Source organism: Brassica napus, chromosome A7 (genome assembly GCF_020379485.1).
Source record: "Brassica napus cultivar Da-Ae chromosome A7, Da-Ae, whole genome shotgun sequence".
Classification (NCBI taxonomy): Eukaryota; Viridiplantae; Streptophyta; class Magnoliopsida; order Brassicales; family Brassicaceae; genus Brassica; species Brassica napus.
In genome coordinates this window covers 21,201,165-21,456,881 of record NC_063440.1, presented here as the reverse complement: position 1 = coordinate 21,456,881, position 255,717 = coordinate 21,201,165, and the positions used below count along the sequence as shown (strand labels likewise).

Here is a 255,717-nt window from a genome sequence, read left to right as displayed (position 1 = left end):
CAACTAGTAATGAACATTAATTGTATTTTTTAAAATTTTATTAGTTTAAAAATATAAAAAATATAAAATTATATAAAACTATGCATCTGTAAATAAGTTTTAATATGTTTTATTAAAAAGTGTGAAGATTCTAACATAGATCTTTTAAGACAGAGGGAATAGTATATAAGAAGATCATTTCAATTATTTTTGAAAAATATTTTTTATTGCCATTTATCGTTTCCTCTATTCAGATTATTTCTTTACTTATTTATATTGTGTCACCAAATATTATATTTTTGAACAAGAAGAGGTAACAAAATCAAAAAAAGTATCTTGATCTTTTATGTACTCCTTCCATTTTTTAAAAAGCGTCTTTTTAATATTTTCACATAGAATAAAGAATGATTGAAATAAATTTGTGTTTTTTTAATTAATTATACTTATTTAAAAAATAGTGTTTGAAATAAGGGGTTATTTGTGAAATAACCAAAACAAAAATCAAAATTAGTTTTTTTAGAGAGAGGCTAGAGAGAGATAGGAATAGAAAAGAAGAAAGAGAAGATGATTTTGGTTAGTTTGTTAATTTTGGTTTTTTGTTGAGTTATTGGGTGCAATTTCTCTTGAAATAATAGAATTATTAAAAAAAAAAGAATTATTAAAAAAAATCAATGCAAAATCAATTCAATTTGCAATTAATATTAAACTAAAACAAATATAATTTACGTTAAAATTCTAAAATGATATTTTTTGTAATAAAAATATTAAAATGACATTTAGAAGAAAAAAAACAGAAAGAATATTATGAAAATTAAATATTTTGATTTTACTCCCTTTTAAAATAAAAACAAAGCAACGAGTAAAGTCATGACTCTATTTTTGGAGTTATTCTTTTTGTTTTATAATGAAAATAAAAATAAATTACAACTAGAAAACATTTTCTTTTAACAATTGAGGATGACGGACATGATGCGATTCTTTTGTTGTTATATTTTTCTTGTGATCACATAGCTCCAAACTTAAAAGAAAGAAAAAATTGATCAGTGTTGTAATAATATTCCGAGTTTAAACCGAAATAAGTAAATAAACATAGTGTTGCTAATCAAGCTAGCATAATCCTACTGTCTCAAATCATTATTGTCACGATCGGCGTTTGGAAAATTTTTGACTATATAAAATTATAAATGTAATATATAGCAATATGATTCTTGTGAAAAAGCTTTTGTTTGAGGAATATGATAATATTATTTTATCTTTTGACTATATAGACGTATGCTAATATAAATATATATTCGTGTATAAAATGTGTTATATTTTTGTAAAAAATAAATAAATGTATTAGCAATATGATTTTTGTAATAAAAATTATGCTTTACATTAAAATGGACCGCTATATTATATATGTAGACGAACAATAAATGTTTTGCCTCTATATTATTACTTTCTTTGTTCCTGAAAGTAAAATTTTCTAGAGTTTTTACGTTTATTAAGAATATAATAAATGTTTATTATTTAATATATTATTTATTTTTAATATATTTTTCAATAACTATCCACCAATAAAATTTAATCAATTCAAATATTCATAATTAATTTTGTTCAAATATTCACAATTAATTCACAGCTATTAGAATTTTAGTCATGTAATAAAGTTTTGAAGGTTAGCCCAAGCAATTTGTTGATTTGTTTCTTATTTCCTTCTATTTTAGAGTATATTAAATTTAGTATTGAGGCAAATTGCTTTTCGCAAAATGCTTATCTTTATAGTTTGGCAATCTTTTTCGATGCTTCAGCCAATTCAGTGTTCAGATTCCAAATACTAACTAAACACGTGACCAAGTGACGCACGCTAAATACCAAGCGTGGATATAAAATAATTATCTAGATCTTTGGAGATATTTGAAATCTAATATGTATTATTTCCTCTCGTACGAATATTCAGTTTATGCATATTTAAAACCTATATGTAGATATTAGGTAGTATTCAATATTCATTAGATAAATAATAATAAATTTTATAAAATTAAAAAGAAAATGTAATATAAAATAAAAATATTTTATCATATTTTTTTAAAAAAACTGTAATAACTATCTAATAAATTTAATAAATAATTTTTTTATAAACTTACACTTAAGTATATATATATATATATCAGAGCCAAAACCAGGCCCGAAAACATTTATGTGAAATATTTGTATGGAACATTCACTTTTGTTGGGCTTTTATTAAAAAAATATATATATATATATATATTTGGTTTAAATACATATACACTGATAAAATTAGTGTTATATTAACAAGTAAATTCCCAAAAAATATAAATATATATATATATATATATAAATATAAAAAGTAAAAATATAAAATATAAATATTTATTATGACTTAAATATAAACAAAATTGATAATAAAGGTTATTGTCTTATTAAATATATGTTTGATTTTTAACGAAAATAAATAATTTAAACTGTTTTGTAGAAAATCAATAAATATATATTTAAAGGTTAAATAATATAATTTATATTTATTTTGAATAGTATACCAAAAGATCGATTCTAATCAAAACATAAATACATTTTTAAAATAATATTAATATTTTTTCCTAAAATAATATATTGAATTAGTGTAAATTTATACATTTTTCATTTTCAATTGAATCTACAATGATTAATAATACTAGCGAGTAGAGGTGGGTACGAATTGAATATTTAATTTTTTTATTATTTGTGATTTACAATAGAAACTATTTAAAGTAATATTCGATAAATTAATAAATACTATAAAATACTATTTTTTCGTTCTCGAATTGGACTGGTTTAAAATATGAAACAAATCGATAAAATATTAAAATAATAATTGTTAATCATTAACGTGGTTAATGAAACACTTTGTTTTGGATGCAGACACTTGTTAGCTTTCCAAAACTTGAATTAGTGACGTGTCCGTTTATGTGAACAACTTAGGAAAAAACTAAACTCAACTTTATATATAAATATTTCAAATTTGATATTAAAGAAACAACTATAGGTTTTGTTTACAGAATTTAACAAACAACAAAAATTTTAAAATTATATATATTTTTAGTTTGCTTGTCTTTTTTTTTTTTATCAACTGTATTTTATAAACAAAGTGACAAAGTCTGCAAGATAAAGGATACAAACATCATCCCAAAAATGCCTCAACCATGAGGAGTCGATTTGGAAAAGACTAGCTTGAAACTAACATATCAACTAGGTACAAGATCTTTGTCTAAAGTGCTTCTAAGCCAAAAAGGAAACCCAGTAGCCATATAAGAGTGTACATAGCCACCAAAAGAAGCGCTTTCCGCAATGAGTGATGCACCTTTGTTATTATGTGAGCTTTCAGAGTGAAATTTCCAGCTGAGGATGTTATATAACGCTGACTTGATCTCTGAGGCTTGGAAAGCAAAAGAAGGCCAGGCTTTAGGCCTTGTAACTGCACCTACCAACTCATTTGCTTCCGTTCCAAAGATGACCTTTGGAATCTTGAGGGTGGACATACATTTGATAGCCCATAAAAGACCTTGAAGTTTGGCATCATCAAGATTAGCTATCTGAGATATAGCATGTCTACTGTGAAGTAAAACCTCCCCCTTATGGTTTCTCAATAACCATGAGACCCCAACAAGTTTTTTACGCTTATTCCAAGCATAAGCTAAATTGCATTTAACCCAAAAACGTGGAGGAGGAATCCATCTTTTATGCTTGGAGTCTTTTATATGACAACTCTCCCATTCAACATCTATTGATTGAGCTAAAAACCAGAGATCTGTGTCTTCTCTAATCTTTTTAACTATATCAATAGGGCTGAGACATTTGCCTTCAAAAACCAAAGCATTTCTTCTTTTCCAGATGTGCCAAAGTATCCAAGGGAACATTTTAGTGATATCTGGAGATAGTGCAGCAGACTTACTTGATTTAAGAAGATGATAAAAGTTTGAATATAGGGAGCGCGAATCAAACGTGGAGTTTGGCATTGGATAGTATGATAGAGCCCAAATTTGACGAGCCACATCGCAAGTAAATAGGAGATGATTTATGGTTTCTCCTTCTGCTCCACATGCCTGGCATCTTGAGTCGACTTTCATTCCTCTGGATAATATTCTGTCTGCAACAGGGAGGGCTTCAGAAAGAACTTTCCAAAGAAAAGTCTTGATCTTTGGAGTTGTTTTTATTGACCAGATCTGTTCTTTAAGGATATTCAAAGAAGGCAATGCAGAGGCTTCCAAATGTAGATGATCATTTGTAATATGGCTTTGCATCCAGTATCCTGACTTAACTGAATACTCTCCACTTCTGTTGTGCCTCCATATCCAGAAATCTTCTTTTGATATCACTGGTCTTGTTTGAAGTATAGAGGCAATATCATCCGGGTAGAAAAGATCCTGAAGTTTTGCTTCATTCCAGTCTCGTTTCTGGAAATCTATAAGATCACAAACTCGAAGATCAATGTCAATGATCGGATTCTTTATCAAGGGTCTTCTCATATCACCATCTCTGATCCAAGAATCTGTCCAAACCTTAAGCGATGAGCCATTTCCCACAACTTTAGAGAGTTCCTTAGTCAGAAGATCGCGTCCATAAAGAATGCTTCTCCAAGCAAACGAGGGTCTTGAGGTAAGTGAAGCAGACAGAAAATGCTCATTGGGAAAATACTTACTCTTCAGGAGTCGAGAGAGTAATGTGTCAGGGTTCTGAAGAATCATCCAAGCTTGCTTAGCTAGTAATGCTTGATTAAACACTTCGATATCTCTAAAACCCATTCCACCATCTTGTTTTGGAAGGCACATTCGATCCCAACTAACCCAGTGGATCTTTCTTTTATTTTCAGATGAGCTCCACCAAAAATTAGCAACAGCCGAAGATAAAGCTTCACAAGTGGTTTTAGGCAATCTAAAGCAAGACATAGCATGTATGGGCATGGCTAAGGCAACTGTTTTAATAAGAATGTCTTTACCCCCTTGTGATAATAGTCTAGCAAACCAGCCCGAAACTCTATTCTTTAGGGATTCATGAATGTAAGATAGCATATCAACTTTTGAACCTTTGAAGCATTCAGGAAGACCAAGATAAGAGTTCATTCCTCCTTCAGTTTCAATACCTAAGCTCTTCTTAATCTCATCTTTTAAGCTATCCTTGACTTTAGATCCAAAAGAAATAGAGGACTTACTAGGATTTACTCGTTGTCCTGTAGCTTCCCCATACTCTCTTAGAATTTTCTTTAGCTCCTCAGTCTGACTGATATCGGCTTTGCAGATGAAGAGACTGTCATCTGCAAATAAGAGATGATTTAATGCAGGGCCAGAGTCAGAGAACCTTATTCCAGCTAAGTTTTGTGCGTCAGACGAACGGTTAAGCATGTGAATTAAGGCCTCTGTGCAGAGTACAAAGAGAAAGGGAGATAAGGGATCTCCCTGTCTTAAACCCCTCTGCGGAGTGATGTATCCATGCGGCCTATCATTGATCAAGACAGAATAGGTGACAGTAGATACACAAACCATAATCCAATGAATCCATTGATGATGAAACCCCAAAGCTTGTAATAATGCTCTTAGAAACTTCCATTCAACACGATCAAAGGCTTTGGACATATCTGACTTGATAGCCATGAATCGTGTTGAGAGAGTGGGATGGGCCGAGAGACTATGAACCACCTCGTGAGCCATGATAATGTTATCAGAGATTAATCTTTCTGAAACAAAGGCAGACTGCGTCGGGGAAACTATGAGGGGCAAAAGAGGTTTCAGTCTCTGAGCTAAAATCTTAGCAATTATTTTGTAAAGAACCGAGCACAAGCTTATAGGTCTCAAGTCTGACATTAGAGGGGAATCACCTTTCTTTGGGATAAGACAGAGCTGAGTGTAGTTCCATTCAGGAGGTAAAAAACCAGTGCGAAAGAAATTACTGACCTCATCAGTAACCTGATTTCCAATAATGTCCCAGAACTGTTGAAAGAAAAGACTTGTCATACCATCAGCTCCAGGGGCCTTTGATGGGTTAATAGAGAACACTGCTTCTCTCACTTCCGCTGCAGAAACCTCCTTGATCAATTCTAAATTCATATCATGAGTTACTCTTGGACGAAAGTCTTGAAAAAGATGAAGGAAGTCTGAAGGATTTGATGATGAAAAAAGTGAAGTGAAGAAATCCACCGCTACCATGCCTTTAGAAGCCTCTGATCTTTGTTCTCTACCATTAACGTCTGTTAGCATCTCAATGCATTTTTTAGACCTATTAGCCTTGACTGAAGCATGAAAAAACTTGGTGTTTTTATCACCAGATTTCGCCCATCTTTCTTTACATTTTTGACTCCAGTAAGATTCTTCATCCTTGTAAGCCTTGATCAACTCATATTTTAAACGATGAAGATGAGAAATATTAGGAGAGTTTGAAGACTGTTCCTTTTCCAATTTCTCCTGAATATCCAAAATCCTACTCCTAGAGTTGAGATTGTTGACCTTCTTTAACTTACTTAAAGCTTTGCGACAGTGGCGAATTCTCTGTGAAACAGAAGTTCCAAGTGAACGAGGAGGATTTAGCCATGCCTGAGCAACCGAAGTCCTGATCTCTGGTTGATGTAGAAATCTTCTATCAAATTTGAATTGTCCTCTGTAAGAGTCATGAGAGGATATCAAGCTTACGAGAACAGGCCTATGGTCGGAGCCTCGTTTTTCCAAGAAAACCTGATTAGATACTGGAAACATTCGGTTCCATTCTTTGTTGCCGAAGCATCTATCGAGCTGACATTGAACATATATCTGATTTCTTTTCCCTCCCCATGTTAATGCATTCCCAGTACTTGGTAATTCAGTCATTTGACAACCCCTTATCATATTACCAAACGGGATGAATGAGGAATCTTTCTTTGAGGGACCTCCAACTTTCTCGCCATTATGTAATATATCATTAAAGTCCCCCAACATGCACCAACTCTCTTGTCTTTGTATTCCTATTCTTGTAATACGCTCCCAAACTCTCGGACGGTTTACAGTCGCTGGATCACCATAAACACAGCTCATGTAAAAATTAAAAGAGTCGAATTGCACCCAGCAGTCAAAAAGGTTCTTATCAACAAACTTTAAGTCGACCTTAACATTTTTCTTACAGAACAACGCTAAACCACCACTTCTACCAACCGGTTCCACAGTATATACACGACTGTACCCTAACCACTCCTGTATATCAACCAAAACGTCTCTACTATGTAAGGTTTCCATCAAAAATAAAATCTCAGGGAAATAAGTGGACCTAATTTCCTTGAGACGAGGAATCACCAAGTCCTGAGACCGTCCCAGTCCCTGGCAATTCCAGCTCAGTAGACTCATTGATCCTTGGGCAGTCCCTCCATTGGGACCGCCTCATTTAGCTTTCGCTTCATCGTAGAGTCACGCTTTGGTTCTTCCTCAGCCTTTCTTTTGACAGTTGTGTTGGTATTACTGCTTTGATTGATCTTAAGAGGAGCTTCATTTGACAGTCTCTTGTTTCTAGGCGGTCTTCCTCTTGGTTTACCAGTTTTAGTAGCAATACTCAAGCCTGATGAACCTGCTTCTCCAGATTTAGCCGAGTTAACCGAAGAGAGTTCCATACCCAACATTGGATCCCCGTTAAAGTTGTGTGCCGATCCTTCAGAGAAGAAATGGGCAGCTGAGTTTTCGGAAAAGTTTCTTCCAACTTGGATAGCCGATGCCATAAGCTTATTGTCATGATGACCAGAAGGTTGAGAAGAAACTTTATCAAATCCGAATACATGCCCTTTTCCTTTGTCCACATCAAAAGTAACCTTCGGAGGAGTTTCCAAACTAAGGTAAGATTTTTGAGCTCTCAGGTCGTTTCCAATATCAGCTAAGGAGGACTTGACTCGGTGTTCTCTTATGATTCTTTCAGAGCCCGAAGAAGAAAGGAGATATAATCTCATGCCCTCAAGAACTTCATTAGCTATCTTGGGTCTTCCTGTTGACGGATTGATCCCGACTTGTCTTTCATCCAAGACTCCAAAGAGAGGATCAGAATCTTTTATAACTCTTTCCAGGGGGCGTCTTTGATTTTGATTGTTTTGTAAGGACCGAATCTTGAAGGGACATGATGTTTGCTCATGAGTCAAACGTTGACAGTGAAAACATCTTTTATGAATCCTTTCATACTCATAAGAGATAATAGCTTGCCCTCCACTTGGTAAGTTCACCACTTTTGTTTTGCTCAGCGGTTTAGAGACATCGAAAAGGATCTTCACTCTCACATAATCATTACTCTGTGGTTTTGATGGATCAAAAGCAACCTCATCCACATGACCAACCAGATCCCCAAGAGCCTCAATTGCTTCAGCCGTATAATGATTGACAGGAATATTTCGAATTCTTACCCAGATATGAACGAAATTGAGATAATCAGGAGGTGGCTTTTCCATCCAACGCTCCATTGCTATCGTCCAATCATTAGACGAGTGAACCCCTTTTTCATATACCTCAACCAGATCATGTTCATGCTTGAAGATAAATTGAAACCTCTCGGAAGAAAGCGCAATCCCACGAACACGATCGTATTTCTGCCATTTTCGCGGCATCTCTCGAATCAAATTCGATATCTTTTGACAGTCTGGATTGAGAATCCTTCCAATCAGACTGATTGAGTTATTTTGACAGGAACTATATTGAGGAAGGTTTGGAAGATCGAAAGGAGTATCTTCTTCCTCAATCGTCATCGCTAACAGAGCTTTATCCAACGCTGAAGACATGGCCGGATGAACCGTAGCCTATGAGTTCTTGAGTTTATCAAGGAAGGATAAGAACAGAGGAGGAAACCCAGCGATGAAGAAAGGGTTTTTAAGCAGATAAGTTAAAAAGGACCTAAAAAACTTTAGATCGTAGGTGGGGAAAAGTTTATCCCAATCAAAAGCTCTAATTCTTTAAAAGTCAAAGACTCTAAAGGATAGAGAGGCTTAGCTCAAAAGAGAGGATTTTAGAAAGAGAAACTTCTCTCTAAAACTTTTTTTTTTCTCTATGTTTGCTTGTCTCAATAAGCGAATAGAATTTTAAAACTTTAAATTTGATTCTGACAACACAATTGTTCGGATGGGACCGGTAAAGCCACTTGAATTAGATTTGCATTTCTTACTCTTGTTCAGTTCTCTTTTTTTTTTCTTTTGATCAACTCTTGTTCAGTTCTCTAATTCTTTGATAGTAGGGTCTGTGTCTTTTAATAACTTAACAAACAAATTTAAAGACAAAACAACAAAATAGTATCATTATCAGTAGTCCCACTAGAAATTTAATAACTAATTCAAGAAAGAAATATAAATATAGTAGCTAAAACAAATAAAAAAGAACACCTATCAAGCCACATGAAAAAAGAAACCCAGAAATAAAAAGGAATAATTCCATAAAATATTCCAATTTTTTTCTTCATCATATTTGGTCTTTACTTTTTCATTTTTACCCATCTTCTTGCGTATTTCCCTATTCTACCCCTATGAACTTCTACATGAACAGTTCTGACTGCAGTAACGTGTAATAGTTAGCAGCTTCATCTTCAAGCTCCCAAAGCCCATTACCAAACCCATCATCTATTAAACTAAACTCATCAATGTAATCTTGATTAGTTTCATTCTTAATCATCTCATAATGACTCCCGCCAAAGTCAGTGTTAGGTATCCCTAGTTCGTCGTCGGAAGCTTCAAGAAGATGCTTCATAACTTTCTCCTTCTCGCCTTCATACTCGTCTTCCTTTGAATCACACGAAGAAGAGGAGGAGGAGCAAGCCGAAGAAGAGAGAGCAGGATTCGCAAAAACGGCAGCGTTTTCCTCTTCCGTAGAGATCTCTTGCTGAAGTGAGGTGATTAGGGAAGCTAAATCATGTTCTGATTCATTTTTTGCTTCTTCATCATATAAGAGACATTGTACTTGATTGTACACGGTAGAAGATGAAGAAGGCTTTTGTCTTTTTGTATCTTCTTGAAGCACGGTTTCTTGTTCATATTCTTCTCTTTGGCGTTTCAATGGCGATGATGCTGCTTTTTCTGCCATTGTTTGGAAAGAAGAGAGATTACGATGTAGATAGGTTTCTTTAGCGTTTTAAATCATAAGAGAGGGAGAGAATATCGTGTGGTATGATGAGAGAGAGGAGGAGACTAAAAATGTTTATATAGAGAAAGGGTGTGGTCAAAAGGGTTTTTTTATTTAACAAAATAATGACGCGAATTAATGTTAAACATAAATTTTATTAAGAAATAATTTGTTGGTTCGTGCATGTCAGGAGAGAGACATGTGTTAGCTTTTTCATATTTCGCATAACACCGAGAAAAAATTTAAATGGATGGTCTACAGCTACTTTTATCATCTGGCCACCTGGTCAAGAAATGTTTTAATGCATGGTCTAAATGCATCTGGTCTACATTTTTATGTTTATATTCATTACTAAAGTATACGTTTTTATGTGAAAAAAGGCTATATAGAATTAATTTTTCGATATGAATTCATGTATAGTGTTAAGAATTCTATTTTAAATAAAGATGTCCTAGATATCCAAAACTAGACCTCAAGCACTTGGGTATCCACTAATATTCGCATGGATATGTTTATATTCATTACTTTACTTGATCTCTGCCACCTCAATCAGATTTGTTTGTGTACATGATTATCGCCAAAGAAAATATATATACACTTATAAATCGGGACATGAATTATGAAGTAGATAGTTCCCACAAATATAATAAAACCTCATAAATAGATAGTCTTAGGAAAAAAAATTTAAAATAGTAATTTTTAAGTTTTTGTTACAAAAATAGTTTCTAATGAAAAAATGATTAAAATAAATTTTATTAAAGATAAAAATATATTTTTACCCTAGGGTTAACTAATCTATACTTAGAAGTTGATAATTGTAACTTTAATTTTTTGCATTTTATTATAATTTTTTTAAAAATTGGATTTTTTTTTAAAAATGAAATTTTGGAAATTATTTGATTTTTTAAAGAAAAAAATATTTTATTTTTAATTCAAAATTAATTTTATGAAAATTTTGGAAGATTTTTTTCTTTTTTTAAGAAAAATAAAATTTATTTTTTTAAAAGAAAAATAAAATTTTATTTTCAATTTTAATTTCAAAATTAATTTTATAAAAAAATTCTTTATTTTTTTATTTTTTTTTGGAATTTAAAGATCGTTTTAATTTTTTAGAAAATTTTGGAAGAGTTTTTATTTTTTAAAAAAAAAATTAAAATTTACTTTCAATTTTAGTTTCAAAATTAATTTTATAAAAAATATTCTTTATTTTTAATTTTTTTTGGAATTTAAAGATCTTATTAAGTTTTTAGAGATTTTTTTATATTTAATATGTACCAAATAAAAGTAAACATGTTAGTAAGTACATCCAAAGTGCCTGTACCCCAGTGGTAAAATACCTTGCCATTTGACCAACCAACCTGGATTCGAATCCAGGGGTGTTCATATTTTTAATTTCAAAACATGTAAAACGACGTCGTTTCATCTCATTTGAAAACGACGTCGTTTCACTTAACGCCAACAATAAACGACGTCAAATATTTCTGTTAAATTTGTTGACGGCGTGCTAAATTGGCAAGTCAGCGAAAACATTGTTAATTAATTTTAAAGTCAATGAAAGTTTGGTGTTTTTTTGGCCAGCCCAAAAATTTATGTTTCTTTTGGTAATTCGTGCAAAGTTGAGGTTTTTTTTGGCCGAATTCCCTATTTGAATTAGTCGTTGTATTGACATATATATTTTTTGTATGACGTATTGACATATATCTCCCTAAAGTTTAGAAGCAAATTTTTTTTAAGATACATTATTAACGATAGCGTCATGTTATAATATGTAAGGTGTTTTTGTTTTTATCATCAACTTAATAGATGTAACCAAGACTCTACAAACCAAATAAGTAATTCTGCATTCATATGAATGAAAAATGACTTGTTTTTTAGTAATGCATGGGAGACTGTCCATCTTCTTGTTCAACGTTTTAGCATAATTATTAAGATTTTGCTTTTGCTTAGTTATAATGTTAATATAATAAATCAGTTATACAAAAAAGTGAATACGGCACAAGAACATCTTTAATGGCTTACTCTATTTTTTACTCTAAAATAGAGTAACTTTATTATAGAGTTTGAGTTTGCTCTAATGATACTCTATTTTAGAGTAGAAAATAGAATGATGAACAAAAAAAAAACAAATTACTCTACATTTGGAGTAAACTTATTTTTCACTATATTATAGAGTAAGAAATAGAGTACCATTTGAGCATTTTTTACTTTAAACTCTATTTTAGAGTGAAAAATAGAGTGGAGTTGGAGATGATCTAAGTGAGTGCTTCACAAATACGCTGGATATTAGGGGGTATGTGCGGTTTTATATAGATGTATGTTATTTAACCAGCAGTTTTGTCATTCGCGTTTTTACTTTTTTATTTTATTTTCTAAAACAGCATTTTGTCCAAAAATATAACTGATTGGTAATATAAAATTGGTTTTGACATTTACGCCTTGAATACCGCACTTGTTAGGTTTTTTTTTTCCGTCAATGTTTGTTTTTAATATATCAAATGGGCCAAGCCCATAAAACGGCCGAAGCCCGATTACAACAAGATACTGCTACAAGCTCAAAAGACGACGGGCAAAAGAAAATGCTAAACGGGCCCTCGGCCCAACCTCAGAAACCGCCCGACCCAATCGGAAAGTATGTCAAGGAGGCAGTCTCGACACGTGGAGTGATCTGCTCCATCAACGCGACATCCGTCGTAACTGCCTCGACTTGAGCGCTTCCGCCTCAACGTCGCCGGAGCACCACCAACGAGATCCTCGTTCGTCGGAGCTTAGAAACCGACAAGCCTCCAACGAATCCATAACCGTTCTTCACCGCACTGTCCTCACGCCGGAGAGTTCCATCGAAACTCGAGATCTCCTCCGCCTTTAAAGCACTTCAAACCTTAGACACGCGCTCAGAGAAACCATCGCTCGTCACCTTGCCGAAGAGATTCATCCTTTCCCAAAATCTCCTCCGCCGTGACCCAACCCCACCTCGACGACAACCACGCCGAACTTAACACCAATCGAATCTTGTAAACTTTACCCAAACAACACCGGATTTCTAAGCGACAGCGTAGAGCTTTGCAAGCTTCCGCTCTCCGTAACCAAAATCCAGCGAAGGCGAGTCTGAAGGAGACTCCCTTCCCGAAAGCTAGAGCCGGCGACGGTGGATCTGTGCAAGCCTCCACCTCCCGGAAAACCACCACCTCTGAGCATGCAAGCCGCTCCCTCTCCACCAGAAACCTCCAGACGAACGCGTTGTTGCTCCACAAACCGAACCACCGTTAGGGATAGTGGCGGAACCAGAGCTTCGGACAAGGCGATCGATGACAGGACGGCGAAGGAGGAGCGGCGGAGAGCCACTACGACGAACAAAAAAAGGATTCCGGTGCCGGCACGGACGCTCACGCGCCGACCGACCGCCGGTCCTCAAGATAGATCTAACTTCTCTCTCTTCTCTCTCTTCTTCCTGGCAACTTTCTCTTTTGGACTTTTATTATCAAATGGTTTGTTAATTATATAGTTTCTATCACCAATTCAAAAATTGGTAAGAGTACAGATGAAAAAGATATTAAAAATAGAACAGCCAAAAAGAGGAGGTGACTGGTGAGATGATGAATAGTTGAGTACTACATGGTTCGAGGTAGGGTTACACAAGTGGGTTTTGTTTGGTTTCTTTTTTCTTTTAGCAACATTATTTGGTTTCTTTATACACTTCATTTCTTGCTTTTCTTTTTGTCCTTTCGCTTTACTTTATTAGCGTTACACACTTCTTTTCACTTCTTATCGGTTAAGGGACAGATCGATGGTTACGGATGAGAATGACGATTTGGTAAATACAGGTTGCGGTTGAATTGTTGGTAGACATTTTGCTAGCTGATACATAGGAAGAAAACAACTTAATACTGGGGTAGAAGAGAATCGAGATCTATGTTGGTAGTGATGGCGATTTTGAACGAGTAAACTATACAGAGACATTTTCCCAAGTAAAACATAAGAAACTACAGCTAGATATTCTTTTTTTTTCAAAAGTTTTGTAGGATATTTTATAGAGATGACAACTATAGAGTAAAAACAAAAAAGTTGTATATATCATTTCTTAGGTTGTATATATCTTACAAGGTAAATTTTCTAAAAAATGAATTAGGAGTGGTCCAAGCAAAAGAAGTGTTGTTTGGGGAAGAATATGGGGCCTTTCTGTAAGAGCAGAGCACACTGTTACTTGCCATGCCTCTCGATTTGTCAAGTCGTCCATTGTCATTGAACTCCATTTTTAATTTTTAGGAAAAAAAAACCTGTGTATACCTTTTTTGGTTTTAAAATGGCTCGGACCTGTTGGACGGAAAATAAATATATGAATGTGCCAAAATAAAGAAAAGAAAACTATCCCATATGTCTTGCCAAGTTGCAATTGTTTCTCAGAATCCTCAAAGTTAAAATGTCTAAATATAAAATTTCGATAGTTACATCCTCAAAACACTATTTACTTTTATTTTAATCTTTATATTTTTATAATTTATATATAATTGTATTAATATTATTATTTTATCATTTTAATCCTTATGAATATATTCTACTTATATATATATATATATATATTCAAATATTATATGTATATACATAAAATAGATAAATGTCTTAAAATAAAACAAAAACTAATATAAAATAATATTCTTTAAAATATTATTATTATTTCACGGAACAATTATATTACATTGAAAAAATTATCATAAATTAAAGATTTAAAATACAAACATAACTATTTTACAATAAAGATTATACACATAAACATTACAAAAATTAGAATCCATACATTAATATTAACAATAATCATGTAGATTTGGTCTCGAGCATTCAAAATCAGCAAAATATTATCCATATATATGAAAACATTATGGAAATAACAATAGTGGAAATTTTGTACTTTTAATTTGTATGAATTAATGTGTATCTTATATTATTAGTTTATATATTTTTATGTTATATTAATTGTATTTATAAATATTATGTTTAATATTTTTTTATGTGTATATATTGTTTACCTGTAATAAAATTTAGTGATTATAGTTTATTTATATTATAGTTGAAGATTAACATGCAACTACGTAAAGTTTTTAAATTAATTTAAATTTTATTTTTGGAATACTCTATGCTTAAAAAAAATTTCAAAATGATGTTTTTTTTTGGAAATGCTTTTTTTTTTTGGAAATGCTTTTTTTTTTTGATATGCTCTTATTCTATTTTTGGGAAGATCTGCATCTCAATTTTAGTTCTCTAGTCATTTCGTACACGTACACCCACATCATGTACACACATGCATGTGTGAATATTATACGTATCTCGTAGCTTATCGATTTGTGAGACGAATATGTGAAAATGAGTGGACATGGACATGTGGTCCTTGATAATTTTTGTTTGCTAAAATTTGGTGCATCCTTGATAATTTTATCCCGTTTCTTATTTCAATAATATGAAGGAATAATTTAAATGAAATAGCAGGATGTATCCATGTGACATTATTATGTTACTTCTCTTTATGCCAACTAATTCACAGCATTGTTTATACTCTTTTTTGTTTCAAAATACATGAAGTTTTAAGATTGTGCATAACTATTAAAAAAATTATTATTTATTTTTAAAATATTATTAAAATATAAATTAAAAGTTATTCAACTAATCACAAAACAAACTACAAAATATGATTGGTTACACAGTTTTTGATAAAGTGAAAAAGTACATTAATATATAAAAACATCATATTTTTGAAACATTAAAAACTATCTAAAACATCATCTATTTTAAAACGGAAGAAGTATTATTTTGTATCTTTTTTATTCAAAAATATATATTAGAATATAGTTATTTTCACGGACTTAGAGGATTAATCCAAACTAAAACAAGAAGTGCACTCTGTATGTTAGCAAGTTTTGGTAGTTTTCAAAACTGATTTTTGTGTCTCGTCTTCAAAGCATTTTAGTACGTAAGGTTTAGTGGTCGACGTTCGGATATTCGTTAGGCTTTGATTCAATTCAAAATTTTAATTTTATAAATATAATTGATTTATATATAAGTATTTATAAATTTTGATTTATGCAAATTTCAGATTTTTCTAGATTCAGTTTGATTTAGATTCAGTTGGTTTAGACATCTATAATATTGTATTTGAAAATACACTATTATAGATATAGTTTCGTTTCAAAGTATATCTGTATAATAGCTTTCATAATTTTCTAAAAATTTAGAAAATGATGTTTTTATTTTTATAATTGAAATAAAATTAATTTTATAATAAAATTTCTTTATTTAAAAAAAATATATATATGAGTTAGATATCTTATATATTAAAATAGAAGTCATGACTTCTTTCATGTGTGATTTTTTTAATATGGACCATCGTTTAGAAATCTTATTAAATGTATTTTATTAAGACTAATAATACATAGAATCTTTAAAATACTTTAATTATAATATCTTTTGATATATTTTCATTTTTATTTTAAATATAAATATATTTATTTTAAAATTCTAACAAATCTGTTTAAAAGATTTTTACAAGATTTTTATTTTTGAAATTATATTTAAATATTTTCACTAATTTCAAAATTCGTTTGAAATATTATTATACATTAATAAATTCAGTAATCGTTTATAAAATGAAAAATAAAAAATTCTATAATATTTTATATATTAAATCATCATATTAAAAGAAAATTATTATATTGAGATAAATATAAAAAAATTGTATTAAATTTATAAATTTTATTTTCGTAAATATAAAATATTTGTGTTAAAAAATAAAATCTTATACATTGGTAAGATGTGTTAACATTAGCAAATTATATAATGCATGTATAAAAATTAACATGTATTTCTTTAAAGCTTATAATATAAAATATTTGTAACTACTTTAATCATAATATATTTTTATTTTAAATATTATATATATCATATTTTATCTACTTTATAGTCATGATCATGTTAAAATACAATTATTATACCTAAATAAATATGATAAAAGTATATTCAATTGATAAATTTATAAATTTTATTTTCAGAAATATAAATTATTTATTTTAAAAATATAATATGATGATAGAACGGCTTAAAATTAGCAAACCATATAATACATGTCTAAAAATTAACATATCTTAGACTTTTGTATATACAATAATATATTATCTAAAATGAACAAGTATGAAAAATATTAGTAAAAAAAATACAGCTTTGAAACACGGATTAGAATTTAGTATAAATATTTATTTAAAAAATAAAATATGATGATAAAACGTTTTAAAATTAGCAAACCATATAATACATGTCTAAAAACTAACATATCTTAGACTTTTGTATATACAATAATATATTATCTAAAATGAATAAACATAAAAAATATTAGTAAAAAAATACAGCTTTGAAACACAGATCAAAATTTAGTATAAATTAAATACAAAATAATTTTAAAATATGTTTTCTCATGAATATATTAATTTGTTTAATAACTAAATTAAAATACAATAAGATAAATATATAATACGGAGTGAAAATACATATGACTTTAAACAATTGATTAATTATAACATGTAAATTATAAAATTATTGTAATTGAAATAGTTATATAAACATTTAAGTATATGATTAAATTAAAATATATACCATTAATGTTTAAAAATAATAATTTATGTATAGAAAATTGAAAACAAACACCCACGCGGTTGTGCTGATCAAAATCTAGTGGTTTTATTAAAATTCTAACTCTATTTCAGAATTAGTTCATTTTAATATAAAGGCTTCGAATGGTATTCAACTGCTCCGTCTCGCACTGTCATCAGTAATAAATTGTTTTATATATACCTATATAACTATATATTTTTGCTATTATTTAAACTAGACTTTTTAACTGCGCTACGCGCGGATAAGATATTATATATATTTTTCAATTCTAAAAACATAATGTATAATATTGTATTATATTATTTAAAGAATATAAAATAAGACTACATAACATAAATATTTTTTTTTTAATTTTCTTTGTGAAAATCATTATGTTGTTTGATTGTTGTACTTGATTCGCATATTTGCATAGATATATGTGATAGATGAATAATTATATTTTTATTATCCGTAAATAATATATATTTAATATATAATATAAAAAAATAAAATTATTTACTTTTTAAACAAATTTGTCTCATGTTGGGGATTCGGTTATAGACATATCATATTCGAAGGAGACATTTTTACAGTTATCAATCTTCTTAACAATCAAGAAACAAATCTGAATATCAAAACAATATCTCATACGAACTATTTGTGGAATAACTGCTCTGAAGAAATTAAATTTAGACATCAAAAAGGACTGGAAATGGATGTGAAGATGTGTTATATAAGTGAGCTTTACAAAGTACTATTCATAGTTCATATATCATTTATGTCCATCTTATTTTTTTGTCCATACTTTCTTAAACATCTTGAAATAACTGATGCTAATTAATAATAAACTTTTGGCTGACAAAAAAAAAAATCAAATTTGTCTAATTATCACTTATTTTGTCTAACTGATTTATGTATTTCTCAATTCTAAAAAATAATATATAATATTGTATCATATTATTTAAAGAATATAAAGTAAGACTACATAACATAAATATATTTTTAAATTTTCTTTGTGGAAATCATTAAGTTGTTTGATTGTTGTAATTGATTCACATATTTGCATAGATATTTGTGATAGATGAATAACTATATTTTTACTATCATTAAATAATATATATTTATTATATAATATAAGAAAAATAAAATTATTTTATTTTTAAACAACTTTGTCTCATGTTGGGGACTCGGTTATTGACATATCATATTCGTAGAAGACATTTTACAGTTATCAATCTTCTTAAAAGTCAAGAAACAAATATGGATATCACAACAATATCTCATACGATCTCTTTGTGAATAACTGCTCTAAGGTAATTGAATTTAGGCATCAAAAATGACTGGAAATAGATGTGCAGATGTGTTATCTAAGTCAGCTTTACAAAGTACTATTCATAGTCCATATATCATTTATGTCCATCCTATTTTTTGTTCATCATTTCTTAAACATCTTGAAATAATTGATGCTAATTAATAATAAACTTTTGACTCGCAAAAAAAAATCAAATTTGTCTAATTATCGTTAAAATATTTTATTAATATTGTCTAAGAAGCTTTCAAGTGATATCATAGTTTAATTTTTGTTAGTTTTTTTTGTTAATTTTTAGAGTTTTTTGTATTTAAGATTTTTTCCATATTAAGCTTCTATTTCTTTCACTGAATTGATATATATATATATATATATATATATATATATATATTATTTTGTTATTAATGAAAATACACTTTTAAGTAATTTAATTTAAAATAAAATTATATATTAATTTGTTGTATTCTAACAATTTGATTGATTTAATTAATTTTCTTTGGTGGATAACTTAAAAAGTTTTCATATGAATCACGAAAATCAATCTTATGTTATTATATTATATTTATTTGTGTATATAGACTCTATATATAATGCTAGTGTAATAAAGAAATAACATTATTTTTTGTAACTTCAAAAAGATAAATTATTACAATTTGAAATTAATCAAAATTGAATAAAATGGTAATTAAATATTTGTAAATCTAATTGTTTTTTTATCTTGTTTAGTTGGATTCTCATGAAAAGAAATCGATAGGTTAAACAAATGTTTCAAAATTTGTTGTGTTATTGTTTTGTCTATAAATTACAAAATTTATTGAATTGATATATTTAATTATTGCACCCTTAAATAATATTTTAATAAGACATTAGAGAACTATGTTTTGAGTTGTTTTGTCAAAATTGTACAAAAATCTATGCTTTTTCATATTTGTCACGAAAATTTATATGTTAAATTTACTTTTACAAAGTTCTTAACTTTGTCACGAAAACAAAAATCTTTGATTTTTCATATTTGTCAATGTTCTCACACTTTCAAATAATATATTAGCATAGTCACTTACTTATTTTTTTTTTACAAAACAAAGTATCGGAGTCTTGAAAGTTAAATTCATATTATTGTAATTGTATATAAGAGTTTGTGATTACATACTTAGTGATTCTTGTATATGTGTTCAAGAAAGTTTCAATAGCTTAGTGGTAACTGCCCTATATTAAAGTCATAATAACCCGGGTTCGATCATTTCCTTCGTATTTTTTTTTCATTTTTTACGAAAAAATAAATGAGATGACGTGGCAATTTCGGGCTCTCTGATTGGTTGATTTTTCTATCCTATGTGGACACCCTCTCCATGGCTTATATTTTCCTTTTAGTATAGTATAGATTGTAACAGTAATAAATTGTTTTACATACACTTACATAACTATATATTTTTGTTATTGTTTAAACTGTATCGCACTTATCCTGCAGTTGTTATGCACATTACCTTTCGGAAGTAAGAAAATAAATATAAAAATATCTTGCTCTGCGAAAGTCTGAATTGTCATGATGACTCGGTTTCTTAAATACATATGAATTTATATACTTTTTTGGGCCCTGTTTATTTATTTTTTCGAGCGAAAGAAGTAACATATTGATATTTTTTTTGGTAAAAGTAATATATTGATGTTTCCCGTGAGATTTAATTAAAGTAAACCAAGAGTGAGGTTTCATATTGATGGTTTGTCAGACCTAATTAGGATATCATTCACGTGTAAATTAATGTTGCGCATTATATCGCAAACCTAACGCTTTAACAAACAACTAAATTTTGACCCGCACAGACGCGCGGGTGTATATTTTGAAAAATATGTTGATATTTGTTTTTCATGTAATTATTAGGATTTGGAAAAATGAATCCGAGGAACATAACCGATACCGATCCAAAGATATAGTACCAAACCCAAACATAAATTGATTAAATATTCTAATTATTCAAAATTTTGTTATTTAGAGAACTGAATCTGATCCGAACCGAAGTATTTGGGTATCCGAATTTATCTAAAAATAGATTTATATACTTATATATATTAATTATTTTTAGATTTAACGTATATAAAACATCAAAAATGATACTTTTAAATTGGTTTAAATACTTGAAAATATATATAGATAGTCAAAAGTAAATATCTGAAATAGTTAAAGTATACTCAAATCACCAAAAATACTTAAAATAATTATTGATTTCGTATCCAAAATTTTAAATCAAGCCAATTGATATGTTAAGCTTAAGTATTATGACATATGTTATTCAAATTTATACGTAATATATTATTTTATTTATACATTTTGAGAAATTTAAAATATATAATGATTTAAGACTTTAAAAATAGTTTAAATTAGTTATCCAAACCCAAACCAAACCCGCAAAGATCCAAATCGAACTCAAACCAAAATTTAGAAACATTCTAATAAAGTTGAAATCTTTGACCCCGAAAACCCAAAATACAAACCGATCAGAACTAAACCCGTATGGGTATCCAAAAGCTCATCCCTAGTCATTATTATATATCGTATTTTATCATCATATAATTAATCGTATTTTATATGTACCATCATATAAGTAATCATATAATTAATAGTATTTTATACATACCATCATATAAATAATTACATATATTATATTTTTAAAACTTAATATGAAATATGAAAACCATAATTTGAGTTGGTATTTCAAATTGGGCTTTGTATTATGTTTTTCTTATATATATTGACAATATTTTTTTATAATGGTTATTGAAAAATAGTTTAGTAAAAATCCATTTTTGAATATATGTATATTTTTGAATCAATTTTTGATATAAATCAAATTTGAATTATTATTTTGATTTGAAATATGTATATAAAGTTTAAATTTTGTTTTATGGTTAGTTTAGAAAAAAATTTTTTAGGGAATTAGATTGACCCATTTTGGTATATTTTAAAAGTGGCCTAGATAACTTTCAATTTTTTAAAAAAACATAAGCCCATTACTTTTTTTCTTAATACTACTATCCTTGTTTTCAAACAAAAATAATTTTTTTTAAAAGACTGCAATCCATGTTTCCAAACACTCCAAATTTTTAAAAGTCCTATTCAAGTCTCCAAACACTCCAATTTTGTACTTGAGTTTTAATAAGATAGACTAGATTTTGATCCGCGCAGGCGCGCGGGTGTATATTTTGAAAAATATGTTGATATTTGTTTTTCATGTAATTATTAGGATTTGGAAAAATGAATCCGAGGAACATAACCGATACCGATCCAAAGATATAGTACCAAACCCAAACAAAAATTGATTAAATATTCTAATTATTCAAAATTTTGTTATTTAGAGAACCGAATCTGATCCGAACCGAAGTATTTGGGTATCCGAATTTATCTAAAAATAGATTTATATACTTATATATATTAATTATTTTTAGATTTAACGTATATAAAACATCAAAAATGATACTTTTAAATTGGTTTAAATACTTGAAAATATATATAGATAGTCAAAAGTAAATATCTGAAATAGTTAAAGTATACTCAAATCACCAAAAATACTTAAAATAATTATTGATTTCGTATCCAAAATTTTAAATCAAGCCAATTGATATGTTAAGCTTAAGTATTATGACATATGTTATTCAAATTTATACGTAATATATTATTTTATTTATACATTTTGAGAAATTTAAAATATATAATGATTTAAGACTTTAAAAATAATTTAAATTAGTTATCCAAACCCAAACCAAACCCGCAAAGATCCAAATCGAACTCAAACCAAAATTTAGAAACATTCTAATAAGGCTGAAATCTTTGACCCCGAAAACCCAAAATACAAACCGATCAGAACTAAACCCGTATGGGTATCCAAAAGCCCATCCCTAGTCATTATTATATATCGTATTTTATCATCATATAATTAATCGTATTTTATATGTACCATCATATAAGTAATCATATAATTAATAGTATTTTATACATACCATCATATAAATAATTACATATATTATATTTTTAAAACTTAATATGAAAACCATAATTTGAGTTGGTATTTCAAATTGGGCTTTGTATTATATTTTTCTTATATATATTGACAATATTTTTTTATAATGGTTATTGAAAAATAGTTTAGTAAAAATCCATTTTTGAATATATGTATATTTTTGAATCAATTTTTGATATAAATTAAATTTAAATTATTATTTTGATTTGAAATATGTATATAAAGTTTAAATTTTGTTTTATGGTTAGTTTAGAAAATTTTTTTTAGGGAATTAGATTGATCCATTTTGGTATATTTTAAAAGTGGCCTAGATAACTTTCAATTTAAAAAAAAAACATAAGTCCATTACTTTTTTTCTTAATACTACTATGCTTGTTTTCAAACAAAAATATTTTTTTTTAAAAGACTGCAATCCATGTTTCCAAACACTCCAAACTTTTAAAAATCCTATTCAAGTCTCCAAACACTCCAATTTTGTACTTGAGTTTTAATAAGATAGATATATCAACATAATCGCTTGAATTATTTATTAATTTTGGCTAGTTAACAAGAGTCCAGACTCTAGAGAATGGATCTAGATTCAAGTAACCAGTTCGACGAGATAAAAATTATGTAGGTTATAAAAAATGGAAACCAACTTACCTCCTACACCAAAAAAACTTATTTTTAGTTTTTTTTTTTTGACATTTTCTTGTAAAAAAAACTTATCTCTAGGTTTTAATATTTATGCTATCTTTTTTAGGTGTAAAAAAGGTGAAACAAAAAAAAAGTGGTTTCACTTTTTATCGAAAACTCAAAAATCGTAAATAATCTCTCCTAGTATTAGTATATGATCTTATATGAATATTGTTTATGCAATGTTTTTTCTCTATATCAGGCTGAATTGAATTTTGTCTACTATGAAGAAAATTTAGTTGTTAGAGACAAATTAAGAAAATTCTTTAACCATGGCTTAGATTTTTATGCATGCATCCAGCTCAAAAGTTCTAAGGCCATCTGCATTGGTAAAGCTTTTAATGAGTTTCTAAAAAATTAAATCAATTAAAATAAAAGAAAAGAGCAAAAAAAAAAGGCGGGAAACGTCTCTATAAGAAGGGACGTTTGTTCAATATTGTGAGAAACGTTTATCATCTGTGAGTTACTGATTAGTTTAAATCTTTTCAGTATTTATCTTTTTTGTTTGAGAGATGCAAGACGGATTCTACCGCTGCGCATGTACTTGCAACAAAAATAGAATAATTTCTCTTTATCTCTCGCATTATGTTTGTTAAGCCCTCTGAAATCAAATGTCTTGATAGTTGCATAAATATAACAATAAACTATATCCGAGAAAGATACCAAACTGGATGTCCACGTCTATCCGAGTCATTCACATTTTTTAAAATTATATATGCATAAATACAACATACAACGTGATATTTTCATTACTCTAGCCTAAAATTCAGACTAGTTTTTAAAACTACCGATGGGGTCATCAGATGTATAATTGGGTGAAGACAATATATTAATGGGACATTACATCTTGATAGGAGCTAGTACCCGATTTTAATATACTCTGCTTCCCACTCAATTAATTAAAATAACATAGCGTGTTGGATTAATCTAGGGAGTTCTCGGAGAGTAAACTAATCAATAACAAGCTTCGGTTCGTCTAATCAACTCATTGACAAATGTTTTATATTCGGTCGACCTAGAGCCAAAACCTATAAAACTAGTGCTCTATGTTCTAAATTCTACAGTATACATTATTTTAGGGTGCTATTTTAATAAAATAAAAAATCTTCATAAAAAATTGTTAATAAAATTTTTAATAAAATAAAAAATCTTAATCAAATTTTAGGATAACATTGAATAATATTTCTATAAAATCAATTTTATGAAGTTATTTTCATCATATTATTAATGGAGTTAAATTAGCTTACAATTCTTTTTGCGTAAATTATATTGTAAATATATTATATAAAAATATTTAAATAAAAATTGGTTTAAGGCACATAAAATTGTTGGACCGGTATTGTGAAGGAGAAATGAGATATCCTGCTTGATGATTTGTTTTAGATGATATTAACTATTAGACAACAAAGGCACTATAACATTTTTTATACATGAAATAAACCATAGATCGAAACTGTTGATAATAATCACTAAAACTTGTAAGAAATTGGGTATTTTTGTCAATTAAAGCGTTTACAAATTACAATATAAAATGAACACACAAAGATTTAGTAGAACTACTATAAATTTAATTTAATTAAACAATTCACTAAACAATCTAAATTCATAATAAGAATATATATGTGAGTGGGTATGTTTCAACAATTTAAAAGGTCTTCAGTTTACTGAAATCTTTTAGCAAGATCACAAAAGTACTGAATATTATAAAATTACGTGTTTGCGATTTACAGAATACTATAAAATGGATCATGGATGTCCAATAGAGAAGTGTGCCTTTGCGGTGATGGCTGAAATTAGCCAAGTTTTGGGCCTCCCTTATTTCTTGTCCTTAGGTCCACGAACGTCTTCTTGCTTTATTTACATGTTTGTGTTGGACAACCACAACATGAACACCCATTTATTCCAAACTAGGAAAATAAAAAAGAGAAATTGGAATGTATAACCACCAAAAAAATATAATTAGATAACTAGCTTAAAAAAAATTTGACCAAAATTTTCAACGTATTTTCTACAATATATACCAAACTACCATTCAGTACAACCGGTAACTTCTTCTCTTTTCTTTTCTGTTCTTCTCTACAATTAACATTTACATATATTTATTATTTTGTTTTATTCTCATCATCAATTTGTCTCTTTTAATTTTTTCCTAGCAGTGTAAATTTTATAAATATATATTATTGTTTATAGTTGGGTTTAGATTTAGTGATGGGGATTTATGGTTTAGTACTTATAGGTTGGGATAATTTTTTAGTATTAGGGGTTGAAGGTGAGTTTTAATCATATACTAATTCGACCATATGGAACAGAGCACTCAATGTATCTATTTATATAGTATAGTATAATATTACAAATATTATATTTAGTTAATTTTTTTTTCCAGTTGTGTAAATATTATAAATATATACTATTGTTTATATTTGGATTTGAGTTTAGTGATTAAGATTTAGAATTTAGTATTTATGGGTTGGGATAATGTTTAGTATTAGGAATTGTGGATGGATTATAATCTTATACGACTTTAGTCATTTGAAATAGAACACTAAGTGCATATATGTTAGTCAATAAACATGTGACCTAGATGGCTTCTCCTTCTTTCCTGTCTATTTATATAGTATGGTTAATATTACAAAATATTATATATTATATATTATTTTCAGATTTTTAATTTTATAAATATATATTATAGTTTATATTTTGGTTTGAGTTTAGTGATTGATATTTAGGATTTAGTATTTGTGGATTGGGGTAATGTTTAGTATTAATGGTTGTGAGTAAGGTTATAATTTTATATTATTTCGGTCATATGGAATAGAACACTCGATGCAATATGTATGTGGTCAATAAACACGTGACGTGGCTTTTTTTCTTCTATTATACACGTTAACTGAGAACTTATTAAAATAAAAGGTAAAACCGGTTGAAAAGTGTCATAATGTCTGACATTACATTATGTCAAAATAAATTTTAGTTACCTAATTTACACTCAATATATGGCTATTACACAAATAAGCCCAATAAAAAATTTCACAAACCACAACATGGACAACCACAAACATCAGGTGCACAAAAAAAAGGAAATAAATATAAAATCAAGGCCATCTTATTGAATATATTGCTTTTTTTAATACTATTGAAAATAGTTGGAGGCTTTAAATTTGAGCAAAATATGAATTTGTTCGATGAAGTAAAGAAAAGTTCTCACATTTTTAAGAACTTGGAGGTTTTTTTTGAAAAAGACTTAATGACTTGGAGGTTTTATAAAGATTACTTTTGAGTAATTCATATACACTCATAAATATCTTCAAAATACGTATATTACTTACACCACGTTCCGTTAATCTGCAATAATTTACTTTTTATAATCGAATTGAATGTTGTACTTGTATTGTAAAATCACTAAAGGACTTCTATAATTAACTCGTTCTGTTTTGTAGGAAAATTAACTTTAAAATTTATAGATTTTATCATTCTATGTGCTACCACATTAGCAATAATGGCGTCTAAAGTAAAATCTGACAGAAGAGCACACGAACGATCACATGTATATTATATATGTGTCATATACAGTATTTTATGCAGCGAGAGGAGGGACATATTGTGACTTCCTGAAAACTACATCGCTGACTTTCCTAGTTTCGTATTGAAGTTTTGATGGATATACATGAATCGAAACCATATATACTTATATATTGTTCGTCTTTTTTGAGAAAGGCATAAATGTATATTTATCGTGGCTGCTGTGATCAATTGTTTTAAGAGATAACGAAGTTGGGTGATCATACTAGCAACTTGTGAGACAAGTTTTCAGAATTTCTAGCAACTTGTGAGACTATCTACCTTTTTATTTTCCAATCATATGTATATGTTTTCACTTCATCATGATAAGAGTGCATATAGTCGTGTTCGTTTGTTAACAGCAAGACGCTCCCGCTGCGGCAAGAAAAAGCACGGTGATGATGATCAAAATAATAGAAACTGAAGTTAAAGTAACCATTAACGATTTCCGGAGACACAAAAAACGAGACGCCGGTGACGCTAAAATTTTCAGCGTCCCTTCTACTGCCCCTGCGTCATCGGTGTTGCGTGTTGTTAATCGCCGCTGCGGTCATGGGTGTTGTGTGTTGACGTGATTCCCGTTTAATTTTTGGTCGCTGCCGCTGCATCTTGCGGCAAAGAAACGAACACGACTTATATCGCGTCCAGTCAAATCTCTTGTGAAGAACGGATAACAGTTAAAGCCAAAAAGATTTTTTGGATAACAGTTGTGATAAATTGATCGATGAAAACGGCACAAGGCGTGTTGGGAAAAAAAAAATTAAGAAAAAGATCGCTTAGGAAAAGGAATGGAAGAGGAAAGGAAGTAGGGACAAGATTCAACAGCTCTTATGTGGGGATAATTAAACAGTATTTTCGTTTGTTATTATTCCCTTAACCTAAATACCCCAACGTATCTTATTTTATTCATCTGCATAAGCATTCATGTATTTTTCCCAACACCCGTTGTTCCATTTTCATCGATCGACAGGCTGGTCGAAATGCAGTATACCAAGGAAAGAGCGAAAGAAATTTTGTAAACTTATGACTCAATGGCTAAAGCATGAATGATCCAATCTGATACTTCAGAATCTCTGTAGTCCTGCTCTGTTTTTATTTTTTTGGCAGAGGAAGACTTATTTGCTCTTCTCTTTTGTTTCGTAAATGAATCATCCCATTTTCTAATGAAATTCAAATCCTTAGCAAAAAAAAAAGGTATATATATAACACGTTCTCTGTTTATATTTTGATTTTTATATTTTGTCTATTTCCGTTTGATATTTTCCATTTTCAAAATTACGTACAACGAATAAAATTTGTTGTTCCAAACTAAATTTCAAAACGAGTTGTTGCTTGTAATTTAATGCTTTTGTTCTACTAAATTTGATTTATCTCCATTTCTTTGAAGGAAAACCAGAAAACACTTGAAGAAGTAGAGAATGGTTTAAGCAAAAACAAAGTAGAGAATGGTAGCGCAAGGGCTAGAACACCGAAACATCTACAATAACTCTCTGACACATTTGAAAAACTTTCATCGACTATATTTTGTAACTCCTGTTCATATGTCATATGTCCAATCGGTCTGCAAAAAAAAAAGTCTATGCAAAACACTGCCTACTAACGACAAGATTACTTCTGTGCACATTTGAATAGTAATTAATCGTCGAAATAAGGAATCAACCTTAATCATGATGCTGTATATGTAGAGTATATTACTAAATAAGCAACCACAAAATGTTATATAATTATCCGTTCTTCACAAGAGATTTGACTGGAGGCGACGCGATATATGCACTCTTATCATGATGAAGTGAAAACATATACGTATGATAACATTTGTTGGAAAATAAAAAGGTAGATAGTCTCACAAGTTGCTAAAAATTCTGAAAACTTGTCTCACAAGTTGCTAGTATGATCACAGCAGCCACGATAAATATACATTTATGCCTTGCTATGTGTAGGTTAGGCTAATGCTCGTAGGTTTGAGATCAGATGTGTTGTACTTGTACCATAATCATATAGAGAAGACCTAGAATTTCATGTACGAAATACAAAATTGTTGTATCGACCATAACAAACGTAGAACATACATATACTATTTAGAAGAAGCAAAAAAAGAAATAGGTTCTTGATGGATTGATGATCTCTTCCTCTATGCTTTGTTTGAATCAGTTTCTTGTGGTTCCTAATGGTTATGGCTTTGGTAAGGAACCTCTGATGTGAGTTTTAGGAGGTAACCCGCTATGCCTTTGGAAATCATTTTCAAACAATTTGCTTTGACTGGGTTCCTGGGAAAGGATTTGGACCGGCTATGTATGCTCGTTCAATCCAATCCCCAAAAAGATTGTGGTGAGAGTACTATGACTTTTGATCAGCCTTCAAGCAGCCAGACGAATAAGGTAAAGTGGTGGTCTAGTTGTCTTTTTCGTTAGGCCTTGGTCTTTGTGTTAAAGTGTGGTTGTTTGTATTTTATGTATCATTTCCGTGTCTAGACCTTTTTTTTTTTTTTGGATCAGGTTCATATCAGTTCTTTTCAGATTTGAATTCTTTGGGTCCTAAATATTTAAACTTAATTAGTTATTTAAACTTTTTTTGTTTAGATTTGAGTCATCTTTTCAAATCTGGATCAATTCATGTCTATAACTAAATTAATACATGTAACTTTCGAATGCGTAGCTGGTCCATATAGATTCAGGTATTTATAATCCGAAAAAGATTCAAAACATCCATTTTTTATTTAAATTTAGTTAAAATCCGTCATATTTATCTAAAATTCACATAATAAGCAAAATAAGCTAATAATAATTGAGATAAATATTTTAAAACTCTAATTTGAAATTTGAAATTTATATTATTTGAAAATATTAAAATAATAATAACAAAGACTACAAATAAAAAAATATTATAACTAAATCATAAATTAAAATATAAAAATAGAACACTTGAAGTTATAGTCTTTGGTATTCATGTTTTTAGGTCAGACATGAATCGGTTCTTCTCGGGACAGTTCAAGTCAGATCAGTTCTTTTTGGATCCGAACATATTCAAATCGGTTCGTTTTGATTTTGATTCTTTTGAGTAGAGGAATTTTAAACCAATTAAGTACTCATAAATTTTTGGTTTCAGGTTGGATACTTTCAGATCAGTTTTGATTTGAACTTTTGCATTCGGGTAAAACGCACATGCTTAATTTTGACATCTTCCATCACCCTTCATAATCTTCTTTTGTTTAATAATAATTTCCAGGAAAAAATTATTAATTGATTGATACTATATACTAATGGTGTATATTTTTTTCAATTTTAATATGGAATTTGTGTAAATCATATCTTTCGATATAATAGTGTAGGTGTTTTCACAATCAATTTATGATTTTGTTATGAATGAACACAAATCAATTCGAAGAAAGCAAAGAACTTAAGAGCAAAAAACGTATTGAAGCAAATACTTAGGGTTTGTATATTATTATGTGAATAATTAATTTTACAATTTCTTAAATCCATATTTATAGTAGCCTCAAAACTAGATTTTTTTCTCTTTAAGAAATTATACTTATCATAAAATTATTATTTTTTCTTAATCTTAAAAGGCATATAGTACCGCGGGGTCTTCGGCCTCCGCACCTACTAGATGTTAATCTTAGCTGCACGTTTTTCTTCTGTGTGCCTACGACTGCTGGTCTTTTACTTGTGCTCATAGATTTAAGATATTTCAGAGTTAACAGATTGGAAAAATGTTTTTCTTGGTATGATTTTTTTTCCATTCATTTCCCACAGAAGCTCTCATTGTTGTTTAGTTATATCCCATTAAGTTCTGTGATTCACTGTGAGAAATTTATCTGATTCCAGTTTTATTATAGGATGTGTAACCCGAACTATCATATTTTAAAAGTTAAAATTAGATGAATTAAATTTGATTGACAATAATAGTACAATAGTCTAGTTGGGGTTGCAAGCCCATACATTTCCCTTTTCTAAGACCATAGAATAATTTTATAATAAAGTTGAATTCTAGTTTAATGGTACTCCATTTTAGAGTAAAAAATAGAGTGATGATAAAAAAATAAACAAGTTACTCTATATTTAAAACAAAACTTATTTTTACTTTATTATAGAGTGAAAAATAGAGTATTAGTAGAACATTTTTACTCCAAACTCTATTTTAGAATGGAAAATAGAGTAGGATTGGAAATGCTACAAACTCCATTTCACATCAAAGTTACCCCAACTAGCATCATAGAACATCTGAAAAATCAATAATAGAACTTCTCTGTTCTTCACAAGAAACAGAAAAATAATAAGGTTTTCCTGTTTTTATACCTTTACAAGTCTAGGTAGGTCTATGTAGACACAACACGATTTTATAGGTCTATACCGGTATATAATATATAGACTCAACACTGGACCCATTCACTCATCCATTTTCCCTACCTCAATATTTTTTTCCCCTACCTCAATATATTACTACGCTTTGTGAAAATCATAAAATTTTATTAAAGTAATAAATTATACAGTAGTCAAATCTTTGGTTTGGAGAATAAAATGAGAGACAAACAACTTCGATAGTTGGACCCATCTCATTTGGTTTACAGAAAGGATAAAACTAATTTGAGAATGAGAGATTAGATCAAAGATTAAAGGGCAAATGTGATCAGAGAGAGAGAACACCTCTTCATGTCTCTCCCGAGGGGGAAAAATGAGTTCTTCTTTCTCACGTTTTTATTCTCTTTGATTCAATTTTCTATAGAGTACGCAAGCTGTAACCCTTTCAGAATTTCCCTCCTTTAATATATGTAAATATCTCTCGCATTCTTATTATATTTGTTTTGTCAACAATATGTATTTTGCAGATTTAAACTTGGATAATAATTTAAACACAACACAAATACCAACATAAGGTTGGTATAATGGTTAAAATCTTAAACTGTTTAGTAGAAATCTTACAATCATATGTTCAAGTTTTTCTAGAAGACCAGAGAATAATTGGCTTGATAAAATTATTAGATTATCTAGTAGATGTCTAATGGATCATGTTTAAATTTTGTTGGAAGAGTTTTTCTCTCCAAAAAAAAAAAATTAAATTAGTTTATGACTCATTTCAAAACATGTGCGGGTCTACAAATATATAACCTCCTAATTACTCCAAAAAAAAAAAATCTTGAAGAGATGTAACTTTCAAATAAGAGTTAAATTACATGAATAGATTTCGTCAGAAAATATACGAATTTACGGATCATAATTATTTTAGTTATTATGAAACACAAATACAAAATAATATTTATTATATCTTGATCTTCTTAAGGTTGTAAACAATGTAGTCGCATTTGTTCTATCTCTGGCTTAACACAAGGCAAGGATACCTCACATAGTATCCAAATTTTATTCATCGATGAATATCAACACCGGAGAATAAATTTATATCTTAAAGAGTAAATGGTAGACCAATATTTGAAAACTTACACTGGTTTAACAATATATCTATAGTGAAAAATGAAAAAGTGGAGCTAAACTTATGTTTTTTTAAAACTTATGGTAAGACCAAAAACTTGTGTTTTTAATTTTGTTTAAGCTATTTGTTCTAGTTAATTTTTATTTCGATATCCCTCTTCAGCTTAAAGTCCCTCTCTCTATATAAAACTTAAAAGGAAGAAAACAAATACCACAAATGGCATAGTCTTAGCCTATTCATTCCACTTTCTTTTTTCCTCCTCTTTTTTTCTTTTTCCATTTGATTCTCCGACTCGTAGAAAGAGTTTTTAGATCCTGAGTACTCAATTATAATGGAAAGAAGAAACTAAGGAGAAACGACCAAAGCTTTAGCAAACAGTACCTTGTCTTCTGTTTCAAAAACAGGCGATAATGTCTTGTAATAGTGGAATGTCTTTTTTCCCTTCAAGTTTCATGATCCAAAACTCTTACGAAGACGATCATCCTCATCAGACTCCAGCTCTTGCACCCCTCCTTCCTTCTTGCTCCATGCCTCAAGATCTCAATGGTATGCCCAAACACACGTATTCTTACTCATGATCTTCTCTGTTTACTAAACCTCTGTTGTTTGTCTGTTTTCAGGATTTGCTTCATTTATAGGTAAGCAAATATTAGAAGAGGATTATTCAGATGATGGGTCTCAGATGGGAGAGAAGAAGAGGAGATTGAACATGGAGCAAGTGAAGACATTGGAGAAGACTTTCGAGCTTGGAAACAAACTTGAACCAGAGAGGAAAATGCAGTTGGCTCGTGTCTTAGGTTTACAGCCAAGACAGATCGCGATTTGGTTTCAGAACAGAAGAGCTCGCTGGAAAACAAAGCAGCTAGAGAAAGATTATGATACTCTTAAACTAAAATTCGATGCACTTAAAGCTGAAAACGATCGTCTTCAAACTCACAATGAGAAACTCCAAGCTGAGGTAATTAACCTCACAATTTTAGTTTAAATTCAATTGTTTTATATGTTTAGTTTCATTAGGGTTAAAAGACTGAATCTCTTAGTTTCTTTTATTTCTAAAAATGTAAAAATCAAGATTTTTGGTGAAATAAATCTCATAATTTTCGTAAATATTAAAATATTGACCTTTTGTTTTGTTCTTTTGTTCGTAATTTGTTAGGGTGAATAAATATTTTTTTCTGAAAAATGTTAAAGATTAAAGTTTACATATATTTTTTTGTTAATAATTATTGGGATCAGGAATTGCTTTCAAGTAGGGTTAATAAACTGGACATGATTAATGGCTTTTCAAACATCACCCATCTCTTCTTTTCTCCCCTCTTGTGTGCAACAAAGATCTGAAAGCAATAGCCTTCTAATGTTTATCACATTATACAGCACTGTTTTTTTTTCCGAATCTTGATGGGTTTTGTTAAATACAGATTATGGGATTAGAAAATAAAGAACAAACAAAATCTATAAATCTGAACAAAGAAACAGAAGGGTCTTGCAGTAACAAAAGCGACAACATCTCCGATAATCCCAGACTTGATATCTCGAGGCCACCGCCGCCATCAATAGAAAACACAATAACCGCAGGTCACCCACCGCCGCCGCAAACAGTTGGTCGACACTTCTTCCCACCGTCGCCAGCCACCGCAACGACCACCACAACGACGTTGCAGTTCTTTCAAAACTCGTCTTCAGGACAGAGTATATATGGTTAAAGAAGAGAACAGTATCAGTAACATGTTCTGTGCAATGGATGACCACTCTGGTTTTTGGCCATGGCTTGATCAGCAACAGTAGAATTGAAACTGGTTTAAAAAAAAATGCATATCTTGTTTTTGTTTTGAATTTTGATAAATAAAGAAGAACCCATGCATGTTTCAAATTGGAATATATATTTCCTATTATTTTTAAGTAATGAGATGTAAAGTTGCACAAAAAAAAGTAATGAGATGTAAAAAAAATTGTTTACATAAAAAATATCATCATCATCAGAAAAGAAAAAAAAATATCATCATAATCTATCAACATTTTTTACGCGAATATATATGGAGAAAAAAGCTTATATATAAAATTGTTTGGTCGTGGGTACTAGCACCATGTGGTCATAGTCGTCATATGCAGAAGTGGGGAAAATATACAATGAAAAGGACATTTTCCATGTAGCAAATTATTAAGTTTGTTTGAATCCATGAAATAAATTCTGCATATGTCATGATTCAGTCGAGAGGGTTAAAAGACCAAAAAATATGATGGGACAAAATCAAAAGGAGTTAATCACGAGACCTTACGTATTTTAGTCTGAGGACGCAGCAGACCATCAATTTCATATCCCTCTTTTTTTCATTCCTTTTCTTACAATTACAATTTCACCACGTGCTTCTTTTCGAAAGAGGAAAGCAACCAAAGAAATTTTGTGAATAAAAGTTTACTGGGGCGTAAAGATGTAGAGATACTAAGGCCAACAATGCTTTTTAGCGACACTGATGCAACATTTTGGTTGCCATAAACATGAGGAGTTGTAGGTCCATCCATAATTTCAGTGTGTCGCTGATCTTTTTCTCTGTAGCGGCTTCATCGACCTCTTTAAAATCAGGATAACTGAGATGTAACTCGCAACATAATTTTAAATAAGGCAATTAAAATAATACTTCACTAGGTGATAATCCGCGCCTTGCGTGGAATAAAATTATTAATTTTAATATTTATAAGATAAGAAAATATTAGATTTGTTTAGTGTGGACATCGATTTGATTTTAGGTTGGATTTTTTTAGATTTAATTCTTTTAAAATATAACAATCATTCGGAAGCTGTATTTATTTTGGTTTGTTCGATTAAACTAATTTTCATTTTTCTTTCTTCCGGTGATAGATTGCAGTTGGAATATATATATCGATTATTGCAAACTTTATCTAAAAAACTTGATATCTTACCTGATACAATCAGTTAGATTTAATGCGAGCATTTTCATTTTTTAAATAAATATATAATAAATATCTTAAGCAATCATTAATTGAAAGATACATCGTTCTTCTATAGAATTCGGTGTAGATAATCCTCCATCGAAAATTCATAGACTTCAGTATATGAGTGTTTCAAACTTATTATATTATCAATAGCTAATAAATAAGGGCGACATACTATAAGTTATAAAAAATAGAAAATTCAAAGTTTTTATTAACTGATCAGAAAAATTCACCAGCATTATCGTAAATATTGTCAAAAATTTAAAATAATTTTGATTATTATTTAAGTCAACCTCGGTGTGGACCAGCTTTTGTATCTTTTAGTGTGACCATGTTGACATTAACAACCATAATAAACGTTAGCATGTTCTTACTTCTTAAAGCTTATCCAAAAACCTTCTTTCTCATTATGTTAAAAAGACTTACCGGGTTGATGGGTCACTGGGTCGACCGCGGGTGAATCTTGGGTTAATAAATAAATTAATTTTATTATATAATAATATATTAGCTATGAAAATAAAAATATAAAAACTAAAGTTTAATATTTTTTAAATATTTTTTTAAACATAAAATAATAGTTTGGATATGTATATGTTTTATGTTTAAAAGTATTTAGAAAATACTTAACTTTAGTTTTTCTATTTTTATTTTCATTTTACATACAAAATATCAAAAAATAGTTTAGACTATTTAAAATTTTCTGTAACAAAGTAAAAGTTATGACATCTAAAAAAAATTTAAGATATAAAATTCATAAATATTTTTTTTCTTATTTGAATAATAAATTAAACTTCAAATTCAAAATAAACTTAAAATGAAAGATCATTGTAATAAATTGTCAATAACAGAAATAAACTAACTCAAATCACATTAACTAATTTTGGTTTTCTTTACCATCGTTTACTTCATTTTCTTCAGGTGACATAATGAAATCTTCATCAAAATCTAAAAATCACAAATATAAAACTGAAAAGGGAAAACCTAACTTTTTTTTTGTTGTTGTTAGCACCTAACTTTTTAATTGGAAACTTAGAATACAAACATAAGCTAAAAACTTAAGAAAAAGTAAAAGTTATTTATTGGTTCAACTGGCGGTTCAATCGGTATCGGGTTCCGGGTTTTAGTGCGTTTTTGCGGGTTTCTAAATATTGAATTTTTCACAAAACCCAAATCGAATTTTTTTCTGGGTCACCGGGTTTACTGGTTCAACCGCGGGTCCGGGTCGGGTTTCAAAACACTGGTTAAAGGTGTTATTTTAGAGTTCTTTGTTTTGTTTCAAAAAAGAATCGGTTACGTACGTTTCAAACTTTCAATGTATTATCACACTCAATTCCAATATATCGAGTTAGTTGTAACATGAATATATTTGCGAGTATGAAACAATTTATCTTCAAAATATGTAAAATATCACGCTTTCAAAACATAGCTACGGGCTAACAAACTCTCACATTAATATGATATTTACATTTCAATCAAACTCAAGGTTCTTGAAATATCAGAAATCTTGTGTATATATGTTATTAGATTATTCCTTCATAACTTACACATAAACACCTTAAATTATTATATATTCAAATAATTTTATAGAACTAAACCAAAATTGAAAGAAACACTAAACATAAGCAAAAAAAAAGCACTAAGTCGAAAACAAATTAAACCTAAATCAAAATCCAAATTTCATCGTCATCATCACTCGCACCACAATTACGCTTTGTCTTCACTCTCCGGTGAGCAGATGCGTAAGCACCACCACCACAACGCAACCCTTTCCGTACCCTTAAAAATACAGAACCATAGAGAGAGAGAGCTTGACAGGCGAGTTCATGGGAAAGAGAGGCTGAGAAGAAATTGATGACCGTAGACGTCGTTGTCTCTGCCACGCTACCTCTGCCGAGTTTCCGCTTCACCCTCTCCGTTTCCATTGAAGTCAAAGAACGAAACAGAGTCTTTATAATTAATGTATCTTTTGTGTTGCGTTTTTGCAACTTCTCTAAAAAGTTAACAGAGACGCAGTTTTTGGTATTGCATTATTTTTATCTCGTGTGTTTTAGAATTGAAGCATATAAGGAAACAAATTGTGAGAAGAGCTATCTAATCGACACATGGCAAATGTAGTGTGAACGCATTAAATGCAATGCATCCCTTTTAAATATAAGGGATATGTTTCTAAATGATGCATTATTTTGTGTTTACATATATTTAAAAACATATTAAAATGATACTTTATATGTTCCTAAGAATACTTTTTTTTTTGTTTACACATATTAAGAAGACATATATTAAAATTAATTATAAATATATAATTGACATGTAAATATTTTCCCTAAATTTAAACCAATAGTATACTGCATACAAATGTAAAATATATGTATCACAATTTACCGTTAATAAGTGATAAAAACTGCATACAGATGTAAAATATATATATCATTATGGAATACAATTTTATTTTAAACATTTATTTTCAGGAACAAAGAGTATACTTGATGCCAACCAAATAAATACCAAATGATATTTTAACTTTATAAAAATGGGTCTATCAGTTGGACTTTGATCTATATGTGATTTAAAAAAATTCGATACGCTAGTCTTCAATATACCTATAGGAATTTGAAAATAAAAATAAAACGAAATTAGTCGTTCTTCAATATACCTATAGGAATTTGAAAATAAAAATAAAACGAAATTAGTCGGTGCGACCTGCTAGAATTATCCACTTCGTTTCTACAAGTACACGTTTCTTTTAGCTAACCTTTTTTGGTCTGCTTTCTTTTGCTTCTTTGGTTAATGGACCCTTTGTAAACTTGGATGCTTCAACTACACTTAAATGCGTTGCTCACCCTCATCTCTTCCAAGCAATATACTTATACTGTACTATTAATAATGGACATCCTTGTCTGCACGGGGCTCTACGGTACATCCCTTTTTTTCACTGAAACTTCATTCATTCATACTTTGTGAAATACATTGGTGGAATACATTTTTGGGGCTCTATTATACATCTTATATCATAGAATAGTGAAGCACATTATTCCTTAACCACGCTACCCACTCATAAGCATATCTTTTATAGTGGTACGATTTCAATACTGAAACATGTATATAAAATATTTTTAATTTTAAAGCTTCAATTTGAAAACTGCTTATATGTTAGCAATTTTAATAACTTGTTTAAACGACCATAAACCCATATCATGAAACTGTGGGAGGTGGGAACTAACTAGCCAAACGTGAGCAAGAACATTGATGGTTTTCACTTTCTTCTAAGAGCATCTCCAAAATATCCTCAAATCCTTAAATTTTGATTTTTTTTGCTATCCAAGAGACTTTCAAAACCTCAAACACTATTTATTTCTCAGTTTAGTCTTTAGAATTTTGTAATTTACATATAATTCGAATAATATTACTTTTTTATCACTTTAATCCTTATGACTATAATTCACTTAAGTATTTCAATATATCTTTATATATATTAGTAATACATTTTTTTTGGAACTCTTATTAGTAATACATAAACTATACAAATAATATAAATAAAATTGTTTAAAATAGTATTATTATCTCACACAATAATTCTATTACATTGAAAATATATTACAAATTAAAGATTAAAAGTACAAGAATAGATATTTACAATAAAGATAACACACCAAAATGTTGTTCATAAAAAAATGTTATAATATGAAGTTGTTGTTGCTCTTTTCTTTTATGTATGATTCTTGCTTGTTTGGATCATTGATGTGAAAGAGAATCTATGGAAAACTATGTATAAGATTATGAGTAAAAAGCAGGAATAGTTCGCTTTATTATGCAAAATTAATACATTAGAATATTGGAGTTATTTTTTACGACGTTGAGGTTGTGTTTTTTTCAGTAATAATTTTGAAAAGTTTTAAAAATTCAATATAAGATATGAATGTCTGAAGCTTTTGAATTTTTTTTATAAAAATATTATTATCTTTTGGTAAAAAACTCTAATTAAAAGATCTTAATTCGAATGATCTAAGGGTTTGGATATATGCCAAAAAAAAACACGAACATCCTCTCTGCATCGTAGAAAAAAAGTTTCGAAAAACAGTGGTTGTATGGTGGTCGGTGGCCTTCGCTGCCGGTTACCATCTTCGTTTTTTATTTTGCTTTACGCCATTTTTATTAGTGGTCTCTCTCGGGCATCGTCGATTCTGTAGAGTTGCATGTCCGGTTTAAATTCAGTATCACACGTATCTATTGGTGGATGACTGACTTTTTACTCTGGGTTCAGACCGTCTTCTTCGGTATTGGTCGCGGGCTTTTGTATCCATTGTACATCAGGGGTGTTTGTTGTCGGTTGGTTTGTGGTTAAAATCTGAAGCGTTGTAGAAGGTTTCCTCGGCGGTCTAGATCGGTGAGATGATTCCGTCTTTGTGTTCGGTGGTTCAGTTTGTGGATGAGATCTCGATTTAGATCGGTTGAAGCTCTCCGAATAACGATTATAAGTGTATGTGTTGAAGACGATGGATTTCTTTTAACTTACAACATAATCATTGGAGGTTTCTTTCGTCGTGGTGTTCCTGGTTGATCCAAGTGGTTCGATGAGAAGTTTAGTCCGGTGGAGACGTTCAGTCGGTGAAGACAGTGGGGCTCGTTTCAGCATGTGTCTCTCTCTCCACGTTTGGTTTCCAACACGTGTCGATGCTTCTCTTGTGGTCCCATGGGTTAGGTTTGGACCAGTGTTGAGTCTCTTTAGTTTGTGTTTTTTTGGGCTTGTAAGCTTATGCCCTTTGGACTTTGTATGTCTGGTTTTTAAAACCTTTCAATAAAATACAAGATGGCAAAAAAAAAAGAGTGATATAGGAGCAGAGCTGGAGGTTTGGTTTGGACTATAAATACAGTGAAAATCATCTGATTCTGTTTGTTTTTAATATACTTTGACCATATATTATTGTGAACGTGTGAAAATGATGTCATCTCTTTTGTTTTTTTTCTGTAAACAATCTCTTTTTTTTCATACATTTATATTAGCGTTTGATGATCAATTTTTATTTATTTAATAGCATAGTTCTAAATCGTATATTTATTGTTTGGCTTGTAAATGCTAGGAGGGTTTCTCGTGATTATTTTTCTCTGTTTAAATTTCAAGTGTTTATTATTTATGTAATTTTTTTTTAATTTAGAAAACTAAATTTGATCCGCATATCAGTTTAGGTGCGCATCAGATTTGTAACTTTTAATAAAATTAGCTAATGATTTCTAAAATCATTGAAAATGGATAAAAGTTAGAAATCATCCGAAATATGTTCTATATTATCTTAAGCTATTATAACTAATTTACAAGCCTTTAAAACTAATTTATAAATTATTCTACATTATTTATCAATTTTATAATCGAATTATAAGATTTTTAAATATTTTAAAAACTTTTACATGTGATATATAAGAGTTTTTTGTCATCAGCATAAACAGACTCGATTAAGACTCAGCTAACCAAAAAAAAAGACTTTACGTCTATGCAGACGAAATAAGACAGTTGGATGCGAGCACCACGTGCAGGATGATCCGCTTACTAGTGATTATAAACTTTTGAAAACACTTATTCTTTATTTTTGAACTCTTACAGCTGATTTTGTAATATTTATAAGTGATTAAGTTTTATAAATAATTTTATATGCATTTATAATTTCTTATTAATATTTATAAATTCTGTAACCAATTTCACAAGTTTTATAAAATATTTTTTTTTTCAGTTTAAGTGATTTTATAAACTATTACAATCTTTTATAAAAATCATTAACTATTTTTAATTCTAAATAAATAAGGTTATAAATGTAGAATAACATATATTAGCGGTTTATAAGTTACAGATTTAAAACGTTAAAATATTAGTTGAAAAGTTTCAAAAATAGTTAAGAAATTTTATCATTAAAATTATATTTATTAATCTCCCGAACATGTTCCAAAAATATAATGGAAAACATGCTGTCGAATCAAACGTTTATTAAGAAACTGAATACAAACCATCCTTTAATAGCATTATCTATTGTATTTTTTTTTTTTTGGTCAAATTTTTTTTTTGGGTCAAATATCAAATAGCATTATCTATTGTATATCAAATAAATTTTAGGTAAGAATAAAATGTAATATTTGCACTCATATATCATACCATATATGATTAACATCCACACTGACCATACCCATCAAATCTGACCCTCATGCATATTAGAAATTTCCTTAAAAATACTCTAACTAAATTTCGTTAACTAATATTTATTTTATTTTATTTTTTAGTTTAATACTTTAACTAATCATTTTACACAATTTAATATACAATTTTACACTAAAGGTGTGTTTATTTTAATAAAAAATATTATTAAGTTTCAAATAAAATTAAATAAATATCTAAAATTCACAACTATATTAAAATCTAATTTTATTTTAAGTTTTAGAAATAAAAATAACTAAATTATGGATAATATTAATTTGTGTAACAAAAATTTAAGTTTTAAATATAAAATTTTGTTTGTTTTTTTAAATAGAAAAATCTATTTTTTCCTCAAATTAAGGTTTTTCTAAATTTAATTATCTTCTATCCTAAAACTAAATATTAAGAGGAGATTTTTAAAGATTTATTTTAGATTTCAAAGATTTTTAAATTTTATTTGAAATTTACTAATATTTGTAGTTAAAAGAAATTTGTTTTAAGTAAAATGATTAATTAAAGTATTAAATTGGATAGTAAATTTGTTTGGTTATTGTAAAAAGTAGCAAAATTTAATTAGGGTGTTTGATGTAGTTTACCCCGCAATCCAATAGATATCTTTTTTTTTGTGGAACATTAATATAGAAGATTCATTTTTTTTTTACTACGATGAACCTTCCAAATAAATCTTCCTCTTTAGTCAAAAAAATATATATGGAAGGTTCAGAATACGTAGAACAATACTAGTAATCTAGTACGTACGATGTAAGAAACAAATCTCCGATATATTTTTACTACTTACAAAAACAAAAAAATAAAATCTACTTTAATAAATACTTTGAATTAGTGGTTGTATCTATTTGTATTCTAAGCATAAATTCTATTAATTCATTTAATTTATAATAAAATCATTTTAATACACAACTGAATTAAAGTAGATTTTTTAATAATAATATTTAAAATAAAATAAAAATGTTTGAGATGTTCTAAAATATTTTTTTCTATAATAACACTTTATAAATGGTGTTATTATATTATCACCCACACCCACCTTATAATATTCTGGATCTCCTCGCTCCCTTATATATACATATGTACACACACTTCCACATTACTCCCCAAAAAGCCTCTAACAGAGAGAAAGTGTACGAGTGATAAGCCCACTCTCTACATTTATCAATCACTTAATGTGATTGCCTTTATTTATTTAGATATACATCAAAAAGTGAGAATCAAATCTCCCAACATTAGTTCCACCCTTTAAATCGAAGTATTTTTGCCTGTATACATCTTAGAGATGGTTTTGATGGATGGAAGGGACGGTTCTTCACCACCGCAGCCGAAGATGGATGCTGTTGATTCGTACAATCAAGAAAGCCCGTCTGATTCTTTTTCGGATGCTGAGAAGGTTGAGAAAAAGCGTGGAGGCTGGAGAGCCGTCACGTTCATTTTAGGTACGTATATCTATTTTTGGTTCGTGAGTAGTTTATTTTTTAGTTAACTTCATCCTTGACATGTCCTTAATTTCAACTGCATGTCACATATTATTTTATCTTTAGATTCTGAATACTGTATACTATATATGAATTTTATATTATAAAAATAATTTTAAACAAATTATCCGAACCAAACCAAACTGAACCCAAAATATTAGAAATACTCATATAGAATTAAAATCTTTAACCTCGAGAACCTTAAATCCATCCGAATATATTTGAATCCGAACCCGAACCTGAACTCACCACCAAGAGTTATAGTATTAATTTTGTTTTAATGTTTTTTTTTCTCTGAAGAATTATCTCATATATTACATGTTTGACAATCGTCCATCATGTTTGACACTCGCCCATCTCGTTTGACACTCGTCCATCTCGTTTGACACTGTATAATCGAAACGGTAAGAAAACTGTAGCATTAAATTTGGGGGAAAACTGTAACTTTTTAAGCATATATCTTTCATTTTCCTTATTTTTAAAACGCATTTTATTTGTTAATTATTTTCTGACAATTTTAAAATAGAAGTACACTAATATATATATGGCTTGAAACAGGAAATGAAACGCTTGAGAGACTGGGAACGATTGGGTTGTTGTCAAACTTCATGGTTTATCTAACCAGAGTGTTCCATTTAGAACAAGTCAACGCTGCAAATGTCATCAACATTTGGTTTGGTTTCACCAATCTCACACCTCTCGTCGGCGCTTTTATCTCAGACGCTTACGTCGGTCGTTTCAAGACCATCGCATTCGCGTCATTCGCCACCCTCCTCGTACGTATTTATTTCTTTGATTTATCTGAAATTCTTATCTAATGTGTCTACAAATACACACTAAGTATGAGTATTATTAGTAATAGTAACTTTATCAACTCATACTAACTCTAGGTAGAAGTTAAATTTATCACATTTAGAAAAATGGTTATATTATTACTCTTTTTTTTTGTAACACGGTTATATTATTACTCTATATATGATCTTGTGGTGAAGATACATATGGTACTTGGCGCATAAGGTCACCACGTTAGGACAAACTTTTATATAATATGAAAATATTCAACCAAAGCTATAATACCAATTAAAAACCTTCTAATATTTAGTGCCCATGTATAGTATTTTGCTTCTAGCTATTGCTCTTGTATTGTACGTAAACGCATGAAAACATAGAGGGACCACGTTATCAAAAGGGATAAGGTCGATCTATAATGTGTATAAACAAAAACCCAAAAAGCTTTATATGAGAACTATATTTATCTCACAGAAAACGTTTTTTTTTTTTTTGCTAAACTCACAGAAAACGTTGTTTTTAAGATACTATTTTCAAATAAAATAACTTTGATTAATTGGTAACACAGTTTCGAGTAAACAAATCCTCTAATGGAACGGAGTTTTATCTTGGAAATAAAGAGACGGGTGTAAAGGAAGAAAATGCACTAGTGGTCGATTTGATAATGAAAATGGCCAATAATTGAATTTCCAAATGATATAGCTAACTGAAAGTAAAGATGTGTAGATTTGGTCAATCACAATGACGTAACCTAAGATACTTTCTTTTCTAAAGTCATTTTCACTAATTATTGTAGAATTATGATCGCATACAATTGTTAATTTCCCCTATATTTTCTTTTATTTTTGTTTTTCATAGTTAATTAAATTAAGGAACTTAAATTGTTACAATTAACTACTCATATTATTATATTAATGTTTATATTAAGGTTAAACAAAAAAAATGATATTAGGTTCTACGTCGTGATCAGTTTGTCGCCCACTCGGTACCTAATCAAAGAAATCTCACCATTTTATCAAGTGAAGTCAAAGCCAATTATGCTACTCTTAATTAAGATAATTAATTTTTTGTTTGTTAGTATTTGATGTCATACGTCAATATCTGTACCACAATATTGTTTCCCAGTATTACTTTTAACCATGAGAAGTCAAAACTTATTAAGGCTATGGTTAACTTAATTAACTAATTGTTTGCTTGTTTGTATTCGATCGCATAATTTCAATCTATCCCACATTATTGTTTGCTTTTTCAAAAGTAACTAACAATCATATCAATTCAATTCAAGGTATTGATCATCATAACTAATGAAGAATCAGTTTCAAAAATGAATGATGAGTTGTTTAGTAATGTTTAATCAGTAATTTTAAATTATCTGCAGGGACTAGTGACATTGACACTCACAGCATCGCTTCCTCAACTCCACCCAGCAACATGCATTAGCAAAGATCCAGTCAGTTGCAGCGGCCCGAACAAGCTCCAGTTCGGGACTCTGTTCTTAGGTCTCGTTTTCCTTTCAATAGGGACAGGAGGAATAAGGCCATGTAGCATCCCTTTTGGAGCTGACCAGTTTGACCAACGAACTGAGGAAGGTGTTAAAGGAGTGGCTAGTTTCTTCAACTGGTATTACCTGACTTTCACTGTGGTTCTGCTTATTACACAGACCGTCGTTGTGTATATTCAGGATCAAGTCAGCTGGATCATCGGCTTTAGTATCCCTACTGGACTCATGGCTTGTGCGCTGGTTATTTTTTTCGCTGGAATGAGACTTTACATCTATGTTAAACCTGAAGGAAGTATATTCTCCAGTATCGCTCAAGTTATCGTGGCAGCTCGTAATAAGCGAAAGATGAAGCTCTCGGCGGAAGATGACGGCACAGTGACCTACTATGACCCTCCCGTTAAAGATAGCGTTTTACACAAGTTACACCGAAGTAACCAGTTCAGGTACTTTATATATTTGTTTACGTTTTGGCGTATGATTACATGGTTCATTCTTAGCAATATATGCACTAGATAAATTTTACAATTGTTTTGTAAAGAAAACGTAAATAAATTTGGTCCTAGTAATGTTTTAATTTCCAGAATTACATGGATTTACGTGGAAATTAATCTATAATTTTCTCGTGCTTATACTGTAGTTATTTAGGTTTTGACGTATGATCAGATCACATTGTTCTTTCAAATAAATATATGCACTTGATAGCTAAATTTTAACATTTGTAAAAAAAAACAAATTGTAATATTTAGTTATCAAGTGCATATATTTATTTGAAAGAACAATGTCATCATACGTCAAAAAAAAATTACAATTTGTCTTGCAAAGGAAAACGTAAATAAATTTGTCATCTATTCATCATGTGTGTGTTTTTGGAAAATAATTTGGATTTCAAGTGGAAGTTTAATATATATCTGTATTTTAACCTATAACTGATTGGAACTGCATAAAATTAGGTTTCTAGACAAAGCGGCGGTGATAAAAGAAGGTGATCTAACACCCGAGGGAGTTCCAGCGAACAAGTGGCGGCTATGCAGCATTCAAGAAGTAGAGGAAGTAAAGTGTTTGATCCGAATAGTCCCTGTTTGGTCGGCCGGAATAATATCACTCATGGCAATGTCACAACAAGGAACATTCACGGTTTATCAAGCTCTGAAAATGGACCGACACATGGGTCCTAAATTCGAGGTTCCGGCCGGTTCTCTCTCCGTCATCTCTCTCCTCACCATCGGCGTCTTTCTTCCCTTATACGACAGAATTCTAGTCCCGTTCCTCCGCCGTATCACCGGCCATAAATCCGGTATCACACTCCTCCAACGTATCGGGACAGGGATCGTTTTCGCGATCCTTTCCATGATCGTTGCCGGCCTCGTGGAGAGAGTGAGACGTACACGCTCCATCAAGGCCAGTGATCCTACCGGTATGACTCCCATGTCCGTGTTTTGGCTCTCGCCACAGCTAATTCTGATGGGACTATGTGAAGCATTCAATATAATAGGACAGATAGAGTTCTTCAACAGTCAGTTTCCGGATCACATGAGAAGCATAGCTAATGCTCTCTTCTCTTTGTCCTTTGCCGGTTCGAGCTATCTTAGCAGTTTTCTAGTCACGGTTGTTCATAAATTCTCCGGTGGTCATGACCGCCCTGATTGGCTAAACAAGGATCTCAACGCGGGGAAATTGGATTACTTCTATTATCTGATCGCGGTTTTGGGTGTGGTTAATCTGGTTTATTTTTGGTATTGTGCTCGAGGATACCGGTACAAGGTCGGCTTGGGAGATTTCAAGGAGGAGAAGAGTTATTCTGATCTTGAGATGAGTTCCAAAAGCAACAAATGATCGATGCTGTTTCAATGTTTATCATACATATGACAATGTTTCTTACAATGTGTAAGAACTAAATTATATAATAAAATATTACCCTTTAAATAAAAAAACTATATTGTCTTGGTAATCTTTTCTTAAATTTTTTACCCTTTTATTAAACAAACTATATTATGTACCCTTTCTTAGAACAACTAGATTGTGTTGGTGTCTACAAAAGAATTCTTACCAAATTGGACGACCACATGTGGGTTCATAGCATATAGTCATATACTATGATATAATGAGTGATGCTCTTTTATTGGAGATTACGGTTATCTACTATGGTATTTGAATGTGGATTCATAGCATATAGTCATATACTATATATCATATCGCTAACTAAGCCGCTGATGATCGATGTTGTTTCAATGTTTATCATATATACGATCACAGATTCACATGTGGGTTCATAGCATACTATGATATAACATGTGATATCGACGTTGTTGAGCTCCCCATACTATTACCGTTAGAGTTCGAGAATACGAAATTTAAAACATGTTTAAATTAAACAAAACATATTTCATGTTTGTTTGAGTTCTAGAATATCAAATTCAAAACATGTTTAAATTGAGCAAAGAATCTATATGGTTATATTGTGTCTGCCTCTGTGCCACATATATTCCACATTCATTTCACCTTCACTGAATTCCGTTTTGGATCCCACATATATTCCACACTTGAGAACAAAAAGAAAACTTTTTATGCACAAAATAAAATATTAGCTAACACTTGAGCTGAAGAATCTTCTCAGTTTTTTTTTTCTTTTCTTTACGGTAATTAAGTTTCTCTGTATAGATATACATATTTTATTTTCCGAGACTTAAAAACCAATCTAGTTCTTTATTTGTTTATTTATTTATTTATTTATTTTGGAAATCAAACACTTTTCAAGATATCATAAAATTCCAAATTTTTTAATGTATTTACATGCGATTAATATTAGAGTAAACAACAATATAAATGGATTAGCAAAATTAGCAAGCGTCTTTAGAATTCTAGTTACAAATTTGGGGTATTCAAGAACTGAACTCATTTCAGACAACTTGATCTTAAAGTGGAGTTTGTTAAAAAAAATCTTAAAGTGGGAGTTAATTATATATGAAAGTAGATTTGCAAAAGAAAAGCTGTTTTCTTACTTCATGGAATGGTAAACAAGAGTACGAAAAACTGTAATGTGAAATCTGGTGACCTTTTACGGCCACAAGTGACAAGGCTCACAATACGAATATCTGAGGTTATAAAAGCCAACTCTTTCTCTCATCTAAGGCTCAAAGTAAGAGAGCAATTCCACTTAAACTTATTTGTATCTTTCTGAATAGAGATAGAGTGAGACAATGGGTGCTAGTACTTCTTCACCAACCCAGAGATTTTCGCTGAACAACCTACGTTCCAGGAAGCCACATACACCTGGCGTCGAGGAGTACGAGATTTCTCCTTACAAAGTTAGTCCCTTAATTGTGGAAATGAAGAAAAAGAACCAGTGGAAATCTCGGTTCAATGCTCTCAAAGACACAGACAAGCTGGTAACAGATTACTTAATGCGCTTTCTGATAAATCTAAATTGCAGCCACTTTTTCTTGAGACTTCTTGTTCTACAATGCAATGTTGGAGTTCGAACTGAGGCTCTCTTGATAAGATTCAAGACAATTCTACCTCGAGCCAGTACAACTTACCATTTTATTTGGTTTAGTTTGAGTACATTATAACGCATATCCAATTTCATGGTCACATATATAGCTGGTGATCGAGTTCACGGCCAAATGGTGTGGACCATGTAAATCACTTGAGGCGAAGCTTGAAGAATTAGCGGCCAAGTACACTAATGTTGAGTTCGTGAAGAATCTTCACTGAAGATTGATGTCGATGTGCTAAAGGTTTTACTTGATCAGTCCCTTTTTCTTTCATCTCTTTCTCAAAGTCTTAATAATATAACGGAAAAAAGATTATTTTCTTTGAATTGTAAAATAAAGTTCGATTGAAATGCAGAGCGTGTGGAAGGAGTACAACCTTCATGCTTTGCCTACGGTTGTATTCATGAAGAGAGGTCAAGAAGTAGACAGAGTTGTTGGTCTGAAGCTTGATGAGATAGAGGGAAAGCTCCACAAATACGCATACTCCTTTTGAAAAACAAGAAGCTTTAAGAATCAATGTCTTATTAATCCGTTGAGAGTTCTCAAAATCTGTGTAACGAAGAACTGAAAGAAGATATTTCTTTTTATTAATATTCAATAATAATGTCACGTCGTGAGATTTGTAGAGAAATACTGATTCTATCTATGACATCTGTGAAGATGATATACTATTAGTTTATCACATCGAATTAAAACTAAACTAAATAAAATAACAAAATTAATCGTATTTTAAACTAATTATAACTCAAAAATAATTATTGTTCAATTTAGAGATATTGTGCAGTCCAATATATTAAAAGTAATAACTGAGTCGATCAAATTATTTTACTTGAAATTACAATACTAAATAGGATAAAATATAAATTATTTAAAATAATTTGAAATTTAAGACTATTTAGCCTTGTATTATGCCGCTTAGTGTGTAGAGTAATTATAATCAAGTATGTTTAGGTTGACGATAAAAAACATAGATTTTAATAATCAACTTAGAGATATTATTGCAATCCAGTATATTAAAAAGTACTAACTGAATTGATCACATTGTTTTACGTGAAATTACAATACTGAATAAGATAAATTATAAATTATTTAAAATAATATGAAATTTAAGATTATGTGTCTTTGTATTATGTATTTCCAATTTAGTCCGTAGAGTTATAATCGAGTATGTTTAAGTGGATGGCAAAAAAACATGAATTTTAGTAATTAATATACAAAATATATATATATATATATATTTATTTTTTTTCTTACGTAATCCTGAATCCATTAACAATTTTTGTTTCCTATTTTTTCCAAAGAACATGTATCAAATTATACAAAAATTTAATATAATATATATATATACAGATATATATTTACAATTCCAAAAGGACGAATCAAACTAAATGAAATCTAATAACGATTCTAGTTTTAAATTAATTAGAGCTAGGTTATTTTGGTTCAATTTAAAATATATGCAGTTCTATATACCAAAAAAATGAAAAAAATTAACTGATCCAAACTATTATACATGAATACATATATAATTAGAATAAATGAAATTTAACATAATATTTTATTAATTTTCATATATATATATATATATATTAAAAATGATTTCAAGGTTATAAACCAATAAAGTGTTTTTAGTTAATATTTTGAATTATTTTTATAAAATTTATATCGATGCATACATGAGCACAGAAGAAAAAAACACCTAGTATAAAATATATTAAAAGTAGTATTTTATTTTTTGTGAAAAATATATAGATTTTTATAGTTTTTAAATAATTTCTATAACTTTATTTTTCGGTAAATATTGTTTGTATTTTTTTTGTATGATTCATTTTTTAGTTATTTGGTTTTTTCCTAGCTTATTATTTATATTTTTCATGTTATAATTTACTCGTTGTTATTTCCAGTGAAATTTAATTTATCCATGTTATCTTGAAAAAAAGATTAACTAATTAGAAAATAAAGATACATTTATAATTGTATTATTTAATATTTATTTTTTGAAATGCTACTAATTAAAATTTTATTTATTTTATGTTTATGCTATAATATTTTATAATAATAAATTTATATTATTTTAATATTTGTTCTTGGCTGATGAGATATCGATGTTGGAAAACTCCAATATATTAGAACATCCATAATTGGGGTTCTCAACAAAATTAAGTTACTTAATTTCGGTTAGATTTTTCGTAGTTTTAAAAATCTGCAATATATATATATATATATATGTATGTTTTTTTTTTTTTGAACACATATATATATATGTATGTATATTAAGAAATTTTTGTTGAAAACCTCTGTTGGGGATGCTCTAATACCGTTAGAATTCAAGAATATGAAATTCAAAATATGTTTAAATCAAGCAAAGAATCTATCATGTTTGTTAGCGCTCTAGGATAACAAATCCAGAACATGTTTAAATTGAGCGTCGAATCTATTATGGTTACATAGTGCCTGCCTCCGTGCCATACATCATTCATTTAACCTTTTTTAAGAAAACCTTGTATGCTTTACACCTTTTAATATTAAATAAGAAATCCAACGGAGAGCTTTAACCCAAATAAACTAGATCAAAATATAGGCTAAGAGGGGAATCATATATTCTGGAGATTTAGAATTCTCCTTTCACAAGTTGGAGTAAAAATGGTCAAATACTTCAGACGCGTCTCTTATTACGAGGAAAAAAACTGAAAATTTCAAAGATTTTTTTTTCTCTTTAACGGCAATGAAGTTTGTCAGTATAGATATTAGATAGACATATTTTCCAAGTTTAAAAAAAAATGATTAGATACATTTTATTTTCCTTTTTTGTCATCATACATTTTATTTTCCTAAATTTATAAAACCAAATCTATTCCTAATTTATTTTGGTCTCCAAACACTTTTCAATATATCATATAATTGCAATTTATTCAATGTATTTTTAGTACAGGTGACAACATTTAAATGGATTAGCAAAATTGGCAAGCGTCTTTATAATTTAGTTAGGGCTGGGGAAAAAATCTGAATCCGAAGAGCCAAACCGAAACCGATCTGAAAAAGTAGTACCAAACTCGAACTGAAATTAATTAAATATCCGAACGGATTTTAAATTTTCATATTTAGAGAACTGAAACCGAACCCGTCCCGAACTGAAATATTATATCCAAAATAGATTTATATACCTAAATATATTAATTATTTTTAGATTTAATGTATATTAAAATATCAAAAATATAAAATACTTTAAGCTGTACAAAGTAATTGAAAATATATACGAATAGTCAAAATTAAATATCTAAAATAGCTAAAGTATACTTAAAAAACCAAAAAAACTTAAAATATCTATTGATTCTCTATCCAAATATTCAAACCAAACCAATTTATATGTTAAGTTTAGGTATTTTGACATATGTTATTCAAATTTATATGTAATATATTATTTTGTTCATAAATTTTGAAAAATTTAAAGTATATAATGAATTTTAAAATTTTAAAATAATTTGAATGAATTATCCGAACCCGAACCGAACCCGCAAAGATCCGAACCGAATCCGAACCGAAATTTAGAAATACCCGAATGAGGTTGAAATCTTTGACCCCGAAATTCGAATAAATTCGAACCAAACCATTCGCCCACCCCTAAATTTATTTACCAATTTGGGGTCTTCAGGAACTCATGTCAGGCAATATGATCTTAAATTGGGAGTTAATTATAAATAAATAAATAAACTGTTTGCTTACTTCATGGAATATTTTTGGGCGACCTATAACAACTTAAGAGCCAACAAAATTGTACTGTGAAATTTGGTGACCTTTTACGACCACTAGGCCCACAACAAGAATATCTGAGGTTATAAAAGCCAACTCTTTCTCACATCTTATGCTCAAAGTAGGAGAGCAATTCCACTTACAAATTATTTGCTACTTTCTGTAAGAGATAGAGCGAGACAATGGGTGCTAATACTTCTTCACCAAAAGAGAGACTTTCGCTGAGCGACCTCCGTGCCAGGAAGTCACGGACACCTAATTGCAAAGTCAGTCCCTTTATCGTGGAAATGAAAAAAGAGAATCAGTGGAAATTTCAGTTAAATGCTCTCAAAGACACAAACAAGCTGGTAACATATTACTTAATGCGCTTTCTAATTAATCTAAATTATAGCCACTTTTTCTTCTGACTGAGGATCTTGATAAGATTCAAGACACTTCTACCTGTTGAACCAGTGCAACTGACCATTTTATTGGGTTTAGTTTGAGCATATCATAATGCATATCCAATTCGCATGTTCATATAGCTGGTGATCGAGTTCACGGCCAAATGGTGTGGACCATGTAAATTCCTTGAGCCGAAGCTTGAAGATTTAGCGGCTAAGTACACCGATGTTGAGTTTGTGAAAATTGATGTCGATGTGATAATGGTAATACTTATCAACTGCCTTTTCTTATCTATTTCTCAAAGTCTAAAGAATATAACGAAAATATTTCAACAAAACTTTTTTGCTTTGAGTTATAAATAACGTTTGATTGACATACAGAGTGTGTGGAAGGAGTACAACCTTTATACTTTTCCTGCGGTTATATTCATGAAGAGAGGACAAGAAGTAGACAGAGTTGTTGGTCTGAAGCTTGATGAGATAGAGCAAAAGCTCCACAAATACGCATATTCCTTTTGAAATATATATATGAAGCTTTTACTTGCATGCCAAACAAAGCTCCCATGTTTACCATATGCCAAGAATTGTGTACTGCTATGTAAAAATAAATGTTTTTAAATTTAACATTCATACCAAAAAAAATGTTTTAACCAAGATTCAGCAAAATAAAACCTAATTTGTATGATGTGAAGTAAAGGAATGGGAAATTGGATTTGCATGTACCCGCCTAGTGTAATAATTTTTTTGACTAATTTGTATGGTTTACAGATAAAAATGAGTATTAAAATTTTTATGGTTTATTTTTTCTTGATATCCCAAACAACCTTAACTAATTTCTTTACACCAAAAAAATCTTAACTAATTTATATGTATAAAAACTCTATAAATTAATACTGGATAAATTAATAAACACCATAAATTAATAAATTTCTCTGGTCCCAAGTCGAGCCGGTTCAAAATATGACACAAATCTATAATTCAGAAAATCTTATATAAATATATAGTTTCATTAAAATTATATATTAATAATTTTTATTTATATACGTTTTATATAAGTACAAACCAGCCAGTATATTGTTTTTAATATTTACAATAGAATTATCTTTATATTTTCTTAGCATTTAATATATTTTGTTGATATTTAGTAAAATTTTATCTAAAAATATTTAAATGCTATGAAAAATATTTTATATACACAAAATAACAAAATAAAACTAATATAAATGTTGAATTTCGAAATGTTAACTAATGAATATACACTAAAATCAAATATATATTTTTATCTTAAGAAAAGAATATCTTAAAATAGAAAAAAAATCTAAAAATAAACTTTTTGTAAATTAATAACTCTATAAATTTATAAAATATCAAAGTCTCAACATTACTAATTTATAGAGTTTTACTGTATCTCTGATGTGTAAGCAATATTATTTATTATCCCTTATATATTAAAGGAGAAGCATTGTAATAAATGCATTCACACTATAATATACACGTGGCAGCCTCACAATGATTTGATAATAAATATGCTAACGCGTTCACACTATATTCATAAATGTGTTCACACTATATACTTTGTATTTTTTAATATAAAACTCATATGCAAGGTTCCAATAAAACTTTAGATTTTTCGGTTCGAATCAAAACAAATAACGAATCAAAAGCTAAACTATATATATTTTATTTTTATTGTTTACCGATAAAATTGGGCAAAATATTTATAAGTTTTGATTCAATTCGTTAACCGTTTTGAATTGAACCAAAAAATATGGATATCTGTAACTCTACGAAGCAAATAAATTACTAAAATACAATTAAAAAAAACAAATCACAAATACCAATATTTTTAGGAGCAATTGTCAAATTTAATCTATTATTTCATTTGCATATATATACATATAGGTACATAATTATATATATATATATATATATATATGTTATATATATTATATATAAGTTTTACAATATTTTTATGAATTCAATTTATTATATTAGGTATTAAAATTTAAAAAGTAAATAATGTTTTATTTTGTAATAAAACATTATTATTAATTTTTCAATTATTTTTTAATTTTTATTTACGGATCAAATCGGATATTCTTTAAAATTCTAAATCATTTCGGATATCATAGTCACCGACTATCCAAGTGACTAAAGATTGAATCGACATGAATGCCTCCAAATACTCGGATATTCGATCTGTGTTCACCTCTATTTACGGATACAGTTGATTTTTTTATATGAAAAAATTTGACTAATGTCAAGGCCTTTTTAATTTTTAATTAATTTTAATTTTATCTGTCATGTATTATTTAGAACAAAAATGTTATTAATATTAATTAACAAATTGTCATTTATTTTTATATACTTTTATATACACATAAATGTGCACCTTGATGTGAGCACTTTATAAGTATTTACCACTACTGAAATATCTATATTTTTTTTGAAGTTGAAATATTTTTTTCTTAATGCTTCTTTCACTACCGACCAAATTGTAGTGAAATGATTAGTCTTAATAATTTTCTTTTCTTTTTCTTGAACTATTATCCGTTTACAAACTATAATATGAAACCATTGGTTCGACATGACAATTATCTAAAATTTATAACATAAAAATTAACAAATAATAATAATTTTTGGTTTTTACCGAAAAACTAACAAATCAAACATTCTAACAGAAAAAAACCAAAAAATAATTTAAAACCGAACTAATATCTAGATTAAACAGATTTAATGTGTTTTTATTAAAAATAACGAAACTAATAATCACATCCCGCGCAAGGCGCGGATTATTACCTAGTTTTATTTTATTTGGTAAGCCATGGTGTCTTTGGGTCGAGCCAAGTTTTTTTAGGTGTAGCCGCCAATACGGGTTTAGGGACAAGAACGAGCAAAAGACGGAATTTTCAAGAACCAAAGTGTTCTATACCATTTTTGTTTGAACGGAACAAAACTATTTCTTTTCTGGAAAGGATCGAACAAAACTTTTCAGAAATATAATGAGAACAGATATTTACTGCTAAAAAATTAGTATATCAAATATGTGTCTCAAACTCGAATAAAACGCTCTTATTTATCCAAAAATACAACAGAAATTATAAAAGAGAATACTCACTAGAGCTCTTCATCATGTTCTTTCTTGCCTTGGGGCTAAAGCTAGAAGATTGGAATGTAATTTAAAGAGTATAAAGTAGGGTGTCTGCATTTGGAGAATGTTATTTTTGCAGCTGATATGAAGAGCTCATTCATCAACCGAGTCAATGGAATCCCTCTTAAATCACTTCTCTCTGTCTCTGTCTCTCTCTCTCTCTCTCTCTCTCTCTCTCTCTCTCTCTCTCTCTCTCTCTGTCTCTCTCTCTCTCTCTCTCTCTCTCTCTCTCTCTCTCTCTCTCTCTCTCTCTCTCTCTCTCTCTCTTGTTATATTTTCACAAAAGAAACCGAATTGGTGTATTGATTTTTAATCACCTAATGCAATAAGGTTGCTTATGAGATTGCTAGGAGTGTTGTGGTAGATTTTAGGCTTCCTCGTATGTTGCTAAAGGATTCCCACATTCGCTTAATGAGATATTTGACAAGGAGAAGATAGTTACCGTTGTGTGAACATCCTTTTTTTTTGTTTTTGCTTCTCTTGTTAGTTCATTTGCGTTCATATGAACACTATCTCATAAAGATCTGAGACTGAAAGGTGAGAAACTATATATATATCAGACTCGATTGATAAACCATTTGGAATTGGTTCCAAGTTCCAACTTCTGTTGTAATGGATACCCTTTGGAGAAATGTAATTGCTCAAACACTTGCGCCAAACCAATCCTTATTTAGCCTCCAGGATTTGTTTCCAATGCGGCGCATTGAATGCTCATCAGTTTGAGAAATGATTTCTAAAATACATGTCGATAGTATTCACAAAGCGTCAGTTGTCGAGTCATAACTTCTAATATCGTTGTCCCAAACTTCCTGCTATATATTGTCTAGTTTAATTAGTATTTTCTAGACAGTTTGTTTATCACCTGTTAGTCTATAACTAAACTATAGGATATTGTTTACATCACCTAATTTTGTTCTTAAATGACATCTGACGATATCATATTCATAGGAAATGCATTCTCACTTGAGACACGATGGAAGGTACATTGTTATTTGAATTTCGCCCACTCCTATATAGATTTAGGTATCTACACGCCCTGTGGTGCCATGCAGATTTTTTTTCTTCTGTAACTTAATGCCATGCAGATTCTACAATGGTAATTAGTTTTGTATTATCGGAATCGACCGGACTGTTTGCCTACAATTAACGTAGTTGCAACATCGTATTTGATCATTAATCATTTTTTCATATATATATATATATATATATATATGTGAATCTTGTTAAAATCTATCTTCTTATCGGAAATGGAGATTGTTATTTTTGCTTTGGTGGTGATTGTGTAAACAAATTCTTTATTGGAACCACTTTAGTAGAAGAACAATTTAGTAATATCAAAAGGAAAAAGGGACAAATTAGTAGCAGAGTTGGTGAAGACTTGCGCAATTACTTGAGCACTTTTTTTTTTTGAACAACATGCTTGAGCACTTTAAAGTCTCTGCTGATTGATAAGAAGTCTTATAGTAACATCATTCATGATGGCGGATGTTTACATATAAAATGGCTAAACTTAAATAATACGTTTACAAAATAACAAAAACAATGAAAGATTAAACACCCACAATAAGATCTATCTATTAATCTATATACTCTTATCTAATGGAACCGAGGACCAATCGTTTATCTTTTGGTCAACACCATATATTCGACCATTATTGCAGAACACACACAGCACGCCATTTAAGAAGTATTTGACGGTACTAGAACGACATGCATTTTTCCATTATTTGGCGGAAGCTGCAAACGAAGAGGGAACAGCTTGCCGTTTAAAGGATTGCGTGTACACACGACAACATCATCCATGCTAGTCTCTTCCCTCAACACCTGAGTCAACTGCTCCACGCTGTTTCCTTTGAAAGTTAAAGCGTATCCAACGGCTGACTCATCCTCCACGTGACCTTCTTCGTCTGCGATGTGGTAATATATGATCCTTCCTTCAGATTTCGGCGGCGACTCAGTCAACTAGTCAATACAAAATCAAGAAAATGTTAAGACGACAATCTTGAAAAAAAAAAAAAAAAATTCGACACCAGAAAACTTCTGAAAAATTTCAGCCTAATACATATTTTCGATTTAAAAAATAATAATCTGTAACATCATAATCTGTAATAAATCTGCTTTTAAAAAATAACCTGTAACATCATAATTTCAGCCTAATACATAAATCTGATTATTTTCAAAAAAATAATCTGTAATAAATCTGCTTTTAAAAAATACCAACATTTTCCTCGGATGTGTCTGAAGAAGTCCTAGACACCGGAGGACTCGACGGCCTCCTATGTGGCGGGGGACTCGATGGCCTCCTATGTGGCGGAGGAGTTGTTGCCACTGCCGGAGCCGGAATAGCCGTTTCAACCAAGATCTCAACGATATCAACATCCCACAAGAACGAGTCCGAACTATGAGGAGAGTCATGAGTGACTGAGTTACGCCACGGAGGAAGTCCACCATTGGCTCGGAGAAGGTTACCGTGTCTAGTCTTGAGCTTGATTTTGGATCCTTCTCTCACCGGCTCCCACTCGACGGACGCGTTAAGCCGACTCGGTTTGGACAGGACCACTTTAAGTCCCGTGGCACCGAGCAAGAACCGTTCGTTAGAAGCGGTGAGATAATTACCGTAGCAACTCCTTAAGCGGATCACTTCAAAGGAACCCCGAACTGGTTCGACGGTCCACCGAGCTCTCTTGTCGGAACCATTCCTGTCTTGAGTCACCGTCTCTTCGTCCTCGTCCGCCGTTAGATACTTCTCATGGACGTTACGCATCCTAACGGCTTTAGCTTTGTGGAAAAAATCCATTTTCTTGATACTAGCTAGCTATGTTATTACTAAGATTTGATTCACAAGCGAATTGTGATGTAAATGTAGTGTTTGATATGTATTTATTATTCGAGACCAAGTCCAAAGCGGCACGCGGTGACGTGGGACCTTTTTCAATCGTTTATTTTGAATTAATTGAATAATGAATAGTCATGTGATGAAACGATTTTTAGCCACTAGGCATAGAAAGGTCGTGCTTAATTGACGTGTTTAACTATATCTGTTATTTCCACGCAGCATATATATATATATACGTAGTTATTATCCTTTTACGTATGCTTCCCCGTTACAGCTTGTTAACCAAGGGAACAGTATTTATTAAAAGTATCCTATGATGAAAATCAATCTATTTTGTTTCTGTGATGAAAATTGAATATACATTGTTCCTACGATTAAGTTGAATCTATTTTTCCTCACTACTTACAAGACTGCTAATTTTATAATGTGTCAAGACTGCTAATTTTATAATGTGTAAACTCGCTGGAAATTGTAATCTATTCGTGTACATATATATTAATATTCGTTTATAGTATATCACAGCTGTATTCAGGTAAATTCGAATATAGGCAAAAACAATAATCAAAAATTTATAAATGATAGATATGGGTGGGATCCATGGATATATGAGGGAGAAAACAATGTATAATTATTTCCTGTAAGAAACACCAAGATTGAGGTTGACGAGTGTGGGACTCTCTTTAAGGCGTAACTCATAAGGGATGACAAAGAGATCATAAGCGACAACAACTTATTTACATTTTTCTCGTGCCTGTGATACGTTACTCTTATTATTTACGTATATGGTCGTTGTCATGGACCGGACAAACTAGATTCGTGCCAAATCCGCTTTAAGTCATCTGTTTTGGTTTTGGTTTGAATGTAAAAATGATCTCAGTTTTGGTTCGGTGATCAAGAATCGGTGCAAAATTAACCAAGAAAATACAAAGGAAATCGAATCGGATATTTCAAATCTGTTCGCCTCAGTATATATACGAAGACAAATCAACATGCTATGCAAATTCATAACCAACTTAAAATAAATGAACCAAAATCTACACGTACTCATTTCAACAGTGATTGGATCAGCGTGTACTAATCCGCTAGTATTTGATAGCTAATCTACTTTGAGTTCAGTTGATCATGGAGATTGTGAAGGGAACTACATGATCTAAATCCAACAATGACCGAATAGGAATCTATATGAGATTCTTCTAAGAATATTACCCAGGAAACATATCAGAACAAGATTTCTTATATGCTCAGAAATCTGCTGATCTTCACGGCAGGTGTTGGAGCACCCGCTGCAACTTTGTTTCGCAAAATATATTTTGAAAATTAAAATAAATGATACTTATCTAAGATTTCAAGTACATTCTCTTGATGAAGTATCAATATAATATCTTAAAGGAAGAGAAAAAGAAAATCTAAGATCTCAACTAAAGCCAACTTCACAAACAAAGAAGTGGCAACCAATAAAAAATATTCAAAAACAAAGATCAAGTCTAAAATCACCTATGACAACAGATGCTAGAACTCTCTCACTCTCAAACTTGGAAAATGCCACTTGGCTCGGGCCAGGCCACTATATTGCGGTTTCAAGTGTTTTTGAGCTTAACGAACTCAAGTAATCCAATGGATCCAATAAAACCTATAATAGCTAAGTATGGCCATGGGTCTAGAGATACAGGCCCAATAGTACGTTCAAATGGTTCATGATTGAGTTTGAGAAATATAATCAGACAAACATTATTAAAGAGAGAGACCACAAAAAGGTCAGCTTTATTTGATCCCATCGCATTAATTACCCCTTTTGATATGAATCATGTCATGAATGGGTAAGGCTCCAAATCAGCGGATGTACCATACTATCATTGCGTCTTACATTTTTGCTGCGATCCTTTATTGTTTGGAGGACAAAATAAAGATGTGAACAAAGTAGCCACTGTTTTTTCATTTATGTATCAGGACCCGACCCGCCGGATCAAGACAACGGATGAGTAATATCTGTGGATTTCGCGAAACAGATTTGACAAAGGTAGGTTTGATGTGTTCTCCATCAAATTATAATATGACTTTAATAACATTTAAGCTATTTAAAAGACCAACTATGATTTGTTAAGTCTTTTTCAACATCTTATTTCTCGAATTTAGTAACACAAAAGCTAGCATTGTCTTGTAAGTTCTATCTAATGTCGTTAAGTCTTTGTCTACCATATATATGCATAAATTTTTAGATGAGTTTTTTTAAATGCATGATTAATGAGAGTTTTTGATGTAGAGTCTCTCAAAATAATAAACCAAAAAATCAATGTATGATTCATAAATATTTCAAAAAGATCCACATCGAAGTTTTCAAATTAATTTGTTTTTATATAAAAATTGGTGTAAAGTGACAGGTTTCGAAAATACCTGCTACTAGTTAAATACTATCAATATTTTGTATGTTACATATTAAAAAACCCAACATAAAATTCTCATTGGATAAGCTCATAAGTTCCAGCAATAATTCAAAGTGCATATTAGCATATACAGCTTCTACTTCATTATTGTCAAAATAAAAAATAAAAAAGCTTCCACTATAATATGAACTAAATTTCAATGTCTACAATGTATGTCGTCCCCTTTTGACCCTTTTTCTTTTCTTTTCGCGTATGTGCTCTCATAGTCCGGCGTCCCATTTTTTCTGTACGTCTCTCATTCATATACTTTCTCAAAAAGTGCATTTGGCTTAATTTGAACAAAAATAAAAAGAATTTCTAAAATATTTTGAAATCGTTTTTTCTTCACGTGGAATTTTAATTTAATGAAGCTTTTGAAGTATACACATTCATGGAAACATTTTGAATTCGACTTCCTGCATAGAAAGAAACGAAAACGTAATTAAAAAAAAATACAAAATTGCCAAGATGTTCATTTTATATTAAAAGAAAATAAAACAAAAAAGTTAAAACTCTTCAGTTTCCGAGTTCCTAAACCTTCACGTGCCTCTTCTTCTCCTTACTTCAACCTCTTCCTCACAACACTGTCCACTTCGAGAACTCCAGTTACCAGATTCAGATCTCTCTCTCTATGTCTCAGTCACTGTCTTCTTCGCGACGGTGCTTTTCTCTACTCACACTCATCCTCACCATTGTTAAAACTTACTCATCTTCATGCTCATCTTCTTCTACTTCCTTTCATTGCCCTCCGTTTAACTCCTCTCCACCCTTCCCATTCTCTACCTCTCCGGGATGCGGCCACCCACACTTCCAGATCCAATGCTCATCTCCACGCGCCACCATCTCAATCAAAAACCTCACTTTCTCTCTCCTCCATTACTCCTCCCTCTCCTCCTCTCTCACCCTCTCCCCACAGTTAGACTCTAACCAAAACAACTGCTCCTCTCTCCGGTTCTCCTCCTCCCCTAACCGGTTCATCGACTTAACCGGTTCTCCTTTCAGAGTCTCCGACTCCTCTTGCTCCCGTCTCTCTCTCCTCCGTCCTTGCTCTCCTTTAACTCTCCCAAACTGTAGTCGCTGTCCTCAAGACTGCAAACTACTAAAGAACCCGGGTCGGATCCTCCACGGATGCGAATCAACCCACGGGTCCTTATCCGAGCAAGGCTGTCAAGGAGATCTCCTAAGCTTCCTCCAAGACTTCTTAACCAGATTCGGATTCGAAGTCGAATGGGACGAGTCTCAAGACCCATACTTCACTAAATGCAAAGACTGTCGGGTCAAGAACGGAGTCTGCGGGTTTAACTCGACCCACCCGAGACAAGACTTCATCTGTTTCTCGTCTCAAAGAGAGACAACAACAGTCAACAACCACGTCGCAGTGTTATGTCTCATCTTCGCTTTAACCTGTCTTCTCCTCGCTATCTCCGTCGCAGTAGCCATCTTCCGATCAAGAAGAGCGAGCTTCTTATCTTCAGTCAACGAAGAAGACCCCGCAGCTCTCTTCCTCCGCCGCCACCGCTCCGCCGCTCTCCTCCCTCCGGTCTTCACCTTCGAGGAGCTCGAGTCCGCCACCAACAAGTTCGACCCCAAGCGCAAGATCGGCGACGGAGGATTCGGCTCCGTGTACCTAGGCCAGCTCGCCGACGGCCAGCTCCTCGCCGTGAAGTTCCTCCACCACCACCACGGCGCCACCGCCGCCGACACCGAGCACTGCAAAGCCTTCTCCATGAAGTCTTTCTGCAACGAGATCTTGATCCTCTCCTCGATCAACCACCCCAACCTCGTCAAGCTCCATGGATACTGCTCCGACCCGAGAGGGCTTCTCCTCGTTCACGATTACGTCACCAACGGAACTTTAGCGGATCATCTCCACGGGAGGAAGTCGAAGATGACGTGGCGAATACGGTTAGACATCGCTTTGCAAACGGCTTTGGCTATGGAGTATCTACACTTCTCTATCACTCCACCGGTTGTTCATAGAGACATTACTTCGTCGAACATCTTCGTGGAGAAAGACATGAGAATCAAAGTCGGTGACTTTGGTCTCTCTAGGCTCTTGGTGTTCTCCGAGACGACGGTGAACTCGGCTTCTTCGTCTGATTACGTCTGCACGGGCCCACAAGGTACGCCCGGTTATCTGGATCCGGATTATCACCGGTCTTTCCGGTTAACCGAGAAGAGTGACGTGTATAGTTACGGCGTCGTTTTGATGGAGTTGATGACGGGGATGAAAGCTGTTGACCAGCGTCGTGAGAAGAGAGACATGGCTTTGGCTGAACTGTTTGTCTCCAAGCTACAGATGGGTCTTCTCGATCAGGTGGTTGACCCGTTGATAGCGAGTGATGACGACGAAGGTGGCGTTGCGGCGGTTGCTGAGCTGGCGTTCCGGTGTGTTGCGGTGGATAAGGATGATCGTCCGGACGCGAAGGAGATTGTTGGAGAGCTCAGGAGGATTAAGAGCCGTACACGTGTTGGTGAAGATGACGTGACGAAATGTTGACTGTTGGATTAGATTGCGATGATGTAATGTAATGAAGTGAAAAAAGAGTTTGACTTGTCCCCACGTGTGTCAGAGTTGAAAGGCAAACCCCACATGGGTGTGTGTGTATGTGTGACGTAATCCTAGTCACACCACTTGAAGTTTGTATTATGTTTGTTTATAGATTTTGTATATGTGGACTATGGAGAATAGAGATTCGGAAAAAAAATATTTTGTTGATTCATGTAACCGTAAGATATCAATATTGGGAAACCAAATGATCAAATCGTGTGTTTTCTATCAATGTAATCAACATGGTTCGTAACTCGCAGCAGTATGCCAACTAGCACCTGATTCTAGAATAATATGGTTTGTTTTAGTACTACAATAAGCATCAAATTACAAGGAAATTACGGATCTGATAACCCATATAAGAGAACTTACCATGTCTCATTGCATATGGACGCAGGAGTTGGCATCAGCTTTTAGAGGCATTCTCTAGACAACTTCCAACCTGTTTCCAGAACATCTAACAAGCATGATTGGAGTGAAGTGTATGGTATTCACAAAGAGTTCTAGGATACACTTTCATCACTTGGCTGGTATTGTATTACTAAATCGTCTTACAAGTTTACAATCTAGCTCGACATAAGAGGCGATCTGTAAGGGATATTAATATGTAGACTAGTCAAATACTCTGCTTTGACTTACTATAAAATGATACGATGTTGTCACGTTCATCCTTTTTTTTTTTTTTTGTCACGTTCATCTTCCTTCGATTGGCGTTCTAAACAGTGATCTATTTTGTTAAAGGGAGGGTAGTCAAAGAAGACATCACCATATTCATCATCCTGCCTGCCATCTCATAGGCGTCACTGAAAGGTGGTAATGTTGGCGGTCGGAAACCTTATTGTTGAATATAAGCAATAATTTTCTTAGATGTTTTGCAGAATTTTGGTGGTTTGTGTCTTGTTTTCTCTCGATATATAATTATATGGATTCATGCTAGTTTCATTGGATTGTTGGACTCGCAATCCACACGATTCTGTTCCCAACATATTTTGCTTTCTAAAAGAGAAGTTGAATATGCTTTAGTACACTTACCCTATACAACCAGCTGATACAAAACACAATAATGTTTTTTGGGTTTACGATTTTTTTTCCGTCATAAGAATAAAAAAAAACAAGCAAAATTCCACGAAATTAACTTAATGAATAATTGAAATTTAGTGAAAATAAAATTTGACACGTTTTTCATGTACGTACTCGCGTGTATGTATCAAGACATTGCCATCGTCTAACTTAAATTAACGATGATTTTCTAACACTTGGAGACCTCCGCACGTATACTACACTATATTTTCTTGTTTCACTAGAACAAAACAAATAAACAATTATAATTGCTTCAGTAATATTAAACACGTTTGGTTACTTTTGATTATATTTCTAAGTATTTGTTTTCATTTCCTGAAAGATTTTGATCAGTAATATTATTTTATAGTATTTATAGTAATACTATTTTATAACACTGGTATTTTGTTTTCTAGCTCTGCTAATCCAAGTAAGAACACAAATGGAATACATTAATTTCTACTCTTCCTAGGGTTTCATGTGGCTATATGGAGTAAACATAACAAAAAGGCGGAGTTAAAATGAGAAGTTACTACAAGATTAATTGCAACCAGTAACAATATCGTGTACGGTGTATCCCAACTATCAACAGACTTTATATTTGATCTTGACAGATCCATGATTCATCCGATAGTCAAAACTAATATCTCAAACATACCCAACCCCCGATCTCTCCTTATGTTTATATATACCACTCGCTACCTTCAAAGCATATTCGCCAAACAAAACTGAAGGAAGTAAAGAAAAAATATGGCAAATTCAAATGTTTTTCTCCTCTTCGTACTTCTCATTGCTTCACTCTTTTACATATGCCACACCTTAACACTTTTTGGCATCCTAATCAAAGAAGTCTACATTCGTGGTACCCTGCGTTGTAGCCTTAACGGGAATCCAAGTGCACCACCAGTCTCTAACGCCACAGTCTACTTAATATGTGGCAGCGCAAACTCAACCATCGCTCAAGCAGTGACAAATCCCTACGGTGTATTTGTTATTGTGCTCAACACAGTAGAGACGCTTTTGGTCAATCCAAGTAACTGCATTATCGAAGCTAATCTTCCGACTGGCACGTGCCAAATCTATCCACCGGACGGTACACTAACTGCCTCAGTTAATCTGGTCAACATCACCGTCAGGGGTCTCCTTTTTATCGCTAACTATGCCGCCGGTGCATTTCTCAATGAGGATCCCCCATAAACTATACCGCCGGTGCGTTTCATTTTCACAACAATACGTGTGACGTGTATGTGTGCAAAATATATGGGGATTTGATGCATGATCCTATCTATGTATTGCTAAAAAATATAAAAGTGATATATATGCGGGCCCTATATATGCGGGCCCTATATATGCTCCATGAATTATGTGTACTTAATTATCTTAAATTATAATAAAAACTAATAATTATTAGTATTACAAATAGCAATAGCTGGATATTGTAATAAATAACAAATAAAAATTAATAATTATTAGTATAACAAATAACAATAGTTAGTAGGAAGGTTCAACCCAGTTTATGGATGAGTAACCAAATGAATAAAATAATATGAATATATTTTAAAATTTTAGTTTATTTTTAACTAAAGCCAACATTAGTTTTCATTGTTTACTACTAATATTTTTAATATTTGTTTTATTACTTTTAAAATAATATACTTGTTTCACTATTAAAGAAAAAAAGACAAATTTTCAATAGCACTAAATCAAGTTTTTGTTTATAAATAGCACACAATATATAAATCTTTAAAATAACATTCATTAAAGGGTAAAACATAAATATATTTATATATTTGTGTTTAGGGTTATTGATTAGAGTTTAGATTTTAGGATCTAACTTAATTTAGTATTGGAAAAAAAATCTCTTTAAATACTAATTTGTAACAAAAATTAAAAATATGTTATTTATGAGTTTTCCTTTAAAAATACATGAAAATGTAATTTTTCACTTTATCGTTAATATTTGTTATTTGATAGTAAGTAGAAGACATTATTTAAAACTGTAGTCAGTTGTTTTTAACACGAAAAATATGGATAATTTTGCTTTTCTAAATGCTTGGTTATTGAATTCAGTAGCACTTTTATTTCTTTTATACATCTATCTATATTATTAAAACTGAAGCACCTTTAGTACTGTTTGGAAACAAGGATAAAATAAATAAATGAGAATTGTTTGGAAACATGAATAGCATATTAATTACTTTCTTTTATTTACACATTTAGTCATTGCATTTATAATAAATGACATATCTCCTTTTATATTTTTTTTATTTACAGATTATGTCACTACATTTAAAATCAATTTAAATTAATTAATTACAATGGTTGTTGTTTCTTTATAGTGAAAATAAAAACACACAAACTGAAATATATAGTATATATTATATAAAAGAATTTTAAATATAGTATTACTTTATTTAGTTTAATCAAATATAAAAAATTTGAGAGTTCAATTTTTAAGAAAACAAAATATCATAAAATTAAAAATAATTCATAGAAAACTAATGCAAAAATTAAAATTTTAGGTATGTTTTTTTCATTTGAAAATAATTTCACAAAAGACAACAGGTCAATATATGAAGTGAATAGTACATTTACATCAAATTGTATTAAATTATAAAAAATAATATAATATTATGTATAAATAAATAAAAATATTATCAAACATCTATATTATAAAATAAAATAATATATTCTATTCTATATGTGTGAAATTATTTTTATCAAACCAATGGTTTATGATTTTATGTTAAACACAAATTAAATCAAGCACCTTCGCAGAGGCGCGGATCAAGTTCTAGTTTTTTTTTTTAAATTGCTAATTTGTGTTGAAACAGATTGTTGAATATGATTGCAAATTAGATTGACTGGCCTGCTTTCTTTTATCATAATTATATGATGATTTTGAGAGTTTAGGCATTATCCATATGCTTGGAAACCGTAGCGTCTTCGATTCCTTAGCAAAAGAGACCATAGCCTTGAGACATCTCTTTCTCCCATTTAGTTGAGCCTGGGCCATATAGAATTGAGGTGTCTTTTTCTCTCATGTATTTAATTTAGACTGGATCAGAAAGAATTGCTTTTCAAAACATTTTCAACTTAACAACATATGGATGGTGTAGTGGTAGGCGTATTCCGGTTGGCCAAACAATTTGAATTCGAAGCAACCTCAAGACACTAAGAATATATGGTCAAGCGGCATAAATCTTTAATTCCAATTGCAAGCAACTGAATCTATATGATACCAGTGGATAAGTTTTCAAAACACTAATCGGTTGAGTCTCGATCCACCGGATATCTTCGAGTTATCAAAAAGAAAAAAACATTCTCAACTCCAAACAAAAGCTGAACTAGTTAAAACCAGACGTCTACAAAAAACGATAACCTATGGACCATCCTTGAAAGCAAGAATACAAAAGCTTGGTTAACCTTTTTAAACCTTAAACTAGGTGATAACCCGCACATGAATGTGCGGGATAAAAATGCAGAATGAATATTATATATATATATATATATATAAATTACTGTTACATATCATTATTTATTTTGTGTTCATCCCTTATTATAAAATAATAAATATATTAAATAATTAAAAGTGAGTAACTATTACGTATATAATTAAATTGGAAAGCAAATAAATCAAAACAATCTCTCTTTTTTTATTTACAATGATTTTTATTGGTAAATAAATAAATAAAAAATCATTTTATAATATATGTTATATAATTAAATTTAAATTAAATTGATATATATATATATAATATTTATGAATATTTATTAATTGAAGTTTCCTACTCGTATAATTTTATTAACATTTGTATATTTGTTGTACCAAAAAAATCATTAATCACAAAACTTTCAATATGAGACTTTAATAACTTTAGGAATTTATAATCGTTTATAAATTTTTAATGCAAATTTCAAAATTAAAATATTAAAGTCTCAATACTTTTTAATACAAATTTTGAAATTAACTTATTTATATTCTTATATTGTATATAGATTAATTTAGTAATACATATTTAATATATATATGTTTAATTTAAATATCTATTAAATGAAACTTTTTAGAAACGATTAATATGAATAAAAATCATCCTAATGATGACATGTGACTACAAACTAATGTTGTAATGCTCATCAATTAATATATAAGAGATTTACATAACACACACTATCATACATAATTTATATATTGTTTATGAAATTAATCAATTAAGGCCATATGGCTATTTATGTTTCTAGTTGGGTATTTTAAAAGTCCCAAACAATCAAAACTTTAGCTTAAAGAAAGTCTGTTTGTTAAAGATAACTATTTGTCAACACAATTTTTCTCGGACAAAAACAGATAAGTAAAAGAAACAGAACATAAAAGAATAAAAACTGAAAGGGGATTAGGATTCAAACACTGGTCTTTTAACAAACTTACAGTCGATGAAGATGAAATTCATAAGATCGTGTACAGAGGGAAATTTAAATTTTAAGATTGGATGGTAGTGTATAAGCATATAAGACCTCTGTTATACAGAAGAACCAAGCTCTAAGGTTAGTAATGAAATAGTCAGCTAAGGGATGGTAATATATGTCAATTAATGACACACTAGAGATTTTTCCCGGGCTACGCCCGGGACTATATACAAATAACATATATTTTATATGTATATTACAATATATTACAATATATTACATCTATGTTATAAAATATTAATAATAAATTAAATTAAAATGAGTAAAACTCACAATTTGTTGTCTTCTACTATCTAAAATATGTATGGGATATTGAACAATGTGAAATTAATAAAGAAATTTTTAAACCTAAGTTATTCTCAAAAATATTTTTACATATTTAGTTTATTATTAAATATATTATTAATCTCAACATCACATATTTTTTTCGTTATATGTGTTATTTATATCATGTGTATTTTTTATATGTTTCTTATTTAATATTTTATAATATTCACTGAAAATATGTGATTCTAGAGGAAGACTATGTATTTTATGTATTTTAGATTATAAAAAAGTTAAAAAATTATATGAGATTTTATTGAAAGCTGCATCTTTATTTGAACTTTTAAAAAACTACACTTTTGTATATATGTAAATTTAATACACTTTTAGATCTGAATATTTGAAATTATTATAATATATTTTCATATCATTATTTAAATACTTAAACTAAAATTAAGTAAAATCAATTTTATTTATTTCTTAAAAGTGTATTATAATAACAGTGGATCTATATGATACCAGTGGATAAGTTTTCAAGACACTAATCGGTTGAGTCTCGATCCACCGGATATCTTCGAGTTATCAAAAAGAAAAAAACATTCTCAACTCCAAACAAAAGCTGAACTAGTTAAAACCAGACGTCTACAAAAAACGATAACCTATGGACCATCCTTGAAAGCAAGAATACAAAAGCTTGGTTAACCTTTTTAAACCTTAAATCGGATGACTTCACAAAACCGTTGGGCCCATTCTTGAAGGCATATAGACAAAAGATGCGATGGAGCTATGTTTTTTCGAAACATTAACCTTTTCTGGTTAACGTCTTTTCATCTTTCAATCCATGAATTAATACATAACTTGTGTGCTCATCCTTGTAGGCATATATTCAAAAATATATGGTCAAACTTGAAAAAAGTTCTGCATTAGATTTTGGTTGGAGTATAACTTTATAAGAATTCAAATGTTCCAATTTATACATAAGCAAAAGCACCTCCAATGGTAATATTAGGAGTTCTTAGCATTTGAAAAAAAATGAAATTAAGAGAGAGAATGAGCAAAAGTTCTTAATTATGAGTTTTAAAAAAACTATGGAATACTAAAAACACACATGTTTCAAATAGATGATTAACTTGTTTAAAGAAAATAAAACATAAATAAATAATTTTAATACTAATACTAACTATTGGATTTGGAGGTGCTCTAATATACATAAAAAAAAAACATAAAATTTACAATAAACATGCAACAATCTCTCAAGAGCCTGTGATCATGTTTATACAGTAGAGTTTCATGCCTCTTCAGTAGGTCGACTTTGTTCCACCGGCTCTGAATTTGTCTCCCGAAGATCCTTCACAAGATTCACCATTTATGGCTGCCGTGCCTCACTTTTGTCCCACAAACAGCTCATCGGACGGTGGTAGCTCATTCTCCTCTGTGATGGCAGCATTCAAATCGGAATTTTCTATCATGACTTCTCCTACCTCGATCCATACCGTACAACGATGGCAGAGACATCTTCTGGAGCTATGCGCCTTAGTTTTACCGATCTCTTCGGACTTTTCTCAGAGCAACTCCAATGGCACTGGCTCTGGCCTTTTGAGCGTTTACGGACCATTCAATGGTCTTGGGGTTAAAGAAAGCGGTTTTCAATTCTGCCCTCCTCCAAATCTCATCTTACGAAGGCTGAGAACAGGGACTTTCTTTTTTTTTTTTTTTTTTTTTTTAACAGGGACTTTCTTGTGGATAGGGTTGGATTTAAGAAGAAGATCGCTCTTCGATTTCAACACATCGGCTTCTTCTATGTACTCGTACTCGACGGACTTGCGGTGTAGAGCGATTCTACACCTCAAGGCGAATGGGCTTGACCATGTCCCAAGCAACTTCACAGTACCGTTCGAACCATTCTGAGCCATCTCACTTTTTTGTTTCTTATTGATTTGAGTTGTGTCTCTAGAGATGGAGTTGTTTGTTTTCTTGTTCTTTAACATTTGACGAAAGATCGTTTTTTCTGTTTAACATTTGATTGTATTTATAAGGAACAATTCGATTATTAAAAGCCATGTTACAAAAAAAAAAGAATTCGATTATTATGTTTTCTGTTTCTTGAGCTTCTTTAGCTGCCACTTTGGCAGCTGTGTATATATTTATTTTCTTATTTTATTTATGTTTTTGGCTTTTAAAATACTACTATAATTAAAGATTTTTTTCGTTAGAATTTAAGGTGTTTCAGTTTGACCGGCACTGAACTACGAAAGTGTGTCACGATTGTCTGTTGGACTACTTATTTTTTTTAATGCAATATCATCCTCCTCCTAGATGATCACTTAGCAAAGTCTTTTTCCGAATATTTCAAAGATGGTAGGTAGATTTTATACTGCACCTTAATTCAATTTTTTTTTTTTTTGTCGGGGATTTATTTAGATATTACAATTATGAGAAAGATTACTAAGACGATTCGATAACCGACAATACTACCTGCCTTATGAGGATCTACGTCTAAGAGCATCTCCAATGTATGTCTCTATATTTTCCTCTAAAATAGAGATCTCTATTATAGAGGTGGATTTGCTCCAATGTATGCCTCTAAAATAGAGGAAGAAAATATAGAGGAATCCTACTTTTTACCTCTATATTTAGAGATGAAAATAGCAAATCTCTATATTTTCCCCTATAAATAGAGGAACTCTATTATAGAGGCATACATTGGAGCAAATCCACCTCTATAATAGAGTTTCTCTATTTTAGAGAAAAATATAGAGATAAAAATAGAGGTGGGTTGGAGATGGTCTAACTGCATCATTTGAGCCGTCCTATGAAGATCACGCCTGACTAGATTTACTTGCACCATGTTGAGAAACCCTTATAAGTCTTTCTTCCGTAATCGCATAATTGTTGAATAAATCGTTTGCTCCGGAAATTGAAACCTGGATTTCCTGTGCAATCTGCAAGAAATTGCATAGTCTGGGATTTGAACTTCAGACCTGGGTGTAGAAGCCTTTAAACCATAACCACTAGGCTATGGTGCTTCCACTAATTCAATTATTTATGTTATCGAATTATTTTCAAATAATTATTTGTTTCTGGTTCTGAGAGAACAAGATCTGTTGTTCCAAATATAATAAATCTATCACAAAACAGTTTTTTATATCCTCGATCTATAAACAACCTTTTGTTCTTTAACTTTATTTTTGCAACCATGATGATTACACAACTATACATATAATTATCTTAATTTATTCATTTAAATATAAGAACTATCGAACTATATATGATTGACTAAAACAGTGTTTTTAATTTATTTATAGTCAAAATCATTTTATTTTGTTAAAAATGTTGAAATAAACTTTAAAATTTTAAAATTAACTATGTTTATATATATACTTTACGCTGTCAGAAAAAAATAATACTTATATACTTTACATTTTGGCCAGCTTTAGTGCTTGTTATCATCCATGTCTTTATTCTTGTTTTGTTACACTGTTAAAGACTGTTAATTATTTATTTTTTCTTTTTGGTAAAACTGTTAAATTTTTTACCATTTTTTATTTTAGCCAGAGTTAAAGAAATCACAAAAGGCAGATTCGCAGAAAATTAATCTAAAACAACAACAAAATACGGTATTGTAAAAAGAGAAAAAGACCAAAATAGCACTAAATCAAGTTTTTGTTCCCAAACTAGCACTCAAGGCTAAAAGTCACAAAAATAGCACTCAAGGGGTGGAGTTTAGGGTTTAAAATTTAGGGTTTAGAGTTTAGGTTTTAGGGTTTAGAGTTGAGAAGTGAGGTTTTGGGAATAAGATTTCAAATTTTGAAAAATAAAAAAAGTTAAATTTTTCAAAAGATAAAATGCTATTTTGGTCATTTTAGTTTTTGAGTGCTATTTTTGTGATATAAACTTAGAAATGTGCTATTTTGGAGATTTGCCCTTGTAAAAGTGCTAAACGAGGCATTGTCTTCACTGAAGAGAAAGGAAGCAAGAGTTGCCTAATGCAGCCGTTGAGTAAAGCAGACTGCTGTTAAACCAGGAGCCCGAACCCGGTAGATTGGCCCATACCCTGTGTCCGTCTCAAAAGATAAGCAGCCATATCGCCCAAACCTCCAAACCGGGAAGACCACCACGTAGAGACACCGCCGCCGAGCCGAGAAGAACCAACACATAATTATGTTATAAAAGCAGTTCTGATACAAAGTTTATACTACAAGTCACGGTCAAATATCAAATAATATTATTGTTGTATCATTGTTTAAATCACATAATTAATTATGGAAAAGTTGTAATTCAACTATAAAAGATACCAGTATTGAATAGTGAATAGGGCATAAAATTAATTCGCCACCCACCGCTGAATGAAACACATCAATAACATGGCCCTCTAATCGCTACCTTTTTGTAGGTATATATTCTTACTTAGTAAGGTATGTAATCGCCAGTTTTGAAAGAAAAACCATATATGATTCAGTTTATCTTAGTCTTCGACTTCGATCGGAGTATCAGTATGGTGAACTAGTTAATTCAGAAAGTAATTCAGGAACATTAGTACGTTGACTAATTGGCCCATAATACCAATAGCCTCAATGTGGTGGTCTACCAGTGTCTTCATCAGTTCCCACTTGCTATGTGTATTTATGAGGTTTTTCCAATTCATGAAATGTGGCTAAGTTTCCCTGCTCAATGGATATCACGTTAGCTTTAGATATAAAATATTTACGTTTTCTCATATTATACATCATACAAAAGTTCAACCTAAAAAAGAAAATCAACAAAAGAACTTTTTGACTGTGCCTTTCAATTAATCGAGTCTAACATCTTTATTCCTCGATCTCGATTATTCGATACATATGGTAATTTGTACGTCGTCTATTTATTTTAAACATAAATTATAACCTTTGGTCTTCTTCTTTGGTCCTCATTTAAATATTGAAGTATTGAACTTAAGCCTGGCAAACTCGACCAGCTTTTCAATATCGGGCATCACAGGCTTGACTGCTTCATGGGCGTAGAATCTGTCTGCCCAGTGGAAAAGACCTGGTGTGTTCTCTGGATGTATGAACTTGAACCCGGTAAATTTCTCTAGAACCTTGAGAGGACCCAACATTGATCCGAAACCGATATCGATGAATCCAATGTTTTCTCCTCCAAAGAAGCCTCTCCCTTTGCTGCATTCTTGAAACGTTTCTTCCAATAGAGCCATACATTGCTCTAGCTTTGCTATCGCCGCCTTTCTTTCATCCTCGTCTTTTGCTACTGCCACTCCATTGATTGATGTAAAACACTACAAAAGTTCAAGAAAAATAGAATGATTATACAAACATACAATCAAAGTATGTATTTGGTTTTATTTTTTTTTCTAGAGCTGAGGGCTAAGACAAACATGAAACATGACTTACGTGTTCATCGATGTAGACGTCCCAAAAGCGAGCTACGGCACGATCAAAGGGATCAGAGGGAAGTATGGGAGGACCTGAGAGCCAAGTTTCATCAACGTACATGACGATGTTGAGAGATTCACGGATTGGTTTATTGCCATGGATGAGGATAGGGATCTGTTTATGGACGGGGTTATAGTTTAACACGCTCTCCGAATTCAAAGTATCTTCTTCTTCGAGATACTCGTACGCTACACGCTTTAGGTTAAGTGCGATCCGAGTCCTCAGCACGAAAGGGCTAGGCCATGCTCCTAACAGCCTTACGTACTCATCATTCTTTGAACCATTCATGGAGCCCATAACGCTTAGCTTTTGGTTTCTGGAAGTACGAGAGATTATATATATTGATCAAACTCGCAGCTGCTTTTTTGTGTTTTTGTGGGATATGATATGAACAGCTGTTGTTTGATGAGATTTCTACTTTGCGTTTGCGTCTATATATAGGGCCGAGATTTTTTGTATTTTCATTCTTAGATTTCGGCAGCATGTCGGTCAAATAAAGCTTCGGTATGCGCCTGTGCCTCATAAATTCATAATAATAAAAAAAAACTGACAATAATAGAGATTTTAAGGGAAATAATTCAAAATGTTATTATTGGGTCGGTAGGAAATACAAAGTGATAAGAGAGTCAGGAAAGTGTGGTGAGTCCAGTTTAGTTGCCTAATATGTACCGTTGCTTAACTGTAATACCTACACTAGTTGCAATTGTATGTCAATTTTTTCTTCTTGCTAATTTGTTGGAAATTTATGTCCAAAGAAAAGTTGGAGAACTATGTATTTTTGTCTAATTTGAATAGTTGCAAGAATGTGATCCGCTGAGAGAAAAATAATAATAATAGTTGGTTAGAATGTATTTTTATCTTTTTACCTCTTTGTACTTTTATTCTAACGAGTTTCATTTTAAAAATGTTGAGAATAAGTTTAAAAATGAACACATGAAAATTACGTTTAAACGTATGTATTGATATTCCTAATTTGAAATTTAATGAAAAAGTGAATATACCATGTCTCTATATCTATTAACGTACGCAAGTTCCAGATCTGGGAAATTAAATCGGCTCAAACTCTTCATAGTTAACACAAAATAAATATATGTTTCAATTTTATTTATTTATCTAGAATACTATTTGACGAATCCACTTTTACAAAAGGAGAAAAAAAAGAATGTATGATGAAGTGTATGATTGGTTTTTCTTTTTTACATATTTTGCAGCCATTTTACTCTACTTTGTTTTCCAGTTTTATTAGATTCCTTGGAAACAAACTCCAGCTGATGTGAGTGCGAAGTCTAGATATGGTTTTTTTTTTTGACATAAGTCTAGATAATAGTTATGTACGACCGGATGGTTTAATGGTTATTAAAATTTTAGTTGACATGGTACTTATAGTAGTTGTGATTTTGGATAGACACACTCGCTTGCCCGGTTCGTATTCATAGTAACCACGACTAAGTCAAAACTCTTCTTTTTTTTACAGTAAGATTAGATTAACTTCAAAGATACAAGGGTGGGATACGTTTTTGATACACGAAGCCGGTGGTATGAAACATAACCCTGGAGACAAATCCGGCAAAAACTAAGTTTTTCCGGTGACAAAGCCCAAAACAAAGGGAAACTTTACAAAAAAAAATCAAAGATAAACAAAGGCTACATTTGGACTAAGTCAAAACTCAAAAGGACATATTTGCACGTCTTGGTATAACGTTTAACAGCATTAATGATACATACCTAAACTCATAACCTGCGCCTTGCACATAATGTGAATATAACTTTGTTATTTTTTTTATTATTTTTTTACCAAAAAAAAAAAAAAAAAACTTTGTTATTTTAATAAAAAACATTAAATCTGAATATTGGTTCAGTTTTTAGTTTTTTCTTAATCTTCCAAAATATAAATATTATTTTAAATTAATATTCATTTTAGTTTATTAAGTTAAAATATTTGATTTTTTGTTTTTTTTTCGGTAAAAACCAAAAATTAATATTATTTGTTCATTTTATATTATGAATTTTAGATAGTCGTCATGTCGAACCAATAGTTTCATATTATAGTTTCTAAACAGATAATAATTTAAGAAAAAGAAAAAAAATTATCAGGACAAATCATTTATGTACAATTTGGTTGGTAATTAAAGAAGCATTAAGAAAAAATATTTCAACTTTCAAAAAAATTTGACATTTCAGTTGTGGTGAATACTTAGTTACAAGGTACTCACATCAAGACGCACATATATGTGTATGTAAAAAGTATATAAAAATAGTTTACAAATATATAAAGATATTATTAATTAATATTAAATGATATTTTTGTACAAAATAATAAATGAAAGATAAATTTTAAAATAATTTAAAATAAAAAGGCCTTGACATTAGTCATTTTTTTCATAAAATAAAAATAAAATTGTATCTGTAAATAGGGATGGGCACATATCAAATATTTGGGTATTAGGAAGCATTCGTGTCGATTCGATCTTTAGCCACCTAGATATTCGGTGACTCGGATATCCAAAATGTTTTAGAATTTTAAAAAATATCCGATTTGATCCGTAAATAAAATAAAATTTTAAAAATAATTGAATTTTTTTATAATAACATATTATTACAAAAACAAAACATTATTTAACTTTTTAAATTGTAGTACCTAATATATTTGGATATTGTATTTTAGTATTTGATTTGTTTCGTAGAGTTATGGATATCCAGATTTTTTTTGTTCAAATCAAAACGGATAACGAATAGAATCAAATTTTATGAATATTTTGCTCAACTTTATCCGTAAACAATAAAAATAATATATATATAGCTTGGCTTTTGATTCGTTATCTATTTTAATTCGAATCGAAAAATCCAGAATTTTATCGGAACCATGTATGTGAGTTTTATATTTTAAAAAAAACGCAAAGTACGTAGTTTGAACATATTTATGAATATAGTGTGAACGCGTTAGTATACTTATTATCAAATTATTGTGAAACTGACACGTGTCTATTATAGTGTTAATGCATTTATTATAATGTTTTTCTTTTAATATATAAGGGATATATATTTTTTTCCTTCTCTTACATTCCCAAAAGCATGTCTTGATTTGATTATTTTAAGCACGAAAATGTCAGTTTAACTTTATTGTTAAATTTAGTCGAAACTTCATGTTTTTTTTTTGCTAAGAATTTGAATTGCATTACTTTTGAATGGGCAGTTTTGCATATATTTTTTCGCTAAGAAACTTCATGTTTTCCACTGTCGACTTAGCACTTAGCAGTCAAGGGTATAATCACTACACATCTGTAATGTTCCACGTCTTAGTTTGAGTTTGGACCGTAACCTAGGGATGCTTTTCGGGATTTCTTTGGTCGACTTTTTTCTTCTGTAAAATTACGTCAAGCAAAACAACAAAAATCTTCGGAATAAGATTATGCTCAGATTCAAATCAAAGTTAGCTTTCACAATTTCCAATATGATTGACCCAACTTATATTTGATGGACACAATCAGACGTTATATTGTTAAATATATAACTTAGTACGTATCAGATTATGTAATCATGGTAGAAATGGCTATTTTTAATACTTTAATTAATTGAAATCATTTTTTAATAAATGTCATTTTTTATTTTTGACTTTATTATAAAATGATGTTATCAGTTCACATATATAGATGTGTACTCCATAAAGTCCTAGTGTAATTTAGGAGTTGCTACGAAATTTGGTATAATTTTTGAGTGTTTGATTCAACGAACGAGTTTGAATTTTCTTGGTCTATAGTGTACTGCTTTTTTCCCACAGAGATGAAACTACTACATCTTAAATATTTAAAATAAAAAATCAATACGGCTCACCCAGAAAACAAGAAACGATGTCCCCACCACAAGAATACAAGGCAGATACACTAGTTATACTTACACGCCCTACTGACTAGTTTCCCAAAAAGAATTATACGCCACACGTAAAAGGATTGATGAACTATAACACGTATTCTTTCAATTGTTGATCGAGCCGGATGTTTAGCAAGCATTACAAATGTGATATTTTTAAAGGGCCATTCATGTTGGTGCTGGATTTTATACAGGAATTCGACCGTCTCCTCAAAAGTCCATCATCTCTGAGCCTCAAAATTTTCAAATCCTTACCAAATATCTATTAGTTTGTGATTTAATTTTCTAAATATTAGAATATGAATGACACTCTAAGAGGTAATAAGATGCTATGAAGAGGATATGAAGGTCGTCATAAAAGAGATTATCTTCTTCAATGCAAACCCTAGAAATATTATGTACATTCAATACTATTCTAGAAATGTTATTAACATTTCAATCCATTCTATCTCTCGGAAAATCACCAATAAATAGACCATTTCGTTATTACCGAAGGATTAGTCCCAACCCTAATTTCAGTCCCTCGATTCATAAATCTATATTTTGCATTCACGATCTAAATACCGTAGTGGAAGAAAAATATATAGCCGATAGTGATTTGTCCACTGTTTCCACATCCTAAACATGGTTCTACTATATATGTGTTATACAATCCACAACATTCATTTGTACGTAATGGTTTTACTTTGGATAAAACGATTAACTATTCAAATATAGTATAACAGAAACAAATCATTCAGTTATAAGAGCTAAAACATTTAAAGATTATGTTTGATTACACGTTTAAAAATCCATAGTGTTTGTGTTTGGGCTCTCAGTTGCAGCATTGGATTGAACGTTATAGATTATACATCAGTTTTTATCTGTTACTATACATCAGTTTAGATTAAAAAATGTGTTAGGTGAAATTGGTATAACGTGAAAATATTGTTTCCGCTTTTATGTGCAAGTTTGTAGCACATTATAAAATATAGAATCCGCGTCTTGTAAGGTAACATGTTTTAAATTAGGATAAATCGAGTTGTAGAGAAAAATGAAAGTCAAAGATGTTATAGAATCCGCGTATTGTGACTCAGAGGGGTCCAGGTTCATGTTGGCGACGACCTCTATTTTATCTTATCCTCGCCGTGTGTCAGTCGTATGCCCACAACGAATACTACAAGGAACTAGAGTGACCCAAACATGTTGAAAGAATGTTTGACTCTGCATTTAATGATGGGCCAAAATGACTCAATTTTCCCAATGGCTCAGTGGCCTAGTGGCTTCAGCAGTCCCAATCGGGTATGGAACCACAATACAGCATAACCCAAACGTCTATAAGAAAAAAAAAAGCAAACCAAAAACCACAGTAGAAGCCCACAATACAGCAGAACTCAAACGTCTCTAAGAAGAAGAAGCAAACCAAAGACCATAGCAGAGGAAACTCCAACCGGTGACCCAAGAAAGTTGACCTTCTCAGCAAGCTATCATACCAAACAGACACCATCATGCAAAATACCTTCAACTCTCCAACACGCAAACACAAACTAATAACTGGAGATACGAGAAACTACTAAGACACCAAAAGTGGAACATAGACGGAGATACAAGCCTGATAGACCACTAATGAGTCGCCTGAGAGCCGCTACACCAGAATCGATGGAAGAATTACACACCCACATCAGAGCCGGTATAACATGCACCATGCACCAGAAACAGCTTTGATTCCAAAGAAGCAAACCAAGCACACCAGGGAATGGTTACAAAACTCGATCTCTAATTAAAGATCCACTGTTCTAACAAAAACTAAACACATCAACGCTAAAGAACAAACTTCACCCAACTCAACATCTTATGTAAAGGTAGAAACATGAGAGGTTCGATACAAGATGAGATCCCCAGACTTCACCGGCACTTGAGCCCTACCAACTAAGCATAACCTCTTACCTAAACCAGATCTGTACATGTCACCAAACAAAAATGTTGAAAACTAGAGTAAAGAGACCGATACTATGAACAGAGACAGAGCAGGACTGCTCCCGACGGTAGCGAGTCCCCAACCGCCGGAGCAGCTGATGGAATGACGACGGCGGCTCTTTTTTATTTGTGAGGAAAGGATCTAGCGCGAACTATGAGTCGCTGATATTAAAAAATGTTAAGCATATTGTAGGAATAATTGGAATTTTTCCATTAGAAGATGAAGATTAGTGTGAACTTTCATATAGGATCCTCCAATCATTAAAAATCTCAAGATATATAAAATCTTATTGTATTTTAGAAATTGAGACTAAAATAGTTATCTTGATAAGGTTTCCAAATAAAGGTTCTTTTAATGGGACTTTAGCACAAAAATTAAAGTTTAAGCATAAACTTTTACTATTAAAGGCTTGTACGTATACTCTACTATTATTTCAACATGTTACATGTAGATACATATCTTGATCTGTGTTTATATGGTTAATTAGATATCAAATTTGTATATCTAAGTTATTACTTTAACAAATAAATTTATACAAAATAGTTTAATAAAATAAAATGACGTCAGTCAAAACAAAAATAAAATAAAATACGTAATGTACTCTATAGTAATATATATGTGCTCGGTTTATGAAACGCGACGTTAAATCAACACATACATCCCGTAAAAGACGGCAGACACTGGAAAACTTTTAACAAAAAAACGATCAGGATGCACTCAGCGTCGGTCCTGGTTTATGATGGGCTGGAAGCAAAATTATAATATTGGGCTGGTTTATGAAAGCTTGTCAAAAAACTAACTCTAATAAAAAACTGCATCTAAAAGAGATTGAACCAATCAGAAGCAATGAGCGAAGAGCTGTTTTCAACTGACATAGAGTGAACTCACGGAAAATGATGACCGAAATTATTGATAATAATGTTACGGCCGGAAACATATGCTTCCTCCGCTTTCTATCAGAGCCGGCACTTGATGCACTTAACTATTAGCCAATAAACAATAGAGCTGGGATAATCAATGTCCGCGAGCTCCGCCCCGTTTAACCGCTACAGGGTGAGTGCAGCTCGAACAATTTGAAAATTTCTAATTGCGGATGTGTGCGGATCAAGATTATTTTAAGCGGAACGGACGTGGGTCAGTCGAATTTGAGTCGCGGGTACTCGCTAACCCGCAAAATTTTTTTAAAAAGATTTATTTTTTCTTAAAAATGTTTTTTTTATAAAAATATATAAATATCGTAAATATTTATATAATTTTTATTATAAATATATTATTTTAATATAATTTTTAAAAAATAATTATATTTAATATAATTAATATTACCTGCGGGTTTGGGGGGTTACCGGTGGATTTTTGTGGGGCTGGTGCAGGTAGAAAATATTTTGTTTGCAGATTATGCGGGTTGATTTTTTGAATCAAAAAAATGATTCAATCCGCTGCGGGGCGGTGCGGGTTGACCCGCAAACCCAGCACTAATAAACAACAATTAAATTCCATTTAACTTAAGCATCGTCAGAAATCAACAGGTAGTTTCTTTGAAGTAGTCTGTGACAAACAAACTAAATTTGACCAAAACAACACATACACTACCCGCGTTTTACCACATCCATTCGATATATCGTACAACAACAAAAAGGACAAGTCGTTTCTTTCTCCCTTCCCCCAAAAGGGCAAAAAAACAAAAGACAGTACACACTTATCATAATCAGATATAATTAGCCTAATCATATAATCTCCTCCAATTTCACATTAATCATAGTCAACTCTTAATAATAATAATAACCAAACAAAGCTTTTTGTTCTTACATCAAGCAACTCCCATTATACTATCTCCATTACTCGACATGGTCTCGAAGACCGTGGGACGTGACTTCTGTTCGTTGGAAGATGAAGAAGAAGTCTGCATCGGTAGTTTCAGCGACAACGCAAACCTCTCCGCCGCCGCTGTTTTGTGGCTGAGATTCAGATCAGCCATCTTAGGCGAGGGAGGAACCGGAGGTATCCCCTCCAGTGGCGTCCCCTCTTCTGTTTGAGTGTTGGGAGTGATGTCGAAGAGGCTGGATCTACGACGGCGGCGATTCTGGTTCGTACGGCGGAGGAAATACTTCTGAGCGTGGCTCGCCACCTGAGTCGGCGTTCGAGTTTTCACGAAGTTTCTAGAGATTCCTCTCCAGTCTCCTTTGCCTACTCTATGCAGCCCCGTGAGAAACAACCTATGCTCGTCCTCCGTCCATGGAGTCCCTGAAATCAAGATTCAAGAATCAAGAATCAAGAACCAAGAATCAAGAAACATAGATGAGATCGAAAGAGAGATGTTTTGGATGAAGGGAACCTCGCTTGCGCTCGCGGTTTCTGACGGAGGCGTGAACGACGTCGTCTGAGGCGTAGCCACCGTCGTCCACAGGGTTTGAGTCGTGAGCGGCGTGATCGAATTGAGATAAGTTGTTCATACTGACGCTTTTTCTGAAAGAAGAAGACGACGAAGCTTCCGTTACGCGGACGCCGAAAAGCATGATTCCTTTCTCTCCTCCGCCGCCAGGGGATGTTTCCGTCGGACACGTACGAGAGTTGTGGCCGTTGTTTCCACACTGAGAGCAACTGCGCGACATCTTTTTCCCCGAGCCACAAGCGAGAAAGAGAGAGAGAGGAATAAGAAGGTGAAGGAAGAGTAAGAAGGTGAAGGAAGAGAAAACTGGAGGTGTTTATAAACTGCATTATAAAATGATTCTACTTCACCAGAAAAGCCTACACGGTTCTGTCTTCTTCTTCTTCTAATCTCAAAGTGACTTTGTCTGTCCGAAAATAATTATGTTAGATTTTTTATTTATTTTTCATACGTCAATTGTAAAACAATTGTTTTGTCCACCTTAATTTATATTTTCATTGGCAACAAAAAGAAGATTACTAATCAAGCAAACGGTTGGATAGACGAATGACAAACAGTGCCGGCTCTAACTCATGGCAATATAGAAAAAAAATTAGTGTTACTTTACTAATTAAGAAAATTATTTTTATTTGTTAAACATCAGTTAGTTGGTGAAATTATAACAAAAAATCTATGATTAACTAAATTTAATTTAAATACAATAAGAACAAAAAAAACTATCTTACACCATTCTCAATTTTTCCATTAACAAAATCTAATTTACACACAAAAACTAATTTTTTAATTTTTTTTTATAATAAATAAAGATCGAGATTTTTTTTATAAAAGAGTATTTATTTTATATTTAACCTAAGGTCATAATTTTTTTTAAGACGGCACTGATGACAAAGAGATTAGAAGAGTTGGTTGGATAAAACAATAAGAAGCTATGGTCATTAACCATCTAGAATTGAGCTCGGTTGAATGGACCAAACACAGCGGTTTGTATTCATGACATTTCTATGTCACCATTCGGATTCAAACATATGTTTGAGTTTTGATCATGCTACTTTGACAAAAAGAAGGAAATACTAGTTGTCAAACCAACTTTAACCAAGCTCAACCTAAGTCATGAACCGAAATGGAAAACCAAAACATAATTTGATTGGATATATTTAGTCAAATTGGACAGCAGGTTGAAACGAAAATCATTTCAAACTACTGCACATTCTTAAATTTCAATCTGCTATTTATTTTTCTAATTTAAACTCAAACCATACCAAAATTCGGATTTAAACATTTTATCCGAGAAACTAATATTACTATTCATAAAAGATAATCGAATCGGTAGATGATTCAATTGGCAATAGGTCGGGAGTTCCATAATCTCATATTTTATCGAATAGCTTGTGTAACACCTAACTGAGATGAAACATATTAGTATGGTTTACAGGACAATGACAACACCTTAAAGTTTCAAAAAAAAAAACATATTAGCATCATTTTTAATCGTACACTTCCAAGCTCTTACAGTATTTACTATCGACCAATGAGTCGAAGCGTGTCCAGCTTTCGACCGTTCGAAAGAAAGAAAAAGGCTGTTCCTGTCATCGTATGTAACATATGGATTCGTTGTCGTTACGCATATAAATTACATGTACATAAGTATTTTACTCCCTCTGTTTTTTAAAGATGGATGTTCTAGGAAAATATTTTGTTTCCAAAAGATGTATTTTTCATGTTTTCAAAGCATATTTTGTCAATTAATAATGAAAAATTGTGTGTTTCAAAAATATTAATTACATTTCTTTTAATCCTATTGGTTTAAAAATATAGGAAATATAAAGTTACAAAAAACTATGCATTAATAACTAAGTTTTAATATGATTTCTTAATAAGTGTGAAAATCCTAGAACATTCATCTTTAAAAAACAGAGGGAGTAATTTTTTTTGTCACAATCATAAGTATTTTAAATATTTGTGACCAAATGGTAAGGTTCGTGGACTTTTATGAGTAGTTAATAAAATGTTCGTGCAAGTTACGAGAGACCCTAGTGGATGAAGGTTTTTTTCTTGTCGGCAAGTGTATGAAGTTTCGGAGAAGATTACTGTAGTTTTTCGATAAACAAACATTTTTGCATCAAAACAATAAGCTGGACCGTTCAATGTATCTGTTTCTATGCTGTTTGCGACATATGATTTTCCTTTTTAATTCAATATATTGACCGTCCACGGTAGCACTGCGTAGATAATAATAGATTGTAGATCTCCAGTTCCAATTAAAATATAAAGCTACGACCCTTCACTGTTTCTTATATACTATTTTTTTATAAAGTGACAACTATCGATAGAGACGAGTATAGAGACGAGTATGGTTAAATATTCAATTGCACTTTATAAATTTTCTTGGAGATACTGGTTGTATAAGCAAGTGCGTGTCAAAATTCAATGTTAGTTTTACCGAGAAGAGACATACACGTTTTCCTCTATATAGATTAGAAAAGATCCCAACATCTGTCGGCTCTTTCAACTGCTATTCTTTAGAAGCTGCAGAACCGTTGATGATTCTGTGCGTAACCCTATTCCGCAGCCTCTCCACACTCACTGCAGCAATGGGAGATCCACGCAACTTCAGAGACGGGATTCAATTGCTCTAAAAATCCATCGGTTGGGCTTTTCAACGTCGATTTTGATTTCTTTGTGTTTTCGAATGCCTCCTCTAGGAATATAAGTGAAGATTATTTACGGGTTTCTTTTCTCTTTAGCCACATCTATCCTTAGCTTGGTTTTAGTTATGTTAGTTTATCAGTTTACCGTCGAATATCTCTCCGGTTGTATTCGACTTAGCCTATTGAATGTTTAATTTTAATATAAGCATTTGTTGTCTCAAAAATTAGATTTAAGATCCGAGTGCATTTTAATAGTATAGATGGCACCGTAATTTAAAATGTTGGGCACATTAAACTTTAATCTCCATAAAATATGCAATGAGCTTTTGTTGATTACAATGGTTAGTGGAAAACAAACTCGGATATGAAAAGATAGTACTCTAACACTTCTAAATGACCAGTTAAACATGAACACAAGTTTATCATTGCTTTAGCCTTTAGTAACAACATATTTTAAATATAATCTATTAAATTAGAGCCTTGTGATTTTTTTATGTGTGATTTTTTTGTGGACCATCCCTTAAAAAAATTATTAAATTACACATACTTTAACTACAATATTTTTAATATATTAATCTTGTATTTGAAATACAAATAAACAAATTTCCTTATAAATTCTAACAAAATCTTTAAAAAAATCGATTTGCAATTTATTTTCGTAATTAAATAATTTAAATTCTGATTATCATTAAAATATAATTAAAATTAAATTAATTCAGTTTGGATTTAAAAATAAAAAAATTATCACATAAAATATTTTAATAATATTTTACTGATAATTTAAATTTAAATTAATTGGTTTTTGGAAATAAAACTTTTAAAATATTCTGATAGAATGTTTTTAAAGTTTTCATTTGTACTTGAAATGAAAAAAAATAAAAATAAATATATCAAATCTATTAAATTAGAGTCATATTTTGGACTATATATGCTATATTTTAATTTGAACTATCAAACACGGTTTCATCTAAATCATTTAAATTTTATTATATAAAAGATTTTAAACCATTTAAAACTGAATAAAAAATTAAGAAAAATTAGGTTCGGACCCGCACGACCGTGCGAATTTTATTATAAAGTTTAAATTTATATGAAATGTTGTTAATTTTATTGAAATATTTTTTTATTATATATGTTTTTAAAAATATATTAATAGAACCTATTTTTGTAATAATATAAAATATTATTTTTATTTCTATTTAAATATATAATTTTCTTATATTGTTAATAAATCCGGTATGCTAAATATTTGACTGAAAAAATAGGTAAAAGGTGTAGAAAAATCAGATTTAGTTTTCAAAAATAAAAGGGAATATGTATAATTAATTTTTTTTAATAAATGTGGCATATTTTTGTGATAACAAAATTTGTGAACTGGGCTGGTATTCGTAAAATATTTTAACATATTATATTATCTAACATGTTATCAATATTTATAAGAAATATTTGATGCTAGATCATTATTATGATCTCTAATTGTTATTCATATAAATTATGATAAATATAAAATCAAAGTAAAGATTTTTGGGGAAATTACATGTTTACCACTTTCATAGTACCACTTTTCATTTTTACCACCACTAATAAGACATTTTCAAAAATATATTCTTCATTAAGTAGCAAAAGACTCTTATGCCCTTGTTATTCATATATATAATAAATCATTATTTAAATAAAAAATAAAAATAAAATAAAAAAATAAAAAAAAATAAAAAAAATAAAAAGTAAAAAATAAAAAAAATAAAAAATAAAATAAAAAAATAAAAAAAAATGTAAATTTTTTTTTTATGTTTTCGAATTATATTTTTTCAAATTCGAACTTTTTGATAAATAAAAAATTTTGAATTTTTTTTTCGAATTTTGTTCTTTATTTTTTCAAATTTCTTTTTGAAAAACGAAAAATTATGTTTGAAACTATTTTTATATATTTTTTAAGTATTTATATATTTTTAGAATCATAAATTTCACATTCCAAAAATTCTACCCCACCCCTCTACTCTAAACCCTAAGTCTAGATTAGTTAACCTTAAGGATATAATTGTATTTTACCCTTCATTAAAAGTGAAGGTAAAAGTGATTAGTGTAAACATGAAAAGTGGTATTATGAATGTGGTATTTGTGGCAATTTCCCAAGATTTTGTTACTCACTACGGTTACAAAATCTATAGCAAGTATGTAGGGATGGAATAGTTATATTTCATATGTATCATATTTTGAAATTTGAATCCATCCTTTAAATAAAAGAAATCAATATAGATTTTATCATGTTGCTCCAGCTATGGGTTTAATAATGGCAGATTTTAAAATCTTTAAAGTGATTCATTAAGAATGGTTTTGAATGTATTTATTAGGTGATTCAATATTGCTGTTATAATAAATTTTTTAAGATGATAAACTATGGATCATTAGAGAGCTCGACAATGTTACAAATTTCATATATGTTAAAAAGTCTTGGTATCGTTAGGAGTTCATTCATGATGACAGATTTTTTATTTCTTTAATGTGATATTTGTATCATTTAATTTGTACGTAGTATATATTAGGAGATTGTTACTGACGTCAATCTGTTACACAAAACGAACCAGTTTATAGGATAGAATTGTTATGAGGTAAAAACTGATATATTATTAATTCATTAATAATTAATAAATGTTATTAAGATATAAATGAAATATAATTTTATAGGAAAGTCCATTTCAAAAAATCATACATGACGTGAAGTTGTGACTTTTGTTTTAATATATTAGATTAGTACTTCAAAATGACTAATTTAAAGTTAGAGTTGATATTGACTTATGACTGACATTTCAAAATACATAATGTTTGATATTATAAAAGAACGAGAGAATCTTATCTTATCATATCATATCAAAAACAGAAAAAGGACGAGAAGTTTTGGTCCGTTGGCTATTTCCAGGAAGCGTGACAAAACAAATATCTTTTTGTTTCTTCTTTCCCTTTATCAGCAGTGGAAATCAATCAATAGCCATCTTTGAGAAGGGTACAATCTTGCCAACATTAATTCACCCGATCCCATCAAAATTATACAGTTTGGATAAAAGTAATACTATAACGATTAACCTCTCGAAATGCCTGCGTGTTACATTTTTCCTAAGTGTTCCAAAAAGCCAACATTTAGAAAAAAAAAGTATTTAGAAATAACAAAAACAATTCACTGAGAGCATTTTTAGTGGGGAGCTCTTCCCATAATTCTCAACTAAAATATTATTAAAAAAGTTAAAAATAGGAGAGAGGGGATAAAATTACAGAGAGAGAGAATCGTCTCTTTATAAGACCATCTCCAATGTATTTTTGCTATTTTCACCTCTAAAATAGGGAAACTCTATAATATATATGAAATATGCTCCAATGTATTCCCCTAAAATAGCAATCTTTAAAATATAGAGTAAAAAATAGAGGAATGCTATTTCTTCTTCTATAAATAGAGGAAAAAATAGAGATCTCTATTATAGATAAAGAAATAGAGGTGAGTTAGAGCAATTTCACCTCTAAATGCTATTATAGAGGTGAAAATAGCAATGAGTTGGAGATGCTCTAAAGAGACTTCCAAAAACATTTGAGAAAATAACTTTACAGCTATCCTTATTTTAGTGGTACAAACAAATTTAGATATTTAATTTTAATACAAAAAGTAAATCATCTTTATACACTAATATAATATTACCCAGAAATTAAATTTGAGAAACTAACCAGTGCTGATGCTCTGACAATCTCCATCAGTTTCATTTTCTTATTTTGGGTTGACCTAACTATCTTTTAGAATATCAATATTGGTTAAATAATTTTATATAAACTTATATAATATTAATATTAGTATTAGAATCCAATTTTTTTTATAAGTTTTCAATAGTTAAACGTTGAATCAATGAGAAAATAATGTGTAGAAAAGTATCTCGCATTAAAAAAAAAATCTCAAACAAGAATAATTTTAAATATGATGATGATGGTCTTAGGTAAATATTTGTATAATTGTCACTTTATTGAGTTATAAATGTACTTTGAGATAATAATCTAACAACCATATATCCGAAACGTTGAACACAACTTCAAATTTAAATATTATTTGAAACTAGATATTTTATAACTAAAACAATAACAAAACGTTTATAATCACATTAAGTTTGGAAATATATCTTTACTTGGATATTAAAGACACAAAATATATAAACATCTAAATTTTAAAGATATATATATATATATATATATATATATATATATATATATTGTTTTTACTTTTTTTGAGAGAAAGATGAAACATGAAAAATATAAAATTTAAGCTAGAATAATAAGAAAACAATTACATTAAATTGAATCTATAACTTTATTTCGATTTAACACCCAAAAACAAAACAAAATGGTGAAAATAAAATCTTGTCAATTTTGACAGTCTACATAGCGGACTTCTAAAAATAATGAAATATTCAAACTAAGTGTAAAATATGATATATTTTCTCAAATCTGAAAAACTAAAAATTTAAAAATGGTTTCCAAAAGAGAAAAACTTTGAAAATATATTTTTAAGTTTATATAATAAAAACAATCACATTAGGTTGAATCTATAGTTTTATTCGAATCTATCACACTGAAACACAAAATATACATCTAGTGAAAAGTGTTGCAGAGGAAAAAATATGTGTTCAGATCTTTGTTTTCGGAAAATTATGTATTTCACCAGCATAGTCTCCGGATTAAAAAAAAATTCTGCTTGTTTAGGTCCCTATCATGTTGTTCCTCAACCGTATCACTCAATCAAATGAAAAGTGTTGCTGAGGAAAAAAATGTGTTTGTAATAAATTAACTCTAACATTTGGTTTCACAATGTTCTTTCTAGCTACTTCAGTCCCCTAGTAGTGTTTTTATTATGTTAATAGAAAAACCCGTTGATATTTTTCACACTTCAAAATAATTGAAAGTGTAATAATATATATTTTTAGCATTATTATTATTATCATTTAGTCTTATTTTTAATCTTTATATGATGTTATTTGTTTAGATGTTATAGCAAATCAGTTTTTTTACTAACACGTTATATCTTTTTATTTATTGTATACGCAACAAGATTTCTACTCTCAGACGGGAGCACATTACACCAAACTTGAAGGAGCCATGGCGATATGGCTGTCTTCACGAGCATCAACCTCCTGATATAATATAGTTTAAGATGTTCATATTATCTCTGTTACGTTCCTGTCACATCTCTCAGCTCTGTCTTACCCTTTTGAGATAAAAGAAACAGAGAACATACAAGCTGGAGATGGTGAGCGTTCTCTAGATAACCCACATGGACACATAAGCAAAAACTTATGTACAAATCAAACCTGTAGAGTCATGTCCTTTCCGTTTGCTGCTCTCTACACCTTGAACTGGATTTCTGCAAATGGTAGAAGAAAGATAGCACATGAATAACATGGACAAACAATGAGATATTGCTTGATCCAGAGCAAGACTGAAAACGTGGAAAAAGATTTTTAGACCACAAGATCATCAAAGACTTTGGAACATACCAACTAATGTGAATTACAAAGCAAGCTCTTTCTCTTGAATTCAATCAGATTTTTGCAAAATTACTATTCCCTTTACGTTGGGAAAATCCAAGAGAGGAACACTAAGAAAACCTATATAACAGACTGTTATTAACAGTAAACAGTTGTATCCAAAGTCAGACCTATTCTTATATGTACGGTTTATGTAAAATTCTAACGTCGTCGTTTTATTTTTTGGGCCATTAAAAATAAACACTATTCAAAAATAAATTATGTATCAGATATGGGAATCCAAATCGAATTATTTTCATAACGCATATATAATATCGCAGATATTTACTAACTTTGACTTTTCGGATATATTTGTGAAGAGTAGATAAACAAAATTTAACAAAAAAAAAAAAAAAGAGTAGATAAACAAATACTTTACTTAGTAAGAAATCAAAGAATCAGAGTAATAATGCCAAAAAGGAGAGAAAATCATATTGTTATGCTAACAAAAGATTGCACTTCAGTATTTATAAGTACTATACGCGTTACGTAATAATGTCTTCTCTGTAGAAACTGTTCAACTCTTGTATCTGTGTATTTCGTGTGAGGTAAGGAGGACAATTGTTAAACTTTGATCAGTTTTCATTCTTTTATCGAAATGTAATGTGAATGATCCGAAAATATAAGTTAGATTCCAAAATTCTGGCCGTGATCTATTGCAATATTTTTGTGATTCTAGCTGCTATTGCTTTTTCTTTTTGGTACTGCTATTGCTGCTTGTTTGTGTTTGTTGGTATTTAAGATGATTTAGAGAATTTGGTTATTTGATTACATAGTTCTTGAGTGTTTTTATTGATACTTGTCGATTGATTATTCAATATGTTTATGCATAATTCAGCACTTGCCAGTTTGAAGTTATGGTTGGAGATAAACCAACTACGAGTGATGCACTTGACTATCTAAAGATTGTGAAGAAAACATATCAAGATAAACTTGAAGTATACATGTCCTTTCTTGAGGTGATGAAGGACTTCAAAGCTCAGAGGTAACCTCCATGCTAATGATTTCTTTTGCTCTTTTGTAAGTTTCACTCTTACTGGAATCTGATTGTATTTTCATGGTAGAACGGATACGTATGGTGTCATATTAAGAGTAAAGGAACTCTTAAAGGGGGAAAAAGAACTGCTTTTGGGGTTTAATATGTTTTTGCCAAAAGGTTTTGAGATAACCATTGAAGGTGACCAAACTCTACCAGATGTTGACTTTGACAAGGCAATTAGTTATATGAAGAAGATCAAGGTAGGTGCACTAAATTTGCAATTAAAAAATTATAATTTACAATTTAATTTTGTTTTAAATTTTCTGAAACATTTTTGTTTATTATTATTATATATATCATTCGATGTGTTTACCTTCCTATCCGTATTGGAATGTATTTTTATTTTCTGGTTTTGCTTAATTTATATATCAATTGATCGGTAGACAAGGTTTCAGGGGAATAATATGCATGCGTACATCTGTTTTTTGGATATCTTGAACATGTACAAGAAGGAGAAGAAAAACATAATTGAAATCTACGATGAGGTATATGTTTATATATGTGCATTGCCACTTTGTTTGCTTTTTTTCCTTTTGTTTAAATTGGTCATTTTCATTTTCTTTGTCTTGAAGGTGGCTGTTCTTTTCCGGGACCATCAAGATTTGCTCGCGGAATTTGCGCACTTTCTCCCTCGTTATAGATAAAAGATGGTATTATAGAGAATGGTGATTCATGTATGCAATGAAGCCATGTAGTAGTTTGAGCCATCCTATCTCCTATCTGCTTTCCATCTTGTTGACTCTATATGCAATTATTATAGGAATCACTACACCAGAACTTCCAAGATTTGTTCCTACCAAAAAAAAAAAAGAACTTCCAAGATTTGTCATGTCCGAGTTTTGTCATCTGCAATTCAATCATCATTCATGAATTTTAATTTCATGCAAACTAATTGTGAACCATCACTATAGGAACCATCATTAGGTTAGATTTTTCAATTACAAGAAGGATTTAGTCTCCAAGGAAGTCACCGAGAAATCTCACTGGCTAATATCGAACTCTATAGTATGATATGGGTGCTCATGTGCCTAAAATATATCATTGGTTTTGTAATTCATTTATCACTGATTCACATGAGTTAGTCTATAGCTAGCAGGTTAGATTACTAATAAAAGCTTCTCTTTCCATGCACATGTTGAAAGATGTACTTGGTACTATTAATTTTATGTAATAGGTAGGGTTAACAAATAAGTTCGTTATATAAATCCTAATCCGTTTAAATAGTTAATTTTCTTGATCACAATATTTAAAAAGATTGATATAGCCATTTTTAATTTAATTTTCCTTTTAATATTTTTACCAATATGTATCCCATAAAACAATCTATAACCCTATATATCCTCTTGGAAATTATTGTCTTGTATCTAGGGTATTTCGAGCTGCCCCTCTACACCTGTACACAGTACGATCTTTTTTTATGTTCACACAGTACGATCTTAATTTCTCTCTTTACTATATCCAGTGTGTGTCAAATACGGTTATTCGATTAAATTTTCGGTTAATCACTTTGAACACCTTGTTAATTTTTCTACAATTGTTCTTAAGTCCTAGTTGGGATGATTTTAAGTTTGATTCTTTGATGTGTTAAAAAAAAAGTTTGATTCTTTGGATATATATAGATTTTTAATTTCTTTCTAGGAGCTTGCATGATTGATATATGTTTTCCACTTTTCCAGTGTTGTAAAAATAATGATATCCCAATGTTGGACAACATCGTATGATCTATTGTTGCTGCTAAAGCTGTTTTATCTTTTGTTTATCTCTTCTCTGGGCAATAATGAAGACTCTTTTTCTCGAAAGATGGTTACACCAAAGCTAACGTATGCACTTGAGTACGTCAAGACTGTGAAGGATAAATTCAAAGATACACGTCAAAAATTTGATGAGTTTCTTGAAGTCATTGTAGATTTCAGAGCTGAGAAGTATAGCTTCTTGTTCCTTGTGAATGCTAGATTGTGCACCTTCTTTAGTTCAATTTCTGTCTACACAATTACTCTTTATGATATCTGATAGTATATATTTTATGGTAGAATTGATACTTACGGTGTCATATTAAAAGTGAAAGAACTCTTCAAGGACCAACAAGAGCTGCTTTTAGGTTTCGATTCATTCTTGCCAGAGGGTTGGAAAATAACCCTCGGGGTTGACCAAACTCCACCAAAAGAGCCGGTCACGTTCGAGGAAGCTGTTATTTTTGTCAAAAATGTCAAGGTAGAGATTTTAATAAGGTGTAACTAAGCCAAACTATAATTAATATTCTCTTTTTCCTATTTGCTACTTGCATCTAAAGTATCATTTTTGCTTTTTCTGCAGGCAAGGTTTCAGGATAATGATCGACCATACAGATCTTTTTTAGACAGTTTGAATATGTACAGGAATAACAACAGGTCCCTTACTGAGGTCCTCGAGGAGGTATGTTTGTAGCCACTTGATCTAATGTTTTTTTACCCTTCTTGTCTTAGTTTGATATTTTTATCTTGCAGTTGGCTTTTCTTTTCCGGGACCATTACGATTTGTTTGTTGAGTTCACAAGGTTTACCCGTCAGTAGTTTTGGACTACCGTTTATCTAATTATTGAACAATAACAGGACAATTAAAAAGAAATAGCAAAGTACTTAATCCAAATACGTTCGGTTTGGTTTGATGTGCCGTTATTATGATATATTGACGTTTAACTTGGTTGATCCATTACCTATATATATGTGCGCATCAGTATATATGCTTACTTTTCTCTCAGTTATTCTATAACCAAAAACCCATTACGTGTTTGGGCGGTCTAACTATATATTACGTAGCTGCAAAAGGAACATATCATTTCTTCATACCTGCACTCAGACCACGAGAGATCCTTGATGAAAGAAAATACAGACAAATGAAGACTAGCTATAGTGACAAAAAAGATAACAGAAAAACAAGTTTTAACAAGGAGAGGTTTGGAGTTATTTTAAAATAAAAAGGTAACAGGAAAAATAAATTTCGTGTTTTTAAAATTTGAGAACTTTACATGAGGTGCTACTTTTCATTGGAAGTGATTCGGATTTAAAATACTATCTAGGATTTCCTCTTCAAGGAAGAAAAATTACAAAGTCTCGATTGCTTATTCAATCTTGCTGTGTTTACACTGTCCGTCCAGTAAAGAGCCCAACTCCATTGTATTGTAAACTAAAAGCCGATGGATTAGGGCTTTTGAAAGTATATCATGGGCCGTTAAACAAGGAAAAAAGTAACATGAAAGAATGAACGCATCAATTACAAAATCAAAGGGGCGTTCCGAGAATTGAACTCGGGACCTCTCGCACCCTAAGCGAGAATCATACCACTAGACCAAACGCCCACTTTGCAAGAAAATATCACTTATAATTTAAAATAGTAAGACTGAACAATCATCAAATAAACAAATTAATCTTTTTAGCAAATTGATCTTAAAACCGACATAAATTATCGCTGGTTTAGTTTTGTTTCTCTTCACCGGATTTTTCCGGTTGTGTCTCCCGATGGTCGGGCTTTTGTCTCCGGAGAGAGGTGGTTCCCTCAACACTATCTTCGCCGGCTCTTGTCTCCGGGAAGGGATGATTCTGCTACATCACTTCGCCGGCTCCTTACCGGGGGTTTCCCCGGTTCCGTTTAATCATCGATTCTTGGGGTCCTCTGCTCAATCGATTCTCCTCTTCAGCTTCCGATCCATAGTTCCTTGCCTTTGTTAAGGATGATTCATCTTCAAGCTTATCTCTTTCTATAAAGATGTTTGGTTTGCATGTAAGGAATTTCGGAGGCTTCAGTTGGATTGATGTCGATTTTTTTCAGAAGCGGTGATTTGCTAGATTTGGCTCTACGGTTGATCTAGGTTGAGAACGGTTCAGTCTTGAATGGGTTCTCCTTGGTCTCGTCTTCGCCGTCGGCGGAGCTCCGCCGTGTAAGCTTTCTGGCACCGGAGGAAGGTGATGTCTTGTGTCTTGACGCGTGTGCCATTGATTGCTGGGCAATCGGACACGTGGTGGAATCTGGACGTTTCCTTCCCCAACGGTTTTCGTCTATGGGCTGAAGGCCCGAAGTTCGTTTGGTTTGTTCTGGCCCGTTGGTTTGTGGCCTTTTAATGTTTGGCCGTTTGTTTGGCCTTAATTTGTAAAGTTTGTTGGGCTTTGCCTTTTGGGCTTTGTCCCTTTTAATAAAATTCCAGATGACAAAAAAAAAAAAAAAAACCGACATAAATTCAATTTGTATATTATATCACTTATCTAATGTTCGTTCTTACATTGGAGTTTTGTATCAAGGTGTCCATAAGAGCATCTTCAATTGTCTTCTATAATTTATTCTACAATTTACTTTATAATTTTTTTTGAAATAAAATAACTCTATTAAAAAATAATTTTTGCTATAATGGTGAGTAATACTACTCTCTTACTCCATTTTTAGAATAAATATCTAACATTATTCTATATTCTTTTCTATAATAGTGTAGAGCAATTCTATTATAGAGGAATATCATTGGAGCAAAATTATTTTAAAACAGAATTCTATAATAGAATTATTCTATTTTACAAAAAATATAGAGTAAATTACATAAATCAGTTTTTTTGACCCTAAAATAAAAGAAATCTAACCATCACAATACTAAAAGCAGCATATTCTGTATCTAGAGAACGCCACGTCCTCAAAAATATTCGTCCAATCAGAATCAGTTAATTGTCCACGTCAGATGGGCCTCACAATTGTTTTTTAAATTGGCCCAACTGGACACAAAACACACAAAGAAACACGTCGAAGGATGACGCTTCGCTTCACCTCTGCCAGTTCGTCTTCTCCAATTGAAGAGTAAAGAAACCGAGTAGTAATCGAGCCAATTCTACACAATCAATACGTTCTTAATGATTTCATTCCATCTCCCTCTTTTTTCCCTCTTTGGATTTGTCCGATCGATTAGAACTTCGTAATTAGATCTGAAATTCGCGAGCTTTAGGTCAACTGGTTTCGTCTCTGTGCAATTCAAGGAGCTAGCTCAGGCTTATGAGGTTCTCAGCGAAGCGGAGAAGCGTGAGATCTATGATCTGTACGGTGAGGATGCGCTCAAGGAAGGAATTGGTGGTGGAGGCGGTGGTCATGACCCCTTTGATATCTTCTCCTCTTTCTTTGGTGGTGGTGGTGGACACCCTTTCGGAGGTTAGTCTCTCATCTCCCAATCTGAGAAGAGTTTTTGACTTTTGAATAGATGATAAAGGTTTGATTTTTTGGTTTTGATTAGGTGGCAGCAGCCGTGGAAAGAGGCAGAGGCGTGGTGAAGATGTTGTTCACCCTCTGAAGGTTTCCCTTGAGGATCTTTATCTCGAGACAACGAAGAAGCTCTCGCTTTCTAGGAAGGCTTTGTGCTTAAAGTGTAACGGGTGAGTACTTTTTTAAAGGAATACAACAAGAAAGATTTTTTCTCTAATACCTACACCAACGCAAAGCTCTTTGTGATCAAATCGTATAGCGAAGATGATATTCACAAAAGCATCAAATATAATGTGTGGTCCAGTACCTCTAATGGCAACAAGAAGCTTAACGCTGCGTATAACGAAGCAGCTGGAGACAAGTCCTCCTGTCCTGTTTTTCTCATCTTCTCTGTAAGTGAAATATGGCAAAAGTTTGGTTGTTTTGATTTGGTTCCGATTTGGATATAAATGAAATGATTTTTTTTGTAACAGGTAAACACAAGTGGGCAGTTTGTTGGTTTAGCGGAGATGGTATGACCAGTTGATTAGAACCAGATGGCGGAGTGCTGGCAGCAGGACAAGTGGGTTGGTTGCTTCCCTGTTAAGTGTCACATCGTTAAAGATATCCTGAATAGTTCCTTGAGGCATATTACGCTTGAGAATGATGAGAACAAGCCTGTTACTAATAGCCATGATACACAGGAGGTTAGAGAGTCTTCTGGTTTCCTTTCTTAGTTTCTCCCTCTGTCATGTGAAAAAAAATTAAATTTTAGTTTCTGTGGATTTTGAAATGGGCAGGTAAAGATAGAGCAAGGAGTCAAAGTAATCATTTTTTTTAAGGAACATGTGAGCAAGACATGCATACTCAATGATTTTGTCTTCTATGAGAATTGTGAAAATATAATCAAAGACTGGGAAAAAGAAACACCAACTGTATAAAAGACAGGTAAAAACAACAAAACTCATAGTGTGGTGCTCTTATCTAGATAAATATCTGATGGAGATTGTTTATCTTTCAGCAATCTTTTACTGCCAGTGACAAAAAGGCAACACCAAAAGACAAATCTAAGGAAACCAGTGTGATAGCAGAAGTGGCTGAAGAGATATCACAAAACAGTGTTGCAGAAGTTGCGAGCACATGCTGAATCGCATGCTGAGTGCAGCAGCAAGCTGCTTACTTTACTTTGGATGGGTTTTTTTGTCCGTTTTCTCCACCAAATTTGCTCACTCTTTTCTTAGGAGTTTGGTTTTCTTTTGGTAGTTGGTTTTTGAAGTTGTAGAAGATATATGAGTAAAAATGATTTCGAAGGCTATATATATATTTCTTTTTCTTAAAAGTTCAATGCAAAAATATATTTTCTGTATGTTTTTGTAACTTCATTCACAAAATTTCAATCAGAAAATAAAGGGCATTGTAATTGAGAAAAGAAAGAAAACAAATCAACCTTTGTGAGCTATTTGAACAAATAAATGTTGGAAACCAACTCTTGGTCGTCTCTCCGCCACTGGTGTATCCCATGAGCTTCCTTATAGTCTTCAGAAGCAGTCCGGTTTACAATCAGCTTAGCAGATGGGATGACGTGATCTTGCACATCCACTGTAAAATGCTTCAAAACAGTCAAAGAAATATGATATTATACATCAATTCGCTGAAACAAAATAAGTTAAAGGTTCACATATTACTTGACAGACAAGTTATTTATCAAACCACTAGAGCATAAGAGACCAAAAAACTAACAACATAGTTTTCCACTACAAAAAGGGTCACCCACAATTGGCAAAGCCAAGTGAATGACACTTTAAAAAACTTAAAACACAACACTGTTAACGGGACTATGAAATACAGCCGATCAATACCCGAACTTAACCCAATACTTCTAACCGAAACACTACCAATCCCACACATTTTAAAAACAGCAGCAGGTTCATGGCTTTAGACTCCAGTATTAACCTTACCATATCGTAATTAACTTTTTTTTTTGTTATCCTAGAGAGACCATCTATTAAGTTATATTTGGCAGACTAAGTACGATCTTGGTGGATCTATCTTTTGTATCATTTAAAAATAAATGATAGAAGTTTGTATCATTTAATTTTGTGATACAATTTACATTTTTTTTTGTAAGATCGATTTGTTTTTTTCTCCTTTTTTTTTGTTTTCATTTGGTTGTTAATGCGAGCTTTGTAGTTTTTTGGTGGGGGTAGTGTTCTCTATCGAAATCTTATTTACATGTTTGTGGAACTTCCCTGACATCTGACATATTTTGTTTACTATTAAGATTCTAATTGTAAATTTATTTAAGAAAAAAAATATACGAACCCGGCGCGTAGCGCCGGAATACCACTAGTCACAATACTAAAAGCACAATATTCTGAATGGTGAGGGTGTCCACGTCACCAAATAAAATCGACCAATTGAAAATCACTAACATGCCAAGTCACTTTTCTGCCACTGAATAAATCGGGCTATTGTAATATCCATTTGCTTTCTATTTTTTTTTGTCCAGCCTACTAAGAAGCCCACGTTAGAAACTAAACTTTTATTACTCCTTTCATTCTTTGTGCCGATTTATGGGATTCACTTTTTTTTTCTCATCTGAAGAAGAAAGATGTTATTCACAACTCAACTCTTCAACTGTTTATCTTCTTCCACCTCTCTCTCTCTCTCTCCATAACTCATAAAAGCCCTTCTTCACCGCAACAGACGTGGTCCTTGGAACCGTTGCAATTCCCTTCCCTTTTCACCATATCGAAGCAAATCACGCAGTGGCTTCCAGAACTGCAAAATCCACCTAGAAAAATAAATCTAGAGTCTCATTAACCAAAGAAATCTACTGATTTGCTGATCACTCTCGAACCATTTGTTTGACTCACATCTCTGACCTTCCCGAGTTGGAATACACCCGTATGTTCATTGACGCAGATGGATTCTGATTCCACTTATTCAAAGAGTTTGAAGCTAATTTTGGGCGCAGAGGCGATCTCTATTCGGTTCTGATTTCTTCTTATTGATTCTCTGAGTTTAGGGTTCTAAACGATTCGTTTGATTAATTCATAATGCTCATGATTGACACTTGGGGAAATGAGTTTGCCTGATGCAATTTTCTTTTGCTGCAGTTAATAAACCACAAAACATATGTTAAATCAAGGTTAAAATGTGGGTGGAACAGATGGAGGCAGCAAACTACTCTTGGAAGAACCAACAACCAATGTAGTTTTTCAGATTACATCTCATCTAAGAAATGAGAATATCACATCTGTTGATGATCATCTTCATGATATCTCCAAGTAAGCTAAATACACATGAACCAAAAAAACTACAAACATTTGTTTAGACGATGGTAGCATCTGACTGTAATTGCAGGGACTGGCTATACTCTGAAGTTTCAACTGAATACAGGTATGTGATATAGCTAATTAGAGTTTTGCTTTCATCATCTTCAGTTAATGTTATTAATTTGTTGTGTCTTTTGCTAGCCCGTGGAACAACTTTTATATATTGTACTGTAGTATTGATTTTTAATTTTTATTTTTGTAACTCTCAATAGAGGCTTACAGTATTACCTTATGATATGTGTCGTATTCTAGGTTACATACTACAAGATATGATAAGAGGAAGAACAGTTCGATGCAATAGTTTAGGATGGCATTGTCATATGATCCATTGTGTTGGGAAACATATGGAGGAATTTGTAGTTTAGGTAAGTTAAAGCTTTGTATGAGTTTTTTTGTTTTGTTTATCAGTTTATGTTTTCTGGTTGTTACAGCTTTGTATGAGGAATCTGAGCGTCACAGGAGTGGTTAAATAGCAACAAGGAGAAAGATTCCCATGTAGCAGTCATATGGAGAGCGCCAAAAACTGTTTCGATGAGATAGCAGTGAAGGACGTTTGTTTCTGGACTGCTCTCATCTATGAGTATGCCAAACTTATGTTTTTCAGCTAGAGAATTATGATTGGTCATGTTTCTTCAAGATGTTTACTTCAGACGCAGTATCACCATAACTATGACCTAAAGAAAGCCGTTAAATTTTATGTAGTCATGATAAGTAGAAATAGTTATGTTTTCAGAGAGCTTAGGTTGTTTGGTTGTGAAGCTGCATATATTGTATTATTTAAATCTAGAGCTCTCACCTTATTACCACCTCTATCAGTTTCAGGTACCATGCACCATCAGAAGCTGGTGCAGATATTCTTTTGGATTCTTTGAGAATGGGAACACTTACTGCTGCGCAAAACATCTTATTGGATGGAGACTTACTATCTATTCACGAGAATAATGCTTCAAGAGCCACCATCGAAACATTTTCATCAACTTCTCCCTTTGCTTCTTTTTCAATGATGGATTTATAGGACGTATTTGCTCCTCCACCTCAAAAAGGTAAATTTAATCATTGAGAAGTTACTTCCACATAATCCCCTAATTTATATATGTTACTTTTTTTTGTGTGCACAAACTTCATTACTAAGATTAAATGGTTTTAATCTTTCAGCTGGCACATCGTGGTTTGTATGATGTTGGTATTTCTCTTATATATGTTCCATAAATGTGATGGTGACATTACTTTTATTGGATGACAGGGGATAAGGGTCCAACATTTCCGTCCATTTTTGCATTGGAGAGCAGCACTTAGCAAATATAATATGCCATTTGAATTGCGAGGTACCATTACAAGCTTAATATCTACAAGTTCTATTCCGTGAAATAACTCCAATTTCGAATCATTCACGTGCTTTCACAGATCTTACTCTAGACGTGTCCACTTTATTTTAAAGGCTGCAGTTCCAAAAGCCAGGTCCCAAATTTGTTTTTATGCTTAATGTTATAATCCTTACGCTTCATAGTTTATTCCACACAATATTTCCTAATCAAAATGCCTCCATAGAGTTTGGTTCTTAGCTAAATCGGTCCAAGCTTTTATAGCATGATAAACTATTGTTTTAGCAAATTTCTTACTTCATAAATTATAACAATAATTGAGAGAATGATGTACTTGAAAATTTTCCGCAGAATAATCTCCAACTTTCCCAGTTTCCAAACCCATTTTAAAAACAAAAAGTAAATAGACTAACAAATAAAAAATATTTTTTAAAAAAAAATTCACTTGATTTATAGATTAATTCTATGTAAAGATGCTTAATTAACAAAACCAAAAATAATTAATAGAAGGTATATCACTACCATATAAAAGAGTTTTATTTCATTATTAAAATCGTAACTATATATATAAAGATTATTAAAATCGTAACTATATATATAAAGATTAGTAAAATTTTATTTTATTGTCATATTCAAATATATTATAACATTTCACAAATTTAGAAAGTTTTTAAAAAATTAAACTAATTAAACATTTAGTTTTTGTTTAATTTTTAAAATAAACAATATAGTTTACAAAAAATTTGAATTGGTTGAAGTAGTAAAAATTAATCATTGTTAGATAATTTTATTTTTGTTATTTAAAAAAAAAATTTATAATTTTAAAAGTTAACATCGATAAATATTTAAATATTTAGCATATAGAAGTATAGTATTACAACATTAAATTATATCAACTTAATTTATTTATCTATAAATCCAAAGGATCATCTATTGTTTAAATCCAATTATTGATAGCACAATAAAAATTTATGGTAGACCCAAAATTTAAATGATAAGATTAGATATTAAATGTAACATGACTTTCTATGAATATGTCTATTAGGTCCATTCTTAAAAAAAAATCACACATGAATCAATGTTGTGACTTCTCTTTTAATATATAAGATAAATTCATATCCAAAACCAGTTTTAGGTTTTAAATGATATTTATCATTGGCACCTTATATGAATGATCCATACTAATTAATTTTATAAACAATGTAGAAAATTTAACAACTCAACTTAATACGAATAATATTTTACTTCAATCCTATTATTGATGTTATTGGCAGTTGTAGAAAAACCATATGTATCAAATTAAACAACACATAATTAGTATGGAAATACAATAGAAGACAATATTTACCGAATGATTGGAACTAAACAAAATATCAGAGCTGGAACATATAAGTATAGTCAAAAAGAAATACAGATTCATAAACAAATTAAATTCAATTAATATATATATAGAAAAAATCCGGGCGTAGCCCGGTAAAATCTCTAGTTTCTATAATAAGAAAACGGGCAAACTCTTCCTCAGATTATTAAAAAGAGCCTCGAATTTACTAACTCTAGCACATGACGTTGATAGTTTAACTTTACATGATCTTCCTTATTTATCCTCATCAATCACAAAATTAACAATAACATAACCTCAATTGCGAGTAGGGTCTCACCGGCTATAACCGGTAACCTAACCTATAAGCAACCTAGCAACGGCTGTCTTCAACTTATTTTTTTTCCATTATTATTCAATTTTCTCATTTCATTTATATATTTAATTATAACGTCCCAAATAAAATAAAAGATAGTGAAGAACAAAAGATATAATAAGCGACTTGTGTTTTTGTCTTATTTAATACTTTGTTCTATTTTTTGAAAGATATATGCTTTGCGCTTAACACATAATAATTTTTTTATTTTGATGATTAATTTTTTTTAAAAGTTGTTAGGTAAAATATATAACACAGATTATGCGGTAATCATACATTGATTATCTAATAAATATAACTGGATTTTTCAAATTTTTATAATTTACTATTATTAATTTATGAAAAATGTAAAAATATGAAGAAAAAAAATTGTCAACAAAAATATGAAAATTTATCTTTAAGAAGGAAAGTGTTTTTTTTTTTCAAAACATCCAAAGAGTATAAATAATATTACACCATATAAATAAAAAATTACGTAAAAAAATATCATTAGAGAAGTCTCTTCTCTCATCTTCATCATAAAAAGAGTTAAACTCTGTCTTATTAGTTTGGTCTGCAAATTTTCTGTTTTAAAGTCTCTGGTTGTCTCCCTGCTATGTGGTTTCCGTGTGCGTTAAGGAGGAAAGCCTTGTGCTTGTAAACTTCTGTCTCCACGAAATTCAGTAACTCTCCCGATGATGATCTTTCTCTGTTGCGTTTTTTTTTTATATGTCTAATTCCTTATCTCAAAGCGCCGTAATGTCAAAAAAAAAAAAGAATCAATCCAAAGATTTAAGTTAAAAGATCGAATTTTGCAGCTTCATTTGTTTCTAACTCCTTATCGATTCAGCTTTGATTGCTCTCTACTTGCCTAGATCTATTGCTTGCTTTGTGTTCTTATTTGCTCTAAGTTGAGATTGCCTCCGAGTTCTTGATTGGTTTTTCAATGTTTTAAAGATTTGATTTGTGGTTCCAAAAAAAAGATCAAAGTCTTCGACTCTACATGAACCCTTTAAGACTTTTTGGATGCGCTAATGTGTTTCTCTGTGTGTGTGTTAAATGAAGCTCTGGCTAAATTTCAAATCATGGTTGGAGGAGGAGGAAGTGCGCAGAAGCTGACTACAAATGATGCACTTGCGTATCTCAAAGCTGTCAAGGATAAGTTTGCAGATAAACGCGAAAAGTATGATGAGTTTCTTGAGGTCATGAAAGATTTTAAAGCTCAGAGGTAATTATTGTTTTTTCTTTTGGTTCTTTAGTTCATTTCTAGGGGATTAAGTTTGATTTTTTTTGTTTTGAAAATTTGTAGAGTTGATACTAGTGGTGTCATCTTGAGGGTGAAAGAGCTATTCAAAGGGAACCGAGAGCTCATCTTGGGTTTCAATACTTTCTTACCAAAGGGGTTTGAGATAACCCTCTTACCTGAAGAAGATGACCAACCTCTCCCAAAGAAGCCTGTTGAGTTTGAGGAAGCTATTAGTTTTGTTAACAAGATTAAGGTAAGAGTTAATATTACTCGTTGCTACTTTGTGCTTCTAAAGTTAATATTATCTGTCTTGTGCAGACAAGGTTTCAGGGTGATGACCGAGTATACAAATCGTTTTTAGACATTCTGAATATGTATAGAAAGGAGAACAAGTCCATTACTGAGGTCTACCAGGAGGTATGTTTTGTAGCTTTTTCCACTTTGTATTGTTTTTGGTTGTCTTAGTTTGATATGCTTTATATTGCAGGTGGCTATTCTTTTCCGGGACCATCATGATTTACTTGTGGAGTTCACTCACTTTCTCCCTGACACTTCAGGGACTACCTCTACTAATGATCTTGTGAAAATGTCTGTACGTGACCGAGGAGGCTTTAAATCTCTTCCCACCATTCGTGACTCTGATAAGGTTCCTCCCTCTCTTGAAGTAATTTGTGAGCTAATGCTTGATATGCTACTGGATATCCTATACTCAGAGCTATCACTTGTTTGCGCATTGTTGCAGAAGGACCGGATCAATGACCTCAAAACTGAACATATGGAGCTAGACCAGGAGAGATCTTTGTTGAAAGAAAGTAAAGAAGACGTTAGACGCATTGACAAAAAAAATGATTACTCGGATGATCAGAAAGGGCAGTTCCTCCACAGTAAGAAGAAGCTGACACTAAGGGATGAAGATTCTACTGAAACCTCGAATCAGGGTAGAGAAGGAGACAAGTTTTGTGGAGCCATTGCCACTTCATCTACTAAAGATGATAAAGGTAGCTAGATGTGATTGATTTCATGCAGCCTTGTCTGCTAATTCGTTGTGTGCCTGAAATTGACTTTTTTGTGATGACAGGCCATGTCCAAGAGCTTGCTTTTGTTGATCGAGTGAAGGCAAAGCTTAGTAGCTCTGAGTACCAAGAGTTCTTACGATGTCTTAATCTCTTTTCAAAGGAAATAATCAGCCAACCAGAGCTGCAGTCTTTGGTATGTTTATAGGCCTGACCTTTGAAGTTGTGGAATGTTCCTGTCAATGACTTGTGGACAATATTATTGTATCAGGTGGGCAATCTAATTGGAGGATATCCAGATCTCATGGAAGCCTTCAGAGTCTTTTTGGTTCAGTGTGAAAAGAATGGTAACTAGGCAAACTCGTGCTTTCTCTTCTTACATCCCCAAGTTAATGGTTACGGTCTGACTTAACTTTTGTTTTTCTTTCTGCAGATGGATTACTCTCTAGTGTTGTGACTAAGAGTAAGTCTAGTTACTTTAAATGGTCGAGACAGTTGAAATAAATCAAATTAGATCTAACTATTGGATTGTTGTGACTACAGAATCCTTGTGGAGTGATGGCAAATGTCCGCAGCCTACTAAGTCACAGGACAAAGATACAGAACGAGAACGTGAGAAGACTGAAAGGCTTAGAGAAAGAGATCGAGAGAAGGAGAGGCTTGAAAAGGCGGCAGCGAGCCAGAAATGGGCTAAACCTATCAGCGAACTAGATCTCTCCAACTGTGAACAATGCACTCCTAGTTACCGGTTACTTCCAAAGAATGTATGCTTGATACGTTTCATCATGAAAAGAATCTTCTCCTCTTGCTTCATTAGTTAAAGGATTGTATTCTTGCAGTATCCAATTCCTATTGCAAGCCAAAAAATGGAGATTGGCAGCCAGGTGCTTAATGACCATTGGGTCTCTGTCACTTCAGGAAGTGAAGATTATTCATTCAAACACATGCGTAAGAACCAGTACGAAGAGAGCCTCTTCCGTTGTGAAGATGACAGGTTAGTGAGTATAACTTATATCTATTTGGAAAAGGTTTGGATTTGGTGAATAGTTTTGTTTGTTGTTGTGCCTTTAGGTTCGAGCTAGACATGCTATTAGAGTCTGTGAACTCAGCTACGAACCGAGTGGAAGAGTTATTAGCAAAGATTAACAATAATGAATTGAAAACCGATACTCCCATCTGTATAGAGGATCACCTCACAGGTACACCGCCGCACCGCAGTTAAACCAAAATCTCTACATATACATATTTACTATTGAGACCACACTGCATGTTGCCATTTTTGGCTGACATTCATTGTTGTGTTATTGTCTTGTGTAGCTCTAAACATAAGGTGCATAGAACGTTTATACGGTGACCACGGGCTGGATGTGATTGATTTGTTAAAGAAGAATGCATATCTTGCTTTACCTGTAATACTGACACGTTTGAAACAGAAACAAGAAGAATGGGGAAGGTGTCGTTCTGAGTTTAACAAAGTGTGGGCTGATATATACACCAAGAACTACCACAGATCACTTGATCATCGCAGTTTCTATTTCAAACAGCAGGATTCAAAGAATCTGAGCGCAAAAGGTTGTATTTCTATTTCTCGTTACATCTCTACCTACAAAGTGTATTACACTATTCTTATGTATCTTTCACTGCAGCTTTGTTGGCAGAGATAAACGAGATCTCTGAGAAGAAGCGAGGAGAGGATGATGCGCTTCTTGCTCTTGCTGCTGGAAACAGAAGAACTATTTGTTCCAGCATGAGTTTTGATTATCCGGATCCTGATCTTCACGAGGATCTTTATCAGCTGATCAAGTATTCTTGTGGAGAAATGTGTTCAACCGAGCAGCTAGATAAGGTGATGAAGGTATGGACAGAGTTTTTGGAACCGATGTTTGGTGTTCCTTCTCGCCCTCAAGTTGCTGAGGACCAAGAAGATGCTATCAAGACTACTACGAACCAGAATTTAAAAACTGGTGATGCAAGCGAGGATAGTCCTCAAAATGGAGCTACGGTTGCCAGCACTGTGCGGTCAAATGGCCCTCGAAAAGCCGATAGAGATTTCACTGCTAGTAAGTCCTCAGATGACAACATTCAGAATGATAAAATGCGGAAAAATCTAAGCACACCTGAAGAAAGGCCTGAAACCAAAGAAGCTGTTACTATTGAACGTGTGCATAGCTCAAATTCACCACCTGTAGATGGATTGATACCTCAAAGGAATGGGAAAACCAGCGTTTTATCCATTGTTGGTAAGAACTTTTGAACTTTTCTTGATAAGAATACTCTTGTTTGTAGATGATCAATGGTATCTTTCTCTCTTTTTTCTTACTTGAGCAGGGCTTAGCAATAGTACTCCAAAACCTGGTGGTTTAACCAGTGGAACGGAGATGGAGTCGAAGCCAAACCACGTAAATGGTACATTGGCTGAAACATCGAATAATCAAAGATCTAACGAAGTCTCTGCTGGAGAAACCAAAGTTGAAAGAGAGGAAGGTGAGCTTTCTCCAACGGGAGATTTTGAGGAAGATAACTTTGCAGAGAATGACTTGGATGCTCTCAGCAATGGTAAGGATGATGCTGGGAATAACTTAAACCAGAGAAGTAGTGGAGAGAATGATGAAGGTGATGAAAGTGCACCAAGATCATCAGATGGCAGCGGAAACACATCTCATAACGGTGATGTTTCTGGAACTGAGTCTGGTGATGGTGAACAAGATTGTTACCCTGAAGATGATAATAAGGTAGAAAGTGAAGGTGAGGCTGAAGCTGAAGAAGGTATGTCTGATGCTGAAGGAGATAGGCCTGTGTTACCCGTTTATGTGCGAAACTTGCTGCATGCGAAGCCTCTGTCTAAGTATGTCCCTCCAGCTATACTCGATAAGGACAACAAAGATGATTCTCAGAAGAAGAACTCAATAGTCTTTTATGGGAATGACTCTTATTACGTTCTTTTCAGACTTCATCAGGTAAACACATCATTACTCAATCTGCAAATCAATGGGGGCTATAGCTAACCTTTTGTGGTTACTTGTAAATAGATTTTGTATGAGAGAATATTATCAGCAAAGATCAATTCATCGTGTCCTGAAAGAATGTGGAAGACCTCAAATTCAACAAACCCTGCAGATTCCTACGCCAGGTGAGTGTCCCTTGTGATCTTTTATGCAGATGAGAGTCTGTGTTGCTGCTTAACACATCTAAGCTTTGTTTGGAACAGATTCATGAATGCTCTCTACAACTTGCTTGATGGCACGTCTGATAACTCCAAGTTTGAAGATGATTGCCGAGCAATAATTGGGACACAGTCATATGTTCTCTTCACATTAGACAAACTGATCTACAAGCTCATCAAGCATGTATGTTTCTCTTCTCTTCATCTATTCTTCACTTGTGCTTGAACTAACCAATGTGATCCTTTCAGCTCCAAGTAGTAGCAGCTGATGAGATGGACAGCAAACTACAACAGCTATATTCATATGAGAAATCAAGAAAGCCTGAGAAGTACTTCGATGATGTTTATTATGAAAACGCTCGTGTTCTTCTTCCTGATGAAGATGTGTACCGCATTGAATGTGTAAGAGATACTTCCACAGCTTGGACCAATCTTGCTTAGGACCTTGATAGGATTTGCATTTGTTGCTTTTGTTTCTGCAGGAGCTTTCAGCACAAACAACAAAGTTATCTATTCAGCTTCTGGACTATGGACATGATAAGCCTGATGTGACATCCATATCCATGGACCCAACTTTTACAGCTTACCTCCAAAACAAGTTCCTTTCCAGTCAAGCTAAGGTGAAGGAGAATCCTCGAATCTATCTAAACCGGTAAGTAGAGAGCATTAACAAATAATGTTTCCATCTTTCCAAAAGATAATGGGAGAAAGTAATCAGATGCTCTCTTCTTTTCCCCCCAGGAATAAGCGTAAAAATGGTGATGACGATGAACTCTGCACCACGGATGGAGTTAAGATTATAAACGGTTTGGAGTGTAAGATAACATGCAGTTCTTCAAAGGTACATTGTCTTATTTTCAGCTCAACGCTGTGGAGTTACTATGATAACAACTTTAAGCTTGTCTATATTCTGCAGGTCTCATATGTATTTGACACAGAGGATGTATTGCATCGTGTTAAGAAGAGGAAGGTTTCGAGTGGTTCTATAATTAGGGAAAGGAGGATACAAAGATACCAAAAACTTCTCACCAGCCAATGACATTTTCTCACTTACACCCAGGCAAAACAGCTCGTGAGTAGAGCAACTTGGTACGCTTTTAGAGACGCAAGATTGCCATTCTTTTTGCTTGTTATACATCAGGATTGAGCTTTTGTCAGCTAGAAGAGAAAATTCAAGATGGCTCTCTCTCACTTCTGCTGCTGTTGCCTCTGTGCTCCTTTGTTGAAATAAAAAAAAATGGGGAAGGAGGGGAAGATCAAAGGAATACTGAAAAGGATCAAGCTTCCACAATTGGTGTATATATAAAGCTTTTGTATGTTGTAACATTAACACTAAGTCCCTCTTTTGTTTGATACCTATTCTTTTCAACATTAGTCTCACATGAATGCAAAATTTGTTATGCACCCCATCCTTACGTATACAGTTCCCAGGCTTCTTTTCGCCAACAGATCACTAACGACAGAGCTAACGTGAGTGTAGAATTCTGAAGTGTGAGCAAACCACTGAGGTTCTGAACTCTCCACTGTTTTGGTTTGGTCCTTGACACACTGCCTTGTTGGGGAAGAACAGCAACATCATAAGTAGCTGAGACATGATTAATTGATTTTCATAACACAACAACCAAATGTTCATGGCAAATGCAAAAGATAAAAGAAACCTCTAGGGAGAGTCAACGCAGAGAATGAATGGCGGTATTCTCTGATTACTGTGGAGAAGCTTGTCATCTTGCGGCTTGTTGCGTTAAGACTACCACAGAAAAACTCTATCATTACCTGTTCAAATCTATGTTTTTTGTTATGAGGGTTGATGTCAGATTATTATAAATAAGGATGATGCAATGAAGGGTGGATATGATTCATGCCATATTGTCAGGCTTGTGTCTCATCAAAACTGTATAAAGAGAACAGAGAGTCGACACATGTACCATATAATGAAGTTGCAAGAGGACAAAAGCATCTTTCTTTTCATTTCTTACAAATCAATTTGGAGCCACTATACACATACACTAATCTCCAATTTTCCAATCAACCTTTGTTGGATGCATAGATTATCTGATAATATTTGCTTATATGTTTCTTAAGGATTGATATATCTTCAAAACCATATGGTTTAGAATGATCATCCCTGAAATGCAGAGTCCGTTAAATCCATTCAGACAGCCACTGGCTGGTTATCCCTTGCTACCCAAACTGCATCATCTTTGCTAAGTAAACTCACAAACATTGTTGATCTAGATTGGTCCATGGACTAACAATTTAAGCACGAAATGATTGTTATCTATTCAATGATGGTATAACATGTCACATCATACGATTTGTTGGTGGTTGTAGTTATTTACGTGGATAAGGACCAGCAGCAACTACATACTATCATCATTGTAGTCATTTAATTCTTAGGTGAACTTTTATCATCCCATCATGTAATAATGTTTCTGGTGAAAAAAATTGCCATTATTATGTACGACTAGATATGTCACTATAAATCTCATACCCTGGCCAATTAATATTCGTCATACACTGGACAAGAGACGACATACCATTTCTCTGTCCGATATCATGTGCTAAACTTTGATTCATGGGAAGAGACAGCTGAGTTGGAACATGTAAGGTTTTGATTAGTTGTCTCCTTGTAAAGTGATGACAACGAGAAGGTGCGACATTTGTTAGCATTAGTGGTTTAACATTGAAGGATAGTTCAAATCCACAAGTAGCTTTGCTTCCTTTACATCCTGATATTCAGATGGATCGATACTCTAGTCCGTAACTACCAACCTCCCCTTGATGCTCACTTGGTACTTCTTTATCTCTGATATTCTTAAAGATCCATGATATCATATCATCATGACAATACACAAATGACGTTGTAATTTCAGGTAATTTCTGTCATGTCTATATGTGGACTCGTGTACAACCTGCATATGCTGCAAATATGTGGAACAATGCGCCCAATAAAAATCTCGTTGCTCAGGTATAAACCATTTCTTTTGCTCGTATGAGTAAGATATAGAGAGGGTACATAATAATTTAATGTCTCACAAGAATTGGATTTGTATGGGATTCTTAAAGAAACAATGAGGCGTGAAATGTCATTTGATGAGCTACTTGCCATCCGTGAACAGGACGAGTAACAAAATGTGTTGCTTCCATCCTTGCAATGTACAAAACCACTGGTGCATTCGGCCCTCTCGCTAATCACATTCAAGGCCATCTTAAGTGTTAGGAAAAATTATTCAACCTGTTTGTCTCTGTATCTCTACTTGTGTTTTGTCTACTTTATGTTTATTTATTTATCAAGCTTTACCTTTTTAGTTATAAGGGAAGAAAACCACGTTTGAGAATAATTCTATGTGATTATGTGATGATATTTTATAATATAATGTTGGTTTAAATATAAATACTACCAAGCAACAAAATCTCTAGTGATGATTCTGATTTACAACAGTAAAATACGTAATTACAGTCAGTTTTTCACTCATGCGTTGTACTCTTGTTTTTTTTTTTAATTGGATGTTAAATTCATTCAAAGACAAAAAAAAACTGGTTTACATCAGAGAGTGAATTCTGTTTGATTTGCTTTACAAAAAAGAAATTAAACTAAATCTGTTTCTGTTGTTGTACTCTTGTTTGATGTGCAAAGTTAAGAAATAAATAAAAGAGTGATAGTAAAGGATACTGCATTAATAATTAAAACATTGAAACGAAATACATAGAAAAAGAAGAGCATCTAATAGGCGAACTGAGGAATAGTAAAGTGAAACTAGAAATAATTGTTGCAGAATCTGAAAACCATAAGAGATAATCCTCAAAAACAGAAGCAATTTCACTAGGTTTGTATAAGGAAATTTTCTTGGAGAGAGTTTAAGCTTCTTCCTTTGGTTTCTTGACGAGCAAGTTTGAGAGGCCTTTGGTCAATGCAGATGAGGAGATCAAGGAAGCTCTAAGAATGCTAATGAGCTGCAAGACAAGCAAGTTAAAGAATAAACATTTATAACTGAGGCAAGATAGATGGCCCAAAAAAACAGAAAGTAACAGAAAGTTACCTCAACTTTGGAAATGTTAATCTGGTACTTGTCAAGATCACTGATGTCTACCTGCAACTTCTTTAACAAGCCAATGGTTGAAGATGTATTCATTGGTGTTATAGTAAGATCATTAGATACGATGAACTTTTTATTTTTCTTCATAAATCCAATCCCATATCCTGATGAAGTTCCGGACTTGATTTTTGGATTACTTGGATACAGACTCGCAGCTTTTTCACCTGCGATCGGCAACCTAGAAATTGACCTGGCCACTTCGCAACTCGAATAAGAGTTACGGATCAAACATTCATACGTTGTTGATTGGTAATCATAATCGAGCAGATTATTGTTAGAGCAACTGTAAATGCTAGGAAGAAGTAAGCTTTTGGAAGCTTCTCCTCTACACTGACTTTTACACAAGTTTCCAACACATCCCAAAATGGTATTGTCATTAGACAATGAGCAAGCCAACTCAAGAGGGTGAACCAGAAAGCTGAGAAGAGAATCAACAAAGTCTCCATTGCACTCAGCATAAAGAATCTCCCTATCAATCTTTCTAACATAAACTTCCACGGAACATACTTTAACATTTTTCGGCGCAGGTGGAGACAACATTCTGAGATTCCTCATCATGCGAGTTTTTTTAAGGAACGTGCATGTCAAGGCAGCTTCCGAGGATAATAAACATCCTAGTAGAGACCGGACCTGTGTGTCCATAGAAGATTACTAAAGCTATAAACATGCGTGAGACAATGAGAAAGGAAAAAAAAAACAAAGAGCTATAACATGAGCGGAACATTGAACAAAATAAATAAAGCTAATAAAGTACCTCTTCGAACCCTACATCAATTAGGGTTTCCTGAAGATCACTAAAGCCAGCATACCCTCGATCATTAAGAACTTTCATGAGAACACCAATAGAGTTTGATGTCACTTTCAAATCATCAGTGACAATGAATGAGGATCGGCAATTGACAAACACTCCATCTTCTTTATTTCCTATCAGTTTTTCAACTTGCTCTTCTTCAGGGACCTGAATTTGATAGGTCATCAAAGCTCCACAGCTACATCTTGTGTTCTTAAAGTTGCTGTATGCACTGTGTCCATATGAATCACTCTTGAAAAAACTTGGGCACACGAAGAACTTGGAGGGATTAGTAGAACTCATGTTCATCTTGAGCCTTTTGCGATGGATATCCTTAGTACTCCTCAGATCCGTCAGCATAGTCTTGCATGCTTCAGTCTCGAAATGACCGATGTCCATATCTTCAACACTTTTGTTAAGATTTTTATAACAGCCTAGTACTGTCGTATGACTCTTCAGCAATCTAGCAATGTTACCCATAGGGATAGTTAAAAGACTGATGAGCACATCAACAAAATCCTGCTCAGTTTCGGCCAAAACAACTTTGTTTCTCCTCACATCAATGAGAAGTTTCAATCTAAAATTTACACTGTTAGCCATTGGAGATCCAAGGGAAACGAATAGAAACGAAAATGAGGAAGAGAGGTGATTGAGACTTTGAGGTAACACGCTTTGAGTAACTCATGAAGATTAAGCCTCTATATATTGGAGAACCAGAGGTTATGAATCTCAAGAGGTTTCTTGTCAAACAGTAAATGAAAATAATGAACCTTGGGAGTTGTTAAGATTTGAATAGGGAATACAAATTCCAAAGAAATTAATGTGATCAGTGAATGCATATTCGCATTTGCATGTTCAATGCATCTCCTTAAGAAAATATAACCCCTTGGATTCCAATTACTAAAATAAGGTCTGATATTTGCCATTACTCGGAGTATGTTACCAAATTATCTATGATCATAATCATACAGTTAAAACGTAAGCTTCGAACTAAGCAATTATTATGTTGGGTAGTATAAATATATTAACCATATGTTTTACAAGCGGTTTGCTGTCTCTTGTCAACTTCTAAGTTCGAACCGCAGGCTTAAACCATCTATTAAAACCGCATGTTAGATTGAATACAAAAAAGGTTAACAACTACCTCAAGCTATAATACCAATTAAACATGTTTATCTTGTACGGCTTCATTGACTTGGTGATTGGATAAAAGACTACCTTTTTTCTTTGACCAAAAAATACTGTAATTATAGTATCTTTTATTCGTTTATGCCTCTGACGACTAATTAACTATTGTATGTGATGTGTGATGTGAAGCCGAGAAATCATATGTTGTTTACAACTTATCGAATGTAAAGCAGACTTAATTAGGTGACGTCGTTAAAACGTGTCAAACAAAGATTCGTTGATGACTTTTCCGACCAAACCAACTCCCACTTGAAACCTCAACCTAAACACAAAAAATAGTTCAACAGCTTTGTTTGACTCCGCCACCTTGACTTTTCCCTCAAACCGGTTATCTACCAACTGGACCGAAGTCCTTACATATTGTTTACTAGGGTAATATGTAACCGGTCAAATTCTACCAACCGGGCCGAAGTCTTTCTGTGGCACAATCTTCCGTCTTGATGACCTACGAACGTGACTAAGACAATAGATGTTTCCATTTGAATCATTCACCATTTCTTAAAAATACAAATATTTAAAAGGAGAAATTTGGTTAACACGCAAATGATTCCCAACGACCCCTCACCCGCCAAAGACAAAACGCAGTAGCTGACCTCAAACTCTCTCAATTTATCTTAATATAAAAACTATCTTCAAACGGCATTACCTGTTTTTAGACGTTACCATCCATCTCTCTCTCTTTCCCAAAATCCTCTCCTAAAATCCTAAATATTACCTCTCCATTTTATTTTTCTTTCTTCGTCTTCGGCTTACCTCTAATCCGAGAACCACCATGAGGTTTTGCGTTCTAGGGTTATTATCATTCATCCTAATCGCTTCTCCCGTCTCCGCCTGGTTCTTCCCCAACTCCACCTCCATCCCACCGTCTCTACGTAACACCACACGCGTTTTCTGGAACGCTTTCTCCAACTTCACCGGCTGCCACCACGGACAAAACGTGGACGGTCTCTTCCGCATCAAAAAATACTTCCAACGTTTTGGTTACATCCCCGAAACATACACCGGAAACTTCACCGATGATTTCGACGACATCCTCAAAGCGGCCGTGGAGTTGTACCAAAAGAACTTCCGGCTTGACGTCACCGGAGAGCTCGACGCGCCAACCATCAAACACATCGTGATCCCGCGTTGCGGAAACCCCGACGTGGTCAACGGTACCTCGGTCATGCACAACGGGAGAAGAAAGACCTTCGAGGTCAACTTCTCCCCCGGGGGACGTATACCGCGTTTGCATACGGTCAAACACTATACCCTCTTCCCGGGGGAGCCACGGTGGCCGAAAGACCGCCGTGACTTAACCTACGCGTTCGACCCGCGAAACCCATTAACCGATGAGGTCAAGGGGGTGTTTGCACGCGCGTTCGGACGCTGGGCCGAGGTGACGGAGTTAAACTTCACGAACATCGAGTCTTTCACGACGTCAGACATCACCATAGGGTTTTACACGGGAGATCACGGTGACGGCGAGCCTTTTGACGGCGTGTTGGGCACGTTAGCTCACGCTTTCTCTCCTCCGAGCGGGAAGTTCCACCTCGACGCAGACGAGAACTGGGTTGTCTCCGGGGACCTCGATAGTTTCCTCTCCGTTACGGCGGCGGTTGATCTTGAATCGGTGGCGGTTCACGAGATTGGTCATCTTCTTGGTTTAGGACATTCCTCGGTGGAAGAGTCGATCATGTATCCGACCATCACCACGGGGAAGCGTAAAGTTGACTTGACGAATGATGACGTGGAAGGGATACAGTACTTGTACGGTGCGAACCCTAACTTCAACGGGACATCGCCACCGTCTACCACCACTCGTCAACGAGATACTGGTAGCTTTGGTGCTGCTTGGAGAATCGACGGTTCATCGAGGTTGACGATTTTCAGTCTCTTGTTGTCAACCGTTGGATTGTTCTCGTGGTTGTTACCGTAGATGAATTTTATTTACTCGATTTTATTTAGTTTGAGTTGACATAAAATCTTAATTCTTTGTTTATGATGGGGATATATACACACGTATTCATACATTGGTTTCTTTTTCACATATACTTTCTGTATATACAAATTTATGTCCTACCAATGTTGATTTTATTTTGTGTTATACGTTCTTTGCTATAGACTTTAGTGGTTAGTATTCATTAGACCACCATTATCCCAGGTCCTTAAGTGGAGTTTTTAAGAAAAGCAATGATTTAATTAAATCAAAATAAAAGAAAATCAATGTAACCGATCCTTAATACATAGTTTTGGTAATCGATCATAATGAAGTTTCTTAATACACGTGTCAGCGAACTGTGATTTAGGATTTTTATTTTTTTTTCTTTTCTTTCTTTCCTCTTCTCTCGTGTTTGGATTCGAAGAAGAAAAACACAGAGACGCCCGCTTGATCGCCGGCATTCTGTTTCTCTCCGGCCGCCGAGTCTTTCACCTTTCGTTGTAAACCGTAAGCTTTCTTCTTCTCCTTGAAAGTTTTATCTCTAGAGCATTATTGTCTTAGATACAAACCCTAAGTTCGAAGATTGGTCCTTTATTGAGTTTTCACCTTCTACCAGATGGTTAAGAGTCTCAATATCAAGGCCCTAGTTCAAAGATTGGCCCTTTATTGATGAAGAGTCTGTATATTTAAAGTAGCTTGACTTTGATTGATTATTGTTGTTGTTTAGTTTTTTAAGAACTTGTATGTTCCTGTCTTGATGGCTAAGGAAGTACAGTCTCAGAAACGGCATCGGAGAGAGGAGGCGTGAAGGGCTCGAGGTGGCGCTGGAGTTATGTCAAGGTTCCTTGGATTTTCGATCTTCTTCGAGTCCTTCTCCTCTTCCCCGGGGATCTTATCTTCTCCACCGTCGGAAATGTTGTTATGTTCTCTCTTCATCTTCTCTGTTTCACCCAATTGTGTTTTTTTTGCAACTTTATAAACTTTTTCTGTTGCTCTTGCTAGTGTGATTGTTGAGGCTATGAAAGTTGACAGCTTGCACAGGCTATGCTCCTCTGTGGAACCTATTCTCCGTAGAGTTGTAAGTTCTGATTTTGTCTCTCTTTTGTTCTTGTCTAAATCAGACACCATCAACTATGCTTGGTTCTTGTTTAAATCACTATGATTGTAGTCTTATTGTCCGAAGGTGTATGATGCTTGTCATGTCTCAATGTTTTACTTTGTTTTTGTCTGAAGGTATGCACTCACTCATCTGAGATTGCTCAAACTGGCTGAAGATCCTGCTACTAGACCTGTTTTTGAAGTTCGTTGTGTCTCTGTAATCGGCTAAAAGCATCTGACACTTTATTTTGTTGCAGATTAACTACAGAATACGTTTGAGGATCGTGAGAATGAGGTATATACTTAACCTTTACATAATGACAAAAACTCTTTTTTCTCAGTTTGGCATTTCTTTTGAGCTAATAATTTTGACTTTGCTTTCAACATATCAGTGCTTGTTCTTGATAGAGCATTCTACCAAGCAAGAAACGAGGTGTTAGAATTCGTGGTATCATAATCTGAAACCCTTGAACCTCTTTATGTTTTGGTTTATTCATATCTCATGTGTGTTCAGTTAAATAATTCGATGGAGGTTTCAATGATTGAAAGTTTGTTTTGCCAGGCTCGATTTAAAAGCTGGAACTTTTGATAAACTTGGTAGCCATGACGACATTGCTACATCTTGGTTCATCTAAAACTTATCTACTGTTTTCAACACTATTAAACTATTTTATCATCTTGGATTATGTTTTGTTGATTGTGATTGTGTACTTTGTTGATTGTGTAATGTGTTTTAAGAAACCTAAATTAAGAAACTCCCAATGTACCACAAAAATTAAAGATTTCTTAACTAAATTTCTTAACTAACTTTTATTATTAAATAAATCATTAAGAAACCCAAATGGGGTTATAGGGTTAATGATGCTCTTACATACTAAAATCACGTTGAATGCACTAAGACATTGGCCTCTCTCTTTCGTTTTTCTTCAAGTGATTCTTTGAAGCAATTAATATTGTTCATATAAGATTTTCGAAATTAATCATATATATGCACGTAAATGGCAATGTATATGATTCTGGTTTCAAACGAAAGTTTTGAAGCTTTGAACGGTCTATTGTAGTTTTGTATACGTAAATAGCTACATGAACAGTTCTAGTTGCTTTCTATTTGTTAGCCATTATCAATACTAAATTTCATATATCTGCAATATTCGATCCAAACTGATCCCTGATCCAATATCCGTATGCACAGCATAGGCATGGAAGATGCATACACATATTTGGTTTCCGACAACGATTTTTCACATACACATGCATATATAATGCTTCAGATGAAACTACTTCCAAACAACGTTTGATTTTCGTGTTATCCATTCTTTGTCTCCCTTGTTTTATCATATGGCAATTAGTAATTAATTACATATTAGAAGCACGTCGAAATCAGTATGACATCAGGTTTTGATTTTGGCAGCTGACATCGACCATTACTGAAATCCAAACTATCCAATTGTTCTTCTTTATTCCCTCGTTACAACTTACCATGACCAAATAAATAAAATAAATCATACTGAATACCTGTTTTGTTTGTTTGTTCTAATGGTTATATTAATCGATTAGAAGTTCATATAACTGCTTTGACCAAAAAAAAAGAAATTCATAAATTGAGATACATGATTTCTAGTTTTTTTTTTCAAATGTTTATATATAGTAGTTTAAATAGCTAACTGAAAAAAAAATTCTACTAATTTGTATTAGCCATTATTATTCGAGTAAATGATCACATCAATTAGTTCACAATGATTTGTGACTTTTTTCTGAATGAATTTTAAATTATATTCGGATACAAAAAACTGTTTTACAATAAATGTAACATTTTCGTTAAAAATGAAAAAAACACTAAAGATCCTTATTTTGATTCAGACCAAATAGCAAAAGCTTGATTGTATTTCACACGATCAAGATCAACACCTCCTAAGTTGTCAATCCGATTCCAGACAGCTCTGTCAATGAAACTGATGATGGCTGTTAGGTTTTTAGGAGCTTCGCGTGTCTCCTGCCATTTCTTTCTTGCCATGAAGTGTGTATCAGAGACTAAAACAGATAGTGGATCAGATTTGTGTCTTTTCATTAAATGATGAATTATTGGAAGCTCATTTAGTTATGTCCACCTAAAAATTTAGGAATCAAAACCCAAAATTAAAATGTACTATTATCAATTCAAAAGGTGGACATAATAGATCGTAAATAAAACAAGAGTTCAAATGTGAAAATACCGTATAAATCCGAGGGCCATCATGTAAATACAATTGAAGTTGATGTGTGAAGGGGAAGCCACCAAATGAGCATTGAGCCAGGTCTCTCTCTCTCTCTCTCTCTCTCTCTCTAGGTTCGCACAGCGCAGCTTCCAAGGCGAGTCTGTCACGAGCGTCTTCGTCTCCGGCGAGCGGTTAACTTCCCGATCTTCGTTTTCCGGCAAAATTTCTCCGTATCTTATCGTAATACGGTAATACCCCCTGAGTAATCGTATCTTACGATTATCACACTCTCTCTGTCTCTGATTTTGAGTAGATTCGACTCTATATAGCTTGAAGGAGGTGATTGTTTTCGCTCTTGGTTTTGTTTGGGTTTGGCTGCAGCTGATTTCCTTAGGGATTCGTCCTCAAATGTCAGAAGCTTCTCGGCGGAGTAGGGTCACTATTACTCTAGGCCGTAGTGGCCAGGTACGATTGTTATTCTTCGCATCTCACAGTTGGTATCTTGCTAATTTTATTGGTAGAAGGAAGGAACCTGTTGAAACTCTTGCTCTCGTAATGTGTGAGAGAGAAGTTGTTTAGGTGCTTTCGCTAAATGAGCATGTTCCACTCTTTGCATAGATTGTTTAAAGATCTGCTAGTTGTAGAATTTTACGAGCTGAGTGTAGAAAATTGTTTATATCTTTGTGCAGGTGGTGAGTCGAGATGGAACTGATATAGATGAGCTGCCCAGAGTTGGGACCAAGCGCTCTGTCAAAGAAAGACTAGGGAATCAGTTTGATAGTTCTTCTTACGGAAGTGATGCGGTCAGTAAAAGGTATTTCCTTTTTCCTTCTTATGTGTGTATTGAATCTAAGGAGCTTCTTAACTTGTTGTTGATGAAAGTTAGGCCCTTTGTTTGGGTTCCTGGGGTTGGAAAAAAAAGGGTTATGCTTTGTGTTTTTTGGCTTTTAGGCAATCACTGAGAATAGATACGGTGTTTTCTCTTCTTTGTTTTGTGTAGGCAAAGAGGGGAAGCAAGTTTCAGTGGAAATGGTATTAATATATGAATTGCTGGATACACCACTTGCATCTTTGCTGATTTTCTGACCCACCACTCTTTATGTTACTAAGATTTGCAGATCAGTCAACATGATCTACGTTTCAAACTGTTGCAAAAAAATGCACAGAGGCGAACTCAGAGCGAGGAAGGCAGCACTATCGATCTTCGTGAAATGCTGCTCTCCAAGTCCAAGAGTGAGCAGCTTCCTCGTAGCCTTGATGCTCGACCTCGTATGGCTGACCCGAGGGATGACCCGAGGGATGACCCGTTGCCTCCATCAAGGACTGCTCGTGGTCCCTCTCAGATGCTTTCATCAAGCAGTGCGTATTCTCCATGGGCCCGGGATGATACACGACGGAGATCTCCAGAGAGGCTTATGAGTGCTTCCAGGGGCCGATCGCCACCAAGAAATGGTGGAAGTATCAGTGGCACTCGAAGGTCTCTTTCACCGCCGAGGAGCACCAGAAGCTTCATTGGTGGTTCTAGGGGTTTATCACCGCCAAGAAGTTCTGGAAGAATGATTAGCCATCCAAGGCATGTATCGCCGCCACCAAGAAGTGCTGGAAGGATGATTGGCCATCATAGGGATCTATCACCGCCAAGAAGTGCTGGAAGAATATTTAGCCATCCAAGGGATATGTCGCCGCCAAGAAACGCTGGAAGTATCAGTGGCACTCCAAGGGCTCTTTCACCATCCAGGAACACCAGAAGCTTCACTGGTGGTTCCAGGGGTCTATCACCGCCAAGAAATGATGGAAGAATGTTTGGCCATCCAAGGGATCTATCACCTCCTCCAAGAACGGCTGGGAGGATGATTAGCAGCACTCCAAGGGAGCTATCACCGCCAAGGAACCCCAGAAGCTTCAGTAGTGGCTCTAGAGCTCTGTCCCCAACTAGAAACGTGGGAAGCAGCTACATGGGTTCTTCTCGGGGGTTTTCTCCTTCGAGGAATCCTGGAAGCAGCTACGTGGGTTCTTCCAGGGGTTCTCCTCCACCAAGGAGCATTGATGATTTCCATGGACGAAGCAGGATGGTTGATGATGTTAGACCATCACCATATGCTGTTAGAGGTGTAGTAAATAATCAAGCACCAGGAAGTGGCATTACTCTTTCTAGGACAATGTTGCCTCCACCGGTCCCAAACCCGCATCCGTTACCTCCTTTGAGTCAGCTTCCTCCACTTGGAAGTATGATGCAGAACAGTCCCTTCCCTGTAAGATCTTTTCTTCTTCTTCTCAATTCGTGAATGTCTTTTCTTTGTGTACACTGTAGCATTTACCCTCTGCATTATGCTCCAAATCCACGTGGTTATAATATGTCATTTATATCTTTGCTTGGTTCTATAAACAGATGGAAGAGCCTCTAACAGTAGAGAGCTTTCTAAATTCACTTGGACTTGGAAAATACTTCCTTGCCTTTAAGAGAGAGGAAGTAAGTGGCTTTTACGCTAGTTTTGTGCTTTCCATGTTGTGGCATTTCAATATGCAGCAGATACAATTACATACAGATGCTACGAAAAATGATGATTAACTTGTTATCTGAGCTTGACTAATATTGACAACAGGTGGACATGACGACGATAAAGCAGATGAAAGAAAGTGATCTAAAAGATCTCATCATACCAATGGTACTTTCCTTTCTATATGGATCTAAAACAATTAAGATTGATGACTCTTCTTTTGGCAGATTGTTTTGAACTTTTGGTACCATTGATTCATATGCAGGGTCCAAGGAAGAAGATTCTACAGGCCATAGCGTGTCTTCCAAAACGGTAGCAGCTGTGAGAAACGGGTTTGGTGGTCTCTGCCTGATTCTCACTCTTGTGGTCATAATTGGCCCTATTGCGGATTGAAACTAAGAAACTCTTCTGTCTGGATGATTGTAGTCAGAATGTTATTCTCTGGATCCTCTCTGTGATGCAATTGTCTCTTTTTATTCTAGACAAAGTTGTCAACCGAACCAGCGTACAGTCGGGTCAGGGTCGTGTCTTATTTTGAAACGTGACTGGCATTTTGGTGAATTGTAAACCTTTCTGGAATAGCATATAAATCCTAGTGTTAACCCGCCCCATTCAGTTCCATACTTTAGATGCACAACCTTCATTTTATTACAATAGCATGATTGGATGAATTCACTACCACTCTTCCATTCTCAGATATCAATACTGATCCTGTGCTTTGCCATAACTGGGTCACTGACACGACAATGCAGGCTCAAGCTTAAGCCCAGGTTGTAGAAGCTTTTTTCAGTGAAGAGAAATCGATGGACTAGATCTCCTACTTGGCGGAGATAATGCTGTCATCTGCTCCAAATTTGTCTTGTAGCTTCATTTCCGTGCAAGTTATCACATGAATTATGGGTCCTAAATTAAGAAACAAGCTTACACTCACTATCACTGTCCAAGTCTGTAGCTGGAAAAGGTTAAAATCATTTATCAACTAGACATTATGCAGAGCACCAAATCCACCAATATAAACAAGATTATGAATGAGATGTGCAAGTAAATGAAGATAATCCACAACAGTATTATCAATATACCTGATTAAAAAAAACATTTTGTAATCAAAGGCTTCAATCAAAAAGAGATGTGTGAGGATGAAGATGAGATTGAACAGTGGGATTTAAATGGATATTTTATAATGACCTTCAATAAGAAAAGGGATATGTAATTGGAATTGAAATGGGGGTTTTCTTTCTATCGAATAAACTAAAGGGTCTTAAAATGAAACAATAGGAAAACGAAAGCGGTAAATAGAAAGAAAGTGAAAGAACGGATTACAACATCCCACATCGGGAAGCTGGAGTTTGTTACAAGGGAGAGACGCGTATAAAATGTGGCCTTAGCTCAGTCTTCCAATCCACGCAGCCATGTGGTGAGCACAAAGCGAACTATTCTTTCGCCTTTTACTAAAGAATACCGTGTGCTCTCCACGCTAAGTGGCATACGCCTATTTTTGTAGGGTCTTGCTTTTAAGCGAGCCCAACAACAGACAGTTTTAATTCTTGGCTTGGTATAAAATCTATTTCAGCTAGTTGTAATTCATGTTTCTGCAAGCATTTTGAAGATTGATGTAATACTTTTCTTTTGCGTGCCTGAGACTGGCCTTCAAACTCTAACGGACCAATCTAAACGGGTCAAATCGGTTTAACTGTCCTAAACTGGTTTAATCGTCCTAAATGAATAATTTGATCTAAGCTAATATGAATCTGTTAAATCAAATAATTATATTAGTTCAAGTCTATAAATTTATCTGAATTCGTTTTTTTGCATACCTAATATTAACAATTCATCAAAATAATTTTATAACTAAACCAAAAAAAATTAAAATATTTAATATATACATATAATATGATAAATAAAGAAATAATTCATTAACCCTTATTCTTTATATATATCATAATTAATCTACTTAGTCGTTAGGTCCTAAGTAATCTACTGAGTCGTTAGATCTATATAAAACATCTAATTGTCTATAAAAAAATTTAACATTGTTTTTTTTCTTGCAAAGAAACGTAAAAAAAAAAGTTTTCTTGGAATTTTTTGGAGAAAAAAAACACTTTGGTTTCTTGAAAATGGTGCTTATAAGTTGAAAATTAAAACATTTTAAAATTTTCCATGATTTTATGTATATTCCACTTGTTTATAAAAAAGTTGTTGTGTGAATTAGCAAAATATAATATAATCCAAATATATTTGATTGATTTTAGAAACGTGATAGCTTCACATGACAATCATATTTTTACTTCTTTTGATCCTTTATGATGTTTTACCGAAATTTTTATCACATATCTAATTTCAGCATCAGTTTTTTTTTGTAAAGTTAAAAATTTATTTATACTGAAAGTTGAATATCTGAATACAAATTTGGAGTTAGCCATATAGGTGGGTGAACTCACTCTTTATAGAAGCATCATTTAGATGGTTGTTTTATTGCTAAAATATGAGCAACACTATTGTAAACACAACGAACAAAAGAAAAAATGGCAAAACGAAATTTGATTGTCCAGAGATGTATGCCATTTAGCAAATGAGTATTAAACACTTCTTTGCTTAATCTCTGAAGAACGTAGAACAATCTCTGAGAATCCCTTTCAAATATAACATGTCGATAACCTAAGACGCAAACATTTTTGTATAGCACATAACACAAGAGTGCTTTTCCTTCAGCTACTAAACTTGATACAACAATACCCGGTAAACTACCCGGTAAATTCATCAAAATCCTTTTAACAAACTCACGCAAAGTTTAGTTGGGCCAAATGAGACTTAATGGGCTTAAAATAATAAATGGGCCTTTCGCCGTTCATCAGATCGTCAGACTTTCGCAAACGCCTCCTTTAGGGTTCTTCCTCAAATGCAGCAAAAACCTTACATCCGATAGAAAAGAAGAGCTTCGATCGGTTAAAAAGATGAGTTTGATCCTCAGATTCAGACAACACTTATCAACAAGGTTATCTCAAACCTCCAGATCACCACTCGCTTCTCTTCTCAACGGTCGCCGGAGCTTCGGACAACCGGCGAGAAAACAAGATGAAGAGGAGGAAGAAGAGGAAATAGATCAAAGGAAGCTCCCGACCGACTACGACCCCGCGACATTCGATCCGACAGAACACCGAAGTCCACCGACAGACCGCGTGTTCCGCCTCGTCGACGAGATCTCGTCTCTAACCTTATCGGAAATCTCAGAGCTCGGCGCGATAATACTGAAGAAGAGAGGCATCACGGAGACACCAACTGTCGCCGTTATGAAGCCCGGAGCTGTAGGTGCCGCCGGGATCGCTCAGGGTGGTGGTGGCGGTGGCGGTGGTGGTGCGAGTGAAGAGGCGAAAGTGGAGAAGACAGTGTTTGAGATAAAGCTTGAGGGTTTTGAAGCGTCAGGGAAGATAAAGATTATAAAGGAGGTGAGGAGCTTTACTGATCTGGGACTTAAGGAAGCGAAGGAGTTGGTGGAGAAGACTCCTTCGGTTTTGAAAGCTGGTGTTTCTAAAGATGAAGGTGAGAAGATTGTTGAGAAGCTTAAGGCTCTTGGTGCTAAAGTTGTTCTTGAGTGAGTTTCTTGATCTTCGATTTTATTTTTCTTTTGGTTCCATTTTAATAGGAGCTAATAATGTAATAGATTTACACTTAAGCAGCTTTGTCTCATTGCTATAATTGGTGGAAGTACATCAATGTTTGGGAACTGTTGTGTTGTAGTTTTAGTGTTGTTTTTTTTATGGCTTTGGTCTTGACTCAGTTTCAAGCATATTGGTTTTGTCTCCTCCAACTAGTTTTGGTTGATCCTGTGTCTGAAATATTTTAGGATGAAACTAGTTTCCACCACTCAATAAAAGTGGAAGACATACATAGATGTCTTAAAAGTAGGTTGCAGTACCGCACATATGGTTCGAAATTGAATTAGTCAGCCAAATGTGGACAATGTAGTTGTTGTAGTCAGTTTCAGACTCTCGTATCCTTTTTATCCTCTGGGGAACCAGTGGGATAGTTTTGTGGGCGGGTTTCATGTTTAAACTCGTTCCTGCGACAACTAGTGCAAACTCAAGACCATTTTTTTTAACTTTAGAGACCTCAAAAATTCGGTAGCTCGTTAGAATATTCTTCGATTTTGAAAGTGGGATTGTCAAAATAAGGTGAGAAGATTGTCAAGACCAAAATGGTGGTGGTGGTTCTGCAGCCGAGGGAGATGAACCCCATAAGACTTTAATAGGTTGAAGAGGACAAGATTATTCCGACATTGTTTAAATTTTGTATGTGATAACTGATAAGGAACAACAAACCCTCATGTATCTCTCAGTTTCTGTTTTTAACCCACACTTGCTTCACTTAACTTCCAACATATCTATAATAAAGCACAAACCACATAAGAGACAAGGGTCCAAAAGGATTCTAAACCATAGAGATATGTACCCAAGTTTGCTTGAGCATGTTCCTAAGACAATATCCATGAGAATAGAAACGTCAAAAGAAGAAATGATGAGACAGACTAAACACTTAAAGATTCGCTCTCCTAACCTAATGATCATTCATCATTTGAGGTTGAAGCAACTTTTGCCGCATACTTGACTAAGACCCCAGTTAACAGAGCCTTCTCCTTCATCTTCAACCTGTGAAAATCGTAATTACAGAAATCAATCAGTCTAAGTAAAAAAAAAGAATCTACCATCGTTACTTTTTTTTTTAACCACAAAGATTGCTGCATGCTTTTTTAACCTCTTTGAAGATCCAGGAATCTCTATGGTCGAGGACTTCTTCCCTTTCACAAGAACCTTTTTCTTCTTCTTCTTCTTCTTCGTCTCTCCTTCCACTCTACCACCAGCTTTTGCTTCAGGTTTATCAGAGCCAGCTCCACCACCCAAAAGCTTTTCTCTACCTAGAAGCTTCAGCTCCAACCTACGGATTCTATCAATCCTTTCCTCATCTGAGGACGACACTGAACTTTTCAGAGGTTCAAGATTCTCTTCAGCAACTTCTTCTTCATCAGACCTACCATGTTCATCATCATTATCCACACGTGCTTCCTTGGGTTTACTCACCGCCTGGAACGAAACTAAAGGTGTCTCTAACACCTCGTGTTCTCTAGTCTCTCGCTTCATAACTTGTTTCTGAGACTTTACATTGGTTTTAGACTCACGTTCTTTGGGAGGTTCTATGCTACTAGAGATAAGATTCTCTTCTTCTTCCACTTCTGTTTCATCTCCTTCTTTGTCTGAATCATCTGATGATTCTTCTTCCCATGAATCCACAAAAGTATCTTCTTCAACAACACCAACACTAGAAACTGCTTCCAAACCATGGAAAGGAAGCTCCTCAAAGACTGTATCCGAGCGTAGTTCCTCAGAAACTGATTGGTTTGAAGCAACCTCCACAACCTGACACTTTATCTGCTTTACAACCTTCCCAAATGACAATCTCTCTCCATTGAACTGCTCCACAAACCTAAGAACCAACAAAAATCAAACTTTATCCTCATCATCACCAAACAATAGAAACGCTAATCTACAAAACACTCTCATATACCTGTTTGCATCAACCTCGCTTCTGAAATCAACAAGAGCAAACCCTTTACAGACAGGATCTTTAGTCTTCTTATTACCAGACACAGCCGGCTCTATATTCAAAACCCCACTCACTTCTTTAAAAGCAGCCTTGAGATCCCTATGAACATTCTTCTTCTTAGGAAGATTAGTCACACGAACACGGAACCCACTTTGAGTTTCACCTATTATAATAATCATTCAAAAGCAGCTAATTGAGTTTTTTGATGAGAGAGAGAGAGGAAAGAGAGAGAGAAACAAAAAGAGGAAACCTTTGATGAGATTATGTTGAGGCTTGAGAGGATCGTTGTTCTTGAGCTTGTTGAGATTAGCAGCTTGAGCTTTCCAGCTCTGCTCAATCTCCTCGAGGAGCTTGTCTTCTATTAAAGTCTCGTACTTTTTGCCGACACCGAACCCGCGAGGCTTCTTCTCTAGCCATCGCTTCATCTTCTCCATCGGCAAGAACTCTCCTTCGTCTTCGTCTCCTTCAGCTTCTGCTTCTACTTCAAACTCATCCCAATCTTCATCATCATCATCCTCCTCTTCTTCTTCTACATCATCTTGGATACTGCTTCTACGTTTGCTTACAGCGAATGAGCGAAACCCATCACTCCTTTTGGTAACGCCTGCTCGAGGAAATGAGATGTACGCAGAGGTTGTGAAACATGGAGGACTCAGATAAACAGACGAAGGGATGGAGCAAGGTGAACTGAAACGAGAATGGAGCAAAAGGGAATTGCAGAGCGAAGCTCCGTTCATGCTTTGTGTCTTGTGTTTCGTTATCTTCTTCGTCGGGGAAGAAAACTGAAGAATCGCGAACTAAAGCGGTCTTCAAGAAAGCCCAATGGGCCTGTTTTCGGGCCTCAAGTAAAAAAAATAACAATAGAACATCCTCTGCTCGTTGGGTCAGTAGAACATGTGCAGCGGGACACAAAAACTGCAGATGGAGTCTGGAAGCAAAAATAACCAAGGGAAATGGCTACGAGATAACAAAATATAACGGACCTCATACCTGTGAGCCAGTAGATGTGGGCTCAGATTTTCTGGCGGCCGAGCTGGAAGGCCTACTCAAGGCTCGTCCCTCCCTCTCAGTTCCAGAGCTAAGCAAGTGGATGAAAGAAGAATTCGGATACACGGTCTCGCCTGCTGTTATGTGGGACGCTAAAAAGGAAGCCATCACTGCAATCTGGAGAGATTCCGAAAAGAGTTTTAGTCTAGAACTATTTTCTTATGGAATATATAGAACAAAGTAATAGTTTGACAGACATATAATTCTATACAATAGTTTTAGTGGGAAAATAGCTCATCGACCCATTTATGCTTTAGGCCACCAAAACTTTCAGGACGGCGGCAGTGGCTCCAACCAACATGAACTAAGCAGCGATGGATGGTGGTATGTTTAATCAGTTTTTAGTGTAGGTAAAAACTTGGTATGCATAAGAAGCGGCTAAAGTAGTTGGTATATTTTTGTTTGTGAAATATGCTCATCGGTTTAATGTTGGTTTTTGGGTATTTAAATCCGGTTTGCTTTATGTGGCTCCTGTAATGCTTGGACAAAGTAGTTTTTTTTTGGTGCGAAAATGTACTTTTGGGAATATAAGTTATTGGATTTTGAACTTACAAATGACGGTAACCGATTTAATGTAGGTTTATGGGAGGATTGAGGTATTAAACCGGTTTGCTTCAAATTTAACTTTTTTTTTTTTTGAATTAATGTTAAATTTATTCAAGAAAAAAACGTTTTTACAATGGATGCATCATGAGTTTGATGGTTTAGAGTTCTCTTAAAAGAAAAAAGGTAGACAAATCTTTTATCTAACCGAAAACCATGTTTCCATGGCTTTGGTATACTTGCTGACTTCCATGACACGCAAACTGGAGATGCGGTTTCTTACTGCTTTATCCACGTTTTTGATGAGAGTGGCAGGAGTGTTGGATCTTTCACCATGTCTTCTCCCATTTCTCTCTGTCCATATGTTTATTAGTTTAATTACAAACTAACTAAAAGCTTTTAGCTCTGGATAGAGAGATACCGAACACAATGGGAGAATAATATACGCAACAATTTTAACTTTTACTTGGTAACTTGCAAAAGAGTGTTCTCTCGTCGCCGTTTTCGGTTATTTAGAGCATTATTATCCAGAGTTTGTTAGGATGAAGTTCTTAGGAAAATATAAAAAATTATTTTTTAATTTTTAACTAAAAAATTAAGAAACAGTTACTTAAAAAAACTGTTTCTTAAATTTTTAGTTAGAAATTCTGAAACGGTTTCTTATATTCTCTTAAGAATCCCGCCCTAAGAAACTTTGGATAATGATGCTCTTACTTCTTCGCGAAGAAAGAAACACTAACAGCTTTTTATTACATATCATATGTCACTATCGGATTTACCAACGTAGTCTTCTTTATATACGCCCATGAGGCTTCTCTTCTTTTCAATTATTACAAGGGTATTCAGGAGCGCTTGTTGGGAAATCACGAATATTATCGGCTTGGAAAGATGTCAAGGTTCATCACTTCTTGGTATGCATCTCCTTTTACATACTCCTAAAGATGTGATCAACTGAATGTGCCATCTTAGTAGTGTAGAACATGTGGGCACGATAGATATGGTAAACAGATAAATTGCTCTTTTGAGCTTGTGATTAAAAAAAATATTGACATTTAAAGTTACTGAATAGATAAAGAATGGATGTGCGATTAAATAAAAGCTAATTAGAAGAAGAAATCAACAATATCAGATGTGAATACTTAGTAACGAGAGGTGTCAGGGAGAGGAGTGTCATTGATGAAGTGAATGAAGAGTGAAAGAGAACGTTTTGGTTGGAAGCTGGGAACTTGATGACCAGCCCCTCTCACGGTTGCAAAAGTCAAATTCCCTTTGTACTCCTCAGTGTATCCTCCCACCTCTCCATCTAAGTACCAAGGATGCCAAGCCGTTTTGGCAGTTAGATTCATCTTCTTGAGCGAATATTTGGTGGATGTAACCGGGATTCTCCCGTCCATATCCCCGCTGAACACCCATACGCGGAGGCCCTTACCCATCAGCTCCTTGATCAGAGGAATGACTGTGGTGGGACTATCGTTCCACTTCTTTATCACACTGCTGCATGGCATCCACTCATAAGGCAGCTTTGTACCGTTCGCGTGCAGGGCTACCTGAACCTCATGCCTGTTCAGGTAGGCCTGCACGTAATTGTCACTGCACGGGTCGAAGTCTCTTATTGTGGTTCCTCTCTTGGGCCTGCGAGTGAGCGTGGAGTTGAGGCACAAGGGAGCGTATATGTTGTAGATGTCCAGATAATATGTATTCATGTCGATTTGGTCTGACACCACCGCGCACTCCTCGGTCATCACGCTCGCAGACTCCGTCTTGAGATCGCAGTTATTCTTGAGTTGAAGCAAAGAATCCTCGGAGATGAGCGCGTGACTCTCGAAAAAGTCGTACATGCCCATCAAGTCGGTCTCGTCGTTGATCACCGCGTTACCTATCAAAATGCCCTTGAGATTGAGGAAGCTCTTCGGGTGATGGGCAAGGATAGTATGGGCTAGTTGAGGAACATAGTGGCCGGCATAGCTCTCACCGCCAATGTACAAGTCCCTGCCTTTGAACTCAGGGAACCTCTCAAGCCACTTGACCAAAAAGATGTAGTTATCGGATGCCGTGTTCCTGTCCCCATGCTTCTCGAGATCGGATGTCGTGTTGGTGTACGAGAATCCCACTCCTGCTGGGGATTCTAAGAACAACACGTTCGCAGCATTGTTCCATGCATAGCGGTTTCTGAAGAGCGTTTTGCCGTCGCTGTGCACTCTGAATGGCCCAAGCTCTTGTAATGCTCCATACGCTAGTGATGAGCATCCCGGTCCTGTTTATTTCACCAACATATTTATTGCATATATTAGTAACGCATATAGGGCCAAAAAGAAAAATAAAGTAGTCACTCACACATACAGTCTTTCTAACCAAATCTGGATTTTGTTATAGAGATCTAAATAACTGCTGATCTATTAACCATCCTGTTGCTACTAATATTTTAGTCTTTTAGAAATGTACTATATCCAACTATATGAATAAGCTAGTGGCTAAATAATTCAGAAGTAGAGCTGTGCAACAAACCACGCCGAGAATTACTCAGCACGTGAATTCTGAAACCCATTGAGAAAGGCAAATAATTTTATCCAAGTTGTCCTTTTTCCTTTTTCGAATTTTTATTGTGGAGTGTCTATAAAGTGCCAGTAGAGTTTTAGTGTATAAATAAAATAAGATTATTCATAAACAGCTTATGAAGGACTATCTCATGAATAACTCAAATATCTTGTTCATTTTTCTCGGAATTCGTCAAAATCAAACTAACATTCTTGTTCATTTTTACAAAAATAAAAACATTCTTGTTCATCTTTCTTCTCATTTGCTAAATGTACGTAAATACTTATTCATATGAACCGAGATAATAATTTAGTGTAACTCAAGAAAACAATATGTAGAAGTTAGTGTGAAAATAATAGAACATGAAGTTAGGAAAGTACCGCCGTTGAGCCATATAAACAGAGGAGAAGAATCCTTAATGTTGGAGGAGGCTTCCACGAAATAGTAGAAAAAGGAACGTCCCGCGGATTCGTTGACGGTGACATAGCCACCATACTGATCGAAATCAACTGGAGGTTGCCCGGGCAATCTCCGTATAAGATCTCTCTTTCTTAACTCCTTTTGGTTAACAACATTAGGGGACGAAGACGGTTTCAAGTTTTTAACCGCCTTGAAATGGGTTGTGTTCACGGAGGAACCAACCCCTCGCTTTGAAAGGTAGAGGCGGCTCAGGGCGTGCACTTGGTTGCTGCACTCGACTTGAGACGACATATACATTAACAGTAACACATATGCAAGTACAGAACATGCGTGTCTTTCCCCCATCTTCTTATGTCTGTATTGTGTTGAAGAAGAGAAAGAAGAAGAAAAAGACAGTTAAATGGAAGGAGAATGTGGGGTTTGAATCTTAAAACAAGTTTTGCTTTTTGGGTCAAAACCTCCAACTATGCAAATGATTGTTTTTTTTTCTTTCAAATATTGCTTTATTTTTCTTATTTTTTAATTACCAACTCAGATTATGCCATGTGGTCATGTGGTCATGAGATATCATGTTGTGCCATGTGGTTGTGACTCGATGCTACAATCATATTAATCCTAATGCCACACGTTATTTCTTTTATTTTCTCACGTAGAACATCTAACTGCAAACAAAAGCACCGTCAAATAATCCTACTCAATAGTAAGATTTGTCAATATCTTGTAACCTCTTATTATTTTCGAAGTAGAAAGCTTTATCTTCTCTTTTTTGGTGTAAAGAAAACTTTTATCTTAAGAAATATAAACTACATGCAGTCCCATCTCTTATCTATTTCTTCTCCCCATTGTTTTTATGGTCAACCACCCCATTGTTTAAAACTTTAAATGTCTAAAACTGAAACTGACAATGATATGAGGCCGAACATGGGGTTTTCTTGTACGAGCCCACTGGCCAGATCCGATGTTTCAGCAAATTCCTTTACAGTTTAAAATATAACAATCCACAGGTCATTGACCTTTTTAAATATTATATATAGAATAATTCACATTCCCTCTCTTTCTCGTCATATTCTTAATTTTAATTATTACTAGAAAATTTTCCGTGAAAGAACTGTATACTATATTTTATATAGAACTCAGATTAAAGTTTTATGAAAAAAAGCAAGCTTTTATAAAGCACTGCAAAAAATATCTACGTTAAAGAGACAGAAATAAATGTTAACACTCTTTTAGGTTTGACACTAAAGAAGCTTGCGAATGTGACTGTAGGAGCCATATCAATAAATACATTGAATCTACATTCACAAATGAAATTAGTCATCCCCTAATTAACCAACATCCTAATCACCATATCAATAATTCATGTAAATGTTGACTTTATCATTAGCGAGTAGGTATGATTTAAACATGTATTGTTTTGGTTCAAAACAATCAAATTTGCTATACAGAAGAAAACCACCAACACTCCTCGCATTCAATATTAGTTATCTTTAACAAATTCACTGCGGCCTGGCTTTACCCTTTTGCTGTGTTTCACTGAACAACTCCTTCAGTTGCAGCTTGCCACTACTGACTTGCACCATTTATCACATATATCAGCTTCAGCTGTGAGCCTGTGACACAAGACTATATAATATCATCTGACGTGAAATGCAAGAAAGTACATTTATTACTCTGGTTTTGACGCTTAGCACTCTCTTTATCCGATTATTCGCAGCAGGAGTTCCTACAGTGACACAATCAGCATGGTAAGGGATAAAATACGCACATCTCTCTTTATCAGAATGCCTTTGTTTTTCAACTGTACACGAAGCCTCGACCACAGCAACACATAACATTCAATAAAAAAAAGTAAATGTTTCCGGTTTCGTTTTCCTGACACTTTCATCAACTGACATAAGACAATATCTGGTTACAGAGCCGTTTGTCACAATTGGTTCTTAACTGCCAAACGAATAAATCTTGGTAAACATAGTAGCCTTTAACCTTCCCCAATCTAATGCAAGTAAACTAGCACAATGCTAACAAAAACAAAAGCTGATTACTTCTTTGACAAATCTACTTGAATTTATAGCATATGTCTTTCATTTTAAGTGAATAAGAAAACTATAGTAAAGATTTGAGGTTTGATGTTGAATTACAGGCCCTTTCACAGCGGCTAACATTGAAGTAAGACTAAAGACATATTCAACCTATGAGCAAATGCATAGTACCGAAAAGTATGCATTTTTCTGGAAACCAAGAGCATTTAAACTAAATAAAGATCCTAATGATTTTCACAGTTGTTGCTTCAGTAAGCAACCATCTGCTCGGAATCCATTAGCAAAAGCGGTTTATTGCCGCGATTTGAACCTCCTCACGTTCCCGCCAGTGTTTTGGAAAACTAACTGTTGAAATTTGAAAACCATCTTCAGCTTGAAATCAAAACTGTAAACTTAAATAGGCTTAACTTAGATCTAAAGGCCCATATTAACCTGGTTTGTTATATTTGAGCTATTAATTGACATAATTTAGCTACTATTGAATGGCCCAATTAATTTTGTTTTGACAGCGCCCAATTAGATTTTCGTTGTCAGAACAAAAAAGAGATTATGGAAGTTTTAGACCACATTGCTCTTGAGTTTCGCATAATTTGTATTTTTTTGTTAAGGAAAATATTAGTGTTGTCTTCAGAGCCAAAATCCACAGTTTGGCCGTTTGCAAGTTGCAGTGATATGTGACTCTGATCTGTGTTAAATCGTAAATCGCAAATTGTTGCTTGTTTTGTTATCACTTGATTGATTGTGTGATTAGATTGCATACCACAAGTTGAAGGTTATTCATTTTTATGCCAGTGAGTGATCAGTGGAAAATCATGAGTTTAAATTTCTGAAAAAACTATCGACTAAAAAATAAAATAAAATTGCGAAAGTAAAATGAACAACATTTGATAGTAAATTGCAGGTTGCAGATTACAACATTTTAGTCACAGTTTGTAATCGTAGATCGTTGGAACATGTAAATGAACATAGCCTTCCGAAAATAATCTAGTGAAATATTAGTTTTATTCTCTAAATTCTAGAAAGATATATATATATATATATATATATATATATTTAAACTACTAAATTGTTAAAACAATCATTAATTTTTTTACTAAACTGTTTATAATCTCTAATTTGTTAAACCGACTCTGACTGGGGTTAAGTCAATAACTTGTTTTTGATTAAATTCGGATGTATTCTTTGTTTTTTTGGTAAAAGGATGTATTCATATATATGATATTCACCTTGTTTGGAATTTATTCAATAAATTGTCACTAATCATAGATTTGTTTAAATGTGTTAATTTCTTTGAAAATTTTAAGTTCATTTTGATCATCAATCTCACAAACACTTGTATAATCGCAATATGAATCCTAACATTCACTAAGAGCATTAATGAAGTTTTCATAACTTTCACCAGAGAATATCCATTACTAAATTAACTAATAAGATCGATTTTTACTGTAAATATAAACAAACAAAACAAAACGAAGTGCTCCAGCTAGCATAATTATACTAATCAGCTTAATTTGTCAGAAGGGAGATGGGAAGTTGGTGAGCTACTACATCACCATTATCTCCTGTCATTACTTTTTAATTTTCAAATCCTCAAACGTCTGTCTTGGTTCTCAAATGTTAGTTCGTTCTTAATATTTACTTTAGACTTTCTGTAAATCAATTCTAAGTTTATTTAACCACACTGTCTTTTTGATGATATAAGTCATATGTTAATTTTCTACAAGGCAATTTTTTCTCCTTTGGCAAATAATTGCTTCACAATTGACTTTTGACAACACATGTTGTGTAAACTAACGGTTAATTGATTATCAAAATAAGGTGATTGGTTTGGCCAAACAATTTGAATGGTCGGAGAGAGGAGGGCACATGGAGACGAATTTACCGGAGATGAAGACAAGAAGTTGAGCCACTCATTGCAAATTTGGAACACATCTTTGAGATCACATGTTGTTTGAGTCCATCATCTTGCACATGTCGTTTTACACATAATGCTTGTTCATCCTATATGATACCCTTTTTACAGCTATTAATTATGATTGAAATGGACAAGTCTTATCTTAGAAAGTCTTCTTTGTATGAATTTAATTTTGAAACCGAAAAATTACTAGAGTTAATGCGCTTTTGGATCACAATTCTGTCTCCCTCTACGTGAAATTTTTAGACGTGCATGTTAGCATTTTGTGACGTTTAGTTCTATTCAAATCTAATATAAATATCATAAGTAATTTTCCGGTTTTCATATTAATGTATGAGATTCATATTCATATTATTTTATTTTATTTTTAGCCGTGTTTATTCTATTTATTTAAAGCAAAATGTATAAAATTATGTTTAGTTATTTAGGTTAAATTGTTAAATTTATTAAATTTTAATATTATTAGTATATTTAATTATTCTAATTAAAAAACACTTCATGTTTTCGGTTTAGTTCGGTTTAAAACTAAACTAACCCGAACTATTTGGATTGATAAAATTTTAAACCAAATAGTTTATACATACACTTTGGTTTAGTTTAAGTCGGTTTGTTTTAGTTCGGTTCGGTTTTTTTGCCCACTTCTAAATGTTAGTCTTTTACTGTTTACTTTTTTTTGTCAACAATTTTAATCATTCATCTTTCTATCAACGATTATTGGGAAAACTGTTTTTTTAGAGCAAAAAAATAGTAACTATGTCCCTTTAGACTAATCTATATTTTGTGTCATATTTTCCTATAATACCCTTTAATATTTATGAAAATAATTTTAATAAATAGTTTTACAAACAAAAAAAATTTGGAAAAATAGTAACCTTTGTTAAAATACCTATATGAACTTAATGGTATATTTTCCAGTTATAAAAAAGTTATAATTATAAATTTCAGATTATGTTCTAAAAAAAGTAGAAATGACATTCTACGAAGTAGAAAACGAAATCTACTTTTTTCATTGAATCTACAATGTTTAGAATACGTGATCTACGTAAATAAGAGTATTCTACAAATATGTAGAATACACATTCCGCGCTTAACCTACCATTCTAAAATTCTTAGAAATCAAAATCTACACATTAATCTAATTCTAAAACATGTAGAAACCGACTTCTACAGATTTACTATAAATCTAAAACATGTAGAAATCAAATTCTAAACATTACTATAATTCTAAAAAACTGTAGAAATTGATTTCTACATATTAGTTGTATTCTACGGATAAGAAATCAGTTCCTAAAAATATGGAAACAAAATATTTGAGAATATTCACTTTTATTTTTTAAAAAAAATCAATTTTTTTAAAAAAAAAAAAAAAAAAAAAAGAACAAAAAAAAAACGACAAAAAATACCTTGGCAACCTTCTTAGCCGTCTTCTATATTCCATTGATTGTTCACAAAATTTTCACAAAATTTTCACATTATTTCTACCATGATTCATGTCTATGCTTCATGTGGTGTTTGGGAATTGGTTGTATCTTCAGGTTGGAGTTTTAATGTTGATAAAAAGAAAGGGGGAAGGTTACTTGCTTTGGAATTGAAGTCTTCTCTGGAAGAGTTACAGAAAATTGTTATAGAGGATTTTGGTTTTGAAGAAACAGATGCTGATTTGGAGTTGAGTTACCTTCCTATTGGATTGATCAATTCATCAAATTGTCCACCAGTGATCATTGGAAACTCAAGGCAAGTTCAAAATTTTCTAGGGTTTTGTAAGAAGCATCAGTCAACTCAATTGTGTGTCAGCTATAAAGCAAAGCAAGGAAATCCAAATAAGATCGACATTGATCTTAATAAGATGCCAACTGATGCAAGTACTAGTGAAGAGAACAAGCGAAATCCTTGTGACATTGGGACCGCTTCAAATACTGTTAAGGGGGCTAAGCATAACGAGAAGAAGAAAGGGAAGATGAAGCAAAGTGAAGTTGATGGAGATGATTATGATGCTGACAAGCATAACGAGAAGAAGAAAGGAAAAATGAAGCAAGACGAGGTTGAAGGAGATGATGATGATGCTGAGAAGATCAATGCTGAAAAAGAAAACAGAGAAAAATTGGCAAAGAGTCAGGTGGTCGAATTGGTTAAGACGGGAGATCTTTTCCTCAACAAAACAGTTTTGAAAGCGAGGTTTGAGTTATGTGCAATGAAGCATAACTTTCACTACACAGTTACCAACTCCAATAAATCAGTTTGGTGTATTAGATGCGCTGATAAGGTGTGCTTTTGGGGTGCTCGAGCTGAGTGTTTGAAGGGCTCCACATATTTTATTATTAAGAAGTATGTCGGTGTACATTCCTGCGCACCTTCAAACAAAACCAGTGCCGGAAGGACAGCTTCAGCGAAAACGATAGGCAATCTGATAATGCATAAATATGAAGGTATCAAGGAAGGGCCTAAAGCGAAAGATATTGTTCAGATTATGCGCAATGATTATGGATGTGAGATCTCTGAATCTTTAGCATGGGATTCCCGTGAATATGCAGTCAACGCTGTTAGAGGTATTCCAGAGGAAAGTTATGGGAAAATACCAAAATATTTGCACATGCTGCGAGAGGCCAATCCGGGTACACATTCCTCTTACAAGACTGACGTCGATGGTAGATTTCGATATCTGTTTATAGCGTTTGGTCAATCGATCAGAGGCTTTAACACAGTCATGAGGCGTGTCATTGTTGTCGATGGAACATTCTTGAAGAGTAAATTCAAAGGGGTGCTACTGGTTGCAACTGCTATAGATGGAAATTCAAATTTATATCCTATTGCATTTGGGATAGTAGACTCTGAGAATGAGCAGTCTTGGGAATGGTTTATGAGAGAATTAAAAGTTGTTGTTGCTGATGATAATGGTTTGGCTTTTATTTCGGATAGACAAGTGTCAATAGCGAAGGCAGTGGAGAAAGTGTATCCCCTAGCGAGACATGGTATCTGTATTCATCATTTGTTGAATAATGTGATATCATATTTCAAGGGGAAGGGATTAGCTGGGTTGATTTCTAAGGCTTCAAAGGCTTATAGAGTGGTTGATTTCAAGAAGACGTTTGCTCATGTTTGCAATATCAGTCCAGCAATTGGAACGTATCTTATGGAAGCAGATGTCAGAAAGTGGGCTAGATGTCAATTTCATGGATACAGGTATGACATTAGGACAAACAATCCTGCAGAGTCGATAAATTCTGCGTTGCGTTCGCCGAGAGAGTTTCCCGTAATTCCTTTGTTGGACAGTATTAGAGAAATGCTGACACGTTGGTTTTTTAAGCGTAAGAAGTTGATTTCAAAGCACACCCACCGTTTGACCATAGATGTGGAGGAAAAGATTGATAGGAGAATTGGAAAGGGTAAAACTTTCGCAGTTTACCCTGTAACCGATAGCCAGCTGCTTGTAAATTGGATTGGGATCTTTCATAACTTCATCGAATTCTGGTTCCATTTTTTCTTTTAGCAACTCGAGAAGTTTTAGTCGGCAGCTGTTATTAATCTTCTTAACCTGAGGTTCCAATCCCTCACCGTATAAACGATTAGGCAACTCCAACTCCATACCTGAAATTTGAAAACAATACAACATATATCTATTAATAACAAAAACCTAAAATCCCTAAATCTATCCCAAAAATATGATTTAAACCATGATTGTGTACAAAATCTTCTCTAATCATCACCTTAACACATGATTGAAGTCTAAATATTTTAACTAACTCAAAAAATTTACCTTTTACCTTTCTATTTTCAAACTCTAAAAAGAAGTGGAGATAGAGTTTCATACCTTTGCAGAACGAACTAAAGAGTGATAGATTCGTAAAAAGCTCACGAAATCGTATGAGTTAGGCCAAATAATCGTCCAAATCAGAGAATTGAGTGAGTTAGGGTTAATGAACTTTGGGTGAGAATTTGATTTTCTCTCCCTTTGTTCGTGAATGGGAAATTAAGGGTTTTGTCCCAGAGAAATCGAGCTTAAAAAGTTGAAATCATGCTTGGTCGGTTCAAATCAAGTGGGAATCAACCCGGATATAATCATACAAAACCAAAAAAATCGATTTGGGATTCTTTCCTGGGCACGGGATCGATCGATCTATTCTTAGTGGATCGGTCGATCTGTACGGAATCGACCTTCGCCGATCGAGTGAAATGGACCAGGTCGATCAGTATATATTTCGCGTTTTTTTTTGTTCTGAATAATTATCGGGATCGATCGATCCACTGTAACTTGTAAATCTGGATCGATCGATCCCGATTGTCGAACTCATTATTTATCTTTTTTAAAAAATTACAATTTTAAGGGCATTACTGCCATTTTCGAAAAAATTAGTCTAATAGGACATAAAGTAGTACAGATTAGTCTAAAGGGACATAGTTTCCTTTTTTTTGCTCTAAAAAAACAGATTTCCCACGATTATTTTACATACCACTATTTGCTAAGCTGATCAAATAACAAAACATCTTTTTATATCGTTTAATCGTTTATAAATGCATCGTTATGGACATGTTATTTTGAATTTGGAAGAACAAAGGTTCCCACTTATGATTTGAAACCTTTATGCGAGAAACCACCTTTACCAAATCGCTTTTTGTTGCTCTCATATTTTTACCGTCTAGTAAATTGTTTAAAAATTATTATTCAGTAAAAATTCTATAAAATGTTCCAACTATTAAATTTATGAATTTATAAAGTTATTAATTTACAATTTTTTTTAGATTTCTCTATACTTAATATATATATTTTATAAATTAAAAATAATTAATTTTATCGTAATATATTAATTAAAATTTTAAGAAGTTCAACTTTTATATAGCTTTTGCTATACTATTTGGTGTATACAAAATATTTTATAGAATTTAAATATAATCTAAATATAATTTTACTAAATATTATGAAAATAGATTGAAGTGGTAGTAAAAATAGAAAAGAATTTCGTTGTAAATTTAACATAAATAATACAATGTTTTTTTGTACTTATGTAAACTTTTTATATATAAATTATTAATTATATTATATATTTACATAGATTTTTTTAAAAAATATTTATTATTTTATTAATTTTGTGTAATATTTCGAATCATTTCAAATCGAAAGCAAAACATTTAATTAGTTTATTGTGTATATTAATTTATAGTATTTCTACGTATGTTGGTGGGCAAAGTCATCTCTACATTGATTATGCCCTAAATCATTGAAACCGTACGAAAGATCCTATCATTCAAATTATTACATTTAATCAAATTTGTGACAAAATGTTAGGCTTTACTAATCAGTTTTATGACTTTATATAGCAGTAGAATTGTTATTTATCTAATGTCCTAGATGGACAAAGACTAAAATTATTCAAAAGAAATGTCTACAATTCAATAAAACATCTTAGAATATCTTCAAAAAGACTCTATTTTAAAGTTTTCAAAATTCTATATTTAAAATTTCAAGATGTTTTTTTCAAAAAAAAAACTCCAAACTTAACTTTAAAATTATTTGTATTTTACACTATGGTCCTTATATTTATCACAATTAATGTAAATCCACAATTTTTTTATAAATAACGAACACATATATAAAAATACTACAGCAATATTAATTAATAAAGTCTTACACTAAAATATAAAATTATAAATAGAGATAAATAATTAAATATTTAACTATAAGCAAAATACCATATTATTGTAATATTTAAATTTGTATAATAATTATGTCTTTATGTATCTCTTAAAAAGTCTTTTGTTAAGTTTTTTTTGTAATATTCTTGTTTTCTAGTTTTAAAATATTATAAATCTTCTTTTAAAAATTTTATTTAATTTTATGTGTGAAACTTAAATTTATAAAAACAAATTTGAAATGTTTATGATATATAAAAATTAAGATTAAAACGATAACAAAAAATATTTAAGAATCATAAATGTGGTGTGTAATTAATTGTAAGGATCAAAATGCAAATAAAAATATGAAATTTTAAATTTGAAATATTGAGTTATGAAACTTTTAATATGAAGTTTTACTACTCAAAACTATAAATTTAAAGTTTGAAAGTTTCTTTTTGGAGAGCAAAACACTCTATACTTGAAGTTAAAAAAAATTTTTTAGAGATGCTCTTGTAGCGCAGAGGCAATTGCCCAAGTAAATTTATAAATTTTATTTTACTTAGTTGTTGTTGATTTGTTATTAAATTGATTATATTTTGCTGTTACGCATCCGGTAGCGTGGAGATTAAATTGGTCTTATGCCCCCAATCTTAGATCTAATGTCATTCTATTTTCATTTTTATTTTTTAATTTTGTTGTTGTTTAATTAGTTAATATACAAAATTTAATTTAGTATTTATTATTATATATTTTCTATTATAAGATTTTATTTTTAAAAGAGAGTAATTATTTTTACTTTAACCTATAAGTTTTTTATTTATATTTTTCTTTAATAAATGGTTTTAATGGTGGTCTAAAATGCTCTATTTTGAAATAACTAATATTTTTTATATACTTAAAAAATATGTAAAAATATTTAATTTATATTTCTTTAATTAAATGGTTTGGATGTTGGTCTATAATATCTATTTTGGAAATTGCTAATACATTGTTCATATACTTGAAAAATATTATAAAATGTAATGAAATATGTAAACAATTTAAATACATTTTATTAATATTTTAAATAAATATAATACATTTCCCCCTACTAAATAATAATCCGAATCTGCCACTCCTTAAGTGTCAGTTGTCAGCGTCCGATTGTATGATTAATAATCAATTAGTTTTTTTTTCTTATCACATCATAATCAATTAGCTTAATTGATCAAATTACATAGCTGCACGTTGTTTTATTGTTAGACCATTTTTAGTGGACGCAGACAACTGTACCCTGACACGCGCAAGGAACAAAGAATGTCATCGTCGAGCTGCAGCAAGGGCTAACTTCGTCATTTCACTATTGTCGTCAGAGTCAAGCCATCGGAATCTGGCCAATTCTAGACTGGCCACTCAGTGACAAAGACAACTTGATGGTCCACCACAAGGCACAAACTAATAAAAAATATAATTTAAACATAGCAATAATGTTGCAAAAAAAACATATCAATAAATCTTCTTTAGAAACTTTACTAAAATAAAAAAACTTCCTTAATACATCTGTAAAATTTCGAGAATTGTAATTCTACAACAACTTGATGACCAAAGTAATTAAACTCATATATTTAACTTGGGTTGTAAAAAAGATATTACTGGGTAATTAATTTTGTAGTCAGAGATATTCATATGCGCTAGACTAGTGTTTTATATTTTCTAACGCAAGAAAAGCAAAGAATAACCTATTGAACATAATTTGTTAAATCTTTTTTATAAATTAAGCACATCAATATTATTGACCTGGATAGACTAATAATAAAGATTTAAATAAAATATTCCTCTCATGGCCCAAAACCATTGAACCATTCGTCTCTTCCACTTCCACATAGTAAAACAGAACAACCACCAAAAGCCGATGTGACATGTACTTGGAAAAAAATCACCATATCAATAATCAAACACAACAAGAATAAATAAGGCCAAAGAGAACAAAAACAAGGTTGGTCTATATTCCTAAAATGGGATTAAAAGAGCAACCAAATTGTCTAAGTCAGCGGAAGATCTATGTGTTTATAGTCTCAGCGTTTATACCAATTGCTCTGTTTCGACTCTGTTTCTACAACCCTTTCTCAACCATTGATGATACAATTCTCCAAGACTCTACGGCACACGTTGTGATCACTAGCTACTCATCTTCTCAAGGTAAGTTTGAAACTATTCAATATGATTGTTTATATATGAAGTCACGGTGGTTTTAATTAGTTTCTGTTGTTCTACAGAAAATGAAACTCAAGAGAGTTATGATCGTATTAAGGAAGAATCTTTATGTGATTATACAAAAGGCAAATGGGTCAAAGACGAGATGGGTCCACTCTACAACGGCTCGAGCTGCGGAACAATCAAAGATGGTCAGAACTGTTACCGCCATGGCAGACCAGACTCTGGTTACCTGTACTGGAAATGGAAACCGAACCAATGCGATATACCGAGATTCGACGCTAACCGGTTTCTTGATCTTATGAGAGACAAGCATCTAGCTTTTATCGGCGACTCCATGGCTAGAAACCAGCTCGAGTCTCTCATCTGCCTCCTCTCTACCGTCTCTAGCCCTGATCTCGTCTACAGAAACGGAGAAGATAATAAATTCAGAAAGTGGCGTTTCGAGTCTCACAACGTCACGGTCTCGGTTTACTGGTCCCCGTTTCTTGTGGCCGGTTTAGAGAAATCCGGAAACTTGGACCACAACGTGTTGCACGTAGACCGTGTGGACGAGAGATGGGGAAGTGATTTAGAACGTTTTGATACAGTCGTGGTCTCTGTGGGACATTGGTTTTTACATCCTGCGGTTTATCACGAGTCCGGTTCGGTCTTGGGATGTCATTCTTGCGAGGCAAGGAACTGTACCGAGATAGGGTTTTTCGATATCTTTAGGAAAGCAATAAGAACGACGTTGAAAGCGGTGGCTAGAAACCGCCGCGAGGTGATCTTGACGACGTTTTCGCCTTCTCATTTTGAAGGCCGGCCTTGGGATAGTCTCGGCGCGTGTAACATGACGGAGCCGTACGAAGAGGGGAAGGTTCTAGAAGGTTTGAACTTGGAGATGCGGCGGATAGAGATGGAGGAAGTTGCGGCGGTGAAAGAAGCTAATGGAGCGGAGGTGAGATTAGAAGCGTTGGATGTGACGGCTATTTCAGTGTTGAGACCAGACGGACATCCTGGTCCGTATATGTACGAGTTCCCGTTCAAGAACGGTGTACCGGAGAGAGTTCATAATGATTGTTTGCATTGGTGTTTGCCTGGTCCTGTCGACACGTGGAATGAGATTATGATAGAGATGTTAAGGCGATGGAGGGTTTAAATGATGAAGGATGATTGTGGAAGCGATCTGAAATATCATGCATATGTCAAAAGCTGTAATCATTTTTTCTTTGAACTACAGGTAGTTTGTTTTGTTGGATTAGATTGAAAAACATGGGGGTTATACTTTCTGGTAGTTGTTATTTTACTTCTTTAAACGATGGAGGAGAACAAAAGATAGTTGGCTTTAGTTTAGATAAAAAAAGCACGTGCTTCACTTTCTTGCTTTCGTAGTTAAAGAACTTGACTTTTGATCCTCTAGTCTTTTTGATTTCATCCTCTAGATCATGACTACAACTGAAAAATAAATAAATTTATGTGGTTGCATATTTTTTACTAAGCTTTTACACTGAATATTTCAACTATCAGGACGTGTATTTACTATATATATACACTGTATGTACATTAACAACTAGCAATCCCGTAGATGTATAGCTGCGTTATGGCTACAATTCCATTTGTTTTTGGTTTAGTATGTTGAAAGCCCAAGTAGAGTTGTAGTAGTAATGTTATCAAGAGGACATTGTTAATTATTATTGTTTTAGTATTGGACCTACTACTATATTTTAGTTTTATTTATAGCTGGGAATAATGTGGAGCCGAAAGCCTAACTAAATGGAAAGCTGTTTATTTTTAGTGTCATTGTTTATAAGAGGACTTTGTGGAGTCAAGTGGCAACTAGTAAGAAAGGGATGTGCTATGCACCATAAATTAGAGAAGATTTGTGATGTTCTATGCAATTTTTTTGCATGTATTAATTTCTTGGGGGGGGGGGGGGGGGGGGGGGGGGTTATTTGTGCAGAGAGCATAAAGAGCATAAGACCCACATCTGTTATTTGTCTTTCGAGAGACATATATATTTTGTCTTTCTTGTGACGAAGAGAATCTCTCAAGAGAATCTTCATTTACCCAATACAATAATTTTTTTTCCATAGAATAAAACGGTTTTTAGCCAGTTGGTTTTATTATACTACCACAATGAGCTGTTTATTCCCCTCGTCCCGTTGAAAATTCCAGATATGAAGGATTGATCTGGATTCGTAAAATTCCTGAACCGTCTCCATACATACCAAAATTGTCAAAGTATAGAGTAACCAAATATAAACAAAATATGTATATGGAATTCTATAAATCAAATTTGAAGTCTAAATTCAAAATGTATAAAACCATATAAATCAACGGAATTAAACTAAAATAATCAAAATTCCAAAACGATTTCCAGTAGGATTTTTATGCCTTCCCTTTTTTTTCTTGGGCAAACTATTCATTACTTCAAAGAGTCTAGTACAAAGATAAAGAGACTACTCTTCCAAATCATGAAAGTTCTGCAGCTCAAACAAAGCTGATTTTGCTAGAGAATCAGCCACTGCATTTTTCACACGCGGCATAAACTGAAAGGAAATTACTGTAAAAAAGTTTGCTAAACAAAAGATATCATGCAACACAATGAGAACAAATATATCTCGTTCATGTTTTTTAATGAAGAAGACGAGAACCTTGCAGTCTGAAAAGACATTAATGTGATGTATTCCAAGTGAAATTGCCATAAGAAGGGCAGCTTACCGCTAATGCCTCTCCTACAAGGGCTGAGGTGACAAAGCAACAGTTAGAAGAGAAGGGCAGTGACTTGATATCCTGAGGATCTTGAAAATGCCAGCCCATACCACAGATTTCGGAGGGATCCTCCATCCCATGCAGCATCTGAGTAAACTGTCAAAGCGTTTTGGAACCTGTAACAGCAGAGGATCAAGGAAGAATATTATTAGGATGAGCTTGTTTAGTGTGGACCAATGTGTTAGTTTCAAAACAATAATGTCTTGGGCTCCTTTCCAAGCCCTGATATCATGAATAATCTTCAAGACAATTTCATCGACCGTAAAGTCTTTATTCTCGAAGAGCAATTTGTTTCGGTTTGTCTAGAGTGTCCGTAGGAGCCACGGGTAGATGGGAGAGCTGCCTACACCAGTTGGGGGGGGGGGGGACACACCATTCTATGACATGCTTGTAGGAGTTGGCTTACTGAAGATATTGATGTTGACAAAGGTTTGAAGAGAGCTGGAACTTGTTCCCACACTCGAATTGCATAGGGACAGTTCAGCAGCACATGCAATTCCGACTCCATCCCTCCACATCTCTTACAAACACTATCTGTACCAATCACACGACGTTGTAACAGAGTTCCAACTGGAAGTGCTCCAGCATTTGCCTTCCATAAGAAATGTTTGAGTTTTAGAGATGTGTTGACTTGCCATATACAAGTTTTTCAGTTAAACTCAGTCACATCTTCAAGCGAGGTGGTTATTTTTGCAATGGCGTATCCCGATTTTTTAGAGTACAGTCTAAACTTCATTTGTAGCCAGGTGAGCTCATCGTGGATGTGAAAACTTGCAGGAATGATCCTGCCAATATGCTCCTCGTAATATAGCAAGTGAAGTCTGATAGCAGTGAGGTCCCATTCTCGAGTTACTGGGTCTAAAAGGTCTGCAACTTGAAGGGAAGCGTTGAATTATGTCGGTGGACCAATAAGAACTAGTGGTGAGGCTATAGATAACCATGGATCCAACCAGACATTACATTATGTCTTCCCCAACACGAACTCTCTTATATACAGTGTAACCTTTTTAAATTAATACTCTATTAATTAATATATACTAAAAATTTCTATAAAATAATATAATTTTATAGTTCCAAATTGAATTTTTAGTTCAATTAGTATATCAATAAATTAATATCTCTATAAATTAATAAAAAAATTATAATTTTGGTGTAGTACCAACATTATTAATTTATAGAAGTTTCACTGTATATAGCGTTGGCGGAGAGGTTTCTAGTTTATAGGATTTTTTCTTAAATAAAAACATTGCTACTCTTGATATTCATTTTGGCTTCAAGATTTTGAGTTTCACTCATGTGGATTATGGGCCTGATTGGTAATGTTATAGATTTAAAATTTTTGCTCTAGGATTAAAGCTTTAAATTTTATTAATGTGGCTCTAGAATTAAAATTTTGGAAAGGACATAAAATTGGCTGTGAAAATTTGAATATCTACGGCACACACACATGCGTAAACATTGAAAATGGTTTTGAACCTATTAAAATTAATAAAGCATGATTAATGTAGTTTTAAGGCTTTAGATATAATTATAGTTGTGGACATCCACTACACCACCACCAATCATCCTCTATGTGCTACGAAATTAGAAGCTAATAAACATGAGAATCTCTTTTCAAATAAATTTCATAAATTTTATAGAGTTTTTTTAGAAAGATTTTCTTAGTCCAATATTAATCTAAGGCTTATTTGCCAAATAGCCAAAAAATTGGGAAATTAAATTTTGGGAAAGAGAGTAGAAAGAGAGAGAGATAGGAAGAAAAAGTAGGAAAAAATTGGGGTTTTGATTATTTTTAGTGAATTATAGTTTTTTAGTGTTATTGGGTCTAATTTCCCATTAATCTAACTCTTCTTCTACTGTTTTATTTGGTCGAATTCTCTAGGACAAATTATTCTGACCCTAACAATTGAAAATTTTGGAACAACAGTTTTTTCGCAAATTGGAAATTTAATTAAAAGAATAGATTCTAATCCCAATTTTAAGAGTGTCATATCTAGCTATTTTCCAAGTGCTGGATTACAGTTCAGGAGTGAAGAGCCACAAAGTTATTGGCCATCCTGGAAAATAAAATGATCAAGCTTGCAATAATATTAATTTGCTCCCTTGGTTGTTATCACTATAATTTGTCGAATGTTGTTTTAAACAAAACGAAAAATCCAAATTAAAATGATCACGTCACAAAAACTTTGGATTTGTCCACCAAATATGGTTCCCCGCAAGCTGATATGATCTACCACGTAATAGAAAAGATAGATCCAAAGTATATCATTTAAATTAATTAACTAAAATTGAAAGTGAATCTAATTGCTAAACCAAACAAATAAAAATTGAATCCAACAATTTTTATCTTCGTAACTAAACCTAAACCAAAACCTTCCAAATCCAACTTATAATGTAAACCATACTATTCCCCTAGGCGCTAGTGAGTGGCGAACCTTCACCAAATCAAAGACACTCGTATGGGGCTTTACTACAGCTTCGTATTAGGCCCATATGTATCAAATCGAGAACTTATTTCATCTAAACTCGTATGGGCTTTACCACTATTTTTAGATCTTGAGTTATTTCCATATGTGAAAATCTATTTAATTTAGTGACCAAAAAGTTTACTAATATTTTTACAAAAAAATGTTTATAGTTTAATTTAAAATTTTTGAATTTTACATATTTAATTGGTCGCATCAAACAACTTGTACAATGTATATAACATATAAAATATCCGGAATACAATCGATCATTTCGGACATTATTCATTACGTAAAAGCATAACGGAGTGCTCTACAGTCTACATATCCAAATACGTGTATATATACATTGGGGATTTTGCGTTTCGGACCAAAAAGCCTACTTCAGCAGTCTCCCATTGACACTGAGACGACTTATATAAACACACTCTCACACGCATTTCTTCTTACTTACGCCACATAGAAAAAAAGAGGACAAGAAAATATTTAAACGACCCTCCTTTTCTTCTCAAGAAAAAAACGAATAATACACAATTCACACAGGACTTTCTTCCTGATTAATAAGCAATGGAACTTTGTATTCATCATCTTCGTGATGATGAATAGTTTTGACGGGTTTTCTTTCTTCTTTTGGATTTTGTTTTTCTTCGGTTTCCCTCAATTGTCCCCAAGAAACTGTGTAATATCCAACGCCACCTATGACTGCTCCTAATACACTGCACTCAAACACCAATCATATAATAGTGATCAACACTCATGCTAGGTAATACAATATGCTAATAAATAATTACGATTATTAATGAATCTGTTAACGGACCTGCCATAGTGAAGACTGTTGACGAAGAAGCTGGTACCAAAGAGTGTTGCCCAAAATATGCCAAAGGGTTTAAATAATGGCACGTAATATGGTACTTTCATTTGGGTACACTTTACTTGTACGCTTGTCCGTATTACACTTCCGAAAATTCCCTATTTTTATTACACATCATGAAAGGTTCGTAAACTATATGATTCACTTCTTTTTTTTTTGTTTAATAAACTGTTTATCTTAAAAGTCAGTAAATTAATTACCGTGGCAATAATGAGGCAAAGATCGAAGTTAGGTTCGATCTTCCATGCAGTTAGGTCTCTTTCCATAAACAACGAGAAGATTAGGCATTGGATCGTCCCGACTATGCTGTAAAAAGAAGCCACTTTCATTACGTGTGGATACTTTTTGACCGTCCCTGTCTGCCAAAGATTAAAGAAAAATTAATCTCAAAATTGAATAACATGCATTAAGATGGTTTCAGTATTATTGATGGTTCATATTGTTGTTGAATATACCTGAATAGCATTGAATAGGGAGACAGAAAAAACAGCGGCCGCCAAAAAGATACAGCCGAGGAACCAATTATCAGGGATGTTGTAGTAGACCAATAGTTTAGGGATTGATTTGAGAAGACGAGTTGGGGAAGCAGACGAAGCTGGTCTTATGAAAGGACCTTTGTACAATTCTTCAGCGAATGCTCCGCTTATAGAGATTATCGTTCCCATGACTTTAGCCCTCGTGCTCGTGTTTCTCCAATCCAAATTGCTCCTTCTATATAAACATGCATATAGTTATAATATTTTTAAATTATATCTAATTATATGTAGATAATAAAATGGTGATGATAGATGGCTTACCCGAGGATAAGATTGAGCAAGTAGGAAAATGAAGGAATGAGTAATCCCATTGCACATACTACTATGGGTGAGCTGAAGCTTAGTCCCACAAATGCCAAATTTTGGAACAGAAATATCCTTCACATGTTTAAAATATTTCAATACAGTCAGTGTATGTGTATATGCATGAATAATATTTTAAGTACGTTAAAATGCATGCAAGTACGTGTGTACTAGCTAGCAAGAAGGCAAAATAAATAAACATAACGTCGTCCAAATTAATTTTTTATTTTTTATTTATATATTAATTACACAAATAAAACGTGGTGTGCGATGTTCACGCTTCGGAGGCTTTGCGGTTTGTCCGAGCTCCTGGCCTCCGGTGGTGTATCTCCGGCGACTTCTCGAGATGGTGAAGGTCAGGTTGATGCTGACGTGACGCGTGCCGCACTGAGGGGCGTTATCCTTACACGTGCCGAGCGTCCCTGACCCGTGGGCCGGTTGAAGTCGTTCGGGTTGGTTGTTGGGCCGTAGGGCCGTTTGAGTGTGTGTTTCCCCCATTTGTTTTGGGTTTTGTTGGCTTTTGGTTGGGCCTCGGACTATGTAATTTGGGCTTAAACCCTTTTCAGTTTTTATTATAATAAACTTGACGGAAAAAAAAAAAAACGTGGTGTGCGATGTATGCCGCTCACAAAGAAACGATGCTTAAAATACTAAAATATCTTTTAGGCCTAGTTGTTAAATTATAACTGAGTAAACGGCACGCAGTTTTGTCTATTTTCGATACATGACGTGGAAGATCCATGTCATATGATAATATACGTAATGGGGTTTCGCAACACGGACCTCGTATTACTGTTATTGCGAAAGAAAATATTGGGGGAAAAGCCTGGCTCCCAAAATCTAGATTCAGAAGAAAACATTCAATAATAACGCGAGATGAACTCACCCAGTGAAACCTAGAAAGAAAACACGAACGAGGAGTGGCCAAGAAAAGATAGATTCTTCAGTTCTGCAAGAATATCATACAATAAATAAATACCTCAAAATGTATTAAGATTGATTATTGATTAATATGTTTGTTATAAAATTATATAGATCTCGTAGATAGACCTGTCTTTTCTGTGGAAGAAGAAAGAAAAGGGAAGAAGAAGAAAAGATCCCAAAGCGTTTGTGTAAACAACGAACACAAAAGGACTCATCCCTCCTGTTAATGCCGTTTTGGCCATTATCGTAAGAGCAATCGTGCATGCCTCCATTATCACCATTGCCACAAACGGCACAAACTCTCTAACCTTCACTTCCATCTCTCTCCTTCTGGACTTTTTTTAAAAACGGCACGGTGTTTCCTAGCTCCAAGAATCTCGGTAAATATAGATAGATTTGGAGAGATAGGGAGAGAGAAATAGAGGTGAAGAAGATCTTCAATGCTATTGGAGAGGATACCGAATTATTGGTTTCATTTCTCTATTATTTATAAAGGGAGAGGAATTTTCATACATTTCTTTTAATATTTATCATTATCTACTTTTCAGATATAACCTTTCACGAAGAGGTGAAGCTACTTTTAGCGTGATGAAGCTACACGGGTAGTGACTCCACCGTTGCACTAAAGGTGAGATGCTTAAATCACATTCTTTTTCATTTTTTATTTCCTAGCATGTGTTTAAACATAAATCCAAATAGTGTGAATCTGAAGATCATTTTATTTATGTAGCTACGTCGTGTTTTGTCTCATAACGTAAGATCATGATAAACTTGTAACCTACGTGGATTCTCCTAATATATGATCAGACTTTCTGTAACACCCTGTGTTTATAAATACCTTTTTCGACTTAGATTGGTAAATGTCATGATATAAAGCACCCACTCTCCCATGTAATGAGGGAAATTTTTTTTATTTTTTATTTTTTGAGGGAAATTTTTTTGTTTGAGCAATATAATGAAGGGGATATTAACTGATTCAGTGTTGTCTATATAAAATATATTGATTAAAGTCATAATTATTATGAAGAACAAGTGATATATCTAAGCTAACAAATAGTAAGTGATCGAATGATTTAGTATGATTGAGTAACAATGGTTCACGCATTTCCATTATGATTACATAACCATAACTTTTGCTAACAAAAATAAAAACTTCAATCACAGATTTTTGTTCAAAATATCACTGAAGAAGTAGTATTTTAAGGGCCAAAACAAAAGGAAACGACAAGGCATTTATTTGGCTGACATAAGCAGCGTAAAATCTTGTAAGTTTACAATCAGCATATTCATTTATACAGTAGGCCAGGCTATTTGTCTACTCCTGGCTGCTGTTGATTAAGGACCCACAGACGGAAAATAAAAAGATAATGGGTCCAAATTGAATAATGATAAAACTGATGGCCCGATATTTTTATCAGAAAGAATTGAAGAAAGGTGTCATTTCTCGTCAACCCTCCATTACAGTCCAAGTATTTGATACTGTAATGTTAGTGGATTCAGATTCATCCAACAAAAATGTTAGGTTAGGATGACGGTCGTTATTTAGTTTCTTCCCTAATTCGTAAACATTAGGTCTGACGCTAGGCCGGTGAGTTACATATGATGCTTATTTAGACAATTTACCAATACTGAAACAACAATAATTAATTGATTTAAATCATACAAATTCGAATACACATACTTAATTGGAAATTTTCATCGACCATTGGGTCAAATTGAGTGACCATACATTTTAAATGATGAAAGCTATTTATAAAAGAATATATTATAATTTGTTCAGCCATGCCAAGAATGAAACCAGTAAATATATCAACAAAATAAACATGTTATTCTATTGAATATTGTATTTGAAATAATTTTGGTTCAATAATTACGAAAAATATGTTTATTTTTTGTTTAATATAATTATGAATGCGGCTCTTCATTGTGGTAGTAGGACCAAGTTTTGAGCTAAATTTGGTTAGGTTTGAATTAAGCTTCAAATACAAGAAAACAAACAAATATTGATATGAATATAGTAAAGGAAAATGTTTTGTTTAGTTTACTTCATTTTTGTTAAGTGTGAAGTTTGACGGCCTAAGTTAGGCCCAATATATTTTCAAGTATCATTATCTCTTCAAGGATAGATGTGTCTGAAAAAAAAATCGGCTTATTACAAATAAATTTTCGAAGAATGACTCGACTATGCAAAGCGTTATAAGTACGTACACATAGCGTGCTGTTGATAGCGAACAACAAACGCAGTAGAACAAATAAAATAACCAACCACAGATTTCATCAGACTATTATTCGTTATAAGGCATATTCGCTTGTTCATCTAGATAGATTATCTAGATTGATGTTTGTTTTGTGTTAAAATTGGTATTAACCAAACGATTCATTCAAGTAAATTCTAAAATTTTAATCTAAAATGAGAATCATCCAAATGACACATCCAAGTTTTTAAAAATAATATTGTGTAAGTAATTGGTGTATCTAGATAGAGATTAATGTATATCTAAAATAATATATAATAAAAATTATCTTCAAAATTCAAATTTAGACAAATAAATAGCCATGATATATATTCTGAAAAGTTACAAAATCAAAATTTTCGTCAAAACGCAAAATTACATTTTTTTTGCCAAATATGCAAAATTACATTTTCGCAGAAACCACAAAATCATATTTTCGTCAAAACCACAAAAACATTTCCTCTTAAAAGTCACAAAATTATATTTTTCCGTCAAAACCACATAAATACATTTTCCCGCAAAAATTTTCAACCATATTTTCATGCAAAAACTGCAAAACATATTTTACCGCCAAAACTACAAAATCACATTTTCCGCTAAAACTACAAACACACATTTTACAAACACCGCTAAATGCATTTTTCACAAAAACTACAAAATCACATTTTCTGTAAAAACTACAAAAGACATTTTCTGCCAAAACTGCAAATTTAACTTTCCCGTCAAAACCGTCAAAATACATTTTTATGTTGAAGTCGCAAAAATACATTTTTTTTGCCAAAATTGCAACTGTACTTCCGCAAAACCATATGTTAAAATAAATATATTTTAGATACAAATCAAAATTAATATATAGAATTAATAATTAAATTAAATTAACACAAATGTATATATATAACTCATTTATTTACTAAACTCATCTAAAAAAATAAAAGATGAACAAACAAACATAAGTCCATTTAGATGATTTGTCTAAATGAATCATTTGAATGGAGAAATAAACAGTCCCGAATAACATCCAAAATGATCATATAGATAAAAATGACAGATGAACAAACGGAAACACCATAATCAAACCATAATCAACTGTTTTTATGGTGATTTACTGATTGCTAGAATTTGCCATGCAAATCTATAATATAGTTCGAATTTATCTGTTGCGTTTCCAATCATGAAAGACCAGTCATAGACGCTTTGAGTTGCAAAAAACCTAGAATTGTATCGAATCTTATGGATTTAGTTATAGGTTTTGGTATGTAATGCCTATGAATTTATGATTTAAAAAAAAATGGAAACACCGCAATAATACACGGTTACAAATTAAAATATAATGAATTTATATGATCATTTCGTGGTTGGAAGTTATTCTACTGTTAGGGCTTAGGGGATTAAAGTTCGAATGCTGTCACGGTAATTTTAATCATGATTAACCTTGTATGTTTAAATGATAAACTACAGATGTTCTGTGTTCAATCAATCTCGACCATATCTTTGTGTATAATTAAGAACGAAGTGGTGAGCATCAATGGGCGCAGAGCCTGTTTCCAGTAAGAGTTTTGTAACTCTAAGTGTATAAGATGTATGGGATCAAAAAAAAAAAGTGTATAAGATGTGTTACCTTTTTTTCTGGCATTCGAATATAATAACTTTTGAAGCAATGGACCGTATGTGCAATTCTTTGACCCAAACTAGAGGCCGTAACAGGTCCATATTTTAGGCTGTCCATCCAGATGGAACTAAAATCACGCTTGTTTTTTTGCCAGTTTATGCGTTTTCTCTAATCAAACTTGTGGACAGTCACTAAAAGTTCAAAACATTATTTCCACCGAACTCTCATCGGCCTACATGTTTTTGATCTGCTCTGCATCTGGTCACCGCCACCTAAATAGAGTACTAGACTAAATGTTCTAGTTCTTTTGTAATGTATTGCTATACATTTTTAAAAGCCCTAGCTAAAACTTTACATATACTTAATTTTCTTTTCATATCATTCACTAGAAAACCAAATAAATATCAAGAAGAAATGATATTATATTTTAAACAGGAATATGTTCAGTCTTCATATAGATCTTGGTAAAGTGTAAACGTAAACTCCAAAAATGGATGGTTTTTCTCTAAGAGTGTAAATATAATTGTTAGGTTCTAAAAGTTGTATTAACAAATTGCTTCACCTATCTAAATTGGTCCTATGATAAAAAGGATAAAACCATGGAAACAATTCAGAACCTAATGTTACTTGGTTTTCTTTTAAACAGATAAACTATATCTACAAGTATAAACTGAAACGGCGGACACCGAGCTGGCCAAAACACGTGAGAGTATGGGCTGTATGCACATGTCAATATATAGAGTCAATTTTGGTTGATCCAACAAACCAATTAAACGTTTGCACCAAATACATGAGTATCATCATCTTTTTTTTGAAACACTATAGCTAGTCGCGTCTCTTAACCAAGTGATGGTAATACAGTTATACTGCTGGCAGATGTATATATTGGTATGGGTTAAATGAGAAGTGAAGCTGGCAAAATGATTTTAATCAACAATTCTTGTGAGAACTTAATCATGTTAACGTTTTTGGCAAAGCACATGTAGGATTTAAGATCCGATCCCCCCAAAAAATCACACCATCATTTTCAATCTTTCAGATACTGTGTCTATATATTTGAATGTTCCAATATCTTGCAATCCATATTAATTTGGTTTACAGAGAATTGTTGCGATCATAGACTTTGATATTCACGGAATAAACACATCATGTGCTTCTGGATTATCTATGTATCAATAATTTACATCTACGACTGGATTAATTGGGAAATGCGCTGCATTTAAATATTGAATTTCAACAATATATAATATAGATGGATCCCTAGAGATATTTTGTGTGTGGTTATCGTCAATCGGCGCAAACTATTCGAACATCGAACCGTAGACATTGGAGTACCATGCTCGCATAACTACGTACGAAACCCACTCGGACAGTGGTGCACAGACGATTTCTATGTGTTTTAGTTTGATGTACGATCTCACACGTCAGAATTGTTGAAAATTAGGTCTCTTACCGTCTTACGTTTGTTCTTTTACTTCCAAACTGGTCATACTCCAGATTACAACTTGAAATAACATCATATAACATTACAATTCACAGTTGTGTTTAAGAAAAAAATACATAGTTTTTTTTTTTTTTTTTTTTGAAACACACTTTCATTCAATACACTTAAACAGAGTTGGTTGAAGCCATAATGGCAAGTTCAGCAGACAAAACCTGCTTTGCTAAATTATCAGCTACCCTGTTTCTCTCACGTGAGATCCAGGAAAAGGAAATAAACTCAAAAGAAGAAGAGATAGATTTGATATCGGCCACAACACCATACAGTTCCGCAAAGGCGCTGTCTGATGTCAAGGCACTGATGAGTTGGACCGAATCCGATTCGCATCTGATCCGTGTGACGGCGAGGTCTCTGCACCGACTGAGAGCTGTTCGCATCGCTAGCCCTTCAGCTAGAAGGGGAGAGTTAACAAATCTTTCTGAGGATGAGAAGGAAGAGATTCTGGAGCGGTCTTCTGTCGTCCATCCTAAGCCTGCAATCTTTTTTGTCTCACTCCAAGCGGCATCAGTCCTAACAAGAACACAGTTTGGTTGGGCTTGCTTTGTAGAAAAGTTGTTCCTAGTAGCAGGTGGAGATTTGAGTTGAGCTCTGCTCCATTCAGCCGCTGTTGCTACAGCCGTGGACAAAGTTTCTTCTACAGTGATGATCCTGTTATTAAAAACGAGGTTGTTCCTTGAGTTCCAGATTTGCCAAAGGATCCAGGGAGCCAAGGATCCTGTTGCAATTCCAGTAGGGGGAAGGCATTTTCGAGTGCATAAGCTATTCCAGCCACTGCGAACGTCTAAATCTCCACTGTACTCAATGCTTGGCAGTACCGGAGCTGAGTTCCATACTTGCCTAGCAAAGTTGCAGTGAAGAAACAGGTGGTCTATGGTCTCTGGTAATCCACATCTTTTACACTTCCCTTCAACATCGATGTGTCTTCTGACAAGTTGCTCCCCGCAGGGTAGGGCTCCGTGGAAGACTTTCCACACAAAGAGTTGTATTTTAGGAGCTGTCTGAAGCTTCCACACATTCTTTTTCCAGTCGAAATCTTGATCTATTTGTGTGGCAACGATGGGTTCAGATTGCGAACTTAATGCCGCTCTGTAACCAGATTTTGTGGAGTAATCACCCGATGTGGAACCAAGCCATATAAGTTTGTCTGGAGCTCCTGTCAAGCTTGGTTTGAGCGCCAAAATTCTGTCTTCCTCAAATGGTAGGGTTTGTCGAATTTTCTCCAAATCCCATTCATTCACATCTGGTAGGAATAGGTCCGCTACCGTGAGGTTGAGAAGCCCCTCAGGAGCTGGTCCCATTGGGCGTCGCTGTTCTGAAAGGCTAAGCCATGGCTTGTTCCAGATGTTGGTGCTCAGTCCATTACCAATAGCCCATCCGGAGTTCTGTATGATTAGGTCTCGTCCGGTGATGATGCCTCTCCATCCATGGGAGCAAGAGTTGTGTAAATCAACCGTGAGGAAAGATTCCGAGGGGCAGTATTTGCCCAGAAGAGTTCGTCCAAGGAGGCTTTTTGGATGGTTTAAGATTCTCCAGCTGAGTTTTGTGAGATACGCATCATTGAAACTTTGGATATCCCTGAGCTCCAGGCCGCCATGATCCTTGGGGAGAGTTAGCTTTGACCACGAGACCCACGCCATCTTCCTGTCTCCATTTCCGTTGCCCCACCAGAAGTTTGTGAGCGCAGATTGTATTCTCGTGCAAAGAGATACTGGTAACTTAAAGCACGACATAGCGTGTGATGGTATTGGAGATAGGACGCTTCTTAGCATTGTCAGTTTCCCGGCTGTTGAGAGGTACCGGTTAGACCATCCGCTGGCTTTTTGCTTGATGCGTTCTACAATCGATGAGAAGAGGTCTCGTTTCTTTCTCCCAAAAAGCTCTGGTAGGCCAAGATATTTTCCCGTGCCACCTTCTTGTTCTATCCCCAGCGTATCTTTAACCGAACTCTTGAGCGCTGCAGGGGTCCATCGGGAGAAGTTGATCGAGGACTTGGCGGTATTGATAGACTGCCCAGAAACTTCCTCATAGCGGGTTAGGATCTGTTTCAGAGCCTCGCTGCTCTCTTTACTTGCTTTTAGGAAGAACATTGTGTCGTCGGCAAAGAGAAGGTGGTTTATTCGAGGACACCCTCGAGCTACCTTGATTCCTTTGATGGAACCCTCCTCTTGTGCTCTGTTACATAGGCCCGAGAGCACCTCACCACACAATATGAAGATGTATGGAGAGAGAGGATCTCCTTGACGGATACCTCGGCTCGGTGTGACTCTTCCTCTAGGCGAGCCGTTGATGAGGAAGGAGTACGTAACAGTAGACACACATTGCATAATCCAAGCAATCCATTTTTGGTGAAAGCCTAAGCGTTGGAGCACACACTCAATGAAATCCCATTCGAGGCGGTCGTAGGCCTTGCTCATGTCCGTTTTCACGGCCATAGCGACTCGTTTTTCCGCTTTAGACGTTTTTAGGAAGTGGAGCACCTCGTGTGTAATAAGGACATTATCCGCTATTGCTCTTCCCGGAACGAAAGCGGACTGATTTTCTGAGATGATTCCCGAAAGGAGCGGTTTGAGCCTCTTGGTAAGGATCTTCGAGATGATTTTATAGTACACATTGCAGAGCGCAATGGGTCTATATTCACCTACTGTTTGCGGGTTTTGTACCTTCGGGATTAGCCTGATGTGGGTGTCATTGATTCTCTCCGGCAAGACCCCTGTCGTGAAGAACAGCTGAATTTCCTTGACGATATCAGCGCCGATATTATCCCAGTTGGTGTGGAAGAAACTACCCGAGAAACCATCGGGACCAGGAGCTTTGTCTGCATGTATCGAGAAGGCCGCTTCTTTTATTTCCAGCGGGGAAGGTAGGCTTATGAGCCTCTCGTTTTCTTCATCTGACACCATTGGCGCCAAGGCATAGGATACTGTCTCCTCTCGGTTCCCCTTGGATGAGGACGTGAAGAGTTGATGAAAGTAAGATATGATAACTTTGGAAATCTCCTCTTCTTGATATACCATTTTGCCTTCTGAGTCTTCGATAACAGAAAAGGCATTCGCTCTTTTTCTATTTCTTGCAGTGGCGTGGAAGAACCCCGTGTTTCGGTCTCCTAGACTGAGCCAGAGAAGACGGCTGCGCTGCTTCCAGTATTCTTCTTCTTTCACGTATGCGTCATTCAGTTCCTTTTCGATCGTAGCTATCAGCACTGTGTCATTTTCTCTGCTTGTCTGAGCTTCTTCAAGGGCCTGCTGTTTTTGCTCGATGAGTAAACGGCTGTTCAAGTATCTCTGCTTCGTCCAGTCAATAATCACGGTTCGCACTAGTCGAATTCTATCGTGGACAGCGCAGTTAGTAGCTTCCTTCCATGTCTTATTGACGAGCTCTTTGACCTCCGGGTTGTCGCGGAGTCTCCGGTCATAACGAAATAGGCCTCTTCGTTTTTTCTTATCTGGTTCAAAAAAGGAGATAATGGGTTTGTGATCTGATCCTTCGTATGTTAGGTACTGTGATCGAGCCTTTGGAAATAGCTCCGCCCATTGGCTGTTGACGACCGCCCGATCGAGTCTGCATCGTACTAGATAGTCTCCACGCTGACCACGCCACGAGAGGCAATCGCCTGAATGCTGTAGGTCGTACAGGTCACCTTCGGAGAAGAAAGTTCGGAGATCAGTATAAGAGCCTTCTGCTCTCGTTGGACCTCCATCCTTCTCTGCTTCACAAGTGATGTCATTAAAGTCACCGGTTATAAACCAAGCTGCATCCCGGGCTGCATTTAAAGATAGGAGATGTTCCCACAAGAGTCTCCGCTTGGGTTTATCCGTGTCACCATAAATAAATGAAGCATAGAACAGTTTTCCTTCATATTCAATAGAAGTGTCAATGAGATTTGCACAAGCGCTGATCACATGAAGTTTGATCTCTTGTTTCCAAAGGAGAGCCAAACCACCAGCTCCATGGCCTGTAGGTGAGATTAGGTGGATGTTTCCATACTCCATCTGTTTCGTCTTCTTGATCACAAAGTCATCGGGATTCTTAGTTTCCATGAGAAAGATGATATCCGGAGAAGTGCTTTTCTTCATCTCAAGGAGACGACGAACTGTCCGGGGATTCCCTAACCCCTGACAGTTCCAACTCGCTATTTTTAAGGAACGAGATGAGATGGATTTTGAAAATCCATCTTCCTCCGAGTCAAAGCCGGGACCAGATTGCAGATTGGCTGATCATCTGAGTTGGCTCTTGAATTAGTTTTCCTGCTAGTAGAGGGTCTTGTCTTGTCTGTGCGTACTCTAGACGTCTGCCCCTGCTCTGTTTCTGGGTTTAACCTTCTTCTGGCCGGAGGGGGATTTGTCTGCTGGGTCTTCCTCTTGCGAGCGTTAGTTCCCTTCACCAATTTTGGACTTGCAATTACCTTTCTTTTGCCAGGAGGCCTTCCAGGTTTGCGTTTCTCCTTTGTCTGATTACTCTGCATAGCAGTTGTGGTCTGTGGAGATCCCACTGGTCCCAAACGAAGGATTGCTGGAATCCTCTCAGCCGACGGTCCATCATCATGCTCATTTGAGGTTGGAGCCAAGGGACCAAGTCTAAGTATGGCTGGTATTCTTTCAGCAGAAGGGATTTCGTCTTCCTCCCTGTGTTCTTCAGTATTGGTAATAGCTCCAACGTCCATTCGAGCTTGTACCATCAGAGCAGCTGTTTCTTCTAGTTGCCCCTCTTCCTCTGCTTTACGGAATCTTTCTTTCCGGGCTGCACTTTCGGTTGGGTCAGCGCATTGGGTGTATTGGATCATAACATCTCGTACTTCCTCGACCGCTTCCTTGAATATCGCTTGGGGTGATGCAGGATTATCAGTCTGAAGGGGACTCCCCCTTGCAGATGAAAGCCTAGGCCTCGGTCCAGTATGAGATTCTTCTCGTATTGATTTTCCAGTATCTCGCCTGTCCTGGGGCTCCTTTCGATATGAGTTCCTAGAATTTTCATTCATTTCTTCATTTCTTGTGTAATGACGATTTGAGTGTGTTCTAGGTTGATAGTCTTCTTCGTGGCGGTAAGCAGGCCGTCTGTAGTTGCTAGTTTGATGGTCCCTTGAAGAAGCTCTTGATCTAACAGTGTCATGTTGCGAGCGAGTTCTTCGTTGGGCATCAATATCATAGCGAGCATCATGGCGGCGCTCTAGTGATCGGTATCTTTGCCGGTCCCTAAGGTCCACCGGTTTGTTTGTGGTGGCTGAGAAATGGAAAACTCCAGATTCAGAGGGAGGGAGCTCTCTATTTTCAGGTCTTCCTCCTGTTGAGTTGCTTTGTCTCAGTTGTGCCTCTTGTTCTCTTAAAGCCCTATTTTGATGCTTGGCTTCAAGACAGTCTTTTTTCTCGTGGTCTAAGCGACAGCAATGGAGACAGTGCTTCTCCAATTTCTCGTAGACAAAGGCAGCTGTAACTTCATCCCCATTGGGGTAAGATATGTTGGATGACTTGATGAGAGGTAGCAGACCATCAATTTGAACTTTCATTCTGACCTGTAGGGTTGTGATTTCCATCTTTTCGTAGAAACCAATGTTTTTCCCCAGACTTTCAATGGTCCCTTCTTCCCAAAGATGGACTGGAATCCCTTGTACCTTTATCCAGAAAGGAATTAGACTTGGGAAGGATTTTGAGACTGTAGGTTCCCATCGTTGCAATATCACCATCCATTTGGCGTAGTGATAAGGTCTGTTCTCCAGGACTGAAGTCAGATCTTCTTCACTTTCGAATTGAAACTGAAACATGCCGTTTCCAAGGTCTGAGCCAATCGGCCTGTGCTCTGTTCTCCACATCTCCGTAAAGAAGGGAATCAGAGACCCTACTTTCTGTGTAGTTTTGTTGGTTACACGCCCTATGAGGGTTAGTGAATGCTTTCGGAGTAGTTCAGTATTGTCGGGAGCTTGAACTCGGATTGTTGTGGCTCGTGGTGGTTGATGTGGGTCTAGCGCAATCCCCTTGCCCTTGTCTTCTCTGGATAGTCTTCTTGCCATCGTTACTGGGTTTGAAGCGGACGGTAGGTTGTTTGCTGAAGCTGTAGCTGTAGGTTGTTGATCCGTCGCCGTAGTTTTGAGAGACGGGGGGAAGAAACTTTCGTTGGTAACCACCAATCTAGAATTTTCCAGTAAGAAGTGGACAGTGTCCTTGTAGAAAGCTTTCTACTTTGTCTTAGGTCAGAGTTCTTCTCTCTTGCAGATCGGTTGAGCTATCCATTGTTTGGTGGCTTAAAAGTTGGAGGCTTACCGGAGGAAAGGACGGCAGTGGAGGAGCGGCGGCGGCCCTCCGACCCGGGTCGGGGGAGAACCCGGTGGTCCTTACTTCAGAAGATGGTATTGTCCGGTGGTTCCTTACCAAAAGGAGAAAGAATTTGAAAACGTTCGCGAAGTGGCAGAGTCTTTTTGTTAAAGCGGGAAAGAAACCAGTGGGTAAACCGAAGGGAGGTACAAAGTCAACTAGCTAAGGACCAATCTCTATTACTGTGCCCGAGAGAGAATTTCGAAAAGTCTTAGTTCTTTTCAAACAACGAAAAAAATACATAGTTTACGTAGGAAAACTATAATTGAATCAGCAATGTACTTGAATGTTTTTGTGTGTTTAACTGCAAAAACACTAAAATGCAAAACTTAAATTTGGAGGTTCTTAAACGCCGGTTTAGATTTCAAACCATTCTAATTTAATATATATTTTCGAAAAGGTAAGATAAAGTGTAATGTGTGAGTGTGACTTTGTGCGAATTATTTTAGGTGTTGAGAATGACACTAATTTTTGCTCCCGTTTTTTTCTTTTAACTCAAAAACTCATTATATCTAATCAAAACAAGTCTCTGAAGATTAGAAAACTAGTTTCTCATACTTTTTGATATAAAATATTGACTGGAGATAAATTTTTAAAGTTTTTTTTTATTTTGCTTTTGTTTTTGCTTTTGTTTTTTAGTCTCTAAATTAATAGCGCACACAACGTCAAATCAATTTTTAAAAATAACTTAACTGTAGTGAATAGCTATTTCTGTAAATTTGATAAAATCATTTCCGAATTACAATGGTCTATAATTAAAGAAAAATGTGCTCTCAATAATTGTTCCGGGATCCCGCCAAATTAACCAAAAAACCCCCCAACAGAGAGAAACATATAACAGTAGGGACCTGTTTCCGTAGACTGCGGTGCATTCCACTTCCATGAATAATCTATGATCATCTAAAAATATAAATTGTGTATTACATAACCATGCACTTGCAGTGGAAATGATGCGTATGGGCAACGATCGGGTGGTTAGAAATGATGGTAGAAGCTATGGGTCTAAGGATGGGACCTGTGTGGCAGGTCAGCCACGTTAATTTTCCGAAGTGTGTTATAGCAGGAAACCCGATTGTCAGTGGTCACTCGCCTATAGCCATCTGGCCAGGGCTGTGAAAACCCTAAGCTCGAAGCTAAAGCCCACTTGAGTTCATCCTTCATTAATCATCGTTTACATACAAATGCATGTGAATCATAGAGTGGTCCATTTCGTGTTCATATCATGTTTTAATAAATATATGTGGTGAAAAACGGATTGAAATAAACGGATCGATATAACAATGATGATCTGATTGTAAAACGACGAAGAAAATCTACAAGATGTTATAGATATTTAGGTTTAAATTTTGAAACTTAAGGTTAGTTATATATGTGTATGTTGTAAGTTCATTATTTTAGAAGTTTATTAAAACGGTGGTATACTTTATTTAACAGTCTTGTGGTTATTTGCATGATATAAACATATGTAAAACTGAAACTAACGTTTTTTGTATTTTTGTTGAGCAGTAATTCTTATAGACTTTTTGTAACTAATGTAGTAGTATAGTACTACTCTTCTATATCTGTAACGATAATTTAAACGTAATGTCGAGAACCGATGGCTGCAAAAGCCAAGCTGTCAAAAAACATTCGTAGCATCCAGTTGGCACTAATAAACATTGCATAGTGTTGGCCCAAAAACAATTTAACAACACAACACCCCCAACATCGAGGAACACACATTTGCATTAATTACCTTATCAATTTCACTATCATATACGTAAAATCTTTGGTCTCATTTTACTTTTTTTTATGGTGTAAATGGTCTCATTTTACATCTTAGTATGGCATTTTTATATGCCGGTTTTTTCCTTCAGTAGTTTAACAAAATATCAAAGCAAGGGAGGGTAAAAAAGAAATCATTATTTTCTATCTTTCTCACATTTAATTAAAACCCCTAACATTGTGATAGTGAAGAAAATCTTTTTGGGAACAATATTGTCTATTTATAATCTTGATATATAATTTATAAACATGGTTAAAGGAAATTATAGATCCATATATTACAAGATTAGACAGCTGTTTAAATCATCTATCACAGAACAAAAGGAATAGTGAATCCAGCACGTGATGATATATCTTTCGATGTTTTGGGGAATAATTGAACCGTGCAATTAAATACAAATTTAACGACCGACATTATTAATATATTCTGCAATGGATAATGCTTTATAATCACACAATTAAAAAGGACAAGCAGATAGAGCGTGTGGAGGTAAAGGGTCATGTTAAAAACAACAAATTCTATAATTTCACGATAAATAAAATGACAACCAAAAGGTTGAAAGACTCTGATTGGTTTAGAAGCATATAATTTATATAAATATGACCACCCACACGTTCGTTTGCATCACAAATCTTTAAAGTGTTGTCATTAAGCAAAGAGGCAATGGCGGAGTCAAAGAGCTCCAAGAGGATGGTGAAGCAGACGATGGGCAAGAAGAAGATCAACAAAAAGGGTCGTGAGTCTGGATCAGGATCCGGTTTACTTCGGATAAAGGTGAGGAAGCTCCAAATACTGATACCGGGTGGGAAAAGATGCAACCACCCGAATCTACTTTTATTGAAAACCGTTGACTATATTGTCTACTTGAAGTTGAAGCTTAGGCTCCTTAAAGCATTATCCAACTCTTTTTGAAGATTACAGCTATGGTATTTCAAGTTTATTTTCCGTGTATGGATTGTCATTTGGAGTTTGCTTTATGCCGTATATTTTACTTTATTTTATATAGTTTGTTTATATTTATGTAACAGTAAGAAGTTTGTCTATAAGTTTATATTTAGTCAATTTGAAAATTTACAATATGCTTTGTGAAATTCTTGGTTTTATTCAATTTCAAGGTCTTTCTATAAGAGAAGACTAGGTTAGTCGTGCATAACATGGACCATGGTTTCCACAATTCCACTCTAGGAGAAAATTGTACAGGCCATCTTAGTCTACATATATATTTTAATTTGAGTTCAAATATTGTTATGCATTTCACTTTGCTACTAATTACAACGATCAGTGGCATATCAAAAATGTTCTCGTTAAAATTTTCAACGATAAAAAACTAATGATACACAATCAGTTGCACGATAAGAAAATGAATAACATAGTGTGTTTGATAAAAGATATCTCAGCAACCGGTAAACGAACATAGCCACATTCTCCCATAGGATAAGGGAGGATTTTGAAAAGACCTAAACCTGATTTTAAACTGAATATGTAACGGGGCTTTACTAAAAACCTGCTAAATTTATTTAGTTAAACAAGTACATTCATCTCACTAATAATTCATATAACTAGGGGTGAGTATTGTATGCGTATCCGAACCCGTATCCGAACCCGTATCCGAACCCAACCCGAAATGAAGTAGCGAAATATTCGAACGGGTATTGAATAAGGAAATATTGAATATCCGAATCCAAACGGGTAATATCTGAACCCGAATAGATATCCAAAAATAACCAAACATATGAATACTTAACAATATATTTCTAGTTTACTTCTATAATTTTATTCAAAATATTTATATTGATTCTGCACATGACTCAAAATCAGATTATATACATATAATTACGGACAAAATCATTTGCTACACATTTAAAATACATATCAAGTTCTTGTTTTTTACATCAACAAAAATTACACCCAAAATTTTAAAATAATAACTAAATTAGTGTTTTTTTAATTTTTAAAGTTTTATCTTCAAACCTATTAATAATTTAATCTATTAAAAATTAGATACTAATTAAATTAAAAGTATATATTTTAAATACAAAAAATTTAAACAATGGAGAATTTAATTTTTTTTTCTTCAAAATCCAAATATCTGAACCCGATCCGAAACAACCGAACCCAAACTTAAAATATCTGAACCTAACCAAAAATGTAGAGATATCCGAACGAGTCCTTTACCTCTATACCGAAATATTCAAAAATCCAAAATATTCAATCTGAACCCGAACGTCCACCCCTACGTATAATTATCTAAAATAAAGTTGTGGAATACTATCTGTTTTTGACAAACATGTATAATTTGAAACTATTGTGAAAATAAAAATAAATTCATATATACAGAATATCAGTAACAACACTGCATTTTCATAAATTGTTTTATGTCTTTTAGATCTCTAAAGAGGTAGGACCAGCCATGGTTGCACTCATTTGCATCTGATAAGTGATAACTTGGTTCTATTAAACTATTATACAGAAATGACGTTATGGTTAGTGTTTGCGTCAAGGTACTAACTACTAAACCAATAAAACCATTTGGAATAGACTTGCTTCCCTTTTGTGTTCTTCTTTAATTAACTTTTATAAGCTTTGAAGATGTGGGAAGGATGAATCTTCAATTCGAAATGAAATTACACAATCATTTTCTCAAAAAGACCATTTTTTTTTATATAATACAATCAAAGTCTGCAACTTCTCTTACAAGACAAGAGCATCTAAGTACTCCAAATCTCCCTCCCAATAAATTTTAAAACACAACCTATACCCAAAATTTGTAATAATCTCCCTCCATAATCTTATTCAATAAGACTGATAATCTCACAGAACCAAAGACATTTCATGTATATGGATAGTATCCATATGGGTAACTAACAGAATGAGCTCTGTAGTGAAGATTCTGTTGAGTATCATTACTGTTATTAATCTGCTCTCCTGACTCCTTAGGCTTAGCTGCACGCTTGCTGCGCTGTTCTTGGACCGCCCCAAAGACTATCTCATTAGTCTGCTCACTGTTTTGCTCATAGTAAGTATGCGGGATCGACGAGTAATGCCTTCTATGCTGCTGCTGCTGATTTGGCAACTCAGCTTCCCAGCTGCTACTGTAGAACGCCCGGCTCTGACGCAGCTGCTGCATTTTCTCAGCGTCTTTGGACATAAAAGCATAGGTCTTTCTTGGAGTTTGGTTCTTGTGCTCAACAGGAGGAGGCTCGTCCTCGTCTCTGACCACAAAGCTCTCTTGAATAGGCCATGGAGCTGTTGTGGTAAATGCAGCAGCAGACTGCTTTGTTTGGTATGTGGCTGCTGGCTGCTTTATTCTGAGGATCTCCATAACAGACACCCAAGCATTCGAAGCGAGGTTCCCCAGGGATACCAAGAAGCTTTCGTCTTGTTTCTCTTGCTGCTCCTCTCCTGTTGGAATTAGAGACGGTCTGGATGGCTTTTGATCATGATCAGATTCAAACATTTCTTGATCTTGAGAAGACACGATAGAACCAACTCTTCTCTGCAATAGAGCCAGCATGTAACCAAAGAAACCTGCAGCTACGAGAACCGCTATCCCTGCAACACATTTAGAGTTCAGAGATAAAAGAAAGCAAATAGAAAGATGGAAGATAGATTTGGTTATTCTTTGTAAGTTTTTACCAAGAGGGAACCCGCTTCCATACTGATAAGCACAGTCGTCGAAATGAAGCTGAATCTCTCTGATGGCTTTGTTTCCACGGTCGATAACAAGCAGGGAACAACTGCTTCCAAGATACACAACATCAAAATCATTTGAGAACTTTGCATCTTCGCTTGGTCCATCCACATGCCCTCCATTTCTAGCTGTTTTGCCCCCAGCTATTGTTGTAACTCCTACAAGATACAACTAGTTAGCTACCAAAACCCTTCCATGAAACGAAGTTATGATTACAAATTTACAAGATGCAATGAGTTTACCTCCTTCACTAATCTTCCGTATAGCATTGTTGACTGTGTCAGCCACATATATGTTTCCTCTGTCATCAACAGTAAGTCCCTTGGGATGATTCAGCCTGGCGTCACGTAGCCTCCCATCAACATGACCTGCGTATCCTTCAGGGGAGCCAGTAACAAGTCTCGGCCTGCTGTCTGCACAATGTCACCAACAGTTTGTTTGTTCCCATGTGAACAAAACTTAAATAGAACACAATAATTCAGCAAAGCAGTTGAGTTCTTGAAATGCAGGAAAATAATTAAAGATTTTGTTTTTCATGATTACCATATCATATAATACTACATCATGACCTAGTCTATTCTTGAGCAACTGATAGAAAACACTTTTGTGTTTAGATCTCATCTTTGAAAAAGTCTTGATTGTACTATTAAACTATACTCATCCCTCTGGGCTCTGACAGATACGACAAAGATACAGCAAATGTCCATAAAAAAAAATAGTAATTTCCATAATAAGCAGCAGCATCTTTTGTACAAACCGTCCATGTGCATTCAGTTTCAGGTGAAGACAAAGAACAATCTCTTCAACTTCAAGGATAGTGATTATGTAACAAACATCAACTGAAAAAACATGCACATTCTGATACTACTTACATAGTGAAAGAGAGGAAGAGATCTTGTAGATGTTACTGTTCTCAGAATCAAGAATAAGCAGCTCGCCGTTAGGCAGAACCTCAATCGAATAAGGTTCGATACCGAGTTTGCTTCCGTCGAACACTGTCGCCACTGTATACCCATTCTCGAATTTCACCATCGACCTCGTTGCAATTGCTGTTTTAAACAAGAAAAAAAAAACATAATCTTGGGACAAAAACAAACAGTAAAGGTGAAGACTTTATGATCGGACAAGGGTGAAAAGAACGAACTTGTTTTGGTGGAGGTGGATTTGAGTGACCACAGCCATTTCATGAGTGAAGAGCCGTGATTTGAGATGAACCCACTTACAATCTCTGCGTCAAAAAAAGGGTGAGATTCGAAAGAAGTAAGTAAAGATGGGAACTTGAATCGAAGTAGAAGTATACTTACTTGCTGGAGAGTTAGCTGAAGGAGCTGAAGATACAAACTCAGAACAGAGGAGAATGAGGATACCCACAACTAGAATATCTCTACCCATTGATTTCGATTCACGAAGAAGAAAGAGCTCTACTTCATATACAGAGTCTTCTGGGGACAATGCGAGAGAAGGGAAATAGACTGTGTTCAGGTTTTTCGATCAAAGAGAGAAGAAACAGAGAGACTTCTTTAGATTTGCAGAGTTTGTTTGTGTTCAGAAGAGTGAAGACAGACAGTGAGAAAAGGAAGGGGAAAAGGTTGAGAGAAAAAGAGTGGTCATGTGATGCGATCAACGTTGTTACTTTTTTTTTCTATTTTATTTTTCTAATTAAATTAATTTCTTTAGTGGGTTGGTGATTAGTTTAATTTCTTGTCTGTCCCGTTAATTACTAGTATCAGAAACTAAACCTTTTGAGTTTAGAAGAATATATTCCCAAGTATATTCTGGTTATATTAGTTGTTTTATGCATGGGATCACTTTCCCAGTTTGTGTTATGGAATATATTCTACAACCAAAGAGTTAGTACAAACATCTATCCTATACTAAAAGGAAGATATAGAGTGATTTAAGCCTATCCACGTAAGCAAATATAATCATCCAATGAAAAATCAATTTCATGCCATGTCACCGAATTGTTGCGTCCAATTGATCTGGACCCAAATATGTTGACCCAATTCGACAAGCCCATCTCTTGGTTCAAGAACGGAGATAGAGATTACCGACTCTTCACCTTCATCGTCCTTATTGTCTCTGCAACGCCAAAGACGTTCACATTCCGACTCCAGTCCTTTCTCTCTTCATGCAAACTCAATCGCCCAAATATAGCTTCAACCACACCAAACGATTACGACGAAATCTGAAAACCCAGACGGCAAGGCTCCGCTGAGCCGGCGAATCTCACCAGGCTGAGTTACGCTTCCTTTTAAAAGACAATTGTTCAGGTAACAAGAATCAAAGTCTTAAAAGCTTGAATCACTAAGTGCTTTTGTTTTGTTTAAACATGAAAGTTTTCATGGAGTTGGATCCAATAGCAATATCTGAACTAACTAAATAAGATGACATCCCCTGAAATTGCAACCACCTACTATCTGAGCAAAATCTATAGCCTCAGGGATGCTATCGGAGCTGTGATTGAAGATCTGGGTTTGAATGGTAAGCTTAAGGATCAGAGATTAGGGTATTCAGCTAAACTAACAATCTCCTACAAACGATCACTTGGGCAGAGAAAGGTTTGTTCTTCTCTTCAGTCTGATGAGTTTTTTTGCTTTGAACTGATTGACTCAAATCAAAAGTTGCCACCTTGAACTGATTGATTCGTTTTTTGCTTTGAACTGATTGACTGAACTCAAATATTGTTTGCCCTTAGTGTTTCTCTTCAGATGGAAACGTTGAAGAAGAACCCAATAGCATCTACTGTCTACTATCTATACGTTCCATATTGTTCAAGATCTTCAACTCTAGGTATGACCATGCTTACAAGTTATAACCAGTTTTTTTTAAATGAATAATCTTATTAATAACCTCAGGAGTCATGACAATTTTCTTCATCGTAAATATTTTTGCAGCAAACCATGTTCAAATTGGGTCATCAGTGGGTTAATAGCGAAAGGAAAGTATCCAATAGTGTGTTAATGCAAGTGGAAGCCATTTACTTATGGATGCATCAGGGAAGGTTGACTGTAACAGTATAACTTTCGACCTTCTATCAACCATTCTGTTTGCCAATATTTCAATAAGTCAAGGAATTAGCTCAGCTTTTGGGTTTGTTTGGGTCTTTAGGTTGTTTTGATAGGGTTTATATTATGCATTTGACTTTCAAAAGCTGAATGAAGGTGCTTATAATGTCACGTCTGAGTACTATTACTCAGTAATTACTAATTAGTTTATTCTTTCTCTGATATTGTTTCTTTGTTCTTTATTTTCTCTCAATTTGAAATGTCAGTGAGGTCTACATTTTCCATTTCATATCTCTTTTTTTTTTGTCAATTGTGTCCAAGAATCTGTGATCGCTTTTCCATATTACTACCCTCTTCTTAAGCACAACTGTTTTGGCACATTTTTAAGCCCCAAACATATACTTCTGTTTCGATATTATTTTCAGAAGTGAAAGACATGTTTTTTATCGACAAATTTAATGTGTTTTGGTTTCTTGCAGGTTATGGTCCGTTCAGGGGACCAAAACTTTGAAAGCTTGATGAGAAGTATGGGGGAAACATACTGAAACGAGGGGAAACATACTGAAACGAGTTCAGCGGTTGGGTTAGGTTCAATGTTCCTATCTCTCATTGCATCACAGACATGTATAAAAATATTCTCTAGATTACTTGGAAGATAAATTATTTGGATTACCACATTACTTGTGTAGTCTGTTTTGTTTTGAGAACTTTAAATTACCACAAACATTTCGCTGGATTTATTTGTTTTACGCAAACCTGTGAACAGCTGTGACTTCTTTTGATGCCGTCAAGATTCGACCCATGTAGTTTAAATCAGTTATACGCATTGAGATATAGAACCATTTCAGTCGTTCATGCTACCAGAGGACTCAGAGTGAGCTTTTAAAATTGTGTCTATAAGAGAGAACAATTTGATAGTTCAAATAGGACTATGTATGATTTATAAAATTGGATTGTTGTTGCTTTCAGGATGCGATTGAGAATTTCAATTATTATTCAGAAGTTGGAGCTGGTGCTGGACAGAGTTACCTACCTTTGTGAAGTCTATGCGTCCAAACTGACAACAAGCTGCAGAAGTTAGCTTAGTGAGATATTGTGGTCAAAAGTATCTAGAAACAAAATCACCAATCACTAAGAAGCAACACTAGATTCTGAAGGAAGATGTTAGGGATTACTCTCGATGTAAAGAAAAACATGATAATTGAGGTTAGTAGATGAAACAATTTGTACTCATCACTATTGTATTCTTTATGCGGGTTGATATCGTTAATTTTGAAGTATCTCAAAAAACGAACACACCAAAAAGGTCTTTTATGTCTACTCTTTATACAGTTTTTCTGTTTGTGGCTCGGAGATAATCAAAGCTATGTATCATGAACAGAGAAGAGTTGAAGATTTTTCTGGAAGGTGGGGCGTTTTGGGTTTGAGTTTATCTTACGTCTGATGGTTTACTGTATTCGATCTTCATGATGTCTAAACTGAAGACATATGTGTCCTGCAAGCATTACAAAGAGAGCGAAAACTTGAAAGCTAACGACACCATGGCAGACACAAAACAGAGTTGGGACTGTATCCGTAACAACAGAGGCCTAATTTAGCCAAATAAAATTAAAAGCATGGAATATACTCTCATTACTCCAAATATAAGCCAAAAAAAAAACATATAGCAAGATAAAATATACATAAAACGGAATCACAAAGGTATATATATTTTTTTGAAACACTCACAAAGATATTATATCAATCATAAATATCCTGTTAGATAATTATTGTGACATACAATAACTTACATATTCCATAGAAATTTAGTGTCGAAAAAAATGAAAAACGAAAAACTGGAGTTTGAACTAATATGTGAAATCATATTTACCTTCCCCAATACCACCATTAGATGAATATATAAAAATACACAACAAAGGAAAAAAATTAAACCAAACTTAGATAATCAAAACATTAAAGACAAAAAATTAACAAACAAACATACTTTTAGTCCAAAACAACGTACTTAATTTAAAGAAAATAAAGTACATAAATTTTTAAATAAATTTTATCATTTCAATGTAACTAAAAACAATTTTCAGTTACTTAATAACCAATTCAACTAATACACTTCAAAAATTAAACATTATTCATATTAGCGAAATATTTATAAGTTATAAAAAATAAACATCTCCGTTGAAGTAAACGTAAGAGGAACATTTCGAAGATGATTGGTAGCTGCTCTAGGTTCTGTAGACAGCAACAATACTTCACAGCCATAAAAATTTGCCAATCAAACTTTACTTTATTTTTTTTAAACCTACAGCTGAGTTTCATTTCTTCATTTAATTTTGCTGTAGACGGCACTTTATCGACAGTTTAGAAACGAAGCTTTATAAAATTTTAAAAGATCTGGTGAGTTTTATAACATATAATTAATGTTTATTAATTAGATTTTCTTTTAAGAAAGCAAAGCAAAAACTTTACATCCACATCAAAAATTATACAGCTTAAATTCTGAAGCAGAAAAATAAAAGTTACAGCCTCAACCAATTAAACCCGAAAGAAAATCGTCTTCCTCTCCCAACAGTCCATTCATGTTCTGTAGTCTTCAATAGCTCCCATCAAGATTAGATGAATGGTCCAATTCGGTAAAATACTCTCAGACGGGAGTTTTTGGCAAATAAACAAATAAATAATTAATATTTTATATTTTAATACTCAAAGAAAAATGTTCATCGAAATTTAATAAATATATACGGAAAACCCGGGCGTAGCCCGGAAAAAATCTCTAGTATTTTTAATAATCCTTAAGGTGGGAAAGATTATATTCTTCTTTTTCTAAGAAATGAGTTTTTGGTTTGAAGCTTTTATTCATCTTTATGCTAGACTATGTTTTAAGAACATAAGTCATATATTTATTTCTTATGATCTTTCTGTAATCTTGTTTAAATATAGGACAAAATTATATATAATTTTTTTTTGTTCTTGTTGGTTATGTTGTATGATTCAAAGTGTGTTTATTTTTAAATGAAAGAGCAAAACCGTTTATAAATAAAAAGTGTTAGTAACGGAAAATAAAATCAGCCACAGAAATTCAAAATATTCTTTAAAACCTATAGCCGTTTGCATCCAACAAAGCCTCATTTCCCTAAGATTTTATGTTAATTACATACTATACTATGACGATGTAAATTACTAGTGATTTAACAATTTAATCATCATTGCTGCTAATGATGTTTAATCCACTACTAATCACTAGCCAATAGCCTCAAAAAGAGCGGTGGCCATAACATTTCGTGCGCAATGTAGCAGAAACTTTATAACACGTTACATATATTGATATATATTTGTATATATGGAGTACAATATTTTCTTTGAAATATTTTAACATTTATCGTTCTGCTCTGTGGCCTCCCTGAACCGCCACTACCTTGGCAATCGTAGTATCCAGTAGCTTAAAACCTCGTGTCGACTACTATCCTACTATATAAAAGAAGCTAATTTCTAGTTTCCTAAGGCTATCCACATAGGCAAAATAATCATGACCAATCAATATGTCAGGTCATAACAAAGTGGGCTTTATGTAAATAAAGCAAATGTAATATTAGATGGATACTGATTCGTATATGTTGTCAATATATATGTGTGGTCACATATTTGACTGTAAATTATGAGTCAAATAATATCTAATGCATTTATTGAGAATTAAATAAAATATATTATCCCATTAAGTCAAATGACTGTCGACATTAAACATATTTCCTGCAAAATAACATCAATTATTGTAATCTCAAAATCACAGATCCACCGCCTCACAGTTTGAAGAATTTCACCATCCACTCATCGCTTTTCATTCCTATCTATTTGTGCCATTTCTTTCTTTTGAAAAGTAATCCGTGTAAGTGATTTCTTTTGTTTAAGGAGTGGTTTAGAAAGTGCGAAGATTATTTGTTTTCATATTCTTCATTTTGTTAAATTAACAGTTCTCTCACAACACCATGGTCAAACCATCCTCCCAAGATCCTCCACCTCTAGGAGGTATTCTGAAATTAGAAATTCATTTTGAATAAAAACATTATTAGTATTGTTATATTAATTTCATACTTTCATCCAAAACTCTAATAATAACAAATATATACATTATTATTATAGATATATTTCATCATTATAATTGTTTGCAAATGTAGCTTTTCCTATTATGTAGAAGATGCTTTTTATTTTAAAATAATTAATATGAAATAAACCAAATGTATTTTGGTATCATATTATTAAAGAAACATGTGGAACCTCTTCGACATTTTTAAATATCCCAGAATAATGTGTTGTTAAGAGTTAAATATTGTTTTGCATAACATAATATTGCAGAATTATTTTGCTAATTTTGTAATCTCTAATATTATTTTGCAAATTTTAAAAGTAAATAATTTAATATTTTTAGACTTATAACTGAAATCCTAATCACAAATTCATACAGCGACAACAAAGATTTATACAACTATATCAAAAAGAATGAACAGTATTAATTATACAACAACATATTAAAATTCTACATTTTCTAAGTAAACCATCATTACTTCTTATTATTCGACGTAACAATTTATTACGAATAGTGAATTCCTCAAAACAATTTATTATTCAAACTTACTGTTGTTTTTTTAAAAAATAATGATCACCGCTTCTAACATCTTCCCATAATAAAATAAACAAAACTTAATTTACGCTCTCAGAAATTTCAAAACTCCAAATTTTAATTGACCTGACTTTTATTAAACATGTAATCCGCGCGAAGCGCGGACACCGACCCTAGTCCTTTTAAGACTATGTCACAGACTCACATGTACGACGTTAATTGCCCCTTTTATTCTACAGTTACTCTCTATTTTATGTTCATGAGAACAAGAGGACATTAAAATAGTAAATTAAGTACATTACGAGTCATGACTCATGACTAGTGTCAAACCGTGCATATATTCTCGCTCCATGATCCTTGTTTAGCGGCTGCATTTTTTTTTTTTGTTTAGCGGCTGCCTTAATCTACTCATTTGTAAAATCCACTTGTTTCTTTTATTTTTTTTCTCTTTTTTTTTGCATAGCTCCCAAGTCATTTGCTCTGGATTCTCCTAGTTCAGTCTTATATACTAACATCGTCTCATACATTGTATGATTTTGTTTTCATTGTTGGTGTTGGCATGAGCGATACACAACAACGAAAAAGGATAGCTACGGATAATAAGTTATTTGTTTGATGAAGGATCACCAACAATATATGCCATCAATCAAATCAGTTCGTTTCCTTTTGTTCTTTTGTTAAACGACGTTTTGATGATAAGTCGTTCATTTGCTTGTAAGAGAACCAGCATAAAGTGAAACACAAGAAAGAGAAAAAAATTATATTTCTTGAAGGAAAATTGATTTGATTTTTTTGTGGATGAAAAATGTAAAAGCAAAATAAAGAGAAGCCAAAAGAAGGTGACAACGGTCCCCCTTAATCTTTATTGATAAAAATTCACTTTAACTAGAGAAAATAAGTTTTTGCAAGAGACTTTTGTTTTTTAGGAAGTACATTATAAAGTAACATATCATGGTTTTTAATATTTTCTTAATAGAGTGAAAAAAGCAAAAGACGAAAGAGAATGAAAAACCCAAAAACAAATATTTATTCGATAAATGCGATTTTTTGGATTATTTTTTGCCTTATAATTTAAATTATAAAACAAAAAATTCGAAATTTGATCCAAAAAGAAACAAAATTCTAACAAGTTTTTTTTTTGAAATGGGAGTTGATAGTTTAGTAAGGCTTGAGAGCCTCATGGTCATGGGCTGGAAGTGAGCAAGTTGAGCTATATATGGACTAAACCTTATTATCCATCGAGTTGGCAAAAAATGGCGGTGGGATAACAATCATGCGAGCCACGACGACAGTCGAAGATTAATTTGAAGGAGACATGAAATTACAAAACAACAATTACTCTTTCTGGTTGGCTCTCACATGGACACTTGAACTAGTTGGACCCTCTCTACGACTACAACTTGAAGTGCGTGACAGCGTGAGCCCACAATTGAATTTAATTTGAGAAAAATGTAGTTTCTAATTCTATACAGTGGAAAAAGAAATAGAAGCTACACATCATATTGTGGTAGTTGTCGTTATAGTGATCTCGGCTGTGTCCTACAATGTAGCGCATCAAATTCCGGTTATCAAGTTCCATGAAGAGCGCACGGCTCAAGCACTTTCACAAAGATAGTCAAAGAGAATGGTTCTTTAACCAGACCAATGTGGAGGAAAACACTCTGGCATATCGTGACTAGAATCAAATCTCATGGTTTCGGGATCGTTATCATGGACATTGTCGATGTTCCCTGATTACATTGCTGAGGATTTTCATTCTGAGCTTCTCAAAGATTGGTTCCCTGTTCCACTCATTGCAGCCTTCAACATGTTAGACTTGGTTAGGTATTGTCAGTGTGATTGGTTATTGGGTTGGCCTCCGGTTCTGTCTACGCTTGATTCTATTCATCTGATTCTACCAAAGCTTGCTATCTGTATTTGTATTTCTCTGAGCTTGCACAAACTTAGCTTAATTAACATGTGAATCAATTGTTTTTACTTCAGTGTAACTCTTATTATACTGTTTTTTATATCAAGAACACAATAGACTCTAAAACTGAAAGCAGAAAAAAAACAATCGAGTAAGGTCACTTGAGGGGTAATAATTAGCTTAAAGTCAGGTCATCTGATTTGTAAATAGCCAATTTGAGGAACCATATTCTTCCGGAATAGAACTGGGGGCGGGCACAGATTAACAACTGCTACTATCCGAATCAGCAAAACGGGTAGTTTATTTCCAAGGGCAAGTGTTAAGGTAACGAAATCATCAAACTGAAGATGACAATTATTATATAAATAAACCGAACAAAAGAGCCCTTCCTTAGAAGAAAGCAAAGGGTGTGTGTGTGTGTTTCTGTTGCTACTTTGATATCTTAAACCTCTGGGTAAAACTGATGAAATGAAACAAGCTTCTTGAAATCTGACAAGTAGTACAAAAACTTGCAGGCCAATGTTATAGTGTCGTCCCAAATCCTACAAAAATCAAAACCCATATTAGTCAGTGTGCAAAATGACCAACTCAAAATCTGGTCCACTGGTTCAAATGCTTCTTAGACATAGACTAAGGAGCTGTCAAAATCAGATTCAATGAGAACACAAGTAAATTTATACCTTCTGAAAGGCAACCCCAGCTTTGATTGCTGAGAGAGAGCAAAGAAGTGAGCAAGGCTGAAGCAGTCACACTATGTAAAGGCATCCCTGCACTCAGCTCCACTGGGATCCTGTAACACAAATCCTAATTTCCGCATTTCATAAACCCTAATTCCTCAGTGCAATCACGGATCTAACCTGGAGGATGCGAGCCTGCGAAGTGACGAGCGAGATGAAGTTGAAGATGATCCATTCCCGAAAGCGAATCCAGCGGATTTTCCGAGTTTCGGAGTGGAAGATGCCTTCGCTGATGAACGACTGAAGAGTATTCTCCCCGTCGATGACGCTGACTGAAGGGCTCTTCTCACGCCGTTGGCCGCCGCCATGTTGACTCTTCTTCTTCTTCTCGGACTCAGCGACGTTTTTTTGTGGTTTTACGAAGGTGGGGGTTTTAAGTTCGGGTCGGGTCGGATGTTTTAGTTGGATCTATCATAGGCCTGATTCGGCCCATATTACAAACGAACGTAAGTGGTCGTTAATATTTGAGAACCAGGCCGCTTTCTACTTTGAATTGGTATTTAGAAACAGACCGGTTAGCATCTTGTTCAACTGGCAACTTGCCATCTCTTATTTGAGTCCGTTTGTCACTCCAAGAGGAGTGAATCTTGTGTGTGCAAATCATGCAATATCTGCGTTTCATAGACTATATAGAGCATTTGTGGAAACCTTTTACTCCAAATGCTTTGACCAAATGTTTATTTTCCGAAAGCGTGCTACACTATTTAACCCAAATTTGATTACCTTCTGATTATTTCCAAGGGTGGACCGATCGTCTGCTATAACCATCATATGTTAACTACATGGACTGAAAGCTAAGCCCAAACTAATCAAACATCGATAATTAAGTACCTTACGAGAATCAACTCATAACTGGCGTGGATATTCACTAAACCCTAGGAAATTACCACTAGACTACCATTAATTGGTTAATAACATTTAAAAATTGTTTATAAATAAAAATATTAAATATTTACTTTTGTGGGGGGGGGGGGGGGGGGGGTTAGATGATTTAATTTTTTATTTGGTTCTCAATAAAATTATCATTCATTTTTATTATTTTAATTTATGTTTTAATTTAAAATTAAAATGCATTATTAAAATTTAAAACATTCTTTCTAATACAACAAGAAAACCTGTAACATCATTTTCTCAATACTTTCAATAATGAGATTTAAATTGGGTTTTGCCCATGTGGAATTATCATGCATGTAGACCTGGAATAATAATCTATGGAGTGTATTCATGAGCTGGTGAAACAGATTGAGATTGACATGGGAATTGGCATTTAGTTTATTATATCAACCAACCAGAAACAGAATTTTATCACATTTAGTAGCGAGATACAAAGTGAATGAAGTGAAAATTCTGCAAAGGACAACCAACACACAGAAACTCAGTTGAATGCTTTTGTAGACCACATATATATTTTACAAAACTTTATTGTCATAAAACATCATTCCTATTCCTTATAATGGACTTACACTATAAGTTAGTCGAAACAGGTAGACTTCAATGTGGAAGAGAGGATGTGTGGGTCTCTCTGATCACAGCAGAGGTCAAAACTCTTTACTCTCTCTGATACGCTGTCATAACATCTTTGATAAAACCGTGAACTTGTGAATGCGTATCACATATTCACATTAACCAACACAAGAAGACGTTATTATGTTCTTTGTGATTCCATTACAACAAACCTCGTTAATTTCTGGTTCTGAACATCAGTGTCCCACCTCACTGACTTCCCGTTTGCATTCGTACAATGATAGATGAATGATAGATACCAACTACTATTTTAATGATAACCACGTGATGTATATGTAAAGAAATTCAATGTAATGATATCAAAAACAAAGCATCGAGTGTCATTTATAGTTATATCATTTTTGAAAGAAGATTTATAATTATATTAAAAACATGAAAATATATTGGAGTTATAAAGAATAGGTCTTTGAACAAATGGTTGCGTATTTTTTACAAAAAAAAAACAAATGATTATGTTAATCCATTATTTCTATCGATGATTAGGGAGAAAATTAAGTCGATCCACATGATGTTATGTCTGCAACACTTTTGTTTACGTGGAAATTATGTTACGTCTTAAAAGGATACAACTAATCGCATTAGGTCTAACTGCAAACAGGATTCATACTCCATCGATTTAATGATACATGTTCATGCTAGAGACACATAGTCTTAACATATCTAGACGTACAAGTTTGGTGTGTTTTGTTTCTCCGGGATTTCATGTAACTAAAGACACACCGTTCTTTATTTTTGGAAAATTGTGACGATTTGGCGTTACTTTTTGACAAAAGATCATGATCTGAACTTTTATAAAAGATTATGAATTACATGTTTTTCGTGCAAATTACTTGTGATCACAATGCTTTCTAACACCGACGAGAGACTGAAAAACACTTTAGAAGTTAACAAAAAAATTATCCTTTGCAGTCTTTTGCTACCAAATTCAAAATTTATATTTGTCTAAATCAACTAATTCACAATACCAAATATAATTTGAGAATTATCGTTTTGCATGTTCACACTAGCAAACACACAACTAGAACTGTCAGGATTCACAAGTGTTTTCTGTTATCGAATGTTTCGAAAAGAGAATCACGGATTCAGTAATGCAAGTACTCAAACAAATTAATCTCACGAGACAAGTTTAAATGTAATGTCGGCTCCCGAAAGGTCCCAACAAAATGAAAACAAACACGAAAAGTTTCATATAATAATCCTCAGCAGCCAAAGCGCCAAGTGTACTACCCTCATCACGCATATGTCCCATTGATATATAGGCAGCTCGTTACTTTCCCTTTCTCCGTATCTTTTCGTTTTCACAGTATTTTATACTAAGATCGATGTTTAATGTTTATGAAAATATTTGGGTGGCACATAAAGTCCACCTCATCTTTATACACGCCTACATCATGTGGACATACTGTATATAACTTGGGACATGTATTGAAACATCCCATCTTCTTATATTGTTTTCATCATAATATATACACATGATAATAATATATCCATATCAATCCATGATCCCTTAATTTGTAGATAAAATAAATACCCAGTCAGCGAATCCAACCAGCCATAATCATATATTGCGTCAACAAACATTCCCTTCAATGATTATAATAAATATTATTTTATTTTTTTATAATAAAGATTATTGTTATTAACAATAGTATTGAAATAGGTTTTCAAATATTATTATTATTCTTACCACCACAAACAAATCAGTAACAAGCTTTTTACGGTTACTGAAAATTAACATTCCTCTATTCAAATCTCGGCGATAAGACTTTGGAACCGAACCGGTTCTAATCGGCGATAGCCCAGTTCATGTCGTTCTCAAATATCCAATGACAAACTTCAATCCGACCCGGTTTCGACCCGAGAGCTAAGAAAGCTCCATGTGTGGGACTCCATGATGACGTGTCAATATGACAAATGGCAATCCCATGATTGATCTTAGTCTTACTATTCAACTCAAGAAGATCCGCTTCGTAGACCCGAACCTTAGGAACCGAGTGGCAGTAATACAACAGATACGGGTACAAACTCTGGTGACACGAAACAGCTTTCGTCAACTTCCCACCGTTGATTCCGTTGACTTTCCCGATCACCACCTTTTGCTTTGACCCCGCCACATTCTCCGTCGTTCTTAGCACCACGCTACGACCAAGCACCGACGTGGCGAAATCGATCATATCCTCCGCTGATCCAACACACCGCTTCGTCTCTCCCGCGCTCGGTGGCCTCTCGCATTCCGTCACCGCGTCGGAGATGATCTTCTCCATCGACGAGTTATCTCCGGCGTGGAAGATCGTCTTAACCTCGGCGAGCTTGGAGGTGGAGAAGGGTAGCTTAGAGACGATGCTCCGGGGCAAAAACGACCTTTTAGGCATTTTATCCTTGATGTCAGGCATAGGAATCACTGTGCCTTCTTTAAGCGTTGACTCTCTAAAGAATTTACCCGGCTCTATCCACTTATTCACGGTTTTGCCATCCCCGATGGTTGACACATTATACTTGGCGAAAGCGACGCCGTTTTTAGCGTAGTCTTTGAAAGTGGAGTTGGGTGTGTACGTTTTGAAACTGATCTTGTGTCCTTCGCTTCCTTTGCCATAACCGGTGAATGATTCCGAACCGGGATTATAAGACTGACCGTAATTTGTGAATTTAACCGTACCGGCATTCGAATCTTTCGCGTAACCGGAGAACGAGTCATCGCCGACGTTGGCTTTATCTCTGTAGTTCGCGAAAGTGTCGACGGCGTCGTTACCGGAGACGCCGTAGCTTTTGAAGTTGTTCTGCGGTACATTCCCGCCGTCGCCTCCGTAGTTTGTGAAGGAATCGTTGGCGGCGTTTACGGACTCGCCGTAGTTTTTGAAGTTGTTAAGCGGTACGTTCCCGCCGCTCGCGTAGCTGGTGAAGGTATCTTTGGCGGCGTTTTCTTCCTCGCCGTAGTTCTTGAAATCAGAGCCGATCACGTTGGATGAGTCGCCGTACGAGGAGAACTCGTTCGGAGACGTGTTTCCCTTTTTGCTGTAGCTCGTGAACGACTGGCCATTGCCGGCGTTGGCGTCGTGCGTGTAGGTTTTGAAAGTCTGAGACCTTCCGGTTCCGCCGTCGGAGTACGCCGTGAACCGACTCATCGGGTCGTTAACGTCGTTTTGGTAGTTGGTGAAGTCGCCGGCGCCGCCGGCGGCGAAGGTTCCGTAGGAGTTGAAGTCCTTCTCGTCAACGTTGCCTCTCTCGCCGTAGACGGTGAACTTATCCTCGTGACCCGCCGCGTTGCGGCTGTATCTCCGGAAAGAGTCGAAGGCGCCGTTGTTGCCTTTTGAGTAGGTTTTGAACGAGTCGGCGCCGGCGGCACGTGCGTTGCCGTAGCTGGTGAAGTTTTTCTGGTCGTAGACGGAGAACTTGACGTTGTCGTCGTGCTTCTCGAGGCTCGGGGTCAGGTCCGGGAAGCAGAAGAGGTTCGCGGCGGAGCAGAAGTCGGGGAGACGGGTTGGGAGTGAGTTTTGGGCGGCGAGTTTGGCGAAAGTGGCTGAGTCTACGGCGTTAAGCGGTGACGCCTTGGAGATTAGGAACTCTGATCTGAGCGATTTGTCGGCACTGATCTCTTTGTTCCAGTAACGAACTAGAGATGCTTTTGGAGTGAATGGATTCTCCTCTGCCGAGAAACCGCCGCCAATTAACCGTCCTCCGACGAAAACAACCTGCATTGCCCCGACAACAAGAAATCAGAGCAGAACAAAACAGTAGTTATAAAGATTCAAAGAGTTTGCTTACATTGAAGAGACAGAAGAATAAGGATTGGAGAAGAAGCAACGGTTTGAGCATGTTTGGTTCTTAGTGTGAAGCAGAGAAGAGATTGGTGGGCTTGTTGTTTTTGAGAGCCGGACATACACATTTATAGAGAAGCCAAAAAGCCTACAGAATTATATTTTGTTCGACAACCACCAAAACCTATGCAAATAAATTTAAATATCAATCAAAATAATTGAGTTTTCTAATTTATTCTGATATTTATTACAAGTTAGCATCAGTAGTAAAAAAGTATGATATAGAAACAGTATGTTGCAGGGACTGTATGCTTTTGATAAATTATTTAATAGGATGATTGGTAGAGCAGTATGAATATGTTATTTAAAGTTATTATAAAAATAATATATAATATATTTATTTTAATGAATATATTTCTAATGTATATAAATATATTAACATATAAAATTAAAATGATATATAATTAATTTATTTTATTTAATAATTTTAAATGTATGCTTATATCGAAAATTATTATTTTTAAAGAAAATTTATGATTAAAATATCTATTTTTAAAAATAATATTTCACATTCAAAACAAATTAAATTATATAAATTAAATTATATTTTAAATATGAAACACTATTTACAAAAAAAATATTTTTATTGCAAATTAATTTTAGAAATCAAAATTTTATTTTCTGGATATAAAAATATTAAATAAAATAAATGAATTAATTATATATATTTTTAAAATTTTATAAATTATAAATGCAAATGCTCTTATAAAAACTTCATATGAGATCATTGGCCAGATAGCATTAGCATTTAGTAACTGATTTTCTAACTGATTTTCTAACAATTGTTGATTAGATAATGTAGAACATAATGCTAATGCTAATGCTAATGTTTTAACAATCAAGGCCAGTTTTTTTTTAACATTGATTTATTAAGATGTTACAATTATTAAAAAGATTACACATAAATATATTCGGAAGACTATCCGAAGTTGCATGTGGTTGTCTGCCAATTACATGATGACATTAGATTAGGAAGAAAAGTTGACCAAATTTAGATATACTGAATACTGATGAATGGGGCTCTAATGTTAAGAACAGTTTGTGCATCTTTGTGCTTCTTCGGTGAGTTGTTTTGGTAAAGTGATCTCTAGAAGCTCAATATTCTTTTGGTAGTGGTGTGATTTTCAGGATTAGATAAGTGACTTCTTTAAATTTTCTAGTTAAATCTCTGGTTTAGGATTAGATTAGGGTTGTCTTAAATGTTTCTGGGAATGATCTGTTGTTCGCCGGCTTCACTACTAGAAAAACTATCTTTCACCTGTTTTGTAATTTCTTTAATTTTGATGAAAAAGAATACATAGGATAATGGAAGAAAATAAAGTAAGACTAAAAGAGTGGAGTGAAAAAGGGACAGCAGAAGGAGAGTGACATCAGTAGATTTTAGAAACATAAAAATAACAAGTGAACTGGGACTCTCTTTTTTCCAATATAATGATTTAGTAACGCGTTTTTAACGTTTTTAACATTTTACATATATTTAAATTTTTAGTATTAATCATGCTGACAGACTTTAACTTTTTGTTACCACTCCTGATGTTTTTAGGCCCCTAGAGCACTTAACTTGATAAAGTTATCTATATATATATATATATTAAGAATTTTATCATAAGGCCATCCAAAACGCAGGTCTTTTGCTAGTTTTCTTACTATTAAAATATTAAAAATATTAAAAAATAAAAGTAAGAAAGAAAGAATGTTTATTTATGAACATATTCTCAAAAAGTTGCAAGAGACTCTGAATGTACTCGTCAGTATATAATTGGTAAAATAATTATTTTAATTTAAAAATTTAATCACAAAATTTAACAAAATTAAAATTAATATTTTATTCATTAGGTACTCCAAAATACATTTTACCACTGATAATGCCATAATACATTTAGTTTTAAAATTTTAATATCAAAATATTAATTTAGTTACTGCTTTTTAACTTTTTTTTTTTTGAAATAATATTAAATTATTCATCTCGAAAACACTTGTATAATGTACGTAACTTTTGTTTGGTTTGATACTCAACCTACTTTTACATGAAAATCAGAAAATAGAGTATGCTTTTATGCTCTTGATCCAAACCATGTCACCATTGCTTTGTCAAAACGTTTCCCACCTCTTTCTTTGAGTGATGAGATTCCATTTCGCACCAGTTTGTCCAGAAATCTAATGATCTGCATCGGGCTTTGAGCTTGTTTCCCATGTCTGCGATCATTTCTCTCACACCATAAGTTACGTAGTGATGCCTGGAAGACATAACGTAAAAGAAAATAGTTTCCTTATCAATGTTTGTGTCCACCAGTAGCTCCAGCACTGTAGTTCAATTGTTCGTGTGTCTCCGGCCAAGAAGCTTTCCGGTGAGATTACTCCAAACCTCTGTCGAGAAACTGCAACTAAAAAATAGATGGTTTCCTGTTTCTGCTACACTATAACAGAGTGAGCATGACGATGTGTCATGCGGGTTCCACTGAATCAGTCTATCACATGTTGCTAAGCGATTAATCGCAATCCATGATAAAACAGAGTATTTTGGTGTTGTTCCTGAAAACCATATCCCATTATGCCACCAAACTCTTGGATCCACAATTCTCGTTATGTCCCAAACAATTTTATTTATATCCCAGAGTATTTAGGCTTTTTAACATTTTTAGTAATCTATTTAATTGTTGCAACAAACAATTTTATTTATATGTGTGTTGTATTTGTATAAATAAATATTTTATTTATCAAAAAGTTTATATAATAAGTAGCAATAAAAACTGTAAATTTTTTATTTGGTCTCAGGCTCAAACAGCTTGGTAGTTATCTTAAATATTCTTACCAAATAATCGCACGGCATGTAACTGAAATGTAAGTTCTATGACATACATATATGTGCATCCGGTAGAAAGAGAAGACAACATTTTTAGTTAAGACAAGTACTTAAACATAAGTTTGCCAAGTTGTTGATACACTCTACTATATCTAGATAATAAAGTGATTTTAGAAAAAGAGAAAATCGCATAAAAAACCTTATGTCATTTATTAACACTTTAAATTTAAAAAAAATTCCACTAACACTTTTAACCTTCAAAGTGAAATTTGTATCGTAAAAAACTTCTAAAGTAAAATGTTGACCTGTTGAATGATGTGTCATTTTTTTTCAAAATTAATTATTTAATTAATAAAATAAATAAAAACCTGTAAATCAAATAAAAATCTGAAAATTAATTAAATATTAGAAAATTTAAAATTTATTAAATGTTCAAAAATAAATGAGAACAAAATAAAATACAGAAAAAAAAATTCATAAGTTTCGAAAAAAAATTGAAAATTCAAAGGTTCAAATTTTGTTTTTGCCATTTTCAAAGATGGTGTCGGAAACTATCATTGAAAATATACCAAAATCGTCATTGTTAAGGGTTATGTGAGAAACCATCATCATCACTAGTGATATATTTGAAAATGTTATTGTCAACGATAATATGATATATTTTTTAAAAAAAATCTTGTAATTAGAAAAAAAAATATTTTGAATTTTCTAATTTTTTTTGAAATTTATGGATTTTTATTTAGTTATTCTGTATTTTAATTTAATCTTATTTATTATTGAATTTTTAGTTATTTTTATTTAATTTTTAAAATATATATTTAATTTCTGAAAATTTATTATTTTTTTGTTTATTTATTAATTAAATAATTATTTATTAATTTTTTTATTTTATTAATTAAATAATTATTTTAAATGGTTATTCTTCATATTTCTCTAATGGTTACCGGTTAAAGCATAAATTTTATCATTTCTTTTTTCTTTTTTTAAATCTCCATCCTCTCTTTCTTAATTCCATAAAAATGACAGAACTTATCATTTCTTTTTCTTCTTGAACTATACAAAGGTATCTTGGCTTCACATAAGTGATCCAGATTAGTCACGTGTTGCCACGTGTCGGTCCTTTGTCTCTGGCGATGCCGAAATGTTAATTTTTCAGTGGCTGGGATTCGAACCCAAGTGACGGTATTCACAGATGTAAGTCCTTTACCACTAGAGCTAGAAGTTCCGGTTGAACTTATCATTTCTATAAAGAAGATATCATAGCTAATTAGTTCAAAAAGATATCATAGCTAAAAACCATATCGTGGCCTTACTAACTGGACAAGGTGACCACCATCTACATATCCCATTTTTGTTTTTATAAAGAAGCAACACATGTATTAAATACAGTCAATTAAGGAGTAGGAGTATACAATAAGGCAAATCTTGCACTCGTTGAAATGTGATTCAATGCTATAAGACAGACATATTCTATGAGTGATACGTCCATAAAATACACACACACATATATATATATATATATATATGTGCGAGAGTCGAGACCAAGATGCATGTTTCGCATCTATGTGCGTGTACAAGTTGTGTTGATAGTCGATGAAAAAACTAATGACCGAGTCTAACTAATGATCATAAGGAAATTAGTAAGACATTCTCGACTGACACAAATGTCTTTAAAACGATATTGATGTACTATCTATCCCCAACAGTTCTCAATCAAATTAACAAACACTAGCGAGAACCATATGTCGATCATGTGAGGACAATATAAAAATAAGCACAACATGCGTGAAAAAAGAAATGCATTATGCGACGGGGACGGGGACGGTTTAGTTTGCTTTAAAATTGCAAGCAACTTGTTAGTGTCAATTAATAATTATATGGGCTTTGAAAAAACTTTGGTCAAAAAAATAATAACTATGTGTTTGTATTTATGATTAATCATTCTTCTTCACAAAAGATTCCCGGCCAATCATAAATAATGACACAATCTTGGTTTGTCCAATATTATACAATACTTGTTGATTATTGCATTTCTTGTTGAGACGTATATCTCACGGTATTAATAATTTTAGTTTCTTTGGTATTATATTATATAGTATATTTTGATCCGAGCAACCACGCGGATGTTTGTTTTCATTTGTATATAGAAATTTTATTTTTACATCATTAGTGATATACACTGTTTCACAGCAGTGTATTTTTACACCATACAAACGATATTAGAACAATTGAATTAATATACATAAACTTTGATATTGAAAATATATATTTAGAAATGTTATTTTACTTTATAATTTTGTCGGTCAAGATCAATTTAAGAGTATCTTCACTGTAATTGGTATGTTGTTTTTATGAGTGAAGAAACATAACTTGAACATGCCATCCACTCTTATACAATTCAAAAGTTTATGTGAGACTTTTAACAGTTTTAGTACTTTATACTTGTTTTGAAAAATCCAAAATACAATATATACAAAAAAAATCTAAATTTTTATTATATGATTAATGTAATTGTGTAATTTATTTTACTAATAAATAACTAAACAAAAATGATAGAAAGTCTAAAGATTGTTAGCAAATATTTATTATTTATAATCATTAATTACCATATATATCTTAATTACATTAGGTAATTTTGTACGTTTCATTTAAGGAAAAAATATATAATAATTTTAATTTGATAAATAAATGGTCTATAATGGACATACTATATAATATAACATTCACTATCAATTTAATTTTAGACTAACAAAATTCTTAACTGATTCTCAAGCCGTCACGTAAGAAAAATTAGCATTCCAATTACGTGACAACTCAGCCTAATACTTTTTAATTAATACAAACTACATGTTATAACTTTTTAAATGTTTCTCTATTAATATATATATGGGATATACTATTCTACTAACAATAGGCATAAAATTTTATTTTGTTTATTCAGCTAGAAGAAAATACGGGGAGTATGGTAATTCAAATATTTGTGCACATTCCAAACAAAATAAATGATCAAAAACACAAATCTCTCGATATAAGATATGTTTTGCTTTTTATAACAACAAAATGTCTTCTATTGACAAGTAACGAGTAATATAAGCCAAGTAACGTATTTTTCATACTTGTTACTTATTTTATACTTGCAAGTATCTAAATTATACTATCTGAGACCCGATTTGACAACAATAAGAATTTGAAAAACCAAGACGAGAACGGAAGAAATATTAACCGGAGAAGTTCCAAATCAAAATTTATATAATAGTTCAAATTCATAAAAATAAAAAAACATTGCTATTAAAAGCATTTATGAATAGCAAAAAGATTAAAATATAGAAAAAAACTCAAATTTTATCATAAAGACATTCAAAATTATTGTGATGTCTACAGACATTCAAAATGATTGTGATGTCTACATACATTTTTATTTTTGCTTTGTTTTCTATTATATGTCTGTTTTACATGTTGATGTAGGTGATTCCGAAATCCAACAAACTTTGGAATGAAATTCAACGTTAGTATTTTGTATGGCTCTAGTTATTCGAAGACAACGCATTAACAATAATTGAAATTAAAATTCTACTAACTCAATACAATTTAAACAACGAATTAAACTCCAGATTAACTAAAATTTAAGTTCAGTTCCTCGAATTCTCTGAAAAGAAAACTCAAATTCACCCTAACTATCAAAAAAGCTTCTTACATCATTACAGTGAAACATTTATAAATGAGTGAATTGTACATGAAATGATGAAGGTCCCCTCGTAAACGTGGTCTGTCCCAAGTCTTTATAGTAATGAGTTTTGAGCCAAAGGCCTCTTTGCCTTTAGATGTTAGCTTTTTCTTTTTCGTTTCTTCTCCTTTTTTATCGAATTCTTTTTTTTTTTACTGCAGCTCCAATTTTACCCGTCAATGTTTTTTTTTTGTAAGCTAAAATGTATTTACCCGTCAATGTTCCTACAAGAATTCATTCTTACATAGTATATCATGAGATAGTTCATGGCATAATTGATATGTGAACTGTAACGTGTTACTTCTAAATATTTAAAAGGGAAAATCCATGCTAATATAAGTATGTACGTATATGAAAATTAAGGCTCTGAATAGTAATAACGGATTGAGCGGTGCAGGACAAGCGGTTTGACTGCAGTGCGATTTTAACAGTTATAAAAACGTATAGATATATGGTATATGTAGAGATTTTTGTTATTGTTAAGTGTGGTGCGGTGCGGAACGGATGTTACCATTCGGAGCCTAAGTGTATATATAACGTGATGTCACATCTCAATAGTACAGTGTACAACATTAATGTGGCTTGTATGTTTCTTAGTTTGTGATCTTGCATGTGCAATGTGGATGCATCCAATGGCTTATATGATTTTATCGGTTATAGGACACCACCATGTAAGTCTTATTGCCTTGCCACTTTATTTGTTATCCTTCTTTCTTCTTATAAAGTATTTATAATAAAATTTGCAGAAAAAGTAATTTATAATAAAAATGTGTAACTCATGCGAAGGTCTTTTTAGTAGTGGGAGATAATGGTACATGCCTTTATTTGGTCCGTCTTTCCACATTTGTGAATAAACTGCATGTGACTATATGAAAAAGGCCATCGATTATAAGATTAAGTGTTAAATGCTGTCCAAAAAACTTATTAAAAGTATATCAATGGCTTTGAACAATGTAATGGAAGCTATGATAAAACAAGAATTCATCGATCCAAAAAGATAATTGAAACACTCTGCCACTGATGTTGATAAAACAAGGATTCATCGATTCAATGCCTCTGCCACTGATGTTGGTAGCAGCCATGGTCATTTTGGTTTCACCGTGTGGGGATGCATAATCATCAACCGCCAACTTCCATAAAAATCAATATAAACCATCCTATTGCGTTAGTAAACGCCATAAATTCTCCACCAACAGCAGTCTTGGAAATGGCTGTCCCAACCGAAACTGATTTGATCAGAAATGTGTCTAGCACTTCTACTCCTATTATAAAAGCTTCACCATTTGGTCCTCTTCCAGCTGTCGTAAATTTCTCAACTCTCCCAAATCAGTTTTGTTAGCTAATGAAGATGTGAAAGGAAATATCTTTGGAAGGAGTCATATTTTTCCTCTAGACTCGGGAGTTTGTTCTGGATTTGAAATAGGTGATTCGTCTATAAAGACCCAAGAAAAAAATCTATAAAACCTACACAAAAGCTCAAGAAATGCAATTTTTTGGAACATCGTAGGTAAGTGAGATAATACGGAACCTGGTGATCAAGCAGGCCGCTGTCCACCTAGTTAAGAGTTCTTAGAGATAGTTTTCTACTTCAGATCTTTGTTTGTTCAAAGAAATATCCAAAAGCCTACAATAAGAAGATAATTCTCCCTCCTTTATTAAATCTTCTAGAAACCATCGAATGATGAAGGCACAACTAACTTGTAGCTCACGTAACTTTATAAGCTCAAATATTGGAATACAATTTATCCCGGTATATTAATAGAGAAACATTTACAAAAAATGTGTTCACACATACATTGACACTTGTCAGCTTCACAATCATTTCAACTTTAGAATGTTTATGTGTCAGTCTCGTAATCATTTAACAATTAAGGTGTTCACACACTAATTTTTTTAAATTTATCGCATCAATTTAATGTGTTCACACACTAATTTTTTTAATCAACCCATTTTTAGTTTCTCCATTTTTACATGTTGTATAAGTGAATTGAAGTTCTCTCTTGCCAAGTACAGAATAATATCATGTTAAAAGAGATAAATTGCAAAATCATTAAGATTCACATCAACTAAAATGTCAGAATTATAATGTTTTGAGAAATTAAAAGTTTTGTACCTTGCCGAACTTGACCATGATTGAGGTTTATGCATACGAAAGAAACAAATAATGGTGATTGGTTATGAATTAAAGAAATTCAGGTGAAAAACGCTACACATAAAGTTGGATCTTTATTTTAAAAAAATATTATTTTTTATAGAGTTTTCGTATCAAACCAAGAATTAGAAACATAATCAGATTGTTAGAAGAATCAGAACTCAAAAAAGTTTTAAAGGAAAATAAAATTCGCGAAATCAATTAAAAAACATAATTCATGTATTGTGTGAAGAGATCACATTATTTTCGACGCAACTCTAACTCATTTCACTCGATTGTATCATGTTTTTATTATATTTACCAAGAATTTTTTATATGAAATACATGTTATTGGTTATAGACTACGTCAATTTTGAAATATGTCCAATAATATTGACACACGCCTAACTATTTTTATTGGTATTTTTAAAGTATGGTCTAATTATTATGTGGGTAAAACAAAATCATCATATTTAGTTACCTTTAGTTTTGCTCCATGGCCGTTTGGCTCAAAAGACTTATTATATCTCAGAACAAGAAAAAAAAAAAAAACTCATAGCAGTTCTAAAGGAGTGATTTTAATCTTGCTTGTGTTCTGATATGCAACATCTTTTTTTTTTAGATTGGGCCTGTAGTATTACTTGTCATCTAATTTTTTTCCATTTGCTTTTCATATATAACTTGATCTAATTTTAAAGTGCCATACGGCCATACCCATACGAAACAATATACCAATCGACAGAAAAAAAAAAACATAAACCATAATTCATAAACAAAGAAGAAAAAGACAAAGTTAAACAAGCTTGAGTGTTGCTCAAAAAAAAAAAAAAAAGCTTGAGTAAGTCACTTGTCTTATGTAGATCATTTGTCCTGACCGGAGATTAATGTCGGAGCCACCGTCTCTGAGGTCAAAATATATTTTTCCCATCACTTGAACCTTGCTCTATGTTTATTAACCGGAGGTGGTCCTTTCTTTCCTCCTCCTCTTCAATTCTCTTGTTATCAAACCCAAGCTCAATATCTCCTCCGTTTCGACCAGAGGGTTTGCTCATTGGACCGGGACGCTTTATATCAAACCCAAACTCCAAATCATCACGTCCCTCTCTCGGCTCACGTTCCACAGGTCTGATCTCACGGCTCTTCTTTGACGACGGTTTCTCATGCTTTGAAGGTTTGTTGTTGTTTTTGTGATCCTTGCGTCCGCGGTTGCATAGCCTTCCAAACACACAAGCCAGTGCTGCTAAGACAAGGATTGCAGCTAGAACTATGAACGCAGTACCGAATGAGACACTTGAACCAGAGGACGAGGGAGGTGCATAAGAGGATGATGATGATGATGAAGAAGAAGAGGAAGAGGAAGATGGATACACAACAAGAGGTTGCTGGAACTGTTGTTGTTGATCTGCCATATTTTGTTTGGTGGGTTTGGCTTTGATTGTGCTTTTGGGAGCTCTGTGATATTTAAGAGTGTTTTTGGCCTATGAATTAATAGCTCTATCACTCTTCTCTACGATGATTCTCTATAAATAACGTTTATGCAAGACATAGTGTTATTTAAAAAAAAATTCAAGATACATAATTACATATTACTTGCTTTTGTGGAAAATATCCGTTTGTCTATTGTTTTCTTTGATAGAAAAGTAATGTGGGTTTGTTTTTTTATTGTTTGTCATCAACAATGCTTCTGTAGTTACTTGTGTATATTACCTTCTTCTCCACTCGAGATTCATCAGCCTAAAAAATACCGAGATTGTGATCACATTTGCAGGAAGTACTATCGCTGAAAATAGTAGTAGATGAAGGGTTAAAGCAAGCAGTGGAGGTAGAACAAGCAGCTTTGTGGAGGTTTCTATAGTGGTCACTAACTATCCCAGTTCATGTCTTGGTGGAACAAAACCGAGCAGACCACTCGGTAAGACCACAACAAAAGTCTTAAGATTGTTTTAAGTGTTTATGAAGGGGAATTTGTTTTTGTTTTGTTTTTTTTGTAGATGAGATACAACCTAGTGAAGAGCGGGTTCACGAATTTCGAAGGAATCTGGACAGTTGAGCATTTGTTTGTGGAGCAACATATGTGTGATCGTTTGAAACCGAAATCACTTGGAGGAGTATGACCTGTGCACTGTAGGTAAAGGGAAGGTCGCATCAAAGGTGACAGCGAAAATACTTGTGCAGTAACAAGAAAGCAGTAACATTCAATCATCAATCCATGTTTTATTTAAGTACAACGAAAGCAATAACCATACAAGACATGTACTTGTACAATCAGACCATTCACATACCCAATATAAAAACGGTTCATATAATAATATCTACAATCTTCTCTTGCATCCAGATATTACCCCAACACACACACACACAGCAGGAAGAAGCATCTCGATGCAATGCAGTTTTTTCTTCATTACGCCTGCGTTAGAGGAACATAGAGGATCAGAGAATAAGAAAAAAAAAAGCAACTGATTGTGTTTTCAAAACTTATGTTACCTTGCCACGGATGTTATTGGACAGCCATTCGAGACCTTCGTACAGTCCTTCACCTGAAGTGGCGCATGTGCTCTGAATGTACCTTGTAGATTGCAAACGCAAACAAAGACATAAAATATTAAGACAATTGAAATGTTTTGATTTTCAGAGACTTGTTGAGATGTTTATTTACCAGTGACGCTGACGCAAGGTGTGAAGGCCAAGCTTATCTGTGATTTCAGCTGCATTCATCGCAATTGGAAGATCTTGCTTGTTGGCAAACACAAGCAACACAGCATCACGCAGCTCGTCCTATAAAAAAAGAAACCAGGACTAGAGTTGGTAAGACTTTCTAAATGGGGTATGATGAAAAAAAGAAGATTCGATATGGACCTCATTGAGCATCCTATGCAGTTCATCTCTAGCCTCCCCAATTCTGTCTCTGTCGTTGCTGTCCACAACAAAGATCAGACCCTGAGTGTTCCGGAAGTAGTACTTCCACAAGGGACGGATCTGAAAACAAACAAAAGAGATTTACTTATACACAACAATCAGACAAGAATCAACAGAAGTGGCGATCATACCTTGTCTTGACCCCCGACATCCCACACTGTGAAACTGATGTTCCTGTACTCCACAGTTTCCACGTTGAAACCTGGAAGAATATAGATAGTTATTGGTTTAATCCTAAATTTTATTATACTCATAATCACAAATTAAATAAAAAACTAGCTTATACCAATAGTGGGGATGGTGGTGACAATCTCTCCGAGCTTGAGCTTGTAAAGAATAGTGGTCTTACCAGCAGCATCAAGACCAACCATCAGTAGTCGCATCTCCTTCTTTGCAAAGAGACTGCTAACAAGCTTGGCAAAACCCATACCCATCTTGCTTTACCGCACAACCCACTAGGAGACGTTGAAAGAGTCTTAAAAACTTATCCAAACACAGAGGTTATAGCCTGCCAACACTTGATGATCTCTCTTAACGACGAGCCAACAATAAAGTACCTCTGTAGAACAAGGTGATGTAGCGGAAGCTTTATAAGATAGAATTAGAGATCCGTTGATTCTTAGAATACCCGGAAAACTAGGATAATCACAAAGATCTTATTTAGTCTAAGAATGCCTAAGATCAATGTCTTCTTAAATTCGTTGAGATCACCAATGATCTACCGAAATCAAGGAACAACAAAGAGAGAATTCTCAATTTTATTAATCAAATCATAAACTGAATACAATCTTAAGCCTAAACGGCTATATATAAGAAAACCATAAAACCCTAAAACAATAAAGATAATTATTCAAATAATAAATAAAACACTAAATAATTAAGATATTTATTCTAAATATCTATCTACATCATTCTCTCCGGGTTGGAAAAGATTCGTCCTCGAATCTTGATCGTAGTCTTCGAATCCAAAACGTTTTCCAAGAAAAACTCTTCCTCGAATCTTCAATAGCATGTTTTGCACGATTTTTGCACTGATCTGTTTGTAACTTGAATATTCACAAATCCGTTTTCGCACAAAATTTGCACTTGACAGATAATTAAGATTCTGCAGAAAATCTTCACAAATACGATTTTGCCCTAACTTTGCACGCGAAATTTCAATGGAACCCTCTTTGAAAATAAAGTCAATATGAAGGACATCGTCTTCATATATATCATAGATTGGATCACCATAGATCTCTCGATAGATCTCATGGTTCTCTTCTTTCACAACAAAAGGACTTTCGTCCAGGATAGAATAAATGCTTATACTCACCATGACATCCAGAATCGTTCTTCGATTGAAAAACCAAAGAGACGCAGCTCTGATACCACCTGATGTAGCGGAAGCTTTATAAGATAGAATTAGAGATCCGTTGATTCTTAGAATACCCGGAAAACTAGGATAATCACAAAGATCTTATTTAGTCTAAGAATGCCTAAGATCAATGTCTTCTTAAATTCGTTGAGATCACCAATGATCCACCGAAATCAAGGAACAACAAAGAGAGAATTCTCAATTTTATTAATCAAATCATAAACTGAATACAATCTTAAGCCTAAACGGATATATATAAGAAAACCATAAAACCCTAAAACAATAAAGATAATTATTCAAATAATAAATAAAACACTAAATAATTAAGATATTTATTCTAAATATCTATCTACATCACAAGGGGATAACGCCGAAGAACAAGTTTGAAAGAGATAAAAGGCTTTAAGAGAGGACTTTTATAAGGGGAAAATAACGTTTGATTTACAAAAGTACGCCATTTGATTCTTCCATGACCGAGTGCAGGTGTTTGACTTCGTCATGTGCTCATGCAGTCAAGCCAATCAGTATTTGACACGTCAGCAGTAGCTTCTTCCTTATGTGCTACGAAACGAAACTTTATTCATTGATGCTGTCCTACCAGTAGGAAGTTGCCATGTCATTATCAATGTATCTTTTTTTTTAGTATAACTTCTTTTAGAGCTTTTTGTTGATTAAAAAAAAGAAGAAGATTCCATAGACAGGAGTAAGCAATCTGATTACGGTTTGGTATAGTCTAATTTTGGCCTGGATTGAGTAAAGTATTAAGATGATATAGTATATTAATTTTCTAATGATTAAATCTATTATCATGTAGGCGCTGCAAGAGAAGAACGGCGAGTATTTGCACGACTGTGAGATATATCTTGATGTGGCTGATAGAGTGATAGGGGAGTTACATACCTTCCACTAAATCCACTCAAGTAAATTGATTTATGTTTAAGAGATTTGTTTATGAAACACTGGTTGTAACTTATTGCTAGAGTTTTGATGCTATTACAAAGATTAAGGTTATTATTTTTCGTTGATTAGGTATTGCATATATCATAAGGGTTTGGTAAGGGATTTAAGTTTTTTTTTTTTTTTTTTTTTTTGGGGATTTAAGTTTTTACCTCTTGAGTTTTTTTTTTACTACATTGTGTGACGATTAACGCTATTAGTTTTTTTATACATGGAGAAATCACAAGAGTTTTTATACTTATGAAAGTAAGATTGCGGATTAAAATCTTTTTATTGCAGGCGCTACAATACAAGAAACTACTCTTTCCTAAGTATTTTCTGTACAAGGCTGAGATAGCTGTTCCATACCCTTTCCGACCCAAGTAAAGATTTGCTTCGCTAATATATTTATGTTATAACATAAGATTTAACGCTATTGTTTTTGTTAATTAGGAACAACCTTGCAGAGAAGCTTTGGTAAGGGATTTAACTATATACCTTCTTAGTTTTTTTTTGTTATCAATACTACATTAGGTGAAGTTTTTGGTATGCATAGAGAGATCACACGAGTTTTTGATATATTCCAGGTACGAAGACAAGCTTCGACGAGAGTATGTGAAGATCAAATCCGAAGAGACGAGAATACTTGGAGACCAAACCGATACAGAAGGTAATCTTGCCTTATTGAAAGCTTGGAGACCAAAAGCTCACAACTCAATGATCTTGCCTTATTGAAACTTTGTAGGAACAAAGAAAGGCGTTTAGTTTTGTAAACCATTGTTGAACAGAGCAATGACCTTGTCCATTTCAGACTTCTTCAGACACACTCCAATCTCGACGCCACCTGATCCGTCACGTCTCTCTCCCATTGAGATTTTCTCTCCTTCGATAGAGATAACATCACTCTTAACCGGTCTTCCCCACCCGAAATCCGACTCGTATACTCCCAACCGGGTCGATCCAGCTACCGTCCCGAACTGTGAGCTCTCGCCCTTGCAACTGAATATAGCCCTAAACTCCTCCACAATCGTTTCTATCTTCCGTGAACTCAAGCCTTTCACCAGTTCACAGAGGATCTCCACCGCCGTCAAAAACCCTCTCTCCTCCCCAAATTCCGCCGCCTTGCGTTTGTAGCTACCCGCCGGAAACACGCAGTTCCCAAAGTAGGTCGCCGGAAGCGGTGGGTCCAACCGCTCTCTGAAGTCTCCCATAAACAAGAACGTCACGTATCTCTCCATGTCTCCTCCACGCGCCTTCACAAGGCATGTCCACACGTAGGCGTACGCGATGACAAAAGTAGACAAGTGGAGCTTCTGATATTGACTTTTGACTCTCTCCCGGAGTCTCTCCACGTCATCACGAGACAGCACGAGCGTGGATAGAACGACGTCGTCTTCGAGTTCCTTGGCGGGAATCGGACATAGGCTTCTCCCTTTCATAGTTGTAACAACCTCGACCATCTTCTCGTTGACTTCGGTTAGACCGTTGAGCCACGACCGGTCAAGAGATGGAGTTAGATTCTCCGGAAGAAGAGAGTTGACTTTGTTCTCTTTTTCTAAGTGTTGTTTGCACAAGTGGGCCCAAGCTTTAACGAACATGGTTGCCGTTTTTCCGTCGAAAACTGCATGGTGTGCTGCGAAGCCGATGGAGAATCCGTGGTTAGGGAACAACGTGATCTGCAGAGAGTAAACCGTTGCTGAGTCATCAGAAAAGGTTAACTCGGGCACCAAGGTGTGTAACTCGGTCACTGGACGTTGACCATAGCCGGAAAGAAAGGAAAAATCAGCTTCGCTCTCGGCGACGGTCAACGACACGGCGTCGTTTGAAGAGACGACGATGCTCGGTGCGGGGTCGTTTGGGTCCCAGGTGATGCGGCCGGAGAGAGGGAGGTAGCTGGCGAGGACGAGGGAAAGGGAGAGTTTGAGCTTGGGGAGGATGAAGGAGTGGAAATTCTCACGAGTTGACTCGGCGAGACTGTAGAAGAAGACTCGTTTGACTGGGTTGAATCGTAGCCATGGTAGATCGAAGAAAGTCAACGGAAATTTGAGCGAGTTGGGCGAGTTTGGGACCGAGTCAGCGGCGGGGATGACTCGGGTGACCTCAACAACGACTATTGTCATTGATGTTGCCAGAAAGAGAAAGAAACAAGAGATGAGTTTCTTGTGTGAATGATTGAAAAAGAAACAGGAGACTTGTCGTTTATAGTTTATTATTATTGGAAAAAAGTCAAAAGGTTTTTTTTTATAGTAGCTTCATATCTTCTAGTATCTTCATCTAAAATGGAAAATGGGACAAAATCCTTTTGTAAATGTAGTATGGGAGGGACATTTAAAGGTTTTTATTTTTTAAAGCCTGCAGACTTGTACTTCAGTCTTCAGCTTTCTCCAACTTTTCTTTTTCACCGTTCGATTTCACTGCATGTATCAATAACACCCACTTAAACACTTTTCTTGCTTTTTCTATTGGATCGTTGCTCTGGTCAATTAAAGAATGTATCTCTTGTTTTGAATGAGATAAGAATGTTTTGTTGAATGTCTTGATCCCATAATCATGGAAGCAAAAGCATTGTCTAAACACTGTCTACAAGGCTCAAGACACAAATTCGCTAACAAAAACCAAACGAGATTAAACTCTGCCCTCAACCATTTGAGCTCTCTAATAGTGTTCACTTCCTATACCTTATAGGACATTGTCGTGGCTCACACGTTACCCTCTATTAATATTCACATTATCGTGGATCACACATAACCCTCAGTTAATTTACACACTATTATTGGTTGACATCTCAATTTTGATGCATTTGACACAGGTGATCATAATTTTTATATCAGAATTTGGCAAGATGGATTAGGAAGCTTTCAACAAAATTCGAGAATGTAGCAATTGAGTCTACAGGTGCGGTATGTCAAAGAAATTTAGATATACTTCTCACTAATCCACTACCTCTTGATGAAATAACCACCAATAAGTTTCTAAAACTGTCAAGTTTTTAAGAAAAATCTAACAATGTTCTAAGCAGTTTAAAAAATGAAATTAACAAATCCTAGTAATAGTACTCTAGATCCATCCCTTAAGCGCAATGGTCCATCTGAATCAGCTTCAACACATGGAGCTGGAATCATCCAGCTCAGTGGTCGGAATTTGACTTTCTGAGTTTTTTAGTGCCCTACAAAAACAAAAACAAAAACAAAAACAAAAATGATACATGAATATACAGAACACATAACCATATCTAAAACAGAGTTTTTTTGGTTTGTTGCAAGCTTACACATCATCACCCTTGTTTGAAAGAATGTTTGAACGCTTTGTCTTTCCTTTTCTAGAAGCATGATGAGATGTTGTCTTCTTTTTCCTCTCAACCTTATTGGCCTTTTTCCTTTCAGCATCCAGAAGAACTTTGAAGCATTTCATCTGTGATTAAAAAGACATGTAATTGACGATAGATTAAGATTAATAGTGATTATCAGCCTCCTAGTTAATATGTCAAAGTTTGTAAAGACATGAAAAAGTTTATCGAGAGAGGTACCTTGGCATACCCAAAAGCAATCTTGAGGGCTTTTCTTCCCTCAGAGACAAGTTCTTCATCATCATCATCATAGTTCAGACCCTGTTGGAAGGGTAGTGAGTTAAAAGCTTTGAGCAATAATGCCAAACGAAAGGACAAGACAGAGAGGTCTTTTACCTGAGACCTAAGCATTGATTTTCCAAGCTTTTTCAACACTTGTTTGTCATCCACAAACTTCAAGAGAGCAGCAGGACAAGCGTCTAACTCAGCTAGAATGGGTTCAACTTCAGGATCTTTTCTAATTTGGGCAACACGCTCAGCAAATTCCTCCAGTGCTCCAGGTTTCCCGAGATTCTCGAAAGACGCACGAGGATCCTGAGACAAAGAAAACGAAATTATCATCCGGATCATCATCATCATCGTCGAGCTTATAATAATGCACTAGTACCTGCCGCGCGTGATCCTGAAGGCGCTGAAACATTTGCCCCATGTTGCTCAACTGTTCTTGATCAAACTTAGCGCCTGGATTACATCTGCTAAGCTCCAGGATATATGCAGGATCCTCACGCATTTTCTCACCATGTTCTCTCGCACAAGTCTGGTGTTTTAAGCCAAGTAGACACAATAAACCATCAAAGAATGAAACCTTTCAATAACCCAAAACAAAACATGTAAGAATGAAAAGAAAAGAGAAGTTACCTCGAAATCTTCCATAGCCTTCATGGCTGGGAAATCCAAAGCATCGAATTTAAGGGCAGGCGAGGTAATTTTACTCGAATCTGCCGAGAAGAAGAAACAAAACCACCGAATCTTACTACACAATAATCGCATGTGACTAGTACGCTTTAGATCAAGACAACAAAAGTACCTGGACAAGGAAGAGTTTTCTCTGAACCTGAAGCCATCTGATCTGTCTGAAAACCCTAGAAAAGAAAATTCACAAAGATCCACATAGACTTTATTCAGAATGCCAAACACTCAACAAGCAAGTCGAAACATTTATCCGAAGAATTAATCCAGCAAAGGAAGGTGGTGGGGACGATATATACCTATTGAAACTCAAATCGAACAAGGAAGACAGCAGAAGGGATTTGCAGAGGAAAAATCAGAAAAGAAGATATTTATAGGTTCCCTCTTTTAAAATTTTCCCAAAACTCATAATTAAAAATACATTAGGAGTAAAGATATCATTATTTTGACAGAGTTACCCTTAATTTGTATAATTAATTTTTAAAACGCTGATAATTATACAATTACAAGTTGCATAGTTAATTAAAAAGCAAAATCCACATAATTCTAAATATCTATCAATAGTTTTTTTTGTCAGCATAGTTAACCTTAATGTCTTTTCTTTTTTTAATTTCTCCAACGGAAGTATATTGCTGGACAAGTATAGTCACAACTAGCAATGATTGCATTGTTTATTACACTAGGCACATACGAATTGAATAAGAAGGATAAGTTTGCTGGGATGCCTTGAGTGGCAAGTATGTCTGTTAATTTGTTTGATTCCCTTTGAATTCATTGAACTTTATATCTCATAGACAATAAATCAATGAATTCATTCCCTTTGACCATTGGCTTAAGTAATACATATAACAACAACTTTGTCACCGGCTCTGCTGATATTTATGGCTGTACACATTCAATGGAAAGTAACGGAAACTGATGATGCTATGTTTGTCAGAATAAATGGTACTTAAAGGCAGCAGCAGAAGGCGGAAATGTAAGAGTAATGAAAAACATCACGCCCTATTACTTGGTGGGAGAAGGATTATCTCAAAACCATAACCTAGCAAGAAACAGATGAAACGAGCAGCTTTTCACGGCCAGAGTAAAGCTCTAACTTATTAAGAGTTCTATCTCTATTTTCTTAATTCTACCAAAGTTTCTATTTTTTCCATATGTAGACCATGTTAGAGTAATCGACAAGAAAAGAAACAAAAGGATTTATGCAATAAAGTTTGATTTCGATTTTAGATTTATGCGAGTTAAGAGTGTAACTGTTGAAACTAGGCGATTAGCTTTCTGCACCAAAGCTAATAAGTGGCGTGCATTACAAGCTATTCGCTGAGTCTCCATCACAAGATTCACTACGCTCATAGAGTAGTATTTGGCCATATTTCAAAATTGCGTCTCCCTATGGCTTCAGAGTTCCATGCTCTTGACAATGAACACAGTTTAATACTCTAGCAGCTAATGCGACTCCACAACTAATCACACCACGCGTAACCGATCAAAATTCAATCTAGACAGCCATTATAACGAACATATGTCCGAAGCAAATTCACAATATGCAACAGAAATGCAGGTAACACCCAAACATGTTCAAAACATGCATATCTCAATGTCATAAAACCACTTAAAAAATTCCGACAAAGATTCATTACTAAAAACATCCAACAATAAAATAAAAACGGAAAGATAAAATTTCGATAAAACCTAAGCAGTGAGCACAACAGCACCACCAGCTTCCTTAATCTTCTTCTCCGCCGTCTTCGAGATAAGCTTCGCCTTCACAACAAAAGGCTTGTTCTCAGGCAAATGACCTTTCCCCAACACCTTGAAGAACCCGTGCTGCGTCACGTCGATCAACGGCACCTTATCCTTCGTCGACTTCGCCTTCACGTCCTCAGGGACGAGCGACCACAGCCTGTCGAGGTTTACGATCGGGCAGTAGAACTTGTTGCGGAGCTTGTGGAAGTACCGCATACCGACCTTACCGAAGTAACCGGGATGGTACTTGTCGAAGAGGATCCTGTGGTGGTGCATACCTCCGGCGTTACCGCGACCTCCGGGATGCTTGCGATGCTTTCCGATACGACCGTGTCCGGCGCTGACGTGGCCGCGCTTCTTCCTGTTCTTCTTGAATCTCGTCGTCATTTCCGCCGATCAGTGACTCCTCTCGAGGTTTTCTCCTGCGGCTAGGGTTTCAAGAAGAGTAGAGTTATAAAGTGACTCACTCTCTTCAGCTTTCGTAGGGTTTAGGTCTTTTAGCTGGGCCTAATATGATATAAGCCCAATAATAATATCTCTTTTTCATTTTCAACTTTGCTATTGAAACGACGTCGTTCGAATAGGAAAGTTCACTTCAGCTAGGATTTACATATTTTACCTGGGCTTTCAAGTGGTATGGGCCTAATAAGATATGAGCCCAATAATAATATCCCTTCATTTTCAAACGTGCTCTTGAAACGACGTTCGTTCAAAGACGAAGAGATCAACACCACATGATTGAATCTCCACGCGCCATTTGTCACGCGCCGGCTCCCCTTGTGGCTGATGAACTCGGTGGTGGATCTCCATGGGCCCCACCGCGGGTTTTGTGGATCGTCTTGGATGATACGTAGCTTCCTTGCGTTACGTCCTTGTTCAATTTCCCAAAACGACGCGTTTCATTTCTGTCTTCTCCTCCAAGTCGTGGAGCTTTCTTCGTCTCACGACGTCGTTTCATGGCTCTTCAGGTACTCGGCTGCACGAGTCGCCGCCCCATCCACATCTCCCTCCACCGACGGTGCTCCATTATCGCCACCAGTGACATCAAAAGGAAGAATCTCCGATTCAAACCGAAACAATCATTTTCTCTTCAATTCTCCATTAGAAACCACCGGTTATCTCCGGTTAACTGCTCGACGGTGAATGGAGCAGCAGTGGGAAGCTCGGAGTATTACCAAGGAGAAGGAGACTCCGTTTCGTTTCCGGAGAGAATCCGGCACTTTGTTGGCTTCCTCCGGTCGATATTGCCAGGCGGAAGCTGGTGGAGATTCTCGGAAGAAGTCGATAGTAGGTTCGTAGCCGAGCCGGTGACTGTGTGGCGTGCGCTAACTCGGATCTGGGAGCTTGTGGCTGAGGATCGTTGGGTTATCTTCGCTGCGTTTTCCACTCTCATCGTAGCTGCGGTGCGTGGCTGGCTTCTTCCTTATTCATGTTGCTTCGTTGACTTTAGCTCCTCTCGTGGAGTGCATTGAGACTAGCTTTGTAGGATTGAAACTGGTTAAGCTGAGTATATAACTATATATATATGTGTAGTTGTAGAGAAGAAAGCTACAAGCAGAATGAAACATTCGCTTGGACTCACAAAATGATTTAGCTTATATGTATATAGATCATTCATTAGTCTACCGAATTAATTTTAAAATATTGATAGATAATTTACTTCCAGTCGATAATTGTGTCTAGACCCCCTAAGTTTCAGGAACGGCCATGTGTTATATTCAGAATCAGAATTAGAATCTTTCCTTGCCTTATCTTTGTTTTACTCTCTGCCTGTTTCAGCTTTCAGAGATATCTATTCCACATTTCTTGACGGCTTCGATATTCTCGGCTCAAAGTGGTGATATCACTGTGTTTCATCGGAATGTCAAGCTCTTGATTGTGCTTTGTGTTACTTCAGGCATTTGCAGGTCAACATCTTGTATGGTCAAATGCTTGTCCCTGTTTTTTTTTTTTTTTTTAGAGGGTTGTTCTTGCTGTCTTATCAGTTTCCTCTTTTTGAGAGTCTTTTACAAAATGTTCTACCTTTTGATATTGTGGACCTCCTCACGCAACTCTTTGTTCAATTCTTGATTCTAGTGGCATACGAGGATGCTTCTTTGGGATTGCTAACATGATACTTGTGAGTTTAGTTCGCACTTCCCTTTCTATTTGTGGTTTTAATCTCCTCAAGAGTGATGGGTCTCGTTCTACTCTGTAGGTGAAACGAATGAGGGAAACGCTATACTCCACTCTTCTCCTCCAGGTCGTGAAAGTTCTTTGCTGTTCTATAATTCTTAAAACTTGGTTTACCTTTAATATTTTAAATTACTCTTGCTAACTTAACTGAGCATTGAACAGGATATATCCTTTTTCGACTCTCAAACTGTTGGTGACTTAACAAGCAGACTAGGGTCGGACTGTCAGCAAGTCTCGAGGGTCATTGGAAATGATCTGAACATGATATTTCGCAATGTTCTTCAGGTCTTCTTCTTATCAATAATAAGTTACATCTCGCCTAAAGCGTGCTTGGTGCATGATTGACATGTATCTGTATGTTTACCTTCTTTCTTTTAGGGTACAGGGGCTTTAGTTTATTTGTTGATCCTGTCCTGGCCCCTTGGTGTCTGCACATTGGTGATTTGTTGTACTTTGGCAGCGGTTATGTTTGTTTACGGGATGTGAGTTTCTGCTATTACTTTGTTTTTTTTTTATTAGATGATTCACCTGGCTGCTCAACTGATACGTATGCATAGTAGGAAAATAAAGTGGCATCTGCTAATGTTGTAGGTACCAAAAGAAGACAGCGAAGCTAATTCAGGAGATCACAGCTTCTGCAAATGAAGTAGATTGCTTTGAAACTCTTTATCTTCATTTTTTGTCAAGATGTATTATCCTGATATGTGTCTTATGCAATTAATTCTTTGCTTATAACTGCTCTCTGGATCTGCAAGGTCGCTCAAGAGACATACTCTTTGATGAGAACTGTTCGTGTATATGGGACTGAGAAGCAAGAGCTTAAAAGGTGCAATGTGATACCATGAAACCCTTGAAAGTCTCTTGATCTTTTGTTTCTGGTGAAATTTTGCGTAGGCCCATTCTGTTTCAAGAACAGGTTCTGTTTACGTCCTGACATAAATTTTATCTCCTTCTGTTGTTGAAAGGTATAATCACTGGCTTCAGAAAATGGCCGATGTAAGTTTGAGACAGAGTGCTGCATATGGTATTTGGAATTGGAGCTTCAACACTTTATACCACGCCACTCAGGTTCCTCGCATATAACCCTGTTTTGCATAAGTACATTCACCCTTGATGATGCTCATGCTAAGAATGTGACAAGATCCATCATTTGTTTCTTTTATAGATTATTGCTGTATTGGTTGGAGGAGTGTCTATCTTAGCCGGTCAAATAACAGCAGAAAAGCTGACAAAGTTTCTGTTATATAGTGAATGGTTAATCTATGCAACATGGTGGGTAGGAGATAATTTATCGAATTTGATGCAATCAGTTGGAGCGAGTGAAAAGGTCTTCCAAATGATGGATCTCAGGCCAAGTGATCAATTCATATCCAAAGGTAAGGTTCCGTTTTTTTTTTGGCAAAGAGCAGTATATTTTATAAATATGTTGACCATTTTTGAGATTGATGGGAGCTTGAGTTTGGTTGTAATCCGTTGATAACCCTTAAGAGTCAAACCTCTTCAATGATGAACCACCGAGTAGATCACTTTGGACTTCTTTTCCTGCCTTGACCATGTAATGTATTTTTATTTATCAACTTTTTGCAGGAACGAGACTGCAGAGACTGACAGGACATATCGAGTTTGTAAATGTGTCGTTCTCCTACCCTTCAAGAGAAGAGGTGTGACTGCATTTATGTTGAAACTTTTGCAGTCTAACCTGTTACCTCTAACTTTCCGCTTTTGTGTGGATATCCTTGAACCAAATTTTCAGTGTCTAAACAAATCATATCATATGTAAATATCTCAGGTGGCAGTGCTTCAAAACTTGAGCATTTCCGTGCGTCCTGGGGAAGTGGTAGCAATCGTAAGTATTTATCTCAAAAGTAGTCCGACGTTGGCACTGATGATTTACTTAGAATGTATCGGAAGTGATTTGTTTACAAATCTGTTGTGTTCAGGTTGGTCTAAGTGGCAGTGGCAAAAGCACAGTGGTTAGTCTTTTGCTGCAACTGTACGAACCAAAAAGCGGTCAGGTAGGTTATTCAAACTAACTGTAAAACAACCTTTTTAAGCGTTTCCTTCCTTAAGGCTTCCTCTTTGAATTCCAGATTCTACTGGATGGGGTTCCTTTGCAAGATTTGGATGTCAAGTGGCTAAGGCAAAGAATCGGATACGTGGGGCAGGAACCAAAACTCTTCCGCACAGACATCGGTTCCAACATCAAGTACGGATGTGATCGGAATGTAACGCAAGAAGATATAGTATGGGCTGCAAAACAAGCCTATGCACATGACTTCATCACAGCGCTTCCCAATGGGTACAACACAATTGTTGATGATGATTTACTCAGTGGAGGGCAGAAACAGCGGATTGCCATTGCTCGTGCCATCCTTAGAGATCCTAAAATACTCATCCTAGATGAAGCCACAAGTGCACTTGATGCAGAGAGCGAACACAACGTTAAGGTAAAATCCACTCTAGTGCCTAAAAGAAACATTAGTTAAAATGCATGAAGTCTCAACCCTTTGTCTCTTCCAGGGAGTACTTCGTTCTATCGGAAGCGACACAGCAACAAAGAGAAGTGTCATAGTGATAGCACACAGGTATCTTTTTCTTACACCGACATGTTTTGATGATTGGTTTAATGACATCTTCAACATTATGTTCCTTCAGACTTTCTACAATTAAAGCTGCGGATAGAATAGTGGCTATGGACAGTGGACGAGTCGTTGAGGTAACTGATTTTGTTCAGTTCATTGAAACCATTGATCTCTGTAATTTTAACTGTTATGTTTTGTGTGCACAACAGATGGGCAATCACGAAGAGCTTATGAGCAAAGATGGGTTATACGCGAGATTGACTAAGAGACAAGCCGATGCTGTTGTATGATTGATCATCATCTAAGCTTACAGATGCAATACAGTTCATAAAATAGTGTCATGAGTATGTTTTTGATGGTCATGAAGAAATGTAATGATAGAAAATTGTGTAAAAAGGTGCAACAACTATAAATCATTCTTAACATCATAGTTCATACTACTGGTTCACGCAATACATGCCGTTTCCTTATAATTAGTGTAAACTACTTGCCGTCTAAAACACTGAAACGACCCGCAGTTTACCTAACGAAACTCTGTTCTCTTTTGTTTACTACCTCTGTGTTATCCTCAGCTTACACCTTCATTCTATGATGGCATCTTATGACTGCTAAATACCCAAAAGAAAAGGGCTTGGGCTATATCGAAGGCCCAAACGATGCCTCTATCACAATTATTCAAATTTGCAGCATAACCCTCCAATTTTCCCATCTTCGCGAAAACAGACTCCTTACAGAACACAAAATAAAAAAAGCTCCTCATTTTGAAACCCTAGTTCGCAAAACCCCTCTCTTGTCCGAATATCCCATCCCTGCGTCGCCGGATTTCAAAACTCCACCGTGAAAGATGCAGCACGACGAGGTCATATGGCAAGTCATCAGACACAAGCACTGCAGTTACATGGCCAAGTAAGCTCTTCTCTTCACTTCTACTTCCTCTGTGAACTCTCGTACTGATTGAGATATCTTGCTCCACCTTCGTAGAATCGAAACAGGAATCTTCTGTAGAAACCCTTACAACGTAACGGGTATTTGCAACCGAAGCTCTTGTCCTCTTGCTAACAGCCGTTACGCCACCATTAGAGACCACGATGGTACTACTACTTGACATTTCCTTGTTTAACTTCGTGTTTTGTCTGATTTGGATTGAATCTATTAACTTTTGATTTTTTGTGTGTCTAGGTGTGTTTTATTTGTATATGAAGACAATAGAGAGAGCCCACATGCCTAAGAACTTGTGGGAGAGGGTGAAGTTGCCTAGAAACTACGAGAAGGCTCTTGAAACCATTGACAAGCACTTGGTAATTGGAGCTTAAATTTGATTATATCTTGATGCAACAAGAGTAGAGGTTTTTATTCTGTTTTATTTTTGTTGTAGTTGTATTGGCCTAAGTTATTACAGCACAAGATCAAACAAAGACTGACCAAAATGACTCAGATGCGTATTCGTATGAGGAAACTTGCTCTCAAGACAAGGTTTGGTCCTTGTTTTGGTAATATGCAGCTTCCTAGTTCTGTTGGGTTTTGATTGTTTGATGGTGTTGGTTTTGGTTCATAGGGAGAAGATAATGACGACACCAAGGAGGGATATCAAGAGAGAATTAAGAAGAGAGGAGAAGGCTGTTAAAGCAGCAGTCTTGGATAAGGTCACCTATCTATTTTCGCTTTTTGTGTATTGTCTGTTTGCTTTTGTCTCTGTTTTGTTCCTTCATAAGATGATTTCTCTCGACTGATCAGGCTATCGAGACCGAGTTGCTAGAGCGTTTGAAGAAGGGTATTTATGGTGACATATACAACTACCCGGAGCTTGAGTGGAACAAGGTTCTTGATGAAGAAAAGAAATTGGCAGAAGGTGTTGAGGAGGAGGAAGAAGAGGAGGTACTTTTATCTAACCGTGTACAGGAAAAATTGATATTGAGTTATTTTCTCTGTTTTGTTGACATAGAACCGCACTCCACTTTGTTTAAAATGTTCTTTGTTGAATGAACTATCAGGAGCCAGAGATTGAATATGTTGAAGGATATGAAGAGCTTGAAGAAGAGGAAGATATGGAAGATTTCTCTGGTTTTCCCTCTAAGATGTCTAACTTCAACGATGATGAACATGGTAAAACTCATTATACAAAATTTGCATCTCTTGTGAGTTTTTTAGTCAGGTAAGGTCTTTCTTTCTCATGGTGGATTATTTACAAAGCCACAATTTTTTCTAATATAGATTCAGCTGATGAGGAGGAAGACAACGATGATGGTGAGGAGCAAGTTGTGATTCATAAAAAAGGAAAGAGAGATTCAAGAAAGTCTGATGATCTTGGAAAATCAAAGAAGAAGAAGAAGAGAGTAGTTGTTGAGGTGAGATTTCACACTTTGTGTTGAATTGTTGAGTTACTTTGTGTTGTCTATATCTTCTTATGTGCCTGTCTTATCTCTTTCAGATGGAGCAAGAAGATGGAGACGTGATGCGAACCCTGAAAACCGCAAGCTGAGCTTAGATCCCAAAAAACTTAAAGCTTTTTGCAGAAGAAAGTGTAGTTTGTTTTTGTTTTGTTGTATTGCTGAGGGACAAGAGAAGAGGAAAGCTTTCTTCTTGACAGTGTTAAAGTGTTGAAGGCCTTCCAGTTTTTTGCACCCTTTTCGTTTTTATGTATTGTAATACTTAATTTGCTCTGACGTTTGAATTTTATATATACTTCTCAAAATGAATCATTTTCTTTGACATAACTGAAACATGAACTCTCTATTGTTTCGACTTGCGGATGATTCTGTTGTGGTCCTTGTGGATGACTATGAAGAGCAACTTCTGCTATTAAACAACCCTTTCTTGGGGAAAGCGTGAACCCATTGATGAGTTCCAATGAACATGTGTCTTGCTTTAACCTTAAAAATGGAGTGGTAACCTTGAACAACAACATGAGTGGTGGGTGATAAACAAGCAGGGTCAAATCAGAACCATCAGGTTGAACCAACTGGAGAAGACGATACACAATGAGAGGATTTACTGATTCAGAGAATTGATGTCACTGCAGAACCGCAAAAGTTATCTCAACGCTTGGAAGGTTTCAGGCATTAGACCGTAGTTTTTTTTTTCCCTAATTGAGACTCATGAAAGATGTTTGTTAAAAGTCTTGCAAGTGTAGACGCTTTCTAATGCAACTTTTCAAGTTTGGGTAACATCTGATATCATCAAAAAGATGGGAAGACAGGATTTTTGATACCCCAGGCAAACCACACATCTAATCTACATTTATAAGTTCTAGTTACAAAATGTACTCCAGATTTCGTTAAACTATTAGTACATTGTAACAATAAAATTATGTGAAATTACATGTGTATTTAAACTAGTAAAACTCAGTTTATTATGTTATTTTAATCATATAACTTACATTTTATAATCTATATGCTTTACGATATAGTCTATATCAGATACTAACAGTTATAAATCTATCGATGCGCCAACATAAATTAGTCAATTAGATCAGAAAACAATCTCTTGTTAGTTTTCCGTTTTCATTAATACGTTGATACCGTCCAATACCAATACCAATGCTAAAACTGTGATTTGATTACCTGTACGTGTATGTTGTCATATTTTTAAGTAAATATGAAACACAAGTCATTGATATAATAGGGTTAAGTTTTCGTAGCTGTAGTCTTTACTTGTCCGCATACAACGCGAAGCTTAGTCAGTCATCCATGTTTGTCAATAACTCGAATAGAAAGCGACTAAAAAGAAATAATATTACCCTTAGAAAACACACATTTGGTATACCTTTAATAATATTACCCTTATTAATTTTCATTTATAAAAGCAATTTGTTAATTCATCAATTTAATAAATATATCTTTCCACCATAGTTGCATTATCATCAGTTTGATTATCTCCTCCGATAACAATGTACATCACGATTTTTGTTTTCTTGTAGTCTAAGCTAATTAGACCAATTTTTTTGGTTAAATACAAACCTTAGTATCTTGTGTCACCAATACAAACCTTCTAACTTAAGTATTACATTTTTCGTTTTTAAATAAATATCATGTTAAACTAATACTATTGTTTTTAATTGTCTTTTTATAAATTTACTAATTTTAAACAAATAAATATTTTATCTGCCTCCGGTAGAAGCTTTTGTGTTTTCCCTCGATGTCTCCACCGTATCTTGTAGGTTCGTGGCTGGTTGAAGGTTAATTTACCGTCTGCATTTGCCTTGACTTTACTCTCTACCTCCAACGGTTGGAATGTCGGGACACTAAGTCTTTCCACTCTGTTAGTTGCGAGTCTGTTTGCTAGGCATTCTCCTCATGTGGTGTTTCGGAGCCGTAGCCAGTCACCTCCGTCGAAACAGTATGGAGCCACCTTCGGGTGTGTGTTAGTCCAGACTGCTCTTTGAAGCTATTCTCTTGGTCGCCTTAGGTGATCAGGAAGCGGTTTGTTTGTTTGTTTTTTTTTTTTTTTTTTTTTAGGAAGCGGTTTGTTAGGGATAATATATGTTGTCTCTTGTTCAAGTTTCAAACTAGCTTCATTGCTTACTGTATTAGTGATTTGCTCTGGACCTAAATCTTATGAACATAATAGCTTTAATTAGCAGATTTTGGTTCAGTCAATCTGTAGTCAAATTTCATTCTAGTAATAATATTCACATCTTTAGCAAAAAAAAATATATTTTATTTGCCTTAATTTTGCAATAATATAGTAAACAATTTAGTCTTTTTCTTTTAACTTGTGTAGAAATCTTTTTTATGAAGCCGAAGAAATGTATACACTCAAACACTGTGTGGCAATCATTTATAAATGATGTCGGCTATGCAAGACGGACAAAATCTGGAACCTTGCAATTAACAAACACATGAAAAGTACAATTTTAAAAGCGATGGATTAAAAAAGTATTTAGGGGGTGCCACAAGAGAACGAAAACTGAAAGCTAAGTTAAAAAAAAAACTAGTAAGAAATTACCAAAAAAAAGTTGTATTAATTAACGTCAACATACATTAAATTCAAAAATGTTTTGTTTTGAGAAAAAAATTCAAAAATGTGACGATAGTTTTGGGCAAAAGTGAAGATGGCTACAAGTCTGTTGTGGATTTTATTATTCATAAAATAATTATAAAATTTGAAGATAATAATAAAATTTGTTACAATAGTTTACAAATTAAATTAAATTTAAACTCTTTTTAAATGAAGTGTATGAATCTATCAAACATGAATAACATAAGATTTAATTTTTGTATCTGATTTTCTAAATTGAATGACCATAAATTTAAAAATGATTTAGTAAAATATTTAAATACAAAAAATAATAATAGCTAGATTTATTTTTAAATACAAAAATTAATACACTAGATTCCAAAATATTTCAGTAAAATGTTTTAAATACAACAATAAATAATTTATAATTTTAAACATATTTTTGAAACTTAATTTAATAAATATTTTACGCGAAGGTGAGAATCGAACCCGGGTTAGTATGATATATATAGGACAGTTACCACTAAGCCATTGAAACATTCTTGGACACATATACAAGAACCACTAAGTATATAATCACAAACTCTTATGTACATTTACAATAATATAAATTCAACTTTCAAGACTCCGATACTTTGTTTTGTAAAAAAAAAATAAGTAAGTGACTAAGCTAATATATTCTTAGAAAGTGTGAGAACGTTGACAAATATGAAAAAGCATAGATTTTTTTTTCGTGACAAAGTTAAGAATTTTGTAAAAGTAAGTTTAACATATAAATTTTCGTGACAAATATGAAAAAGCATAGATTTTTGTAAAATTTTGACAAAACAACTCAAAACATACTTCTCTAATGTCTTAATAAAATATTATTTAAGGGTGTAATAATTAAATATATTAATTCAATAAATTTTGTAATTTATAGACAAAACAATAACACAACAAATTTTGAAACATTTGTTTAACCTATCGATTTTTTTCATGAGAATCCAACTAAACAAGATAAAAAAAATAATTAGATTTACAAATATTTAATTACCATTTTATTCAATTTTGATTAATTTCAAATTGTCATAATGTATCTTTTGAAGTTACAAATATGAAAAAGCATAGATTTTTGTACAATTTGACAAAACAACTCAAAACATATTTTTCTAATGTCTTAATAAAATATTATTTAAGGATGCAATAATTAAATATATTAATTCAATAAATTTTATAATTTATAGACAAAAAAATACCACAAATTTTTTTGAAACATTTGTTTAACCAATCGATTTTTTTTTCATGAGAATCCAACTAAACAATTAGATTTACAAATATTTAATTACCATTTTATTCAATTTTGATTCATTTCAAATTGTAATAATGTATGTTTTTGAAGTTACAAAAAAAAATAATGTTCTTTCTTTATTAAACTAACATTATATATAGATTCTATATACATAAAATAAATATAATATAACAACATAAGCTTGCTTTCTCCGATTCATATGAAAACTTTTTAAGTTATCCACCAAAACAAATTAATTAAATCAATGAAATTGTTAAAATACAGCAAATTAATATATAATTTTATTTTAAATTAAATTATTTAAAAAGTGTATTTTCGTTAAAACAAAATAATAAATAAGTAAAACTGATTTGATGGTAATTTTTATGATATATATATATATATATATATATCAATTATGTGAAAGAAATAGAAGCTTAATATGAAAAAAGATCTTAAATACAAAAACCTCTAAAAAGTAACAAAAAAACTAATAAATTAAACTATGATATCACTTAAAAGTTTCTTAGACCATATTAATAAAATATTTAAGTGATAATAAGACAAATTTGATTTTTTTTCCAGCAAAAGTTTATTATTAATTAGCATCAGTTATTTCAAGATGTTTAAGAAATGGTGGACAAAAAAATAGGATGTACATTAATGATATATGAACTATGAATAGTACTTTGTGAAGCAGACTTAGATAACATATCTGCATATCCATTTCCAGTCCTTTTTGATGTCTAAATTCAATTTCTTCAGAGTAGTTATTCCATAAATAGATCATATGAGATATTGTTTTGATATGTAGATTTGTTTTTTCAATGTTAAGAAGATTGATAACTGTAAAAATGTCTCCTTCGAATATGATATGTCTATAACCGAGTCCCCAACATGAGACAAGTTTGTTTAAAAAGTAAATAATTTTATTTTTCTTATATTATATAATCAATATATATATTATTTACTGATAATAAAAATATAGTTATTCTTCTATCACAAATATCTATGCAAATATGTGAATCAAGTACAACAATCAAACAACATAATGATTTTCATAAAGAAAATTTAAAAAGTATATTTATGTTATGTAGTCATATTTTATATTCTTTAAATAATGTAATACAATATTATACATTATTTTTTTAGAATTGAGAAATACATATATCAGTTAGACAAATTAAGCGATAATTAAACAAAATTTGATTTTTATTTTGTGAGAAAAAAGTTTATTATTAATTAGCATTACTTATTTCAAGATGTTTAAGAAATGATGGACAAAAAAATAGGATGAACATAAATGATATATGAACTATAAATAGTTTTTTTTAAAGCTGACTTAGATAACACATATGCACATCCATTTCCAGTCTTTTTTTATGCATAAATTCAATTTCTTCAGAGCAGTTATTTCACAAAGAGATCGTATGAGATATTGTTTTGATATTCAGATTTGTTTCTTAATTGTTAAGAAGATTGATAAGTGTAAAAATGTTTCATTCGAATATGATATGTCTATAACCGAGTCCCCAACATGAGACAAGTTTGTTAAAAAGTAAATAATTTCATTTTTCTTATATTATATAATAAATATATATTATTTATTGATAATAAAAATATAGTTATTCATCTATCACAAATATCTATGCAAAAATGTGAATTAAGTACAACAATCAAACAACATAATGATTTTCACAAAGAAAAAATAAAAAATATATTTATGTTATGTAGTCTTATTTTATATTCTTTAAATAATATAATACAATATTATACATTATTTTTTAGAATTGTGAAATACATATAAAAGTGCGAAATATTAAGGTAGAGGAGGAAAAAAGGGAAGACAAATAAAAACCAGCGAAAGCAACGTGGTGCATGAATGAAACCAATAATAAATGCCTGACGCTTCCCATTCAATTTATCGTTTTCGTTAAAAGAATCATAAAAGAACAAATTACAGATCGAATCGAATCTTTAATTACATTATCATCAATAGAATAAGATGACGAACAGTTCTCTTTTTCTTAAATCTAAAGATACAAAAAAAAAAGTAAATATAAAAGAAGAGTGTTTCGCTATTTTCTTTTCACTTTTTCTGTGACTTCTCTCTTTCCAACCGTTTCCTTTTTCCTTGTCTCTCTCTGATCATGGCTTCCTCTGCATCACCTGGTACTTTTCTATCGTTCTTATTCAATATGTACCATGATAAAATCGATCTTGAAACGTTTTGGGTTTTTTCTAGGAGTGAAATTTGTGCCCGAAGAGGATAACTTCTTGCAGAGACATGTGGCCTTCTTTGACCGGAACAAAGATGGCATCGTTTATCCATCGGAGACATATCAAGGTACGGTCTGAAAAAAGAATAACTCTTTAGTTAAACCAGGAAGTCTATGAATCTTATAATCTCTAAAATTAGATTTGCCTTAGGGATCTTTTGTTTTCTGTATAGTGCGTGGACTTATGGATTCTGTAGTAAAAGTACATATTTTTTTTTATATTCTCTGACTGATGTTACGGTCGGATCATGCCGAAACAAGAACAGGGTTTAGAGCAATCGGATGTGGCTATCTCTTGTCGGCATTTGCTTCTCTGTTCATCAACATGGGTCTAAGCAGCAAAACTCGTCCGGTAACTTGAAAACTGAACTATTAGCACAATTAAAAAGTTAAATATTGGTAGTGTTAATTTCATAGCTTATGACAAAAGGAATCAGTGATATGTGTTTTGATCTGCAGGGTAAAGGTTTCTCCTTCTCATTTCCCATAGAGGTTAAGAATATTCACCTTGCCAAACATGGCAGCGATTCAGGCGTTTACGATAAGGATGGCAGGTATCTGATAACTTGCGTGTAGTATATATTAATGACGCAAATTTTGATAATTTTGTACATTTTACTTAATACTACTGTATTTGTTTTTCTATAATTTTTTTGGAGGTTTGTGGCATCAAAGTTCGAGGAGATATTCGCGAAGCATTCAAAGACACATCCCGATGCTTTGACGGGGGAGGAACTCAAACAACTCCTCAACGCAAACAAAGAGCCTAATGATCGCAAAGGAGCGTAAGTATCCCAACCGGTTTAGTTTACATCATAACCGGAAACGCGATCAATAATATTTAGAGTTAAAAAATGCAGGATTGCTGGATACACGGAGTGGAAGATGCTGCATTATTTGTGTAAAGACAAGAACGGTCTGTTGCACAAAGAGACAGTGAGAGCTGCGTACGATGGTTCTCTTTTCGAACAACTCGAGAAACAAACAGCTTCTAAGAAGCATCCATAAACAAACTCTTATATGCTTTGTGAATCTGTTTTATTTGTTAAAAACTTTTGTTACATCAATGTTATCTTGAACAAGCGTGAAGATTTCAATGGATTTTCTTTGTTAAAACTATAGTTTTTTATTCATTGTGTACGTACTTGTATATTTTGGGACAATTCATTCAAATTAAAGGCAAACATGGCTCAATCTCTATGGATTGTTTCTTGATCACTAAAGTATAGTAACGCCATTCAGGTAAGTACATGGTTTTGGTTCAACTGATAGAAGTGTTCGGAATTTAACTTTTACTGTGACATTGTATGGATAAATTTAATTTACTGTAATCCAATGTTTCTAATGTATGTTTTAACATTCCAACTTCACTCCAGTTTTTACTCCAAAATGAAATTTGAGGTAAAAAATGCTTTAATCCTATTTCATTTAAATTGATGGAGTAATATATTTATATTTTTTATTATTCTATTTTTTAGTCTAGATTAGGATTTAAACTAATTAATGTCAAAGTAACTACCTTGTAAACTGTATGAACCGAAATCCAAGCCCAAACTAACCAACTATCAACAACTTTATTCGCAACAGAAATCAAACCCAAAACAAATGACTTTATACTATATTCGAATTCTTCTACCACTAAACTAACAGTACTTGGTTAATACTTGCATCCTTGCTCCCAGCCATGTAACCTACTTCCTGCAAAGAGCATAATATGTTCTTGACAATCTTGTCAATAAACTTCCAATCAGATCTCGTCTTGTGGTATCTCTCAATGTCTTCTTGAATTACTGATCTCTCTCTCTATGTACTTGAGAAAACCCGTTCCAGACCTTCATACATGTAAAGACCAACTTTTTTGTGTCGCCTTACAAAGAATACAAGTAGCATCAATATTGTTGTTCCATAAGCGATAACATCATTAAGATAGTAATTTGAACTCCTATGTTTTTCTAATTCAGTCAAATTCTTAACTCACTCAAAGACTATTAGTTTGAACTTTGAATCCACTTAAATTCCTAATTTGACATCGAAGTTTATTTGAGTGAGAAAGAATTTAAACGATTAGATTAAAAGCGATAACATCATTAAGATAGTAATTTTTGGTGTGCAAAAAAGACCTTGTCAAAATTCGAAAGAAGACCTCCTGTCACAATGTTTGTATGTTGGGCCGATAACATACTTATAGGCCTTGGAGAAGCAAATGAAAGTTACTGTGTCTTTAGAAAGAGAAAGGATGTGCTAAATATCAAACCCACACATTTCACATGTGCGCGAGTTAACGAACAAAAGATTCAATAGCCAGTTAAGTTGCTAACCTCTTATTATTCTCTACTAAAAATTTGAATGAAATCATATCCACCGACCGATGTCTACCATCCAAAAGAGAAACATAAAAAACACGTGAGAACTAACCGGTCTAGCCAGTAGTACCAACCGTTTCTCCCCGGTGAAAAATATCCCCACATGGTTTAATCAAACATGCCTTTAAAAACAGGAAAGCAAAGCGTGTCTGAACCATTACCAAAAGGAAACCTTCCACTACCTTGTTTTGTTTTTCTTCTTTTTAAAAATCTGTTTGGGCAGAAATAGAGGAGTAATTTGTTTTGTGTTAGTATTTTTTCGATTTGGTTTGAGATGGAAAGAGATTTTCTGGGCTTCAGCGACAAGCAGTACTTGAATAACGTTAAAGATGATCGTGTCGGAGAACGAGGTTTGTGTTCTTGTCTCGCTACTTGTACGCTTGAGGGTTTAAGAGAAACTAAAAGTTAGGAGATTAATTCAGTAATAATATAGCCGTATAAAGCAGGTTTATTATCGTCAAAACTTCTTTTGTTATAAAAAAATCAATAATAATAATAATATTTACATCTTTGACCAAAAAGAAAATAATATTTACATCAAGTTATGCATAAAAGTGAGGATTGGATAATAAACATGGATGCTGTAGGTTCCAGCACGAAAGCAGCTAGACAGTGGGGCCCAGAATCTGCGGCCAGCATTCACCGCAGAAGCCAGTATAGCGGCGCGTTTCAAAACGCGAATCCTCAGCTGACTATCTTCTATGCTGGAACCGTTAGCGTCTTTAATGACATATCTCCGGATAAGGTATAGATTCATACAGTTCACAATTACACTTAGCATGTACTGACCTGTCACCTGTGATTAGGCTCAAGCCATTATGATATGTGCCGGGAATGGTTTGAAAATAGACACTGGAGAGAGCAGATTGAAGAAACCTCTTATAGAAACTGAAAGAGTCTATGGAAAACAATTCCATAACGCTGCTACTGCTGCTGCATCATCAAGCTCTGCCACTTACTGTGATAATTTCTCTAGGTGTGGAGACAGACCCGTTGATGCGACTAATGCAATGAGCATGATCGAATCGTTCAACGTAGATCCTGGCTATATGATGCCTTCAGGTATATCTATGAAAAAAAAAACAATTATATTCAAGGTTAATTTATTCAACAAATTATATCTCTTAACACAACAATTGCTAAAAAAATTCAGTTCCTCAAGCTCGTAAAGCATCGTTGGCTCGGTTCCTGGAGAAGCGCAGAGAGAGGTGTGATTCATATATTCGTTATAGGGTTCCTTGATTTAATTAGAAAAATAATCTAAAAGAGTTGTTGTTGTTGCAGGCTCATGAATGCAATGCCATACAAGAAGATGCTTCTTGATTTGTTGACAGGAGAATCATGTGGAATGAATTACTCTTCTGCTTCTCATACCTAAAACCACCTTCTTTCTTCTTTGGTTTTTCTTTTATCTCTTCGAGGTTGTTACAATGGTAATTTGTAATGTAACTGTTGAGAAAAAATGCGAATCAAATCTCAAGAAAGCAAGGAACTTAAAAAAAACATATTGAGGCTTGTTTAGAGGTTGTATATTATTACGTGAATGAATAATTTTACAATCCTCTAAACCCTTATTTATAACAGCTTCAAAACTCAGATTTTTTTTCTTAATACATATTTATCATAGAAAAATTAATTTTCCTAAATTTAAAAGACATGAAATTTTATTGGCGCACAGAGATTTATGAAAATAATCAAATAATTATGAAAATATTAAAGTTTCCCAAAATCTTAAACACGAAAACATAAGGAAGATAACAAATTTAGTAGATCTCGTAGTAGTGTCGGTTAGATGATCCAGTCAAGTTTTCTAGCCAGTTTTCACTTGTCTAGTATCTTAGATTATGTAAGCTAATTTAAGTAACGACTCAAAAAAGTGCAAAGGTGAGTTATTTTCACACCGGTACAACTCTTTAATCTTCTTCACTAATTACGGGCGTACAATACAATTGGTTAAGTAGAAAATAAAAGAGTGGAAATAACATAAAAATAATTAAAGGGTTTAGGGTGGCCTAAAGTTCCCAGCACACCTCTAAGGAGAGAGGGAGTGTAACTACTAGAGACCATCCTCATCGCCAAGAAGAATGGGTCGAGAAGTAACCAAGAAGTCCAACGAGTGGTGCGTTGATGTAAGTCGTGGGCTCTGACTGCACGAAGTAAGGTCTCGAGTCAGGAAAAGCATCAGTGACATTAGGCCCACCAACAACAGCACCAACGAGAAGGTTTGGGTTAGGATTTGGGCTGAGGAAATAGCGAGAGCCTTCCTTGCAGCCTATACGTGCTGGATGGGCCGAGACTGAAGGAACCGAGCTGCCACGGTGGTGAATCCTACGTGGAAACCGTCGACCGTACCCAACCATGTAAGACATTCCCAACGGGTTGTCACCTAAAATGTAATCCACCTGTTCATGCGTCACAACAAAAAAAAAGATCAAACAAATTTCCCAAAACGGCTTATTTCTAAGGTTTGGTCCCAAAGCAAAACGGCTATGTGTTTTGTTTTTGGTCCAAAATGTGAGAAAGTTTGGGACCATGAGTTTTGTCTCTTACCTGACGCTTGGCGACTTGGCGGAGGAGAGATGGGGAGGCAGTTAATTCGCCACAAGGCACAACCTTTTTGGCATGGCTCAGATAGTTAGAGTAAGCCAATAGGAGGAAAGATAGTGATGTTACATGTTGCATGTTACTCCCTCCAGTTTTCACAAGCAGACCTCCTGTGTAAGACAAAATATAGATTTACTACTATTTGATTAATATAACTTTAAAACATTTTTTTTTTGAATGAAAAGACAAAAGTAAATCACGTGAAATGGGAAAAGTACTTTGATAATGAGAAAAAAATGAAAATACAAATGATGGATTGTTTACCTCGAGAGTATTGGACTTGGGGGTGAGATACTCCAGGCAATATAGAACAGATAAATCCATCGGCGTTTTGCTTGAAAGACTCAAAATACTCTGCTTTTCCCATTAGCACTTCCTGTTACCAAAACATGACAAAAACACTTATATTAAACCCATGCATAAAATAAGGTTTTGAGATGTGGAATGGGCAGTGGATAATTTATAAAAAAAAACAGAGAGCGCCATGTCAAACTAAGATAATGAAAGGGGACTTGACAAATCCCTTTTCTTAAGCAGAAAAGACTGTTGAGAAATGACAAAACGAAAAACCCACTAAGGCTTTTGCAGCAGAATGGGAACTGGTAAGGACATAACACTTTTCTCAGTCTTTGTGCCACATGCTTTGTAGCAGTAACCAAAGACTTCTCTACCCTTTTCTCTTTTTATTGTCCCCACTTGCAGTCTATAGGCCTGAAGCCTGGATACTACTAATAATAATGTTGGTGTAACTAGATGCATATGTAATGAAAACCTATATCCAAAGGCAAAACCACAAGTAGGAGATATACTCATGTGATACACCACATGCAAACTCCTTCCAACAGGAAAGGCCACAAAGTCATATACTGCATACATTTAACCTACCTACAATGGATAATCAAGTGTCTAATATTATATCTAGATTTATATAAATTCACACTTTTTATCCACTCACTAGTCATGGTTCATGGGGCCAGGGGCCATGTGAGGACTAGCTTCCATAAGGCAACGTTATATTATTAAAACTATATGATGCCAAATCTAGGAGCATATACACTGGGCAGAAAAAGGGGAATGTCCCATGAGGTATGTCTTCCCTTAAGATTTAGCTTCCATGTCACATGACCATTTCTAATTGGTTATATCCCATGTTTCATCTTATATTCTATAGTTTAAATATTCCATATTACTTGTCTATATTAGCACGACCCTAGTATGCTGATATTGGTTCACACATCTATGCTGGTTTTGTTCTAAGATAAAAAGCTTTTAATGAACACACATATGGAATACCAAACTAGCTAGATAGGATGATAGGATCGTAGGACCCATAATTGTAATGTGAACCCCACTTCCAATTATATGATCGAAAGTCGTGCCATCAACACGTGATAACCAGACAACACCATCTATCTCTCTACCTATGTTAATTTAATTCTTATACATTAGTAGTCAGTCTCCTTGCAACCAAACAAACAAGAAACACTATTCTCACACTAATCTTGGTTTCTTGATCTACAACTAATGGTGTTGATAGGAACGAGATAACAAACAAATGAATAATTTAGATTTGGTTACCTTGGAGATTAAGACATTAATCCCAGCATGCTTATTATCCCAACCAAACTCATTGATGGTATCTCCAGCCCTGAGAATCACCTCGTTTTTCACAATGAATTCTCTGTACGCTCGTTTCCTCGAGGCTTTGTGCAGCCATGCCGCACCCCACAGTAACTCGTCCTGCACAACCGTCCAGATGATAAAAACAAGTCAAATCATAGTAACCCATCCAACCGCTGATACTAAAATAGTAAAATACCAAGTTTGACTGACGGTTTAACTGTTTTTTCCTCACCTGGTAACCGTTGAAGTCACAGTAAAAAGGACACACCGCGTGGTAAAGACTGTTACTGTACGCACCACGATACCTATTAGCAAACGCAAATACCTGCGCCACGTTAAGTGTGTTGTCAACTTTATTTTCTCAATCCAAACCCATAGATTTTTTTTTTATAAATCTTCTTTTTTGTCAACTGATATATCTTCTTTAACGTCAGAAATTATTCATTCAACCGTACACATACGTAAGAAAATTACTCAAAAAGTCAAATCATTTATTTATAGTGAATATTTATAAATAAAAGAAAACGAATCACAGAAATGAGCAAGAAAAAAAAGTACTGTAAAGAATAATTATTAGGAAGCATGTGGAGAGAATCTCTTATCTCACAAGCAAAGAATCATTGATGAATTCAAAACTTTTGACTATTTAAACATTTTATAATTAAAAAAAAAACAAGCATAAAACAGTTAAATAAATAGCCAACAAAATCAGAATATTTTTAAAATAATAACCACAGTCAATGAAAAGCATTTAACTAACACACAGACAAGAGTTAATGGTAGTAAGTTAGTAACAGAGTAAACAGCACACGCGGCTAAAGTCATAACCAAAAGAAAGCGATAGTTTGGTGATAGTAACGTACCCTTGTGGCCCGGTCAAGCAGCCGTCTGGAGTAAGCAGGATCACGTCTCCTGAAAACGATCGAAGACGCGGCCAACGCGGCGGCGGTTTCTCCTGCAACGTCTGATCCAGGATGAGCTCTGTCTATTTTGTAGACAGTGCGAAGCGTGTCCATGTCTTCTGGCCTTTCCCAGCAGTTATGGTCGGAGTAAGCGTCTCCCACCTGAACGAAAACAACGCCGGGAATCGCCGTCGCTTTCAGGAGATAATCAGTTCCCCACTTGACGGCCTTCACGGCGTTTTTAAGCTCAGGTCCCATTGTTCTCCCGAAGTCGATAATGCTCCATGACAGCATTGTCGTCGTGAACGCCATCGGGAAACCGAACTTGACGTTGTCTCCCGCGTCGTAGTAACCTCCCGACAAATCCACCTGAGATTAATAATAAAAAAAACAGAATGGTGACAATGTCACAAGAAGTTAAAAAGAGAAAATGTTGAAATGTAGACTCACGCCGGCGGAAGAACCGTCGCGTAAGGCTGAGTCACGGCGCCATCTGAGACGTTGATCAGGAGGAAGCTTGCCGGAACGCTGACCTTCGAAGAACATTATGCTTTTGCGGAGCGCGTCGCGGTAATCATGGCCGGCGTAAATCGCTGGTGAAGAGAGAAGCACGATGAGCAGAACCAGGGAGAGACTTGGCGCCATATTTTACTCTTTGTTCTGTTATTAGAGGGAGAGAGAGAGAAGACAGTGAGGAGGGAGTGTTGATAATAGGACCGACGAAGGGCTCTTTATACTAAAAAGGTCTTCTTGGGTTCCAGATAAAGAGCCAATGAATGGATGCCACGTGGAAATTTATAACTGGAGGCAGATCCATGTTGGATTGGGTATGGGGGTTTTAGGATTCCGAGGCTAAGTTCGCTTGACCGGGTAAGAACCGGCTTTAACGGGTCGGGTTAAAATATCCGGGTCTTGGGTTTGGGTGTTAGTTAATGAAGACGGGTGTGTACGCCGTTGGTACGGTGAGAGAATCCAAATAAAGTGGAAATCTGTGAAATGAATAATGATAAAAGAGATTTAACCATGTGATCCACCGCCCTATTGTCGTGCGACACGTGTTGTGATCTCAATTAGGTGTTCTTATTATTTGTTTTATTAGTCGATTCGAACAGCAATGTTGAAGAAAACTCGTGCTTGTGAATTTGTGATTACGAACATCTTAAAACTCGTTGTATATAGTAATGTAATAAATTTCAGCTAACATCCAACTTCCTTCCATTTGCTGGAATCCACTTTACTCATGTGATGTGTATTTGAACAAGACATCTAGCATTTAGTTGATCCGGAGGTGGAATTATTATATAGTATTTTTTTATAAGTTTATTATTGTATTCTTTGTCATTTTTCTAGAAAGGCCATTTAGTTAATTTGTATATATTTTAGTTTTATTCTCTCTGCATGGTTGTATTAAAATTCTTTTAAGAAAACCTTGCAATTTGTTGATTATTGTTCAGAACGTTAAATAAAAAGTTTATTTCCATTGTAAGTACAAGACAGAGCAGCATTGTTACTTTAGGATTGATGGTAACCATTACAAAATAGTCAATCATATAGGAACATAAGTGTGGAAGTATGGTAACATTTTACCTTTGTTTTGGGAACCTTTTGTTAAAAATAGCTCTGTTTATCTGCATGTCGATGTGATTTACGATTTGTCTCTAGTTGTTCGTTGTACTGAGAGTGGCTATACAGCTTTAATTTTACTGATACATTTTTTAAATTATTTGAATTTCTAGTAATATGATTGGTCGATACATATTTGTAAGATATTGCAAGACACAAAAGAACAATATTTCAGTTATTGGTTGCATCAACATGTAGATGAACTAGGCCAATATGTTTGATATTGATTACATGACTTACCGCATAAAAATAAAGAGTAAGAGGTGAACTGTGAGTTTTGATGATATTTTTTTCTTCTGAGTGATGAGAGAATTACCTGAAACATAATTAAATCAGAGATATGTTTATTTTGAGAAATTATGATGAGAAAATATTGAAACAAACAAAGAAAGAAACAGCCTCGTGCATGGCACATGAAACTCTTAATCATTATGTAATACAATTGTTAACAACTACGAATTAAATGTGCTAATAATTAATGGATAGCTGGATATTTTAGAATCATTAACATGCATTATCAACGAATGAAAGAAAAACATTTAATTGAAATGAATAGCAATGCGACATATGTACGGACATATTACTGAATGAATTATCTTTATCCAATTCAGATGTCCGGATAGTACGCTTCAACACGCGACGATATGATGTTCCAATGAAATTATGTTCGCAAACAAACACGCGATGTACTACCCTTATCAGTCGCCGGCTCGAAGGGAGTAGCAATAAGACTACAAAAACGACCACCCTAGCCCATGGGAACTATTATCTTTTACTTATGGTTTTATGAGAAACGTTTTCCTAAAGCTAATGTGAAAACAAAAGTTAATTTTTCACTGCTAGGTTTTATCTTCTTCTTCTTGTTCTGAATGAAGAGAGCTATATTAATCTTACTAGGCAAAAAGCCCGTGCGATATCGCACGGGAACTCATTTTATAAAAAATATATTATAATCTATAATTTATAATTTTATATGTCTGATAAAAAAATTAAATTATATAAATAATTAAATTTAATTTTGATGATTAAAATATAATTTACAAAGTATTCATATATATATATATATATATATATATTTTATAAACATTAATGTTCCCTTTAATTTTTTATCAAAAGACATATTGCATACAATTGTGTCTTCATCCTTTTTAAGTTTTTTCATACATTTTTCACATGATAGTTATCTTCAACCACTTTTTGAACAAAATGCATTTTTTTTTGCATGATATATAATTTTTTTTCCTATTTAAGACATAATATTAAAATTATTAGTTTATAATTTTAAACAATTATAATTTATATGTTGGTAATTGTTATTTTGTATATTTATCTACCTGCTTTATTTATTGAAAATGAATATTCAGAAAATTGAATATTGTAATAAATATATGTTGATTTACGTTAATATGACCCGTCTCATTTATAATATTTTTTTTTAATTTTTGGGAGAGTTCTTATAAAATACCAACACTTATTATATAAACTAACACATTACTTAAATAAAACCAATATTTTTAAAGCAATCCCACTTTGAGATGAAAAGACACCTTGTTTAGATGAAAAGTTGCAACTTTGACATTATTTAGAGAAAATATACATTTTAGACATTGTGACAATTATTTTTTAAGAAATGCAATTTTTTATGATGAATCATATCCTTATTAATTATAAGCCTTTAACCAAAAAAAAAGACGTATTTTAAACATTTTAACAACTTTTTAAAAAGTAATGCAATTCTTAAAAACCAATGTTCATCTATAACTATATTCAATCATAAAAACTCATGGACATGAACTATTTATATTTTTTAAAAAAATCTATATGAATAGTCATAACTTTTCAGATTATAAGTAATTATTTTAAAATGGTACATTTACAATATATTTTAAATAGACACATCATTAAAAAAGCACCATAATGTTTTATGAAAACCTACTTAAAACATATACAAATTACAATGAAAAGACTTGATTCTTTACCCTAAATTTTAAATAATGAAAAACACATAACCTTTGGATGTGGGGAAAGGTTCTTATGACGAATAATCTAAACATTTTTTACAATTCTTTTCAATAGTTACGTATTGAAAAGACACAATTTTAATATTAATTGGGATTACTTTTAAATAATTATAAACACATCTTAAGGATTTAAATATACATTTTTATGATGAAAAGATATATTTAAACAAAATTTTATAATTTCAGTAGTTTTATGTTGAAAAGACACAACCTTACATGTTTTATATTTCACATGCATGTTTTCTGAAAACAATTATCTTTTGGCATGAGAATTTAATAAATGTATAAGCTAGCGTGAGTGGATTTACATGAATGGTTTTATTGTGAATAAATCTGTAAAAGTGAAACTCTTGTTACATTAAGGTGATTAAAATCATAGATAATCATGTTTTGTTTAAAGAAGATCAAGCGTGTACTTGAAATTGTTTTTGTACTGCATGTCTTTAATTTTTCTGGATTGACGGTTACCAACGAAAAGTTGTGAAAGTAAGCTTTCACATATTAAACTGCATGTGCATGTTGACACAAAAAATAAAAAAGTTCATGTGCATAAATAACAAGTGCAGTTTTGTTGTCACCATGTAAGTAAACGTTTCCATGCTCGAATGAATGCACTAAACCTTTTGATTTTAGTAGTTAAAAATTATAAAGGTATTAGGCGGTGATGTACTGAATTGCATTGCATGTATGGTTTTACGTAGTTTAATGTTCCATACGTATTGGGACACATTTATATATAATATTTATTAATTTAACATATTATATAAGAGTAATATGTCTTTTTTTTTAACTGCTATATAAGAATAATGTGTCAAATTTAAAATACTTCCACTACATTTTGAGGATCGTTAAAAAAAATTATGCAGTTTTTAAAATGTAAAAAAACACATCTTTTTAGATAAAAAAAAAAGATAACTTCTACAAAAATTATGATAAAAGACACATTCTTGGTGCACTAAAAAAACACATTCTTATGACAAGGTTTAAGGTGAATGTAGTGAGAAATCTATTCATCAGAAGTAAAATTAGTAAGAAGCGAATACATATAATGTTACACTTTATATATAAAATTATTGTTAAAAAAATGATACCCTTCGCTTGTAATTTTTGCTGAATGAAACAATTTTCAAAGTTGTAAATGATACCCAGTGTCTCTCTCTTAATATGGATGAAAATACAATTTAGAAAAGTACCTTTTAGATGTGGAGATAGAGCGACATGGATTATTAGTTTTGAATCACGATTATGTAGAGATATAAACTCAAAAATCTGGATTGGATGCTTTTACAAAATATACATATTTTCTGAAATTGAGGACATCAAACATTGAATCACGATGGCAAAGTCTTTTTGAACCAAGATTATTAGTTTTTGAATCACGATTATATTCGTTAAAAAAAAGAGAGGTGCCATTGTTATTCGAGGGAAGGAGTTGGTTCGGGAATGATAAAAGATGTTCTTTGCTTTAATAAACGAAGACGTCATTTTCTTATAGAAAACTAAATCTTGTCCGTTTGATTGTAGAATTTAATCAAGCCTCACAATTAGATGCAATTTTTTCCTATATAAAATGATAACATCAACGGTTAACAAAAAAAAGCCGGTTTGCTAATTAAGAGATACATGAATAACAAATAAAATTTTGTGTTTGATTTGTTTCTTCAAGATTTTTAATTATGATTTGGCAATACACACAATTTCACAACCCTTTATATAAAGAGTAAAAGGTTGCAATGATTAGTAAACCACACCAAAAGTTGCAATGGTTCATCACCAAAGTTTACCATTATGAATAGTTACAATTATTTATCATAGTTGTAATAGTTCATTTGTAAATACTACAATCACCAACATGTACAATATTTTCCTGATATTTAAAGTTTCGTACGTCTTAATATCAAATTGTGATTGGTTTAACAATAGCAACAATATCAGGAAAATCACGCAATAACATGAATGGATATAAACAAATTTGTATGTGTGGAAAACAAACATTTTCATCTAGTATAAAAAAGTTAAGACTAATGATTTTATTATTTCGTTTTGGATTTTTAGCTATCCAAACACGTAAAACTCTTTCTAATATTTTTTGTTTATAACGTTTCATTTGAATGTGTTTTAAAAATCTGTATCCATGTAACTGTTTAGAACTTTTTTTCCATCATTTTATTATTATTAGTAGATTAGTGAAAATTTAAATTTGAAAAATGCATGGGAGAGACTATTTATAGATTTTTTAAAATCTATTTGAATAGTCACAACCCTTCAATCTGAATAGTCGCATTCTTCTAATACTCACAACTTTTCACTTTTTAAAAAATACTTATGAATAGTCACAAGTTTTAGACAATTTTTAGAAGGACACAACCTTACAACATATAATTTTTAGAAAAGACACAACCCTCTACACATCTTTTTCAAAAGATACAACCTTTCAACATAAGTGAAGTTCACAACCTTAGGAATTAATTGGAAAAGACACAACCTTAGGAATTAATTTGAAAAGACACAACCTTACAACATAGAACTTTTAGAAAAGACACAACCATTTACACTTCTTTTCAAAAGACACAATCTTTCAACATAAGTGGATTCACAACCTTTGGAATTAATTGGGATTGCTATTATTAGTAGATAAAAATATGTATATATTTAAAAAGATCAAATATTTTTTAAAAACTGGTTGTTTGATTAAACTTGAAATCCCAATATTAAATCTAATGTGTATGAACAATAATGGCCGGGTTGACTAATATACCCAAAATGATTGTTCTATTGAGCTGACGCATGTGATCATCTTCGCTGTTTAGCGCCACCTTAATTTAAAGCATTTTTTAATTGTTCTCATCAAAATTAATTTTCTTCTTGGAATCAAAATTATTTCGACAAATGAAAAGATGCAAAGAAAATGGACGACCAAGAAAAGAACAAAGAAAGAAAAACAAAAGTAAATAGAGGAGATCGTATGTTACAAAAAAAAAAAAAAAAAAATAGAGGAGATCGTGATACGGTGATGTCTTTAAATCCGCCACGAACATAGGCCGATTGATTAAATATCACTGGGGTCATATTACCGTAGACAATCAATGCGTTTATTATCAACCAACAAATTTCTATTTGGTTACACAACGGAAGTCGATTTGGGTGGCTGCGCATTCCTAGGGGCCTGTGGATAATCTAGCATTTAATTGTACAAAGGTATCTAAACTTAGATTATACGAACCTCGATCCTTGTTATTCGAATCAAATTAGTTTGTAAGCAAGATGAAAGAAAACTATACTCACCGGAGCTGGTTATCCGAGTAATCCACTTGAACAACTCATTGAGCTCTTGATACCTCTTTACAATGGTGTTCATTCTTGTCTGTTTACAACTCGTATCACCCAAGATCATGATTAGACCAAGAATAAGGAAATATACGACTAGATCTGTATTAGTGGTTTACCTAAGGAAAGCCTCACACAAGTTAAGTATAACACGTATGATTTGGGTCCAGCCAAAACCAGCTGAGAATCTTCTCAAAAAAACAAAAGCTGAAAACCCCCTCCTTTTCCTGGAGTCTTAACTTAAGCACACTTGGAGATAACTTAGATAAAGGACACAGTTCTTCAAAACCGACATGGTAAAAAATGTAAGTATTGACCGGGTGATTGTGGTCGAGTGGTAAGGAGACGGGGCTGAGACACCAACATGTTTCAGGTTCGATTCACCTGTTGCGCGAAACTAAGTCACAATTATCCTGGTCACCCAACACGGATATGGGCCCATGCTTTAGGGCCCATTTGAATACCCGGAGAGAGGGTCTATCCGTGGGCTGCACCTCCCCTTGGGGATTAGTCTGGGCCTCTCCATGGGCCTGGGATACCCCCAGGTTAATCAAAAAAAAAAAAAAATGTAAGTATTCGCTAGTATTTGTTTTGGTACAAAATTGTTTCAACAAGTTTATGGATATTCAAGGACAATTGTTGTTTCCCCTACAAAATTGCTACAAGCCGCCTCAACATTACAAAGCCCACATTTGGTGTGACTAATATATTTATTCCTTACAAGCTGCCCCCAACATTACAAAGCCCACATTTATTCCTTATCTTATACCAACATATTCGAAGCCTAAGTATTTATTAATGCAATAATGGAGTTGTTCGGTTGGTGTTCGAATCAAGAGACATATAGATTGAAGTATTTTGACCAAAAAAAAAAAAGATTGAAGTGCATAATATCGAGTGTGAGATGATTTTTTTAATTGGAACCTCTCATGGATTTATCATGTTAAATCTATAAAATCTTGATAGAAAAGAATAAAATAAATATGAAATGAAACTGGTTAGTAACACGTTTTTTATCGGTAATGCGTAACTTATATTTTCTTTGTAACCACGCGTATGTGGTTGGGATAGTCAAGATGGAATCCAAGCTCGAATCTGCACCACACCAGATTTCCACAACCTGTGGCTATCGGAAATGATTTACCATTTTTTTAAAATATTTTCTTTGTTTCATTGTATATGTTGTTTGAAGTTCCAAACACAGTATATTTTTAATTTACTCATAATAAAGTCACTTCAAAACCCTATAAATAATACTCTTAAGGAAAGCTCAACAATCCAAAGTCCAAACATATCATAATGGTAGTAGAAACAATAACAATACCTTTTCTTCTACTTATCATCTCCTCCCTTATTCCACCAATCCTCACTGTTGATCCCCCACTCCCATCAACCGACGGGTCTGATTTCATCCGTACGATCTGCAACACCACACTATACTCCGATCTATGCTTCTCCTCTCTCTCCACTTTCGCCAACTCCATCCACAATGACTGGAACCGCCTCGCACGCGTAGCCATCTATCTCACTCTTTCCAACACTCTCCACCTTGTCTCTTACTTCCAAAACGCTTACAGCAACTGCGTTGACCACGGTTGTGGTGGTGGACCCCACAACTCAACGACTTCTGCCCTAAAGGACTGCTTAGAGAATCTTAAGGATGCGGTCGATGATATGAGAGGGTCGATGAAACAGATGAAGGAGCTTGTCTCCACGGGCTCGGTCCAGTCGTTTAAATTCCAGATGAGTAATGTCAAGACTTGGCTCAGCGCAGCTCTCACTAACGAGTACACTTGTACGATTGGGTTCGAGGACTTCCACGATGATGGCTCCATCAAAGATGACGTATGTTCACGAGTGGAAGACATCAAGAAGCTGACTAGCAATGCGCTTGCTTTAGTCAATCGCTACGCCGACAAGGCTATATTACCTTAATCATTCATCGATCAAGTTTTCTTTTTTCTTGAAAAATGAATTTATTTACATCAAATTTAAATGTAGTATATCTGAGTTTTTCTTAGCTGTATAATATGTTTTCGTGTCGAAATTATTATTTACTAAAATCATTTCAGTCGTTCTAAACAATATAAAACGAGTGTGTAAAAGGAATCAGTTATAGTCTAGTTCTTCTTACATACGTTGTCGTTTTAGGATTTTCTTATATTATTTAGAATATAAATCCATAAACTCGTTTAGAGAACGTGATAAAATAAATAATTGAAACGATATGTTGTCTGTTGATAAAAGAAAAGATGTATAATTGATAATTTGGTATCATTACCATGCATGCGCTGTGACTCCATTACCACTTAGTTAGTTTATATGAGAATACCTGGTTTCAGATATGTTTGTGAATCTTGCATTCGTTGTACTATTGAACACGCTCGATTATCGCTCTCAAAGATTTCAAAAAGTAAGAAACTTCAACGAATATGAAAACATAATCAAGAAGAACACACCAATTTAATTACAGTCCAAGAACCTTTTAAAAAAGGCTAAAGTTAAGCACATACCATTTTTCTCTACTAAAACATATCCAGAAAAAATAATTCAAACGTCTCTTCAAAATATATTCATTCAAGATGACTAGCATTATATAATGTTTGGTATACCTACTACTGATGTGATTTTCCATAAAGCCAGAAATGAAAATGTGTTTTTCACTTCTCCTTAATGGATTGTAGTAAAAATTTTGTATGAAATGAACCAAATACCGAATTTTCAATGGGGTTTAGATAATTTTTATTACGAAATAGAAAAAGCATATTCATTCACCTGGATATAGACTATACATAATAAACAATAAAATACTATAAATCTATTATAATTAGTTTTCAAGATACCATATATTTCGGTTGACGAGCTATCACTATCCAAGTATAATTTAAAGACTAGATAAACGAGGGAAATAAAAAAATCATAAAAAGAGCAAACTCAGTTTGAGTTTCTCTCATGTTAAAAAACAGAATTTGAAACTTATCGCAGTTTTACTATATATATACATACTGTCAAATGCAATTTTATATAGTCACTAATTTATGATATATCACAACAATTAAAGTTCTTATGTTTACTTCGTCTGAAGTTTGCATAGTAGTCTTATCTTTCGACATCTATTATCCAACAATTTTGGTATGCAAAAGTCCATGCTTTGAACCACATCCAACTGCAAATCTACAACAAGTACTAGTTTGATACAAACGTGTTAGTGATTTAGTGGCAGTACAAAAGAGTTGATTTCTTTATATCTCAGGTTCATTGTTCAAAGTTTTTTTATATGAAAGGCCATTTTATAAAATGAAATTTCCAAAAACTTTAAGAACTGGGAGAAATTATGAATCTAAAAGCCTTGAATTTCAAAAACAAATTACTAGTTAACGTCTAAGATTGAGTCAACTCCATAGAACGAATATACGTACCAAGAAGTCTACGTTCATAATATGATCATTAAAATATATATTTTTTCTTTTGTAATGTTATTGTTTAATCCACTTCTATTTTTCTTCCAGAAACAGAAAATTTCTAAAACAGAGATGTAATTTCACCAAAAGATGCACAAAAGTACATATATGAAATCGTTCCAGAATTTATATCAACTGCCGATTTCACACTAGATCCACAAAAGTACAAATATAAAATCGTTGTAGAATTTATATCAACTGCAGATTTTACACTAACTCTAAACTTTGAATATCGAACCAAGAGAAACAGTCAAATGTGTACATATATATTAGAAAGCTAGGGCCTATCCATTGATTTTATGTACAAGAAATTGATGGTTAGCTAAAATCATTAGTCTTGGTGGAGGCAAAAGCCTAGTAAAGGACAAAATATGCAAAAAGAACAAAGGAAGGATGCTTAAACTGGGAGGAGTGTTTGGATCGTAATGATAACCTCTATTGTCTTTTTTTTATTTAAAAAAAAATTTAGAACCCGTGAACCTTAATTCATCTTTTTACAAAAACTATGAAAATAAAATTACACATACATACATACGTGCCTTTAGTCTCTAGCACTATCACTAGGCTGTCCACGGAACGGATATCTGAAAAATTTGCAGTATCTGTGATCTACTCCATTGTAGACGAATATTTACGTTAGTGATTTGTTTCGGTTTGAAAAATTCTGAATATCCAAAATTATTTTAAATATTCGCAGATTATTCGATCTGATACGCTAATTATATTAAAAAATAAAAAATATAACATTATTAAATACAATTTTTTTTTAAATATCAAAATAAAATAAAAATAATAATAATATCATACTAACAAACTAACATTTTAACATAAACTATAAATCAAAATTCAATAGTAACAAGCCTTATAAAAAACCATATGTTCACATTTGACTCACTATAAAATTTAAATTGGATATGAAATAATCCAAAACAAAAATTTGAAAAAACAACTTAACATAGAAAAATTAACCAAATTATATCATAAATATTTTATATATAATAATTTCTATATACAATTACATTACATATCTATAAATATACGGATATCCAGATTTCCAAACAATAATATTTGTGGATTGCTTTGTTTTTATAGATATCACATTTTGCTATTTGTTTTGATCTGAAGTTTTACGTATACCAAGATTTTTGGGATAGATATATTGGTTATAAAATTGTTTATGAGAATTCGGTTGAAGTTTGTGTTTATCAATAAAATTAAAATAACCCATTGATTTGAATATCGAACCAAGAGAAACAGTCAAATGTGAACATATATTAGAGAAAGCTACATCCTAACCCATTGATTTTATGTACATAAGAAATTGATGGTTAGCTAAAAAGAATTATTAGTCTTCGTTGAGGCAAAAGCCTTGTAAAAGACAAAATATGTCCAAATTAAAGAACAAATGGAGGATGCCTAAACTGGGAGGAGCGTTTGGCTTGTAATGATAACCTCTCTCGCCTTTTTGTCTAATAATACAAATTAAAAACCCGTGAACCTTACTCAGCTTTTTATCAAACATGAAAACGAAAATACACATGCCTAGAACACATCACTAATACATTGTTTTTGTAATCATGGAATGGAAAAGTAAATATACTTTAAAAAAAAAAATTTCCCTAATAAAAATTGGATATCATAAAAACTAAGTTATAAATAGGTTATTTGACCAGTGGCGGACCCAAGAATATTTTTTACCTGGGTCATGGCTCAAATTCATTCATACATTAAGCCCAAATAAAGTAAATAATGATTTTATATCAAAAGAAAAAAAAGACTATAATGTGTACAACCTGAAGTTTGAACTCGTGAATGGGGGTTCATTGGGTTCAATCTGTAACCAACTGAGCCAGTATCCAATACTAAAGTAGGCTTACAAATTAAAAATGTATTTTTAACCTGTGTCAATTGCAACCCCATTCTTCTATGTAGGCCCGCCTCTGTATTTGACTAATAAAAATATGAATATTTTCTTAGATATTTATAATTGTAGGTCATGTAAGTAATTTACTTTAACTTTTTGTATTACTATTATTTAAGTTAGGGTGGACGTTCGAACCGTTGGGATTCGTATTGGGTATTTCAGATATTTTTATGTATTTCGGTATAAAGATACAAAATCCGCATGGGTATTTTTATACTTTGGGTTGAGTATGAATATTTGTAGTTTGGATATGGATAATTCAGATCAGTTCGGTTATTTAAATTTATTTAAAACAAGAACGGGATAAAAAAATAGTTTATGAATTAAAACAAAAAAAACTGAATCAAATAGTAATGTGTATATTGTAAAATAAAACAATATAGTATTAAGAAAAAACAACAAAATATGTTGTTAATTAAAGAGTGGAGCATCAAATAGTCAACTATGAAAATCAATACTTCATTAAAGGAACATGAAAAAAGTGTGTATTTTCCAATAAGTCTAAATTATTCACGGCGAAGACTGGATTAGAGCATCTCCAAAAAGATACTATATTTTAAAGTTTACAAATTTTTATATTTGAAGTTTAAAGGTAGGTCTCGAAAAGCAAAACTCTAAACTTAACTTCAAAAGTATTTATATTTTATATTATGATCCTTATATTAATGATACTTAAGTTCATATAACTTTATAAATAAATAACAAATATATAAAAATATTATAGCAATATTAATTAATAAAGTGCTATAAAATATAAAATTTTATATAGAACTATTTTCCTAATACTCCCAAATATAATCAATTAGTGCATTTATTAAGTTTCAAATGTAATATTATTGTTATCTAAATCTAGTTTTGAAAAAAAAAACTTATTTTGAAAAATTTATTTAATTTTATGCGTAAAATTAAAATTATAAGGCAAATTTGAAATATTTATGAGTTATAAAATTTTGAAGGATTAAAAAGATAAAACAATAAAATATTTAAGAATCATAAATGTAATATATAATTATAAGAACCAAAATGTAAATAAAAATATAAAACTTCAAATTTGAAGTTTTAAATAGTAACGCTCTATATTTGAAGTTTCACTACTAATTTGAAGTTTTGAAGTTTTTTTTAGAGAACAAAAAACTTTATATTTGAAGTTATAGAGTGTATTTTAGAGATGCTCTTAGATCTAGAGTAAAATATGATGAAAAAATGAATAAATCTAAATTATTATGGATTTAAGATTACTATATATATTTTCGGATATATCAGGTGTTATCCAATCGGATTTGGGTATCGGATCTCCTTTAATTCAATACATATTCGGATATTTTATAGATTGGATCAGATTGGGGATCGGGTTTTTTGGATAAAGTGTCTAGGCTTAATTTAAGGCGTTATAAACTTCCCTTCAAAACGTTATCGTTAGTTGAACGAGTAGAGAATATAAGGATATTATTGTAACAAATAATTTATATGAATATCATACAGTACTATAAACCCTGTCGAACAAGTAAAGCCACAACCAGAGTTCAAAAATAATAATTTACTTTGCAAACCAAAAAAACCTCGCTAATATTAGTATTTAGTCAATAGTCATTTACAATCAAATATTTAACATGATTAATGTACTTAATAACTCATATGACGTTTCCCATGAGGGTCTGAGCTAGAGCTGGCAGCACCTACACTTCTAGTAGCGTGAGTCCTCGTAGGAGTCGGAGTCCTAGAAGACACTGGAGTAGCTTTACCTGTTCCTGTGTTAGATCCTCCAGTGTGTGTGTTCAAGTTCGAACCAAACGAGTCTGTCCTCGATCCAGTGGTCGAAAGCGTTCCAACCGAGGATGCTCCTGTAGGACGATGAGTTCGACGGCGGTGTCTAGACCCCGGGACACCAGGATGCTCTGGTTCCTCTAGATGCCCTGGCTTTCTCGAGAGAAGCAAAGACACCCGTCTCATAGTTGGTCTCTTGCGAGGATCACCTTGAACACAGAGCAGACCGATCTGAACGCAGAGTCTGACTTGTTCCGGATCAGCAGAAGCTGATATCTCCGAGTCTAGTATCTCCATGGTCCTGCCTTTCTTGTATAACTTATATACCCATTCAAGAAGAGTCTGGTCAGCGTGTCTCATACTAAAACTAGAGTTCTTCTGGCCACTGATGAGCTCAAGAACCACAACTCCAAAGCTGAATACGTCTGCTTTTACCGAGAGAACACCTTGCATTACATACTCCGGCGCCATGTAACCACTAAAAGAGGCAGTGAACGTTAATAACCATTCTACTAAATGACATTTTTGTAACCAATGGATTAGTAGTGATAGATAGCATACTTGGTTCCTGCAATGCGAGTGTTGACGTGTGTAGCGTCTTCCTGATAGAGTCTAGCCATCCCAAAATCAGCAATCTTAGGAACCCATTTATCATCAAGCAGAATGTTGCCAGCCTTGATGTCCCTATGGATGATGCAGTCTGGGGCGTCTTCATGGAGATAGAGAAGTCCTCTAGCAATGCCAGTTATGATCTCAAACCTCAGCTTCCAGGCTATCTCTGATCTTCTGTTGGATTCTGCATCCAAATGAAACAACCACTACGTGTTAAAACCAATCTTGACACTAGATCAAAGCAACAATGAGAGAATGAGAAGGAAACTTACTGAAGAGGACCTTGTCAAGACTCTCGTTTGCGACATACTCGTAAACCAAGAGTTTGTCCTCTCCATGTGTGCAATAACCCCAGAGATTAACGACATTCCGATGCTGGACTTTAGCTAACAACTTAGCCTCGTTGACAAACTCGTTGTCCCCTTGCTTTGAAGCCTGAGATAGCTTCTTCACTGCTATCTCTCTCCCGTCAGGTAACCTTCCCTATTACACAGAGGGTTTAAACCTCATCAGCCAAAACCCTAAATAAAGTTTCAACCTTTGGGCGTCTATTGAACTGAGTTTACCTTGAAGACCGGTCCGAACCCACCTTCGCCGAGTTTGTGGGTCGGGTTGAAATCTTTGGTAGCGGAGACTAGGGACTGAAAGGTGAAAACTTTCTGTTCCTGAGCAGAGATTCTATCGATATCGTCTTCTAGACCTTTAGGTTAAGGAAGAAGAAGAAGAAGTGAGTCAATTTAGGAAACATCTGAAAGCGGAAGAAGGGTTGAATCGAAGGAGGGGAATTACCTCGATTGGAGCTGCGTTTGAAAGGTTTGATGATTTTTTGAAAGAAGTTCATGGACTTGGTCACGCCAAGATTGCTCCTTTGAGAGTTCTTTGTGACCATCCCATGGAAAGAGTACACAGAAAGGTTAGGAACTGAGAAGAGAAATGGAAGCGGAATCGAAAAGGGGAAGTGGGTTTACGGTCGATTGGGTTTCGCCGGCGGTAGTCTCGGAATCTCAGATTGTGGGTGGTTGAACGAAGAAGAAGAAGAAGGGAGAAGCGTGTTCTCGTGTAAATTCGTTTTTTTGGTTTTAATGGGCGGAAAAGACAGGAGAATAAGTCAAAATGAATTCGTGTTTTTTTTTTAAATCTCTCTCAAGGAAATGAATAAAAGTCAAGTCAAGTCTTCCTTCCACTTTTGCAGTTTATTTTATCATTTTGTAATTTGTAATAATTTTTGTCAATGGTGAAATTTTATTCATTACTAAAGGTTGTAGATTTGTTGTTGTTAACTTATTATGAGAATTAAGTATGTAAATTAGTCTTATACTATATATAGCATGATTCAAATTTTAGGAGCTGAAATAGCTTCTTTAGAAATATATATATTTTTTATTTATACTTCGAGTCCCGGGCAACCCACTATGGATCATATTCATATGATTTTGAAATGGTTTATTTTTTTATTTATAATATACTAAATTGCACTGTTATGGTTGCTAGTGGTATCATTGACTCACTGTATAACTTATTCCGATTCAAAACCAAATGATTTTTCAACTACTCTGTATATACTTAATAGTAGTTGGTGTTACCTTCGCGTGCAAACCAATTGGATTATATAAATGTATTTGATTGTAAAGAAAAGACGTGCAACCGTGGAGAAGTGAAAAGCATTTCTTTCAAATGGTTGGTAAACGCTGGTTGAAAGAATAGCGATTTAAAATAGAATAAATGGAAAAACTATAGTTTCTTATATATATATACGGTAAACAAGATGGCTTTACTCATAAATCATAAACCACATTTAATTGGCTAACAAACGATATTAATAGTTGAATTTTAATTTACAATTTTAAGATGCTAAAGTAGTCATAAAGTGATAAGTGTGTCGAGAGTTGATGTCTAGTTTATTAATGTATTTTGTTTTAAAAGTAAAAGATAAACTAAAATGTAAAAATGCAAGTGATTAAATTTTATTGAGAAAATTTTAAACTAACTGAAAGTAATAGACAAAGTAAATATTATTTTTAATATGTGTGAACAATCTTAAATATCAAATATTTGTATATACAAAATCAATACAATACTAAAAGGAGAATAAGGGCTCCTCTCATGCTTCCACGTCACCTTTTTTATTCCACGTCTGATGGGCTGATGGGCTAGCTTATTTTTTTTTCGTTATGCTTGGCCCGTAAGCCCGTAGCTTTAGAGAAACGAGAGAGACGCATCGATCCATCCATAACCCTACCTTCTTCTCTCTCGCGCAAGACTGTGATCTCCCTCCGAGCCCTTTCATCTTCTTCCGTTTCCTTCTCAATCAATGATGATTGAAGTTATGTTGCTCGGTTTTATTGGTTTGGTTATAAAAGAAATTTGGTTATCTAACCAATCTCTGCGTCTTTTGTCTTTTAATTAGTTAGGGTTTTGTTGGTTTTCGTTCTTTGCCTCTTCTTCTACATCGTTGTCTCTCTCAACTTTGTCTGCAAACACAATTTTTTTCTTTCAACTCCTCACCTTCATTAAAGCTCAACGAGGTTCAACACATCCTTCTAAATTCCCTTGATTATTGTGATTGTCATTCGACACGGAGGAACCGACCTCCTCCGCCTTCACTTCATCTCCATGTTCAAGGTAAGGACAACCACATCACCGTGCTCTACTTCGACACGGATGTACCGATCCCCTCCGGCTCATGATGAATCCCGTGCTCAACCATCTTTTCTATGGATTTCTTCAAATCCAAGTACATATCTTCTGGTTCTTTGGTATATATTTTAATTTTCTTCGAGTCTTTGTGATGATTTAATTGATTTTCCATGAAATCATTTGTGGTTAAAGAGGAGGATGAGACGCTTCGTGGAGGTGGCTAAGGGTCGTTGGCATTTTTACCTTTGTTAACGGTGGTGGAAGCTCCAGAAGATAATGTTATAGGGGTTTGTTGATATGATGAGAAGTAGCTCTTTATCTAGAGCCTTCAATCTGTTTTTTTTCCAATCAGTAGGAAGAAAGGAGGCTGCAAAGCTTTAGAAAAGTACTTTCAAATAATTGTAATGACGGAGGCAATGTACAGGAGTCTAACTTTATTTGCATAGAGTAAATTTTATTAAAATTGATCTGATTGGAGAATGGATTTGGTCGTGATGGTGAGAATGTTTGGATTTGAATTTGAATTTGCATTCAGCTTCCTGAGTGTATAATTGAACATTAGGAGTTTTTTTCGTATTGGTTTTATTGATAGTATGATCTTGCTGATGATTATGGTTTGTTGTTCTCTCCATAGACAGCTGTTAGTGCTTTATATTCTCAGCTCAAAGAGCTCCAGAAGAAGGATGCAGACATGAAGGAGCGTGACAAAATGTTGTACTCAAAGGTATTTCCTTTTCTTTGCAGGAAAACAGATCATGTATCTTTTAGATCCCCTTTTTGGTTTTATAGCTATCCCCCTTCCAAATATATGAAGCAGTTTATATCACAAATGCAGGGGGACACTGATTCTACGAGTAAGTTAATTGGTTATTGTATGTGTGTTCATGCATTCATATACTTAAGCTATCTGAACACTGTATATTTATATAGGTTGGTCGCTAGAGACACTGATCTTCCATTGGCAGCAACACTGCTGAAAGCATATGCAAAGGTTGAGCCTCTGACAATAGCTGAGCTCAATTATTTATTATCACTGCTCCATCCCAGGTAAAATAACTAGCTGTCTTAATTTGTAGATGTTAATGGTATGGCTCTGTTTGATTCTGATATCCAACATGTAGGACATTGACATCATATGTACCGGGAGAGTTGCTCGCGTTGACATGGACAAAGGGTGGTGTTATGCTGCATGCTCCAAATGCAGTAAAACTGCAGCACACTGTCTCCGCTATTGCGTTTGTGCAATGCGACAATGCTCATGCTGTCGGGACTTTCCGGTACGCCTACAGTTTATAAATATTTCTCTCCGTACGTATACTCATGCGTGTCAATACTTTGTCTTTGCCTTTGTTATGCTTTTTCCTTAGCTATCGCGTGGAGACGGCCATTGCTGATGGTACTGCTGAAGGTACATTCTTTCGTTTTGATGGTGTAGTGACGAAATTACATAGCCTCAGAGCAAGTGAAGCTGGTCAAATGCTGGTAAGATACACGTCTGTCTCCTTATGTGTTTATCATCTACCAAGTACTAACACATCTACAAAACTTCCTGTGCCAAATAGGCTGAAGGAGTAAACCCTGAGGACTTTAAGATGCCTCCATTTACTACCCATATAGAAGCAAAGACATACACTTTCCAATTCAGTGTTAGTACATCTAACTTCACAGCAATCAGACATTCACCATCACGCTCATTCTCGATGAACGTGACCGTGTGCCAGTCCCTGACGTTGTCGACAACGTAAGTATAATGAGTATTATGTTGTTTCGCTATTTACATTTAAATGTATGTATGACCATCTGGTTGGAACAGATAGGTAATGATGATGGGGACGACATGCCAGATGGCAATCCAATTCCTGTTAAGGTGGAAACTGGAGGGAGCAGTGGTGAGGCAGCGTTCAATGCTGATACAGATCCAGTTGGTGTGTGCAGAAGAAGACGGCCAACTCATCTTCTGAGGTGGTTAAGAAGACGTGTGTGGCTTGAGATAGACTAGAAAGAACTATAAACACACTACTCAAAATTTAAATAATGCTTATGCATCTTCATTTCCTTTCGCGTATTGGTTAACTATGTTTTTGTCTTTCTCCAATTTTTGGGTACTATATTTGTCATACAATCTTCCTAATATGAGTTATCTACCTATTAACTTTCCACTACAAATTTATTTTTACTTATACATTTGTTTTAAACCTTTTGATTCAAAATGTGAGAAAATAATATTTTTTTGTTAAAATTTCCCAGATTAGATTTATTAGCTAACATGTTATTTTTTTAAAAAAATTATATGTTTATCAGTGTTTTAAAAACCGGACCGGCCGGTTGAACTGGTTGGACCGTGATTCACTCTTCTAACCGGTTCCGAGTTTGGCTAAGAACCGGATTTAAGTTGAACCGGCACCAAACTCGCTAAAACCGGTGATCCGGTTCAATACTAAAACCCAGTTTTCTCAAATTTAAGTTTATAATAAAAAAAAAATTGTAATTTCTTAAGAAAAAAATCATAAAACTTCATATTATATTTTAATATCTGTCTAAATAAATTAGTTTACATTATCTTTACATTTTATTTTCATTTATAAAAATAATTATGTATTATGCTATATATTTAGTTACTTAATTTAAAAGTAAATTAAATTTTTAAATCCCGGTTGAATCGGTCCGACCATTGACCCAGATATAATGCCGAGTTAGTGTCCGGCTTGGTTTTAAAAATATTGTATTTATTTAAACCATTAAATTTTAAAATTATTATTTATTGGTGTTGGAGTATAGTTAATGATTATTTTATTTTTATCGCATTAATGCATTGGTTTTATTATAAACCTTAATCTTGATTGGAGCCTGAATAGTATGATAACAAGTAAATATTAAAAGTATAAAGTTTAATTATTAGGGCTCATGTTTTATACAATCGTTAATTTACCTTATAATACATGTTATCATCGTTAAAAGCTATAATGCCATCTACTAAACTTAATAGTTAAAACCCGTATAATATGAGCCGCAAAGTTGAACATGATATCAAACTATGAGATTTATGCATATCCTGTTGTTGTAATGTCTGACTGTATTTCCTTACGTATTATCAACCATACGTTAAGACTGATGAAAACCAGCTCATCGAACTGCCTGATGCAAACAAATCAGACTATACAGTTATTGTTTCAGATTATATATTTTAAAATATTTTTAGTTATAATGAATAAGTTATTCTTTTATATCGTATAAAACATTAATTTTAAGGAAAATTGTATAACAAAAAAGAAAAAATAAATTATTTTATGAAAAAATATATAAATGAGACCGAAATAACTTTATTTTACTTATTATTTATAACACCACTGAATTTAAAAAAAAACCGTAAACTAAATATTTATAATTCAAAATTATTATAATGACTCGACATCATATAATTTCTAAAATAAATATTAAAATAATTAGTTAGAATAATTGTGAAATATTTATGAAAATAAATGTGATTTTTAATTAAAATTAATTAAACATTTTAAAGTACAGTTACTATTATAAGTTTATTTATTCATAAAAATCATGTGTTTTCTTCATTTTATCATAAAAATACCTACCAAATTATAATGCAAACTTCACTTCTAACCTAAGATACTTCATATAAGTTTATAGGTGTTCAGTCTATGGCTAATATTTTCACATGCAAAAAGGGGTTAAGCCGAGTGCTGAATATACATGCCCATACACTTAAGACCCATAGATTAGAGCAACTTATAATTAACCAACATATTAAGGATTACTAATTATATAAAAAATACTATAAAAACCCCACATACACCTCAAACATAACTCTTACAACTTCTAATATTATAGACCATAAACCTCAAAATATACTGCTCTTGCAAAAACGAACATAAAATACACAATGGAAATATACGAATGCCAATCCCAATCATTTTCTCGCAAATGCACTTAAACATGTGAATTTGAATCTTAGTTGATGTCTCAAGCATATATAATCATGTAGTCATGACAGTCAAAAATTATAGTATGGGTGAATTATATTTCCTTATTAATACACATATAGTTTGTCACCCATAAAGTCTGGGTGATGCGATCATCCAAATAGTCACAATTATCATATTTCAAAACCACGAAAGAAAAACACAATCTAAAAGAGAGAGCACATCAACGCAGCTTGCATAATAGATATTTAAAAGAAAATATACAATTAAAACTGAGCTCAAAAAAAAAAAAAAACAGAAAAAAAAGAGAGCACACCAACACAACTTGCATAGTTGGAGAGGATGGATACTACAAGAATAAATGTAGATCCACTAAGAGACTACCATGTCTACTCTGTTTTTTTTTTTCATGCAATTTTAATCAAGACCAGTTAAGATAAACATAGTTTTCAACTTGAAGAGTGGCATAGAGGTTGAGACATAATTTTCATTACGAGAAGATGAAAGCATATACCGACCGAGCTATTCACACTAACAAGAGTTTGTTTTTAAGATAATATTGGCTTTTTAACATGCTTTTGCATACTCATTGCATAATTATACACACTTGCAAGGCATCGCCAATCTTATATTATACTCTAAATTTTATGTAGCGTTTCCAAATCTACAGAGTGATGGTCCGGTTTATATGATTTAAAGTCTAATTTTTGGGTGGTGTTTAAAAAAATGTGGATTAGTTTGGTTTGTGTTAGTTGGATTAGCTGAAACTTAAGAATATTGACTATTCATCACTTTCCGTTAATTTTAATAATAAATAAACAACAAAGAGTGAGGGATTGATTGGTTGTTCTGTAGTTTTTGTTTTTACTTTAGAAAATAAGCTGTGAATTGTTTTGCTATATATTTATTTTTAAAGCACTAAATAAAATCTTTAGAAAAGTTGATTTTGAAAACTAATATATTATTTTTTTGAAAAAATAGTTTATACTGTATCTTTAATTTTAAAAGCTAAAATATGATTGTTTTAAAAAAAACAATTTTAGAAAAAATTGGATGTTTAAAACATTTACCACCATTACCAATCAACCCCTCAGTTTATTCATTTCAAATTCGTTGGATAACATAATAAATTAACTTGCATATTATTACTTATATTTTTGTTAGTCAATTTTAAATAATATATATACATGCTTTTATAAAAAATAAACAAACTAAAATTAATTAAAAATTATAAGAAGAAATTTACCCGGGCGTAGCCCGGGCAAAGACCCTAGTATTATTAATATTTAAATACAGTCTAGTGTCCAAATAGCAATATGCAGAACAACTACAAAACAAATACGGTGTAATTCTAATAGTAACAAAAATATATAGGCTCCGAATAATAATAGTGGATTGAGCGGTGCAGAATAAGTGGATTATATACTGTGGTACGGTTTAGCTGTGGTTTGTATAAGTGAAACGCTTGCTGCGTTTGTTTAAAATAAACGGTTCAAAACAAAGTATGAATGGTGACATATATAGTGAATAGTATAACTGCAGAATACATATAATATATTTATATTTTACAAACCAAAAATCAGTAATATTAATATAATTTCAAAATTTTTTGAAAAAATATATTAAATTAAATATGCTATTACTGAGATTTATAGCCAATTGTTTTTATTAAAATAATTATAATTGCACTAGTTTTTTTTAAATGTATAATGAATAGTGTAATTGCGGAAAACATATACTATATTTATATTTTAAAAATTAAAATTCAGTGATTAATATAATTTAAACAAGTTTCTATTTAATATATAAAAATATTTTCTATATATATATATTTATTCATTCTGAATATTGTATCATCAAATTCTAATTATGTTATCGTTTTAACGATTTTGTTATTTTGCAAGCCTAAAAAAATAGGATATATAGTTGTATTTGAAAATTTTATTTATGAAAGTTGAAAATATTTTTGGGTAAATTTTAAAAATTGATCAAAAGATTTTAAATTTTTGTTTCTAAATGTTTTTATGTTAAATATATGTAGTTCAAGCTTATACAAAATTTATAAATCACAAAACTATAAAAAAAAATTGTTGAATATGCATATGTTTTGAATATAATAGGAAATTTCAATGTGCTATTACAGAGATATAGTTAATATTTTCATATTTTGCGTAATATTAACCAAAATGTTTATTTCTTAACAAAGAGTTCTCTAACAGTAAAACAAAACACACCATTTTACCTTTTTATCTATGTTAGTGCATTTCACCTATAAATAGTGATATATTTGTACCATACTTACTGTTTTTATAGGTGGCGTTTACACATAATAAATCAAGATGAATGAAGACATTTTCTGGTTCCACATAGTGGATCACTTCAACCGCCTCAAACATTTTGGGACATAAATACATAGTTATAAATATTTTTGTTACTATCAGCTGCGATTTTAGGTTAATAGCGGGTTTTAAAATTTTACCAAGATTTATCGGATTCTTAAATAGTTGTGGTTTATATACGGATCACCGGATTTAACGATTAACATAGATACAGGTCAGGTCAGCACAACAATAAATGTATGTATTAAGTTACAAACTTTAAACACACAGTTTTATAATTATCAAATTTTTGTTTCTTATAATTTTTTTAAACAAATAATAAATTTTTTAAAATCTAGTTCTTATAGTATTGAAAACTTTTGAGGGAACGGTGGACAAGTAATAGGCCCTAGCAAGTATATCAGTTTATGTTCCGGTAGTCAGCTATCGTACGATCCTATTTATAATCGGTGTGTTATGTACTTAAAATTTAAAATTTAATGTACACCGGGTCAATGAAAAAAAGCACACAATAAAAAATAGGTCGTGGAAAGGTTTTTATGTATCGAACTATCGACCAAAAGAAGTTGCAAACATTGTCAATGAAAACCATTAAATATTACTTACGAACTACGCGGCATTTATTAAAATGTTACGCGGCATTTATTAGATGTCTTTGTCTACATTTTGACATTAAAAACTAACTCCAAATTGTTACGCATGATTTAATGCCCTTAATTCAACCATATAGTCATAGATTTGGAGTTTTAAAGTGTAAACACAGCATTTGGAGTTACATATTTACTGTAAATGTTAATTCATGTCTGAGTATATAATCTTCTGGTTATCAGTAAAGAAACAGAAGTACGTCTTTTTTTTTCTTTATTTGGGACTGCTAATGAAGTAATGATCTGTCAAAATAGTATAATCTCTTACGAAAGTTGATCAGATACGTTTGGCTGATACCTTTTCTCGTCCGTACCTGAATATACCCTAAATTAGTAAAATATTTAATGCAAACTAGTCTAACTAGACGAAAGTAAAAAAAAAGAAGAGTACAAATTATAGCCTTTCTACAAAAATTGTGTTTCGTGGACTAACGCGTCTCCCCTTTGGAACCCATCTCCGGTCAACGGCAAATCCTAGACATGAAAGAAAATCTTAGCTTGCATCCTACATCTATTATGATTTATAACAATTAATAAACATTTTTCTATGATATTAGAAGCTTCGATGGCCATGATTGTCAAAGGAAGGTAAATAGCTAAGTGAGCAGTGACAGAAACATTTGGAAACTCATATATTTAGTCTGGATCATAGGTTCAATCTTACTGATGAATAGGTAAAATCGACTCATGTTTCGATTTAGAATATGGAAGAATTAATTAAGTCCTTAGTTATTTGTACATGTTGTTATTTGCATATCGTATTTTTTCTTCTGTTTTTAATAATTGGATGTTAAGATCTAGACCCAACTAATCTTTCAGAGGAACAATATCGCCGAAGTCCGGTTCAAAACTTCTGAACGAAGCCTAAGAGATAATTCCATATTTCGTTTTATATTTCACATATAGCTTTTTCCCGGTTTGTGAGTATTTAGCATTTCCACTGATTCAAAAGGAAATTGTAAGGATGCGCTTGTTTTTTTGCTAATGGATATAATTGTAGAGGAGACTTTGAAAGAGTCGACAGGATATATAATAATACTTCACACCAAGTCATAACCATGTGCTAGTGGTCGGGTGGTAGCACGGCGTTCTAGCGCCGCTAAGCCACCTGAATTCGAATATACTCAGATATCCCTAACACGTGGCCACCGGTAATATACATGATTCTTTTCAACTGCATAGAAAAAAGGATTTTTGCTGGGAGTCCACCAGGTTCTTCAGCTCAGTTGTAGCCTCATGATTGGAATATAGAACAGCAGCAGCAGCTAGAACCACAAAAATAATGGCTCTTCCTTTGAGGCAGACACTTCCGCGGAAGAGTCTTCCCGATATCACTTTGCAGGACTTGTCTGCTTCTCTGTGAAGAGAACCATTGGCTGTTCCTTCAGTGATGGCATCCTCGTTCTAAAAATATCACATGTCAAGGTCAGAGATGAGCAAGAAAGTGAAATTAGTTACTTTCATGGCATTACCTTTAGCCTGAAGCTCTTCATAGTTCCGTTGAGAGTGAGAGCATTACTCGGTGATGATGATATCTTGACAGAGTGCTCCTTCCATTCGCCTACAAGCCTTTTAAGAACAGCAACACACTAGCGTCTAAAATCTCCTTGTAGACATTCTCCCAGTGCTTGCAGCAATCAATGTTTTCTGTCACAGCGAGTGATGTAGCCTCCTTGGCTAAAACAGGATTACCTATAACAACCTAAACACATTAGAAATACATACATATGGAGAAGACACAAGTATCCAAGGTTTAGTTCCACATTTCACAAAACATCACAATACAGATCACAGGAAACACAATTTCCGTCACTTTCGGTCCTAACTCACACAAGGAAACAAACAAACCTGAGCCATCATCCAAACTATAACCGGAAGCTTGTCCTGTCCTTGATACTCAGGTTTTTCCCTCAGAGTCGGGCAAGTCGGCAATACATTACTTAAAGCATCAGGTTTCCTACGCAAGACCATTGCTAATGCAACAAATACTGCTACCTAAAGACACATAGTGGAGTTATTAAACTGATGAGTAGCATGAACAAAGATCAGAATCATTACCTGAGATTTAGAAGAAGTATGTTGTGCACCCTTCTTCCCACCTTTACCACCTCCTTATTGTGCAGCCAAGTCTGTGAGAATACAGTCAAACGCCCACAACGCAAATGCTCCAAGAGCTTCTATTGGACGTTGGTTGATCCAATCGACTGATGTTTTGTTGACTGGTTCAGGAACATGACTTGACGGAACCTGTTTGATTAAAGACACCAGCTTTACAAACCTAATCATAGACTTTGTTCCGACCAAAAACGTAGCTTATATCGATTTTAATACTAGCTGTTAACTCATGGCTCATTAAATCCCAATAATCTAATTACTTTAGTCGTTTTAGTTTTCGCACCGAAGTTGTGCTAATACTCTCCAACTTTACGTATGCATATTGAAATACCAATTCACAACATATATTAACAACTAGAATATGTTATGACGAAAGAGAAAGAAACGGATAGACTATTTTTACTTTTTGTCGAGTAAATTGTATTGTGTAACCGAGAGCTAAGTCATACTAGTTTACTTTTATCTCAAACCTTACCATGATAGTAGTACACATGTCATGTAGAATCTCTCATAGTTATCGTATGTGCATCCTTGGTTGGCCAGTAGCAGCGAGATAAAAACTATCGTGTCGTTTCAATTCTCGTAGAAGTATCTGGAAATCTCCTTGTTGGATAAGGAAAGGTGGAAAGACGAAATAAAACACGTACGTGTCGCGTTATATGAAGAAGAAGTGAAGCACGGCAAAACTGTAGAACACACGAAGAGGTAGAGAAGAGTACAAGTAGGTACAGAATCTTTTATGTATTCATCATTCATTTGTACTTTTCTTGTTTCTTCCGAAGCAAAGTTTCTTTTCTTTTTCCCTTTTTAATCAAAAACAGATTTGATCACTTTTATTTTGGATTCGACAATGACGTTTCTCCTCTCTACCACATGACACTTCACGACAAAATATTTTTTTAAAAAAACTTTTTATTACCGGAGAATGAGAGATGTAAAAGAGAAAGGCTTCATCAAAGTCAATAGAAGCTTCAGACAGAGTTTGGAAACAAAACATAAGCAACAAAAAAAAAAAGAAACATAAAGTATGTCTTGTCTGAAAGAAAAGAACTTCAATGGCTGGAGACTTTGAGGTTAAATGACTTGTTGATCCAAGCCTTCAAGCTTCCTCCTTTCCTCGCCCCATTAATGGAATTAGATCTTCCCTCACCTTCTCCTTCCTTGACCACTTTCTTCTCCTCTGGTTTCCTACACAGAGTAAAGTTCCTTGCACCAAGCGATCCAATTGCACTCCACGCGCTCAAAGCTATCACAACAAAACCAAAACCCGGTTCAGCTAACCAATTCAATTCGAATCGAGAAAAATCAATTCGGTTTACCTTCAGGTCCAACCATTGGACAGTAGAGAAGAAAATCATTGAAATCGGAACCGAGAAGAGGAAGACGACCTTCACGAGCGTAGCATTTAAGAGCAGTATCGATAACAGAAGCAACTAGATCTTCCTCGTAAGCAACGAACCGGATCGGACCGGCGCTACCAAGAACCGTAACGCTGATAAGGATTCTGTTTCCTTTAGCGTTCTGGTTCTTCTTCTGCTTGTTGTAAAGCAACATCTTTTAAAACAAAAACAAAAAAAACAAAAGGCAGCGGATCTCAGATCGAGATTGGATTCACGGGTCGATGCCGAAGCAGCGAAAGTACCAGCCTTCTTTGCAGGAGCCGAAAGCGAAAACAGAGGATGCAGAGAGAAGGCTCGCCCTTTCGATGGGAAGGGAGAGCGTAGAATTACCACCGGTCGGATTCGTTTCCACCATTCACAAACGATTCCACAGAGAGAGAGTTAAGATCGAAAACGGAGAAGAAAGAAGGCGCTTTTGGTTTTCGCGAAGCAGAGGAACAGAGAATGAATGTGATCTGTTGAGCTGAAGGGAGAAGAGATATTTAAATAGGTGGTTAGGGTAAGGGGTACTTTTGGGAATTGAGGATTGTCTCAACCGAGTCGGTTCGGTTCAATGTATTGGCGCATTTTTATATAGAAGTTCGGTTTTTATGTGAAATTGTAGATGGGTAAATAAAATTAGATATTTGAATAAGTTTATGGATGAATTGTACAGTAGTATTATAGCTGATGGAATTATCTATGTTGGTTAAATTTATTAGATAATATCATGTATATATAGAGATTGATATGTTATTATTCTTTATATAATTTGGATTTGATAAATATAAATTAGCCCTAATCTAAATTTAGTACAAAATATCTTTGTGAACAGAGTATTAATTTTGAGGGATCCTCATATAATATTTGTCAGTTACTTCAGTTATTTTTGTTTTCAACGTTATAATCCATTGATAATCTGATATACATAAATAGAATATTTAAACGATATTTCGTGCAGTTATCTTAATATGAACCGGTCGAAGATTTCTCAGACAATTTCAGTAGTGAAAACATTTGAGCTGAGTGTGAACCATTTTTTTTGACAACATGTAAACAATTATCATATCTGGGCGGAGTATATCTTTATTTATATATATATAAAATATAAATATATATATATTAAAAAGTAAGCATTTGTAATAAATCTTTATATATATAAAAGGGTTTGAATCCCTCCTAGGGTGTCCACCTATGATTCCACCTCACTAATTCGTGCATCCTGGAGCTGCCATGTGTCCCTCTCCTAAATACGCTGCGTTTCATTAATTGTTGCATGATATGACAGGG

General features: G+C 33.6%; 39 protein-coding genes, 2 long non-coding RNA genes, 2 other non-coding genes and 4 pseudogenes across 63 annotated transcripts; 24 read left to right on the top strand and 23 right to left on the bottom strand.

The window, feature by feature from the left end:
* Positions 1–7,321: 7,321 nt before the first annotated feature.
* Positions 7,322–8,731, bottom strand: LOC106355869. The gene has a single exon (XM_013795743.1). The coding sequence runs from the start codon at positions 8,729–8,731 to the stop codon at positions 7,322–7,324; it is 1,410 nt and encodes a 469-aa protein (XP_013651197.1).
* A 481-nt stretch (positions 8,732–9,212) lies between these two features.
* LOC106353822 lies at positions 9,213–10,240 on the bottom strand. The gene has a single exon (XM_013793627.3). It carries the CDS (start codon positions 10,017–10,019, stop codon positions 9,474–9,476), a length of 546 nt encoding a protein of 181 aa, XP_013649081.2. The 5' UTR covers positions 10,020–10,240; the 3' UTR covers positions 9,213–9,473.
* A 22,620-nt stretch (positions 10,241–32,860) lies between these two features.
* Positions 32,861–34,572, top strand: LOC106357079 (homeobox-leucine zipper protein ATHB-13). Its single transcript, XM_013796764.3, has 3 exons — positions 32,861–33,215; positions 33,290–33,627; positions 34,088–34,572. Exons 1-3 carry the CDS (start codon positions 33,080–33,082, stop codon positions 34,370–34,372), a joined length of 759 nt encoding a protein of 252 aa, XP_013652218.1. The 5' UTR covers positions 32,861–33,079; the 3' UTR covers positions 34,373–34,572.
* An 8,323-nt stretch (positions 34,573–42,895) lies between these two features.
* On the top strand, positions 42,896–47,527 carry LOC106353821 (protein NRT1/ PTR FAMILY 2.13). The gene is made up of 4 exons (XM_013793626.3): positions 42,896–43,250; positions 43,848–44,065; positions 45,457–46,022; positions 46,530–47,527. The coding sequence occupies exons 1-4, from the start codon at positions 43,094–43,096 to the stop codon at positions 47,410–47,412; spliced, it is 1,824 nt and encodes a 607-aa protein (XP_013649080.1). The 5' UTR covers positions 42,896–43,093; the 3' UTR covers positions 47,413–47,527.
* Positions 47,528–47,684: 157 nt separating this feature from the next.
* LOC106357078 lies at positions 47,685–49,744 on the top strand (annotated as a pseudogene).
* Positions 49,745–52,494: 2,750 nt separating this feature from the next.
* Positions 52,495–54,266, top strand: LOC106357077 (thioredoxin H8). The gene is made up of 2 exons (XM_048735883.1): positions 52,495–53,170; positions 53,348–54,266. The coding sequence occupies exons 1-2, from the start codon at positions 53,006–53,008 to the stop codon at positions 53,567–53,569; spliced, it is 387 nt and encodes a 128-aa protein (XP_048591840.1). The 5' UTR covers positions 52,495–53,005; the 3' UTR covers positions 53,570–54,266.
* A 3,511-nt stretch (positions 54,267–57,777) lies between these two features.
* On the bottom strand, positions 57,778–59,354 carry LOC106446515. The gene is made up of 2 exons (XM_013888272.3): positions 58,579–59,354; positions 57,778–58,319 (listed from the first exon to the last, which is right to left on the bottom strand). Exons 1-2 carry the CDS (start codon positions 59,152–59,154, stop codon positions 58,038–58,040), a joined length of 858 nt encoding a protein of 285 aa, XP_013743726.1. The 5' UTR covers positions 59,155–59,354; the 3' UTR covers positions 57,778–58,037.
* Positions 59,355–61,791: 2,437 nt separating this feature from the next.
* LOC106353819 (LEAF RUST 10 DISEASE-RESISTANCE LOCUS RECEPTOR-LIKE PROTEIN KINASE-like 1.5) lies at positions 61,792–64,392 on the top strand. Its single transcript, XM_013793623.3, has one exon. It carries the CDS (start codon positions 62,245–62,247, stop codon positions 64,111–64,113), a length of 1,869 nt encoding a protein of 622 aa, XP_013649077.3. The 5' UTR covers positions 61,792–62,244; the 3' UTR covers positions 64,114–64,392.
* Positions 64,393–65,887: 1,495 nt separating this feature from the next.
* BNAA07G24030D lies at positions 65,888–66,947 on the top strand. The gene has a single exon (XM_013795742.3). It carries the CDS (start codon positions 65,974–65,976, stop codon positions 66,418–66,420), a length of 447 nt encoding a protein of 148 aa, XP_013651196.1. The 5' UTR covers positions 65,888–65,973; the 3' UTR covers positions 66,421–66,947.
* A 7,687-nt stretch (positions 66,948–74,634) lies between these two features.
* Positions 74,635–75,803, bottom strand: LOC106353951 (glutathione S-transferase U11). Its single transcript, XM_013793787.3, has 2 exons — positions 75,339–75,803; positions 74,635–75,223 (listed from the first exon to the last, which is right to left on the bottom strand). The coding sequence occupies exons 1-2, from the start codon at positions 75,675–75,677 to the stop codon at positions 74,858–74,860; spliced, it is 705 nt and encodes a 234-aa protein (XP_013649241.1). The 5' UTR covers positions 75,678–75,803; the 3' UTR covers positions 74,635–74,857.
* Positions 75,804–82,680: 6,877 nt separating this feature from the next.
* LOC106353949 (transcription factor KUA1) lies at positions 82,681–84,030 on the bottom strand. The gene is made up of 2 exons (XM_013793786.3): positions 83,537–84,030; positions 82,681–83,445 (listed from the first exon to the last, which is right to left on the bottom strand). The coding sequence occupies exons 1-2, from the start codon at positions 83,811–83,813 to the stop codon at positions 83,012–83,014; spliced, it is 711 nt and encodes a 236-aa protein (XP_013649240.1). The 5' UTR covers positions 83,814–84,030; the 3' UTR covers positions 82,681–83,011.
* Positions 84,031–92,161: 8,131 nt separating this feature from the next.
* LOC106357137 (paired amphipathic helix protein Sin3-like 4) lies at positions 92,162–93,618 on the top strand. The gene is made up of 5 exons (XM_022689588.2): positions 92,162–92,341; positions 92,632–92,778; positions 92,858–93,032; positions 93,216–93,317; positions 93,405–93,618. Exons 2-5 carry the CDS (start codon positions 92,651–92,653, stop codon positions 93,474–93,476), a joined length of 477 nt encoding a protein of 158 aa, XP_022545309.1. The 5' UTR covers positions 92,162–92,341; positions 92,632–92,650; the 3' UTR covers positions 93,477–93,618.
* A 2,476-nt stretch (positions 93,619–96,094) lies between these two features.
* TRNAP-AGG lies at positions 96,095–96,166 on the bottom strand. Its single transcript has one exon. It is a non-coding gene; the product is annotated as a tRNA-Pro (tRNA).
* A 1,597-nt stretch (positions 96,167–97,763) lies between these two features.
* Positions 97,764–102,924, top strand: LOC106404709 (annotated as a pseudogene).
* Positions 102,925–104,832: 1,908 nt separating this feature from the next.
* On the top strand, positions 104,833–111,183 carry LOC106353947 (paired amphipathic helix protein Sin3-like 4). Of its 5 annotated transcripts, none has more exons than XM_048735874.1 (21): positions 104,833–105,035; positions 105,418–105,580; positions 105,662–105,851; positions 105,917–106,015; positions 106,086–106,244; positions 106,338–106,596; positions 106,677–106,807; positions 106,883–106,958; positions 107,045–107,074; positions 107,155–107,375; positions 107,451–107,605; positions 107,683–107,810; positions 107,929–108,183; positions 108,258–108,851; positions 108,940–109,568; positions 109,641–109,741; positions 109,820–109,958; positions 110,024–110,176; positions 110,257–110,426; positions 110,516–110,615; positions 110,691–111,183. In XM_048735874.1, exons 2-21 carry the CDS (start codon positions 105,438–105,440, stop codon positions 110,811–110,813), a joined length of 3,855 nt encoding a protein of 1,284 aa, XP_048591831.1. In that variant the 5' UTR covers positions 104,833–105,035; positions 105,418–105,437; the 3' UTR covers positions 110,814–111,183. The 5 variants fall into 5 exon arrangements, with proteins under 5 accessions (XP_048591831.1, XP_013649239.1, XP_048591832.1 ...); XM_013793785.3 differs by having other exon boundaries at positions 104,834–105,035; positions 106,341–106,596; XM_048735875.1 differs by having other exon boundaries at positions 104,849–105,035; positions 105,424–105,580.
* A 1,094-nt stretch (positions 111,184–112,277) lies between these two features.
* Positions 112,278–113,169, top strand: LOC106357135. 2 transcript variants are annotated; one of them, XR_002653422.2, is made up of 3 exons: positions 112,278–112,566; positions 112,648–112,742; positions 112,841–113,115. It is a non-coding gene; the product is annotated as an uncharacterized LOC106357135 (long non-coding RNA). The 2 variants fall into 2 exon arrangements; XR_001272249.3 differs by having other exon boundaries at positions 112,279–112,566; positions 112,894–113,169.
* A 176-nt stretch (positions 113,170–113,345) lies between these two features.
* On the bottom strand, positions 113,346–116,150 carry LOC106355915. The gene is made up of 2 exons (XM_048735882.1): positions 114,626–116,150; positions 113,346–114,501 (listed from the first exon to the last, which is right to left on the bottom strand). Exons 1-2 carry the CDS (start codon positions 115,259–115,261, stop codon positions 113,701–113,703), a joined length of 1,437 nt encoding a protein of 478 aa, XP_048591839.1. The 5' UTR covers positions 115,262–116,150; the 3' UTR covers positions 113,346–113,700.
* Positions 116,151–116,389: 239 nt separating this feature from the next.
* Positions 116,390–119,619, top strand: LOC111199279 (metalloendoproteinase 2-MMP-like). Of its 5 annotated transcripts, none has more exons than XM_048735881.1 (4): positions 116,390–118,277; positions 118,546–118,685; positions 118,773–118,848; positions 119,004–119,619. In XM_048735881.1, exon 1 carries the CDS (start codon positions 116,622–116,624, stop codon positions 117,765–117,767), a length of 1,146 nt encoding a protein of 381 aa, XP_048591838.1. In that variant the 5' UTR covers positions 116,390–116,621; the 3' UTR covers positions 117,768–118,277; positions 118,546–118,685; positions 118,773–118,848; positions 119,004–119,619. The 5 variants fall into 5 exon arrangements, with proteins under 5 accessions (XP_048591838.1, XP_048591836.1, XP_048591837.1 ...); XM_048735879.1 differs by having other exon boundaries at positions 116,390–118,848; positions 119,004–119,163; positions 119,261–119,316; positions 119,431–119,619; XM_048735880.1 differs by having other exon boundaries at positions 118,773–119,619.
* Positions 119,620–121,112: 1,493 nt separating this feature from the next.
* Positions 121,113–124,172, top strand: LOC106353946 (serine/arginine repetitive matrix protein 1). 2 transcript variants are annotated; one of them, XM_013793781.3, is made up of 8 exons: positions 121,113–121,311; positions 121,445–121,528; positions 121,753–121,877; positions 122,064–122,095; positions 122,174–123,315; positions 123,453–123,533; positions 123,667–123,729; positions 123,827–124,172. In XM_013793781.3, exons 2-8 carry the CDS (start codon positions 121,472–121,474, stop codon positions 123,875–123,877), a joined length of 1,551 nt encoding a protein of 516 aa, XP_013649235.1. In that variant the 5' UTR covers positions 121,113–121,311; positions 121,445–121,471; the 3' UTR covers positions 123,878–124,172. The 2 variants fall into 2 exon arrangements, with proteins under 2 accessions (XP_013649235.1, XP_048591830.1); XM_048735873.1 differs by lacking the exon at positions 121,113–121,311 and having other exon boundaries at positions 121,425–121,528.
* A 794-nt stretch (positions 124,173–124,966) lies between these two features.
* Positions 124,967–125,082, top strand: LOC125576828. Its single transcript, XR_007315252.1, has one exon. It is a non-coding gene; the product is annotated as a U5 spliceosomal RNA (small nuclear RNA).
* Positions 125,083–126,430: 1,348 nt separating this feature from the next.
* Positions 126,431–127,360, top strand: LOC106353945 (50S ribosomal protein L7/L12). The gene has a single exon (XM_013793780.3). The coding sequence runs from the start codon at positions 126,513–126,515 to the stop codon at positions 127,152–127,154; it is 642 nt and encodes a 213-aa protein (XP_013649234.1). The 5' UTR covers positions 126,431–126,512; the 3' UTR covers positions 127,155–127,360.
* A 474-nt stretch (positions 127,361–127,834) lies between these two features.
* Positions 127,835–130,453, bottom strand: LOC106353944 (protein DEK). 2 transcript variants are annotated; one of them, XM_048735872.1, is made up of 5 exons: positions 130,401–130,453; positions 129,407–130,320; positions 129,118–129,319; positions 128,311–129,036; positions 127,835–128,204 (listed from the first exon to the last, which is right to left on the bottom strand). In XM_048735872.1, exons 2-5 carry the CDS (start codon positions 129,891–129,893, stop codon positions 128,120–128,122), a joined length of 1,500 nt encoding a protein of 499 aa, XP_048591829.1. In that variant the 5' UTR covers positions 129,894–130,320; positions 130,401–130,453; the 3' UTR covers positions 127,835–128,119. The 2 variants fall into 2 exon arrangements, with proteins under 2 accessions (XP_048591829.1, XP_013649231.1); XM_013793777.3 differs by lacking the exon at positions 130,401–130,453 and having other exon boundaries at positions 127,835–128,029; positions 128,113–128,204; positions 129,407–129,943.
* A 174-nt stretch (positions 130,454–130,627) lies between these two features.
* On the bottom strand, positions 130,628–134,751 carry LOC106357133 (serine carboxypeptidase-like 40). Its single transcript, XM_013796814.3, has 2 exons — positions 133,662–134,751; positions 130,628–133,000 (listed from the first exon to the last, which is right to left on the bottom strand). Exons 1-2 carry the CDS (start codon positions 134,044–134,046, stop codon positions 131,886–131,888), a joined length of 1,500 nt encoding a protein of 499 aa, XP_013652268.1. The 5' UTR covers positions 134,047–134,751; the 3' UTR covers positions 130,628–131,885.
* Positions 134,752–139,681: 4,930 nt separating this feature from the next.
* LOC125576179 lies at positions 139,682–141,142 on the top strand. The gene has a single exon (XM_048735589.1). It carries the CDS (start codon positions 139,682–139,684, stop codon positions 141,140–141,142), a length of 1,461 nt encoding a protein of 486 aa, XP_048591546.1.
* Positions 141,143–145,125: 3,983 nt separating this feature from the next.
* On the top strand, positions 145,126–146,727 carry LOC106353787 (xyloglucan O-acetyltransferase 1-like). Its single transcript, XM_013793587.3, has 2 exons — positions 145,126–145,443; positions 145,521–146,727. The coding sequence occupies exons 1-2, from the start codon at positions 145,260–145,262 to the stop codon at positions 146,597–146,599; spliced, it is 1,263 nt and encodes a 420-aa protein (XP_013649041.2). The 5' UTR covers positions 145,126–145,259; the 3' UTR covers positions 146,600–146,727.
* A 4,189-nt stretch (positions 146,728–150,916) lies between these two features.
* On the bottom strand, positions 150,917–153,775 carry LOC106353789 (WAT1-related protein At1g70260-like). The gene is made up of 7 exons (XM_013793588.3): positions 153,438–153,775; positions 153,274–153,336; positions 152,346–152,462; positions 152,004–152,259; positions 151,749–151,907; positions 151,495–151,646; positions 150,917–151,393 (listed from the first exon to the last, which is right to left on the bottom strand). Exons 1-7 carry the CDS (start codon positions 153,629–153,631, stop codon positions 151,213–151,215), a joined length of 1,122 nt encoding a protein of 373 aa, XP_013649042.1. The 5' UTR covers positions 153,632–153,775; the 3' UTR covers positions 150,917–151,212.
* A 4,987-nt stretch (positions 153,776–158,762) lies between these two features.
* On the bottom strand, positions 158,763–162,728 carry LOC106355849. Its single transcript, XM_013795726.1, has one exon. It carries the CDS (start codon positions 162,726–162,728, stop codon positions 158,763–158,765), a length of 3,966 nt encoding a protein of 1,321 aa, XP_013651180.1.
* A 4,563-nt stretch (positions 162,729–167,291) lies between these two features.
* Positions 167,292–167,872, top strand: LOC106357061. The gene has a single exon (XM_013796751.3). It carries the CDS (start codon positions 167,386–167,388, stop codon positions 167,632–167,634), a length of 249 nt encoding a protein of 82 aa, XP_013652205.1. The 5' UTR covers positions 167,292–167,385; the 3' UTR covers positions 167,635–167,872.
* A 1,485-nt stretch (positions 167,873–169,357) lies between these two features.
* Positions 169,358–171,958, bottom strand: LOC106353790. Its single transcript, XM_013793589.3, has 6 exons — positions 171,718–171,958; positions 171,558–171,641; positions 171,286–171,462; positions 170,656–170,826; positions 170,359–170,571; positions 169,358–170,274 (listed from the first exon to the last, which is right to left on the bottom strand). The coding sequence occupies exons 1-6, from the start codon at positions 171,803–171,805 to the stop codon at positions 169,553–169,555; spliced, it is 1,455 nt and encodes a 484-aa protein (XP_013649043.1). The 5' UTR covers positions 171,806–171,958; the 3' UTR covers positions 169,358–169,552.
* A 240-nt stretch (positions 171,959–172,198) lies between these two features.
* LOC106357062 lies at positions 172,199–174,743 on the top strand. 5 transcript variants are annotated; one of them, XR_007314694.1, is made up of 7 exons: positions 172,199–172,686; positions 172,851–172,974; positions 173,112–173,206; positions 173,311–173,417; positions 173,901–174,009; positions 174,188–174,295; positions 174,391–174,743. It is a non-coding gene; the product is annotated as an uncharacterized LOC106357062 (long non-coding RNA). The 5 variants fall into 5 exon arrangements; XR_001272223.3 differs by having other exon boundaries at positions 173,901–174,045; XR_007314693.1 differs by having other exon boundaries at positions 173,311–173,430.
* A 5,482-nt stretch (positions 174,744–180,225) lies between these two features.
* On the bottom strand, positions 180,226–181,036 carry LOC106357063 (protein NUCLEAR FUSION DEFECTIVE 6, mitochondrial). Its single transcript, XM_013796754.3, has 3 exons — positions 180,800–181,036; positions 180,623–180,732; positions 180,226–180,484 (listed from the first exon to the last, which is right to left on the bottom strand). The coding sequence occupies exons 1-3, from the start codon at positions 180,985–180,987 to the stop codon at positions 180,465–180,467; spliced, it is 318 nt and encodes a 105-aa protein (XP_013652208.1). The 5' UTR covers positions 180,988–181,036; the 3' UTR covers positions 180,226–180,464.
* A 2,813-nt stretch (positions 181,037–183,849) lies between these two features.
* LOC106353791 (polygalacturonase 1 beta-like protein 3) lies at positions 183,850–186,150 on the bottom strand. The gene is made up of 2 exons (XM_048735871.1): positions 185,966–186,150; positions 183,850–185,892 (listed from the first exon to the last, which is right to left on the bottom strand). The coding sequence occupies exons 1-2, from the start codon at positions 186,014–186,016 to the stop codon at positions 183,988–183,990; spliced, it is 1,956 nt and encodes a 651-aa protein (XP_048591828.1). The 5' UTR covers positions 186,017–186,150; the 3' UTR covers positions 183,850–183,987.
* A 9,167-nt stretch (positions 186,151–195,317) lies between these two features.
* Positions 195,318–196,210, bottom strand: LOC106353793 (annotated as a pseudogene).
* Positions 196,211–196,854: 644 nt separating this feature from the next.
* LOC106353792 (ADP-ribosylation factor 2-B-like) lies at positions 196,855–198,296 on the bottom strand. Its single transcript, XM_013793594.3, has 6 exons — positions 197,879–198,296; positions 197,724–197,794; positions 197,533–197,652; positions 197,333–197,451; positions 197,161–197,242; positions 196,855–197,083 (listed from the first exon to the last, which is right to left on the bottom strand). The coding sequence occupies exons 1-6, from the start codon at positions 198,024–198,026 to the stop codon at positions 197,078–197,080; spliced, it is 546 nt and encodes a 181-aa protein (XP_013649048.1). The 5' UTR covers positions 198,027–198,296; the 3' UTR covers positions 196,855–197,077.
* A 1,834-nt stretch (positions 198,297–200,130) lies between these two features.
* Positions 200,131–202,589, bottom strand: LOC106353794 (phenolic glucoside malonyltransferase 2-like). The gene has a single exon (XM_013793595.3). It carries the CDS (start codon positions 202,003–202,005, stop codon positions 200,647–200,649), a length of 1,359 nt encoding a protein of 452 aa, XP_013649049.1. The 5' UTR covers positions 202,006–202,589; the 3' UTR covers positions 200,131–200,646.
* A 237-nt stretch (positions 202,590–202,826) lies between these two features.
* LOC106353795 (ankyrin repeat domain-containing protein 2B-like) lies at positions 202,827–204,313 on the bottom strand. Of its 2 annotated transcripts, XM_013793596.3 has the most exons (7): positions 204,259–204,313; positions 204,090–204,169; positions 203,839–203,988; positions 203,568–203,765; positions 203,412–203,492; positions 203,154–203,296; positions 202,827–203,051 (listed from the first exon to the last, which is right to left on the bottom strand). In XM_013793596.3, the coding sequence occupies exons 1-7, from the start codon at positions 204,293–204,295 to the stop codon at positions 202,985–202,987; spliced, it is 756 nt and encodes a 251-aa protein (XP_013649050.1). In that variant the 5' UTR covers positions 204,296–204,313; the 3' UTR covers positions 202,827–202,984. The 2 variants fall into 2 exon arrangements, with proteins under 2 accessions (XP_013649050.1, XP_048591826.1); XM_048735869.1 differs by lacking the exon at positions 204,259–204,313 and having other exon boundaries at positions 203,412–203,765; positions 204,090–204,245.
* A 1,402-nt stretch (positions 204,314–205,715) lies between these two features.
* LOC106353796 (60S ribosomal protein L27a-3-like) lies at positions 205,716–206,350 on the bottom strand. Its single transcript, XM_013793597.3, has one exon. The coding sequence runs from the start codon at positions 206,271–206,273 to the stop codon at positions 205,833–205,835; it is 441 nt and encodes a 146-aa protein (XP_013649051.1). The 5' UTR covers positions 206,274–206,350; the 3' UTR covers positions 205,716–205,832.
* A 331-nt stretch (positions 206,351–206,681) lies between these two features.
* Positions 206,682–211,078, top strand: LOC106353797 (ABC transporter B family member 26, chloroplastic). Of its 2 annotated transcripts, XM_013793598.3 has the most exons (17): positions 206,682–207,289; positions 207,666–207,793; positions 207,963–208,005; positions 208,084–208,128; positions 208,224–208,346; positions 208,440–208,543; positions 208,653–208,707; positions 208,817–208,887; positions 209,027–209,129; positions 209,227–209,437; positions 209,649–209,722; positions 209,851–209,907; positions 210,002–210,076; positions 210,152–210,508; positions 210,582–210,646; positions 210,717–210,777; positions 210,853–211,078. In XM_013793598.3, exons 1-17 carry the CDS (start codon positions 206,843–206,845, stop codon positions 210,931–210,933), a joined length of 2,100 nt encoding a protein of 699 aa, XP_013649052.1. In that variant the 5' UTR covers positions 206,682–206,842; the 3' UTR covers positions 210,934–211,078. The 2 variants fall into 2 exon arrangements, with proteins under 2 accessions (XP_013649052.1, XP_022544752.1); XM_022689031.2 differs by lacking the exon at positions 206,682–207,289 and having other exon boundaries at positions 207,692–207,804.
* A 260-nt stretch (positions 211,079–211,338) lies between these two features.
* LOC106353799 (protein mak16) lies at positions 211,339–213,339 on the top strand. Its single transcript, XM_013793599.3, has 9 exons — positions 211,339–211,549; positions 211,625–211,734; positions 211,823–211,941; positions 212,019–212,116; positions 212,199–212,286; positions 212,378–212,518; positions 212,635–212,746; positions 212,855–212,988; positions 213,072–213,339. Exons 1-9 carry the CDS (start codon positions 211,488–211,490, stop codon positions 213,120–213,122), a joined length of 915 nt encoding a protein of 304 aa, XP_013649053.1. The 5' UTR covers positions 211,339–211,487; the 3' UTR covers positions 213,123–213,339.
* A 5,518-nt stretch (positions 213,340–218,857) lies between these two features.
* Positions 218,858–220,342, top strand: LOC106357064 (probable peroxygenase 4). Its single transcript, XM_013796755.3, has 6 exons — positions 218,858–219,041; positions 219,115–219,216; positions 219,415–219,500; positions 219,608–219,702; positions 219,808–219,933; positions 220,009–220,342. Exons 1-6 carry the CDS (start codon positions 219,020–219,022, stop codon positions 220,154–220,156), a joined length of 579 nt encoding a protein of 192 aa, XP_013652209.1. The 5' UTR covers positions 218,858–219,019; the 3' UTR covers positions 220,157–220,342.
* A 1,281-nt stretch (positions 220,343–221,623) lies between these two features.
* On the top strand, positions 221,624–223,107 carry LOC106353800 (protein TIFY 7). The gene is made up of 5 exons (XM_013793600.3): positions 221,624–221,861; positions 222,099–222,256; positions 222,318–222,573; positions 222,665–222,719; positions 222,796–223,107. Exons 1-5 carry the CDS (start codon positions 221,786–221,788, stop codon positions 222,887–222,889), a joined length of 639 nt encoding a protein of 212 aa, XP_013649054.1. The 5' UTR covers positions 221,624–221,785; the 3' UTR covers positions 222,890–223,107.
* A 278-nt stretch (positions 223,108–223,385) lies between these two features.
* LOC106353801 (endoglucanase 8) lies at positions 223,386–227,356 on the bottom strand. Its single transcript, XM_013793601.3, has 7 exons — positions 227,091–227,356; positions 226,602–227,009; positions 225,971–226,063; positions 225,694–225,855; positions 224,380–224,491; positions 224,062–224,225; positions 223,386–223,913 (listed from the first exon to the last, which is right to left on the bottom strand). Exons 1-7 carry the CDS (start codon positions 227,283–227,285, stop codon positions 223,581–223,583), a joined length of 1,467 nt encoding a protein of 488 aa, XP_013649055.1. The 5' UTR covers positions 227,286–227,356; the 3' UTR covers positions 223,386–223,580.
* Positions 227,357–233,886: 6,530 nt separating this feature from the next.
* On the top strand, positions 233,887–235,894 carry LOC125576265 (21 kDa protein-like). Its single transcript, XM_048735868.1, has one exon. It carries the CDS (start codon positions 234,911–234,913, stop codon positions 235,544–235,546), a length of 636 nt encoding a protein of 211 aa, XP_048591825.1. The 5' UTR covers positions 233,887–234,910; the 3' UTR covers positions 235,547–235,894.
* Positions 235,895–240,425: 4,531 nt separating this feature from the next.
* LOC106353802 (cysteine-rich receptor-like protein kinase 43) lies at positions 240,426–242,483 on the bottom strand. Of its 2 annotated transcripts, XM_013793604.3 has the most exons (6): positions 242,341–242,475; positions 242,162–242,249; positions 241,939–242,072; positions 241,645–241,855; positions 241,322–241,556; positions 240,426–241,238 (listed from the first exon to the last, which is right to left on the bottom strand). In XM_013793604.3, exons 2-6 carry the CDS (start codon positions 242,211–242,213, stop codon positions 240,620–240,622), a joined length of 1,251 nt encoding a protein of 416 aa, XP_013649058.1. In that variant the 5' UTR covers positions 242,214–242,249; positions 242,341–242,475; the 3' UTR covers positions 240,426–240,619. The 2 variants fall into 2 exon arrangements, with proteins under 2 accessions (XP_013649058.1, XP_013649057.1); XM_013793603.3 differs by having other exon boundaries at positions 242,162–242,483.
* A 376-nt stretch (positions 242,484–242,859) lies between these two features.
* Positions 242,860–248,135, top strand: LOC106454395. Of its 3 annotated transcripts, XR_007314690.1 has the most exons (6): positions 242,860–244,863; positions 244,940–245,056; positions 245,131–245,286; positions 245,377–245,491; positions 245,572–245,750; positions 245,823–248,135. XR_007314690.1 is itself a non-coding variant. In XM_048735867.1 (5 exons), the coding sequence occupies exons 2-5, from the start codon at positions 245,192–245,194 to the stop codon at positions 245,824–245,826; spliced, it is 393 nt and encodes a 130-aa protein (XP_048591824.1). In that variant the 5' UTR covers positions 242,860–244,863; positions 244,940–245,191; the 3' UTR covers positions 245,827–248,135. The 3 variants fall into 3 exon arrangements, 2 of the variants coding, with proteins under 2 accessions (XP_048591824.1, XP_048591823.1); XM_048735867.1 differs by having other exon boundaries at positions 244,940–245,286; XM_048735866.1 differs by having other exon boundaries at positions 242,860–245,056.
* A 3,087-nt stretch (positions 248,136–251,222) lies between these two features.
* Positions 251,223–253,804, bottom strand: LOC111199387 (annotated as a pseudogene).
* Positions 253,800–254,912, bottom strand: LOC125576264 (uncharacterized protein At4g22758-like). The gene is made up of 2 exons (XM_048735865.1): positions 254,368–254,912; positions 253,800–254,294 (listed from the first exon to the last, which is right to left on the bottom strand). Exons 1-2 carry the CDS (start codon positions 254,600–254,602, stop codon positions 254,101–254,103), a joined length of 429 nt encoding a protein of 142 aa, XP_048591822.1. The 5' UTR covers positions 254,603–254,912; the 3' UTR covers positions 253,800–254,100.
* Positions 254,913–255,717: the final 805 nt, after the last annotated feature.

What these genes read in the sequence shown, in the direction of transcription:
- LOC106355869 (XM_013795743.1), bottom strand. Translation starts at nt 8,731, where the DNA reads ATGTCTTCAGCGTTGGATAAAGCTCTGTTAGCGATGACGATTGAGGAA.
- LOC106353822 (XM_013793627.3), bottom strand. Translation starts at nt 10,019, where the DNA reads ATGGCAGAAAAAGCAGCATCATCGCCATTGAAACGCCAAAGAGAAGAA.
- LOC106357079 (XM_013796764.3), top strand. Translation starts at nt 33,080, where the DNA reads ATGTCTTGTAATAGTGGAATGTCTTTTTTCCCTTCAAGTTTCATGATC. An exon ending in CATGCCTCAAGATCTCAATG is followed by an intron (nt 33,216 to 33,289) that starts GTATGCCCAAAC and finishes GTCTGTTTTCAG; the next exon opens with GATTTGCTTCATTTATAGGT. An exon ending in ATGAGAAACTCCAAGCTGAG is followed by an intron (nt 33,628 to 34,087) that starts GTAATTAACCTC and finishes TGTTAAATACAG; the next exon opens with ATTATGGGATTAGAAAATAA.
- LOC106353821 (XM_013793626.3), top strand. Translation starts at nt 43,094, where the DNA reads ATGGTTTTGATGGATGGAAGGGACGGTTCTTCACCACCGCAGCCGAAG. An exon ending in AGCCGTCACGTTCATTTTAG is followed by an intron (nt 43,251 to 43,847) that starts GTACGTATATCT and finishes GGCTTGAAACAG; the next exon opens with GAAATGAAACGCTTGAGAGA. An exon ending in CGTCATTCGCCACCCTCCTC is followed by an intron (nt 44,066 to 45,456) that starts GTACGTATTTAT and finishes AATTATCTGCAG; the next exon opens with GGACTAGTGACATTGACACT.
- LOC106357077 (XM_048735883.1), top strand. Translation starts at nt 53,006, where the DNA reads ATGGGTGCTAATACTTCTTCACCAAAAGAGAGACTTTCGCTGAGCGAC. An exon ending in TCAAAGACACAAACAAGCTG is followed by an intron (nt 53,171 to 53,347) that starts GTAACATATTAC and finishes ATGTTCATATAG; the next exon opens with CTGGTGATCGAGTTCACGGC.
- LOC106446515 (XM_013888272.3), bottom strand. Translation starts at nt 59,154, where the DNA reads ATGGATTTTTTCCACAAAGCTAAAGCCGTTAGGATGCGTAACGTCCAT. An exon ending in CAGACACATCCGAGGAAAAT is followed by an intron (nt 58,320 to 58,578) that starts GTTGGTATTTTT and finishes TGTATTGACTAG; the next exon opens with TTGACTGAGTCGCCGCCGAA.
- LOC106353819 (XM_013793623.3), top strand. Translation starts at nt 62,245, where the DNA reads ATGTCTCAGTCACTGTCTTCTTCGCGACGGTGCTTTTCTCTACTCACA.
- BNAA07G24030D (XM_013795742.3), top strand. Translation starts at nt 65,974, where the DNA reads ATGGCAAATTCAAATGTTTTTCTCCTCTTCGTACTTCTCATTGCTTCA.
- LOC106353951 (XM_013793787.3), bottom strand. Translation starts at nt 75,677, where the DNA reads ATGGGCTCCATGAATGGTTCAAAGAATGATGAGTACGTAAGGCTGTTA. An exon ending in ACGTCTACATCGATGAACAC is followed by an intron (nt 75,224 to 75,338) that starts GTAAGTCATGTT and finishes GAACTTTTGTAG; the next exon opens with TGTTTTACATCAATCAATGG.
- LOC106353949 (XM_013793786.3), bottom strand. Translation starts at nt 83,813, where the DNA reads ATGTCGCGCAGTTGCTCTCAGTGTGGAAACAACGGCCACAACTCTCGT. An exon ending in AAACCGCGAGCGCAAGCGAG is followed by an intron (nt 83,446 to 83,536) that starts GTTCCCTTCATC and finishes TCTTGATTTCAG; the next exon opens with GGACTCCATGGACGGAGGAC.
- LOC106357137 (XM_022689588.2), top strand. Translation starts at nt 92,651, where the DNA reads ATGGTTGGAGATAAACCAACTACGAGTGATGCACTTGACTATCTAAAG. An exon ending in GTTATATGAAGAAGATCAAG is followed by an intron (nt 93,033 to 93,215) that starts GTAGGTGCACTA and finishes ATTGATCGGTAG; the next exon opens with ACAAGGTTTCAGGGGAATAA. An exon ending in TAATTGAAATCTACGATGAG is followed by an intron (nt 93,318 to 93,404) that starts GTATATGTTTAT and finishes TTTGTCTTGAAG; the next exon opens with GTGGCTGTTCTTTTCCGGGA.
- LOC106353947 (XM_048735874.1), top strand. Translation starts at nt 105,438, where the DNA reads ATGGTTGGAGGAGGAGGAAGTGCGCAGAAGCTGACTACAAATGATGCA. An exon ending in ATCTACTAAAGATGATAAAG is followed by an intron (nt 106,597 to 106,676) that starts GTAGCTAGATGT and finishes TTGTGATGACAG; the next exon opens with GCCATGTCCAAGAGCTTGCT. An exon ending in ACCGGTTACTTCCAAAGAAT is followed by an intron (nt 107,376 to 107,450) that starts GTATGCTTGATA and finishes GTATTCTTGCAG; the next exon opens with TATCCAATTCCTATTGCAAG.
- LOC106355915 (XM_048735882.1), bottom strand. Translation starts at nt 115,261, where the DNA reads ATGGCTAACAGTGTAAATTTTAGATTGAAACTTCTCATTGATGTGAGG. An exon ending in TTGATGTAGGGTTCGAAGAG is followed by an intron (nt 114,502 to 114,625) that starts GTACTTTATTAG and finishes ATGGACACACAG; the next exon opens with GTCCGGTCTCTACTAGGATG.
- LOC111199279 (XM_048735881.1), top strand. Translation starts at nt 116,622, where the DNA reads ATGAGGTTTTGCGTTCTAGGGTTATTATCATTCATCCTAATCGCTTCT.
- LOC106353946 (XM_013793781.3), top strand. Translation starts at nt 121,472, where the DNA reads ATGTCAGAAGCTTCTCGGCGGAGTAGGGTCACTATTACTCTAGGCCGT. An exon ending in CTCTAGGCCGTAGTGGCCAG is followed by an intron (nt 121,529 to 121,752) that starts GTACGATTGTTA and finishes ATCTTTGTGCAG; the next exon opens with GTGGTGAGTCGAGATGGAAC. An exon ending in TTGCCTTTAAGAGAGAGGAA is followed by an intron (nt 123,534 to 123,666) that starts GTAAGTGGCTTT and finishes TATTGACAACAG; the next exon opens with GTGGACATGACGACGATAAA.
- LOC106353945 (XM_013793780.3), top strand. Translation starts at nt 126,513, where the DNA reads ATGAGTTTGATCCTCAGATTCAGACAACACTTATCAACAAGGTTATCT.
- LOC106353944 (XM_048735872.1), bottom strand. Translation starts at nt 129,893, where the DNA reads ATGAACGGAGCTTCGCTCTGCAATTCCCTTTTGCTCCATTCTCGTTTC. An exon ending in TCAACATAATCTCATCAAAG is followed by an intron (nt 129,320 to 129,406) that starts GTTTCCTCTTTT and finishes TTATTATAATAG; the next exon opens with GTGAAACTCAAAGTGGGTTC. An exon ending in ATTCCTGGATCTTCAAAGAG is followed by an intron (nt 128,205 to 128,310) that starts GTTAAAAAAGCA and finishes CGATTTTCACAG; the next exon opens with GTTGAAGATGAAGGAGAAGG.
- LOC106357133 (XM_013796814.3), bottom strand. Translation starts at nt 134,046, where the DNA reads ATGGGGGAAAGACACGCATGTTCTGTACTTGCATATGTGTTACTGTTA. An exon ending in GTTTATATGGCTCAACGGCG is followed by an intron (nt 133,001 to 133,661) that starts GTACTTTCCTAA and finishes TGAAATAAACAG; the next exon opens with GACCGGGATGCTCATCACTA.
- LOC125576179 (XM_048735589.1), top strand. Translation starts at nt 139,682, where the DNA reads ATGAAGCAAGACGAGGTTGAAGGAGATGATGATGATGCTGAGAAGATC.
- LOC106353787 (XM_013793587.3), top strand. Translation starts at nt 145,260, where the DNA reads ATGGGATTAAAAGAGCAACCAAATTGTCTAAGTCAGCGGAAGATCTAT. An exon ending in TAGCTACTCATCTTCTCAAG is followed by an intron (nt 145,444 to 145,520) that starts GTAAGTTTGAAA and finishes GTTGTTCTACAG; the next exon opens with AAAATGAAACTCAAGAGAGT.
- LOC106353789 (XM_013793588.3), bottom strand. Translation starts at nt 153,631, where the DNA reads ATGGAAGTGAAGGTTAGAGAGTTTGTGCCGTTTGTGGCAATGGTGATA. An exon ending in TTCTTCCACAGAAAAGACAG is followed by an intron (nt 153,337 to 153,437) that starts GTCTATCTACGA and finishes ATATTCTTGCAG; the next exon opens with AACTGAAGAATCTATCTTTT. An exon ending in TTGCTCAATCTTATCCTCGG is followed by an intron (nt 152,260 to 152,345) that starts GTAAGCCATCTA and finishes ATGTTTATATAG; the next exon opens with AAGGAGCAATTTGGATTGGA.
- LOC106355849 (XM_013795726.1), bottom strand. Translation starts at nt 162,728, where the DNA reads ATGAAGAAAAGCACTTCTCCGGATATCATCTTTCTCATGGAAACTAAG.
- LOC106357061 (XM_013796751.3), top strand. Translation starts at nt 167,386, where the DNA reads ATGGCGGAGTCAAAGAGCTCCAAGAGGATGGTGAAGCAGACGATGGGC.
- LOC106353790 (XM_013793589.3), bottom strand. Translation starts at nt 171,805, where the DNA reads ATGGGTAGAGATATTCTAGTTGTGGGTATCCTCATTCTCCTCTGTTCT. An exon ending in CTCTTCCTCTCTTTCACTAT is followed by an intron (nt 170,827 to 171,285) that starts GTAAGTAGTATC and finishes GACATTGTGCAG; the next exon opens with ACAGCAGGCCGAGACTTGTT. An exon ending in TGGAAGCGGGTTCCCTCTTG is followed by an intron (nt 170,275 to 170,358) that starts GTAAAAACTTAC and finishes AATGTGTTGCAG; the next exon opens with GGATAGCGGTTCTCGTAGCT.
- LOC106357063 (XM_013796754.3), bottom strand. Translation starts at nt 180,987, where the DNA reads ATGGCGGCGGCCAACGGCGTGAGAAGAGCCCTTCAGTCAGCGTCATCG. An exon ending in CGCAGGCTCGCATCCTCCAG is followed by an intron (nt 180,733 to 180,799) that starts GTTAGATCCGTG and finishes TTTGTGTTACAG; the next exon opens with GATCCCAGTGGAGCTGAGTG. An exon ending in CTGGGGTTGCCTTTCAGAAG is followed by an intron (nt 180,485 to 180,622) that starts GTATAAATTTAC and finishes TGATTTTTGTAG; the next exon opens with GATTTGGGACGACACTATAA.
- LOC106353791 (XM_048735871.1), bottom strand. Translation starts at nt 186,016, where the DNA reads ATGCTCAAACCGTTGCTTCTTCTCCAATCCTTATTCTTCTGTCTCTTC. An exon ending in TATTCTTCTGTCTCTTCAAT is followed by an intron (nt 185,893 to 185,965) that starts GTAAGCAAACTC and finishes GGGGCAATGCAG; the next exon opens with GTTGTTTTCGTCGGAGGACG.
- LOC106353792 (XM_013793594.3), bottom strand. Translation starts at nt 198,026, where the DNA reads ATGGGTATGGGTTTTGCCAAGCTTGTTAGCAGTCTCTTTGCAAAGAAG. An exon ending in CACCACCATCCCCACTATTG is followed by an intron (nt 197,795 to 197,878) that starts GTATAAGCTAGT and finishes ATATTCTTCCAG; the next exon opens with GTTTCAACGTGGAAACTGTG. An exon ending in ATGTCGGGGGTCAAGACAAG is followed by an intron (nt 197,653 to 197,723) that starts GTATGATCGCCA and finishes GTTTGTTTTCAG; the next exon opens with ATCCGTCCCTTGTGGAAGTA.
- LOC106353794 (XM_013793595.3), bottom strand. Translation starts at nt 202,005, where the DNA reads ATGACAATAGTCGTTGTTGAGGTCACCCGAGTCATCCCCGCCGCTGAC.
- LOC106353795 (XM_048735869.1), bottom strand. Translation starts at nt 204,221, where the DNA reads ATGCGATTATTGTGTAGTAAGATTCGGTGGTTTTGTTTCTTCTTCTCG. An exon ending in TTCAGGATCACGCGCGGCAG is followed by an intron (nt 203,766 to 203,838) that starts GTACTAGTGCAT and finishes TCTTTGTCTCAG; the next exon opens with GATCCTCGTGCGTCTTTCGA. An exon ending in TCAAACAAGGGTGATGATGT is followed by an intron (nt 203,052 to 203,153) that starts GTAAGCTTGCAA and finishes TTGTTTTTGTAG; the next exon opens with GGCACTAAAAAACTCAGAAA.
- LOC106353796 (XM_013793597.3), bottom strand. Translation starts at nt 206,273, where the DNA reads ATGACGACGAGATTCAAGAAGAACAGGAAGAAGCGCGGCCACGTCAGC.
- LOC106353797 (XM_013793598.3), top strand. Translation starts at nt 206,843, where the DNA reads ATGGCTCTTCAGGTACTCGGCTGCACGAGTCGCCGCCCCATCCACATC. An exon ending in GTTACTTCAGGCATTTGCAG is followed by an intron (nt 207,794 to 207,962) that starts GTCAACATCTTG and finishes TCTTGATTCTAG; the next exon opens with TGGCATACGAGGATGCTTCT. An exon ending in AGAGCGAACACAACGTTAAG is followed by an intron (nt 210,509 to 210,581) that starts GTAAAATCCACT and finishes TGTCTCTTCCAG; the next exon opens with GGAGTACTTCGTTCTATCGG.
- LOC106353799 (XM_013793599.3), top strand. Translation starts at nt 211,488, where the DNA reads ATGCAGCACGACGAGGTCATATGGCAAGTCATCAGACACAAGCACTGC. An exon ending in CACTGCAGTTACATGGCCAA is followed by an intron (nt 211,550 to 211,624) that starts GTAAGCTCTTCT and finishes CCACCTTCGTAG; the next exon opens with AATCGAAACAGGAATCTTCT. An exon ending in AAGCAGCAGTCTTGGATAAG is followed by an intron (nt 212,287 to 212,377) that starts GTCACCTATCTA and finishes TCGACTGATCAG; the next exon opens with GCTATCGAGACCGAGTTGCT.
- LOC106357064 (XM_013796755.3), top strand. Translation starts at nt 219,020, where the DNA reads ATGGCTTCCTCTGCATCACCTG. An exon ending in GGCTTCCTCTGCATCACCTG is followed by an intron (nt 219,042 to 219,114) that starts GTACTTTTCTAT and finishes GGTTTTTTCTAG; the next exon opens with GAGTGAAATTTGTGCCCGAA. An exon ending in TAAGCAGCAAAACTCGTCCG is followed by an intron (nt 219,501 to 219,607) that starts GTAACTTGAAAA and finishes TTTGATCTGCAG; the next exon opens with GGTAAAGGTTTCTCCTTCTC.
- LOC106353800 (XM_013793600.3), top strand. Translation starts at nt 221,786, where the DNA reads ATGGAAAGAGATTTTCTGGGCTTCAGCGACAAGCAGTACTTGAATAAC. An exon ending in TGATCGTGTCGGAGAACGAG is followed by an intron (nt 221,862 to 222,098) that starts GTTTGTGTTCTT and finishes TGGATGCTGTAG; the next exon opens with GTTCCAGCACGAAAGCAGCT. An exon ending in ATGACATATCTCCGGATAAG is followed by an intron (nt 222,257 to 222,317) that starts GTATAGATTCAT and finishes ACCTGTGATTAG; the next exon opens with GCTCAAGCCATTATGATATG.
- LOC106353801 (XM_013793601.3), bottom strand. Translation starts at nt 227,285, where the DNA reads ATGGCGCCAAGTCTCTCCCTGGTTCTGCTCATCGTGCTTCTCTCTTCA. An exon ending in GCGACGGTTCTTCCGCCGGC is followed by an intron (nt 227,010 to 227,090) that starts GTGAGTCTACAT and finishes TATTAATCTCAG; the next exon opens with GTGGATTTGTCGGGAGGTTA. An exon ending in TTAATGTCTTAATCTCCAAG is followed by an intron (nt 224,492 to 225,693) that starts GTAACCAAATCT and finishes TTTTGGTAACAG; the next exon opens with GAAGTGCTAATGGGAAAAGC.
- LOC125576265 (XM_048735868.1), top strand. Translation starts at nt 234,911, where the DNA reads ATGGTAGTAGAAACAATAACAATACCTTTTCTTCTACTTATCATCTCC.
- LOC106353802 (XM_013793603.3), bottom strand. Translation starts at nt 242,261, where the DNA reads ATGGTCACAAAGAACTCTCAAAGGAGCAATCTTGGCGTGACCAAGTCC. An exon ending in CAAACGCAGCTCCAATCGAG is followed by an intron (nt 242,073 to 242,161) that starts GTAATTCCCCTC and finishes CTTAACCTAAAG; the next exon opens with GTCTAGAAGACGATATCGAT. An exon ending in ACTCGCATTGCAGGAACCAA is followed by an intron (nt 241,239 to 241,321) that starts GTATGCTATCTA and finishes TGCCTCTTTTAG; the next exon opens with TGGTTACATGGCGCCGGAGT.
- LOC106454395 (XM_048735866.1), top strand. Translation starts at nt 244,701, where the DNA reads ATGAAGGAGCGTGACAAAATGTTGTACTCAAAGGTATTTCCTTTTCTT. An exon ending in TTATCACTGCTCCATCCCAG is followed by an intron (nt 245,057 to 245,130) that starts GTAAAATAACTA and finishes TCCAACATGTAG; the next exon opens with GACATTGACATCATATGTAC. An exon ending in CATGCTGTCGGGACTTTCCG is followed by an intron (nt 245,287 to 245,376) that starts GTACGCCTACAG and finishes CTTTTTCCTTAG; the next exon opens with CTATCGCGTGGAGACGGCCA.
- LOC125576264 (XM_048735865.1), bottom strand. Translation starts at nt 254,602, where the DNA reads ATGTTGCTTTACAACAAGCAGAAGAAGAACCAGAACGCTAAAGGAAAC. An exon ending in TCCAATGGTTGGACCTGAAG is followed by an intron (nt 254,295 to 254,367) that starts GTAAACCGAATT and finishes TTGTTGTGATAG; the next exon opens with CTTTGAGCGCGTGGAGTGCA.